This window comes from Idiotropiscis lumnitzeri, chromosome 10 (genome assembly GCF_059441095.1).
Source record: "Idiotropiscis lumnitzeri isolate Australia: NSW breed Sydney's pygmy pipehorse chromosome 10, RoL_Ilum_1.0, whole genome shotgun sequence".
Classification (NCBI taxonomy): Eukaryota; Metazoa; Chordata; class Actinopteri; order Syngnathiformes; family Syngnathidae; genus Idiotropiscis; species Idiotropiscis lumnitzeri.
Genome location: NC_142400.1, coordinates 2,482,574 through 2,761,750, shown reverse-complemented (window position 1 = coordinate 2,761,750; position 279,177 = coordinate 2,482,574). Strand labels below are relative to the sequence as shown.

Here is a 279,177-nt window from a genome sequence, read left to right as displayed (position 1 = left end):
TCACCACTTTATAAACTGGAATTTTTTCAGTGAAAACATTTTCATCAGAACACACTCGACTTGTTGATTGAATTGACATTTGGATATAATGCTACATTTCATTTTCCCAAAATTGTTTCCAACTTCTTCTCTATTATAGTATTGCTCTTGTGTAAATGTAACCCCAAAGTCATTTCAAGTTGCTAGACGGTCAATAATTCCCCCCAAAGTTAAGTCCATGTTCAGCTCAGATGTTGGCCGTCATGTCGCCGCCCTCTCTTCTACCGTGCGCACCTCCGTGCATTTCGCTGAAATAATGGCTCATTACTGCCAGAGAACAGTGGAGCGCCGAATTGCTTGGCAGGTGGGAGGGTGCGACTGAAACGGAGCCTTTGTTGACAGAGCGAGGGGGTGGGAAATGAGTCGACTGATGTCAAACACCAATTACTGTAGGCACTGAAGCCCCACCACGGGAGAGATTCTGTCTCCAATAAGATATCGTGCACAATGCAGATAAAACTTCAGATGAAGTCGTACCTGCTTTGAATATCAATTGTTGTTTATCATTCAACGTCAGTGTGACACCGGTAACTAGCATGATACCTTCTCGGGGAGAAAAAAAAAAAACGGGGAAATTGAGAGTAGTTCGTGGCGGCCCAGCTGAAATACAGATTCATAAGTGATGATTGAAGAACAAACTGAATAAGAACGCAAAATTGCGAGAGACTTTCCGTACAAGACATTTCATTTGGCTGCAGAGATTTTTTTTTTTTTTACGAAGCAAAATCTGGGACAAATTCATTAATTATTCATTGAGTGTTTCCAGGCTTTTCTCATTTCATTATCTGCTTTTTCGCAAACTGGAGAAATCATGTATCAATAATTCAGATGAGTGATTAGCATGAATAACGTATTTGTTCTTGGGAAGCCACGTATAGTTAGATAAAAGAACAAAACAAGGATTTTATGAGTTGTACCTTGGGAATATCGTGTATATGGTTAATTGAGTTAGGTCACTTCGAATGACGGAGCTTTGCCACTGGACGTCACGGAACAAAAAGAAGACAAGTATAACCAGATGAGCTCAAGAAGCTCATGTCGCAATCATCAACTTCATCAAAGTTTTTAAGTTTTTGTTTATTTTTTTAATAGTGTTACCATCATAAAACCTTAAAGAGTTTAACTGTACAGTTAATAATTTAACAGGTTTAACATTGTCAATGACGATCCCGTGACCAATTAGTGTCCATGGTCAAAACGGAAGACGCAAAATTTAACTAGTCGACACCCAGGCAGCTAGCTAGCTAGCTAGCATGAAAACTAACTTAGCGGTCTCCACTCACAAACAGCTGAGGTTCTATATTTGCGACCCGTGTACATCCTTTGCGGCGCGTAGCCGAACTACAAGACGGTTGGTCTAGATCCTAAAAATGACTGCGCCGCTGTGGGGGTGGTCACAGTCGACTTGAATCATGGCCAGTCAAAGCGGCGATGAAGTGAGCACTTGGAGACCTCCACCCCGAAAGTTCTCGTTATCAACCCGCTCCAAAGCTGTGCTCCCCAGTGGGCTGATTTTAAAACTCTAATAATGTTGATGCTGTCGACCAAAGCGGAGCCCATTGACTTAAATACACGGTAACGCTCACGTGATATTCGAATCAGTCCTTTATTTAAAAAAAAAAAAAAAATACTCAGGTTGAGTCGTAGCAAGCCGACTGCGATGGAACAGGAAGTATCAGTCGATTGTATTTTGGGGGGGCGTGAGGGAGCTCGTGTGAAGAAGTCTCCGATTTGGCTAAAAAAAAAAAAAGCTACATGTATCAACAGCTCTGTTGAGTGCCCTCACAGGGCTGAGCAAGTAGAAATTCCATTAGGCTCAACATTTAACACACTTAATCTTTAATGAGACACGGTTCATCACGGCGCCCGTTTCCCACCGGTTGAAATCGTCCGCCTGCCTGTGAACAATTTCCAAAGGCGAGTCTTATCGGCGAAGACAGATGGCGAGCGTCGATAGTCAACAGACGCGCTGATAGCAGATTTTGGATTTATCTCCAATCGCCTGGCAGTCTGCATCTTCAAAGCAGCAAAAGGCCGCGGACGCAGAGGGATGCTGCAGATTGCGAGACAGAGGTGGCGGGGATGGAGATTTTTGGCAAGGAGGGAACTCCCCCGTTGAGAACAAGCATCCCATCAATAATAAACGCCACCACGGGATGGAGGTCATGCCTTTCTTGCCTCACAATTGACCTTCGCTCAGACCCCCCCAGAATCGACGTAACGCTTCCGTTGTCCTGAAGGACCAATATTATCCAATTTCAGACTGTCTGCAATTTAACGGTTACATCCGCCAAAGAAATGGGACACGAGGTCATCAAAGATGAAAGTTAATGTGTTGGTCATTTCCGATTTGGGGGACATTTTCTGTCCGGCTCCACCTTGTTAAATTTCAGATGTGGTAAAACGGATTCCCAAGCGTTTCTTCTTTATTGAACCTTCCTGATGAGCAATTTCCCGAACAAATATAAGGGATAAAATAAGTTTGGGCTCAGCTTTTTCTGGGTGGATTTTTGGGCTAAGTTGAAAGGTGCTGCCCCATTTCGGCCCAACGGCTGCGACGTGTTTGCTCACTTGGCTCCAGAGATCATGACGTTGCGAGTGGCTGCAGGGGCTTATTTATTTATTTATTTATTTTGCCTGGAAAGCGCTTTATAAATAAAGCGTTGATTGACTGATCAAACCCTGCAATACGAACGTCAATTTGTATTCGTCGTAAAGGTTTAATTCAACAATATTTTGTAAGTAAACGTTTTCTCGGGTGGTTGAGTATCTTGTTGCGTAACGGCCCATCTCATAAAAAGGTGTACCGTAGACGGTTGAGCTGGATGAAATAAAAAACTAAGAGGCACTAAAAAGTGATTTGTAGCGTACGCATGATAATATCCCCCCCCCCTCCCGGTTGGCTATTCGACAGCCACACAGTGGTAGTAAATGATCAAATAGCGTAACCGTGAGTGACAATATGATGTTGGTATTTGCTTCTTTTTTTTCTACGCTCACCTCCTGAACTCGCTAAGACTCAACGGCATTTTAGTTCAGTCGTTGGAGCCGCGGCTGACGTGGTCACGTCGGAGCCATTCAGCGGCGTCCACTTGACGTCCCCGCGGACTGACATCTCCCTTGCTTCAGCAAAACTGCTTAAACGTGATCGTTAATGCGAACCGATGTCGTCACTCAACGGCACACCGACTGCTCGTGTCAACGGTCAGCCTTGTTTTCTTTTTTTTTTTTTAAACGCATCGTTCGGGTGTATCGTACTGTTGCTTGAATGACCCCCCCACCTGAATCCAGGCAGCACCGTTGTAAGATTTCAGTTTTGTGCGTGGAGTTTACAAACCGATCCGTCAATGCACTCAAATCCAATTTTGACTCTCATTAAGCTAATGGAAAGAGACGGAACGGATTCCGCTGTGCAGCGTGTATCGAACTTTTACAACCGAGAAGTAAAATTGAGCCGCGTTCGGTGATTACCCGTAACTATCTTCAGACAGATTTTCATTTAACGTCCCTCAAAACACGTGAAAATTGAATTAAATTGTGTTTGTGCGTGTGCGCACGCTCTTCCCTGTATTCAATCCTACTAAAAAAAATTGTACAATTTCCTAAGCTTGTGTTTTTTTTTTATTATGTGCGCATTATCAAAATGCAAAGTACAAAAAAAAAATGCAAATAAAAGCAAGTTGCGTGTGGCTAACTCATAGATTTGACGCCGTTGTCGTAGCTCACGTGCGTTTGAGGTATTGGGGATGTTTAAAGCTAGGAGGTAACACAAGCATTTGACAAAAGTAAGTCATAGAACAACAAACGATAAAGCAAACGATGAAAAAAAATATCACGAAAAAAGTCAAACTGAAAACCAAATTTCACGCGGAGTCAAAAGCCAAAAATCAAAAAAGGAGTTTTAAGACAAGTCTGAAAAATGAGACGCATTCAGTTGGAAGGTCATTTCAAAGGGACGGCCCGTCAACGGAAAAGGCTCGATTCCCTCTGAGCCTTCGCTTAGCCCTCGGTACAGACCTGAGGCACCGGACAGACAAATAATACAATCTTAAAAAAGTCCAAAATATACAGAGAACCCGTGACGGGACGCCAGAGTAAGCGTTCTGCTCCCTCTTACGAGTACCAGTCAAGAGGCGAGCAGCAGCATTTTGGACCAACTGGAAACACTTGATGGAGGATTAGCTGACTCTAAATTCAAGTGCATGATGTGATGAACGCATGAATTACTGTTTCAAAGTGCAAAGGAGTAAATATGATAGCAGATTGCCGTTACACGCTGCAGTTTGGGAAACACGATGGTGCGAGTAGATTCAATTCCAAAATAGTACGTTGCTACTATTACGCAACGCACATCCAGTTTTGGTCCAAGCTCAGAGATGATGACAAATGATCAGACTGAAGCTGACAATAAAAAGTCCTCTATAGTTGTGGAAATACAGACATGCGCGCTCGACTGTCGAGGAGGCGGCGGGGGCAGCGTGCTGACCACCCCTCGCTGTCACCAACAATCAGTGTCTGCAAAGTTAATGGCGAACACAAAACCTATTTAAAAGCTACATTTACCACTTGGCTGATTCCATTACATTGTGTAATTTCCAGGTGTCACATTTCCCCTCCACACGTCTGTCTTAATGCTCTCCCGAGCGCCGTCTGATTAGTCAGCCTCGGCTGGTCGCCCCCGCCCTCCCCCCCCTCCCCTTTCTACCTCCAGACCCCCCCCCAACTATCCTTTTACACCCTCCTGGAAGTGAAAACCTCCTTATTGCAGAGTTGTTGTTTTTTTGTTTTTTTTATTATCTGAGCGTTCAGCAAAACCTGAGCTGGAAACTCGTGTCTGGTAGCAAGCCTTCCCTCTTTTGGTATCAAAGGATCTCGTGAAAGAAAATAGCTCTGGAGATATCAGGCCATTTCAAATTGGAGGCTGCGTTTGGTATCTTTGAAAGCCTGTTTTGACCTCACCGATATTTTTTTTGGGGGGGGGGCGGGGGGTCAAAAGGTGCTGACACAAAACGTTCTGCTGCTGGAGAATCTCGTCGATTGGCTGGTTGGCGTTACAGCGTGTGTACATTTTGTTTCCATGACAACCAGAAACTGCAGCAGAAAACTATGTTGGTTCAAACTCAATGATTTGTCAAAATAATCAAAAAATAGGCGTGGATATGAATAGAAAGATGTGATGAAATGTCGATTTTTCTTTTTTTTTGTTGATCATTTTGAAGTCTGGCCGTGAAAAAACGGGCTGTTTATCTCTTCTTTCTGCTCTTTCCGTTGTCAAGGTTTTGTTTCCTTAAAAACAGATTTCATCCATTTCTTTGAAATCAGAAAGTTTCAGAAAGCAGTCAGCAGTGGGTTCCCGGTATTCGCGCTGGCTGAAGATGCAATTCGAGCGCCGCTTCATTTGCGACTTCAAGTCTTTGTTTTTTTTTTCCGCGGAGTTGTTTGCCACCTCCGGATGGAAATCTATTGACGACTCCGAACCGCTTGCCTTATTTTCCCCCATTTACAACGAGGAGCTGACTTTTATGATCGTGATCTCAAGGTGAAGTCGTCTTTTGCCACTTCCACAATGTGGACTCTGAAAATGAAGCCATTTGGAATGGCGTGCCGCTGCGGCCCTGCTCCCTTTCACTCCGTTTAATTACACGCACTACCCTGAAGTTATGCAATCTATCAAGGTGTCAATACTTACAAGTGGGGGGGCCGCATGGGGGGAGGCTAATTGATTCGGAGAAGGGTGATCATTGCTATTGAGCTAACGTGGCCCTGGGAGCGACTCGGCAGTCATAACTGCTTCAAGCACCTCTCGGAAGACGGGAAAGCAGATAATGAGATTCAGGCTAAAGTCTAGCAGTATCACTTTTGTTAGTTTTTTCCTCCCCAATTGTGTCTTATTTGTTAAACTGAACATCCACTGTACAATTTTAAACGTGTTGGGTTTAGATTACAATTCGCATGGAAGGAGTAAATGGCCTGAAAGCCGCATGACGCCGTCTGTGAGCGATACGAAAGCGCTGCGATGCTGAAATTGTAATCGATCGTGCATGAAGACACTTGCATTGGCTGCAGTGTTTGAATGTAAATAAACAACTGTACATGTCTAACTGCTTTGCGGGAGACTTTATTCTCCACATTTAAACTTTTTTCCCCTTATAATATTTTGACTTTTTTTTTAAATGGAATGTGGACACTATTATTACTATTAAGATGATGATGGAATTCTTTGGAAAAGATATCCCCCCCTACACGGGTCCCTGCACACAAACATTTTGAGAATCCCCAACTTAAAACTAGTGATGGGCAAGTACCGATACTAGGTGCTGATACCAACCTTATTTTAAGGTAACGTATCATCAGCTGCTTCAGAAAGAAAGTTCTTTGTTACCAATTTTTTGTCAATGAACTTTTTTCAAAATATATCAAAAGTACTACAAGTACCGTTAATCGATATCAGTGATATCAATATCATGTACTGGTATCAGTCCGGAAAAAAAGTGCTTTTTAACATCGCAAATAAAATGCATCGCTTGAAGTCACCGGTGACCGTTTCTTTATAACAAATTCCAGGTCACCTGTGTTGATTTGCGGTCAGAGTTCTCCCACTCGAGTCGCTGCTGAAATACGCGCTGTCGACAGAGTATATTAAAAGGACCCAAAGGCCTTCTAATGATCTGCTCTCCATCAACGCGCAGCTTGCCAGGAAATGTCCCGTCTTTTAATTAATGATTCCGAAAGTAACAATCAATCCGGCCGTATGTTAAAGGAATTAAATCTGTCCCCTGAAAATGTACTCATCAGGTGGGCGGACGTGGTAATTGTGAGCATTAGCGACAGACAGCCGGTTGTGTTGTTAAAAAGAGATAGAGGGGCAAAAAAACAACACTGTTGTTTTTCCCCGGGTCAAAGCGGGCCCGTGGGTGGTGGGTGGGGGAGACGACGGCCATTTGTCATGTGAGCTGCGAGCTATTTTCTATCTGCTGACTGACTGACTGACTCCGGGCCATCCTTCAGGAATTCATCATTTATCAAAATGGGCAATATCACCCCCGGCAGGAGAGCGGGGGATGAAGTCCGACACCTCCGGGTTTTTTCCGTGAGAGGGAGAGGATGGGCGATCTGCGGGAACATGGCTGTATCATTTGGCTCCAGTGTCATCATCATGTTCCTGCACGCTTCTGCTGGATTCACACGGCAGGTCCAAGTGGCAAATTCCAATGTTACTGTGCCAGAGCCTATAGAGGACTGTATATTCACCTGAGGGGGGTGAACTATTTCGCAAATTAAAAATCAAATAATTTTACTCTTCATTTATCACTGTAATATAGCTGGGGAGAATCAACAGACAATAATAAAAATCACTTTCACACAATGATACAATGAATATTCAATTAGCGATAATTTAACGCATTTAATATTTTTAGAAATAATAATTCAGCCCAATTACAATGTTCGAATCACCCTTGTTTCAATACAACCAAACTCAATGTCCTTGTCTAACTTTAAATGGTCCCAATTTGATGCCCGGGTTGGTGGAGCTCAAGAATGGAGGCTTAAGTCAGGGAAATCCTCCTTCTGGGCGTATCCCGAGCGAAGCGCGGGAGCAGGTGGATCCAGAGTGCGCTTTCCTCTCCGTCGGAAGCGCAGGTGGGAGCGGAGAATTGATCTATATCCGAGGAGAGGTGAAGGTCGATCCTCACTGGCGAGGAAAAGGCTTGGTAAACTGTCCGAGGACAACGAGGCTCTGCCGCGAGGAAGAATTGCTACACTTAGCCCACTGAAGCTAGCTAGCCTGGATGCTCGCTAGCCTGATCTCCGACAGAGACGAAACCTCCTTTCCGAGACGACACTCCGTTCGACGGACGACGTAAGTTAACGTCACCAATATGCCCCACTCCGCTGGCAATCGAGTTAGCGATTCTCATCTTGGTTAGGGAAAACAGCGTACTTCTAACTGACTCCGTTCGGCGACTCGCGCAAACTCTGACGTCATCAATAGGCATCGCGTGAGGCGTTCCGGGACCAATGAAATGAGCGTATTGTCCAATACACACGGGAGGGGTGTGCGTGAAGCAAAGAAGCGGATAACAACGACAAGGAGATTGTTGTCAAAATAAAAAAGGAGATAACAAAATGAACGTCTGACGCAGGGACCACAATTATTTCCTCATATATTCCAAATAACGAATGGACTAGGTCCTCGTCGCCCATGGTTCGTCTGGCGTTGTCATTACGTCTTTAATGTAACACGTGATCACGTTTAACCTCGTGCCCACATGTATCCCATGTGGGATCGAACATGGAACATTTTTAATTGCCCATGTAAAGACTCATGTATGTCTCTGTATATCATTCCCAGTTACACACACATACGCACTCACAATCCAACAGGTTTAGTAATGAAGGCCTACGGGGAGGACATGAATATGCATGCTTCCTTAATGTGCGTGTTCATATGTATGTGTGGGTGTGTGTGTGTGTGTGTGTGTGTGTGTTCACTTGGCCCGCACTTGTTGCGGCTTAAAATAGAAAGCGCGCCATGTTAATATTTGTATTACTTGTAACCCTGCAGGGATGATGAAACATATTCGGAGCACCGACCGCCCCGCGGCATGCAAATTGGATGGCGAGGGTATTGTGCCATCCCAAATCAATAATTAAATGCAAGTACAAATTGGATGATGGAATTGCCAATAGTTTAATGGCTAAGGCCTATAATTAGATCGCCGGGTTGTATGAGTGGGCAGCAGGATGGAGAAAACAGCAAATGGAGTGCACGTGGTTTTGTTCCTTGTGGGGAGGTTATGGTGGTAAATTGCGTAAAATGCTTTGTAACCACAATAAAGTAATTATTGAACATATCGGGAATTTATGTCATACTAAAATTCACTCTTTGGTGGTATTTGTTAGGGAGCATAGTATGGAGTGTCTAATATTGCTGCCTCACAAAAGTAGGCATTAATATTTCAAGATGAGTACAATTCTTCGTCGCTCGTAACTGCATGACTGTGTGATACTGCCCCCTGGTGGCCAAGGCTGGCTTAATCAAAGGAGCGTCACAATGAATTGGATTGCAGGATTTATTCATGATGAGTCCATACATTCTATCTCAAGATGTTAGATAACTATAATAATAAACATTATTTTTTATTTTTTTATTTTATTTTTTTTTAGGCGCAGGCAGTGAATGTTGTCTCTCATTTTGTGGAGTCTCAGAGATTTAATCTAAGAGATGTCCTTCGAACTCTGTCCGGCTCATCTAAAGATATCGAAAAGGAATTTACGTAACGCGCTTCATTTTGTTCATTTTAGCCTGAAAATGCACAAACATTCAGAAAAACATCCAAGACGTTTTCTCTTAAGAAAAAAATGTTAAAAATGTGGTGTTACTTCGCTAGCGGTCAACGGAGGACAAGCCATTTTGTTTTCAAGTGATATTCATGCTCAAATTGTATATCGTCGCTGTCCAGTGAAATACACGTGGGTAATTTTGTTTTTTAAACAAAGCTGGATTTCTTTTAGTGGGCAAAGATGGTTTGAAATAAGAATGTTTAAAGTTACAAACTCGGTCATGGAACAAATTGAACTTTTATCTGCGGGCTTCACTCTTATAACATTTACTAAATAATCTGATGGGGTAAAACAAAAGAATTGCTTTGTTCTTTTGAATGACGCACCTGACAAATTGGGCCGCTGCGTCTATTTGAGCAAAATATCTGACTCACCTTGCGAAGATTTAAGACTGCGGCCTCGTGAACAAGCTTTCCACGCAAATGTCGCCGTGACTCACTCGATCCACTCATGTGACATTAAGTGCAAATGGCCCGCCTCCCAAGAACACTCGTTTGCGCCCCCAAGTGCCAAACACAGCTGGCCGTGTGCTCTTTAGTTCTTTTCTTTTCCTCGGTAGAAAACGCTGCCTTTGACTTCGAGTGGCTTTTGTGTGCGTCTTCTCACCCGAGCAACGCGTGACACGTCGCACCACCGCGCCACTTTCGGCACACCCGCCAAAGTGTATTTTCCAATTTTTGGCTGATTTATAAGCTACCCGAGTACTGACAATAAACATGAGCTTTGAGGTTAGCTTCCTAAAATGGGACGAGCCCCACCTAGAACTCACTTCAGCAGTTTATTGTCAAACTCAACATAAAAAAAAACTTATTTTCTGTTTATAATAATTGCATCACATTGGTGAAGGAAATTTTGCTTGCTTAATGCTAACACGCAATGCAAATTGCCATAGACAGGATAACAAATAGCATCAGTGAAAATAAATAAAATAAAATAAAATATAGCATCAGTGTCACAGCATTCTTACTTATAAAGCAACGGAAATTTGAACACAAACGGTGTAGCGACACATTTAGACTGGCATATATTCTTCATCCTCTGCAAAGAACTGATATTGCTGCATCTTATTGAGACTTCCCAGGAGTGTCTTCATGTACATCTGTATTTTTGTAATGTAACGCCCTCTGGTGGCCGATCTATTTATAGAGTACAATATTATAAATTTGTTAAAAAACCAGCACTCTATTTGTAGTTACTAAATAGTATTTTTCAGGAAAATGAAGTGAAATTGGATGATTTCCCACTGAACCTGCTTGTGCATCACCGGGCTAGCTAACAGACTTAACGGCATCACGGTTGTGGCCTATGTTACCGTGCCGCGCACGTATCACAGCCTGACATTGCTGCTGAGGCTCACATCAATTGATGGTTCTGGTTTGAAAGAAAAAAAAGGTGTCATTATTTGTGAATTGATGTTTTGAATGTATTGATTTTTTTGGGGGAGGTGGCGGAGGGGCCTCTTATTTTGGTCACATGGCAACCCAGAGTGGTCCTTTCCTCTTCGCCTAGCACACAGAGGAGATAATCATCGGTGCCCCAACCTGCGTTCCCCTGACAGTTGCTATGACAACAGCCTGCGCTTGATCCGTCGTCTCTGCACCGAATAGCACTTGAGTGACCAATTTCCAACGCACGTTAAAACGCACCCGTCGCAATGAGTTTTGAAAATAATGGGGGAGCCGGCTGAAAAAAATACAATGCGTGTAGTGAATTGTTGTTGGCCGCGATGTCTGCGTTTCGATTTTCATGCATTGTGGTCACTGCGGTGCCGTGGACAGCTGTCCAAAAAGCAATTTATTCTCGGCCTGGGTCCCGAGTCTTGACGCCGAGTTGAAGTTGCGCGTCAGGCTCTAAAATGGTTAGTCATGTGCAAGTGACTGAATGTTTGAAATATTTCATTTTTTGAAAAAAAAAAAAAGTCAATAATCATGCTAAAAGGTGAGCAAAATTAAAGTAACTGTCACTATCTGCGGGCGTAAAAATCAGGATTACAGCATAAAAGAGTCAATAATAATAATATATAATCATGAAAAATATAATATATTGTTTTATCATATGTGATAATTGAAAATAATAATTGTGTGCTGAAATATATTACTTCTTGTTTGGTTCTTCTTCTTTCAAATTGACACTGTCTCAAACTTCACATGTGCTGCTCTCTAGTGGTCCACAGTGGAATTTCTCCCTATTATGAACGAGAGATATAGACAATAGTTATTAATCACACAGAAAAAAAAACGTGTGGAAGCCGCGTTTACTTTATTTACATAATCTTATTTGTAATTTGTTGCTTCATTACAAATATACCAATCAAACCTTAAAACCTATTGAAATTTGTGTGAGCTTCAACAGTTGTGGGAAAAAAAAAAATCCTGAAGCAGGTTGTCGTAATTCATGCGGGGAAGGGTTGCCGTGATATAATTTGTAGTCCCACCGACTTCAATCTTCTACCCAATCCGTGTGTGATTCATGTTATCTTAATGCGTGGTTAGCGTCGTGCAGCCTCAGCAGCATGTAACGTTTATTCATTTATTTATTTATTTTTCCACTCTGACAAGCTGCCGTACTGATGATGAAGAGCGTTTGCTGCTGATGCTGAGCTTTCGCGTCACACTTTCCTCAGGTGCTTCCACTACAATCAGCTCAACCGTTGAGGCGTATACATTCATGTCACTATCGTACTTTCTTTATATACATTAAGATTCCTCCAATTTGGATGCGTACAAACTGAAAAACAATTGCAACATTAAGCTCAGAAGAAAAGTTTTCAAAATGTCTTTTATTGGTTGACGGATGAACAACTTGGAGGGTGAAAAGGAAAAGGGACCAAGCATGGAACCCAGGGGAACACCTCGGCATACATTTCTGTCTTTTAGTGAGAGATGAATCAAAAGAGGGCTTGCCAGTGATGTGAGGTGTAATTTAACAAAATAATTTCTGAGAAAACCGGGCAGGAACTAGACGCCTTTTGACCCCCAAAATCTCACAAGAGGGTGTGTCAATTCAATTCCTGTCGCGGAGTGTTCACTGCGTTTGTTTTTCAGGCCTGGTTGTGATGCTTATTTGCGCTTGTGGCGTCAAATGTGCCAGTTGTGTGCCGGATGCCGTTTTGAATATTGGCAGCAAACAGACCCATGAGTCAAACTTGCTCAAAATGTCTCGACACACGTCCCTCGTGGGATACAAGACAATTCGTGTTCATCCCTGTTGCTCTAACAGGCGGAACATCTCATATTTTAGTCCGGCGACCGCAGATTCTTCACTTGCCGCGTCTCGGCACAGATGTGTTCGCCCCCGAGCTGCAATACGGGATGCGGTAATCGGCTGTGACAGGGCCTTTTCCCTACCTGCCTTCGGGCCGCTTAGTCATGTGCGCTTCAAGTCGAGCTAGCCACTCTCAGACCTGTCCAATCGAGTGCCGATCCTGACAGTGGCGCTCGGCCCACACGAACACGCATCCCTGCGACGGCTTTCTTTCATGTCGGCTGTCAATCTCGAAGCCGGCCATGCCGAGGAATGGCAGCGACTGCCGGTGCTCCTGGGCCTTGGCCACTCCATACCTCCATCTCTCTCTCTCTTTCTCTCCCTCTCCCTCGAACCAGTCTTGCGCTGTGTGTCGGCAGAACGGGCCATCGCCCGTCGACGGCCAATCGCATGTGACAGTATGAGGGCCGCGGACCTTCGCAGGAGGCGGCGTAAACAAGCTCCGACAGCAACGGTACACTCGGCCGTGGAAAAGTGGTGCTATTTATATCGTCCTTATACACACCCTCCCACCAAGCCTCGCTACTCAGCAAGCCAACCCGTGGCGGGAAGTAGCAACGTACACATTCTCTGAATTTTCTTTTTTTTCTTTCTTTATCTTAACCCATTTTTTTTTTACCTTAACCCATTTTTTTTTTTTTTGGGACCTTATCCTGAATTTTTTTTTTTAAACCTTAACCCGAATTTATTTATTTTTTTTTTTTTTACCTTAACCCAATTTTTTTTTCTTTTTTTTTACCTTAACCCAATTTTTTTTTCCACCTTAACCCAAATTTTGACTGCGTTTAAACGTAATCTACATTTTTTCCGACGGGTTGTGCACTGACATTTAAACAATTCTGAAGTATCTTGACTTTTTCTTCTGTACAGTGTGTGAGTCATTTTTGCCACCTCTGCACCAATCACAGAAGAAAAGCAGGTGACAGGGTGCAGAGATGAAGCGTTGGGCTCCACAAAGCGCAATCGAACAAACGTGGCAACACAAAAAAAAAAAAAACGAATGAGCAGTCAGCTTTCATTGGAAGAACAAAAAAATAAAATGAAAGAAATTGCCTTTATTCTGCCTATGTTGTCACTTGCCATCGTAAAAAAAAAAAATAAAGGTTGACGATAAGGGTCGAAGTGGCCTTTCATGACAGGACAACACGGTGGTGAGTACTTATTAATATACATTTCCTTCAAATCAAAGCGCTCCCGCTGGTGTTTTAGCACCTTAAACTAAATGCTGATGACATTCTTTCCACACGGATAAACCAAGTGGGCCGAGGAAAAGACGCAGGGCGCTTGCAAGCCATGTCTGAAACGTGATTTTACGACAGCCCAAAAGCGATATTTCAAATGCAAACTACAATTGAAAAGTTAACGATGTCCTTTATCGGGCGGGAACTGCGGGATGCTCAGGTTGCGAGCAGCCATGGGTTGTCCTGCCACATTCGCTCGCTTCTTCTCGTGCACTGAACGAAGCAAACGACACAAGATCTTTTTGTAACTAAGCAGCTGAACTTAGTAATAAAGTAATACAAATAAAAAGTAACTAAAACACGTAAGCAAAAATAAAATACAGAAAAAGCCTACCAGCACTGAAATAATTTCTCTTGAGCATTTTTTTTTTTTTTTTTAAATGTATCAGAAAATCCTGGCATCCCACCAGGGGTGTGTAGACTTTTTATATTGACTGTTTGGACCACGCTGCACATAAGTCACTCAATAATACGGTTCATTTGAAAGAAGTAGCAGGGGGAAAAAAACAGTTTTATTGTTTTGGAGAGTTGAACTCCAAAAAGAAGTTAGGAATAGGCCAATGCGAAACAGGGAGTGGATTAAGAATTGACTTGTTTTCCTCTCATTGACGTTCTCCGTTTCAAAGAGAATACGACATTAAGATATTCCCGACGATAAACAAAAGCCTGATTAACTTCCACGGCGCACCTCGTTTAATGGCTCCTTTTGTTTGAGATTTTAGAATCTCCATTTTTTTTTTTTTTGCACGCTCCTCGAATCCAATAATCATGAGAATAATATCCCCAAACGCCGCTTCCCTTGTCGAACACAATCAAAGTGCCCAAAAAGTGTTTGTTGGTTTTCACGCGTCGACTTCAAACACCCAGCGGAGAGAAGTATTCGCTTTAAACGAGTCAAGCCGACATCGGTTTGGTGTTGTTTTATTTATTTATCGTGGAAGGCTCATTTTTAATGACTCTGACTCGTCAGAGACATCAGAAGGTTCTGCTAGCAAATTTTCTTGTACTTAAATTCCTTTTATGTCCATCTTAAAGTTAAAGATTAAATTCCTGCTGTATTTCTTTTTTCCAAGTTGTGTGTTTCTATTTTGTTGCAAACAACAAAAGTTCCGACTTTTAGCACTTAACGCCCCTTTTATTTAATTTGCAGTATCTTCACAAAAGAGGCCTCAAATTAATTAGTTTCCACTGCCGGTTGAAGTTTATTCTCAAATTTAACGCGAAGCAAATAAAATGACACCTTTTGTATTTAAAACAACCGTAAAACTGCACGAGAGGAAAAAGTCCGCTTCGCTTAGCGCTAACAAACTTTGTCAAACGCCATAGACGTGCTAACGAATAGCATCGGTGTCTCTGTGTTATAATCCTTCCCGTAACTTGTTTGAACACCAACAGTGGAGCAACACATGTAGGCCGACAAAATAACAGACCGTCTCCACTTGTTGGTGGACATCTGCAGTGACGGGTGTCATCAAGTTGAGGAAGGAGACCTTTGACCCCGGCCACGCTCAGAGAGCCTCTCTGGTCTTCTTGCCGCCTTCCCAACTCACACAATCAAACGGTAAAATCAGCTCCGATACCACAAATAATAATTCTCCGTTTGGGTCGACACGGTCAGAGAGGTATTCATTTAGCAACATGTCCAATCTCTGAACGACGCGCGCAGACTACATCATAAATTCAGCATGTTGTTGAATCAATACCTCGCAGACAGTGTCGGTGGTTATGTTTGCAAAGGCGGAATTTTTGACACGGCTAGAAATTCTGTTCGGGGGCGACTAACGAGGATAACTTCTTGGCAAGCAAAATTTGAACTTTGGACCGTCTCGGCAGACACAAAATGGACACGGGAGCCATTAATGGCGGGACGCATCCAGAGGAGGAACAGCCCCGGCGGTGATTAGATCTGGCCACATGGCGGCTGAGTCATTAATCTGCTCTTAATGTGCTGCAGCTGCAGTCTAATGAGCGAGGACCCCGGCGAGAGGGACCTGACCGCTCTCTTCTCATGATGCTGCGGTTCAATTGTGACGAGGATATTTTTCTCCTTCTCTGATTGGTGGGTCGGAGTTGCGCAAAAACAATGTGATGAACAGAGTTGATTGTACAGAATTGGATTTTTTTCCTCAAAGACGCAAAATGCCACGCCTGGTTCTAACTGTGTACGCTCCTAAAACATGACGGACCGACCCTTGTAAATGTCCCACGCAGGTTGTGATTGGTTCACGTATTTGTCATGTGAAATCTACAACATGTGACAAAGAGTGTGACAAAAGAGACAAAAGAAAAAAAATAGAAGTGGAAGTGACGTACGAACATACACACACTACTAAATATTACTACTACTACTCCTAAGTAGTATGGAAATAGTTTGTAGTTGGAGTCGAATGTAAAATTGTTACGCTTGTGATTTTTATAACTACATTATTTTGCCACTAAAAGCTAATTTTCTTTGTTGTTTTTGGTATTTTATAGACGTAAAACACAATCTACCTTGATTCCTCAAAGATTAGTTGCAATGCTCTAAATTCAAGAGGTTCTCTTAAAAATTCTGGCAAAGTAGAGGTTAAAAACCCCAAAAAATGAATGTCACTGAAACCTGATGTGCTAGGGAAAAAATGTAAAGGTTTGTTTGTTTGTTTTTTTCAAATCAGCACCAAAAATAATTTTAGAGGGACATTAATGCATCTGTGATGAAAATTGGCTGCTGACCACTGCCATCGATTTGTTGCCAATAAATTGTTGCGTCTCTCCACTTTGGCAAGAAAGCAGAACAGCACCATCTGCTGGCCACTGTCAACATCAACTGTGCTGGCGTCCACTCGTGCTCTTCTTGTCATCCCAGAAACAATCAGGCAGTTAAAAAAAAATTGGGCAGGCATGAGTCAACCGAGCTTGCGTTATATTCAGCGAGAAAGAGTTGTTGGCCATCGAGAAGTCACGAATGGGACGAAAGTGTCGAGGAAAAACGGTTGGGGGTGGTGCTGGTGTGGGGGGGGGGGGGGGACGGAGCATCAAGATAAAGTTGACACTTGTTTTCGCGGCTTTGCCTCTCATCCGACTCGGAGACGGGCACAAGAACAGGCGTCGCGGTCCGGAGAAAACCTAATCAGCTCAGTCCTTATGAATTATTGATTACCGCAGGCCCAACAGCTGCTTTCATGAAACACGTTAGTGAGAAATCCAGCCGAGTTCGCGCGAGTCTCTTCCAAAAAAAAAAAAATGCCAGACTAAGAAAGCAATTAAGAGGCTGTCGGGCGTCCTCGCCTCCTTTCTGCTGGTCTGTGTGCATTTAAAAAAAAAAAGAATCACGAGCACAAAACAGTTTCGGGTCATCTTCCATCTTGCGGTGGGCTACGAGGTCTCAGAAGTCCAACGACCGTGTTTGTTTTCCTCTCTCCAAGCGACGTTACGCATTATTGTCCAAACTCCGCTGCTCCGCCCCCCCCAAAAAAGAAGAAGGAAAAAAAACATCTAAATATTCTCCTTTTGATTTGACTGCTGGATGGAATTTGACGTCTGTGCACGAAACGCCGGCTGATGCGCTCTTGGTGCGCTCACCTCGAGGCGAACTTCTTCACTTATAGATATGACTGTGTGTATAGTATCCATTCCACAACTCGCCATGCGAATCTTGGCCTCACTCTCACTCATGCAGGCAGGTCACAGGGGCCGGCAGATAAGCAGAGCTATATTGAAATATTCAGCAGCGGGCAGAAACCAGAGCTGAGTGTTAATGCCGGATGGACGATGGCGGCGGCGAGCGGGAAGCAGATGATGACAGGCTTCACAAAGCTTCCCGACGCTTCCCACGGTGCGTCCTTGGTAGTTAGCTGACATCCGGAGCCTCCTCCTGGCTGCTCTGACTTCCTCTAATCCGTCACATCGTTATCGCTTATTTCCACTCTGTGAGGCGGCGATGTGGACGGTACCGGTGATACCATATCGGTTGAGCGTGGATCAACCGACAGTGCGAAATGTCGCATCTTGATTTGTGCATGATCGTGGACCTCTGGGGACCTTGAAACAAACAAAAAATTGCTTTGTGTGCAAATATATATATATATATATATATATATATTAGTGATGGACCGATTATCCGAGCCGATCTTTCACATTATGCCGATTATCGGCATCGGCCTTTTTTTGAACATTCAAGGCCGATAAATTAAAAGCTGGTTTATTTTGGCTTGCTGCAGCACACTTTTCTCTCTCTCTCTCTCTGGTGTGCTGGTGGCCCTGCGTGCAGAAGCATGTTGACACCATTTAACCCCCTTTTTTTTTCAACAAATGAATATCGGCTTCAAATATTGGTTATCGGCCTCCATGACTACTACCAATCGGTATCGGCCCTGGAAAAAAATAAAAAATATATATATATATATATTTCTTTTTATTTGCCAAGATTTTTTTGTTAGCATACCACAGTCAATTCCCGGTGACATTAAATAGCACTTCGACTTGTAATCAGTCGGCCTGCTGGCGACGCTCCTCCAATGTGAGCGAGTGCGTTTTCATTCAAATGACATCATCTGGTCCATGCAGGCAAAGCATCTTTCTTAAAGTACGCTAGCGTGCGTTGTCGCTCGTTTGAAGGCCGTGTTTTTTTTTTTTTTTACCGCTCGTCTGCCAGGCCCGCGGTTGTGCATTAGACATTAAAAGCTCGCCTTATCTAAAATAGGCCTCAGAGCATTAGAAGGAGCCCGCCTGTTTTTACTCGAACTCGCGCCGGGGAATTTCTTTTTTTTTTTTTTGGTGCACCCGTAGTCCTTTGTTGCCTGATGGTTTCCAGCTCGACGCTGCATCAGCTCTGAGGAGCTCAGGACTTCAGAGGAGCCTCTTGAAGCCACAACATCAACCAGGCAGAAAGTAACAGAGGCAGTGTTGCACAAGTATCTGGGGAATTTGCCCTGTTTTTTGGGGGGGGGTTGAAAAAACGTCGAATAACTTGGGAAGAAGTCGAGCGAGAAGGCCTGATGGACCACCGAACTGGAAACGGAAATTGAGCAGGCAAAATATGGAGTTGGTGGGCGGACGTCGACTTGGAATGGTGTCATGGAAATTGATGAAAGGGAGACTTGCATGTCGCTTCATGGGAAATTATTCCTTTATTTTGCGCGGGTACAATTTAGGCATTCCGAGGTCAATTTCTTGAAAGGTTTCTTGACAAACCAGGCGACTTTCCTCCCATCTGCCCTCCTTCTCTTTGCTCCTTCTTTTCTTTCTCCCATGTGTCTTCTTTCCCCTTCATCCTTCCTTCCTTCCATCATCCTCCATTTTACCTACACTGTATTTTGTCAAAGATTAAAATAAAAAAAATTATTTTGCAAATCTGAAAAGTTGTTCATTCCGCATATCGTATGTTTCAAGACATGTCAACCAATTTAGAAATTAGAGTTTGTATTATAAATTGTATATTTTTCAGTATTGACACCAATAAATTCCCGTTAACCAAAAATTTATATCGGCTCTAAATATTGTTTTTTTTTCAGCCTTTGTGTAAATAACAGGAAAAAAAAACAGTTTATCGTAACACTAATTACCGCTAAAGGCTGGACTGCCGACCTCGAGGAACAGGATCGAAGACCTCTGGAGTTACGTAACAAATATGATTAAAAAAAAAACCCAATGCATGTCAAGCTGGAATTTGCGTGCAAGTCCAAAAGTGTTGCCTCATGAGGACTGCAAGGATGTTCCCTTATTTGTTGTTAACTCAGCAGCGCAATCACAAATTTATGAGCCGCCGCGCTGCTCGTCCCAATTGGATGGCATGAGTTGAGGGAGTTTGCTTCAAATTAATTAAAAGCTCATCAAGCATTCTCTGAGCCGGATTAGATGAGCACGGCATCGAATACGGAAGGGGCAATCTGAAGAGACTTTTTGCAAGAATTTTTTTTTTTTATTATTATTATTGTTGACGGGAGACTGACTGGCAAAGAAGGGTCAAGTGTATTTTTTATTTTATTTTTTCTTGTATTTAAATGAGTCGAATTTGCAACAAAAACTCTGATGAAATCTTTAAATTTAGTAGAAAACTGACATTTTGGGGGATTACAAAATTATTTATTTTTTCAATATTTGGATATTATGAAATCTTAATGCTCATACAAAAAAAACTCCCGCCAAATATGTCAACTTTCAGTGAGGCCGATAAAGATTTCTCATGAGAACCCACTGCCTAATAAAATAATTCAGATTGCGTCGCGCAATATATCATCAATGGGCATGCCCTTTTTGACAGCGACACACTGTTCCCCGTAATGGAAAGTGACCCTCCCTATCTGTGACAAGCCGAGCGATGAAGATTGCTTCTCCTCCCCGCTGTCGGCGCCAGTTTAATATTAGTTTATTAAAAGCCGCGGGGATTAGCTCAACGGCTCCTGTCGGCCATGGCGAGAGCTCTGGTCGAGTTCGGCGCGCGGAGAATGAATTCTTTGCTATGCTGGCCGGGCTGCTGTCCTCAGGAAAGATTCATCTGCAGCTCAGCTGCTAAGGATAATGTACAACCAAACGTGAGGAGCTCCAAAGCGGCCGGCGCCGTCTTGCGGACGACACAAGAGTGAGCACTTGCGCTCTTGCGATTTTCGTTGGAAGAGTTGTCATTGGAATTTGACGAGCGACAGGAATTTCTGGCAAGTAATGGCTGTTTAGTGACAATCTCCCCGTATGTCAGGGATGGGCAACCTAAATGCTGGAGGCCGACACGGTTTTTCAGGGGCCATATAAGACAAAAAAAAATGATATTGTCAATATTCACAAAATACGTGCTCGTAATACATTTGAGTTTCATAACCCGTTTATCGACTTTTTGGCCATAATTCCAAACGCTCAGTTGAGTCCAAAAACAACTCTGCTCATCCCAGAAACAAGACCAAAGCTTGGAGGCGGCAGGAGCGGCAGCATGCTTTGGGGCTGTTTTTCTCCAGCTGGAACATGGCCTTGAAAAAGGTGGAATACATTTGGAGCAGTTCAAAACAGCAGCCAGTCTTTGCACAAAAGCTTCAGGCTTCTGTCTCAATGCAAAAAAAAAAAAAAAGCTGACTAGAACATCAGAACTTTACAGCTGTGCTCACACTTTCCAAATTTTGGAAACATGCATGCGTGTGAAACGAGCTACCAATCGAATGGTGCTTTGGGCGGGCCAATCTGCTTCTGCAGGCAGGGTCACCAGCACAGCAGAAAGAGAGAGAGAGACAGAAAAGTGTGCTGCTGCCAGCCGAAATAAACCATCTTATAATTTATCGGCCTGGAAAGTTATAAAAAAAAAAAGACAGAAAATGCCAAATATTGGCGCCGATAATCGGTCTATCACTAGTTTTATATTATAAATTGACCATATAACTCCCAAATCCCAATTCCAATGAAATGGTTGAGATATAAAAGAAGAAAAACCTCCATATTATTTTTTTTCCCCGCCATTGGCTGGTGGCCAGCCCAAGTTGTCCTCGGCGTGTCGCCCAAAGTCAGCTCGGATAGACTCGGGCTCACCCTTGAAGGTAGAAAACGAGGACACTAGAAAATAACATCCAAAAGCCCCTATGCCCAATTAAACGGCACGTTGCACAGCGCTTAATTGCCACTTGACACGCGTGCCGGCGTTGTTTACGCTGCATAAACGCAAAGGTGTCCGCCCACGCAGTGTGCGCCGTTTGAAAAGCAAACGAGGAGAGCCGGCGATTGATGCAAAAAAAAAAAATGATGGCACATTCTAGCTCTTTTGCTTCAAAGTCGTACATGGACGCGATCGGGGTCTCTTTTGGAGCTAATTTGAGCGCGGTTGAGGCGGGAAACGGTTTGGTGTGGAATATTGCGGCGCGAGATGCTATCAAGAGCTTTGCTAATGAAACTGCCGACGTAATCGCCGGTGAAAACTGTCAACAGTTACTTAGAAGTGACAGCAGAGGCAAATTTTTGAGGATCAAACTCGTTCGCTTTTAGCTGTTCGTGCTCGTCAGATCCGGAACGGACGGAGGGCGACCGGTTAGCACGATGGCCTCACGGCGCAGAAGTCGCCGGTTCGATTTTGCGTGTTCTCCCCGCCAGGACGTTTGCGTGGCTGATCTTCAGTTCCGTTTTTTTTCCACGTAAAACGACAACCTCGGCGCGTCGGGTTCTTCTCGAAATGTTCATCGATGTACGAAGCAATAAATATCATCAAGCGGATGATCGGACTAATATGCAATTTTGGTGGACTGCCAGCGACGGCAAAGCTGCAGTAATTGCCCTAAATGAAGCGAGCACTGTTAAACGATAGCGCCACTCGCCGTGGAAAAGTGCCAACGTGACTCCTCACCATCGATTCCGCCCGTGCGTTTATTGTCCCTGACGACATTAGTTTAGTATTCCATCGTTCATATTCATGGCGGAGTGAGTGACCGTAATCGTGGAGGAATCGTTTAAGGCAGGGGCGGGGAAACTCTTTGATTGGCAGGCCACCATGGGTTCTAAAATTTGACAGAACTGAATTAAATGAAAATGAATAAAAAACGTGACAGCAAAATGTTTGTCTTTGACACGCCACAATATTTCGAAAATAAAACATTGACAAGGTTTATTCATTTAATTTTTTTCAAGTTGGGCGGGCCGGATTATAACATTTGACGGGCCGCACGTGGCCCCCGGGCCGTAGTTTACCCACGCCTGGTTTAAGGGTGTTTCCGAGCTTTCTGATGAGCTAAAAAAAAAAAAAAGTCAAATGCTAAGGAGTTCGAGTTAAGTCCGAGACAACCACAAAAAAAGAAATAAATAAAACGTCGCGTTTATACTCAGCCCGCATCGCAGTGGGGCTAAAATTTGTAAAGTTAACTTTAAATTTTGGAAAATACTTTCAAATATTCATGTACAAAAAAAAATATTTCACACTTGATACTACAATTAAAAAGTCAATTTTCCAAAATATTTCAGCAAAATACGAAGAGGGATTTATTTAATTTTTTTTTTTTTTTTTTTGTCATTGGTAAATTGGTAAATAACTTCATTTGGAAACTTTCCCAACCCAAAGTGGAATGGTTAAAAAAAAAAAAAATCAAAGCAAGCAATGCGATCTCATTAATGTGTTGAGCACGATTCGAAATCATAACACACGTTCGTGTGGAGTTCACGCCGGGCCAAAAGTTTCACATTTCTCGCACATCCGCACAACGCTGGCATCTCGACCCACGCTGCCGCATGAAGATTTCACCCTTCACGTTCCTTTTCGCGCCTCCATCTCATCAGCATGCGTTTAACATTTCCAACCAGCTACTTACAGTCAAAAGATTTTTTTTTTTTTCTTTCGTTATTTCTACGTTTGAAAGTCGGTAGCTCATCTGGCAAATCGCACACGTTCGCACGGGAGGTTGTTTTTCGGAGCATCGAGCGGATGCGTCCGACTTCTTGGGGGGTGGACGACCTTTGTCAAGGTCGCCTAATTAGTGGTTTGGGAGTTGAACGGACGGGGAGGTGGGGTTGGGGGGGGGGGGGGTGTTACTGGTGGGCTTCCGCTAACCTCCGGGCTACAGTCACCCTCTGTTCTCATGTGGAAAACGAGAGGACGGCCGCCTTCTACGATCTGCACGGTTCTTTTGCCATCATTATTCTCTATCGATTTTCATCATTAAGCCCCCCCCCCAATCAGAAGTCAGACACTCGGGCTGAAATGGTGCTTGACTTTTCTGAATCGCGAGTCAGTTGGACAATGTTGACAGCACGCTAGTTGCTAACCGGCTGCGCTTTTTTTTTTTTGCTTCTTTTACTGCTCATTTGGCTCCCATTTGATCAGCTTTCGGAGACGCGGGCCAACTTTTTTTTTTTTTTCCCCCAACACAAACTTTTTTTGTCTGACCACCAGATGCCCTCAAACATTCTGCAGACCTTTTTGGAGTCACTCGGTCCATCTGTCCAAACTGTCTGCCTCCTTATTCTTTGGACTGGTCTTACTTCCAATTAAATTCCCAGAATTTATTTTTTTTTTTTTTTTACACGCTCATTAAGGGATGTGATGAGCATTTGGATGCTTCAACTTTACGATAAGATGCCACACTTTGCCGCGTTTAGCGTCAATTTCACAATGAACATTTTGTGGATGTTTTGGTTTGAGCTGCAATTGTGCCGCGCGGCAGACGGAAACGCTCGGTCCAAATGGATTTTGTTTTAGCGCCGAGCATCTGTTGCCGGTGGTAATTGTGCATGGATCACAATTTGATTGCGGGATTTTTCATCGAGCGGTTTGCTACACACGCTCAGATCGCCAAAGTTGAGGCCACGGTGAGGAGGAAAAGACGACATTATCGTGAGAAAATGGGTGGTTCGTTACGTAACAAGAAGCCGTTTGGCACGTTTGGAATAATTATACCAAAAAAAAAAAAGAAAGGCTTCTAGATTTTATTCCCACTAAAGTCTGCTTGGATTATTGCCAACAGTGCAAAATCGTTCTAAATCTGCTAAAGAATAGCAACCGTGTCGTCAAATTGTGGAGTAAAGCAGCACATGTAGACAGACGATATAAAAATAAACTCAGACTTACCGTATTTTCCAGACTATGAGGCGCACCCGCATAAAAGTCGCAGCAACTCTTCAAAATTAATACAATCTGTATATAAGCCACAGTTTTCCATGTTGAAAAAAAAATGAGTTGTTTACTGCATGTACAGAACAATTTTGTACTGTGAATGCACATAAAGGTCCATAAACCTTTTTTAACACGGCAACAACTTTGCTAATTAAAACAGAAGAGACCCAAGAGGAAAAAAAAAAATCAAGATTTATTTAAGGTATTCTCTGAACTCTAGAGCGCCCCTCTACTGGTGAAAAAAAAAATCCACAGAAAAGCCGCACCGTTGTATTCGCCGCATGGTTCAAAATCGAGGAAAAAAGTAGCGGCTTGTCGTCGGGAAAATTCGGTACATTCTTTATCTTCCACGAAGAGCAACAATGTACTGCAGCTTACTGAGTAGTTTTGACTGTCACTTTCATCTTGCGCTGGATATTCACAGCTGTTGAATACCGCCCCCTGGTGGCCAAGCCACACAGCCCAGTAGGAGTAGCTCTAATTGCACAAATGCTCGACATTCGAATGATGTCACAACTGTATGTTGTTGAAAGTACAAAATTGAGGGGTTTTTTTAAGAATTAATTGCACTTCTGTCTAGTTCAACAAGGGAAGATGATTCAAGTTGGAAGTGTTGTCACGGGACCAATCAAACTTGCCTCTCAAGGCACTCCTGTTACTAAATAACGAGTCTTTTTTTTTTGGCCTCGACTTTTTCCTTCACCAAAAATATGACTCACTTAAAACTAACTTTCACACTCATGAGATGAAAACTAAAAAAAATGTTTGTTTGTTTTTTTTACTGCTTTTAAATTGTTGCTCTTATTAAGAAAATATATTCTTTTAAAAAATTACAACTTTTTTGCAAATTATTAAAAAAAAAAAATCTTGTTCTTTCCATTAATTTTTTAATTTTCTCATGAGATGTCATTTTTTTCTTTTCGTGTATTCCTTTTCTTTCGGCGCTCCGCTTAAACCCAAAATAATAATACCCCAATCTTCATAACACCCTAAAAACGTTATCGTCAACGGGTGCGAAGGCTTTTCAAATTTCCTTTGGCCAGACTTGGTTGCGATTTCTATCTCCCGTGAAAGCAATACTTCCATTAATAACTTGGAGGATGTCGAAAGTGATAAACGATGACTTAATGGTCCCTTGCCTGAGACGATCTCGTTTTTGAAAAATAAATAAAATAAAATCCTTTGACAAACTTCCTAACCAAAGAATCCTCGATATTGCATCGGCCTTCCACTACAAGGAGGTCGCCCGGGGGTCGATACGGTGGCACAAACAAGCATTCATGCTGGCGTTCTCACCTCATTGCTCGCCGCAGTCATCAATTAACCTGCAGAGGATGTTCGCGGGTGTGGGCGGAAGCTGAAGAATCCAGCGCCGACCCACGCCAGCAAGCGGTCGGGCCCGGGTTGTCGAGGTGGCGCCTAGTCAAGAGTGTTAATGCGATAACATCCAGTCGTTATCTGCGGCGCATTCACGAGTTGAAATGCAGCTCGGCGCTCCACGCGCTCGGATATTAAAGGTGGATGATTGTATCTTTAAGGTTACTATTTTTCCAACAGCCATCGGTAGTGTAGAGGTGATTCCGAACAGGGTAGGTCTTGACACGATCCGAAGTTTGGAGATTAGAAAAAAAAAAAGATAACCGATCCCCGACTATTCAAAACAATTTAGCGGATAGCCAAAATGTGTCCAGAATTGTTGACCATTAAAATGCACTCGAAAAGGGAATAACTATTAAACTGTAAAAAAATTTATATTTTAAAATATTGTGAGGATTGAAAAAAAAACGGACTGTTTATGCAGAGGAACCTTGGATTATTTGTGAAAGAGATCGTGTTTGTCTTATTTTGCCGATTCAATCGTTTGCAAATGACGACATCGCAACCCATCGCCGATTTTGCATGAGTCAGTTTATTCCTAAAAATGTGAGAAGTGGGGAAAAAAAACTCACCAATTTTTGCTCACGCGGCACAAATTCCACTTAGCAAAAAACAAAACTGAACAATTTTGCTTTTTTTGTAATATAAAAAAATATTATCTTGATTACAATTTTAACAATTATAAATAAAAATAATTTGAACAGTATTGACTTTTAGTGTGTTTTTTTCTCATGAAATTACAACTATTCTAAAAAAAACAACTTTTTTTCCCTAATACTATAAATATGAATACATAAATTAAAATGCCAACTCTTAAATTTTTGACATTGTTGCTCTCTTGTGGGTGGTTGCAATATCCTTTTTATTTTTGAATGGGATAATACTGCACAAATTCTGCCTAGCAACAAAAGGCGGAAACCTGCCGAATCATTTCTCCAAGTAGGGCCAATATGTTGCTATGAAAAAAAAAAAAAAGTTGTCTTTGTGTCTTGAACAATGAGGCACCGCTAAAAACTAAACTGAAGACGCAAATCTATTCCGAAGCCGTTGTCGAAGAAAGCAAGCAGAAGACCTTTTGTGTGACTTGTTGTTGTTGTTTTTGTCGTGTTCTTGCGTCCACGTGCGCATCTCCATTTCAATGGGTCACAACTTATCTCTCCGTCCTGCCGGGCGTCACCGAGTGGAAAGGAAATCGAGCTGTACGCCGCGCGTCTATCTCCTCCTATTTGTGAATGTTCCACTTGGCAGAACTTTAATTCCCCAGCTCCATCTGTTCTTTATCGCTTACATAATTCAATTTGCTGCACCCGCTTCCATCGTTACTGTCGCCGTGCCCGTCAAGCTCGTGATTTTATTTTTATTTTTTTTGCTTGCTGGAATATTTGGCGTTCTGTTGTCTTGTACAAACATAAATTCTCAGCAGGGAGCAGCCTGTAGACTTGGCAGGAAAAATGTGAACTTTTTTTCTTGCTTTTATGAAGTTCTCTTGTCCTTACCGACAAAAATTGTCAAATAAATTACACAATTAACCTAAAATAGATGTTTATAAAATTAGAAACACAAAGACGAAAGTCTTCTAAGCCTCAGGTGTTTTGGAGTACGTCTGCTACGTCATGAGCTACTCTTATGCAAATACGACGAGATCTTCTCTCTTTTTCTTCGGAGGTGAAATACGTCAAAGATCCACTATTGAAACAGATGCGCTAACAACAACAAATTCGAAAACGATCCACAAAAAGAAAGAGTTCTTACTCTCACAATTTTATCCGTAGTTTTAACAGCTTGCGCTCAGCAATCGAGAATAAAATACTTAAAATCTTTGACAAACACAAACTTATGAAATATTAAAAAAAAAAAATGTTGAAGAAGTTATGCAAATGATAACAAGGCTCAAAAATAGCATTTTGCGCCCCATCAAAACACGGAATAACAAAACTCAAACTCAACCGGCAAAAAGCTCCGCTGGGCTGAACGCTCGTGTCGCTCACTCATTTGTTTGTTTTGACAAAAGAGTGCCAAGTTTTCATTTTGACTTTGGTGGTCTGCGCGATAAATGCTCTAAAAATGATCTTGCGTTTTAGCTTTGCTTCTAATCGCGAAAATAGATTTTGCTGCGATAAACAATGTGTAGATATTATCACGAAAACTGGCTTTAATTCACGCAGAGAATCCGACAGAGGGAAAATAAAGACTCACCCCTGCTGTCCCCTTAAGCGACCAATCCAAACATGAACAAAATGTCATCTTCCCGCACTGAACAAAATGGCCGTTTGGTTTGTTGTTTCCGCAACGTCCGAGCGACACGCTCGCCCTCCTCTAAATTGGCTGCAGCACTTCACTGATGAGATGACAATAGGCAGAAAAAGGAACGCATTAGCGCAGATGAGGCCGCAATTATCTTGTTAAAAGTACTTACACGTCGCAATTTCAGCAAGAAATTGAGGGCATGATGGCGTTTGGACACGCGCACGGGCGTTCAATTAGGAGCGTCGGCCGTGTTACCTGCAATTACCTTCACATTATCAGGCGGTTGCATTTTTTCTTTTTCTTTTTTTTCGGGGCGGGTGGTGGAAGACGGGAGACGTGAGTGGCATACAGCTCAAGCTCAGACGCAACGCCGCAAACCTCAATGATGAAATGTATTGTTAAAGGAATACGAATGGAGCTTTTTGTGAAGGCTTTTGATATGACTCTTGAATTGCTGATAATTTGTGATTTTCCGATGAGTACCGAGGTCAGACAATGAAATTGAATGAACACCAGGAATCCACTAAATGTGATCACAGCAACGGAGCAATAATAATAATTATAATAGTTTTTGTGCGAAACTCAAAACAAAGCTAACGTACGAGTGGAAATGATTTCACTGTGTAATATTATATTTATTTGAAGAAAATATGTTTGCATGTTTTTATGATTTTGTTATCATGTTATCATCCATATTTTTTTATTTAATTTATTTCATGGGACGTTTTTTTTTTTTTGCTTTAGCATTTCATTTATATATTTTTTATTATTTTTGTTCTATGACCTTTATTTTTTATTTACTTTTTTTATTTTGGTATTTTTTCTCTTTCCTTTTTTTAATATTTTTTTTTTCAGATTTGAATTTTGTTCATTTTGTTGTATTTATTTTGGGGGGGTTGGGTTGTAATTTTTTTATTGTAATTTTTTTTTGTTTCATGACTGTTACTGGTGTGTATTTATTGCATTTTTTTTAACATACTAACTAGAGCATGCTTTAAAAAAAATTAGGACAACAAATAGGTTGACTCATGAACGAAATGAGCAAATAATCAACCGAATGTCAGCCAAAATAATGAATTCATGTTCAAAAGGGGTCGGAAGAAGCCAGAAATTTTTCAGGTCTTGTCTTTTGCACTGACTCCAAAACAACAACAAAAAAATAAAAAGCAAAGTTTTCACTTCAAGTTCAGTCATCCTGTAAAGTCGATTAACGTAGAAGAAGAAATATGAACTCAAGGCCGCCGTATCCCGCATGTTTTCGATGTTTCCCTCCACTGACTCGCCCGTTTCAAACGATCCGCTCGTCCGCAAGCGCCGCAGAACCTTGAAAACCGATTCTGACCGATTTAAATCAGCTGTGTCGGAGGAGGGAGACATCTAAAACATGCAGGATAGCGGCCCTCGAGGACAACGGGAGTTGGCGACGACCGAACAAAGTCCACGAACCCGTGTCGCCATGGCAACACCGTTTCCAATCCGCACGATGTCCGAGCTGTTACCGGCAAAGTAACGGCGTCGTTACTTGAAGTTACATTCTTGCCAATATAACGTCACATCGCCCACGTACGGCGTCGGAGATGAAATAGGCATAATCATTAAAATTCATCAGGCGCAGACGTCGCTTTCATTGATGTTGGCACTCTGGGAAAAAAAAAAAAAAAAAAAGAAAAGTTGAGTGATAAAACGCATGCCGTGGTTTCCCAAATATCTAGGGACATGAATATTCTCTATACTCGCTGAGCATTAAAAAAAAAAGGAAAATGTGGGAGGGCGATCGGCAGGGGAATTGCGATGTTGGCGACAAAGGATCCAAGTCATGAATATTGAAAGGGGAAAAGTTTAAAGGTGTGTCAGGTGACATGAAAGTTAGATGGCTCCAAAGATGTTCCGATTCCCCCGACGCTCCTTTCACACTTATTCAAACGCCAACTTCCATTCTTTGGCGGAGATGTTTGGCTTCATTCCATTAGAAGTGACTTCATATTAGAACGCTTTGACCAATAGAATTGGTCCTCGTCAAAAGAACATGAAATTTTCATCATTTGAGCCTCAAATGTCGGCTTTAAACCAAAATGGCAGCCTTCCCGTCTCATTTCAGGCATTTCATGTGACATATTGTGATCGACAAGCTGTCCCGCGGCTAATTTATTATTCAAACTTCGCTTCCAGGGATCATGTTTAGGTCCCCAAAAGTTGTACGTCGATGCAGCTTGAAGGCTCGCTTCCTGCGTCTCTTCAAGCTTGGATTCTTTTTGGTGCGTCTGCTCCCGATAGACGTGCCAACCAAATTTCATGTGAACTCGCTCTGACTTTTGTGGAGCGGACTTAGGAGATTTTCATGTTATTTGGGACTCATTCAACATGACTGCCATATTGCGGCCACACACGATGGTGAGAACTCACATTTTTGAGTTTGACGTTGAATTTATTTTTCGGGGTGAGTCTGCTCGTTCATGTCGCCTAGTAAAACACATTTTTTTTTTCAAATATTCCAAGCGGAGCCACTGAGTTAATTTTGAAGTGTCAAGCCCTGCGATGAATAAGAAACATGATTTTTTTTATTTTTTTATCAGAGTGAACGTGTCTGCAAATGTTTTCTCACAATCAGGTCAATTTGGCGGAGCTCAGAATTCAAAGCAAACATGGTGCATCAGCATTTAGTTGTGATGCTGCACGCCATTGGGATAAGATGGGGAGTGAAGCCCCAAGCTTTTAAATGCAAAAAAAACAATATAACAAAATATTCAATATAAATATTTTTATTTAGTTTTATAATATCTTCCTCTTTTTTTTTTTCTCTCAAAGTTTACCTCCGAAAAGCCAAAGCGCGTTGTCCACAAAACAATGCGCAACAAAAGTCCAAGCTGAGTTGTTTGAGCTGATTCGGTGTTAACTTAACACATCATTAGTTGTTAAATCCTGCGTGAAATTGACTGCAAATATTTGCGGAGGATACTCACGTTTGATCGATGGAACAATTGTGAAATGAAACTACAATAAAGTAAAACTGCTCACCTTTTTACGACACCTGACGGGCACGTTAATGGAGAGGGAGCTGGAAGATGTTTGTAGAGCACTAAAATGTCGGGCGACAGTGAACTCAAGTCGCTTCGCAACAGAATGGCAAACGATGCACAGTTTAAAAAAAATAAATTAAAAAAAAAAATGAGGCTTGAAGTTTACTTTCAAATTTATCTCATTGAGCTAACAAAAAATATAAAATGCCACAGTTGGTGTTGTAACTCTACGCGATGGATATTTGAACACAAACGGTGAAGCAACACATGCTGACAGTAATATAACACACAAATCTGGATGAACAATTTTGAAAAATGTAATTGCCATTTTTTTTTATCCTTTCTAAATGTTGCGATTGCGATTTAATGTGGGATTATTTTTTGGAAAATCTGCATTACTTAAACATGTTTTTGTCTTGTAGTTTAGGCCTACACTAAAATAAATAGAAATGAACCATAATTTAACAAAAATAAATTCATCAATTAATAAATGGAAGAGAATATTTTTCATTATTTCCCTTACATTTTTTATCTTACTTATTTATTAATATATTTATATATTAGTTTAAGGGTTCACTACGACAATTTCACGACAAATTCTAAATCAATTAAATCATAAATCACATTACATCAACAATGAAAACAAATTTGTGGCTTCAAGTGGACTGCACGTTTTAAGCACTGATACTTTAGACGTAAAATAAAAAACTTAAAAAAAAATAATGACTGCAGACAGAAGTGAAGCAAATTGTCCCACGGTATTAAAACGGGGAACAACGTGACCAAGAAAAAGAATACAGAACTTGTCAACAAATGGGAGACGCAAAAACTGAAAACTCCAGACTCGAGGAAGCAGATTTCAACTTGATTTCATATCACACACTTTTTTTTTTTTTTTTGGGGTGGGGGTTGAGTTGTGTTGGGTAATGCAAGTGGGAATGGACCTGTCACCAAAGGGGCTGCTGTGTTGAAGTGATGCACGTGGGTGTATATTTGGTGCCGTGCTGCTGTCTTGGCCCGAAGCAAGTGATGAAAATATATCAAAGTAAAAGCACATTTTTTTTCCTTACACTGCAGAGAGTGAGAAAAAAAAAAACGAACATGTTGAGATATCCACATAAAAGCTCGACGTACTCGCGTTATACATCCCATAATGACCATCGACTCCAGCGATGTGATTGTCGGTTTGCTTCGTTCGCCCCCATTAAGGCGAAAAAGCTGATGTGAATCCACTGAAGCCGTCGGTAAGCTGCAATGCGCTCGGCGAGCTGAAAGGCTCAATGCGGCTTTATGAGACGTCCCATTACGACGCCCTGCCCCCCCGCCCCCCGAATGCTCAAAACATTTTCAACAATCAGTGCGAAGAATGGAGGAAGATGAAGATTGGTGCGACATCCCTCCCGCAAAATATTATTTTGTAAATCTTTGACTGTATCGCCGATGACAATTACAGATGATTTTATTTTGGAGTAAGCCAGTCCTCCTTCGAGCGTCTCCAGTTGCTCCAAAATACTGCTCGGAAAAAGGAGCACAAAACGGCAATTCTGGCTTCTTTTTACCTGCTCCTGGTGCATTTTAGAGTTTAAAGATATTTTTTTGTCTTCAAATCTTTGAATGGCCAGCATAGCTCTCTAAGTTCTTCCAGCCCGACGCATCTGACGATGCTGAGTCATCGCAGCCAATCAGCTCGCGGGATGAATCCACTCGTGCTCTCATTGGTTGATCACGCCCCGGGAAACCAATATCCGTTTTTTCCGGACTATAAGCCGCTACTTTTTTCCTCGATTTTGAACTAAGCGGCTAATACAACAATGCGGCTTTTCTGTGGATTTTTCTTTCACCACTTGGGGCGCTCTTTAGTTCCAAAAATACGCTAAATAAATCTTGATTTTTTTTTTTTTTTTTTTCTCTCTCTCTTGGGTCTGTTCTGTTTTAATGAGCAAAGTTGTTGCTGTGTTAAAAGGTACTGCTTTTTTTTTGTTATATACATGCAGTAAACAACAATTTTTTTTCAACATTGAAAACTGCAGCCGGGTGCGGCTCATATGCAGGTGTAGCTTATATTTCTGAAAATACGATAAGCGCCTTGTATGAGTGCGTCTTTCTGCAATATGGCAATAGTTTATTTTTATTTTTTTTATGAATATTTTTGAAGAACCTGCAAAGCACTGAAGCCCCAAAATGGGAAGCGCGAAATGGCGATCGAACCGTATTGTGATTTTTTTTTTTTTTTTTTTTTTTTTTTTGAGCTGGGATGTCTTCAGATTTGTACTTTTAGCCAGACTACAAAATAAATAAATAAATAAACCTCATAGCGCTGTGTTGCATCAAAGGGTTTATTTTTGTTTTAAATTAAAAGACGGTGGCATGTTGGGATGTTTGATATGCTCGCTGTAGTTTGTTGCGTAACTCTTGACGCTTGAATCCGACGCCATGAAGTCAACTGAACTTCTTCGTCATTAAGTCATCGGATGATTGTGTCAATCGAAAACCCGCACAGGATGACGCTACAAGTTGAAAATCGCATTTCCATGTCCTGGATTTTTATTTTCTAAAATGTTTTTTTTGGGGGGGGGGGGGGGCTTTACGTAACGCATCCCTGGATACGAGGACTCCCACAGGGATAATGCGAAAGCGGAGAAGCCCTTACGCAGTATTTTCTTGTGTTCTCATCTTTTTTCTAAATGTGCAGTATTTATCATTTGGAAAATCCCGGCACCAAAGAGCTTCGGTGTACATCACTTGGGAAGAAGAGAGAAATGGCAAAGGGAGTAGCGGAATAAATTATTCGCAGGCTCCCTCTTTTATTCCGACGCAGAGCTCAAAACAAGTGTGCCAGCTCCCCGAGTAATTCAAGAGGTGCTTTCCTTTTTGTTCTTGTCTTTGTTTTCAGCGCAAATTCGGAAATAGCGACGGCTAAATTTGGCTCCTCCCATTTCCCCAACCCGGGCTTCGTTTGTCTTTCTCCTGACGATCTTCAATTATTGAGCTGTATGTTTTCAGTAAGTTGACAGACTCGTTAATATTGGAAGATCTCCAGGCCAGATGGTTCGTTCCGCTAATCCATTTTGGGAAAGGGTCAGTAGGAAGTGTTTGGAAACTGCTCCATAATTTCCGACCCTGCTTCTCGGATTTGCGTCTTTTTAGGGGACGGAAATTGAAACCGAAATCCCGGCATGTGGTTTTAAAATAATTTGTCCTGCTTATGTTAACGACTTTGATACTCCAACGATTGAAGGTTGCCATGACGATTTGATCACCCAATTCGAGTCTTGTTGTTCATACGAAACAAGAACCAAGTGAAATCGAATCGAAAAGCAATCAAAGTGAATCGAAAATGGAATCAGGCCCGTGCGTATCGAATCAAATGGATTTTGGAAATTTGGTTACCAAAAAAGTCAGCTTTGCTCCGCCCACTTTCGGACGACAACTTCCCGTTACCCACTTCTCTGCTTTTGATCGGGATTCCTTCCAATCAAAAAGACCGACTTCCTTTTTCAGTTTCAGACCAGTTTTGTGTCGATCGGTTAAACTGTTGTCGATGCTGCCATTTTTTTCCCCCCAACTTTCTTAAGTGCGCAACTCACTCGTTTGGAGGCGTTCATGATCCCGAAATACGCACACGTCTTCACCACACAGTGGGCGAGTTTTCCATCTTGTTGATGCCCGCAAAATTGATTTGATTCAAATGTGTTGCACTGGTCAAATACAATTGTCACCTGAAAAGAATTTCCAGACTAAAGCGGAACACAAATCTGCAGATTCCTGCGCTTTGGCGACAAGTGTGCCATCGGACTGACTTTGCGTCTTCCAGCGGCTGCGACCGGCGCCGTCCTCGTCCGTCTTATGACCTCCGAATGGCCCCAGGAAGGACTTTGTTCCCTCCGCCTCATTAAAATGTCACCTGCGTCTTATCCATCTGCCTTTTAGCTTGGCTGTACTGTCGGCGGCGCAAAGGAACGCGGCGAGATCAATTGAAACGCGGCGCGGGCGAGAAATGTTGCGCGTGGCTTGAGTAGGCAGCGCAGGCGGCGCAGATTAAATGGTTTATGTGATTGGAAAAAAAAATGAAAACAAGACATTCCCCCCTTTAGGCCATTCCGGGGGGGGGTCAAGTAATCGGAAAGCCCGTTGGGGGTAACAGCACCTGATTAGCCGATTCGTCTTTGAGCATTTCATGCGCACGGGCGGTCAAATTAAGACTTTGAGGGAAACTGAGCTGATCTCGTCCAACATTTTACTTCGTTTAGCAACGCCCCCCCCCTTGCGCGTGGTCGGAGCTCAACAAGCTTGAGAAGAACAAGATCCCTCGGTTGTTTTTCCAGCAACGGCGTGTTCACGCCGCCTGCGTGCACAATGTCTCTTGATCATGTCAAGTGCGTTGTCAATCCAAGGAAAGCGTGCCGCGCCGCGCCGTGCCGCGCTTCTTCCAGGAATGTTTCAAGTCCCGCCTTGTTCCTCCACCTGGGGTTTAAGTGCTTGCTTGAATTATTGATGATCCGCGCAGCCCGCAACCCGTGCGGCACTCCTTTGCGCTGAGTTGGGGATTTCCGGGGGTAAAATCCACATCAGATTGATTCAGTTTCACTAAACCAGTCACCTGTAAAACCAATTGTGCGTTGCGTACTTGTATTGGCGCGTTCGTGGAGAAGAAGAAAGAGGGAGACAAATAAGTTCAGCCGATTTCAATAAAGTAAATTTGCCAGCTAATGACTTGCTGTACAAGTACGGTTTGGTGGGAGCCGGATGGATCTCACTTTGTTTTGTTTTTTTTGCGAAAGATCATGTGATGCAATATGGCGTTTTTTGATTGGACGTTACAATTCTTTTTTTCTCAATTTTTTTTTTGTTTATTGTTTTTTAGTCGTTATAGAGTTCAAGTCCTCGTGTGAAGCTTAGCCAAAATTTGTCTTTATTTATTTATTAAAAACATGCTTTTTTTATATAAGCGCCTAATGTTAATGTCAGTCCGAGAAGACTGAATCTTAAATTGATCGGGCAAAAAAAGTACCTGAGATATCCGAGGCATTAAACGCTACATCGGCTAATACTCTATTGTTCCTATTTGAACTGTTTTTTTGGGGGGCATTTATTGACGGACAAGGACTCTTAAATACACAAGAACGGCCCTTGAGAGGTGAACTCGTGAACAAAGGGTGAAGAACTTGCCAGCCTGCCAAAGTACTGCAGCGTTGCAGATGTTTTGGAAGGCGTCGGGAATGTGTTTGTTTGCTTATTTCTGTGTGTGTGTGTAGCAGCGGATGATGAGGAGATACCTGGCATGGCAGCACCCTGCGTTTGTTTGGCTCGGGGCTCGCAGCCTGTCAGCGGCAGGCTTGTGTGGCGAAACAAAACACGCTGTCATCTCTGTAACAAGTGTTGCCGGCGGGACTCGGCTGTGCCAGACAAGCGCGCGCTGCCTCGTTCTCCTCCTCCGTGCTGCTGCTGTTGCCCCGACACTTGCAACCCGGGGGCCCGCAAGCCACTGCGGGGTGGGGGCCACACTGTAATGCTGGCAACGTTTTCTTAGAGGTAGAGCGGTTCTGCTTGTTTTTTTTTTTTTTTAGGGGTGGAAGAGTCCGACATGTTTTTTGCGGTGTCTCGTTAATATGATGTCCATTTTCTGTAAACTGCGGTTCCAAGTATGACGGTGTCGCGGTCAAAGCCTAATTAGGTACATCGCCGTGGATTATTTTGCAAGACTCGATTTAATTTTTAGTTTTTGCCACAAGATTTGTATCTTGCTCGCAATAGGGGCCCGCATCTAAAATCAAATTCGCAGAGAGCAGCGATTTGGACGATAGCCACCTCCTAAAATTCATATTCATATTCCAAAAATGCTATATTAATCATAATTTTGTGTTGACAGTAGTGAAGCAGCATCGATCATAAATGAATAAATTCGATTAAAAATAAATAATGTTGACTTGACTTCCCCTTTAATGCTAACACACAATTCCAAACGACATGGACGTGCTAGCAAAACTAGCATATTTGAACACCAATAGTGAAGCAACACATGTAAACAGGCAATATAAAATATACTCACTGACATACTGTATATTTTTAGCCTCTGCAAAAAAATGTAATAAAATAAATTAATAAAAAATTATAATTTTTTAAAAATCCATTTTGAAACGCTTCTTCGTGTTTGTCCACCCGAGCGCGTCAAGTGCGAAATGAAACAACCGAGTCAATCTCCAGTTCTCTCTTTCTTTTCACGGGGTCTTTTGTTGAGTTCAATAGATAAGACATCAGATGAACAGAAGAGGAGGCAGTCATAAAAAAAAAAAAAAAGATCTCCATCTGAATAGGCAGCCAACTTTCATGTTTGTCTTTGTCCATCTGTTGTCTTAAGAGCGCGCCGCTCCGAGCACATCATGGTCCGATATGTACGCTCTTACAGACGGGAAGTCAAGCGCCGCTTTCAATTACTCTCTTATTGGCTTAGAGCTCCCCGCGGATACGCCCGGGCCCTTTGTCAGTCCTGCCGCCAATGCGAGACTCTCTCGCTCCCCAGCGGTGCAAATGTCTCTTTGGTTTGACGTCACGCCGGTCCTCCTGCGCCCCGCTTGACAAACAACCAGCGTTTGTACGCCGCTTGAATATTTTCAAAACGGCTTCACTCACTCGTCTGCTGGAAACTGGACGGTCTGGGTGGCGTATCGGAAGAAAAACAACTGCATAGCTTAATGCTAACATAAAATGGAGAACTCCAGAGGCACGTGGGCTAACAATTAGCATCTTTGTGGCACTTTTTGTTCGCCTTTAAGCAACTGCAAACACATTCTCACAAGAATATATTCTTTATCCTCAACAACGAATGACTCCTAATCCTGCTGTTCTTAATAGGCGAGAGAAGTGCCGAGCCTCCAGTAGTGTTTACCTGGATGATTGGTTTGCACTGCCCCCTGGTGGACAAGATGTGCAAAATTGCTGCGTGCATTGCAGGACAAACGTGACAATTTTCAATCATTTTTATTTCCATTCATTAATTACGTTATGATCGTTCGATTGTGTGAAGTAGAATATTACAAAGTGATGTTTTTTCCGTTGCCAAACTCACTATTTTAATTTTTTTTGTTTGACAGGTTCCACTGGAAAAACATGCATCGGTAAATTTGTAAATAGCGACTCAAATATGCAAATTAGGGCAAGAGCAATGAAAACATGTTTTATGACGTCATTTCTTTTTTGTTTGTTTTTGCTTGTGCGTTGTCTCGCATTTTAAAAATCTGTTAGGATGTTAAAAATGAATGTGTGTGTGGGGGTGTGTGTGTGTGTGTGTACTCCGATTTAGCAAGCAATTTCTGGTTCCAGGATAATGACGCAACACCGTCGCTTCCATTTGCTTTTTTGAGGCGGGGGGAAATCGAATAACGAGGGAAAATATTGAAACAAAATTCTGTTGAAATCAAAATTGTTTATATTCTTTGATAAGACGGCGTTGATTTTTGTCTTTGTCGAGCGGCACATTTTCCAACCGCGTTTGACATTTGACTGCACTTTTTGCCTGTCAGTTAGTCGTCTGCTGTCAAGCGCAAAGCTGCGAAGCCTTTTACCCAACTAAACTTTCCGCCTTCTTCCTCCTGTGGGATTTGCCAACGTGATTGTGCGAGTGTGTGTGTGTGTGTGTGCGTGCACAGCTGCACACCAGCCCAGTGTGAAGGTCAGGCTACAGCTCGTCTAGCAGCAGGAGATGTCACACCAGGACTGCCCGTGGCAGCCATGCACAAAATTGCCTCAACAGATCACAGACCTCCGCCCATCTGCCATGACGCCAGATTGCGGGTCGCAGGCGGCTGACTTCGGTGGTCCAACTCATAACCCGCCGCCGCCACCGCGTGCGCCACTCGAAGGCGCCGAATGAAGCCTTTACGTTTGATAAACTTGCCGAACGATTTGCTTGCTATTACGTAATAGTGGTAGTAATTAGTCGTGTGTGTTTGTGCGTGCCGTGCATTTGCGTACGTTTCGTCATCGTTCCTACTTCTAAATTTAATTATCTGCTGTAATCGTTTCACTCTTTTGGGACCTTTGTCGTAGTTCAATCACAAGCTGTTAGCAACAGTCAACATTTTAAGCAGTCCACCAGACCCAATACTGCCCACTACTGGACAGAGTTGTTGTTTTTTTTGTTTTTTGTTTTTTTTGTGGCTTGGATAATGGATGAATAGATTTTTGTATGTTTTTTGTTGTCAGCGCTCAAAGAGTTAAAAAAAAAAAAAAAAACAATCTTATGATTTGGAATTGTAATTTTCGTCACCTGTCCACACTTTCATAGTGTTTCAATTAATAATTTAAAATCTTGGAAAAATTCGAAAACGTGCTCACGTCGCGAGCGCAAGCGAAGACGCACCACATGCTCGCAAAATGTCCACCCTTGTCAGCGAGCTTCCATCTTCAGCAAAAATGCGGGCGCTTGACCAAAATCTCCTTCTGCAATCAACATGAAGCTCAGACAAAAATCGCAACTTTTTGAAGGCTGAAATGAAATCTCAAAGGCACCTCGTGGCGATATTGTCTCTTCCGCTTCCAAGCTTAATAAAGTCGTAATGGGGTGTAAAAGTGCGGACCTCTGGGACGAATCTGATAACTTGCAGTCGAATATATTATTATTTCCTTGCACACAACTTGGCGAGGTGGGTGGGTGGGGGGGGGGGTTCTGCACAGGAAGTCAGCGTGCCACTCTCAACGTGCCGCCTTTTCTATTTCTGTTTCCGATGCCTCCCATCTCAGAGAAGTCAATCTCCCCCACGAAGGAGGAGCCCGCCTTTCCCCCGAGGGACATCGTTTATTCATGTTTCCGATTTTTATTTTTTGCCGCCGCGGCCTCACAGGATTCGCCGCGCATTTATTAACCCCCACCCCCCCTCCCTCCATAATGAAAATTGAATTCATACGGTAAAGTAACACACGCATTGCATTGCGGAACCGCTACCGTGATGGTCTCCGCATTTTGACCGCTGTGTGTTTTAATAACCTTGAAAAGTTTTCGGAGGGAGAAATATATTTCTAAAAAAATAAATAAATAAAAATTATATATATAAATTAAAAAATATATATAAAGGATGCGAGCGGAAGGACAGGTGTGCCGCCTTCAGACAGGAGGAGATGAAGGAAGTCAAGCACCCGTCTTGGTGAGGATGGAAGAACGATTGAAGGTGGGCGGGAAAAAAATCCATTTTGCTTCCAAAGTGAGGCATTTTTTTTTTCGGCTGATACCAAACCAAATTATGGCCGATGATGCCGAATGGGAGTGTGGGACGGCGATAAGTAGTGCCGGTGCAGGAGAGGAATCCTCCGTGAGAGCTCGACCAGAGCTGGCTGATCTTATCCGGCGCCAAGTGCTTTGCTCTCCTTTCTGCTCTTGTTTTTTTTTTCTCCAAGTGAAACTTCATGAATCATTATTTTGATCTTTTAATTTCCAATTCTTTCCTCAAAACAAGCCGCTGCCCGGTTGAACGAACCTCGTCCAGATTTGCACTTTGTCAAAAGCAAACTTCAAATATGATAAAGTCGATCTCGTGCTCACCATTTCTTTTCAAGTACGGTCATGTGATCGGAAAGAAAGCAGATCCACATGCACGTATTTTCGTCCGTGCGGCCGCCATCCTCGCAGCCCTTTAAACGTTTCAATTAGATTGGATCTGCCTTCTCATTATTGTAATTGATGAATTCTAACTTGACTCATTTACTGCCATTGACGGCTTACGGCGTCAAAGATCCATTTTATTTTATTTATTTTTATTTTTTATTTTTTTTTACTCATCTGGTCGTGAATGAGTTGATGATGCCACATTTTAGCTCGTTGAATCAAAAACGATCATTCTGCCTGACGAGACGTTTGACGGAAACGCGCCACGGCTTCCCTCTCAGTTTACCGAGACGGTCTTACGAGTTGTTGACTTAAATCACCGGAAAAGCTTTTCATTTGATTTTCGTCATTAATTTGACGATGTATTCTTCATCGCTAGAATTTCCACTTTTTTTTTTTTTTTTCCACCTGCAGGAAATAGAGCTTGATGATTTGTTCGATAATGTTCCGAGAAAAGTTGGAAGCAATCCCAAGGGCCAATCATCGGGGAGGCAATGAGCTGCGTTCGTGTTACATTCCCTGCAAACAATTTGGACTCAGGAGTGAATAAGCAGCAAGCTTTTTTTTTTTTCTCCCACTCGACGCCCGCCCGTCTCGGAGTAACCTCTGGCCTGCAAACATAACCCCGCCGCGTGACCTCTGCTGCCGGCTGCCGTGGGCCGCACGTGGGCAAAGAGCGCGTGGGCGGCGAGCATGTTTGTGTGTGAGGCGAAGCATCGGCGAAAGGAAGCGAAGGCGGTCGGCGGGTTAGGAACCCGCAGAGACCTCATTAACAAGGGAGCTTTTACCACTTTGTGGCATTGGCTGACGGCCCCTCGGAGGCCACCCGGTGGTGACGCGCGTCCGCTCCGGCTTGATATGAAACGTTTTCGCCTTCTCGGTTTTCTGCGGCAGGCCGGTCGCGTGTCGTGTTTACGTAAACGGGACGTTTTAATACAAATAGCCGTGTCAGGAGAAGGCCTGCCCTCAAGTGTGAAATGAAATCATCAAGTAAATATTTTTGTCAGCCTTGTGAGCCAATGCTCCATTTTTTTTTTTTTTTTTTTTTGTAATAATAATAATAATAATAATAATATTCCCTTTATTAGTCCCACAATGGGGAAATTCGAGATTCGAACCCAGGCCTCCTGGGGAGACTGGGTCCTGAACGCGGCGCCTTAGACCACTCGGCCATCCTGGCCCGAGTAGAATTCACGTTTAGCGTTTTGGCCTTCCCTTGATTTTTCTGCGGTGACTTCAGTTCAATTCATGCTGAGACCACACTTGTAAAGATTAATATTTTCCAGCTTCCATTTTTAAAAAAAAAAAAAAAACACTCTATAACGGGTTATTTTTAAATGAAAGTGAACAAAAGCATTCCAGCAAAATATGTCTGCGTTCCAGTTGAGTTGCAGAGAAAACGTGTTAAACGTCTGCATCTTTCCGCAATGAACAATCCACTTTTCCACCTGAACGCCCCCCCCCTTTTTTTTTCTTTTTTTTTTTTGTGCTTTGATGGCAGGAATATTTACCAGGTGAATATTCGCTCCCTGCACAAAAGGCGCAACGACGATAAGATGAGGCGGCGAGGCGCACACAAAAGGGCCTCTTGGAACCCACTTTAGCAGATAGCCGGCAAGCAACATCAAGACAAAACAGATGAATGGTGGAGAGGAAAAAAAAAAAATGAAATAAAATAAACGCGAGGGTTGAGGAGACAAAAGAAAACAACAATAAACAGACGGCTGCCTTTGTGAAGATAGCGCGTATACGGACACACACACGCACGCACACACACGCAAGCAAACACACGCTGAGTGCGAGTGATGCTGATGGGCGTCGGAGCATCGCTGGCGATGAGTCCTCATGATTTATGGAGGTAGAAAATGTCTCCTCTGACCTTCAGAGCTGCCTCGCTTTGTGCTGATGTTTGGGTTAACTGGGGGATTGTGAGAATTCAAGTCCACCCCGGAGGGATCCCCCCCCCCCTCCTCCCTCCCTCTCACCCCCTTTTCGGAACTCAGAAACAGTTTCGGTGCATTGCAGATATCATAATCGATATCTGCCGTGTGTGTGGTTTTGTTTGTTTTTAACTCCATACGGATGATTGATTGTGGCTTAGATGTTGCTTTCACGGCGAGGATGGAGAACTTGGCGCAGGTTTAGTTGGAGAGCGTGGAGTCAATTGCTGGAAGAAAACAGTGCAAAATAATTAAAAAAAAAAAAACACTCATGGATGGCAAAATAATTTTTAAAGAAATGGCGATTTAATGGCAAGTACAGTGGTGTCATGAGATAAAGGTAACCGGACTTCTGGAGTTTTTTTTAGATAAGAGCCGTCATTCAGCCGATTTATTTATTTATTTGTAATTTTTTTGTTTCAACTTCCGGGAACGTTGTATGGTGGCAGCTAACACTACTCACAACAGGCTGCAATTTGGCAGATAGGAATCAATATTCTTTTTTTTTGCTGTAGGAAAGAAAAAAATAATCTGCCAATATACAAACCCGCCGGTATCAAACTGCAAATATTAGAAATCCCTTTATTGTCATTGTACTCAAGTGTGCAACGAGATTAGAGGGTCGACCGTATTTTCATGCGAGGCCATCGCGCTAACCAGTCGTTCACCGTGCCGCGCAAAGAAATTTATTTTGTTAATTACATATTTTCACAAATAACTAATGAATTTATTTCTTCCCAAATATCATCAATTCACATTTTCCTCAAAGCAACCCATCTCGGTCGGGCCCCACTGAAAGAAAATATTTCAAGCACTTAGCAAAAAATGGGCGACGTTATCGACACGCTGGCTAACAGTTAGCATCTCTGTAGCAGTGTTGGAACGCGACAAGCGACGGATATCTGAACACAAATCTTGCTAGAAGAGATGTAGACCGCTTTACGACACTGGCGGGCATATATTCTTAATCCTCCGCGAACAACGTCTAATACTAGTGCCGTACTGATGAGCTAAGAGATTTACAGAATCTCTATCTGTCTTCCCTGGCAAGAATGTACTGTCGATTGCGTCGCTTCAAATTCTGCAAAACCTTCCACGAAGTCTTGCAACATTTTTCCCGAAGCCGTAAGCTTTCCAGCATCGCTCGGGAAATACGAGCCTGTAATGTGAATTTGTATCGAATGTGGAGCATAAGCGGGCGAGGCAATTTAGTATATGTTTCGGTTCGTATTTCAATTCCATCTTTCCGTGTCATTGCAAATCCAAAAGATGAGGATTGCTCAAGTGAAGCTGCCTCTCAAACGCGGCCGCCCCGAGGCACTCGTTCAAAGCCACATGGCGTTGTTCATGAGAAGATTTCTGAAATATTGCGATGAGTTCCGGAGGCTTTGATGCAATAAAAGCTTGTTTACCGCAGGCGAGGAAAAGGCATGCAACTTGCATCTTAATACAATGCCGGAGCGAGGAGATGAATCGCGACGGTTGCGCGCTTATCGTGTTCGCAGTGCATCAACGTGTCACTCCGCCGCGGTCGGCTATTCCAGAACGCCCTTGCCCCCTGACACCCGTCAAACGCTGCGGAACTCTTTTTTGGAGTTCATGATAAAAGTCGAGCTCCCCCACAGGTTTAGACAACAGACTGCAAAAAAAAAAATAAAACACTGCCCAAAGCACACCACTCACGTCTCTCTTACGAGCTGATTGGCTGAGGCTGATGGGCTCCCAGAATGCATTGTAACTTTTTGCGTTATTTTAATTTTTTGGGGGGGATACGAATGGCATGAGAGATGCATGTTTTGTGTTAATTGTATCTATTTGTTTCATTGTTTGCTTGTCTGCTGTTCAGTGATCGTTTTGGGTTTGATGTAAAACCGTGACTCGAAGGAGTCTCGTGACGAGTGACATCCCTCCCCTGAAGTTGTTGATTTGCTAAATTGACACGTGAGCTCCTATAGCAAGAGTGGTGTTGCCTTTCTCTAGCTAGCATGCGCGGGCTAGCATGCGAGGGCTAGCATGCGAGGGCTAGCTGCAGGGGGAAAATAAAAAAGTGCTGCTCCTTCTCCTGTGTCCTTCACCAATCATCCCGTCATCTGCAAGTTTGCTCCAAAAGTACATTTCTCGTTCTTTTGCGCCTTTTGAGAGAGCGACGGCTAATTAAAGAGTTGATGCCTCTCACCATTGCTGGAAATTTACTTATTATCGATCGTGGCTGCAGAACCCCCCACCAACCCCCCCCGCTGCGAACCAGATGCATTTCTTCATCGACCCCACATCACAGCGTGCAACGTAGCGGCACAGTATTTTTAAATCTCCAGGCCTATTACGTATCGATCTGGAAAAGTTTTCTATTTTATTTATTTTTTGTAACAAAATAATCCTTTTTTTTTTTTTCGATGAAAGCGAGTCATATCGGAGTGGCAAACGGTGTTAATTGCTCGCGTGTGGAGAAAACGTTCCTTTCCATGAATCTCCCCCTGAACACAATCACCACCGCAGTCCTTTTGTCATGCCACGCGAAATCTTTGAAATGTTCTGCGTCTTCGTGTTAATTCTTGGCTGATTTACGGGATTTCTATAACTGGCTCCCACTTCAAGGTGACACTTGGGTGCTTTGTTGTTAGGAAGAACAGAAACGGGGATGGGGAGGGGGAATGAAAAATAAAAAAAAACAATCTATTTCCGTCGCACGACAACCCTCTCCACAAGTCAGAAGTTGAATTTGCACGAGGAACGCGGCGGCGAACGCCGCAATGCTTCTTTCTTTCTTTGCAGGCCTTCAAACGGAGGCTAACAATGAAGCCTTTTGACAATATAAGCGCCGTCATTTGGTGGCTTGTCATGTTGTTTGTTGGATGCGCGTTTACAGCCTCTCCGCGACTATACTTTTGACCTACATGTAAAGATTTGTTTTCGAACAGTCGCCGCGTCGTCGTTCTAATTATAGCCGCTCACTAACCAAGTGTACGCGTGCCCGTTCGCATGTTGAAAAGATGTGAGGAACTTACGCTGACAGTTTTGTTCAACCGCAAATGTGTTTACTCGCAGTACTGTAAGTCATGACAGCGTTTATTATATTTCAGTGTCGCGTCGATTCGCCAGGCAGGTGTCGTCTGTTAAGCAATATTAGCCGTGTGTTAAAATTATAATGAACTCTTTCGTCAGGTCAAATAAATCTAAATTTTGACGTCGATATCCGTCAATGGCAGTGAATGAGTTAAACCAAGGAAGACTGGGTGGAAGCAAGGTTATTATAGTTAATGATAAAGTTTGCTTTAAAAAACTAAAATAATAATGAAAATGCTTTTTAAAAAGAAAAAAAAAAACTGAAACGACGCCTTACATGTATAAAATTAATTAGAATTACAGCGTAAATATCTTTGGTTTTACAACCGTAGCTCCAGAAGAACATAATTTAGATTTTTTATTTTTTTTTGGGGGGGTGGAAATATAATTGACTTTATTCCACGATACTGAGTGACCTTTTTCTATGTTGTACTCGACATTTAATCCGCCTATTTAAAAAAGAAAAACCAATACTAAAACTAATAAAAGCAACTCTAAAAATAATAATGCCTTTATTAGTCCCACAATGGGGAAATTCGAGATTCAAACCCAGGCCTCCTGGGGAGACTGGGTCCTGAACGCGGCGCCTTAGACCACTCAGCCATCCTGGCAGCCACGAGATTCGAACCCAGGCCTCCTGGGGAGACTGGGTCCGGAACGCGGCGCCTTAGACCACTCGGCCATCGTGGCAGCCGAGAAGCATTTTACCCCCCAAAAAAACTGTAAAAACACAAACTTTCTCCTAAATGGAATTTCATCTAAGTGAATTTAAAAAATTTAATAAATGAAATAAAAATTATTCTGAGAAAAAAAAATCACAAAATATTTCAATTCTTTTCACTGTTGTTTAATTTAGGTCGGTGTTCATTTTTTATTCATTTATTTGTATAAGTTAACTTTTCTGTCTGCAATACCTTAAATACCTACTTTTCTCTCTCTCTCTCTCTCTCTCTCTTTTTTTTTTTTATTTTTTTTTTTAGCATCTTCATTAATTCGTAATGCACGCCATAAAGTTGAGCTTGTCTATATAAGAAAGCTCCCAGTGTATGCATATGTAATCCCGTTTGCACAGAGCTCCACTTATGAATATGCATAAGCGCTTTGAAATCAAAGAGATGCGCGGTTCTGGGAGTTTTTCGATAAAACAGCAGCGGGGCGACGCCGATGCAATCGCTGCCTTAACAACATCAGTGTCGTGCCTTTCGCCAGAAACTCAACGTAGCGGTTTCCCCACGGGAGTCAAATATGCAATGATTGATTTAGATGTCAACAAAAGAAACGAACCTTGCATGATATGTTTTATTTTATTTTTTTTAACAAGGCGACATAAACACGGATGTGCATGGCGCCGTCTGCCACGTTCCCAAACAAGAGAAACTCGACTTGCCCCGGGACGAAAATGAAGCGGCGCCACTCCGAGCGCACATGCGCCGTTTACGAAAGTAAGACCCTTGATGTTATTTCCTGACCACGTGTTGCTTGGCACAGTCGGAACGGTTCCGTTGTCACTTCCCATTTGGCCAATGTCAAAAAATGGGCACGTCTCGATTTTTATAGCGCACTCGTAGAAATCAAGTCCGAAGCAAATGTGGTGCGTCAGCAATTAGATGTTTTGCTGCACGTAAATGGAATAATCAAGCCCCAAGTGTAAATGTTTTTAATTCCAGGTTTATTTTTTTTCCCCATCCAGTCCAGGGGATACCATTTTGTCTTTTATTTTACCCCTCTGAGTGATCTTAATGAAAATAAGTTGTATCAAAAATTGGATCCATGGTCCAATATGGAAAATTGATCTAAATGCAGACTTGCATGGCATTAAAGTGACAAGCCAAGTTATTGTTCACAACACCTCCTCCGTTGTTTTTCTCTTTATTTGCGACCGTCCTTTTGTTATTTTCCCGGACCAAAGTTGAAATTGTACGAATGAGCGAAAAGTAGCAGCGGGTTGTCGAAGTCGTTTGTTCGTTCGTGCGCGTGCGTGCGTGCGTGCGCCCAAATAGGTGAGCAGAGGCTGATACAGTGCTCAGGTGATGAATGACCAACAGCGAGATAAAGTACACATCAATAACCTCCGCGGCGCACTCGGGGGCACTCGCCAGCAAATCCATCATTGAATCGTCAGAGGATTTAATCAAATGTGGTTTCGGCGCTCCCGCTTTTGGATTTATTCTACCGTTCATAAAAGTCGTTTTGAGTCAGCATTTGGCGAGTGTCGACGTATTTGGCCGAGTCGGCGCCGTGGAGTGGAGGGAAATACTGCGGAGGCAAAAAGTTGTTGTTCCGGTTAGTGGGGTAAATACACGCATTTTTAAATGTCGCGACCGTAAAATAAGTGTTCACAAATTCATGGCATACATTTTTTTTTTTTTTTCAAAAAAAGGCAGCGGGAGCAAAACTGAGTTCAGTTGTAATTTATTGATCGTCATTGTCGATCTCAAAATGATCGAAAGCTCGAACAGACACGTTAGCCCAAACATCCACGGAGTAGGCTACGTATTGCAAGTTTCGGAAATAGGTTCTATTCTTGACAAACCGCACAGGCATCTTAAAACATATGCTAGCTTAAAACGGAAGGTAGCATACATGCGTGCTAAAACATACGCTAGCATGCTAGCAAAACGGAGTTCAGTTGGAAATTATTGAAGCATTTGACACGACAGGTTCGGAGTCAATTTCGTTGCCGTGCGGCTCCTCAGAAAAACTTTTAAGTCTGAAAATTCTGGAGGGCTCCGTCGCAACTCAACAACCACCAAAAGCTCCATTGACTTCAGTTTCATTGTTCGATAATGTCACGTGATTTTGTTGTCGTCGCGTACGAAAAGTCAAATCCTGTCCGCATTTCCTCCGAGAACGCGTCAGTGTTGCTACGGGCAGAGATCGCTGTGGTGTGTGTGTGGGTTTTTTTTTTTTTTAGTCAGGGGGTGGCTCGGTGTAGGAGGCACAAACCCTGCTGAGCTGAGCCCCCGTGGGCTCTGAACACTCATCGGCACATGGAGTGCTCTTCACTATCTGGAACTGAATACTTGCCCACCCCTATTTTTAAACGGCTGGAAAAGCTTTTGGTTCACGTTCAGAAGCTTATTTGGTGATGATTTGACTTGTTTGATTGATTGATTTATTAAAATACATGCAACCATCCGTAGCGGCGGACCTCCATCTTGCACCATCTTCTATATATCGTTCATTGTCAGCAAAAAGTTTCTGTACCCAAATAATGATGGTCTCGGCTCAATTTACGCGTGTTGAATGGCGACGGGTGGATACTCATGTTCGTCATTTTGGAGCTGAGCACAGGCCAGCGGATCGGCGAGAGGGAGGGAGGGCTGCGTCACTGCGGGAGTGGTCACAGCCGACGTCAATCATGGCCGATCAATCGGCTGCTTTCATTCCCTTTATCGCAATCGTGAACGATTGCGATAATCACATGATTGGCTAGCTGCATGTTGATGTTGCAATGTGATATTGCGTTTCTTGATTGCAATGAAATCAAGCCTTTCCTTTTCATTCTGATCCTGTCTTATCACCTTTCGTCGAGCGTCGACGTGAATAACAAGACTCCCGAGTTATTTTCCCACACGCGGCGGTTGCAGGAAGTAAGTTATTTGTCGGTCTGGTGGAGTGGGAGGAAGTTCCATTTAATTGGATTTTGATGTTCCCCCCCGTTGTCATGGCACCCAGATCCCTTTCTTTTACCCGTGTAAAATGAGGGAATGGCATTTGGATGTGACACAGGAAAGCAACGCCGAGCGGTGTTGAGGAGGGATGGACGTGATTGCCGTGGAAATCGATTGTCCAACACACACGCGACTATTTGCATCTCCAGCTCGTCAAGTGGATCGCTTCAGCGGCGGCATACGTGGAAAAGCGGCGCCAAGGGATTTTGTGCATGTTGAATGGGGGGGGGGGACAAAGTCCATCTGCATCTCAGTCTTGAATCATCTTCAAAGATGACTCGATAAAAACCGGCGGGGGAGCAACATCAAAGCGGGCGTTTGTTTCAATCTTGTCCGAGTGCTGCAGAAACACAAAGTTCATCGCGGTGGTGCGTTCAAGTTCCAAGCAGGTTGCGGTGAATTCCGAGCGCAGAGACTCGATGACTTCACGTGACCTCGTTCCAAACTGCAAAGGCTTAACTTTGCAACAAATTCTTTAGTTTTTGATTTTGTCGTTTTTTCAATGAAATGATTTCTAAAAGTGTCATCATAATGACCATATTTGGCGTGCTTTCGGGCCTTGCGTAGGTCAGTTGTCTTAACGGATGTCCTGTCAACGGAGGTTCAAGTAATTATACTGGAAGGGTTCATTATTTTTTATTCAAAGGAAAAAAAAAATCAAACAAGGCACATTAACGGGTTTAAGATCGGATAATCGTTTTATTTTGGTAGGTTGCTACTTGCTGTTTTTTTCTTCCATCGCCATTGGCTTGAAAATTCTCGTAGTGTTTACGGGAACGAAGGACTTTGATTGGAATTTTCCGGACTATAAGTCGCTACTTTTTTCGTCGATTTTGAACAATGCGGCTATTACAACGGTGCGGCTTTTATGTGGATTTTTCGTTCACCAGTAGGGGCGCTCTAGAGTTCAGAAAATACGCTAAATAAATCTCGATGTTGGTTCTGTTCCTTTTTACTTTGTTAAATTGTTGCCATGTTAAATTAAGGCACTGTTTTCTCAATCTGTTTATGTACCTTTATGCGCATTTTTTAGAGTTGCTGCAGCTTATATCCACTTGCGCCTTATAGTCCGGAAAACCTTTCTTATCTTACTCGGATATGACCAGAACGACATATACTGCTTTCGTATTGCTACCATGACATTATTTTTAGCCGTTTTCTGCTTTTATTTGAGCAGGTTTCTACTTCCTGTTTGTGTTCCATTGACATTGTCTTGCAGGACCCACTTGTTTTTTTTTTTGTTTTTTGTTTTTTTAACTTGCGTGTGTTAGGACCACATTTGAGAGCCCGAATATTTTTTTTTTTTACTATTTTGTCCAAAATTGCCATGTCGGCACATTTCTCACCTCCAAGCTGTCGTCGAATACGAGTGGCTCAGCGCATTCCTCATATTGTATTCATCTCACCAATATGTGCGCTTGCCATCAATTATGGATAGGGAACACCTCAGTGTCAGCGAGCGCGTATAAGAGTGCGAACGCACTCTGATCCCACGACAGCGTCGACTGGAATGCGGAGCATCCAAATTTAGCAAAGATAAAAACTCAATGAGAATACGGCGTTAATCAGCCAGGATGTGACACAGACACCGGAACATCTGTTGGCAAACAGCGAGCGAGGCAGCTTGCATGAAAAGTTAATTTACTCCTCAAAGCGGGAGAACACTTAAATGACTTTCTGACCTTTGAGCGGAAAAGAGAAAAGTCGCTTCTTTTCGCCCCCGGGGAGCTAAAAATAAAGTGACATCTCGCGGCGGAGTCCGGAGGCTTTAAGGGTACAATTTATGAGGGAATAATTTCAGCTGGAATAAATTTGCTTCTACATCTTGTCTCTGAAAGTCTCTTTAATCCTTACCAGTGATTTATTGTAGCATAAAATGCTAAAAATAAAATACATTTTCTTTTAGGAGATTTCAAAGGAGATTTGGCATTGATGCTAAGGAAGTTAGCATGTTGCTACCAGCTTGCACGAGTCAGCTTCACCTTTTAATGTGTTTAAATATTTTCATTGTACACAGTAATGATTTACTTTCACACAATTTAGACACTTAATACCATTTTTTTTCACTAAATGTGGCTAATGTTTTAGGTTAGCGGCTTGCGCTAATTTGCTACATCAAGAGTTTTTATTTAGTTATTTAGCGACATAGGAGAGAAAATATATTTTTTTAAAATAGCTTTTGGTATAGATCGCAATATCGTAATATAATTGTCTTTTTCGATCAACAATCATTATTGTATTGTAGAGATTTTTTTTTAATACACACGTATTCTGCATTCATTTTAGCCGAAAAAAACACTTGTGTGATACTGTGTCATGTTTCTTGAATTTCGCTTCAATCCTTACCTTAATGTAACCTAAAATACTAAAAAATGTTTTTTTTTCTGTCTTAAGAGATCTCAGAAGAGACACAGTTGACGCTGATGATGCTAAGATGCCATTTTGCTCAGGTCAGTTTTATCTTTTAACGTCTCTGAACTGTTTTCTAGTGCAGTAATGTTTTACTTTCGGCACCCAATACAACTTTTTTCTAAAGTGTAGCTTTTTTGACATCATGTTATTTGTTAGCTGCTAAGCTAATACAGTATGCCAGCTCACTAGCTTCAAAATTACGACTAGCGGTTAGCTGGGATGAACCATTGAAAATGCCAACAAAACTCAAGTCGACACAGCAACGTCCCCCCTTCAACTTTCACTTCACGTTAACAAGAACCGACACAGAAAAGTGAGCTGTAATGAAACTGTCTTGAAAATTTCCTTTAAAAAAAAAAAACTTAACAACGATTCCTTTGGGATGATCCATTTATCTTTAATGTATCGCTACCTCTTCTCGGAGGCACCGGGGACTGACATTGAAGAACAGAAAGAATGAAATAAAGAAATGAGAGAATTTGTAAAGATTGGGAGTGTGTTTGTGTGTGGGGGGGCATCTTTCTGGAGAATATACGCTAAAAGATTGATGAGCAGACAGGACTGTTAGCTGTGTTTTCCAAGCAATAATAGATGGACTAATCCGTCCCGTCATCAGCCCCCGGAGGATTATATCAAGCGCGTCGTCATTGGGACAGTCGATTTTCAACTTTTTCAACATTTTTACCCCCCCCCCCCCCCCCCAAAGGAAAAAAAAACTGGAGCGAATGCCGCCATGGCCTCCGATGTCATTTGTTTTCATTTTCGTCATCCATTCCCTTTGCTTCTGCTGCCTGTCCGTCCATCTGTCTTTTGTTTGGTTAATTTGCTCGGATCAATCTGCCCTCCCCAAAATGTCCACACTCATCTCCCTGTGTCATTTCCCCTCTCAACAACCACCCTCCCGCTCTCATTTTCCCTCCAAAAACCTTGCTTGCTGCATCCTGATCTTTTTTTTTTTCTCCTGCCATCCGTTTTGGCTGAGCGCAGAGCGACCCCAGATGGCGGCGGGCAGCACTGCGCGCAAGCTACGCCACTGCCTTTTTCTGTGTGGTCCCTCAAGCGTGAAATCAGCCTGGCGTTTGGCGACATTGTGACAGAAGCTCTGTCTCGGGGCCACATTTGGCCCGTGCTCTCCCTTTTCTCTCGCTTTCCAAGCAGCAGCAGTCTCTATCTACTTTATTGTAATTCTCTATTCAACGACTGTGACAACCGTGCATGTCAGCGTTTCAGGTTTTCAAATGTGTCCGAATGAGGGCGGATATTTATGAGTCGTTTATGGTTGCTTGTAACGAGGGGTACAAATGGGTTCTAAAATTTGACAGAGGGGCCGGACCAGGAGCAGAAAAAAAAATACATTTAATTTTAAATGAAATTGAACAAACGCATTACAACAAAATATATGTATTTGACACGCCACAGTATTTAGAAAATAAAACATAAACCAGGTTTATTCATTATTTTTTTTCCAAATTCGACGGGCCACTGCACTTGGACAAACAATTAATCTCACGTTAAACAAACAGTGGCGGTCCGAGGCATAGTGACTGAGAACGCCACAAGGGGGCGCAAATTCCCCATACAAACGCAAACGATTAATATGATTGATAATGTCACGGCTGTCTGGCCGCACATTTTGCACATGCCAGAAAGCACCGTTGAATATTGGACGTACTCTATCATGACTCACTTATTAATGAGGATAAAATAGTGACATAAATAGTATAGAGAGCTAGATGATCACGTGGTTATGAAAACAAACAAGATTCCCTAAGATGCCCCCCTCGGTGAATGATGCAGTAGTATATCATCTTCTAAAAATAAATAAATAGATTGAAACTTTTTTTTTTTTTTTGCCGGAAACAAATGACTTTGTTTTTTGTCTTTGAAACAGTCAAGTGGGTAAACAACGTCAGCGGCAAATTTATGGCCCCCCAAAACAGTCGTGAATCATGTCGGAATTGGCTAAATGCATAACTGGCCTCACAAATATGAGCAAAATGTGGCCCGAAATTGCCTGCAGGAGTGTCAGCAATGGGCTATACTAGGACAAACATGTTATCGTATGCTAGTCATGTTGCAATTAAAATATTTTTACCCAACAACATGGCAAAAACGAGATTTTTTTTTTTTAAATGTTTTATTTTTGCATTTTTGAGGATTGAACACGCACAGATCATTGAAATGATTCCAATTCAACGACTGAACAAGTTGTAACATACCTGCCTGGCCAGTAGGTGGCAATGTTGTCATTATCCTGGACAAAGTTCAACATTAGCTGCATAAACAACATTAAATTTTGCTGGCGAAACTCACCAGCACAAACTCTTGTTCACTCTTAACATTTTTCTTTAGTTTGCAGAAAATGTCAACTTGTTTCCATTTCTCATTTTCAAAACATCGTATTCATGTAAAAAGGATATTGTTTTGATCCAACTGATTTCGTAGCTGATTTCACGATTGACTGAGTGAGAACGCCGACTTGATTCTTGATGTCAGTGATGAGATTTAGATGCCGTAATGAAAATCATCTCGTTTGAAATGTGTAACAATGTTCCCAAATGACGTATTTCTGAGAAATTTGTGCCAAACATTAGGCAGTTTACTCGTAATTTGAGTTTTTTTTTCATAAATTATGATTGAGCGCTACAAAAAAAATAAAGTTCTGTTGCATTTACATAATTATTCATAGATTGGACGCTAAATAATATTTAAAAAAAGAAAAATTATCCCAACATAGAATGGGAATCAAATTAGCACATCACCGCCAGGCGAGAGGACATGCCGATAAAAAATGATTGCAATAAAAACAATCTAATCAACCAAAAAGTACAAAAATGCATAGGGAAAGGACATTGAAAAATAAATGCATATTAAATCGCAATTGTCATTTTTTTTAGGAGGGAGGGAAATCACAATTAGATAAATTTTCAAAAAGCTTTCTAATTCAAACTGCTGTTGCATTGGCTAAAAGTGCGAGGAAGATGATGCGGTCGCGTCTATTCCGATGCGACTCGTCTCCAGGCGGTCGCTTATATGAGATAATGAGGTCCATTGTGGCAGCTGGAGGAGGCGGCCGATGGAGTGGGAGTGCACCGATTCAATCTCTTCGTCTTCAGCATTGTGAAGCACTTGAGCTGAATTCCCCAGCGCGCCACACCGGGGAACTCACAGAACGCCGCAGCCATCTCTTTCACATTTGTCCAGCATATATTCATCGCCATCGATTTATGCGCCGGGTCGTAAACCTCCACTGGCATTTATGCATTCCATCAGTGCGTTCAAGAGGCGGCAAGTTTGGACGGGGTCAAGCAATACAAGAGACCCCCGCGGGCTGGATTGTCTTCGAGCTCCATATAAAGCCGAGCCGGCCGCATTTTTAATTCTGGTTTTCGGTTGTTGATTAGTTTGCGCATTGTTGCCTTACAGTAAGAAAGTTCCAGATTTTTTTTTTTTGTTTTTTTTTTTTTTGAGGAAAAAAACTCATGTCATGTCGTTCTCATGAGCAGAATTTTATAACCGTATTCAGGAGGCAGTTTCTGGTGCAGCGCGACACCAGTGGCACAAATTTGTTTGTTTCTGCTGAAGCAAAGTGAGAATACTTGGCGTCTCTGACTTAACGAATATATCCACTTAAAAAGAATATATATATATATATATATATATGATTCCATGATCCGCGGCAAAGTGACAGAGGTAACCTCCGTTTGCCCCGCCGTCGCTCATTATCAAGCGACGGCGGGTTATCCAGGTGGGAAGCTGAAATGAGGACATTATAACTCACTGGATTTTCTAACTTTTTATTCCTTTTCTTTGCTATTATGATTATTTCTTTTTTTTTACACCATGAAATGAACAATTTATGTCACCGCAGAGTCTCGCGGGGTCTACTGATGAAGGGGAAAAAAAGTTGAAAAGGATACATGGCAGATATTGTGGCGAAGCAATAAGCTTAATAGAGTTCATCGCCATGGCAACCGCCAAGTGCGCATCTATTTCTTTTGTAATTTTTTTTTTAAGGAGCAAAAGTTTGCTTACCACTGTTAAAGGTCAAAGGTTAAACAATAAATGTATGTGTCAAAAAACAAAAGTCATACCTGACATGCACTGGTCACACTCTTGTTGGAATCGCTCTGTTTTGAGGAGCAGCTACGTCTCATGTAAATGCAGAGGACGGCTGTCGTTGCCATGTCAACCAGGTACGTGAGTGGAGAAAGGACAAAAAGGAAAGATTTCACAACGCTGCTCAGTTGAGCACTCAAGAGAGTTAAAATATTTGTTCTCAAGCTATTTTCAGAACTTTATATCGGTTAATAATGCCCCCCCCCCCCCCAAAAAAAAAAAAAAACAGACATGGGGACAGACTGGAAAAAAATATATTTGGACGTATGCATATAGTCTCCTTAGAAAAATGTATCCAGATGATTTTCTACCGTGCAACCACTTGACAAAATATTTGAATAAATTCAACAAAAATTATTTTTTTCAGTATACAAGACAAGGTTATTTTAGGAAATAACGAAAACTAAAGTTGAAAAAAGTAAAATCTAAACAAAGTAAAAATTTGTTTGTTTTTAAAAAAAAAAATACATTTTATGTTGACTTACTGTAACTGTAATTATAGTGAAAAGGTCCTTCGTTTTAATTTTTGTGTCTTTGTATTTATTTTGCAAACAAGAAATACACAAAAAACTAAAACTAATACTAAAACAATATTTTAAAAAAAAAACTAAAATAAAGCATTTAAAAAAAATAATAATAACAAACCCGCCTAACAAATTAAAACTCACTAAATAAAAAAAAGAAATCACAATATTTTTTGGGGGTTATTAAAACTATCATGAAAATTCCCAAACTTCTATAACCATACAAAATGTTGCTTTTTGGATCCGAAACGTATTTGTATTAAACATAAGTTGAAGTCATAATATGAAGTACTGAACCCATCGTCCAGAAATATTTTTATACATCCGAACAGAACATCAACGTACTCGCCCAGGCATGTGTACACTCAAATAATAATAAACAATAAATAACGGCGGCCGTGGGGGACTGTAAATGATTTTTATGCGCGTTGTAGTCATTTCACGGCTGAGATGCTCTCACCTTTAACCGGCTGCTGCATATGTTTCTCTGCACTTTTCCAGCACGGCTGCTCGAATCAAAGAATAATGAAAGTCTTCACAGCGTTTTAATTGGACATTGTTGCTATGACATATCAAGCCCGTCGCCGGGATGCCCTTTCCGTGTACCGCCGTAATTGAAATGTTGCTTGGAAAGCGCCGCTTTACAATGCTGACGGACTTCCTGAGTGGTCGCGTTGTCGTCGAGTGGAATCCTCCTGATTATGTCGGCGACATGCATGCTGGCTTGGAGGAGTAAAAGTGGGGCTGCTTTTGCGATAACTTTGTTTTTTGTTTTTTTTGCTTCGTTATGTTTTGAATGACTCTGGGCTATATCGCACCACAACAAATTTGACATTCCAAAAGTGTAGTTTGTCATTTGCATTTTTGCAATTATCCAGTAGTTCTAAAAAATAGAAAACAACCTGACTTAGGTACTGGGGCAATTTAAAAAAAAAAAAATTTTTTTTGGGGGGGGGGGGGGGGGGGGGGGATTTTCTATCAGTGTTTAACGCCACTGCCACCTAATGGCGTGGATGTGCAATTGCACTTTATTGTAGTACGTCGGGGAAAAATAGCACGTTCCCCTGGTTCATACAGCGCCCCCCTCAGGATTGCACCACGCCCCCCCCCAGGTAGCCCCGCCCCACTATTTGAGAACCAATGGCCTCGAGGATGTTTGAGGAGGGAACAAACAAACGAACACATGCGCCGAAAACTGGCAACAATCCCAAACACGCCGCCCCAAAATCTTTAGTTTCTTTTCGAAGCTAGCCATCCATAAAAGCTTCTAGCGACGCCTTTGGAGCAAGCGGTCTCGAAAGATCTGCACCAAATAAGATTGAGCTGTATCTCGATCATTCAGCACCGCCACGAAGCCCAATTAAGTTGACTTTATCTGCAAAGAGACTAAAATAACAGGAAGGCAGCACAGTTTGCCGATTCCAGAAACCCTTGAGGGAGGTAATCTTGCCCCACATCAAATGAGAATAATCGCTTTTATTGAGAGCCATTAAGCTTCCTTCAAATATTCCAGAAAACAACAATAAGCCGAAAGAAACCGAGTCAAGTGGAATTCTACGCTTGGTTCCTGCGGGCTGGACCCGATCGACTGATTGGAAACATAGCCGCACTTTTCAAAAAAGATAGAAAGCCAAGAAGCGAGCCGAGTCTGTGTGTAACGACACACACACACACACACACACACACACACATACGTTCGCTATCACATAAGGCGATACTATTATGATTTTCAATTTTGATGCTGTTATTTTTCCCGCGCCGCCCAGGCTGCCGAATATAGCGAGAGCGAATCACGGCGAGATGAGCAAAGCGCTTCTGAAGAAACTCCAGGTTTCTTTTCCCCGGGATCCCGCCAGAGAGTGCATTAATCATTACGGCCTCACTCTCTCAATAAGACACGGCAACAGCTGGCGGAGAGAAGCTCGCTTTGAAGCGCTTCAGACGGCAGGAGGTTCGGCCATCGCTTTTTGTTGTGCGTTGCGCCATTAATAGTAATGAATACCTCGGAGCGACGCCCGGGCCGCCTGAGCGTGAACGGCCGGCGTGCACGAGGCTAAGCGCTGGACTGACTTTTGATGACATGTCTTTGTGTGCGGCCATGTTTGTTGGAGCTCGACGGCAGCTGGCAGAGGAGTGCCTTTGTTGGGCGTGAGTAATAAGCAGCGGACCAGGTAGTCCTGAATGCCCTGCGCTGACGGCAGTCATTAATCACAACATGTTTGGAGCGCTGCGGCAGGTGCCGCGGATCCTTGCGGACGTGCGAGGGCCTCCAAGCGCCGTTCGGATAGGGTAGATGTGTTTGGATGATTTTTAAGGATGTACCTTTTATTTTAATTTAATTTTTATTTTATTTTATTTTATTGAATTATTTATTTTAAACCTTGAAATGTGTGGTATTATGATAATTTACTTTTGATTTTCTACCGCTCTGTTGGAGACATATTTTGCGTCACCAATTTGAACTTGTCGAACACTTGCTCTTATTTTCTCCCGATCGAATGTACCCATCACAAAACTGAAAAATGTCAATAAAAATATCTAAAATTGCGATATCTGCCAAAAAAAAAAAAAAAAACGTGATGGCCAGGCTCCAATGCGCTAACATCAAGTCGAAAATAGGGCTGTCCAATTTTAGGAACAAATTGTAACTGCGATTTATTTTTTTTTTGGCAGATATCGCAATTTGGATCTTAATTTCGATTTTCTTAACAATGTACAGTGACATATACAAATGTGACAGAAAATGTCATTATAGCCTTAAAAACAATAACAGATATTATATAATAATCCAACGACGCTAAAGACTGACCATTGACGATACATTTCGACCCCGACCAAAAAAAAAAAGACTGTGCACGTTGACGTCAGCGACCAACACTGTCTCGCTGATTTGTCATTCTTCTTTTTCCGTCTTCTTCTTCTTCTCCCTCCTGTCAGGTGTAGAGAGACGAAACCTAAAACGGACAATCAAGAAGTGTTCAAATCAAAGAGCAAATGAGACAACATGGCACCCGGGGACTAAATCCATGGCCAATACCAACTGCCAAAAGATCGTTAGGCGGTCACGGGAAAACAAATGCAGCCCAGCAAGGCGTAAAAAAAAAAAAAAAAAAATGCCGGCTAATCAAAGCAAATTCAAACAACCCTTTTGACTTAAGCCTTCCATCAACGCCGCCACGGCAACCACCTCGGCTCTTTAATCCCTTCCGTCCTTTCCACTCGCTCGGCGTGCCGGCGGGCCTTTGCTTGCTCATCTATGTAGGACAAGTGGCGTGGTGTCTGAAGCAATAACGGAACAAGATGAATGTGCGGGATAGACGCCGGCGCGTGAAAGCGCTTGTCGCTGACAGTTTGTCGCGGCGGCCGGCTGCACAAAGGGTGGACTTGCGCCGCTTGATTTCCTTTTTGGCTCCAAAAAGCCCGGCTAAATTGGAATCACTCTGACACCGTCGGCGTTAAGATGGATTGCTCCCGTTTAAAAGGCCGCCATCTCTTTACTTTGCGGAATCATACGTGAATTAATATTTGTGACAGACAGCTGACCCGGGCAGTCCATGAAAGGAGGAAAAGGGCGGGGGGGGTTACAAAGCCGTCAAGCACATCCAAAAGCTCTCGGATGAATGTTTGATCAACTGTCAGCGATTTAACCAGCCTTGCCAAAGTGCACCTTCCTCCTGAAGGACAAAAAGGTAAAACAGGCGACGCCATGCGCTCACAATGCCCATTCGACTCTCTTCTCAGCCACCATGCCAGGTTGCCCGTTTGAAATGCGGGACAATCGCTTGTCTGCATGCCAAGGAACGACCGCCAGGCACAATCTGGCCGTAAATTAGCCGACATGACTCCTGAGGCGAAAGGTTGAATGGAGCTTTTGCAGATTGAGCTCAAGCACCTTGCCAGGTGGGCGTGCACGTGTGTGCGCACAACAAGGCTCTTTCAAATGAAAACTAATGAAATATGTAAGACTGAAATTGGGAAAAGAACATTTTTGTGAATGAAGTAAAATAAAAAAAATGAAAATGCTTTTAAATAACAAACACCATTTGATGTTTATATAAAAATCTAGAGCTAACTACAAATATATTAGTTTTGTTTTTTTTATTGATTTTTTTATGATCATTTTTTAAACATTTATTTTTTTAAATCTATCAAAACCTGCTGCGAAAACAAATTTTAAAAAAAACAATTTAATAAAAACTCCAAACTCCAAACGGGATCTAATCTGTCTTCAACGAACATTTCCAGACTCTCCTCACCCTCGCGTGCGCGTGCGTGTGGGCGCGCGCACGCTGGTGTGACTCGCGCGTCATCCGAGCTGGCCGCACCTCATTGCGCTGCAGTAATAGCGAGGCATGCGCACACCTGAGACCAGAAGGTGGCAGGCCAAGTGCTCTTGATTACTTTCGCCAACGTGCGCCGATGCAATTCAACAGCCTCGCAAAAGTTCGACGTCCTCAACACAGAGACTGCTTTACATACATGCAATTTGCAGGGGGTTTTTTGTTTTTTGTTTTTTTTTGCATGTCCTCCAAATGTCCCCAGGCCATGCATTACGCACGCTTTGGTGCTAGCCTGACATCTAGCGGTTGTAATGTGTATAGCACAACAAAATGTTTTTTTTTTTTTATTATTTTGCATCAGGAGTCACGCAACTTGTTGACGTTGAGACCAGCATCTCAAATTGCTCGATTACCTTTAATTATGTTATTGGTAGTCATCTATGAAGCGCATTTAATGTTTTTTTTAAGATAATTCTCAACACTGATTTAACAAGGCCCATGCATGTCACATGTTCTTTGTTTCTTCGATCGAATTTGCTGCCGCGGTATATCGTCAACGACTGCCGTGGTGGATTTAATCTATGTCCGATTTACTTATTTTTTTAAAGGGATCGGCACAAAAATCACCAAATTTGCTGAAACTCTCCAGCTCAGTGGTGTAAGAAAACAACCCAGCATTTTTTTTTAGCTTTGGTATCTTTTTCCTGTGACTCTCCATCCACCAACATTGGTGTTTTTTGTTTTCGCATTGACCTTTCATGTCACTCTCTTGTTGTTTGTATTTTTTTTTTTTTACGCACTCGTGTGTGCCCTTTGTTTCATCAAATCGGTAAAGTTTCACTGCTTGTTTGTGTTTGCCTTGGAGTCCAGCCACACGTGTTTTAAGCAAGCCCGGAGATAAAAGAAAAAAAAAAAAGAAGATCCAAATCAACATGCGACACTTTATCGCCAGACATCTCTGCAAGTGTTCACTTTGCAAACATTTCTTGGAAATCGTAATGTCCTCTCACAGGTGAGCTATTTTCGAGCGCACTTTGTGCCCATTTGTAAGCTCAAAATTGCAAATTTCATGTTATCGTGAATAGCAACTTTTTTTTTTTTTTTTTTTTAATATTAAAAAAATTATAATTATTTAATTTAAATGTACTTGTTTGAATTCAAGTGGCACCCTTGCACAAGCCAATACAAATATGAAAAAAATTTTGGGAGATTTTGTTTGAATTATTTAAAAAAAATAATTTCAATCCTTTATTTTCCATTTTGTATGTGATTACCATTTCTTTTGATGGCCTAATCATTTTTGTTTTATTTTTACGACTCTCTTTTTGTGGTTGTATTTTCAGTTTCAAATTGTTTTGTTTGCCTAATTGAGCTTGTTTCTTCCACACACACGCACGCTCGCGTTATGCAAATTCTCCTCGGCCCAACGTGTGCACGGCGACGAGTGGGAGGAGGAAGGTGCTGTTCCCTCCAACTTTTACTGTACTTTGACACAGTCAGGATTCCTCAGTCACATAAAGGCACAAGAAGGGGGGGGGAAGCCAACTGCGAAGGTAAGTTGAAGCTTTTTTTTTTTTTTCCTCCAACACAATGTCCCGGCGTCAACGTGTCATTTGCCTCTTTGGGTGCTTTTGCCAACAGTCATTTCAAGCTGATCAATTCCAATCCCGTCTTTCGGAGGGACCGGCGTGCTGAGGACAAAGCGGTTCTTCCTGTCGTGTCGTGCGGTTATTATTTAACCAACAGTGAGTATGAAGTCGAGCCGAGCCCGGAGCCGCGCTGCAAGCGGCGCTTACGTGTCAATACGTGTGTTGTCATTTTTATTATTGTTTGTACAAAAAAACGCCTTCAAATTGGAGCTGCCCGCAATTCAAAGCTGCAAAGATTTGTCGTTTATTGCGGGCGGGCGTGTCTTTTTGTGCATTTTTCACATTCTTAGAAGCGTGTTGGGCGTCTGCCACGGGATTGTTGAACACGGCAAAAACATGTAGTAGCTCCGTTTATATGAGATCCAAATATTTGTTGGAGGCGGCCAAATGGAGTTTTTCTCCTTCACTGCTGGAATTTAACAACAACCCATTTTTGCTTTTTATGCATCGCTACGGTTAAGCCTGGGTGAGTAAAAGTATTGGGCCGATACGGCCTCGTTTCATCGATACCAGACGGCGATACTGAAGGTAAAGAAAATGCGGCATTCGGTAAATCCTCCTTGCCAGTAGTTGGCGCTAGACTGTGGCAGTCTGACGCGTGAACGAATCATCATTTCTTTTTGACGCCTGTCAAAATGAAACTCTGGGTATTCATTTGAAATTTTCAGTTAAATATTTTAGCTCAGTATTATTGAATTAAGAAAAATATATATAAAATTTAAATCCAAAATAATTTGAATATGTTCAGTGCAAGATATTATTCAAGTAAATACCTGTTTCAAGGTTCAGTAAAAAAGCAGCTGAAAAATAATTTATTTATTTAATTTGCGAGAAACTCATTCACTTCCGGCCTTGGTAAACTGAACGTAGTTTTTGACTTCTATATCCGTCAATGGCAGTGGATGCGTTTATTCGTTAAAATATGTCATCGCCCGACAGCACTGGTTCACAACAAATTTTTGGGGGTTTTGGTACTCAGTATCGGTGAGTACTTAAAAAGTGAATTCTCGGTCTGAAAAAAAAAAAAGTGAAACTTCCAGCGACATCAAATAAATGTGACTTTTCCTTATCTCTCTGTGGTCGGTGTTACCAGTCTTCTATGCCCCTGGAAAGAATTCCAGATCCTCTCCGAGATGGATCCGACCTTCTCCAGCCTGAGCTCAGCCCCCCCAGAGAGCTTGGAGCTCCAGCTCCGAGTGGACTTCTTCCGCAAGTTGGGTTATTCCTCCTCCGAGGTCAACGCGGCGCTCTCCAAGCTGGGCCCGTGCACGGACACCAACGCCATGCTGGAGGAGCTGGTTCAGATCCGCAGCGTTGCGCTCGGGCCGCATGGCGACGATCATCGAGACAGAAGCCAATATCTCCAAGAAGATTTCAGCGCAGTGTCCAGACCTCTTCGGATGTCCGATCAAGTTGAGGGCAAGAAGGAGGCGGAGTCTGAGTTGAGGCCCATCGTTATTGACGGCAGCAACGTTGCCATGAGGTAAGAAGCGATGACGTGGCATCGAATCGGATTGTTCTGTCGACTTTTTCGTTGAATCCCGCACTTTTTCAAACCGATATCTGTATTTCGTTCTTCTTATCTCGTCAAAAGGTTATTGAGCACGGTAGCCGTGATTGAGATCGTTGGAATTAATAAGGCAAAAAAGAGAAGGGGGGGGGGCGACACGGAAGAATGTGACCCAAAAAGGAGTAACGACCATGACATGGATACGCAAAAGCACAATCTTTCACATCCATGCCGTTATTTTTGAGAATCGTTGCGTTTTCAGCTCCATTAACGATTTTTGACGAAGGCGTTCTTATGCGCTACCCTTAAAAAAATATATCACGAACAAACGTGCTCCAACAAAAAAAACTTTGAGCCTACGTCAAGTTTTTAGGCTCAACAAGCAGTATAATGGCCTGATTTCATTTTATTCTATGTTATTTTATTTTATTTTCATTTTCTTTTATTTTTTTATTATTTATTTATTTTTTATGAACCACAAAAACATGGTGCTATTGTCTTAACAGTCACGGCAACCGGGAAGTGTTCTCATGTCGAGGCATCCAACTGGCAGTCGACTTCTTCCTGCAGAGAGGACACACAACGATTACGGTGTTTGTTCCGTCTTGGCGTAAAGAGAAGAGCCGGCCCGACGCGGCCATCAAGGGTGAGGTTACCGTAGAAACGCTGCGATTTGAATGAGGCGCGCATTTTCAGGTGTCCTTCACACCTCACACGCAGGCATACATTCTTTATCCTAAGCGAGGAACATCTAGGACTTCTCGCTTACTGGGAGGTTTTGACGGGCTCCATATACTTTGTGAGTGATTTCGAACTGGGAGAAATATTAACTTGAAATCTTTAAATCTTCCCTCTCCTAACTTACACTAAGTGGTGGGCGGTCAAGGCCTTCGAGGCCTTCTCTGCTGGCCTAACATAATCAAGAAATCATGATCATATTCATCACATTGATGTCATATGATATCTTAGGTTAAAGTTTTTATCCAATCAGAATTCAGCTGGCTCGTGTCGCCAGGCAGATTTCACAATACCAGTAGCACACACCCTAAAGTCATAACTAACGACCGTTGAAAAATCTTAAATATATTCTTACTTTTTTTTAAACCAAAGGAGGGAAAAGTTTGGATTTTTATTACAGATACACTTGCAAGGCCATTTTCAAGACGGACCTTTCGAGAGACGCTCGGTCGTCCAAAACTCTCGAAGTGTTTTTCTGTGCGACTTCACTGAAGGCCTACGTGTGAAATGCACGGCCCGCCACAGCTTTAAATTATAGCTCCACAAATAATGTTAGATCATCAACTGAGATTTTATTTTCATATTTTCACTCATCATACCGCTCGCTTCTCGATTGATTGATTTTTATTCACCCACACACACAACAAAATAGCAGAACGCTGATGCTTTTTTTATTTTATTTTATTCCCACCCCCCCACCTCTATTTACTGCACCTGAAGAATAACCGACTTCTAAATCTCTGCCCTTTGAGTCACTCCTATTTGCACGTGCAGCGAAACAATTCACTCTTTGTGCACGCTCTTCATGCCTACTTGAGTGCCGCGAGCAGCCATACAATGAGGGGCCTTGCCGTGTTTTGCTTGCACCAAAGCCAGGGTGGAGCAAACCTTTCTCCATCTGGCCGTGTATGAACAAGGAAGTAAAAACCTCAACATATTTCTCTAATCTTGGCAGAGCCGCAGCAGGAAGTACGCCCGTTCCTTGTTGCTGACCTGGCAGCGTCTCCGTGTCCCGAGGAAAGTGATATGCAAATTAGAAAAACCCAACCTACATCATGTCGTCGTTTGGCTTTTCCGTCTGTGGTTAAGACAAAATTGTTCCGAAAGACGACATGCAAATGAGCGTTGAGCTGAAAAGTTATGCAACTGATTCTTTTGCTCGAGACATTTTCTTTGATTTTTTTTATTTTTTATTTATTTTTTGCTTTGTGGTAAAGTGAACCATGATGGTTTTGGAGTACAAAAGAAAGTTGTTGAGAGAGTGTACAGAGTTTTTTTTTTTTTATTTCAAAATATTACATGCAGCCACAATTTCCCTGTACGAGATTACGGAACAAGATTGCGACAATTTATACCATATCGTCGACGCCCTCGCCAATTAGTTGTCGCATGTTAGGACAAATAAAGCAGTCACAGCATTTTTCTCCGCTCATTGACGTCATTGTCACTCACACTCAGACTTGTTTAGTCATTGTTGTGCCTGAACGAGTTCAATGGACAAAAGTTCATGAACTCGTTCAGATTTTGGGCCAACGTCAACTCAGCGTCGTGTGTTTTTGCTTCTTTCTTCGAATGAGTTCATTCTGGGGCCAATCAACTTTTTTTTTTCCTTGACGTTCTTTTTTTTTTTTTTTTTTTTGTTCAAGAATGCTGAAGTATTCTGTTTTTAGACGACAAGGAGAAAACGCAGCTAAACGCACTGTAACCCAACCTTGATTACCGTAATTTCCCATCTATATGCCGCACCCATATATAAGCCGCAGCAATTAAAAAAAAAAAGATATACAAGCTGCACCAGGCTAGATGCCGCAGTTTTCTATGTTTAAAAGAATGTGTTGTTTGCTGCATGTGCAGAATGATTTTGTACTGTGAATGCACAAAAACAGATTGTTAAAATAGTGTAACAACTTTGCTAATTAAAACAGAACAGACCCAAATTGAGCTTTATTTAGTGTATTTTCTGAACTCTAGAGCGCCCCTAGTGGCGAAAGAAAAATCTACAGAAAAGTATTAGCCGCATGGTTCAAAATCGAGGGGAAAAAAGTAGCGACTTATAGTCCGGAAAATACGGTAGGTGGAAATCCGGGCCGCCAAGAGTCACATGTGCCGTGGGGAGAGAGAAAAGAATAAATTAAAAAATAAATAAAACCAAGCAAGACGCACAGCAGCGCTATGAGCATATAACGGCGACGTTGTCATTTCCGAGCCTCAGCTGGAAAATAAATTTATGTTGCAAACCAGTTCTAAGCAGAAACTGACGTAGGCACGCCATGTTTTTATGTTCCCCTGCACTTGTTTTTTTTTTTTTTTTATTCATTTAGTCACCTTGATTTTTTTTTTTTTTTTTTTTTTTTTGGGACTCGTCGCTTCCAGATAAACACATCCTGATGGAGCTGGAAAGGCAGAAACAAGTGGTCTTCACCCCATCGCGCCGCGTCGGTGGCAAGCTGGTGGTCTGCTACGACGACCGCTACATCGTCAAGTTGGCGTACGAGTCGGACGGCGTCATCGTGTCCAACGACACCTACCGCGACCTGCAGGGGGAAAAACCCGAGTGGAAGAAATTCATCGAGGAGAGGCTCCTCATGTACTCCTTTGTCAACGATAAGTAAGCAACTCGCCGACGGGATGGGATGAACGTGATTATGCAACATCAACGGTCATGATGATTTTTTTTTTTTTTTTTTAAATCGGGAACCAGGTTCATGCCTCCAGATGACCCTTTGGGACGACACGGTCCCAATCTTGACAACTTACTCCGGACCAAGCCACTCCCGCCAGAGCAAACGAAACAGCTTTGTCCATATGGTAAGAAGAAATTCCAAACTTTCGCCGCCCAAATGAGATTTTGTCCAGAAAAAAAACTTGTAGTCGAAATTCCGCAAACCGCAAGCACTGGAATTTCCCCCAATGGCTGCTTGTTCATTTTCAGGCATACAAGATTTTTTTTCATGATGTAAACGTTAAAATTGGTGTTGGGAGCATTTTTTTTTTTTTTAAAACATTCCAAGTGCTCAGTCAGCTCCAGGGGTTATGTTTAGGACCCCTAAAATTTTCACCGGGATACATTTGCAAATTATAGTGACTTTTCAGGCATGGAGACAACCGGAAGGCGATTCAACAAAATATCTGTCTTTGACCCACCACAGTATTTAGAAAATAAAACATCAACAAGGTTTACTCATTTAATTTTTTTCAAGCTCGGCGGGCCGGATTAAAACATTTAATGGGCCGCATGTGGCCCCCGGGCCGTAGTTTGACCACGCCTATTATAGATCATGATTTGACCGGTCCAGCCTACTCCGTAATAGATTTCCCTCCATGTGGCCCCTGAGCTAAAATGGCTTTGACACCCGTGGTAGCTTCTTTATCAACTTGGAACGTTGTCGTATAAGTTCGAAAAGGTTCAACAGAAAGCACATTCCACAGCTTTTATTATCAAGCCAAGGCAATAACGAGCCTCCCGTTCTGCTCGGCAACACTTGGAAGTCATTGAGCAACATCTGTCTAACGTCCTGTTAAAAAAAATCAGGCCTTCAAAATAAAAGCACGCCATTCACTACCAGTCAAGTAAAAAAAAAAAAGGATCTTTGACGTCTTTAACCGTCTATGAGTTAATCGCGATAGAACACGCCTTGTCGAGCATCTTTCAATTCTACATTTTATTTTGCTCCCTCCAGACAAAAAGTGCACTTATGGCATAAAATGTAAGTACTACCACCCGGAGCGGACCAACCAGTCCTATTTGTCCTTGGCTGATGAGCTGAGAGAAAAAGCCCAGATTTCACCCGTGAAGGAGGAGCCACGCTCGCCAAACGGACAGTCCCCGTCAATGCCAAACCTGCGTCCTCACAACCTCGACATGTTGGACCATCGGTGGTCGTCCCACCCGGCTCAGGTTCGTGAAAACAAAGTGATATACTGGGAAGGTCCAAATCTCGCTCAGCAAAAGTGTTCCGGACCGAACCACTACAGCGCCATTCTCGAGTATTTGGACTCTGGCCTGGGCTCTTGTGAAAGCCTGAGGAGCTCGCACAGGCTGGCCGCCCAGCTCGAAAGCGCCAGACTCGCACAGTCCTGCGGCTGCCACGGGAACACGGACGCCGAGGGTCCATTTACATTCCCGGCCGGTGCGGTGCTGAGCCACGGCGCACCAGGTCGATTCAACGGCGCTCCTCGATGTCTGCGCAATTACTGGTCGGATCCATTTGACGGATTGCCGCAAGCCAGAGGATACCATCCCCCCCCCCCGGGTCCGGGTCACTCCTCGTACCACGATAGCTGTTGTTACTCCTGCTCGGGGCAGCCGCACCCCGCCTGCGTCCCGCCGCAGTTGGACTCCCAAAGACTGGAACTCCGCAAGAAACTGCAAGCCATTTTCAACCCTCAACAGGTGGCGACGGTCATGCACATGTTCCCGCACGTGACGAACGCCGAGAAACTGGCCGCCGAGATTCTCAACCAGAAGGCTCAGAGTGGCATGTTCCTCTAAATTCTGCCAATCTATTACGGTATGAGTTTCGTAACCCGGGATGGGGGAAATTTAGGACCCGCTGCTCAATTGGAAGAACAAATAAAACCTCAAATGAACTGTTTTTTTTTTAAGCTAATAAAAATTGTCATCATGTCATAATCACCATGTTGGAATGTGAAAGCATATTTTTTTTCATGCATTTAATATGTCCTTCAGCAGCCCGACTGGAATAAATCCCCCTCATATCGCCATCATTTCTGACACCACGGCTGGACAAATAATCTACAGAAAGACACTTACACGGGACGACCTCGCTTCTCTTGAAAAATGTAAACGTATGTGTGTGTGTGTGTGTCACTTTAACTGCTTCATAAGATATTTTCAAGGCAATATTGTGATCAGCAAGTGACTTTTACTTCATGTCAACAGTGAAGACAATGAAAAAAAATCCAGAACACGTGGGCGCGTTACCTCGGGTCAGTTGTCGGTCAAAGCCTGCAGCTTTGTGAAGTACATAAAACAGCTGTTGACTTGTTTATTCTATGCTCAACTGGTTTTGAAAGGTACTGAAAAAAAAGATCTTGTCGCGTGTCTTTCAATGCGGCAACTTCCTGCACGCCGTCCACAAGTCGACCGCAGCGTCTGCTACTTGAATCTTGCGGCCTATCGGTGCTGAATTTCAAAGTGCAATGTCGATTCGAGCCAGGACGGATTTCTTGCAAATGAGTTTGCCGAGCAGTTTAGTGCTCGTCATTCCCAGGCCATCAGGAGCTTGTGGAAGGGGACAAAGGCACCATAGCCAGGTTTGCTGCACAGAACGGAGAAAGAAATATAAAATGAATATCACGGAGAATGACATTGTTTCAAAATGATCTCCAGACACTCGTGTTTGCTTGATTTTTGACAGCTCACCAGTCAAAGTAGCGATGTCCCTTGTGGTGGCCGTCCCGCAGGCCGTGATCGGGCGTCTGCAGCTCCACGCCGAGGTGGAGCTCTGACTCCCCCTGCAGGTGGCCCAGGAAACGGATGGTACCCGTGTTGATCCGGCCGGAAGGTAGCATGATTCGGACCCGGTGGCCCAAGTGCAGGTCCATGGCGGAGTGGGGTACAAAAACTCGGTGTGGGCCCAAAGAGCGTCCCGATCGAACGCTGGGGACGGACAGGTCAGGTGTTAACACAAACAAGGTCCAACTAATCGTCGTCATCATAAAATGTCTTTTTTTTTTTAACTGGAGCACGAAAGGGAGAGCAGTTTTTAGGAATAAGGCCGAAGGGTCAAAGCCGGAAGGCTACCCAGATCGCGGCCAGAGGACGGGGGACTGACTGGCAAAAAAGGGTCAAGTGCCCAGCTCTGATTATTATAATTTTTTATGGAAACCTAACGAGGGCCGATTGGGGAATCAGCGCAAAAGATCAGACAGATTTCTCTCTGATTCGGAACATTTCTCGATACGTCTCAAAGTGGAACGATTTGGTTCGATTCGATGCACTCAATCAAAAAAACGTTTTTCCGGTTTGTTTTTTTTACACCCCTGTTTACTTGCATCTCCGACTAGTTTCCATTTTAAAGATTTTTTATTGAAGAGACATTGGCTTTATAGCCACAATATGTTTCAAATCACTCCTTTTCTATATATATGTTTTCGGATGCATTCTATATTTTTGCTCGCCACGGGCATCAAGTGAACTTCGCATGCTACTACGGACCACTGCTCGAACAATCGCTAAATGTGAGTCCTCATGTTTTTCTTATAAGCCGTACCTTGAAGCTGAAGAGCAAGACGAGGCTGACGTGGAGCTCGGTACTGGTGACAAGGACAACGGGCTCCCACGAGATGGGACGTCAGACTCTCTGTCGTGAAGACGAGACTCGCTGAACGCTAATTGGAAAAGATAAAGACCGTGGGAAGTAGTGGACCATAAATACGTGAATATCTGCCTGATAAAAGGGATGCCAGTATTGAATCTTTTTCGAATCCATTATCCTGTTGATTATTCTACCAAATAATCGCTTAATCGGATGTATGGAAAGCGCTTTGTTACAGATCCAGCTGTTGTGAAATGCACTATTTAAATAAAGTTGTAATTTATTGTAATGTATTTGCATGACTGCAGTGTCAGATTTCCACCAGTAGAGGGTGGGAACAAAAAGGGGATCATGACTAAATTGAAAACACCGGCGGGAAAAGTCTGCGTGGGTGCCGAACTACACGGTGCTGCCGAGGCTTCGGGCGAAGTATCAATTTATATTTGTGGTTGAATTTTTGTTTTTTGGGACTGCCGTAAAAAAATATTAATCAAGCTCAACTTGTGGGCGAGGAGGAAAAATCAAATGGCTGTCCTAAATGGTTGTCCAGACAAGAATATCTCAGGTACGTATAACATGTTTGTTTGAGTTCTCTTTGAGCAATTTAGCAAAACATAATTTAGTTCGCCTGCTAGCTAAAGTTAGCTCCAAAGCACGCTATCCATTTCGCCACTCTGCCTTGGTCAAATGTCTCATTAGGGTTTGTTTCCGAGTGTTGAAATTGGACTTTTTGCCACCCGGAAGCACCTTTGACGTTATGGTGAATATGGACGGTAAAATTTTGTGAACTCTTGCTCCTTGCCTTTGCTTGAATACTCGCTAAATACGTCTCCGTTGTCCACTTTTGGCTCCGCTCTGGCCAATGCTCCAGCTTCTAAGATGACCTGTTCACAAAAAAAGTTTACAGTAATTCCTTGCGTAATGATTCACAAATGCATGATTTTCTTTCTTAAGCAATGTGATTTTCGATTAAAAAATAGTACCCTATGTTATTGTACTTTATAAAAACATTTTGAAATGACCTAATGCAATAGAATGTGAATAATTCAGCTGTTATTTTTTGTAAAAAAAATTTTTTGCTCCAATTCAATTGGAATCGTGCTGCTCCTTTTTGAGTGCAGATTCATTCTTCATCAGCAACACTGATTATAACAGATCATATAACATCAAATGTGGAATCACATAAATGTGGAGATAAGAGTATCTTTTTTTATACCATGGCAAAAACTACTATTAATGTAAACTATCTATGAATTATATCAATTTAAAAAAAAATACAATATTATAATAGTTGTTATACGGTACCAGGATTCTTCAGACGGGTGCAAATGTTTGAGTTTCTTAAAAATGGTCATACTTTATATCAGATGTAGTACATGAATGTATACGGCTAGTATGAAATGTACAACAACGATTTGCAGTTTCTGTCAATTGATGGTACCATCGACAAAAAAAAAACCTGCCCTTTTCCTCCATCATTTGGTCCAGCTTCGTTGCACTACCTGATTGCAAAGCGCCTCCTGTTTTCTTTGCAGCTCGGCAAACTTCCTTTCCCATGATGCTCTCTCGCACGCGATTCTCGTCCTAAGCGACAGGATGTCCTCCTCGGTTTTGCTCAGTCTTTTCTGGAGTGCTGCTGTGCGATCCGGGCAACCCGGTATGGCGGCGGCGGCGACCATCTTGCTTTCGCAGCCTGTCAATCGCAGTTTTATTCCGCACAGTGGATTATTTTATACATGCATGATATCGAGGCATGTTAAAAAGGTTATAGCGAAATTGGACATATTATAGAAAATCGAATTCAATTGTATATGAATCAAATGTTGGGGGTGTAAACAAGGATTCCTTGACCTTACCCGTTGGTTGTTTTTGAGGAAAGCTTTTTTCCGCTATGTTGTGTTTTTCCCTTGGCAGGAACTGGATTGCATTGTATGGACAAATCTGAGACATCGAAACCCACATTACAAAAAAAAAAGAACGTTTAAAAAACATGATTAATAGAGACCAATCAAGCTAACGTGAACTGATGGTGGCCTGGTGTTGTTATGTTCGCTGTCGCCATCTAGTGGCAGAAAACCAAAAGCTGGGAGGCGTGCACTCATACCTTTGTATTTATTTTGGTGACATTTTTATTCAGGGTCATCGAATCTGGGCCTTGGCTCAACAAAGATTGGCAAACACTGTACGATGCAATAGAAAGTCTCACCCAAAGGAACCTGCAGGTGCACAATATCCCTTTGAAAGTCCATGAAAAGATGGTCCACAGCATGCTGCCATCATGAGGGAGCATGTTTCCCTCACATGGTGGTGATGTGACTGGGGAGTGAAACAAATACTCTTCAGTTAGCGTGCTAGCCGATTGGGTACATAAATAAAACCAAGGTGGCAGCTTTATGTCATTAAACGCACCTTTTTTAAAAGTTACATTACATTACATCGATGAATTAGCAGAAACGTACTTTCACTTTCACTTCGCACGAGTTGCATTCAAGCGCTGGCGAAAAACACTAACAGAAACATTCCAGGAGATGGCGCCAAAGTAACATGTTGTATTTCAAGTCATATTCTTATTTAAAAGTGTATTGATTTAGCCTTAGCGCAAAAAAAAGTATGAGAGTATTTCTGCAAACGTCGCATTTGAGGCTTCCCACAAAAATCCAAGAAATTTCAAATGACGAAACACAGAACAGAAATGCTCATCCGTTTCATTGTGAATGACAGCAAATTGAAAAGTGCAGAGATGAAGCTGGCCACTAACCTTTGCCCGAGTCTCAGTCGACACAAAAAAGACCAAAATTAGATCATGACAAGGTGCTGACTCCCCTTTTATTTAGTTTTTTTTTTAATTCTTCAATGGCGGAAACTTTCCTCCACTAATGTAAACGCACGCTGACCTGTTGCTATGCGTCCCGCTGGCGACGTAAATCGCGTCTAATCCTCTTAGTCGCCGAGTTACGCAGTCCAGTTGCATGCCGGTGGCTTAATTTGGTCCGCTGAGCCTTGCCTATAAACTCTGTGAATAAGCCTGCCCTTGATGTGCACTCCGTGTCCCAGGCCTCTGGGACGGCTGTTAGACTGTTGTTCTCGCGACCCAAAGTCCGTCTCGGGTAAGGGGTCAATAAAAAAAAAAAAATCAGTCAGGTTCTCGCTTGGACATGGAATGATGGTCCCTAAACGTTTCGGTTTGAGATGATTTCATCATCTGCGGTCCATATCATCGTCAAATGATTTGGAAAATCTGGAGAAATCTCTGCAAGTAAGCAGAAAGGCTGAAATCCGAACAGTAAAAAAAAAAAAAAAAAAAAAAAAAAATGGTAGTTAACACAACACATCTACCAATGGAAGTTAAAACTCTACCATGAAAATTGAAAGCCATGTATGAACGATACCCAGAAACTCCACTGGCGTCTTTGTGCCTGAGCTCATCTGAAATGGAAAAGTGTGCTGTGGTCTGACGAGTCCAAAGAGGAAAAGGCCCAGCGGGATTGTTATCCTTAAAAAAAATAAATAAATAAAAAATTCAACATCAAAATAGAACAATGGCTCGTGTCTTAGCGTCTACGTGATCGGGTAACAGGTATTTATCGATTTAGAGTGCACCATTGTCCTGTGGATGGGAAGAAATTAAATATGTTGTCGGGCTAAAAAAAAAAAAAAAAGTTCACAACACAGTTATTCTCTTTCATTGTGCGTCTTTTTGAAAACAATAAATACAACTTTGGGCGAGTGACGCAAAGCTCACACGCCGTCACATGATTTGTGCGAGTGTCTTTTGTGTCGCCGGCAAAGAATTCAATGCTGTGTTGGTCACAAAGGCGTACTTGTTGTGGGCGGGTGGAGGGTGTCCGTGGAGGCTTCTGGAGAGTCGAGACGAGTTGAGGGGAGGGGGTGGGCTCTGATTTCACATTGTGTTGGACCGAAACCAAAGGTCCGCGTAAACCGCATTCAAATATCACCTATCAGAAACACGGCTTAGTCCGCCGAGTTATTTCTTTAACTGTAAGATGAGAAAAGAACTCACTCTTTGCTGATGACGTTTGCGACAAAAACAATGTGTTGATTTAACGCAAAAAAAAAACAGGAATTGGCTCCAATTTGATGCTATCATCACAAATTAGCAACTGAAAAATCGTACAAACTGTAAATTGTAAAAATCTTGTGTTTTTTTTCCGACAATCTCTCATTTACACCTTTTTTATTTTATGTTGTCATATGCGGATGTTGGAGGAGAAAAAAAAAAAGGGGCCGAGTTTGTCAAAGTAAGGTGTGCGACGTATAGGTGAGAATCGGCGGAGAAATAAATGCTCAAGTAAAGTATTGATAGATAAATGATTTACTTAAATAGAGCATCAGATTATTAAAAAATGTGTGATGAAAAAAAAATGAAAAGTATGTTTTCCAGAAAAAATTACTGCTTCTGTAATTGTCCACTTTCTAAAAACATGCTGTGATTGGATAATTAAATGCAATAAAAAAAAAAAAAAAAGTTCCGCTGTGCTGTTCATTCTGGTTGTGCACGCTTTGGCCACCTGGGGGCAGTATCAGACGGACATGAGGTTATCCTGTAATGGAGGCTCAGCTCCTCTCTTCTCAGTACAGCAGTAATATTGTCTGTCTACATGTGTTGCGATACCGTTTCTATTCATATAAAAAAAAAAAAATGCCACATCGATTGTAATTATTAGCCAGGCGTCAAGGGAGTTGTATGACAGCATGTCACAATGTTCCGTTAATATATATATTTTTTTTCCTCAACATTGCAATTTCATACAGCAATTTTTTTTTCCAGGTGACGGCGTTCAACTCCTGCGTCGCTGCCCAACGTGGCGTCACCAGGAGAAGCCAGCCGCAGGGGAGGGGAGGTTCCAGAGAACAGAAGTCTTGCAGGACGTCTCATTCACTTCAGCCGCAGCTGACACAAGACGCGACGCCCCAGGTGAGTGCACCCGCGTTGAAACTTTTTATTTAGTTGATGTTTTAATCAGCATTGTCGTTATTGTGGTGATGGATTTTGTGCTGGAGGAATGCATACCGCCGCAAATGGTCAATAGTGACTTGATTTTCAATATTTACACATACACGGACTCGTTTTTGGTTTTTAATTCATCTTGAATTCACTATCCTAAAATTACTTGTAAAAAGTGGCAGGCAACGGGGTAAAAAGAGTAAACTGATTTTTTTTTTATTATTATTATTTCTTTTTGTATACCGGTAAATGTAGCCCATGTGTTTAGGTTTATATATTATGTGTATATACTTTATGTATTTTTTTTTTAATTATTATTTCATGTTTTTGATTTTGTGTGCTGCTTTGTGTTATTTCTAATGTTAAAAATTATTTTTTGTGTTCTTCATTTTTATTTTATTTGCTGTGTCATTTTCTGTGCCGTGTTTTTCTATAGAAGCATTTCGAGTTTGATTTTATTGTCTCCACATCCTTTAAGCTTTTCCTGCTATTTTTTTTTATTTTTTAACGCCGGTTATTAGTACTTGGCCATGTGTTACTATGGCAACACATTCACCTTAAGAAACTCTTCCGATTGCACCATATGAAGACATCATTATGTTCGTGTAGTTGCCATATGAACTTGGGCCACTGTTGTCGTTGTGTTTCCAGGGTGTGGAACCCACAGGAGAACGTGATGGGTGCGGTGGGGGGGGGGGCAAAAAACAAGCCGCGCTCCTTAGCTGGTCCCCCACCGGGACTGATGCAGGAACAAACATATTTTAATTGCGTGCACGGATAAAACGAGCGCAAATACGGACGCATGTGTGGTTATAATAGCACTGTATCTCTAAACAAATATATGCCAAGGACCGACTCCTAAATCATGTTGTGTTTCTGAGCTTTCAGGTGACGGTAATGCGAGAAGACAAATTGGGCAAAAAAATAAATAAAAAATGGTCTGGATTTCCAGCGCTGTCCTTTGCTTTTGTCTCCATCGCCACAAACCAAACAATGATGAGATCACATTCATCGGAACAATTGGCGCCATTGTAAAGGAGAGAAGGACAAAACTCTTAACGGAGGATATTTGCTCAGATGACGTTCATATAAGAAGCGCCATTAAAATGGCCAATTTTGCTCGCCTCATCTATTTGTTTTGTTTTGTCATCGCAGGCTCCTTCTCTGCCACTGTGACAATGGCCGCATCTACTTTTCAAATGTACACAGGTATAAGCTATGCTTATTTAACAAGCTCATGTTTACAAAATGTATCGTGTGGTTTGCCTTTTCCTTCTTTGAATTTGCTGTATCAGATGACATAACGATAGCATCATTTTTTTTCTGTAGCCTATTCTCAAACGTTGCACATCAAGTACCGCGTCGTCGCGCTAATTAATCTTTAGAAGCCCCACTGTATTCCTAATTGGAGTTGACCATCAAAGTAAACACAGAGAGACATTGTGTATTTATAACAAGCACGTAATTTTGCCTTATTTTCCATTAGCTTAATGCTAACACTCAATGGGAAACGTCATCGGTGGGCTAACGAATAGCATGTGTTACGTTAGTTAATTTGAACACAAACAGTGGAGCAACTCATATAGACCGGTAATGCTCTCAGGCATATATTCTTTATCCAAAGACAAGCTACTACTAGAGTGTTGTTTTTTTTATATTTGTTTTTTTTCCCCAAGACAAAATTGTAAAGTTACTAGAATAAAGTATTAATATTACTTGAGTTATCACAACAGACGGAAATTGCTTGTTGTTATTATTCTTTCAGAAGAAAAATAAATGATTATAAAAATTTTCGTGACAAAAAGTTCTACTTTGGAATTTTTCATGAAACTCATTTCTGAGCGTTTTTTTTTTCGTGTTTTGTTTCTTTGCAGGCTGGACCTGTGTCACACCAAAACATCTTCTCATATTCCCTCTACTTATTCTCGCGATGTCAGGAGGCACATCGGGCGCCACCTCATCTTCCCCAGCCACCGGGATGGCCTCCTCCACATCCATAGGTACAACCTCGCCTTCCACAGGGGAACCCGCCACCCCCACCTCCCAGTCCCCCACAAACACACCTTTATCCCCCGCAGCCACTACCATGTCGTGGTCGTCCTCCTCACCTGCGGCCGCGGCTACCACAAAATCAACTTTGTCCCCCGCAGCCACTACCATGCTGTGGTCGTCCTCCTCACCTGCGGCCACCACAAACACACCTTTATCCACAGCGCCGACTACCATGTCGTGGTCGTCCTCCTCACCTGCGGCCGCGGCTACCACAAAATCAACTTTGTCCCCCGCAGCCACTACCATGCTGTGGTCGTCCTCCTCACCTGCGGCCACCACAAACACACCTTTATCCACAGCGCCGACTACCATGTCGTGGTCGTCCTCCTCACCGGCGACCGCGGCTACCACAAAATCAACTTTATCCACAACAGCCACCACCATGTCATGGTCGTCGTCCTCACCTGCAGCCGCGGACACCACAAACACCCCTTTATCCACAGCCGCGGTAACCGGCGGCATGCAGACGTCGACCGCCGGAACAAGCGCTGGTGGCTCTACACGTGCACCTTCCACCAGCTCAGTCAGCGCTCCTAATACAGGAACCATCTCTGCCTCCTCCTCCACAGCCACGCCCATGCCCGGCGCCACCTCAAGTCCAAATGGCGGCTCAGGAACAACCACCCCCACCACGATGACGATGATGTCAACATCCGCCGGTATGTTTTGCGTCATCACACACCTCGTGTAAACGAACGCACGGCCATATTTATTTTCCTAATACAGGATCCAACTCTGGCAGCACCACAACCATGGCCGCAGCGAGTCCAAATACTGGCTCAACTATGATGATGTCCACCACCAAGACTGCCAGTATGTTTTGTTTCACCAATTGACACCCATCATGTTGTGCTTCGCTTTTACAATTCCACGTGTCCACAGCCATGCCCATGCTCAGCGCCACTACGACCATGAGTCCAAACACTGGCTCAGGCCAGCCCACAATGATGACGATGTCCACCTCCACCGGTAGGTTTTGTCGACCACTGTTTTCGTTTTCCGGCGTTAACTATCCCCATTCATGTTTACAGGGAGCATGGCCAATACGACGATGACAACAATGGACATGGCAAGTCCAACTCCAAATTATCCATCCAACCAGCTAGCTAGCTAGCTCGTTATCCATTTAAGCTGCAATTATCCGCCTCTTTATTTGTCTCCCGAATGCAGATATACTGTCCGGTGTTCTCATGCAACTGTTCGGAATGCAACGCAATGTACGCCAGCCAAAATGCCACGCAGTGTGCCAGCGGCGAATGGTGTCAGGTAGGCAGGCACGCCGCATCGTAACGCGTCATCTGCATGCGAAATGAGCTAGGAAGCGGGTTGGTAACCCACCGCAACTCATTTAACACCTGCATTGGAATGGGAGTTCAGAACATTCAGAAAGGTTGTTGCATCATATTTGAAAAAATGATAATTGATTATTCGTCATGGTCAATTAGTCAAATGCCAATATTTTTTTACGTTTTTTTTTAACTTGTTTAACTTTTCAATTCACCTTCTGCCCTCTAGTGGTCTTTTCTTTTCATCTAAAATGTTTTTATTTTTAAAGGGTTTGGAAAAACTTCCGATACTGTAAACTACTGTTCCCAAATGTCAGTTTCTTCAAGAATCTGCACCGTCGTGTATTTTACATATTAAGCTTATGCGCCTTCTAAAATGCCCAGATGTGAAAAACTGTACGTGTGTTTTTCTGCAACCAATCAGCTTTTGAAGATGGATGTGATGTACTACATGGCTAACTGCAGCGCCCCCTGTAGTATTGGATGCGCCAACGCCACCGACACCAATTGCGCCGTCGCCTGCTGCAACGCCACAGGCTGCCTCGCCGACACGTTTGCGTCCTTGGCAATGATGACGTCCACAGGTAAAGTTTGTTCTTTATATTTCGTAAATCGAAAATCATTCGTCCACTTAGCTTTAAGTGTTATTATTTTACGATGGTGTGTCTTTGGTCTTTGCCAAGCTGTTGCACCAACCACCACATCCGTCACCATGGCGATGACCGTGGCCCCGACCCAACAAGCTACAACTCCTAACGTAAGGACAAAAAGACATTCAAAGTTGCTTAATCCCATCTGTGGTAGTACCAAGAATGACCTGTGGGGGGGCAGTCTGTGGCCGAAATACAGAAAAGCAGTAGAAGAAGAAACAAAGAAGCCCGGTTAACAATTTCAATTCTGAAAATTCATTTTTCTTGTGGTCGATGATTGGCTCTCGTTCAACTTCCCGTCACGATCTGTGTCCATCAAACTCTGTGTCGGAGTCTGTTTGTGGCGTATCGGTGCCGTGGGTCAAACTTTTGCTCTCGCAGGGCAACAAATGCCACCAAGGGACATGCACCGGTGCCACCTGCTACACCAGCTTTAGCAACACATTGCAGACGTGCTCCTCCACTCAGCTGCACTGTCAGGTGAGAACCGCAACATTTGTGTACACGGGATTGGATTTAATATTCAATATTTAATATGAATCAATAGTTGAGCAAATATGCCAAGATGCCGGGGTTAACTGTAGTTTAAGTTGTAATATCAACAATCACCACTAGATGGCAGACATGTCTTGGCTGCGCATGCACTGGGTCTTATACTATATTACAATGTGAGTAGACCTAATAATTATTTTTACGTATTTGGAATGATTGGCCGGACAAACATAGTACACCTCATAATAATTACAATTTTAAGTGAGTTGATTTTTTTTATGGAAAATAAAATGCACAAAATGATTTATTGTACTTAATGTTGGTTTCTTGTTCAGCTGTTTTGTGCCAACCTTGAATTTTTAAGAGAGCCCTTTCCAGATCATACAAAACAATGAATGAGCAATAATTATGTTTGTGAAAGCCAGATCACGAATATGTGAGGTTTAACTCTGTGTTCCGTATTATCGCCGATCCTTTCTTCAGCTGCGAAAGCAAACGGTCAGTTCTGTCACGCAGTGGACAGCGGGCTGCGCCACCAACTGCTCGGCCCAGACGCCGTGCAAGACCGCCACGCCGCCTCCCTGCCACCTGGAATGCTGCACCGCCGCCGCCGCGTCCTGCTTGTGGCTCAACGGGACACTCAACCACGTGTCCTCCGAGGCCGCGGGCACTCGTCTTCACACGGCACCGACGGCGACCGCGCTGTGCCTCCTGCTGGCCTGGGGCCTCCTGCTGTGAGGATGCAAAATGATCGCCCTCATCTATGTTGCTGATGTATGATGGTATTTTTTTTCAAGATATTTTGAAATATTTAAACACACACTTGGGGGTTATGTTTTTCTCACGTTTCGAGGTCACTGACAATTTTGATGCATTTAACGAGACGCGTTAATTAAATAGGTGAGAGCCAACAGAGGAGAAAATTCAGGCTTTGCAATAATCACAATGCTCAGTTTTGATTCATAATACACAATTCGCCAAATATTAGAATCCACATTCAGTGCACCATGAAATTTCACTTGAAAATTCAGCAACATTCGTAAATCATAAAAGTGAATTGCGTTTTTCTTTAGGATGTAAATGCGACTCTAATAATAATCATAATGTGAAATTTATTCAATTAAGGTTTTCAAAACTGAGCATTTATATTTCCATTGTGCATTCGTGCCTAATGAATTGTCTGGCGCCAAAGTCCTTTGTCTTCATTTCCGTCTTTTATAAAGCCATGGCAAGAATGATGTATAGCTGTGACAATTAATTTAATATTAATATGCACTTTATGCAACACCAGCAGGGAGCTGTTAAATTTGGAAATTTGCTGGGATGTTTTCACAGAGTCATTTGTTTAGTTACTTTTGTGTTGTTGTTCTTGTTGTTGTGTTTTATATTTACTTGTGGATATGTTAGTTGAGATGACATGTCTATAATGGCTTTAAAGTATATTTTAAGGTCAAAGTGGCATCAAGTCAAGAGTTTTGTCTTGTACAAAATATGGTTATTTCTATACGTAAATAAATCTCATCAACTATATGCCTTGTGAATGTTGATTGGGAATTTTATTATTTGGCAACATTTGTAATTTAATTTTGAAACGTATTGCGCGAACAAAAAAAGCTTTGGCGGCATCTCTCGGAAATGCGGGAAATTCTCCACCAGGTGGTGCTGTTTTTCTTTTGATTATGTTTTGTGTGTTTAATATAAAGCAGTGATTGAATTGTGAAACTAATGTGCAATCCTGACCCATAATCCTTACAGCGATGTTCTTCTTTTAATTTTTAGAATATTTTATTCAGGTTTTATTGAGTGCCTTCAAGGGCATTTTATTTTATAGGTTCAAAAACCAATTCCACTTAGCAAAAAGTGGCCAATCACATTCGAGAATCTGTGCCAACAAAAACGAAAAAACTCTACATCAAGCAACCGACATCATTTTTTTTTATTTTAAGTTTGGACGTATTGAAAATGACTCAAAATGTTTCTGCTTTCTGGAATATTTATAACATTTGTGTAAAAGCACATAAGACACGAGACAGTTCCAACTGACAAAAGACCAAATTCTGTCTCGCTAGCAATTGTGATTGAGAATATTCTTGACGAATGTGTGAATGAAAAAGGAACATCTTTAAGAGTTAATGGTTTTATGTCTTCGCTCAACATGTTGAAGCTTGACAAGCTTTCACACGACAAGCAGAGGGAAATAATCCTTTTTGGATTCATTTGGGCTGTGAAAGCGAATGCGTGTGCATGATTTGTCTCAGTGTATTGCATTTATGCGTCTATGTGCACGCGTGTATCCACTCTAGAAACATTGGGCTCAAAAAGTGACCTCTCAAATTTTTGAGTTATTCATTTAACCCAAAAAGTTGGGTCAAATGAAGAATAGTCCTACAAAAAAAGGCGTTGTTTTCAATCAATATTTTTGATTTCGATAAATAGTCCAAAAAGTTGGGTCTGTCCATTTTCGTTTGCCCCAACTGTGTTTTTAGAGAACTATACATGTTTGAGTGTGTGTGTGCGCGCGCGTGTTTGTGTGTTGACAGCCCGGTTGTGACGTCATTCGGGTGCGGGCTTCAGAATCAGTGCGTGGCAGTCGCGTGAAAACCTAGCAGCAGCAGCAGCAGTCCTGAGAGTTTGTCCTCAAACAACTGGACTTTTGGACACAAGAAGAAAAGTTCCATTGCAACAAACAAGTCTGCTGTCTGCTATTCGCGGCTGCGCTGCTCCTGTCGCCCACTCATGAAATCCACGACGACCACCCACGCGTGGACTTCCTGCAAGTTGGCTCAAGAGATACCACAGCCGTCATGGATCAGTCAATTGCCGTTCAAGACACGCTGCAAGGAGACGAAAACTGCATCATAGTATCCTTTCTTTTGCTTGGCAACACGCGAGGGATATATTTATCTTCTTAATCTCGATTTGGGATTTCTAATCCTGTCGAGGTTTGTTAAAAAGATTGATGTGATGCAATAAAAGGTGTTATTGGCGGGCAAAATGTAAAATTTCAAACGATGAAACTATGGTTCGAGGACACGTTTGCATGTTTGGCGGGTGGGACAACACTAAATTGGGAGCCAAGTTTGGTAGTGAGCGCGTTCAGACACCAGATGGCGCTGTTGCTTCAACGAATCTGACAATGAGCCAGGTCCTCGCTTTACGATGGCGTCGTAATACAACACACATTGAATAGGTTTTCAAATTTCGGGAATAAAAGTTGAAAGTCATTTAAATACTCAAACTAGCCTAAAGAATTTATTTAAAGTACAATAAATACATGTTTATTTTTTGTTACTTTCCGTCATTGCTCACCTACTCAATATAGTTCGGACGGTGTAAACAATTGTTACTCGAGGAAAGGTATGAGAAAAGGCTTGTTTGTTGTTAAGTCATTTTTTTAAAGGAAGTTTTGCTCATTTTGAGGCTTCAAGTAGCATTTTCCTGAATTGAGGCGTAAAACATGCTGTACAATGTGACGTCATCTTGGATGACGTGCCTGAAAGCAGACTGCTGGGATTGGTGGAATCTGCCAAAGAGCATGCGTGAGTTTTTATACTACTGTAAAAAAATAAAATAAAATAAAGAAAAGTACCAGCACTGCATACTGTATGTATTGTACTTTTTGTAATGCCTTTTTTATATTGGATGTGATTGTGCAGGTGTACTTAATGAAATGTCCGGTGAGTGGATGGAGCTAAAGAATCGCTAATCATATTCATGTGAGTGTTTTTTGCTTGTTTTAAACAGAATCTTTATTTATACCCATCGGCGGATGGCCATTACTGCAGAGGACGTGTCTCTGGAGGACGTTGTACCGATCGATCTCGACTTTGCTGTTGTAGAGGGTGAGCATACCGTATTTTAAGTCCATGCATTTTTTTTTTGCGTACAGTACAGGTGCATCTCAATAAATTGGTATCACTGAAAACGTTATTTTATTTATTTTTATTTATTTAATTTTTTTTTATTTATTTATAACTCATATTCATTTGATAAACTATTAGTTGTTGATTACTCGATTAATCGTCGCACCTCTTATTAGGGAAGTGCGAGTAATTGTATGTTTTTGTTAGTTATAAGGTAAGAACATCTGATTGTAAGAAATATTTTCTTGACTAATTTTTATTTCACTGTGTGTTGATTTTTCTTTTTTATCGGAGCACTACTGAAATAAATGTATTTTTTGAGTGATTTTTAAAACATTTTTTTTATATATGTTCATTTTCAGTTGAACATCTTTTTCTGTTTTTCAGTTTCCTCCCCCGAGGAGCTCGTTCTTGTCGGTGAGTTTTTGTTTGTGTGCCTGTGTAATAGTTTTTTGTGTGTTGGAAATCTTGTAATATCAAAAATAATCATAATTTTCCTTTCTCTTGTGTTCTTGAAGGTGCTGATACGCGCGTGCGAGTGAGTTACAAGGACGCAAGTCTGGAGCTCAAGCTTCCCTTCGGGTCTCACTCGAGACTCTTCCTCGGTGAGGTCATCAGGGCTTGGAGCGGTAAGTTTGTTTTAATGGGAACATTTTTTTTTTGTCCCCTCAATTTAAAACAGTTCACAGTTATCAAACACCAAACATACATTTTTAAAATCATGGACAAAATGTTCAAATGTTTTCATTTAGCCTTTACAAAATCTCCTGAATGAGGTGTTGACCGCATACAGTTTGAACGTATTTGGTTAATTTGGAATGTAGCCACATTCCAGTTATAGGAGACTGCGCACTCTTTTGGCGGCATCACACACAAAAGAGAGGAAGAAAAAGTAGAAATATTCTATATTTAAAAAAATAAATAAAATAAAATTGATTGGATAACTCTCAATCCCGTAAGTCAAGCTACCAACGTAGCAGTCGAGGCTGCTTTGCAGTGCTAATGCTAGCTTAGCATTGCTAGCGCTGCTATTTTGTTGAAAGCTAGTGACTTTCTATCAGAATGTGCGCTTTCAAAATTGCATTCCATCATGAATGGCGACGTTTGAGAGTGGCACTTCTGCCCGATTTGTGAGGGGGCGTGGCTTTGGTCAGAGACTCGGAGAGTAAAGTGAGGCTATGTTCAAATCTTGCTCACAATTTAAACTCTGCAAGTTCAACTTTAAGCACCAACATTTTCTAGCAGACTTTTTCCAAATCCCACACTGTCTTTTTATAACGGCAGCACCTTCTTTAACTCCAACTGTTTAACACCATACACCGACTGAATTCTTTTTTTTTTTTTTTTCTCGAAATAAAGAAACCAGTTGACCCAGGCCACCTTCTTGGTGTTTATGTTGCTAACACAAGAAATGTCCTCATTCCTTGAAGTGTACCCGCATTTACCTGACTCGCGCACTCATTCCAAAATGAAACTTGGGCGTGACGTAGGGACAATTATGACGCAAGAAGAGGTGGAGTCCAGATAAAGCTTCTCACTCTAGTTCTTTCCTGGTAGTGTGGCCTCTTTTTCTTGACTCTCTTGTTTTTTTTTCTTGACTTTCAATGTTTGCCTTTTAACTTCATTCAGCTCACCGTGATGGGATTAGTCAAGCAGGTGTCAGGAACATGTCACTTTTGTCACCGGGGCGCTATTTTCCAGTAGATGCCTCTCAGGGACACGGATGATGACGTTTTGGGTCTTGGTGTTTTATTTTGGGTGACCGGCGAAGAGGATCCAATTGGATATCAAAGATGGAGGGTTTACACAAAGTGGTAGTTGCGAAAAGTAAGCTTGTGAGAAATGGCGAAGGTGAGCCATTGCACCTCCCACCCCATTTTAATATCTACCGAATTGATTTGAATTTTTTTTTTTTCTCTTTTTCTCTCGGCGTCAGATGTTTGCAAGTTTCCGACGCAAGAAGCCAAATTTGAGTGGATCAACAAACACAGAACAGCCACCAAAGGCCAGGGACTTGTCAAACAAGCCTTCGCACCCCTCGGCACAACGCTGAATAAACTCAACCAGCACAGGAAAACAGGTTTGTCGCAACTCTTGTCTCCGATTCAACGAGGGACTCTCTGCATCACAAAAACAAAAACAAAAAAGTGTGGTTGATTTTCTTTGGCTGGAAGAGGGAAATTCACGCCTGAGGGCCATGTGCGGCTCGCCAGGGCAGGAAAATATAACCTTGGCAAAAGTAGTGAATTTTTGAAGTCCATCACCCTTCCAGACTGTTTGGGTTCAATCTGCCCCCTTTTGATAATTGCCAGCAACAAAAAGGCGTCTTTTCAGCGAGTGACCCAAAATAAATAAACAATATTTGCGCATTTCATTCTTTCGTTCAGGTGTGACAACAAGTGTCGTACACTTGGGCTGTTCTGGGTCAAATTTGACCTGTGTTTACTAAAATGGATTTTCGATTCACCCAGTGTCCGTTCATATATTTAAAAAACGGCAGTGATGTTGATAACGTGTTACTACTGACCGGCAAAGAGGATAAGTTCGGGCAGTGGTCCCCAACGTTTTTCCGCCGCGGAGGGTTGCTTGTCGCACCGGGCTTCATGCGTCATACTCAGTTTGCTCGCCTTTGGGTTTAATTTTAGCGAGAATTAGCATCTTGAAAGTTGGACACTTTTCAAAATAGAATATTTTTCAGACCCAAATAATAAATTAACCGGAATTACGGCAATTTTTTTTTTCCTTTCATCTGTGCGGCCTAGTCCAAAGTGGACCACGGACCGGTACCGGACCTCGACCCAGTGGTTGGGGACCACTGAGTTAGGTTACCAAAAATTGAGAGTTTGGTACCAAACGATTTGCACATACTGTCCGCATTTCAATTTCAAGTAAATTCATCAGACTTCAGTTATGTACTTTTCCTCCCCACTCGAAAATATTTTGTTTCTTTCCGAGCTTTACAGGTTTTTTTATGATTTATTTTGGCCTCATTTTTAAATCACACAAAATCAACAAAAATTTGATGTGACCATTACTTAAGCGGCCCCCAAAAATATATGTAAATGATATTTGCATGACGGCTTTGGTTGCGCGTGTCCGTCGAGGCCATGTTAGCTCCTCCCCCCTCCCCCCTCCACTCCCCCGGGAACGTTAGCATGGGCTGGTCTCGGTTGCTAGCTCCCCGTGCTCGGCTTCTCCTCCACAGCATGCGTGGGACCAGAGCAAGGACATGTCGATGGTCATGAGAGACTCCGGTAGGGCAAAGAAATATTGCGATTTTCCCCCCGCTACCCTCGTCTTCGTTTGTTTAGCTGACGGTGCTAGCTTAGTTTAGTTAGCTTTGGCTAATTAGCAGCTAGCTTAAGGAAGTGAGTGGTTGGGGGCTGTCGAGCAATATGATCAATCTCAGGAGGGAGATGATGCTGTTTTCCTTAAATATTAAATAACTCTTTTGTGTGTGCATTTTAAAGAGTTGGGCCGGTTTCATGCTGACAAGTTGTTACCACGTCGGTTAAGTGTTGGCGTTGTTGTTGTTGTGGTTACAATATTGTAATAACGTCATTCATTGGGACACAATTTGTGTCTTCGTCGCTTTTAAGTCTTTTTTTTCCCCCTTGCGATGCTTTTGCTGTTTGAGTTGGGTCATTTCAATGGCAAATTAATAAACTATAATAGCATAGTATTAGGCGAAATGATGCAAATTCCTCTGCGGATTTATGGCTTTTATTGTGTAGCATCGTAGGGGCGGTTGTGTAACATTTGAACTTTGTGCATTTGTATTTGAAAGGCGATGAATGGCCCATGTGTATGAGATGATAAAGAAGCATATCAGTAATAGTGCAGCTCCAGCCCATCAAAAGACAAGCTGGCCTAATTTGTGCAAATGGATCCTTAGTGTGCTGTAAATATGTGACAGAAGTGGTATTTTGTTATTTCTGAAGAGGTGAAGTGTCTTAAGTGCAAGTTGGAATCTAAATATGAGGGGAAGCTACAAAGCAATTTGGTGCTTTGAGGCAAGCAGGTGAACAAACGGAAGCCGGCTAACACCAATGTGTTGAATAGTAACACAAAGATGCCGAGTTGATGCAAAAGAATACAAGTCGAAAGTCTTGGCGTATAAATGCAATGTAATTACGAAGCTTTAGCGGAAGACGAAATCCACGATGCACCTATATTCATAAAATAAAGACAGTCCAATGAATCGAATATCAATTGAAAAGATAATTATTTTTTAAATTTGATTGATTTAATTGTTTTGTTTGATTTAAAAGTGTGCACATATTCGTAATTTAATCCTCATCAGTTAAGGTTCAGAAAATTCATGTATCAATCGTTTTAGTATCACATTAGTACACATTTGTAAACATCTGCTTTTACTTCTGGAAAACAACCATCAACTATTTTGCCAACTGAAAGCAAACCATTAACTGGATTTTAATTCATTTTTGCTTGTGTATTTTATACATTGTCAATTTGAAATAATCTCATAGTGTTTAAAAAAAATCTCATAAATTGATCAAATAATTGCCAGATTAATCAATAATTAAAATAATCGTGAGTTGTGGCGTTATTTTATTGATTTATTTATTTCTTAATTCCATGCATAATGCCAGTACTATGTGCACGTGAGGTGCAGGTGTTATTCTTTGTGTTGACTTGCTGTTAACTCGCTCGCCGCTCGCCATTGTGCGTCTTGAGTGACTTGGCGTCAGCTGTGGCAAAAGGCTGACCGTGTGTTTATTTTGTTATCTTTGTTCAATTCAATTGAAAGAGCACCGACGTCTGTGAAGCTATTAAATTAGCGAAGGATGTTTACTTAAGTGTGAAAGTGCAGTTGTGTAATTTGTTAGTTGTGCTTTGCAATAGCCACGATGCACTCGAGCTTATTTTATTAAGTGTGACTTGATCTCAAACTTTGGACATTCATGTCCCTTCATATTGAGCGTTGAACGTTACATGAATCTGCGACGCGAGCGGGAGGCCATTTTGAACGGTTTTGTGGGCTCGTCGCAGTTACAATATCCCAATTGAAGAGTGGCCTTTGCGCAATCTATTTTTTTTCCCTTTCTATTGTTCTTTGACAAAGATATAATCTCAAATCACCCAAGCGGGTTTTCCTTTCCACGCGCAGCGCTCCGAAAGCAATTCACGTTGCGACGACGGTTATCTCGGGCGAACCGGGGCACTGTTCTTTTTTTTTTTTTGCACTTCCTCTTCCACTCCCACCGGTACACATGCTGTAGTTTAGCGACCACACCAAAAGATGCTTCACATCATTCCTCATCTCACCATTCTATTAAAAAAAAAAACGACTGTTATGTTACGTGTGCTGTGAAGCTTAAGCTCTCACAAGTTCATTTCCTGGCCGAAGGAACGCCGCTCACCCTTTCAGGAGCCAGCTGTGGTTAGACAGGGCCCACGCTGTTTTCTGCGCATCGATTAGGATGCGACAGCACTCACAGGACACTTCATTAGGTACACCTGCATTATGATAATAGCACTGTATCGAAAAAAAAAAAATCTACCTTTACCAAGACAATTATGAATTTTGACTTTTGTTATTCTGTACAGGTGTACCTAATATTGTGGCCGCTGAGTAGACTTTGTATTCCACAACCCACATGCTCCATATTGATTACTAGTTTTTATTTGTATTTTTATTATTAATTTTTTTTTTTTATCAGCTGAGAAATCGACAGACAAGAAAAAGCAAAGCTTGGAACGACTAAAAGCTTCCAACAGTGCGACGCACAGCTCCAGCGCAGAAAGGTAAAGCATTTACGCCTGAAATTAATCTCCTTGCATCACCAGATTTTGTACCCAGCGATGGAAAGGAGTTTGAGGACAGAACATTTGGGTTTTGGTTTATGGGAAGAAAAAGAAACAATTTGGCGTTCAATCCGTCAACTCATTCACTACCAGTCCAGCTAAAATAAATATTCATTTTGGCGTCTATATCCGTCAATGGGAGTGAATGAGTTTTAACTCATGTCGGCGATTTTCCATTTGATTCGCAGCTAATCGGTTAGCACGCCGCGCTTACGTCTCCTGCCCTTGCTGTGTTAAACTTGTCGCTGTCTGACTGATATTTTTTTTATACGACACGCCAGACGCCGGCACTGCTGTCGTCTTAATCATCTGATTGCGTTGACTACCGCGTCCTCGACGAGGTGGATAAATGTCATCCGTTCCGGCTCTCACGCGACAATTTTGCGGGCAAGCTTTCTGAAAGACGCTTATCTCTTGATTCCCGGCGAGCCACACCACCTTTCGTCAAACGTGATCACACGCGGAAAGGCGAATAATTGTCGTCTTGTGTCCACGAGTGCCAGATCCTTTTACTATCCTTTTTTATCTACACACCAGACTCGACGAGCTTGTCACCTCCAGCATTTACGCCTGACTGTGACATCTTCCGCAGAAATGCGTTTGCTTGAAGCTGTCAGTGTACTATTTATCCAACTGAGTGTTAATTAAGAGCTTCAAGATAGTCAAACATGAATGTAAAATCTCTGACTCACTGATGACTAATTAAAAATTTTTAGTCTCTCTCTTTTTTTTTTTTTTTTTCCCCCCCCACTCATGCAAAAAATGCCCTGCATCATTCCGGAAGGAAAGAAAACTAAAGGCACTTTAAAAGAAAATGTGGAATGTTGACAGTTTAAAAGGCTTAATCGTCATGAGACTCGAATATAACCGATTGTACAAGCTGTTAAAACGTTGCAACAACAACAAAAAAATGGTTGTAGATGGAAAATATCTACTAGGATATTTTTAAAGTCGCGTACACCGTATGTCTGTTCAGTAAAAAAAAAAGAGTCACCGATACTATGACATCAATACCATGCTGCGTGTGAATATACCTTTCGGTAAACATACCTGACAACACTTTTTATCGTATGAATTGTCCTGCTATAAGTTTCATTTTCTGACTTATGAGTAAGCAGTCATGTATTTTTTAGTGTGCTGCATTATTTTATGTTAAGTGCATTTTCATTTCATTTTCAAAAATGTCTTCCGTGTGCTGTGAGCCTAAATATTTTTTTTTTGATTGCCACTAAATCTAGATTAGATTGCCTCCGAAATCTGCTCCTGATGAAATAAAAACAGGAAAATGCATTTTTTTTGTCGCAGTCAAAACTACATGCCGGGATGAAATAAAGAGATGATAACATATTTGTAAATATCGGAATACGGGTGTAGAAGTGAAGCTCTCCAGGCTTACGAAAGCTCGTCCAATCCGCAGCTTTGGAGAGTTCTTTTCCTTTTGGAGGTCAATTAAACTTGGCTGAGCCGCTGCAGTCCACTTCTTGGCCTGATCTTCAAAAGTTGAGTTGAGTTGCAGCTTATTGCGAGAAGAATGCCGGCCCATATTACATTTCCTTCCCTCCTCTCTCGTTTCATATTGACGCCACCGAAATAGAGCTCCGAATGCGTAGCGTTCCCGTTTGTCCAACGTGTTTGCGTCTGTGCGTTGACGTCCGCCGTTAAAAAGACGATCTTAAATTTTCGTAAAGTGCCGATTTGTTGCCATTAATTGTCATGGAACGTTTCCGACAACACGAACAAGTTTTGCTGCAGCAGAAGAACGGACGGTTGTGTTCTATCCGGACACAAGCCAACGTGACAAAATGATGTAATCGTCTCTTCCATCACCTAACCGCTACCTCGTTTTATCTCTCGCCGCCCTGCCACAGTCAGGGCGTCTCCAGCCGTGACGAGCGGGATGACCTGGTGCGCTCCTCCAGCCACACGCCGTCCAACAAATCTCATATTTTAGCCATGCCGCAGTTCGGCCTGCGAGACAACCTCATCCGGTGCGAGCTGCTGAAGAACGAGGACCTGTACATTTACCGAGAGCATTTCAGGTGCGTAACCGCGTCCTTCAATCGATATCTCGGTGCGAACTATTCATTATTTAGAACCAAGAAATCCACTAATGTTGCCAGACGAGACTTTTCCGTGGGACAATTTGTAGCCTGAACAGTTAGCACAATTCGGATCCCGCACGTGTTTTGTTTTAAAAAAAAAAAAAAAAAGTGAGTCAACATGAGCAGGTTTGTACTTGAAGTTCTGTTCGAAATGAAAAGCCGCCTGGAGGGGTTAGCACTGCCTAAACGTTGCTTGTATCTCTGGCTGAACGATTTTAGGAAAAAAATTCAATTGTAATTTTTCTGACTGAGATTGCGATTTCTATTTTATTATTTTATGTCAATATAATCGTTGTCCCTTAACAATTGGTTAAAATATATCATTTTCAGACCTATTATTGTGTAAATCCCAAAATACTCTGAGGTGCAAAATAGTGCAAATGTTATTGACGAGATGATAAATATTTAATAGACGTTTGACAACGTATCGCTTTGTCATGATGACGTCAGCCGTTGACGTGTTCCGGTCTGAGAGCGTCTGCGAAATGGCTAACGTAGCCGTCATCTTATTTTATGTCCCGATGCGTATTGATTGAAACGCAACATTGCTGTTCATTGCTGCTACTTCGCCACCCTGACGCGGTTCTAGCCGGACTTCGGTTAAAAGTCGACTGTACACCAAAGCACTTATTTTGGATCTTTCCCGACTCTATATTTCACTTTAGCGATGAGCACGTCTAGCGACTCCTCGTTGGCCTCCTCGGTTAAAACGCAACTTGTTGGTGGGGTCATTTATTAGTCACCACGGAGGAGATGATCCGCATCACACAACTTGTTGCTGATTTGTTGCTTATTCATTATTAAGTCATTTACTGCCATTGACGACTAAAGACGTCAAAGACTTTTTTTTTTTTTTTAACTCGGCTGGCAGTGAATGAGTTAAGTGGTACAAATGGGTCGCTCTTTGTACCCATGATGCATGTTTGCTGACAACGCCACATACTGCCCCCTGTTGGTAAATCTGTGAATATACCAAAACTCATGCGACGCTCATTTTGCCATTTTATCGAATGGGAAAGGCGGTCAAACACACATGCAAAATGAAAACACTTGCAAAGAGCATGGAGCAAGTGTGGACGGCACACCAACACGCCAAAAAATGATTTCCAGCTTAAATAAAACCACATTCTATATCGTTTTGACGGCTCTTTTTGCATGTTGTAAAAGCGAACTCCGTGGCTGCTCACAGCTCGCTCTTTTCTTGCAGCTTTTTTCTGGGCACGTACAATGTGAATGGGCAGCCGCCCAAAGAAAGCCTCCGTCCGTGGCTGAGCTGCACGCCCGACCCTCCTGACTTGTACTGTGTGGGGTAGGTAGCAACTGCGGATGAGCACCCACTGATCCTGCCTACGTTTTAGCTTTTTGCGCTGAACCTTTAGCAAAGTTTGAATGCAATGCGTCTTCTTTTGGGGCTGCTAGGTTCCAGGAGCTGGACCTTAGCAAAGAGGCTTTCTTCTTCAACGACACTCCCAAAGAGATGGAGTGGACTAAAGCTGTGTCCGACGCCTTGCATCCTGATGCCAAGTATGCCTTAGTAAGAAAGTCGCCTTTTGTTTTTTTTTTTTAATCACGTTTTCCCGGTTGTGTGACGATTTCCACATCGTACGTTTTGTCCGAATCCTTTTGTTTGCAATTTTCACTTTCTTCTTCTATCACCTGCTTCCCCTTTTTCTGAATCTGCTGACTTTAGATGACCAATTTCCTCTTCCTCTGTGTGCATCACTGTTGCCGTCGTGAAAACGTCCACTTTCATCCACTTTCAGCACTCTGCGGGAAAAAAAAAGCACCTCGCTCATTGACGTGTGCACAGCGCAAGCTGCAAATGAAATGCATGCAAGCGTGTTGGACTCCACATCGCTGTCTGAGCTTTCACCAGTTAATTGTGCGCAATCACAAGTCAAGAAAAAAATGGTCTCTCTCCAATTGTGGTTTTCAGACTCTTTACACCAAATAGAATTACTTGGCATTTAACTGCGGTATCACGTTAGGCCCAAGTATTCATCAAAAACGAGGCATGGAGGCTTTGTTTGAAGAAAGTATCTCATTGTAAGGAGGGCTGCCGCTATAAAATATTTTTACAACCAGGATTTTATTAACTCAAGACAAAAACAAAGTCCATGTGAGGTGGCAGTATTATTTGTGTCCACTTGGGGTCGCCATCGTCACGTTGCACACTCAAGTGCACTCCAGGTGGCGAACCAAAGCATGTCGTTTACTTGCGAAGTGTGGTTCGCGGTTTCAGATCGCAATGCATCACATTTCGGGCTTATGAACGTGGACCGCCGAAAGATCACCGTATGCTTTTTTTCCCCTCACAATTCAAAGTCGTTGCCGCACGTTATGTTCTTCTGTCAAAATAAATATGATAAACAACGACAGCAATTGATATACACTCGTAACGCTTTAACGTCAATACATTTTGCCGCAGGTGAAGTTGGTGCGGCTCGTGGGCATCATGCTGCTCTTCTATGTGAAGAAGGAGCATGCCGAGTTCATTTCGGATGTGGAGATGGAGTCGGTGGGAACTGGCATCATGGGGAGGATGGTAAGCACGAATTGCACTTGAGTCGTGTGAGTTTGTATTTTTGGTTCTGATGCGAATTCTCGCCGCGGCGCTCCGGCAGGGCAACAAAGGCGCGGTGGGCATTCGCTTTCGCTTCCACAACTCTGACATCTGCGTGGTTAACTGTCACCTGGCGGCGCACGTGGAAGAGTACGAGAGGCGCAATCAGGACTATAAAGACATTTGCAGCCGCCTCCGGTTTCGCCAGGTCGACCCGACGCAGCCGCCGCTGACCATCATGAAGCACGAGTAAGCCGTCTTCTAATGTTTTATCTCATAGTTTTTATGTCTTGTCGCCTTCTATTCAACTTGCTTTCTTTTCTTTCCGCCTGACCAGTGTGGTTTTATGGATCGGCGACCTCAACTACAGAATCAGCGACCTGGATGTGAGCAACGTGAAGGAGCTCATCAGCAAGAAGGACTTTGAGATGCTGCACACGTACGATCAGGTAATCGTAATGACCTCATCGCAATCTTCGCTCGATCGATCGACGTTCACCGGTCGCGCTCGTCGGCAGCTCAAGAGGCAGATCGACGAGGAGGCGGTGTTCGTTGGCTTCGTGGAGGGGGAGATCGATTTCCAGCCCACCTACAAATACGACACCGGCTCCGACATGTGGGATACGAGGTAATGTCAAATGGGCCGCTGTACTTTGCAACATTCTAGCTAGGCTGTGCGTTTCCTGTTCTATTTTAAGAGTCATCGTGCCAAGACTTAATGTCACTGTAAAAGTCCAAATAAATGTCAAACACTCAGATGTGTGTTGTTAACAATCCTGCCAAATTTTAATGATTAGAAAAAAAAATGTCAATAAGGGGTGGGCGATGAAGCCCAAAAAAAAAAGATCGTGATATTTCAAAAAAGAAAAAAATGAAACGATAATTTGACGAAATACAGTCTAGAAAAATACTGTAACTCTGCGCTTGTTTCGCTGAACAATTTTGGACAGCCGACATTTTTGAATAACGGTTCTTATTCATATTTTAAATTGTTTCATACATCTTTTGCAAAACATTGTGCAATGATTTTCTACCTCAATATTTAACAAATAAGGAAGTCAAATGATGTCCAGGCTATTTTGGGTGTTTTCATTTATTTATTTGTGAATATTTATGTCACTTGAATGTCTCTAATCACATTTTGAGCTGCTCCACCACTGCTAACTACTACAAGCAATCCGAACGGAAAAACAAGTAGCGCCATTATTGCGTCAACATTTGAAGTGACAACAAATGCAGCCACATTTGATTCTTGATCTCAAGAATCGAGCGTAAAAATGTGTTTTCTTTTACATTTTAGTGAAAAATGCCGAGTGCCTGCGTGGTGTGACCGTATCTTGTGGCGAGGGAAGGACATCAGTCAGCAGCATTACCAGAGTCACATGGCGCTGAAGACCAGCGACCACAAACCTGTCAGTTCCCTGCTCGAGGTTGGGGTAAGTAGCTAGGTTGTTTTTTTTTCAACACAGAATAAATAAAAATAGCTATGAAATAGCAGGCATTTTCAAACTTAATTCTCGAACAGTGATTACTTCAGCGAAAGACTCCAGCAAGTCCGCGAACCTCGTGATGATGAGCGATTCAGATAGTTGGGTGGCTAATTCTCAAAGTGTGTTTGGCTCCCTCTAGTGGTATTAATCAAGTACAGTACCAGTACGTTATTTTTTTTTTCAATTGACTTCAGTTGTATTTAGATTTTATCCGAACTACGTTTGCGTTGAAGCTGTGCATCATGTTTCAGTGGCTTACAATAATATACTGTATTTTTTTTTTTATTATTATTTATTTATTTATTTATTTTCTAGGATGATAGCCTGTGCTTATTTGGGCATACAGCATAACTATTTAAATGTTTTTTTATAGTGTTTCTTGGAAGTATTTTTGAGATAGCACTTGGTCTAAAAATAAATAAATAAAAATTTAAACTACTATTGTAGACGCAGGAGATGACAAATTTGGTTGAATTTGTATTTTTAATATTATGTATTATCATCAAAAGGAGTAGTACCGAATTGGTAATGTTCTCATGGCATCCTAATTGTGTGCAGATCAAGAGAGTTAACGCGGACTCCTACAAGAAGACCTTTGAAGAGATTGTTCGCAATTTAGACAAAATGGAGAACGAGTGCATTCCGTCTGTAACCTTGTCCAAACGAGAGGTAAAGTTAGATTTTTGCTTTTGAATTATTTATTTATTTTTTTTAACCAATGATGACCGCAGCAATGCTTTCTCTCTCTCTTCATCTGTCTCTCTTTTTCTCCTAGTTCCACTTTGAGCGCGTCAAGTACATGGAGCACCAGGCCAGGACGCTGAGCATCATCAACGACGGCCAGGTGCCTTGTCAGTTTGAGTTCATCCAGAAGCCCAACGAGGCCACGTACTGCAAGCCCTGGCTCACGGCCAACCCCCCCAAAGGCTTCATCGCTCAGGGTGAGCCGTGCCTGAGGTGACAAACCTCCACTCTCTCCAAATTGCTGAATGGAGTGCACACAAACAGACCCGCACAAAAATGGGATTAGCCAAGGAGTTGGCCATTTTTTTTTTAGTCTAAGGTGGCCACGGCTGCCCCTTGCCACCTCTCAAATCCTCGCCTGACTGGCTTCTCTTCCACTCCAGGCGCTTCCATGGACATCGACCTTGAGGTTTTCGTCAACCGCACCACGGCACCCGACTTAAATTCCGGCAAGCAAGAGATCGAAGACATCCTTGTCCTCCACCTGGAGCGCGGCAAGGACTACTTTATCTCAGTGACGGGAAGTTACCTGCCCAGTTGCTACGGCACCCCCATCCATGTGCTGTGTCGGCTGAGGGAGCCCATCCAGGACATGTCTCAGGAGATACTCCGTCAAATGGTGGGTGACTTATTTTTTTTTATTATTATTCTATGTGTGATGTTTCCAAAAATATACTCCTTAGATTATTTCACGTCTCTAAATTAGGGATGGGCGATTTAAAAAATAGAGGGGGCTACAATTTTTCATCAGCTCTCCTTGGGGGACGTATAGAAAATGGATGGATGGATCGTTGCAGATAAGAACTGTTGAGTGTGTTTTGATGAAATTGCTTGTGTTTGTGCTGAACCAACAGATGTCGACGTCCGTGAATGAGAAAGCTGAAAGCACGGAAAAGCCTCTCGACATTCCGAAGGAACTGTGGATGATGGTGGATCACTTGTTTCGCAATGCAATCAAACAGGTCAGGACATTTTGATTGTGAAGCCTTCATTTTGATATGCTTTGTTTGACTCGACTCGAAGAAGGTAAACGAGTCATGGTTGTCTTCACAGGAAGACATATTTCAACAACCTGGACTCCGAAGCGAATTTGCCGAAATACGAGACTGCCTTGATACTGGCATGGCGGATTCGCTCTGTATCCTTTCAGTCAGTGATTCTCACCGTTTTTGCGCGTGGGCGCCCTCTACTGGTTCGCTAAGAATCACCGAATTCAGTGTTCAAACGGTGCACAATGTTAAAGGCTTGAACTTGTTTCTTTTATCGAGTATAGTAAATTTGTTACTTGGGGTTGGTTTGTATTTACCATTTCTCTCACGTTGTGTTTTCAGCTCTTATTTGCTGTTTACAGTATTTCTAAAGGATCCATCCTTGACATTGTAATGATGCATAGCTGGCAGTAACCACTCCGTAGCAGAAGCCTTGCTTCTTTTCCTGGATGCCCTCCCAGAGCCGGTTGTTCCCTACGCTTTCTACCAGCAGTGCCTCGAATGTTGCTCCGATGCCATCCAATGTGAGAAGGTACTGGCTGCCTTCTGGCCTTTTTGTTGTTTTACCCTTAGGTTGTTGTTAATCTGAGAATGTTTTGTTTTTTCTTACTTCTTTTTTTTGAAGGTCATTTCCATGCTACCTCAGTGCCACCGAAATGTTTTTAATTATTTATCCGCATTCCTGCGGGAGCTGTTGAAGAATTCGGCAAGCAATCGATTAGATGTTACCATCGTAGGTAAGACAATAATCAAAGGATTTTTCTTCAATCTGCCATTTCTAATTATAGTGGAAGCTCTGTGTGCAATGCAGGATGCTTTTGTCTTTTTGTCACAAGAAACTATTTAAATTGAAAGCTTATCTAAGATCAAAATGGCGCAATTTATTTTTCACCTTTTTATTTTTATGTATAAGCAACACAATTTCCTAAAAAAATGTACTCAAAATTCAATCATATTTCACAAATATATATTTAAAATGTAATTAAAAATGCATTTAAAATGTTATTACATGTTTCATAAAACCTCCAAAAATGTATTTACCTCCTTCCACACTAATTGATTTGAACCATTCCAATGTTATGACTGACTTTTGACTTTTCAAAAATTAAATTACTTCTACAGGATTTTCACATCTGCGTGAGCAGAATTTACATGTAATTTCTCTAAAAATTTCATTCTCTGGCTCATCATAACTGTCATAAAAACGTGTGTTTCCATCCGTTAGCCACCATCTTTGCGTCATTGCTCCTGCGGTCGCCAACCAAGCAGGACCTCGCAGAGAAGAGGAAAGCGCGGGAGTTCTTTCAGCATTTCTTGGGCCAGAGCTCACCCTAGACGGAGGACCACACTTAAATAAAACACTAAAAAAATATTGCCCTATATTTGTAATGAACTGTTAATAATTTTGCAGATTTTTTTTGACCAGTCTTCAAACGCATTAAAAATGATGTCGTATGTAGTTAATAAGATATATTATTTCAGTGTAAGTTTTTGTGATCTGTGGATTTATTTGTCGAACTTATTTTGAATGTTTATTTAAAGATATATTTTAATGTTTCTGATCTACAGCGTTAATTGTTTTATATATAAAAAGTTGTTGGAAAGGACTGTTTCATGTTTTTATTCTTGACACAAACTCCCATGGAAATTAGCTGGAACATTTCCATTCAATTGCAACCCAAACGGTACTATTTCTTCTTCGTATTTTCCCATCTATATTGCAGATGCCCTCTGGTACATACTGCCCTCACAGGTCAGTCTTGGTACTACATCAGACATCTGGTTAGGGAGGAGGTGTTCGTGATGTGGTCCACGAATTATGTGGCTGTTTCATTTTTACATATTTTTTTCAAAAAAAAAAGAAACTCAAAATTCCTTGTCACATTCAACTCCCCACATTTATTTTTCTTATAACATTATAATGCAAGCCGGATCTATCCGTATTGAGTGTTTAATTCTTAAATATATGCGAATAATTTCACCACAAATTAAAGTGAACGGTCCGTGCATTGATTTGTTTTCTTTCTTTCTGATATCTACAGAAATAAAAAAAATAAGTTTCGAAATGAGTTCACCACCATGAGGGCGGTTGTGTTCAGTTGTGTTGAAATTTCCCACAATGCACCTGGACTGCCTTGAAGCGTGTGACGTTGTTTGGTACCCTGGGGAGGCTTTACGGTGCTAAACATCCCCAAAACACGGCAATAACCCCCTCCCCAAAAAAATCAGACTCAGGTAAATAAAAAACATTTAAACGTTGCGACCGGGTTTGTGAGTCGGGCAAAGTGAACGTGTCGCGTTGCCACACGGAAATAATTGCGCGTCGGAAAGACTGGAGAGTTTTGAGGTCAGCTGTCGACATCAAAACGGTAAGTGGTTAGCTTTTAAGCTAAGCTATGTGCTAGCCTCTCCCATAACGTTAGGTGACCGTACACATGTACGTGACGGTGTTTCATGTCAAATGGATGGACGGTGTGTTTGAAGATTAAAGCGTTTTAATTTGTCCTTTGCGTACCACCGCTTTTGAGACAAAACGACACATATAAGCGTTTATATTAAAAGATAAACAGGGATCGTTATTTGTGGCAGCTTGTTAGCATTGCATCCGAGGTGGTGATGCTAACTGCCTCTCATCTCTAGAAAAAATAAATGACAAACTTGACAAAATCAAGCCCCGATGTGAATATTTTGTCGTTTATTGCGCCATTATAAGCACGCGGTGTGTTTTGTGTTTTTGTAACGTTAGCAACCTTGTTTTGTGCGCCCCCTCCCTCAAAATAAGAAAAGAATCTGACAGGGTGGTTGTGAGGTCGTTTCAAAGGTGAGTGATGTTTTTTAGGAGAATGTCCTCTGCTGGGTCACTTTTATGTGACGATTCGAGCAATGTCGTTCCTCGTGTCATTGAAAGGAAACTTATTGATCCTTGTTTGTGTGTTTGGACAGATGGCATAACTGGTAGTGGTGAAAAGTAACTGTAGGTGCCTCGAGAAATAATCTTATTGCCATTGGAATGAATGGAAATGGCATTACAATAATTTATGTCACTTTAGTATTTCGGTCATCCAACTTTTTGAAACTTCTCGTGTTCATTTTTATGTGAAGGGCGACCAGCTTGCTAGACACTTCCGCTAAAACAAATTTGCTCAAATGATTTGGAGATGAATCATGCTATATTTTGGTCATGTGTTGCACTGTTGACCTTTGAACTGTACTAGTTTAATAAAACACATTATTGCCAACTGACACCAATGCAAGTATAGAATATATATGCCAGTGTCAGTAAACTGGCAGATTGTATTTGATGAATAGAAAGGTTCAAGGCAGTCAATTAATTAAATGTTTGTCGTTTTAAAAAGTGTGGCCTGTCCTAGATGGTGGCGTGGAAGTCAGCAAAGGAGAGTGAGCAATTGGCTGTTTTATGTTCGGGTTAGCGGCTGGCTTTGAACTGGCTGATTAGCCACTCTGCAATTATGTGCTATCATGTGTGCGACTAAAGCTGATTGAAATATTTTGTTTCCTCAGATTGAACCATTGACAGAGTGAAGCGTGCAAGTCCTCCTTGGCCAAAAGGAAGGAGCGACACTACGGGACCATGTCTGAAAATGGCCCTCACACGGAGGCGCCGCTGTACTTTGAGGTAGAGGTGGACCCCTTGGAAGGGGGCGACGAGGACGACGGAGACAATATCCGATTCGACAAGGGCGAGCACCTGATGGCGGAGCCGTCGTCGTCCGGCGGTCGCGTGTACGACCGCACCACCGTGCTCATCGAGCGGGACCCCATCCGGCTGGATGAGGAAGGCGAGGAGGAGGGCCACTGCGGGGGCGACGAAGATGGCGTCACCTTCCTGACCGAAGGGGAAGGCGACGAGGAGGAGGGCTCGCTCGCTTTCATGGCCGACCCCGACGCCATGTCGCAGGGCTACGTGCACCACACCATCTCGCCAGACCAGATCCAGTTCACCATTAATCCGGGCTCCACCCCCATGCCACGCAACATCGAGGGTGCCACCCTCACCTTGCACTCGGAGTGTCCGGAGACCAAGCAGACAGAGGTAAGCACGCTCATACACGCTTTCTTCCTTCATGAATATTCTCAGCGGTGCAACAATTAATCGACGACTAATCGATTGCCAAATTTATCAGTAATCGTTTAAAGACTTTAATATTAGGGCTGGACAATTAATCCTATTCAAATCATTATCATTATATTATATACTAATATATATATATATGTAATAAATTTGATATTGTTTATTGTTAAGCAGATTAATTTATTGCTTGTATTAAAAAAACGTGAAAAAATAATCACATATAAAATGGATTAAAACGTAACATTTTCAGTCCCTCAACGGTAACTATTGTCACGTGTGTAGTCCTTGAAAGCAGACTGATTTGTCTCATCTTTCTCACACGTTCTTCAAACCCTTAGTTGGGAAAAAGAAATAGGGCAAAATAAATGTGCGTAAAACTGAAAAAAAAAATGCAAGCACAATATGCATTTGTGCATATTAATGATACCTCAAGTAGAACTGCGGTACTCTGTCACTGAAGAAACAAGTTGATGGCGTTTGTTTTGTATATTTTATGAATACATGATAAGTATTTAATCTCCCGTGTCTGCATATTGCACTTATAAAGAAATCAAATGTCGAAACAGTGTCATGAGTCACATAGAAAGGGAAGATAATTCTCTTCCCCTTTTTGGTACTGATTAACGTACGCTTGCGCAATATCATCATGCAAAAATCGCGGCTTGGCAAAGATATTATTGCTCAGTTTTTATATTCATTGTTCATTCAACTCAATTTTTCATCTCATGAGATCGCGCAAGTAGAACTCGTGTGGTTGCAGTGCATCAAAACAAACCGTGTCAGTATCGTGTGTGTGCATTGTTAGATTTTTCTGACCTTGTGTTCGCATGAGACATTGTTTTGATGAATGGAAACCGCCCCCAAGTCATAATGGGGCTTCACTCATTCACTGGCACCCACGTCACTCCCCGTTAGTCCCTCGAAGCACATTGAGAGTGGACTTGGTTTCAATTGTGAAGAGACTTTGTTTATTTGTATTTTGCATTTTTCTTCTAAACATCCCTTGCTGTGGCTACACCTTCTTTGGATAAAACAGCAAAAAAAAAAAAAAAAAAAATATGTGGCTTGACAATCTCACCGCGACAGAAAAGTCCTCATAATGTTTGCTCACTCGATTCTTGTGTCATTGAGCCTACAGCCTCATTCCAGAGAACTTCGATGCCCGTTGCCCTGAAGCGGTGAGTGCATGAGTGAAAAGAGTTTGCGATTGATGGCGTCTTGCTTGAAAACACACGTAAATGTGCTCTATTGTACGCGGGAACAGTGGCGCTCGCTGTCCTCGCCTGCTTCATGTGCTGACGGCGTCTGAGTCACTCTGTGCCTTGCTCAAGGTCACACTTAAGAGCCAGTCACCTCAATAAACGGGAATCAATTTTCTTCTTTCAAACTAACTAACTTGTGACCAATTCAAAATCCACCATTTGTAGGCCACTGACTCCCTTTATCACTTTCGCCCGTGTGTCTCTCAGGTGAAACGCTACCAGTGCATGTTTGAAGGCTGCACAAGGACGTACAGCACGGCGGGGAACCTGCGCACGCACCAGAAGACCCACCGCGGCGAGTACACGTTCGTGTGCAACCAGCAAGGCTGCGGCAAGGCCTTCCTCACCTCGTACAGCCTCAAAATCCACGTCCGCGTGCACACCAAGGAGAAGCCGTTTGAGTGCGACGTGCAGGGCTGCGAGAAGGCCTTCAACACCCTGTACAGGTAATCTCGAAAAAAAAATAATTCCGGAGCAGTTTGGCCACTTCACTCATTTACTGCCATTGACGGCTAAAGACGTCAAAGATCCTCATTTTTGTTTTTTTTTTTATACTCGGCTGGTAATGAATGAGTTTATTACTTTATAACTGTGGTGCAATTTTAATTCATTTATTCTATTTTTTTATTTAATCCTGGGGAACTGAAGAAAGGGTTTTATTTAAACATTAAAATATGACAGTCTTCCTGAAAGGATGACGTCAAAACGGCCCTGTTTAAGGGAGATCATATTGTTAGATATCATTTTTTTATTCATTTTTTTTATTGGTCACTGATGGTGAGCTCTACTGGATTGTCTCCACAGGCTAAAAGCACACCAGAGACTCCACACGGGCAAAACGTTCAACTGTGAATCTGAGGGATGCACAAAGTACTTTACCACTCTCAGCGACTTGAGGAAGCACATTCGCACGCACACTGGAGAGAAGCCTTTCCGGTGAGCAGTTGCAATGATCAAGCACTTGAGAATAATGAGCAACATGAAACCTCGGCTTCTCTAAGATTTGAGTCAGGACGTATCTTCGTGAGGAGAAGGATTTATACTCATGTATTCTTTTGTAATAGATTTTCAAAGGAGTTTATATCACAGGAACAATCGAGCAAACAGGAAGCTATTCTTTTTTTTTTTTTTGCCCCAGTTTGACATGATTTGATTATTTTTATTTTTATTTTTTTTCACAAGGTGCGACCACAACGGCTGCGGAAAAGCTTTTGCAGCAAGTCATCACCTAAAAACCCACGTGCGGACCCACACAGGTATGCTGGCTGACACATTTGCCTACTCGGTGATTTACGGCGCCAAATTACGTATTCTACATTGGAAAAAAAGGCAAGGCGCCATTGTACTAGCCATGAAGGTTATCGTTTTAGTCATGAGTAGGCTAAAACGTACATTTATGTTCCCTGTTAAGTGCCAACCTTCAATTCTGTAAAAAAAACTGTTTTATGACATGAATTCCAGTTTACTCCATGCGAAGTTTCCAACGATGAAAATTGTAGTAATTTCGCAGCCTTACACACACGCATATTTACTTAGTCAGTGTGAAATGTCCAGTTTCGGGATCTAAACAAATCGCACCGTCTAACAGTGGTGTGATTCTCACAGTGGTATGTTACGTTGGCTCCCTCTAGTGGTACATGAAAAAAATCGCTGAATTAAATGTTAAAATTAGTTTTAATCCATTCGTAAGCGGTAGTATTTAACTTTGACAATACCTTTTATTTGCATCTTTTTTATATATGTACACAACTGTTTTCAAACTTATTTGTGTAAATTATTGTAAAATACAGTTTAATAAAATTACTTAATATTTTTTTGGTGTTTTGTGTTGTTTTTCTATATTTAAGTGAGTGGGTGAGAATCTCTGCGCTAGCCAAATACATCTGTGTGATGTTCATTTCTTGCCTGTGACTTGCGTCCATGTAGAAAGTAAAACTTGAGTCAATTTGATGGTTCCTGTGAATCCGGCGCCTCAGATTATTTAAAAAATAAGATTGCTTCCTGTCCTTCACCTCCGCTCCCATTTCTCTCTTTTTTGTAGGCGAGAAGCCTTTCAACTGTCCGAGCGACGGCTGCGAGAAGACGTTCAGCAGCCAGTACAGTCTGAAGAGTCACATCCGAGGTCACGACAAGGGACAGCCCTTCAGCGTCACCCTCACTCACCCGCTGTCCGAAGTGAGTCACGACAGCGCGGCCGCTCGCTCTGCGGGACGCCGTGTGTTGTGTCGCCGGCAGAGCCTCTTCTATTTTTCACTTCCTCACATACGCGTCGTCAGTCGCTGTATCTAACAGTTACATCTTGTTTCTGTGAATCGTTGCCAGATTAACTTTTTTTTTTTTTTTTTTTTAAATAGGATGCAAATCATTCACTGTGCCTCAGTGACTTGAGTCTGATCTCGACGGACTCGGAGCTGCGCGAGCAACTACACAATGTGAGTGCGGCTTAACTGGATTCTCGTCACCTCAAATGCTCATATATCGCGACGGTCATAAAATGAGGACCCCGAGGCCCAATCCCATGACTCAATTCAGGAGCAGCCTAGCCTCGATGCTATTAGCCCCGATCACATGCCAGTGTGCGTTCAGCAACAACTTTTAAAACACGGCTAGTTACAAAAATTGAAAAATATCGGATGAAATCTCGAGTTTCATTGGTTAAAATTGCCAATCTGGTCCCATTGCAAATTAGTTAATTAATAAATTTTTCTTTTCCAGGCACAGAATTTGGACCTGAACAATGTGACCCCTGTGAAAATCTTTGAGCTCATGTTCCAGAGTCCTGAAAATAGCATTAGCCAAGACGAGGCCCACCCAAGTGGTAAGAACGTCTGCGATGCACGTGTTGCATTTGGAGAACATCCGCTGATCCACGCTTGCGTTCTCCTGCTTAGAGAGTCTTGCCGAGCGCTTCGGCCTCGAGACCCCCACCCCGCCGACGGTGACGGAAGCGTCATCGCTGATCTCGTTCTCCCTCGCTCCCGCCTGCTCCCACCCGGCCGCCGTCATAGAGGCTCCTCCTCCTCAGGCCCTCGCGCCCGCCACCTCCGCCGCGTCCGCCACTCAACCGCCCGCTTTCGTTCACATCTCCGAGGGTCCCGTTCCGGCTTCCATCCAAGCGCAGACCCACGCGGCGCCGCAGCACTACGTCGCGCTGCCGTCGACATTCCTTCAGCAGGACGCGGTGGCCCAGCCCGCTCCTCCTGCTCCTCTTCCTCCTCCCGTCGCCGCAGCCGCTGCGGTGGCTCCGTTGCCGGGCGCTTCGACAGCCGCGTCGGTCGTCACGGGCGCCGCCTCGGATGCTCTGGCAGCTGTCGCGCAACCTGTGCCTTTGGCCAGTAACGCCGTCACCGGTTCCGGCCCCGCCACCGTCACCATCGCGCCGACTCCCAACCTGCTGCAGCCCGGCCTGGTTATGTCCGACCAGAACCTTCAGTGGATCCTGAGCAGCGCCGCCAACAGCCAACGGAATCCCGAGCAAACAGTGAGTGTGAAACATGGCCATGACTCATCGTATTGATTGTTTCCATTCCTACATGTCAAATATTCTTTTCTAGTCACAAGGTGGTCCAAAAGTGGAGAAAGTCTTTTTCACGACAGCCATACCAGTGGGCGGCAACGCTGGTAAGACTTTTTTTCTTTTAACGGGAATACAAAATGGAAATCTTTTTTTTGTGTGTGCTTGTGATTAGTGCAGTCTAAAATTCCAATTTCCTGGCAGCATATTATAAAAATGTTGATGTGAATGCACACATTAACACGCGCGCGGTCACCTCGTGAAGCTTATTGGGACCGTCTACGCGATCAGAAAATCTTTCAAATCTTTGATTCTCAGTACTACGATTCAATTTCCACCCAAAAACTGCAACGCAAAACCGCCTATTCCGAGCTTTGCGTTTTGTCAGTCTTGAAATGTCCTCACTCTGAAATTTGTCTTTCCAGGCAGCTCAGTCCAGCAGATCGGCCTGAGCCTGCCCGTCATCATCATCAAGCAGGAAGAGTCGTGCCAGTGTCACTGCGCCTGCAGGGACGCGGCGAAAGACAAGAACGCCTGCTCGGCAGCCTCCACCTCAGCACAGCAGCAACCGCCAGACGCCCCTCCCCCTCCTCCCCCGGTAGCGCAGCCCCAAGCGCCTCCGCGCCATCCCACCGCCGCCGCCGCCTCCTCCTCCTCTTCTCCGTGCTGCCTCCCCGAGTCTTCCTCCAAGGTGGGTGAAGTCGATCCCTCCTCCGCTCAGACGTTACCCCCGCCGTCGACGTCGGCTCACGGGCTCGCCAACATGGACGTGTCGGACTTCCTCTCACTGCAGAGCCCCGAGACCGCCGCCAACATCGAGGCCCTGCTGCTGGTCGCCGACGACTTCAGCATGGCCACCGAAGGCAATCCTTAGACGGCTGTGTGCGCGTCAGACGCCTCTCCTCGCCTTTCTCCTTCAAATAGCGCGTGCTTCGAACCTCCCGTACCTTCAGTGCATTCTCCTCTCCGTGGCATTGTGCGACATGTCTGCACAAACGTTTGAATCTCTTTGCGGTAGTTGAGTTCACTGTTAAACCACAACTGCAGTTAATGCAGGGAAAAATACCGTGCAAGTTATGTTTGTTTCTTTTTAGGAGGGTTGTGAATAATACAAATATTCAAATTGTATCGAAGTCGCTGATGACATCCAGTCTTATTGTGCTGTCCAGACACTGAAATTGTGAGAGTTCCCGTTTTGCTGGCTCGGAGCATGCGCGTTGTAATGCACTTGAAAGAAAAGGAAAAAAAAAAAAAATCCCGACACTTGCTTAGAGTTGGTTTTAATGCACTGATCGAGAGTAGCTCCCAGCACAATCTTCACGGGTCCAAAAGATGTGATTCTTCGCAAATTCAGGTTTGAGCCGCCGACTTAAAATGGCTACTTAGCGTCGCTTCCCTCTAACCTAAAGCTAATTTAAAAATTGTACATTGTAATTTATTTAAACATTTAATTTCCTACTGGTAATGCTTTTATGATAGATGAAGAGTCTTTTATTAATTTATTCCGATCACACATGCATTTGAGTTGTGTTGTTGGTTTTGTTTCCTTTTTTTTTTTTTTGTCTACATTACTGAATGACTTCCTCTTGTGGAAGAAAAATGCTCCCTCGTGTGATAATGTCGTCCTCTCTGAAATTACAACGAGCAACTACTGTCATTATCGGGTTGCGGCCCTCTCAGGGACGCATCGGCTCATAAATGATCCCGGCTCCCTCCATTTTGTGTACGCTCGCCTCATCCCTGCGTTTCAGAATTTGGACATTTCAAAACCAGGGGTGGGAAACCAACAAATGCCATTATCTAAACAACCCGGCCTGATTTGTGTCGGGAATGTGCGGCAAACTCTACCAGCTGACTTGGGCGCGGAAGGATGCGGGACGCCCTCGACAAGTTTTAGGATGCGACTGTCGGGTGAAATTTCTGGATGAACCGAAAATACACTATGACCTTAAAAGCAATTTTTTTTCACAAATTTACATTAGTATTGTGCACAAAGAACTGAAATGTCCCCTGCTAGGATAAAAAAAAAAGGTTCCCCACCCCTGATTTAGATAGCAACTGGGTGCGTAAAGTACATTCTGACGCAAAGAAAAAAAGATTCTGAGTAGACGAAACACTTATGGAATTCGGAGCCCGCATAATTGATCACATGCTGTAAACTTACCCCCCAGCTTCCTGCTCACTTTTATTTTAGCTAGGATGCAATAACCCCCCCCCCCTTCCATTTCCCAAGAGCCCCTCAAACGGCCAGTGTCGATGTGCGATACGGTAAAGACGGCAGTCCCGCACTCTGTAAACTCTCCGAACCATTCCAGATATGCAGTATTATGAGGGTCCAAATGTTAAAAAAAAAAAAAAAAAAAGGCATCAGAATTCACACATACGATGAATCAACTATGCAATTTTTACGAAAGGCATTCAGAGGCATGCACACAGACGCCCCGACACAAAATCTCCTTCCTTCCTTTGTTAAAATAGTCGTCTTAAGAGTATTTTTATATGCATCACTTCATTTGCAAATGTTAGGTATAATATATATGTATAGAGAGAGAGAGTTATGCTATTGCCACTTCTGCCAACTCCACAATTCTATCAAAAGTCCTATTTTACATCTGGGAAGATGTACTGTGAATGCTGAAGAACGCATCCCTCTCAAGGAAGTCGGTTTATTTCCAGTCTGCGTTGAAGGAACACTTGAGTTATTGAACGATTCTGTTTTAAGAATTATTTTGTTTAAAATAAGAAAAGTTTAGAAATGTTTGCAGCTTTTGTTTTCCGAGCTTTATGGGTAAACGATGTGCCGGTTAACCAGAACTGCCTTTTGCCTCCTGATTACAATTTGACTTTTTTTTTTTTTTTGGCACATTTGGAAGCAGATTTATTGAAAATAAGAAAATATTCATTTGACAACGCCATGTAATAAAGAAAATTAAACGGTGCGTGCTTCCACACGGATGCCTCGTCACCCAGAGAGCTAGGATTTGTATTTTATAAAGAGAATGTATAATGTTCAATGTTTGCATATGCTCGTTTCGTACAAAGTCATATGATAACTTTCTCAAAATAAGAGCAATATACTAATAAAAAAAAAAAACTTATTGTCTCAGAACAGCGTCACGCTTTTATTATTTTAGCACCAAGGCGCTCATTTCTGTGGCGGCAAGGTCACATCCTGGAGCGATTTTGTCTGTGGGGAAACAACCAAATTAAAAAGTGAACTTGCATTCCACAAAATACTGTCAACTGCTCACCATAAGAACATGATCGAGATCTTTCAAGTCCTGCAGGATTTTGTTGCACAAGGTGATTTTCTCAGACGCCATCCATAGCCTCTCATCAACATCCTGCACCTTCTATGAAACAATATTTTAGGCTAATACAACTCAACTTGCTTAATTTGTAACACTGACCGTTTCCATTGCGGGAGCACTTGCATCACTCGGCTCAGACATTTTGGATTCGGTTGAGCTCAAATCGTTTTACTTTCCAATGAATGAATACAACTCAGTAGCTTGCAGGTGATTCGAATATTCATAATGAAAGGTTCATCATGACGGTGCGTGTTTTCATTGGTCGAGGCCCGTGAAAAGTATTCTTAATTGTTAATTAATTCTTAAATTTTTTATTAATGAATGAGGCGGTTTATCATTAAAATAATCAGTTTTGAAACAACACAAGCGTGCTTTCGTGGACGACCGTTTTAAGAATACAAGTGTTACTACGCCTTTAAGAATTATGTCGTCATGAATTGGGGGCGTAACGCGGAAGTATTCACTTCCGTATTGGCTCATGTCGTTGGGCGGCAGCATGTCCTGTCAACGCTCCTCGACTGACGCAAGTTCATGAAGTGGTTTCGGGAGTTAGCCGTACAAGTAATTAAATACAGAGCTGCTCACAGTTCTCCCGCAGCTTGCCGAGTCGGAAGTGAAATGTGTAAACGGCTAAAGACCAAAGTGCTGCATTTGGCTCCGGCCAGCGGCGACGGGCCGTTTGTTCCACAGGAGGCTCCTACAGGTAAGAAAGAAGAGCACACCGAGACAGAGGAAACATCGACTTGCTTAACATGTTTCTACTTTTATTCATTAAGTTTTAGAGAATTGGAAGAGGGGGCAACTTAAGCATGTCGCTTTGTTGCATCAGATTCTCGTGTGCACCTGTTGGACTGGTTTACTAGTACATCAACTAGCTACTAGTTCTGCATTATCCGTAGGACCACCACTTGCTTGTTTAAATTGAAAAAAAAAAAATCTCAGACGTGCTTCAGGTTTTAAAATCCCTGTAAAGTGAAAATAATGGTTTGTGAACTGTAAACACAGTAGAGATGTTTTGACAGTATTTTATTCATTTTTTTTAATCTAATGTTTTTTGTTGTTGTTGTTTTTTTTTTTTTTAACCACTCTTGAGCTTTTTGCAGCCCGAAAGTGTGTGTGACTCCTTTGTTAAAAGTTTTTGTTCGGTTCCTTTCAGACATTGCTGACATCCTGAGTTGCACGGTGAAGGCCCTGCAGGAAGGCCATGTGGTGGCCGTGCCCACCGACACAATCTACGGCCTGGCGTGTCTGGCCCAGAACTCGGCCGCTGTCCGCGAGATCTACGACATCAAGGGGCGCAACGAGCAGAAGCCTTTGGCCATTTGTGTGGGCGAAATCCATGACATATACAAGTAAGAACATGCGCTTCCAAAAGTGGTACAAAAAAACACCACCAGGGGCCAGTATGCTACAGACACATGTACACAAAGAAGAGCTTCACAACTAAATGACTTGTTGTGTTGTATAATTTTTTTTGAAGAGGTTTTGGAATATTTATATCCTTTAATTAAAAGGTGAGGATACACCAAAATCAATGCTAGTTTTCATGAGTGCATCTATGGCACTCTGTATTGTGTGCTAGCATTAAGCTAGCTGACTTTTGTAAGTCAGGTGGTTTGATTAAGGAGACCAAGTGAAATTGTCTTTTTTTTTTGTTTGTTTGTTTAAAATTCTACTGGGATTGACAATAAACGTCATTGTCATGACTCAAACCCAAACATCTTCCCTCCATGTGCAGGTACTGTAAGGTGAAAGTGAAAGAGGAGCTCCTCCGTGACCTCCTGCCAGGCCCGGTCACGCTGGTGCTGGAAAGGTCACAGATACTCAACAAAGATCTCAACCCGTTCACGTCGGTCAGTCATGCCGTGCAATTGGCACGCTTAAAGAAAGTGGAACATGTCGTTGATTATGTGTCGTCACACTCAGCTTGTAGGCGTCCGTATTCCAGACTGCACCTTCATGCGTCGTCTTTGTCAGATGTGCGGCGAGCCTCTGGCGCTGACCAGCGCCAACGTCAGCGCACGAAATAGCACCGTGGCCGTCCATGTAAGTATTAACGTGGGAGGAACGCTAAAATAGATGATGCCACAAGACGGCGGCAAGAATTGCCTTTGTTGGATTGATTTAGCGTATATAGTCGCATCTGAAATGACACGGATAAAGTATGACAAATAAAGTTAATTAAAAAATGTATCTTCTTTTTCAATCTGAGAGGAGTTTCAAGATCTTTGGCCCAAGCTAGCTGTGGTGGTGGACGGCGGACCAATCGGAGACCAGAGTCGGCTCGGGTCCACCGTGGTGGACCTTTCAGCGCACGGCAAGTACCGCATCATCAGAGCCGGCTGGTAAGTTCCTCCTCTTTATTATAATTCTGGGAAAAGGAATTCTAGGCGAGTGTGATGGACTTCATTTGATTTATTCCTGTAAGAGTGTAAGATTATTCCTTTTTAATATTTTTAAAGTCAAATTACTTTTGACTACAAATGCATTTATGGTTGCAAGTTTGTTTAAAAAAAATCTATATCTGTAAATCTTTTTTTGAAAATCTCCCAAAATAAAAATGCATAATAATGAAAAGTAGTAGTATAAAAAAATTCTAGATTTTTTTTTTCGATAAATGTATAAATAATTTATTAAAATATTCCCTAATTAATTGAGATGTAGCGTTATTCGGTGTCTGTGAATTAAAAATAATGAATTTTTGATGATCTGCAGTGGCCGTTTCAATTTATTAAGCAAATAATTAACAGATTTACCACAAATGAAGAAACATCATGAAATTATTTCAAATTGTATTCATGAAAGTATGTATTTTAATGGTTTACTTCAAAGCAAATCAACACGACTACCGCTGCCTTCTGCACTTCTGATATTTATTTGCGAGTCATTAAAAAAAGAGAGAGAAAGAAACCAAATCAAAACGGCTTAACTGTGTTTTAGTGCCTTTTCCTCAACCGTTGACGTGCTGGAAGGTAAATACGGACTCGCCTCGGAGGAGTTGGGATGATTCTCAAATCCAAATGCAACGGACAATCGAGCTTCTTACTCCTTATTTCCAAATCAGAAGAAGTCATGCTGAATATTTTTATATATTAATTGTTGTTATTCCAACCTATCATATTGTTTTTGGACATACTGTATCTTATTACCGCCAATCATGTGTAATATGCAATGGGTTGTTGTTTTTTCTTTATTTATAAAAAATATATGTATATAATATATTTAAAAAAAAAAAAAAAAAATATATATATATATATATATATATATATATATATATATATATTTTTTTTTTTTTTCTTTCTTCATTTCAAAATTGGGAATCTGTCTGTAACTCGTGTCCAATAAAAGTCGGTATTCAAAGGTGCCTGGATGCTTATTCAGGCTGGACACACGCGCAAAAGAGAGGCAACATTTTAATTGTGAAAGATTCCGCTTTTATTAAGCAACAAACAAAATCATTTGCAAATATACTTATTTGGACTTGTGAAAGCAATCGAGGACAAAACACAAAACTTGTCTGTCCTGCAACGCAACCCGCTTTTGCTTCCCAGAAAAATCGTTTGCAGCCAACAGCAAATTGTCACGCTATTAGGATGGTCATTTACGGTAAATGCAGAATTAAAACTGTGAGCCGTTTGTATCGTATGCGCTGATAATAGTTACAAAGCCGTCAAGAAGTTTCAACGAAATTTTCTCATCTTGTGACAAATTAGTAGGATTTAGTATGAAAAATTAACAATGAGACGAAAATGTTACTTTTGGTTTTGTGCCCGAAAATTGACAATGTTTTTTGGTTGTAGATTTTTTTTCCCAACCATTACATTGCTATGATATGAAAGGAAAAAATAATTGTTAAACAAGACAAAGTAAAAGACTATCCGTGTACTATGTATACTAGAAATCACTTTACACAAAAAAAAAAATTACCTGGTTTTGAAGAAGTTGAATTTTGGGCTCTGACGTCACATTCCTAGACCTTTCCGTACTTTCCGAAAACCACCCTAGATGGGCACTTTGCCCTATTTTGCCGGTCCTTCGTACCCTTTCATCATCGCCCCTCCGTCCTTATTCAGAAAAATTATCGCCCTCTGTCCACGTCCGTCCGTTTGCGTCCATGCATTCCGTCTGTTTGCATGAGCTAAAAAAAAAAAATAAAAAAAAATTCTGGACTCCAAAACACTCCCCCAAACTACGGCGAACATAGAAATCGTTACAAGCGTAGCGAACCTCTCAGATTCGTGTCACTCGAGGCAAATTCACAGATGAGCTCGGAGCGCGGTGGCACTGTCGCGATGGCTCATATTTATTGCGCTTCATCCTTTTGCTCAAATTCAACACAATTTAAGAAGCTTATTTTGGCTCTCAATTGCTTCTTCACAATCGTTTCCGTATTTTTACACGCACGCTCTCGCTCACGCAGTTGAACTCTCGGGCAACAGCTTTTCAAGATTTCATCTTGCACCAAGTCCAAAAATTTTAATTCTAGACACGCGGTACTCGACCCGGTTCGGGACGATTAAAGGGATGGACGAAAACCCACTTCCGGTCTTGCTTAGTTTGTCATTTTTTAGAAACTTCTCGTCCTCAGTCCTAAAAATGGACGTCTGACCTCGGACGAAATGCCTGTCTCTGAAAAACACACACAGACAAACAAGACAAAAAAAAAAAACTCGCGCAAAAACAAGAAAGGGGATGCTGAAGCTTTTCCAAGCAGTGTGAAAGGGACTCAACTAACAATTGCTTAACTTTTTGTACAATTTCCTACTAAAAAGCTCCGCATGTCTTCGCTCACGTCCATTAAAGCTCTTAGCATCGGGACTCCCGCCGCCTCAACGTCACATAAGCCACTGCTCCTTCTCCTTGTTGAACTTCTCAGCCCAGCGTCTGGTCAGCTCCAAGTAGTGCTGCGGCCCATGCGGCCGGTAGTCCAAGTACACCCTGGTGGCCGTCTTCTTGGGCACGGCCCTCTCGATCTGCGTGCCCTCGTGCCACTCGTTGAACGAGGTGATGGCCAGCACCTCGGGCCGCACGTCCAGCGCCGCCTGCAGGGCCGTCTCGTAGTAGCGGCCGTTGACGCGGTTGCGGGTGCTGTGGCTGTTCCACGGCCGCACGCTGGTGTCCGCATAGCCCGGCCCCACGCTGGGCACGAACAGGAGGTCGTTGTCGTCGCAGAAGGCCTTGATCGCCTTCCAGTTCTGGTGCGACGAGCCGAACGAGAAGCCGTTGGAGGCGAAGTACGTGTACATGCCGTCGAAGCCGCCCGCCGCGATGTCCTGCTTGTGGCGCTCCTCTACGATCAGGGCCACGAAGACGCCGTCGTAGGCCGAGCCGCGCAGGCTGCGGGAGCCGCCGGGCGTCAGCAGTTGCGACCAGGACTCTGTCGGCGTCAGGTACGAGTCGTAGATATAGAACAGGGGGAGACTCTTGCCCGTGCTCGACGTGAACTTGTAGAAGGCCGCGTGGTCGCCGTACCTTCGGTGAAAGGGACAAGTACACTGAAAACATCAAAAAGTCTAAACTTTTTGCGATTTTGTTAGCTGAAAAGAGTTGCTATGACACTATTAATTAAAAAATAGCAATTTGCTTTCTTAACTCATTCACTACCAGCTGTGTAAAAAAAAAAAAAAAATGGATCTTTGACGTCTTCAGCCGTCAATGGTAGTAAATGAGTTCAAACGCGTCTTCTTTGAGTATTTGAGCCAGTCCGATCCAATAAGGTGAGAGGATAAAGAATATATGATTGAGTGTCTAAATTTAATGCTGCGCCGTCCGTGGTGTTTTCAACTCCAAAATTATTCTTTAAAATAATTTATTCTATGCAACCCCACGAGTGTAAACGGTATTCTGATTAATATTGATTTTGCTGAATCTGAATTAAGCAGCAAAATGAACCTGTTTTGAATCCAGCTCAAGGGCGGCCATGTTGACATTTGCTGTCGACGAAAATGACATAATCGTCGCGCAGCTCTCGACAACCAATCACGGCTCACCTGTGTTCTGAGATTGGTCATGTGACATGAAACTTTGCATTTCTCATCTTGCATGAAATTTTGATCTATTTGATGGATATTTGAACCCAAGTTGCGGTTACAAAGATCTCCAGGGAGAGAGAAAAAAACAAGAACTCCAGTCTAAAAGCATTCTGGCAGATGGAGGACTTGCACTTAAATGCAAATTCAGCACTTTTTTTTTTTTTTTTTTTTGACGACAAAATGGCTTTTATGTAACCAGAAAGTCACGCATGAAGTCTCCTGCTGGAGTTCAGTCAGTAATGGAAGTGTCACCGTGCCTTACCTGTCAACGATGTACTTGACGTTGTCAAGTACACTCTGTTCATTCCGTCCTCTGTATGGTTGAATGTGAAATGCCACCTGCAAAAAAAAAAAAGGAGTCACGCACTCGTGTCATATTTAGAATTTTTGATGCACAATATTGCGAGAATAGCAGCGGGCCATTTTCTTCCTTTTTTTTTTTTTTTTTTTTTAACAGCAGTGTAACAAGGGATCCAAAATGACACGTGCTCAAAAGGTTGATCAGTTGAATATTTAAAGGCCATGGACGCACCTTTTCAATTATTAATGCTCAATATGAAACACTTTTTTTGTAGGGGAAAAAAAACATGAAGGAGAATGTCTCAGGAGGAGTTAAGAACATCAGCGGTCCGATTTGATGAGTTACCATGTACACGATTTGTGTAGATTTACAGTGGTTATAAAAAAAAAAAAAAGGCAGAAACAATTTTTCACCAGTTGTTCTTTAATCCAGCCCAACAAGAGTCCTGAAACTTTTGTTAATTTTACCCTAAAAGTTATATTTTAATTTTATTTTTTGGTATTTTATTATTAGTTTTAATTCATTGCATTTCATTTATTTATTAATTAATTTCATTAATTAACATAAAAAAAATATATAAAATTCAAATAATTTCTGCCTAAATATATTGTACATCAAAATACAACTGAAGTGTACTTGGCAGTGATTCCTGTGGCACTCCTACCAAACTTCATATTGCACACGGCACTAACGTTACATGTTTCCAGTATTGCGCTTCAGTGTATTGCGGGCAGCGCTCACATCCTACCGTATTTATTTAGCGTGCATAATGTTTCCATCCCCTGCAGGATTGAGGAACGTCCCCGGAGTGCAAAGTGACTCCAGAGACAGACAATGCAAAATTCCCCACTGGTCCAACCTTAATCCCACTCTGCCCTCATTTGGGGCCTGATTTACTACGATGACAAATAGCGGCCACTTAATTGCGTTCACTCACTCCCGACGTTTAGTAAATCAGGTCCTTGTTCCGGACCGTTTCGGATCACCTTCCAGCTTGAGTCGAAGCGGCAAGCAATGCAGACATCTGCCGCGGGATGTGTGTGGGTGCTACTCAAATAGTGTTCGGCTTATATAATCATTTAAAAAAAAAAAAAAAAAAAGGTGCATTGCTTGCTTTTATTGCATCACCACAAGTGTGCTTGCTGTGTGACTGTAATAGGATTTGAATATTTTGGAAATATGTTTTTTTTGGGGTTTTTTGCCTGTAAGATGAATCGGATTTTCTGATGGTTTATTATCTGTTTGGGTGAAACCTAAATTTTCCTCCAGTTCTTTAATTGGTCAAAGAATGAATTACACTTGCAAGTCAAGGATGCAGCGTATATAAAGCAGGGCTGAAAAAATTAATTGGTTTAAAATCAACGTCACGATGTTGTAGAAGCTGCTTCATTTCGGTCACGTGGTCGGCTTATTTTTTAGTAAATATATTCTTTATTTATTTTGTATCATGTCGAGATAAGTTCCCTTCTTTTTATAATCATTGTTTTATGTCACATGAAAAGCCACAATTTTTTGCATTATGGTTGTAGTGTGATTTATGACGTACTGATATACACTACTAATTTTAAGTTGTTTATTTTTACTTTCCCGTCTCAAACATTTTTTTTCTTTTCCCAATTGAGTTGTCCAGGTTATAGTTTATGTAACGAAATGATTTATCATGGTCTTATATCACAAAAAGCTGGAATTTGAACAGGGGTGTGTACACTTTTTATAACCACCGCATAGCCATTAAAGCATAGGTAGAATAGCAAATGAAATGATGGAGTAAGACTTTTGTACAGTATGCATGTCTCGAGAGGATTTTTTTTTTTTTTTTTGCGTCCGCTATGCTTGTCAGCCGCTTGATTGTCTTTACATGTCGCGAAAATGATGTTGCTGCATTATTCACGTCGATTCTTAGGACATAAGAAAACCCTTCCAAGCCCATCTTGTCTTTTGTCCGTCTTGTGCGTCTCACAAAGACGACGCGGGCGGCTCGAAGCTTTTAAACATCAAATCAACTCAAACAGGCGAGTTTCAGCTCAAAGATGTGACGCAAGTTTAAATTTACATAAATCGTCGGGCGCTCGCTTTTGCCGGTGTTAAATTTTTATGAGCTTTCAATAAGGCCACGGCTCGCCCGCATTATTTGTCCCCGTTTTCCGACCTAATTGGCAATTGGTCCACCGTCGCTCAGCTTGTACGTCGAGTCCCGACGGTGACTGAGTGCAGCAGCAGCAGTTCTTTGACCCGTGTCCTTCCCCAAGTCTTGGAAATGTCACCACCACCGCAAACCGCAGAGGTGCCCACGCAGATTTGCATTGGCAGCGATTCTGTGGGAAGCGCCAGTTCACCCCCCCCCCCCACCCCACACACAAAAGTTGTCTCAAGGCAGTTTGGGGCAGGGCCAGAAGAACAAATTTTTCGTCATTGTTGTTGAAAAAAAAAAAAATTCCCTTGACCACATTAGAAATTTGATGAGGGGTGACCATGTCTCGTCCTGTCCCGTCCTGTCCTGTTTTGTCTGATCTTTATCTTGTCTTATACCTTAAGTCTTGTCCTGTCCTTTCTCACCCTACCTTATAATGTTCTGTCCTCTTCAATCCTGTCTTGTCTTATGCCATCCTGTCCTGTGCTCTTTCTTCCTGCCTTGTCCTGTCCCGTCTTGCCCCCTTTGTCTTGTCCTGTCCTGTCTCATCGTGCCTTGGATCATTCTTTCCCATCCTGTCATGTCTCGTCTTGTCTCATCCCATCCAATGCTGTCCTGTCCCTTTCTGTCTTGCCTTCTTCTGGCCTGTCCTCTTCCACAATTTAGCTTGTATTTCCCCTTCCTGCCATGTCCTGACCTATCCTCTCCCATTCTATCTTCTCCTGTTCTGTCTTGTCTTGTCCTGCCTTATGTTGTGATGTCCCATCCTGTATTTTCTTCTTTTGGCTAATTCTCTCTCATACTTGCTTGCCTCGTGCTGTCCTGTCTTTGTTGTCTTGTCCTGCCAACTCCTCTCCTCTGGCGAAACCAACTAAAGTTTTATCGTCGGCAGACGCAAGCACTCAAACGTCATCGGGTCAAAACGTGTGCGGGTTAATTTTGTCCTTACCTTGAGATTGTGTCTGTATGCAGCATCTAGTATGGAAGGTACGAAATCTTCAGTGGGTTCCCCGTTGTCATCAGCCATGCCGGGAGGATACCAGGACAGCACCAGAACTCCTGCAGATGCATTGACGAAAAAAACGAAAATTTAAGCGCGACACCACTTCCCAAAGTGTGGTATGTGCACTGCTATTGGTACACTGGCTCCCTCTAGTGGTAGGTGAAAAGAAATACTGCCTAAGTGCGGTTCAGTCTTGCAATTCAGTATTTTTTTAATTAGGTTTTATTTTTGTAACTTTAAGGGCATAGTGTAGCTTAACATTTTAGATATGAACTCCAACTAAAGTTATCTTAGCTTAATTTTGCTTATCTTGGAATATCTTCATCGGTGTACCACGATGAACTCACTGCTTGGTGAAAATGTGGTTTAAATTCCGTAAATTAATAATGTCCTTTGCTGGGAGTTGTTGACATCTGTGTCAATTAATCATTTTAAATGCCTTTTAACTAAAGAGCACCGAGCATGACGCAATTCCCTCAAGTCCACTTGATCTATTCAACATTCTCATTCATGTAAAAAAGCGCAACTATTTTGACGCCTTTCTGGCTATGGTGTCTTATTAAGCGTCCAATCTGTCTGCTCAGATGGCCAGAGGTCGTCGTCTTAACGCGGCAGGCCGTGTCCCGTAACCTCCCCCAGGTACAAACATTTGGGGTTCATCAAGTGCTCAAGAACGCGACCTGCATGGGCTGTTACTGGACACCGAGGATTCAGGTGTCTCTCGGGGCAGATGAACTGCACACAAGCATTAATATTTGAGCAAACGGACACATTGCGCAGGACATTAGGCACAGCGCAACTAAAATGCCTTGACAAAAAAATTCTAACTTTTAAGTGAACGCATTTACAGATAATGGCGAAAGATTCCTGCCACTAGATGGCGCCTAAGCAATATTTTTATAATACAGCACAAGAACAGTAAATAGGTGATTTTTTTTTCAGAAAAGAATGGAGGATATGTTCCCAAAAGTAAAGTGTGAAATGTAATGTGAAATAAAATAGATTTATTTATTTACATTTTGTTATTCTGTGTATTTTTGTACATGAAAGTAAAGTGCTATTTTTTCTTACTATGATTAAAAACACAATAAAAAAAATGGGGGGGGCTGTAATGGATACGTTCATTCATTGCAGTAGAAAGCGAAAAATTTGCAAACTACAAAAAATTGTCAGTGACTCCAATACACCATAAAAGCATAAGGAGCTGTCCATGGTTCTGGATTATTGCTTGCGGGAAGATTTCCTCAAATTTGTAATTTTCTTTTTTTTGTTTTCTGCACAGCGATTCGCCATGAATCATTGTTTGAGCCCACAACATCTTAACCCTTTCATATTCAAAACTTACTGGTTCATGTTCCACTTCAACATGCCAGTCAAAATTCTTTACGACTTTGTCTCGTCATCGGCCGAAGTTGAAAAAGGTAACAAGCCGATTTTGACAAACTAAGGACCAGAACGTACGTATCTATTTTCAAATGTAGGAAATAAAAGTAAAAAGTCGTCAAAAATATGAATACTCAGAGTAGCCAAAATCTTCTCTTGTGACATAAATTATTTGTGCCTACCTTCAGCTATGTAAAAAAAACTGTCCTAAATATAAGTAGCCTAAATATTTTAAGTATTGATACCTGAAAAATTAAAGAGCTAAAATACTCCAATACAGTAAGTAGAGCTACTTAAAAATTCTACTTAAGTACAGGAGGGAAAATGTTGTACTTGGCTACTAGTCCCACCTGCCGCCGAAGCCGCGATCTGCTCCATGTGAGACTCCAGCACGTCCGGGTCCCTGGAGCTGTACGGACCGAGCTCCGGGTAGAAGCTGGAGCCGATGTCCTCGGGCGGCATGTGCCTCCCCCGCGGGTAGCTGGACGCGATCTTGGGGTCCCAGTGCGGCACCAGGACGTGGTCCCAGTGCACGAACTTGCCGTCCGAGCGCGGGGTTCCGTACCACACGTAGTAGAAGATGTGCACGTCATCGAAGATGCTCCCCTCTGGACCCGAATTGGACTCCGCAGCCGCTTTGGTCCGCTGCAGGTGACCGGGCGAGGAGGAGGACGACGACGAGGTCCGCTGTACGGCGCGCCGGTCCAGCGTGTTAGGAACCAGATCCGACAAGCCGTCCCCGGTCTTGAGGGTCCGGAGTGCCATCATGGCTCCGAAGATGAAGAGCGTGAAGAGAAAGAGAGCCACGCAAGCTCTCCTCCGCAGTCGACCCATGCTCGACGGTACCGGTTCTGATGTGGATGTGTTGACGAGCTATCAGCCTTTACCCGGAGCACCGGCTTCTCCGCGGCCCATCTCCGGCTAAACACAGCCGCGTCTACATGCTCGCCAGCCTGATAAGCTTCCTCCCGTGGTCGGGGGTGGTCCTATTGCAGCATACACCAGCGCGTGCGCGTGTGCGCGTGTGTGGTTGGACACGATTGGGAGTTTCCGGTTCGGGTGTCATCTGGTGATTTGCAGCGACGCCAAGCGGCTGAAGTGGATATTACAAAAAATGGCGTCATCGTGTTGCGTTCATATCCTGTCGGACAAGAGTGTGTTCTCGGCACGCCCGCTGAAATATGATTGGCTGCTGCATCGTGGCATGTCTGCCTGTTCAGTCCTCCTGAACGCAGCAGGGAACAGGCTCAGTTTCATTTGGCTCATGTCCAACATGGAGCTACGAAAGCACCCCAGGGAGCGATGCCATTACATCGTTAACCTCAATTAAACACTTTGTTAAAGGCCACTGAACACGACTTAATACACAATAAGGGGATTAGGGACCGCGTGGACATTTGCTGCCACTCGTTCTGTAAATAGGACGATGATACAACTAAACTTGATACACCGCTCAAGTACGACTACGGAGATATATTACAAATATGTGTGTAGGCCTATAAAAATGTGTATGTATATACATTTGCGCATGAGTGCATTTGTGTACTGTATACATGTGTGTATGTCTAATTATATTTGAAAGTTTAAAAGCTATTAGAAAAAGATCGAAATTTACATTCAACAAAAAATTCATCCATTTTCTGATTTTGTCATTTTCAAATCCACTTCATTTTTTTTAAATTATGAAATATTTCAATGGTATGGAATTTAAGATAAATTGTTTCTATAGTGAACGCGTTTATAAAAAATATCAATACACGTTTAAAAAAATACAATAATATTTCAATTAAATTATAAATACAAATAGTTTGAAAATCACACTTAATCCTTTTTTCAAAATAATCTCAACAATCCGCAGGCTTTTAGAATCATAAAATAATATTTATTTGTGAGACTCTTTGAAAGGATTCAGTGCTGTTTGTTTGAAACTTTTCAAATTCTTTTGACATCCAATTCATGGAATGGAAGTGAACTGTTACGCAGCTTGTCCACTTGGGGACGCTGTCCTCCAAAATTGGAGAAAACGTGCCTGCAAACAAACCAATATTATTTAATCCCTTTCTCTTCCTCTTTATCTTTATCTTTCCCTCTCTTCAATCCAGGACGGTTCTGAAAGGCTTTTCTAAATTCGAATAATTTTATTCCGGACGATATTTTTTGTCAAAGGTGCAATATTCAAATACTTTACTTATTTGAGTTGACTTGAAACATCCGTTACGAATCGAAATGAAATCCAACGAGAAGCTTCTGCATGTTTATATCGTTGGCAAAACCCTTCCTAAAAAAAGGGAGAGGGGGCACAATATACATGTGCAATCCAATTCTGTCTTTCAATGTTTTGATTGACATCGAACAGCTTCCATTCTAGTGCTTTTGCGATACAAATGTTCCTAATATTTGGGTTATTTGGCTTGAAAGAGGGGCAAATAATTACAAAGAAACAAAAAATACTTTAAAAAATGTAATTTCCTGATTTTTTTGATGACGAAAAAAATTATAAACGAAATAACAAATTAAAAAAAGACTAAATACCAAATTAAATAGACATTAGGCGATCATGGAAATACACAAAAGTAACTGAATTGCAAATAATGATAAAATAGCTGATACTTAAAGAAAGTATTGGCATGATAATTTTGCTGAGGAAAAAAAACAACTGAAAAAATAATCCGAAATATTTTTTTGCAATCAATAAAGTCGATTTTCAATGCATGAATGAACTCCAATTAAAAAATACTTGTCAGACAATAAAAACTCACATCATTCGAATTTTTATTAATAAAACTAACAAAAATCTAAGAAATTAATCAATACATGATTACTCAAAAAAAGATAAATAAAAAAATGACAGCAAAAAAAGGCCATAATTTAACGGAAAGGAACGACCAAACGCAATAATTAAAAATAATTTGTCTAACACCGGAAAAAAAAGACAAATTTATCACTACAATTTAAATGAATAGAAATAAAACAATTAGAGCAAATAAAATAGCTATTGTCTAATTGCAACATGAATAATAATGGAACAATTTCGATATGTAAAATAATTGACATATAAATGTAATAGTTTGACAAAAAATATTGTCTTAAACTGAGAAAACAAGCAAAAATATTTTTTTAAAAAAAAGGATGGGAAACATTATTTCTTTTAAGTAAATGTGGATCACAGCAATACGCGTAATCACGTGATCTAAGGAACTGCGTGCCGGTGTGTGCGTGCGTCGCACGTGCCTACGTGAGACGCAAATGAACACCGCAGAAGGTGCGTTGGAGGACTTGAGTCGGGCCAACCTGAAGGGGCGGCCCTTCGTTTTCTTTGCATTGTCTTATTTTTGGGGCTGGGAGTGGGCTGTGGGATGAGCACCCCCCTCCCCCCCTTGCCACCCACCCCTCATTGTTTCACGAGTGTGGACCACCCTTTTGCCCCCCCCGCCTCCCACCCTCTCTTTTTTTTGTTTACCCCCTCCCCCCTCCCCTTCAGCTTTCTCCCGCTGTTCTCGCTTCACTTTTTGGACGATCCTGGCGACGACCGGCGTGGAACGCTGCGTGTGCGTGGGTGCTCTCATCTTTTCGCGCAGAGGACGAGACATGGGCTCCGTTTCCAACCAGAAATTCCCAGGTCGAGTAAAATCCTCCACCCAGCCCACCGTGCATTCGTTAATTGATTGCACTTATTTTGCACCAAGTGCGCAAATACGCAATTGCGTATTCACATTTTTTTGTGCGCGTGTGTAATTTTTATTTAATTTTTTTTGTCGTTTTTTTTTAGGGGGTTGCAAGGCGGACGAGGACGAGGGTCCCAGTCCGGCTGAGGAGGACTCGCAGACCCTCCAAGGCCTCGGTTTGTGCAAGTGGTTCAACGTGCGCATGGGCTTCGGCTTCCTGTCCATGACGACTCGGGACGGCGTGCAGCTGGACGAGCCCGTGGACGTCTTCGTGCATCAGGTAAATTCCACGCCCAAAAAAAAAAAGAAAAAGAAAAAAGAAATCACACTCACGTAAAAGAAAACCACGAAACGAAATCCAGGCATCGATTCTTAGCTTTGTCACGAAATTGTGACTTTCGTGTTTTTTCGGGTTTTTTTTCGATTTTTTTGGGGGGGGGTGAGGGGGTGGTAGTGGAGTAGAGTGGGGGGTTGGTTTCAGTTCCGTGGGTCTTGTGTCCACCCCCCAGTGGGAACACGTGGAAGCATGGAGGGAGGTTCAAGCACTGATGCTGTGTGTCCACACTCATTTTGTTGCCGTTTTCAGATGATGGGAGGAAGTGTGTGGTTTAAAAATAAAAATTTAAATCATTTTTTTATTTTTATTTTTCGAACGAAAATGTCAATTTGATCAGATTTCTTTTTGGAACTGGCAAAGGTTTATTGGAGGCAAGTGGACTTGTTTGTTGAGGACACTTCTTGCCTCCATTCAGCTTTTGTCCCTCCCCATTACAAGTTATGATATTTTGCTGTAGCTTTTAATTCAAAATCAAAATCTGAAGCTAAATGTCTTATTCTAGAACATAAAATTCTTTCCATTTTTTCCACTCCAAATATTGCATGTACTACAAGGGACAATCATTTTTAAACAAGCATTTTATAGACAACCTGTAGTATCTAAATTTGATCTTTATTTCTTTATTTTACACATTATTTTTTATCATTCACAAACAAAAATGCAAAATTGCATTAAGTGCTTTTTTTTTCATCCTTACTAATTATTACAAGCAAAACTGAATTTTTTTTTTGATAGTTGGTAATTTTTAAATTGCATCATTTGCCTTAAAGTATTTTTGAAAAGGCACTCAATATACAACCTATGCTTTGATTTATTTTATTAATTCATATGGATTATGCGCTTGTTTTTTTTTTCATTGTCAAATAACAAACATTACATCATCAAATCTTAGCACATTGGATCTAGAAAATGAAACCAGATTGCTGGTTAGTAGCTAAAAAAAACAATCTGAGCAATAATTTTTACGACAAACGCATCACGTTACCATAAAAAATAAATTTAGGAATGGCTTTCATCACGGCTTATTATGATATTTTGCACCCAGAAACATTAAAATTGCTGTTGTTTCTAATCATTATTCTGCCATTGCCACATTTCTTAAAATTCAATCTTGCAAAAGTATTTCATACTCGTTAGGAATGACTTTCCACCAGTTTTGTCAGAATTACACATTTACAACCCCCGAAAAAAACAAAACATTCACGTGAATGAGATTCTGGTGCTTGTTAAATATATAAATGAGGTTGCCTTTCTTTTTGTATCAGGCAGACGAGCACAGGTATTAAAAAGCGAGAGAGTGAGAGAGGTGAGGATGGCGAGGTGCAACCCCACCCCTCCCGCCTCCCCACGCCCTCTCATCTCATTGCCGCTTGATAAGATAAAGATTTAGCATGTGAATGAGAGGAGAGCCCGCTCGCCGCCTCATTCACCTCAAGGTTCCTGTCGTAAATTCATTCAACGGCCCCCTGCGCCCCGCCCGTACGTGCTTGTGGCGCCCTAACGATGTCTTTTTTTTTTTTTTGAGATGCGACAACAACGGTACGGCAAGCCTGAATGTGAATATTAGAAAGTTGGACTGGTCATATTGAAAATTCAGTTTTAAAGCTGAGCTGTGGAGAATGGGGGGGGAGTGAAGTGGGGAAGTATTTTCTTCACAAGTCTTAATATGGCCTTGCGTTTGAGGAATATGAGTTTAAGCGGGAAAATCCACCCGTTTTTAGCCATCTAAGGGGGCGGCCATTTTGTCACTTTCTGTCCACTGGAAATGACATCACAGTTGCTCCAGGCTCAGATGACGACCAATCTTGGCTCTGTTTCAGAAAACGGGTGAGCCATGATTGGTCGTTACCTGAGCAACTGTGATGTCATTTTCAGTCCGCAGAAGTGACAAAATGGCGGCCTCGTTAGATGACTAAAAAATATTTATGAAAACGCGACAACGAATAATAAATGGGATACTATTTCTACTTACAAGTTGAAGCTTGCAACCATCTTCCCAAAGTGTCTCGTTGAATCCAACGCAAGCAATGCGGAACCAATGGCCACCAACCCCCGTCCACTTCCTTTCGCTGCGTGTGTGCGCGTGTACATGCGGCAGCTCGCCGCGTGTCTCAATGATGGATTCTGAAAGGTTATGGCAACATAAAAAAAAGAAGAGAGAGAAGAGGAGGCCTGGGCTGTAAAATTAGTAGCCGCGTGTCACAGAAAATCAACTCCCAGGATCCACTTGGTCCTTTGTGCAGGTGGACAATAGCGCCATACATGTGAATGGGGCTTCCCTCGGCCCGTGACCGAGTCCCTCTTTGTCTCGGGGACGGTCCTTCACTTGGCCATTAAAGCCTCTGATGTCTTCCTCCGCGGTTCCAGACACAAGCGCTAGCGCGGTTTTACAGTAGCCCGCCCACTTCAAAAAAAGGAAATGCCTCTACGTTGAAATCCACGAAATGGAAAAAAAAAATCTTCGACCTTCCTTACCTGCTTAGCGCGGCTCTAGGTTCTTGATGACCTTTCATTGGGGGGGGGGGACAAGCGGGAGAGGAAGTGGGTCACCATCAGGGCCTGGTGGGAACGGGCCAACGAGCGGCCGAGATGAGCATTTAAATACTGTACAGTAAGCTCACGCTCATTAGCAAAATCCTGAGACTTTTCTACGTTTTAAAACTAAATACACGACGGTGCCTTGAGATGGAAGTGATTCCCAGTTGAAGTTAACTGTCAAAGTAAACTTAATACCCCAAAATCTACATTGTGTATTTTAAACAACCACATTGCTTCGCGTATTACCGCCTAGCTTAATGCTAACACGGCTAGTACGCAACTGCTAGCTCACCGCCCGACCAAGTGACGCTAATGCTATGCTTGTAGATTTATCGAGAATATGTTCGCTCCACCGTTGTATAACCTTTTCTGGATATCAAGTTTGTATATGGAAGGTTACAGAGGCGAAACTCCAACCCAGAACCAACCGCAACGGATTTGACCAACGCTAACTAGAGTCATATAGCCGTTTGTCAAAAACACTCAAATCATCTTCCCAATTGAAATGAATTTGAAATTTGTTTTGTCCGGCCTCCCAACACACTTTGCAACTTTTGAATGGCCATTGCGTTTCTGCCCATCTTAGCCACTAGGGGGCAGTGTAAAACACGGCCGGATCCTCGCAGAGGATAAAAAATATATTTATATATTAATATATATATATATATAGATAGATAGATAGATAGATACATCTATTAAAATTCAGATGGAAAGAGTTTTTTGGGGCTCTTAAGAGATCATCGATTTTACCAAATGTGATGATGATGATTCCTACCTGCCTGATCTTATGAATTAAAAAACGGGTGGATTTCGCTGCCCACTGAGAGATTTTTAAATGTCCTAATCCTTGGCCCTTTTTCTCATGGAATCTCTCAAGGGTCATTTGAGTTGAATGTAGCTCAGAGTTATCTTATTGTTTGCTGACAGCACATTTAAGCCCCGCCCCTCACTTTTTTTTTTTCATTGTCATTTGATTAATTCAGCAAGTCAACCTACAACACCCCCCCCCCCGCGCCTCCTTTACCCGGCACGCGTCGTCACACAAACCCCAAAATAAAATCACAAATCAAGATGTCGCAGGCTTTCCACAGGGTGGGCTGTTTTTCAAAGAGGGGGGGGGGCGTTATCAAAGGAAGACATCAGTCAGTCCAACACTACCCCCCCTCACCAACCCCCTACCCTAAAACTTTTAATCTTGTTCGTCTTTGTGCCCAACAACCATCCAAGGAATGTCATCACGATCAGTCCCCCCCCCCCTCCCCAAACTGCCTTCCCACCCCACCCCCATCCCTTGCATCCTGCTGTTTAGATTTTAGCAGTGGTCAGTGTGTTAGCCGAGTGGGGGGCTGCCGTGTGGAATGCTGTTCCTCCATCCACAGAGCAAGGTGGGGGGGATGGGTTGAAGGTTACACACATCAGGTTGACCATTGGAAAGGGGAATGGGGGGTGGGAGGGGCTGGGGGGGGCATTAAGCAATACCACTCAGAGGATATTGGGGGGAGGTAATCACACTCTTTAGTTGAAGTGCAGAACAAAAAAAAAAAAGAAGAGATTGGTCGAAGTACTGATTCGGCAAATGAAAAATACTTGCGCTTAATAAATCTTCCATTTTATTATTATTTATTTATTTCTATTGTACAATTTTTTTTTCAGGACTTTTGTTAGAATTGCAGTAAAAATGAAAGAACCTATTCAACAATGTTTGAAAATAAAATAAAAAGTAGCGACTGTACCAAAGTAAAACCTATTTATTTAGTTATCTATTTATTATTATTATTATTTTTTTTACAGGTATTCATTTGGATAATTTTCTGCAATAACCAAAACCACACACGAGCAAACAATTCTTTTAAATAAGGCCTTGGAGGTGAATTATCTTCCTCTTGTCAGTTTTTTCCCGCCTTATAAACAGTTATTTTTTTTGGGGGGGGGGGGTCATCAGCCCATTTTGAAAAAGACAAGAGTAAATGGTAAAGATTTGTTTTCAAAAGTTGAGGGTAAAATTAAAAATTAGTCCGAAGACTAACATAGTTAAAGTATTGATACCAGGAAAAAAATACTACTTCAGTACAGTAATCAAGTATTTGTACTTTGCTACTTGCCGCCAATGAGTCGTCATTCTTGTCCTTCTTCTCCAGAGCAAGCTGCACATGGACGGCTTCCGCAGCCTGAAGGAAGGAGAAGCCGTGGAGTTCACCTTCAAGAAGTCCTCCAAGGGGCTGGAGTCGCAGCGCGTCACCGGACCAGGCGGGATCCACTGCGTGGGCAGCGAGCGCCGACCCAAAGGCAAGAAAGTCCAGAAGAGGCGCTCCAAAGGAGACCGGTAAGCAAACGGAGAGGAAAAAGTTTTTTTTTTTTTTAATGAACTGAATTTACAAAACAAAAGGCAAAACAAAATAAAAACTAAAATCACAAACTCACCGGACAGAAATTGACAATTGGGAATCAGTTCCAGTCAGCGACTCCCTGCCCCCAAATAATAACAAAAATGGTTATTATTATTATTTTTATTTTTTTTTTACATAGTCTCATTTATAAAAAAAATATTCGTCATGATTTTTTAAAAATAGAATGTAAAGAGTTCAAAAGTTTTGTCATCGTGATTGTTAATTGATCATGCTTCCTTCTAGTGTACATGCTTTGGCCACCGGGTGGCAATAGAGTGCATTTGTGCAACTGCAAGGGACTCAGTAACCTGCAGCAATCTTGGTTGTTTTTTTTGCAGAGGATAAAGAATATCTGCAAGTGAGTCAAGTTATTTTTGTTTGTGTACTCCACTGTTTAAAAAAAGTTACAACACATCAACACCAATGCTATTCGTTAGCCCGTCTATGGCGTTTCCCATTAGGGGTCAGCATTTTTTTTTAACACTTTAAAGTCACGTTTTGTGGTTTTAAATGTGCAATTAGTTTCGCAGTAATCTGGAAATCGGAGCCGCATTAAATTTGACGCATAATTAAGTCTTAAAGTAAAACACAATATACCGTTTGAGGTGTGTCAGAAAAGTTCTAGGACTCGCGTCACAAATCATGTCCAAACATAAATTGTCCAGCATGTCGAAAGTCTTCTGGGCGAGGAACTGTCAGATGCTCGGGGCCATCGTGAGACAGCCACAAGATGTCCTGATGCAACTTTTGTCTCTTTACATGCATTGAACTTATCATCTCCACCGTACCAGTTCCGGAACTTTCCTCACACTTCTCAGTGTACACAGTTTGAAAGATCTTGAACTGATAGGAAGTGTCCAGCTATTTAGTTTGTTACCCTTTCAAAATAACTACTCCGAATCAATGCTGTGAGCAATTAAACCGTTTGGATTAAAGAAACCCACCGCGCTACCCCCCCCCCCCTCCTGGTTCTTTCCCCTCTGTCGCAACCCCCGCCTTTCCCCGCTCCCCCACCTAAGCAAGGGTCACATCGGCAGCGGTTTGACACGTGACCTGGATCAATAATTGTTTAAATCTTGCGATTCCCCACCCCGGTGGACTAATACCCACGGGCCCTCAAGCCCAACACCAATAAGTTGGATCAAAAAAATTAATCTCCGGCGTCAGGATGTTTTGGGACGGACCAGACGAACCTGGGATCTCGGGTTTGTTGTCTATATCATGTCATGTGGAAATGTGTGCTGGCACTTGTTGCTAATGCTAAGCGCTAGCTGCTAGCCAGTAGCAGCCACTAAAGCTTTGGACGAGCGTTGTCAAACAATTTCGAGCATTTTAAAGATGGAGAGAAGACAAAACTGAAATTCTGATTGGTGATTTCACGAAGACCCGCGTAGGTTAGTGAGCCAATCGTGATGAGTGGGTCATGTTTTGTATTTTCCATTTGTGGGAGGGCTTCCCTTCTTTGAATATCATGAAGGCGCCGGAGGTTAGAGGTGTATGACTTTCACCCCGCTGTCATTTGCGATTAGAGCCATCGAGTAGTTGGTGTGAGAGTGGAGATCTTTACGGCTTCAAGGAGCCCTGCGAGGCCTTCTGCGGTTCAATAACCAACACAACCGCCCCCCCCCCAAACCCCCCTCCCACCTTCTGGGCCACATTAATCCATTGATAAGATATCGTTCACCCCTCTGGCACAATTTTATTATGCAGTGGTTCAGGGTTTGTTTTTTTTTTGTTTTTTTTTTGGTCTTGGCTCTGATAATTTCATTTTTTAAAATATATTTGATACATATTTAATTTTATTTTAAAATTAAGTCCACATTTGGCTCTAATTAATTATGCAGTCGTTCAGTTTTTTTTTTTCCTGACCCCCGAAAAATAGAACTTAGTGCTATGTTTGAGGTCTGAGGTCTTGGCTCTAATTCTATATTTTTTTTTAAATAAAGTCCACATTTCCACGGGCGAGTAAAGAAAGCGGTGTCCGTTTAATTGATAACAGATGCAAGAGGCAAAGCAAGCGGGTGAAAGGTCAGTGTTGCCATGGGAACAATGTATGAGTAAATGCAAGCGCGATGTGGTGGTGGTGGGTAGGGGTCAGGGTTCAGAGGTCATTACTGGCGCCCTCCCGGACAAAGGACCACTTCCCCTCAGCGTTCCTGACGACGGATGCTGATTCAAGGGCGGGGCCGTGACGCGCTGGCTTAGACGCCTGCGTGCCGTCCCCAACGGGCGCCACCACAAAGCAAAAGCAGCTCATTTGTTAGCACTTCAATGATAACCCCCCTCCCCCCTCCCGGTACCAAGTGACCACATCACGCCCACCACCCATCTGTCCTACAGACGAACGCGCGTGGTCTTTCTATAGATTTTATGTCCGTTTCCCCTCCCGTGCCTTGTGCGAAAACGCTGCTGGTGTTTGGACCTTGAGTTCAATGCCAGTGAGGCGTCCTCCCACTGGTTCGCAACTGACAGAGTGATGTCATACATGACGAGATGCATTGCACGAACATAAACATTTGAGCCCAGAAAATATTTAAAAACAAATGTTGAACGTCAAACTTGGTGACCAACTGACCTGAACTTTGGCAGTGACTCTTTCATGGGCTTGTGTGTGCACGCTACGTACTTGGTATGTACATCCACAGTACACAATACGAATACTATTGCAATTTCTTCATAACCTTCACTTTGCAGAACATAAATGAACCGAACAGTTAGAAATAATCTCAGAAAAATCTGAGAACTAGTAGAGGCATGTTGATGTTGCTGCCATCTGTGACCTGGAATGCCCCTTTTGAGGTGTGCAGCAGTGATGAAATGTCGCCCTCTTGTGGCAAATAACTTTTTTTTTTTTGTCTGACACTGAAGTCCAACTACGTGACAAAGCCATACCCCCCCCCCAAAAAAATGAAGAGTCCATGTTTATTTCGTAAAGAAAAATAATGTGAGGATTGCACTTAAAAGTTGAATACAATCTTTTTGTCCTCAGTGTGGTTCTGAACACAAATTGACAGATAGCGAACAATCTTCAAGATAAATGCTAAGGCTGGAGTAAAGTTGAATTGTTTTACTGTTGTCTTCAATATGTTGAGTATATTTAATTTGTAAAAAAAAAAAGGCGATTCTTTTTTTCGGTGCAAACAGCGATAAGAAATTGCGAGAACACGGGCCGTCGAATTGCTGTGAACACGTAAAGCTAAAACGTCGTTTAGCAGACTACGCGTGTACTATGAACTGGATGTGTCATGTGATTAAATCTACCAATGAGAAGACATGTTATAAATATAGGGGGAAATAGTTAGTTACGCTAAAGCGCCTGTAGAGGGAGACAAAGCAACAAATACAGGTCAGCTATAACGAGTCATGGCAACAAGTGAACTGTACGTAAGTATCGTAACTGAATTTTAAAAAGTCGCCACCATTGTAACCCTCTGTGAACGTTTGAACATTTAATTCATTGAGAGAGCGCACATATCACTCGTGTATATTTCGAGGCAATATCAAACCTTTCGATTACTTGAAAATTTTCGCTGTACGATTTACTGTGACAAAGGTGGAGCGCCGGAAAAAAAAAGTGCATTTGAACTGAGCCAGGATCTTTGCAGGTGCTACAACTGCGGCGGTCTGGACCACCACGCCAAAGAGTGCAATTTGCCACCTCAGCCCAAAAAGTGCCACTTCTGCCAGAGCATCGATCACATGGTGGCCAACTGTCCAATCAAAGCACAGCAAACCTCGCCGGGTTCTCAGGGCAAGCCGTCCCCCTTGAAGGGCATCGAGGAGGAGAAGTGCGGACGCGCCTCCACCCCGCCGCCGCCTCAGCAGCCCTCCGATTAGAGAGGCCTGCTGGAGGTGGGTTGTTTTTTTTTTTGTTTTTTTTTTCTTGTTTTGTTTTTTCGGGAGGTGGGCAGGGTGGTTAGTGCAGAGGCCAATCAAACTGCTTTGACGGAGAACTCGCCTCCCGCCAGAAGCTTCTTTTGGAACTACCTCAGGTCAAAACAAGTATTCTCAAGAAGAATGTTGCTGATTTTGTTTTTTCTTGTCTTTATTCTTTTTTTAATTTGTTATTGCTTACACTCAGGAATAATGCTGTATTATTGCACTCTTTCCAATAGTGAGAATCACCGCTGTTCTTTCGAGACCTTGACGTCACACTCGCTTCCGGGTGGCAAATACTCTGATTGCATCCCTCGTAAACGAACCCTCACGTCGATTGATCAATGCACAGCGATTAAATAGAAAAAAAAAGTAAAGAAAAAAACAGGGTAAATGGCTTGAATGATGATTTTAGTTTGAATGTGTGACGTGTCAGTCAAAATGTTACGTTGGTGCTTGGACCTGAGGCCTAATGTTGATAATTTACATTCCACTAAATGATTTGGCTCCAGAATAGACGTGATGGAAATTAGAGTGAGTTATCGTGATGAATTGCGGAATTAATTTAATTTTGCGTTGGTCGGATTAATGGCGCACACATGCTTTGTTTGATGCAGGGTAGCCATTATGTTTTGCTTGACAGTCGATAACATCGCCAAACATTTTTTACGTGTGTAGAGTTTCTCGGTTCCCCATCCGTCACTGGCGCTACTCCACCTTTCGGCAGTCTTGTAATCGTCTCTACTGTACAAATATTTATGACATCTATTCAATTGGTTCTGCTAGATTGGCTTTTTTTTTTTTTTTTTTAAATCCCAGCGGTCAGTCAGCAGTCATCAATCACTTTCTGCCACCCGGAAGTTCCCTGGCGCCTTTGGTTTTTGTAAAAAAAAAAAGTAGGGCCCGACCGATTAATCGGCCTGCTGATTTAATCGGCCGATAATAGTTTTTTTAAAAGAAAAAAAATTCGGCTTTATTTTGACAATTTTTATTTTATTTTTATTATTCATTAAAACGGAAGACAACAATGACAGCCCAAAAACAATCAGCCAATTTTTTTCTTTCTGTTGTAAAGTTGAGCAAATACAAAGACGTTTTGTAAAACTATCAAATATCTAGATGGATTTAAAATTTTTGTTGTAAGCATTAAGGGACCCTGATTTTTTTTTTTTTAAATGCTCATTATCCATATTTAATCAGATGGAATTTTATCCTTCCAAATTGGCATTTGCCTAAAAAAAAATAAAAAAATCGGTTGGGCCCTAATGAAAAGGTCTGTCGCAGTTGTTCGTACTGATTATTCTCAAACATTTTTTTTTTTACCTCGCCTCCTCTTATGCCGTTCTACCTCATTCTAGTTGTGTTTCAACTCGGTTGGTCGGTCGCTGTGGTCATGTGACGCACTCGAGCTGCCTTACTTTCCTGACTATGCCTACGTGATCAGAATACAACGCGTTAAGTCCGCATACGTTGCAGTCAGCCGTACGAATGTCGGAATGGAAGCTTTTTGGCTTTCCCTTATTTACGTCATGGTCATGTTCACACACCGAAAAAAAAAAAAATCCAACATGTCGTTCCTACCTCGCATCCATCACTGCCAGTTGCCGTTACCAGGGGCGACAGCATATGCTACATTATCGGCACTACCAACTAGACGGTACTTTGTCAGTACGACTAACACCAAACATACTTGAGAGCCTTAATCCACAATGTTAATAACTGACTTGGGTTAAAATTTCAACAAACGCTCCATTCACCACCTCTGATTGCGGTTAATTGGTGCATATGCTATATCATCGGCACAACTTAGCGTATGCTACTTGGTAGTATTAACCACTCGGGTGCATTCAATCAACGACGCACATACCACAACTTTGGATAGAATTCCAACTAATTCTGCATTTACTACATTATCAGTACGACTCAGCATATGCTACTTTTCAGTACTACTAACCGCACATAAAATCATGAAGCCACATCGTCTATTTTGGATGGTATTCCAGCAAATTAGGCATCCATCAGACTTGTCAGTACAATTAAGCATCAATCTTACCGACAATTCTGCCATTGCAGTCAGTCAGAGCAGAAGCTAGCTAACTAGCTACGCTAACTACAGAAGCTAGCTTTGTCATTTCAAAACTTCACAGCGGTGTGAAGCAACATATGCTACATTATCTGTTCCAGAAACCGCACCCCAGAGCACAACACTCATCACTTACGATTGTCTTTGCCGAGGGCTTCTGCTGGCTCTCCTCTTGATACTTGAATACTAGGCGCATATTGTGATGCTACCAGTGGGATGGCTGGTGTTGTTTTTTTTTTTTTGTTTTTTTTTTTTGTTAAGATCGAAAGCGATCATTATTTAAGACACCACCCTCCCAAGTGTAGGGTCATCAGTGCTGGAAACAGCCAAGCCTGCGCGGAGGAGCCCGTACATAGAACTAGCTAGCTAAATCGACGCTATACTCCCATTTTACAGGAGACGCCGATGCCCCCACCCTCAATTAATATATAATATGTAAAATTATTCTTAGGGTTGTTTTTTTTTTTTTGGTCTTTTTAGAAAGAGAGAAAAATAGTCATGATACGTATTTATTTTCCATCCAGAATTCTCAGGTAGGCGTTCCAACACCCAAGTAACGTAATCAGTGCCCTTTGATTAGAGTTGAGCACAATCGAGAAAAAAAAGGGGATGGGCATAATCGATTGTGTCAAATTGGAGTGAAAGGTGACGCGGCCCACATCCATGCCAAAAAGTGGCATGGCAATAGGAGTTCAGAACATTCAGAGACATCCTCGCTTTGTTGGGCGCTTAAACTGATCACATTGATGAATTTATCGTTGACTTTCTATCAATTCAAATGCCCATCCCTTGCTTACATTTTCCTATTGAGCATCAGCAACATACAGTAAGCAATGTACGGGTAGACAGTATTTTTCCATTTACTCTATTTTTTTTTCTTCCAATCCTTTTGTTGTGCTTCTATCTATGCCAAAACCAATGCAATGTGCACTAATGTGTAAGATGCATTTTTTTTATATATATATTCAGGTTAGCCTCCTTATAATTACCTCTCCTTTTATATATTTTGTATTTTTTTTATTTCTTTTTAAATGTACGCGCTCGTTGGGTCGCCTCAGGAAAAAAAAAACACGTCCGTCTCGAAAACTCAGGGAATAATTCGGACGGGACGGGACGGAAAGGAGTCGACGAGCGCACGCCGAATGTTGTTCACGCACCTCCAGCCCTTTTAGAACCACTTGACATGCCGCTTTTTTTGTCGTGCTTTCCTCAATAATGCTCGTAGACGGGGGATGTAGTCGAAGATTGTAAACAAAGAGATGGCGAATGGGGGGGGCGGGGCTTTAGTAGTGAATGAAAATGAGTGTTCCAGACTATCAGTGCTTATGACAAAACACTCACACACATGCTGCATTGTTCATTTTGGCTCGGTGTGATGTCAAGCGAGATGCAGATGCGGAAGGAAGATGCTTCCATGAATCTTACGCTCACTTGACTTTATTTCCAAGTTGTATTGTGAGTTGGCAGCAAAAAGTCCCTTAGTGATGTGTGATTGTGATTCTAATGTAATGATCATGTGAAGGGGAACCTAAAAGCAAAAAAAACTCACAGTAAGCAATAAAAGCAGATTTATGGTGACTGACACATGCTCATTTGTAATAATAAACATTGGCAAGTTTGGATAAGCTGTCAAAAGCTCAGGGTAACTTTTGTTTGTGACCATCAGCCATTCAGTTTTTTTTTTGTGATGTATCTTATGAATTCAATGGCTAGAGCTACTCTCCCCCCACCCCAAAAAATGTTTAAAAAAAAAAAAAGAATGTGCATTTATTACTGATGAATGTAATCAATGTTTACTGTCATGGAAACAATGATCTTGATCTCAGGTTAGTTTTTGTCCAAGATGAGCAACGCATAGTGTTGTCTGCCATGATGTTTCAAAATGTAAAGATTCTGCTCCATTTCATAATAAATATGTCAATACTCATGCATGGTGGTTTTCTGCAGTCAGCCGACACTTCATTACACCTGCACAAAATGAGAATTCAAGAGCTGAATCAAAAATTATGACTTAACAAGAAGCGTTCAGGGAACAAAATGCTGGTTTCTCTTGTCCGAGATGATCAGTTAGCAATTCTTTTTAAATGCATGTTGTGGAACTACTACTTTTGTATTGATTTGTATTATTTAAATAGTAATCATTAAAATATAATGAATTATATTATTTCCTCTCTCAAATATCTATGAAGAGAATATTGAACTGAGAATATATTGAGACCGGAAAATGACCGAAGAACGCCGCAAAAGCCGACGGAGACGCCAACCACTCCGGACCTTCTGCGCATGCGTGAGAAGTAGTACCCCCTCCGTGCCATCGGCGGCGCTAGTCACTGCGTCGCCTTTCGACAGTGACGATGAGAGTGATGACTTCGTCTTCGCGCTCTTCTGTCCAGGCAGCCATTGTCAATTGGCATGATGTGAAAATGGGCGAACTTAAGTTAGTCCTTGAGAAATGGCTTCAATTTTCACCGTTTTTCCGCTTTTAGTTAGTTACGGTTCGGCCGACGTTTGATTGGCGTGTGGTGGTCTTAATGCCATCACATACGTCACTTACACGAAGTTATATCACCTGCGTACACTCGGGGGCGCTCTTTTTTGTTTACATACTTACTGACGTCATCTCAACATGGCCGCCTACCGTCAGTGAAGTTATCCTGTCTGTCCGTCACATTCTTTCGAATATTGTGACCGTTTTCCCGTCACGATGTGGCGAAAACTGGGCACGGTTTGTTATGCAAATATTTTAGTTTGTAGAAGAAGCTTGTTGGCCGCCGTTCTTTACGAACGTCGCCGAGGAGCAGCTCAGGCTTATAACATTCGCCACCTGAGCCAATGCAAAGCTCTTGTGTACACAAATCACGGCGATCCTGCCCATGTCATACAGTAAGACTTTGAAAACTAATTTTCTATTCTATTCAACACTTACTCAAAAGGCGTTTGTAATTATTTACCCGTTGGCCGTGTAGAATGGATGCATCGTATCAGGTTAAAAAAACTGGGCTCTCTGTTAACATATTTAGGCATTTTACGTATTTACTCAGCAGTACGTATTAGAGCCATGCTTTTATTTCATGTTTTACTTGTGGGAGCCAGCGAGCCACTAGTGGTACCTGTTAAGAATCATTGGCTATTTGAGGAAATACAGCACATTCTTCTAACAATCCTCTGCCAACTCGAACTCTGGTTTTGACTAGAATGTGAGGACTTTGTGCCCATCAGGTTGGAGAATGTGGATCTTCCCCCAGTGGGACCAAAAGATGTTCTGGTGAAAATCCTGGCCGCTCCGATCAACCCGTCTGACATCAACATGATCCAAGGTAATGATATGAACAGGAATTGTAAAGTGGATCCCCTCTTTTCACAAATAATCACGATCCGCGTGTCTAAGTGAAGCTCCTCCCCTCAGTCCAACATATAGTTGATGTTTGACACTAATTACCACCAGGTGGATCCAAAACAATATTTGGCCTGTGTAAAAAAAACGGTAACGAGACCTTTTTTGTTTGTAGTGAGGAATAGAGTATAGCTTCCTGGCTAGAGGCTACTTCCACATTTCACATCCGCAGTAGTCCACCGTGTTATGTCTTATTTGCTTTAAAAATGGCAATGCCTAAGTAGGACAATATTGGAACCAATAAAAAGACATTTTTGAATGACGCTTTGGCGTGAACTTAAAATCAGCAAAGCGCCTTTTTTGCTTTAGGTCTTTTGTGAGATTCCGTTAACTATAATAACCTTAGTCTGGATTTTTTTTTTTTTTCAGGGACGTACGCCATCCTACCCGACCTCCCGGCCGTTGGTGGCAATGAAGGCGTGGCCGAAGTGGTGGAGGTGGGCGGCGAAGTCACGTCTCTCCAAATCGGAGACTGGGTCATCCCGAGAGATGCCGGTTTGGGTAAATCAACTTTTGTGCACACTTGCTTGTGTACGTGAGCGACGTGTTTGCAGCCTCTATGTTTGTGTCTCCAGGCACATGGAGGACGGCAGGCGTTTTTGATGAAGACGACGTGATCCCGGTGGCCAGTGACATCCCCCTGTTGGCAGCCGCCACACTCGGGGTGAACCCCTGCACTGCCCTCAGGATGCTGGCCGACTTTGAGCACCTGGAGCCAGGTAGAGCGAGAGAACCACTTGTGCGGCAAATGATGTGAAACGGTGACCGTGGTTTACCTGGCAGGCGATTCGGTGATCCAGAACGCGGCCAACAGTGGCGTGGGGCAGGCCGTCATTCAAATTGCCGCGGCGAGGGGAATAAACACCATCAACGTGCTCCGAGACAGGTATGCCCGTACTTTATCGTAGGGCTGGGCGATCATGGTGAAATTAACGAATCACAATTATTTTGGATTCACATTGAAATCATGATTAATAAACAGGATTGTTTCTTGATTTCAAATGAGTATTTATTCATAATTATGTATTGTATGGCGCTAGTCATGCTAGCAATGCTCAAGTTAATAGACCTAAATGACTCCGCCCACTTTGGTCCTGCCAGCCTGACGCAGTTGCCGTTCCTACTGATCACTTTTTAATCAACCGGCCTTAATCACGTGTGTTATTTTAGGCGGGAAAATGGCTCCTGTGCTTCTGTCGTCACTTTGTCTATCAGACCCAAATTTATGGGGAGAGAAGTATTTAAATGCTCATGAATGTTTCGAGAAAGAAAAGTATAAAAGGATGGCCAGTTATTATCAAGTGGAAATGTGTTGTTTTTTTTGTTTGTTTTTTTGTCTTCAGTATCTTTATCCAAGCAAAAAAAAAAAAAAAAATTGGCGGTATTTTTATCAGAATACCCGATTTTTTGATTCTGATTTTCAGTACGATATGCGAAAACCAAACTATTTTCTAGCTGCGGCCCTACTAACCTTCTATGAGCCAGCCAATAGGATTTTTCATTCGCTGTTTAACTTATTCACGACCAGCCGAGTAAAAAAAAATCTTTGACGTCTTTGGCCGTCAATGGTAGTAAATGAGCTAAAAGGCAAAATCAAAATCATGGTTACATTTCGATTTTTTACCCAGCCCTACAATATTCACTAATTACTTGGCTAATGAAGGTTGTATTCCAATAATATGCAAAGTTTAATTTTCACGCTGCATGACTCAAGCTCTTGTAAAAGCAGACACAGTCAAAGTGTTGCTACATTATCAGCAAATGTCGATTGTTTCCTTCCAAAGGCCGGAGTTCACTCAGCTCAGTGATAGGCTCAAGGCCCTGGGAGCAAATCACGTGATCAAAGAAGACGCACTGAGGCGGCCTGAGATGAAGGAACTCTTCAAGGTGCAACTATGAACAATTTAGAGTCTTCAGTGAAGCAAACATGTCTTTTTAGATGTGAAAAAAAAAAAAAAAATCCACTGATACATTTTTGGTCTTTGTTTTCAGACGTGTCCGAAGCCCAAACTGGCCTTGAATGCGGTTGGAGGAAAGAGTGCCACGGAGCTGCTCCGTCATCTGCGGTGAGCATGCTGCACAATCGCAAAACACTGAAGAAAGAGTGTTGCGCAATAACACAAGAATGTTCACGGCAGGGTCGGAGGCTCCATGGTGACCTACGGGGGGATGTCCAAACAGCCGGTGACTGTCCCTGTGGTATGTCGCATCCTCGCCTGGCAAATTTAACACCAAGACAACTTTTAATTTTTTTTTTTTTTTAAATAATATTTCCTCAATATCGCCTTCCCCAGAGTGCGCTTATTTTCAAGGATGTGAAAGTGTGTGGCTTCTGGGTGACGCAGTGGAAAAGACAGCACTCAAATGGTGAGGTTTGACAAAATTGTGCTGCTGATTCTGATTTAAAGGAGACAAATTTTGGAAAATTGACTTTTTAATTCTAATGATCTATTCATTCCATGCAGAGATTTGTGTCGCATCCCTGAATGTTGATAAACCTTCCATATATAGATGTATAATTACAATGATTTTGAAATCAATTTTTGTATTTTACTTCCTTTGTGTATGCAGGAGCATTCGGAGCCATGCTGGACGAGCTGTGCTCCCTCCTCCGCCAGGGAAAGCTGAGCGCTCCCGCCTGCGCCGAGGTGCCTCTGGGCGACTTCCGCCACGCTCTGAACGCCGCCATGCAGCCTTTCACATCGGCCAAGCAGATCCTGATCACGTGAAGACGCGTCATTAAATGTCAAGGCATCAGGTTTAAAGTTCGCCATTTGGAAGTCGCGACCCTCTCGAGGTCAGAGTCGCTTTAATGAGCCGTTAAGCCTTCATAAAGTCATTAAAGGCGCGCGTCAACCACAACTGGATCGTTCCCGTTTGATCTCGCAACAACGCAAACAAATAGATTTATTCGTTGACTTTAGTAAGCATCCAACAAAAAAATGGTCGAAATATTTATTAGAAATGTGAACTTATATGATATGAAGCCAAAGGTTTTTTTTTTGTTTTTTTTTAACAATGCGATTGAATCATCATCAGCGTCATATCTACTTGCCAGGTTATTTAGATAACATTAAAATGCAAACATGCTGTCATTAAAAGGCTGCTGTGTGTATTTGAAGGTGAACATGGAGACACACAGTGGTTATAAAAAGTCTACACACCCCATTTTAAAGAGCATTTTTGTGATATTCACAAAAATTTTTGAATAGAAGCGCACACGTGTTGTATTTTAAATGTCGTGCATAAGAATGATCATAGAAACTAAACAAGACCGAAATTGCAGAGTTCAGAGAGATCTGCATCTGCAAAAATACACTTTCCCTTTTCTGTCAAGTATTCATGAAGGATTAATTGTCCGATTATTAATTCTATTAAAACATCGACAATTATTATGAGAATTTTTCCTTAAAAAAAAAAAGCCCCAAACATAAAATTAATACTGTGTTAAATCTGAATTGGGTTCCGTGAACGTGCCAGCCATTCGATTGCTAACTACTGCTGAACAAAAACCAACAGGATTCTGGCAGCCACGCCGAGGATGCTCAGCAGGACCCACCCGGGACCTCCCGCCGCCGCCGCCGCCTCGATGGCCAGGCAGCGCTCGTACCTGTGGTAGTCGACCTCGCGCGTGGCGCACACGTGATCCACGCGGCAGCCTTCGTCGCACTCGCTCAGGTCAAAGTTGACCGAGTTGAAACGGTAGTACTGCTGCAGGCGGCAGCCGTCCGCCGAGATGTCCTCCAGGACGCGGTGCATGGAGGCCGGGGACGCGTCCGCCACCTGGAAGCTCTCGGTCAGACGATACTCCTTCTCCCAGCGGTCCCGGCCGAAGTTGGCACGTGTCAGGTTCAGGTAGAACGTCACCACGTCCTAAAGACAAAAAAACAGTCAACATCCATTGCTGTGTCGATTTGAGAATGCAGTTAAAACAGGGGTGTCAAACATACGGCACACAAGCCAAAACCGGCCCACCAGGGGTTGCAATCTGCCCGTGCACTTTTGTGATGTGTTAGAAGTCGTATAGTTTTGGGCTGTCTTGTAAATCCGTGAATGTGTGTCGGCAGATCCCTGACTTGTGATTGGATGAGAGCGTTTGAATGGAGTTTGGTTCATCCCGTGGCTCCAATTCTGCGTAGGTTGCATTTACGCTCCGTTTCCGGTAGCCACGGCAGCATCGAATCAGGTCACAGACCATCTTTGCTGATCAGGATTTTGGAGACGATCGCTGAGCAGCGAAATAAGAAGGGCCAGTGTTCTTAAACAATTATTGAATTCACACTTGACCACTGCTATTTGCGAGCGATTGGGACCGACCGGAACGGAACTCAGCCAAAATTTGCGTATAATATATGTCCATTGAAATGCATCGGGGAAAAAAATAAAAATATTTAAACCCTAAAAAAATTCTCCCTAAAAACCTGGTAAACATTCAACTGAAAATGGAAGTGAAACAACCGACACAAAAAATAAATAAATAAATCAAAAATTTAAAAAGAAAACCCGACACTACATGCTGAGAAACCTTCAATTTTTAATGATCCCATGAAAGCCGATCCTCAGGCAAGGGAGATTATTTGGCCGTGGTGCGGCAAAATGCGTGCAACGGCAGTGTGTTTGACACCCCGGCGTAAAACCTTCTGCCGTACTTGGACCACAAGTGTTGTGGTGCTGTATTCAAATATGCGAATGCCGGGATTGTTGGCGCCATTCTTGACTCCGGGGAGCGTGGTCTTCCACGGTGTCACCCCCGGGCTGAGGAACATGGTGCTGATGGGAAAGTCTGCGGGAAAAGAGACGCGACATTACACTTCCAGTACGACCCTCATTATTTTAGTTTTTTTCACCAAAATGCCTTCTTTCTGCTGGATCTCGCCTTTACACAGATCAGTACTTGAATTTTATGGCTGCTTTCTTGGCTTCAAATGTTATGCAAATGACTACATAGTTTTCACATTTTGATTGATACTGTCAGACAGAGCTTCTTTGAATATTAATAATATCAACCTTATTTTTAGGTGTTTTTTTTTCATTGTGTTAAATGAAAATTCATATATCAAAAGTACTAGAGGTATCGGAACTCAGTATCTGTGTGTCTACTCGACTACTGGTGTCGCTCAAAAAAAAAAAAAAAAAGGCATCCTTGTTTTTGGTATGCGTGAAGAAGAAACCACGGTGGGGCCCGTACTTGACCCATAAACTCAAAACTGTGAGGCAGTCACGCTAACCGCTAGCCCACTTGAAGTTACCGTTGTTGTCGTAGAACATGCGGAAGGCGTCCGTGTGGTGGTGGCCAAAGAACTGTCCCTTGATGACTGCGTGGTGCTTCTGAATCAGCTCCAGGTAGCGCTTGTTGAACTGCGGCCTGAACCAAGCCTTGCTCCTCTTCTTCTCAAACATCCCCGGGGGGACGTGGCCGATGATGTACACCTGCAGCACAAACGAAAAGACAAGCTTACGGTATGAGTGGGTGCGGCTTGAACTGCACTAGATAAAAAGTCTACACACCCCTGATGAAATGCCAAGTTTCTATCTATTGACTATCCATGTGACCTACAACATGTAGAACGCCAAAAAAAAAAAAAAAAATCATGGGAAATGGTTGCTCACCAGAAATGTGTTTGGGGTGTGAGGTAAATTTCCGCTGTTGATGTGCGGGTCTGGCTCAGCTCCCCTCCGGACAGGTCGCCAGGCAAGGTTGGCTTGGTGATGGAAAAAACTTCTGACACACACCGGTGGTTGGAAGAAGATTTTATTGATCTCAGCTGATGTCAGAAGTTCCCAAAAGAAAAAAGGTGTCCCCTTCTCGCGCCTTCCCTTCTTATAGGGAAGGCAAACAAAGGACATGAATATCTAATTTTCCCTTATTGCATATGCATTTTATCCAGCTGTCTCTTAGCTGACTCCTCAAACTGCCCCCATGGCTGCGGGGCACAGACTCCGCGAAGGTGCGACTTCCCGGCGCCAGACCCCTCTTTTGTAAACCCCCTCCTTGGGACGCAGATAACCCCTGTTCTGCTTCCTGACCCCCCGTAAATAAAGTTAAAGTCTCGTGCCTCTCAGGGCGGCAATCTACGTGTCAAAGGGGGAGTCAGGAAGCCCTGAGGGAGTTCAAAGCAACAGTTGTCATGGCCATAAAATAAGTTGTCTATGTCAGACCTTGTGAAAATACACTACAGGTGCTTTAAATTGTGGCAGGTGTTTGCTGAATTTGTGATTTGTTCATTCTGAGCAGATTCTATAAGAGGGTGCGCACCCTCGTGAAATGTGGCATTTCAACAGGGGTGTGTAGACTTTTGATAGCCACTGTACAAAATATGGACCCAAGAGGGTGCTGAAGCGTTTTGTTTTTGCCTTCTCTTGGTTGCTGGCCGCCTTTGTGAGGACATCGTCCGCCCAACTAAACTGGCTGGCCGGATCCTCGTCGTTCTGGGTCAGCAGGTTGCGGTCGTAGTAGAGATTTGTGTTGAGCACCAACATCCGGTAACCTTTTTGATTCAAAAGTTGCTCGGTGTAGTATCCGCCTGCACGTGAAAGATCGACAACGTTTGGAAGTGGTCATGACATCAGAGGTGGCCAAGTCATAATTGACTTTGGATTTTATCTCAATAAAATACTTCATGTACCGTACTTTATGATCACACGTTTGTGACTTGGAAAAAAATACTGATAAAATTATGACTACAAAAAAAAATCTACTTTGTTCTCATATATTTGTGTTTAAAAAAAATAAAGGTATTTTTAAAAATAAAATACAACTTAATTCTAATAACACTTTTCCTACAAATACGACTTTTTTGTGTAAAATGACGACACTTAAAAAATTCCACCTTTATTTAATACAATAAAAAAAGATGAATCTCATAATGCTCCGACTTTTACAAAAATCACATAATTCTAATAATTTCCTAAAGATAATATACGTGACTTTATGATGACAGAATTACGACTTTTATAAATGTTTACCATTACTGTTACTATATTTTGCAACTAATTTATTCTCCTAAAATTATTTTATAAAATAACATTCACGTAAATTACGCCTTTTTTGTGTTAACTAAAAACAAATTCTCATAGAATTAGCACTTTTAAAAGAAATAATAATTCTAATAAAAAGGAATTTATTGCGGCACACGATTTTATAAATAAAATAACCCTGACATTTTCAAAAGAATATTGTGAAATTAAAACAATGTTTTAAAATGTAAGCAAGGCAAGGCTTGTTAAAAAAAAAGTCACATTTTAGCCATGCAAAAACTGGCCACGGAACTCAACTTAATTTATAAAGCACTTTCAAAACAACCACAGCTGCCTACAAAATACGGTCGATAAAGTTAAATAAAAAACGTTTTACGTCCGACTTGAGTCAAGTCATCACTCTTGTGCGTTTTAAAAGAGGAAGAGGACCTTTTGTGAAGGTTTCTTGTGACTCTCGCGCCAACCAGTGCTTCCACATTTTGGCCGTTTGGTTGTACATGTTGCTGGGACCGCCGGGAAGCTGGCTCTTGGGGTGGTAGTCATGGTTACCCAGGGCAGCGTACACCTTGGTTGCTTCACACACGCCAAATATACATGACATTTAAACCACATTTTTGACTTTCCCGTTTTTCCCTTTTAGGCAGACGTACCTGGGAAAATCTCCGTGATGATGTCGGTGAGGTTGCCGATTATGCGGAGAACGATTTCCTCACCCAGCTTCTCGTTGGGAACGTGCGGCGTGTCATCTCTGTATTGCAATCAAACAATATTAAGACGTAAAGGCGAAGCGTTATTTCTAGATTTACGTACAAAACATTTAAAGACATTTAAAAGGAAAGGAAGGAAATTTAAAAAAAAAAAAAGTATCTTTCTGAAATCGCAAAGACTCTATGGTGTAATTGATTTAAAAAAATACTCATACGCCCTTAATCAAAGGAATGTGATAAAAAGTGTAGTTTTTAACCGGGATTTAAAAGTATTGTTGACTTCACTTCTATTTGGCAACTCATTCCATTTGCATGCAGCAGAACAGCTAAAGGCCGCTTCACCGTGTTTGCGTTGAGACCCGAGCTCCACTAATTGATCCGAGTTTGCAGTAAAGCATTTTTTTTATTAAAGAAAAACTAGCAAACCCACTCGAACCCAAGTTGATCGCGACAATTAATTTCATTAATAAAGGGGAAGCCAACTCCAGAAAAATGCTAACGCAAAATGAATCAGAATGCCACGTTCTGACTAGTGAGCCTACATTGAACATTTTCTTGTCAAGAAAATTTAGGGGTTGACTTTCCCTTTAAAGTTTTTTTTCCCACAGGCTTTAAGTAAAAAAAAAAAAAAAAAAGAAAACACACAATTGAGAATGCAACATTCTGAAAGACGACCTACCCTGTCCACACAATGAAATCTGGGTCAGGGAGAATATCCTTCATGGCATGAACGGAGGAGTTGATGAGGTTCCAGGGCGAGTCGCAGGCATGGTCGCCAAACAGGCCCGCCTGGGCTGCCGGTTTGCCTCCGCTTGAGTCACACACCTTTCGGGGGTCCTTGCCCAGGACATAGGTCGGGTCCCAGTGCAGATCGGTGATATGCCAAAAGTTTCCTAATCCATATGATAATGAATTGACGATCAAAATTTATCCTCCTCTAAAAATACAATAATGATGTAATAATAATGGGTGTCAACTATACATAGATTTTCACTGCTCGCCGGCTGTCCTGATGCCTTCCCCCGTGAATAGTGGCGATCCTCTACATATCATTTTAAATATTTTTGTTATAATATTTCAATTTCATTATTTTACTTTTGTCTTATTCAAGGTAACCCAGTTAGCGGGGTTGAGCTGCGCCACAGCGCCCTCTATTGACCGTCTAAGTAAAAATTCCTGGGATCGATGTTTAACGTATGGCATTTTTTGATTGGCCTTTTTTCCCCCCAGAAACACTGATTAAGGATTCATTGTAATCCAGTCATTACAAAATGTAATGACACATTTAGAAAACATCTTCGCAGTTGGTCACATTTGATATCGACAATTATTATGAGGATATTTTTGGCCCTGATCAGAATTGTCCTAAAACACGTGTGGAAGGGGAAATGAACAAAGGCAAATGGTAAATAACTTTTTTCCGTTTCCTCACCCGACAATGCAAAGGATCCTTGAAGAAGCAGACAGCACAGCAGCAACCTTTCTGCAGCCATGTTGAAGGGAAGCCAACACACAAATGTCAGTTTCCGTTTTATTTCGCATGGGAGAGGCCAGATAGCGACGTGATGTCACAAGTTTATTGCCTATGGTGATATTGGTCAATATTTCACCAAGGTGGAAAATCACGAGGTGTCCATTTTCATGCAACTTCTGCAAGTTGTGTTACTAATTGTACTTAATTTGGCAAATGGGTGTCAATCAAGCATCCTAAAAACCTACAAGTGTCACTATTTCCTATAAAACAAACCCTATAAATAGACTCACAAGTTGTCAAATTCATTCAAAGGAGTTAATGCAGCCTCATGGTGCTTTAAAAAAAACATTTTGTATCGATTTGGTGATCAATCACACCTCAATTAGTTTTTTTATTACAATGACTCTCAATCACTTGTTCATCTATATATGCCAGTGACGTATTAGGGTTGAAAAAAAACATCAGTTTGAAATGTAATTCAAATTTAGACGACTTACTGAATGTCGTGTTGCATTCGCTGACCCAATCTTCTTACTCCGACCGCTGCTTCCATATTCGGATTAAATTAAAGTGGTATTACAGGTATTTTACAAAGTGACACGCGCATGTTTTTATGTTAATATATTGGAAAAAATCAAATGCTTGAATGTATCCGGTGATCAGCATTCTTATTTGGCCGATGTTGCAAATTACTTCATGTTGCGCTTCCCCCTGAATGCAACACCCGTGGAATTATCGTTCACGGCAACATCTCCCGAGTTTGTCTGTCAGGCGCATTTTAATGGCTTTTAATTACATACACAATGTTATAAAACAAAAAAAGTTAGAACATAAACAAAATATAACGCATGAATAACTCTTTGTTGGGTTCGTCAATCGTGTGTTAACATATTAATAATGACTTTAGAGGGTCTGACAGACAAAGATGAGAACGGTACTACGACATTGTAATTTTGGACCTTCGCGGGAATCGCTGGTGACGCATGCGCGCTGCGTTGAATCGGGCGCGCGCGACTACACTCCAGGAACAAAGTCGACTTGTCGTTTGCTTGCCTGCTGTCACTTACGTTGCCCTTTCACAACGTTCATTCACGACGCCCCATTCGCATAAAATGTGGAATCAGGGTGAGTGTGACGCCCGGACGTCTACTCGAAACGCGCCGTTGCTCACGGGAGCTGTGATGTCTTATTGAATTAGCTTAGCCGAACATTCTGTCTGCGCTCGCTTACTTCCAAAAACGTGAACGTCCGAAAATGGCCTGACTTTTCTCCCCCTGCCGTGTTTTTTTTTTACGTGTTTCTTAGGAGGATACAATGAGTCGAGTGTGGCTGTTGGCTACACACAGTCCCCCGGCGGCTTTGCGTCACCTTCCTTGTCCCAGGGAGAGAAGAAAGGGGTACGTATGGTTGCAAAGAGGGGAGTGGGGTTGGGAGGCAATGGCAGCAAATATCCGTAGAAAGTTAAGGTGGGAAATTTTGGAAGTGTTGTCCAGGTATCCCAAACTTGCAATTGATACGAGATGCATAGAAAGATGACATAAACAACGTAAATATGGATTATGAAAAATGTTTTGTCACTATCAGACCAGGCAAAATGGAAGTCCCGTGTAAAATACCTGAATGCAATACTTGAGTTAAAGTACAAGGATATTAACAGAAAATAACTAGAGAGAAAGAGAGAGTGAACAAATCGACACTATTTGGAGAGAATAAATCATTTCCGACTTTCAGAATTTCCCGCTGCACACCCGATGTTGTCTCGTGTTCCGGTGGTTGCTTGTCATGCTCGGTGTGTATGTATGTACGTGCATTTGTCGCAGAGAACCAGATCCTCACAGATCATCCCTTGCACCGTGTCCCAGCTGATGTCCGCCTCTCACTCGGACGAGGCCTTCAAAGTTGGCGAAGTGGAGGTGGCCCAGGTGAGGTGGCGCATTTCTACGCCCTGTGAAGCACAACGACACTTCCATTGTCTTGGAATTTGTTTGCGTATGCAGGTGACCCTCGTGGGAATCATTCGGAGTACCGACAAATCCATGACCAACATCCAGTACAAGGTGGACGACATGACGTGCGCCCCCATGGACGTGAAGCAGTGGATCGACATGGAGGTATTAACTCTATTTGACTGTTTTCTCAAATTTTGTTTGCTCGTAGCGCCACGGTAGAACACTCCGTCTTCTTTCATCTGGAAGTATGTTTGATGTCACAGTGAAAAGTGGTGAAGCACTTTAGTCATTTTTGTCGTTTTGCTTCAAGGACCCCAGCGTGGAGGGCTCCATGTTACCTCCTGGCACGTACGTCAAAGTATCAGGAAACTTGCGTTCCTTTCAGGTGAGTCTCCATTTCCGGTGGAAGCGCCGCAGTCAACCAGAACCAAAAGTGGTCCATCTTGCGTAGTTTCTGGAACAATAAGCTTTGCAAAGAATAAAAATAAGATTGAGGTTATTTCTTGTGAGGTAAATTCAGCTTTAAGAGTGGCTCATCTTTGTTTGCTTTTGTTGCTTTGCGTTCTGAGCAAAATTAAAATGACGAGTCAGCTTCAGTGACTCTTGCCAGCAGATGGTGGCAGCAAACTTCACAACGTTTCACTTCGCGTTGGTGCCATTAAGTTCTTTGTTGGGTTTTGGGCTCACTTTTTTTTTTTTTTTGCAATGCCCAAGTTCTTCTTCTGTACTCGGGAATAAAAAAAAAATCCAATTCTACGCTTTAAATTATTAAAAAAAAAAAAGATGCCTGCTCATGCTGTCCATTCACGTGTGCGTGTGCAGAATCACAGGTCGGTGGTGGCGTTCAGCGTCAGGCACCTGGAGGACATGAACGAGATCACGTCGCACATGCTGGAGGTGGTCCAGGCGCACATGATGCTCAGCAAGATGCAGACCTCGGTGAGGAAACGCCACAAAAAGTTCTCAAGGCTCTTTCCGCAATTAGAGGACAAGTAAAAAAAATGTATTGACAAATTTTATTTAGGTCCAGAAGAAAGAAAATCCTGAAAACATTTAAAATACAAAAAGCAAAATTTAGTTTGAATAACGCAAATAGGGTTTACTTTTCATTGACTTGGGAAAAAAAATCACTAACAATAATAAATTGGATTATTATTTAAAAAAAAAAAAAAAAAAAAAAGTCAGATTTGAATTTGAATGCCATATCAGCCAGCCCAACGAAAATGCTAACGTCGATAAACATTGTCTTGGGTTCCAGGCCGGTTTGGGAACGAGCAGCCACGCGTCGTCTGTGCCGCCGCGCGGCCCTGCCAGCAACATGGACTCGGGCTACACGGGCGCACACGATCTGGTCAACAACGGCTTAAGCAGCAGTCAGAACCAGGTAAGGACCGCCGAGGCGCCACCACCTCGCCCAGACGTGACGTCTTCTGCTTCCTTCGTGGACGTCAAGGTGCTGAGCATGATCAAAGGCTGTCCGGACCCGCAAGGCATCGGCCTTCACGACCTGAAGTCCAGACTGTCCAATCTCAGTATGATGGCCATCAAGTAAGTAAATAATTCGAGACCGATTGCTATTTTTGGACGAGGCTTTGAGATTTTAGGTTCCGTTTGATTGCAGCATCTTTAAAAAAAAAAAAAAATCCCATTTCAAATAAGACAATTATTTCAAAAATACCAAAAAATATAAAAGTTTTATTATCATTTTCACTTTGGCATGAGTAGCAGATGTCAGCTCCATCCTTTTCACGCTTGACTTAATTTCCTTCAAGCATGACCATCTCGAGCAGTTATTTTTGGAGTTTTTTTTCGACACTCAATTCTAAGAAATGTTTCTGACCCGACAATTGCACATTATAAGATGAACAACAATCGGCGTCATCGACGTTTTACTTCCCTAAAGTTTCCCCAAAAGGCCCTGCGGGGACTTGCGAGTGTAAAACGATTCGATCAATTTTTACAAAGGTGGCAACAACATTTTTCAAACTGCAACATTTTCATGGGAATCAAACGTGAATAAACAAAAATTGAACTCGCCGTCGCTTACGAGAACTCCCCGTTCTCTTCCCACAGGCAAGTTGTGGAATTCCTGAGCAACGAGGGTCACATCTTCTCCACGATCGACGAAGACCACTACAAGTCAACAGATTGTGACCTTTAGTTCTTACTTCCCCTTCTTTGTTCAACTCGATTTTGCCAAAGGCACTAGTTTGAAATTGTAAAACTTTTTTTTTTTTCTAAAGAAACAATTTATTTGTCACTTTAAATAAACAAAATACTATTGTTGTCAGCTCCTGACTCTGATCTTAGTTTTGATGTGCAAATCACTTTGAATTTTCTGCAAATAAATGCTCGGCATTTGGAATTGTAATGATACTGAAAGACGTTCTTTATGTTCTGCAAAAAACGACTAATCTTACTAAATCTTAGTTGCGACGGTCATTTTGTATTAATTACACTGCCCCTAGTGGCCAAGGTGTGCGCACCAGAAGGAGCGGCACACTAATCACTGAATTAAAGCAAGAAAAAACATGATCCAAAGTTAATTCTTTCCATTCTATTTTGTCGTTACTGTCGCCCGCTCAAGTCGAGGTACGACTATATTGTTTTGCATAAAAAGCTATGCGCAGTCTAGTAGAACATGACGGTCTCTTGGGCTTTTTTCAGCGTCGTCGTCAACATGTCCTCCACTTGCTCGTAGTCGTTGTCACTGTTCTGTGTGTCCTCGTGTACTGGCCCGGAGGGGACACAAAAGCGGAAAGAGAGATTAGTTGCCAGTGAGTAACATTCAAGCTCACAAAGCGAATTATCGGTTTCTTTCAGTGGGGGCCGGTCAAGGCCTTCTCTGCTGGCCTAACATAATCAAAAAAAAAAAAGATTATATTCTTCACATTGATGTCATATTATACCCGAGCATTGTATTTTTAGGTGAGAGTTTTTATCCAATCAGAATTCAGCTCGCTCGTGTTGCCAGGCAGATTTCATCATACCAGTAGCATGCACTATTCGCCCGAGGCCTTCAGATACAATCGTGCTGGCATCTCTTCTGTCAAAGTCAATCGGCTTTCAGAGTTGATAGACAGCTGTGAGAGCCAATCAGATCATGAGTTGATGACAGTAACGCTGAAGGTGATAAATGCGTTTTGTGATTGGATACTCACTCGTGAGGGGGCGGCGCTATGCGGAATCAACACACCCGAAAGTCGTCACTGGCGACCGTTTGAAAATCGAAAATATATTCTTGTTTTTTTTTTTTTCAACCACAATGGCCGAAGGAGGGAAAAGTGTGGATTTAATTGAATATACGCTTGCGCGGCCATTTTCAAGACGGACCTTTTAAGAGAAGCTCGCTCATCCATCTCAGCAAGCGTTTCTTTCAAACATGTAGCTCGAATGCACATTGCGATATGTTTGAGGTCTCGCAATTAACTGATTTGCAAATGAATCTTTCTTAAACTATCGATTTATCATTTCGAGACCTCATGTTTGGGGCTTACCGTAAATCTTGCTTTTCTCCACGTAGGTGTTGGGTGTGGCCCTCCGAAACAAGGTCTGAGGCTTTGACGACTCGCGCGGTGCCAGCGGCGGCGGCTGACAGCTGACACTTGCATGCTGGGGGGACAAAGAGGAAGTCAGACGCTTGTGGGCGTTTGATGCAAGGCGGCCGTGGAAGTCGAGCTGGTCTGATAACGGATGTTCTCATGCCGAGATGTTAGACGTCGCATCGAAAAAGTACTCGGCGCTTCAACTTTTTTTAAAATATGTTTTTAGAAGTGGTGGAAATTTGCTGACAGCACAGTTACGTGTGGTCGGTAAACCTCAATTCATCGCAGGCGCCTCCACGACAGGTGAAAATCATGATTTAGAGAGACCATATTAAAAAAAATAATAATAATAATAAATAATACAAACATTGTCGGTTATTCTAAAAAAAAAAATTCTAGAGAAATAAATTATTCAAATAATTGGTAGTGAGCTGGTCTGAAACCAAAAAATGTGCACCTAATAATCCACGTGATCAATATCAGAATCGGTATCGGCTGTTCTCGCTCACGGATCACCGAAATCGGCCGTTCAAAATTGAATTTAAATGTCACTTACAATATCCGGCAGCATTGAGGAGCTCCTCCTACTTTTGATCGTCATGTTACCCAACTCTTGAGTCAGGTGGCTTTTGTTCGCGTTTGGCACCGAAAGGTTCCTTTTGGGCGGTCTGGGGGGAGGGTCCGTCACGGGAAGGGCTTCTTTTTGAATCTGGTGCAAGAAACCGTCCGTCACCTCTGTCACGCGTTCCACGCTGCATTTTGGGGCCTGGTTTGGGGGCCACGGGAGAGCCTGCTGGGTGCAGCACACCGTCATGCTGAGCCTCTGGGTCGGGATCTCGAAGCAGAGGTCGGGCGTGTGCAGGAAACTGGCCTGGATGGTGGGCTCCAGGGTGGGCCCTTCGATTCGGAGACAGGGAAAGCCGACGAGAGGGTCGTTCTCCAGCTCGGGGTCCCGGCTCACAGCTTTCACATCCAGAAGCGGCTTCTCGCCCAGGTCGTTCAGTGTGTACTTCTTGTTGTCTCTCAGCTGCTCCACAAAGTGGCCTTGCATGTGCAACGGCAGATAAATATGGTCCTCCTGCTTCCCTTCTGCATCTTCGTCATCGTCCTCATCGCCGTCGTCCACATCCGGGAGGCGGAGGCAAACGAGGGCGTCCGCCTGGCCCCACGGGAGGTGGACTTTTTGGCATCCGACGATTTCCAGTTGCTCGCCAACGGAGAGCGCGGGAAGGCCTTCCTCCTCGACTTCCTCGCAGTTTCTCGTGGTGGACACCCTCAATCCCGGAGTTTGGGTGGAAGCGACGTAGAGCTCGTACGCAGAGTCGAACCCCCGCGGACGCTTGCGGAAGCGGCCGGCGTACTGCTTGGAAACCAGGAAGTACCGCTGCGCGTTGCGGCTCTTCACGCTGGACATGACAATCATGGGCGAGGTTGTCTTTCGGTGGAAGATCAACTGGGTACCCTTCTGGAGCTGCGGTAGCCAACTGCTCTTCAACATTAAGCGGATATCGGGAGGCTCCAGGACCTCCACCACCACGGGGAAGGTTTCATCCGGCTGGGAATGGACCTCCGGCAAGCTGAGAGGGATGACAAAGCTGACGTACTTGCACGTGTCTGTGATATCCACCACATCCACCGCCAAGCTGGACGGGAACCGCAACACGGTCTTCCTCACTGTCATGCAAATGGAAAAGAAGACAACTTTTGGTTCATCTTATAAAGGATTCACAGATTTTTAAAAAAAAAATTTTTGCCCACTAAAGACTAGCGATAGACGGAAATGTTTTGTTTTTTTCAGGACCCGGGCCGATAACCGATATTTCAAGCCGATATTCATTGGTTGAAAAAAAAGGGGGAAATGGTGTCAAAATCAGCTTCTGCAGGCAGGGCCACCAGCAAAAGAGAGAGAGAAAATATTGTGTGCTGCAGCAAATCAAAATAAACCAGCTTTTAATTTATCGGCCTTGAAAGGTAAAAAAAAAAAAAAAAAAGGGACGATGCCGATTATCGGCAAAATGCCAAATATCGACGCCGATAATCTGCCCGGCCGATAATCGGTCTATCACGACTAAAAACCCAAATTAGAAATCCCAAAAGAGTGAGGAAGTGCTCACAGCTCATGATGGCGGAGATCTGGTAGACCGGACTGAGGATGAGCGCGCGTTGGCCCATGGTAGCATTCTCAAAGCGGAAGCGTTGACTGCGCAGGTGCGCCGATGTCACGATTTCCCCGGGGGTGAAGCGCTCCTCGCCCTCGTGCACGACGAACTCGCCACGCGTCCCCAGCGGCACGTCCACCTCGGCCGAGGCCTGGCCCGGGCCCGGGTGGATTCGGCAGCGGCACCGCTCCTCCTTTTCCGCCACGGATAGCAAGGTCAGGACGGCACCTGCCCTCAGCGTGACGTCAGCCAACGTCAGCTTGGAGCAGCTTGTGAAGGTGACGGGGAGACAGGATTCCAAGCCCACGGGCCTCAGTTTGACAAGTTCCTCCACCGTGCTGTACGAAGTCTCCTCTGGGATCACCTTCAACAAGCCTGAGAAAACGAACAACCTTTGACAATTTTTCGGGCAATGGTGTCGTTGATGTCATACATGTTCAAATTTGATCAATTCTTATTTTAAATCGTATTCAACTACGACAGCAAATCCCACTATTTCACTCTCATTTAATTATTTTTTTAGGTTTTTGTACAATTGATTATGTGTATCATCTATTCTGGGTGTAATTTGATTCTTGACCACTAGATGGTGGCGCACAACATCCTCTGAGACGGTGTGAATGTGAAAGATGAACGAAGAAAGAGGAAATAAAACCCGGAAGGTATCTGCACGGCCTGGTGTTACAATTGTTTAATTCTTGTCTGCCTTTCAAATAATGTCATTCCTTATGCGGGGGTGGGGAAACGGCATAATTTGTCTTTTATTAAAAGGTTATTCCTCAGCCCTCAATAATTAGAGGTCAATATCAAAGCTCTGCATTCTCGTAAAAGTCCTTAAAAACATTCATCTTGAAAAGTTTATTTTGTCAAGTTACCAATGCCCGCAATAGCTACTGCTACAAAGGTTGTTAATGACATTATTGAACTGTAAAAAAATATTCTACTGCCATTTTTCAACCCGCTGAAGGCCTTCGTGACGCCACTTGGTGACGTTGGTCTTTCTGATGCTGTTGTTGTCTGGTTCCCAAATCATTTGTCAAGGAGAACGCATTGAGTACATTTTGCTGGGCTGACTTCTTCCTTTCTTCATGTTTCTAAAGGCGCTCCTCTGGGATCTGTTCTAGGTCCACTGTTGTATCTATGATCTCTGTCAAAACGTCTCAAATTCTGCAGGCGTTTTTATGGAGATGACAGTCCATTATGATACACTGTACTGTACAATATTTTTGTGATCATTTTCGCTTGCTCTCGCCCTCGATAAATTAGATGTTTTTATTATTTGTGTCTTTAAATACTTAAATTTGCATTTCTAATTGCAAATTTCACTTATTGCAGGGGCACAAATGCTTTTATAAATCATCATAATCCTTAGCTAAGCAAACTTCATCACACGATATATCGGGCTGGTACCTTTGTGGTTGATGGGTAGCTCAAATGTCTCGTTGCTGCTGACGTCTTCGCAACAAACAGACGAGAGTTCAATGCCGGTGACCTTGATGATGTCCCCGGTGGAGAAGCACACTTCATTCCCAGAAATCTCATAGACAGATCCTTAGAATAAAAATAAATACAAAAGAGGAGAGGAGAAGCCATAAGGAGACTTCAAAGCATGTTTCGCCCCAAAAATAATCCTACCTTGGAAGTAGACCCCCGAGCACACCTGAAGGATTTTTGGCAGACAAGCGCTGTCCAGCGATGCAATGTACTGCTGCAGAGGGAACGCCATCGTGGTGGGTCCAAGAACAGCAAATGGTTGATGCACGCTGAAGTATGTGTGGCAGTTCCTTTTGTTGTTTAAAAAAAAAAGCCACAAAGTGAAGGAGGAAGTGACAGGCCTCTGCACAATGCTTGCGCGCAAAGATTTGCTTCAGGACATGACAAGCAAATCATTAAGTCAGTGTGAAGAAACTCTATTCACACGGAGGATACATAATTTAGTTATGCTGGATTCATAAAATCAAAGAAATGATTCCAACCATTACTTAGTTATTTGATGATACATTATCATAAACTTACATTTTGCATTATTTATTTTTGTCTTGTTTTATTTTACATGAATCAAATCATTTTCTTTCTGTCATTTTAAAATGATCTTTTAACAAAACTGGAAACTGTCAGTATTGTTTCTATTTTGTTCTATTTTACATTCATTTAATCTGCATGAAATTGGCCACTTCTGTTGTCATTTTAATATTTGACTTGTTTTCTTTTTTGTGAGGGGGGGCATTTTGCCACTTGCTGTCGAGTGAAAATGACGTCACAGTTACGCATGGTTCAGATAACAACCAATCATGGCTCAGCTACAGAAAACCAGCGACCCGCACTTTTCTGTGTAGTGCTTCGTGAGATTTCTATAAAGTATAAAATAATGAATGAACATTGTCTGCAATCGAAGGTTGATTAGCACCGATGTCAACAGTGTAGGCGTACTTAATGAAGTGGCCTCATTTACGTAAGTGAAGCACTATCGCAACTGTCGTGAACCACACAATTGCCTCCATGCATATTTCAAAGACACGTATCTGTTACCCATTGCGCCGAACTCCACATAACCAAAGATCGGATTAGTCTAATAAGTGTGGAGTAGAGAAGGAAGACACGTTGCGATGAAGAAGTGTTTGAAATAAAGATGCTGACCTCCTCTCGCAAAGAACATCGCCAGGTGAGAGCTTTTCCTGCATCGATAGATTGATCCAGAGAGTAGTTTTACTTATCATGGCCACATAAGTTTACCAAATTAGAAAATAGTTACAATTGGCGATCAAATTGTTTTTAAAAAATACACTAATACAAGATTAGATTAATACAATTCAATTCCAATGCTAGAATACACTCTTGTCGGCCAGGCTAAGATAAACTAGGTTAAAATAAGATATGGTAAACTGATAAACTAATCAGAGCAAAGCTAGAAAAAAAGATCAACTATGTTAGGCTAAGATAAAATAATTTGCGCAAGGTTGAATAAAATAAGATGGGATGAAAATAAATTCGGACGGAATATGAAGTAAAAGTAAGCTAAGCTAGGCTAACACCCAGAAGTTGGCTGTGCTAAATTCAACCGAGCTAAATTACGGCGCGGGGAAATTAGGGCTAAAATAATCTAAATAAACATAAATAAAAGATGAAAGAAACGGAACAAGACGTAAGATAAACTAAGATAATCTATTTTGAATATTAAAAAGGAAGAAAAATAATATGAAAACTTAATAATGAGAAAATCAAACTTAACTATAATTATCGTGAAAATTGTTTTGTTTTCATCTTACATGAGTTTTCAGAGTTCGTTTTGAAATTATTTATTTCGGTATTGCTGCACATCTGTCGCTTCAGAAGAATTTTTCGTCATGTTGCACTTAACAAATACTCCATGTATTTAAAACTAAAAGTAATGCTATAACTAATAAAAAAAATAAAATAAACCTCAGAAAATATAAAAATAAAATAAAAAGAACTAATAAGAACTCGCTGAAATAAAAAAGTCACAATATCAATATTAACTAATGAAAAATCATTTTAAAATTGTATATATATATATATAATTATATAATTATTATATATATATTATTATATATTATTATTATATATTATTATAAACGAAGTGAAGCAAAGTTAGGTTTAGCCAGACTAAGCTAAGCAAGGCTATTATATATAACACATGTAAAAATAATGTAAAATAAATAAATATAATATCTATCGATCAACAGGACCCGCCAATCCAAATATGGATGTACAAGTCCAGACAGGAAGTGGCGTACATCCTTCACTGCACTGGTCGTCAACCTGTTCCCCTCCAAAGCTTTCTTCTGACTTGAAGTCCGTGTCCTCCGTGGTGTCGCCCACCGTCATCACGCTCCTGCCTCAGTGTTCACCCGCGTCTTCGTTGCCGCCATCTTTATGTCCCTTCGAAGAAGGCTCCATTGGCCTCGAGCTCGCCGAAGACCCCCCAAGTGAAGCAACAGGTGGGTGAGCGAGGAGGGTTACCACCGTGTCCCCCCAAAAATGTATGTTGTTGCTGTTTTTATTTTTTTAGGAGCGGTATTACTTTGAAAAAAAAAAAAATATTTTTTTGTCGTTCATTATTACCTCTTTTTTTTCTCTAAAAGCTGTAGCTTTATTTTCATAATACTTTAAACAATTTTACTATAACATAAATGTGACTTTTTCATAATTATATTTTTACTCCTCAACTGTTTTTTTTTGCAATAATGTACTTTTTTTCTACAAAAATATAATCTCATGATTTTACTTTTTTCTGGAATGGAATACAGCTTGATTGTTGTAATACATTTTTTTCTGGGTAAAAAAAGGCAACTTTATTCTTGTGATATGTTTTCATGTTTTAAAAAAAAAGGGCAGCACTAACAGCGCTAGTCTACATTTCCGCCCACAATAAATGATTCATTTCAACCAACAATTTCTGCAAAGCAGCTCAGCATGCGTTATTGTACGTTCCCTACTTCACCAGACGAGACAATAACAAGATAGTTTCAACCTGGTATTGACCTTTAATGTATCTTGCCCCGAGTTTGTCTGACAGGAAACATCCACTGTGCATCAGACCACATCACACCACTGGGGTCAGAGGTCGGGATGTAATAAAGCAGCACATATGACCAACCGAAGCAAACACGGCTGTGCACACGTTTCATTGTTCCATCTGTGTTGTGAAAGATGCTCTGGTTTGATCTCATCGATGATAAACATAGCACAGAGGTGGAAATAAAAATAATATTACAGGAAGAATGTTGCATTTAAATTTGGGGGGGGGGAGTTATAGTTTTTATTTTAACAAGCGAATTCCAAAATTGGCACATGTCCATGTTTTTTTTTTTTTTTTAAACTTTTTCACACTTTTTTTCTAATCACATCACTTTTTACTTATTCTTGATGAAATGTGACTTTAATCTTATGATATGACTTTTTCCCTTTGGGAATAATATGACTTTAATCTGGTAATAGTGATTTTTTTTTCTTGGGGGGAAAAAAAAGTCAAATTTAAGTCATTTAATATAAAAAATATATTGTATCTTATTTTTATCCCGTCAGACGCCTCAAACTTTCTTTTCCTAATACAAGTGTGGTTAAATGCTTATGCTTCTGATGGTACACTTTTATGTCCTTGTAATATATGTTATCTATCTATCTTAATATGAATAATATAGCAAATAAAATTCAAAATTATTTTATTCTTTTAAAATTGCAATTTCTTAAAATCTGACTTGCAGTATTGTGACTTTTTTAACACAGTTGTTTTTTTTTTTTTTCCCCATTGACCTTGTATGGCTTTAATAATACCAATTTCCTTTCACTGTCATACTTTCTGAGCAGATACGCAAGCGTGTTGTCCTCGCATGTTGCTGCTCATCGTGAGCGTGACCGTCGCCGTCAAAGTTGTCATCGCCACCTCTCTCTTAGGTAAGTGACATCTTGAAAAAGTTTTGATGTCCTGACGGCTGTTTGGTGTTGCTGCGCCTCAGCTTATTGTCGGGTGCTGTCGCCAATATAGTGAAGTTCCTACTTTATCCGTCGGAGGTAAAGGCCTCGTCGTCTCCGTGCGGCGTGAAGGGCAACTGCAGCATTGCGACGCAACAACCGTCCTCGTCCAAGAACCCCGTCAACTATATCGTCAACATCACAGCCGGTGCCAATCACTTTCAACTACCGTTTGCGTTGTTTTAGTTGATATATTTTAGAGGTGCAGCTTCATCGATAAAGTGCCCGAACAATGAACTGTGGTTATATTATAGATCACTCTACTAACTTTTTTGCCCCCCCCCAGAATGCCCGCACCTGGCCAGCGATGGCAGGCGCATCGTCGGTGGGACGTTGGCGGCGGTGGGCAGGTGGAGATGGCAGGCCAGCTTGCATTGGAGAGGAGAGCACGTCTGCGGGGGCGCCGTCGTCTCGCCGCGCTGGGTCATCACAGCGGCTCACTGCTTTGTCGAGTAAGTCGGGTTAAACGTTGCAGTGGAAAATGAGAGGCAGAGACGCGGATGTACAGAATTTTAAGGAATTAAGTCGACTGCTGTTCTCACCGGAAGCTCATTCTGTATTTAATGAGCGTTGCCTCGCCGGCAAAGTGCAGTGACAATGCGCATCCTTTGACGCGTCGAGATGCCTCCATACACGATGGAAATGCGCCACATTTAAAGGGGAGGAGAGAAAAAAACTGCTGTGTACACACCCACAACGGCGCAGATGAAAAATATGGCACATTGTGTTTCATGTATTAAATTGTTAAAAAAATAAATAAATAAACTGCTAGTTTGGGAATCCCTGGCCTCCAAAACAGGCAGTCAAATTTGATTCATTTTGTTGTATCAGTTTACAGCAGAAAGTGGAGAGTTGAGAGAGTTGGTAAGCAAAGGAATTCTGACGAATCCTAAAGACGGTACACGTAAAAGGTTCTGTTAGGATTAGAAGACAAAGTCATGCCTGTCCATAAATTTCACGAATTAATCACTGCTTTCTATTTAATATAAAATATGTGCTAAAAGGAAAGAACCTGATGCCAAGTATCCACTCTACGGTAGGAATGACATGCTCCATGTCGCCGACTGGCTCGCGGTCTTATCCACCGTCAGCATCGCTGACGCCTCCCGAGGGAAGCGTTACAGGGCCCTGCAGGTCCTCTACCACCCTCTCTTCAACACGCGCAGCAACGACTACGACATCGGCCTTCTGCGCACCATCATCGACATCGATATGAGCAGTGAGATTTTATTTCACATCATTTGTCATCACGTGGATTCAAAAAGTAATTGTCAGAAATTGTGAATTCCTTCTAAAATTATTATGGACATTTTACGTCCAAATTATGACAACGACAGTTTGATTTCATTCTGCGTTCCAATTGCTTTCTAAAAAACTCTTATAGTAACACTGCGGCTACCTTTACCAAATGAAATGCTTTATTAATCAATTCTAGAGTCTTCTTGGCTTCTCAAGGTGGCATATTGATAAGAGATTGTTGTGGTTTCACTCACTCTTGTACGTCTTTCTGGATATTTGTAGGTGGGGTGTTACCGGTCTGTTTGCCCAGTCCTGCCGAGTCCTTTCTTCCTGGTGCACCGTGTTGGATCACGGGATGGGGGTCCGTAAAAGAAGGAGGTGTGTGTTCCGATTGGCAGATGATGTCAGGATGATGGCGTACCGGTACTTACGCTGTACTTTGGTGTTGTCAGGTTTTGTGTCAGATGAGCTGAGGCAAGCTCAGGTAAAGGTGCTCGCTGAGGCTGTCTGCCGCCACTCCAGCGTCTACGGCGTTCACTTGACACCTCGGATGATCTGCGCCGGCTCCTTGGAGGGAGGAGTGGACTCCTGCCAGGTACTGTACAAGTTCAACATATGCAATGATGTCCTTTGAGGGGCGTTACTCAGAAGTAAGCGTTTCTATGTACTGCCGATGTGATTTTAGGGTGACAGCGGGGGTCCTCTGGTGTGTGAGACAGCCCGGGGGGACTGGAGGCTGGCGGGGGTGGTGAGTTGGGGTGAGGGTTGTGGACGGCGCAATAAGCCAGGCGTGTACAGCCGAGTCACCCAACTGATGGACTGGGTTGGGCAACATGTGGAGGTACAGTGAACCCCCTAAAATTCGCGGTTCTGCATTTGCGGACTGGACGTCTGATTTAGGGACCGTCCACAAATTACATGTTGACCATATATGTAAGATATGTACGTTTGTTTTTCGATTTGAATGCAGCTGGAAATGGTAGACCACTACTTAGTAGTAGCATTGCCATGTACTACAGCAATCAGAATGAAAAACAATTATTTAATTGATTTTTGTTGAATATTTCTTTATCCATTTATGACTATAGTCATCCTTGAATTGGCTCTTACTTCTCCAAAATGAGATATTTGATTCTAGCTACTACAGCAAACTAAATGAAAAAAGGTGTTTTACTTTATTTTTGGTGAATATTTTTGTCCATTTAGGATTATCATTGTGACTTAAACGCCTCTTATTTCGCCATATTGAGAGATTTAAACACATTTTCCGCCTCCCAAATCTATCACCCCGGATGATGAAACTTGTGGACGGTCCCTAACTCAGACGCACGAATGTCACATCGAACTTGAAGCCAACTTTTATTTTTTCTTGTTAAGCGTAATTAGTGTGTAAAGTAAAAGTTTAAATGTAAGTTTCATAAAAACCACATATTACACTGATTCATTTCATTTTTCCCTCCAGCAACACCAACTGAACAACTTAGAAGAGTCCACTACCACAGCAATAACTCACACTTCATCACAATTGGAGCTGAGACACCACTGAATAAAAATATTTATCAAGTAGAGTCTTCTTTGTTTTACTTTATGACAAGCGACAATATTTTTAAGGGCACGCCACACTGTTTCGTTAAACATTAACACACAAACTGGCACCAGATGCTGTTTATAAACTGGACTCTGGAGTCTAAACTATTTTGCCACTGTTGATTTGATTACACAAGCAGCTCGCCTGCGGTGCCTCGCCTGAGTTTGTTTTGAAGCAACTTCTCTTCCGTGAGCGACCGTCATAAGAAAGGTGGAGGTCGGCCGCCGGGGAGGACAATGTGCTCGGTGATTACCAAGATGGCAGCAAGCCGACGCTGCCTGACCGTGGTGCTTGGTGGCCTCCGGTGGCACACCGTGGGCTCGAGCGCCTCGGCAGCCGCGGACGGACACCTATGTGCGGGTGCAGGAGCCCGCGGCGTCCCGCGCGGAGGATGGCGGTCATACTCGACCGGAACGCGGTTGAACAACGGGCTCCTCTTCAGACAAGTAATGTTCGCTTCAACTCGTTCGTCTAATGACGTTTTTTTGGTTTTGGTCGTTTCGGTGCTACTCACTAGCACTGTACCATTAGCTTGTTAGCATTAGCAAGTTAGCTCTCGGTATATCTCGCTTTATGTTAACTACTCTGATGAATATTAATCATATCACTCGTCCAGTTAAGTTGCAACGGCACAAAAAGTTGACACTTAAGGTCTAATCGCATTAAAGCTGGCGTTGTATTGCATTGCACTGGACTTTTTATTAGGTACACCTCAACAATTAGATTTGATATGAACAAAAACGACGATTATCATCTTTGAGAGGTATTAATCGAATCATAAACCGGTTAAATATTGTGCTTGTGGTAGGGATTTGCGGTATGACCTGAAACTAAAATCGCTGATAATATTTAGTTGTTTTTTTTTAACTACAAAAACCCACGTAGTATTCTATTTGGCCTGCTTTCGTTTTTAGTAAAAAATAGCACATGACCTGAATAGTTGCTTTTGCTACGTCCAAATGGTTTCCCTTTCCTGTGCAATGTTCAGCACAATTTTTTATCTGGAACAAATTTTCTTCGTGGGAACTAAAGTAGTTCATCACTTGTTTGCTAATAGTTGAGAGTGATGTTGCAATAAAAAAAAATCAATTTGCAGACACTGACTCTGCTATCTGTTCTCAGTGTTAGCAGTGCAAGTCAGCATGAACTAAAGTCAGCATTTTGAAACTGAGCAATTGCAATATATTTGTTAATAACAACAAACCCGATATTTGTGTGTATGTGTGTTAAGCTGTTTGAATCAGAGAGCAGCACCTACACATACCTGCTCGCTGACGTGATCACTAAGGACGCCGTGCTCATCGACCCTGTACTTGAGACCATTGACCGGGACCTGAAGCTCATCAGTGAACTTGGGCTCCATCTGAAAATAGCAGGTAGGCATCTCAAAATATTTTCATTCAAGCCTTTTGGTGCCACAGTGCGACTGAACCTCGTGTTTGTTACGTTTCCAAGTGAACACTCACTGCCACGCGGACCACATCACTAGCACGGGGTTGATGAAAACGAGGCTAGCCGGGTTGAAAAGTGCAATTTCCAAATTAAGCGGCGCCACTGCGGACATACTACTATCCGAGGGAGACAGGATCACCTTTGGAAAACATGTAAGAGAACATGCCATTTTGTTTCCAAGCTGCCAGGGCTTGTATGATGGTACATTTGCTTAAACTATATCTTTTTTTTTGCCTCCGACATCGGCGTGTGGAGCATGGCGTCAACGTTTGATGATCATGTCAGGATTCTCATCGCTGCTTAGCATTGTCGTCATGTGGCACACAGCATTAATTGGCTATCCCTCTCCGCAGTATCTGACTGTGAGAGAAACGCCAGGACACACCGACGGCTGTGTGACGCTGGTGACGCATGATGAGCGCATGGCGTTCACCGGGGACGCGTTGCTTATACGAGGCTGTGGCAGGACTGACTTCCAGCAAGGTAAGTTTTGTCCGTCTTGCAGTGGAAACCGATGGGAAGCCAGCGTCCCCCGATAATTGCGTCATTACATCTGCAAACACGCCGCTTTCCAAATTTTAATCTTTCCAGATCCTGGATTTACTGTGGATAGACTGCTTTGACATGTTGTCATATAATACTGTAAACTGTGCACCCAAATGTTTGACTGCATCATATTGATAGGTAAATGATTATCTAGCAATCTTCTGTCATCTGTAAGACGGTAAACAAGAAAGATAAAATGTTATTGTTAAAAGAATAGTTTAAGACTGGAATAAATGAATTCATTTTACATCATTTGCTATTGGAAAGTTTGTTTGACTTGTTTTTGAGGGTGACTGCTTGCTGAAGAGTCTTTGTTTTTGTAATACCCGCAAATGGACAGAAGGGGGAGTATTGCGTTAGGTTCTTCAATTGCTGAACTGTGAACATTTTTGCTCTTCATCAGGTTGCTCCAAACGTCTGTACAGTTCCGTTCACCAGAAGATCTTTACCCTGCCAGACCAGTGCCTCATCTACCCGGCACATGACTACTTAGGTGGGCTGACCGATGTCTTCCATGCAACGTTTGCTTGTCACTTAATTATTAAGTAAGCTAAGCTCGCAGTGACCACTGTTACTTGACTTTCCAGGTCAGACGGTGTCTACAGTCGGTGAGGAACGCACGTTAAATCCTCGCTTGACAAAGAGTCTGGACGAGTTTGTGACCATCATGAAAATGTTGAATCTTCCAAAGCCTTCAAAAATAGGTACGAAGTATCTTAATATTAAAATTTGAAATGAAAAATGTATCATAAAATCTTAAGCGCAGTAAAAGCAAATTATTTTTCAAATGTGAGAGACCCCACACAATGAGGGGAAAAAAATCTTTGTTTGTGTGTGTTCTCGAGATTTGTGTATATTTAACATTAGAAAAATGCCACGGCACTCCAACAAAGACGTTAAAAAAAAAAAAAATCATAAATACTAAAATAATGATGATCCCATCTCAATTTACTCCCAAATTTACTAACTCTGTGTGAAATCATTTATTTGAAGACAAAGCTATTACTATACTTGCTGGAAGCCATGACGTAATCTTTGGTTTCAATGGCCTCAAGTGGATCCGCAGGTTTATTGGACCTCGAGCGTTTAATTGTTCCGAATAGATGAACAGAGACATATTTGTTATGATTGTGTAATAATCGTGGGACAAATTAAGTGGAATTAAATCATTTCCTGCGGCACCCTGAGAGGCAGCGTTGGTGCCACAGGGCATTTTGACTGGCATAGAATATAAAGAAGAAAAAAACGCTTAGCTTCTCTGGTACCTGGTTTGCGAGCATTTCATTTTTACTGACTTGCGAGAAACACTCTACGCGAGCAGTTCTTCCTATTTGTGCCCAACGACGGCTTCCAAGCTTTCTGATTGGCTCTTGTTCAATTTGACACAATCACTGTGTCAGTTACTTGGCCCAACTCGGTGTTAACCACGCACATGGGGATTGGCTATCGACATTTGTGAGCAGGTTAAAGATTTTTTTTGCCGATCAGATGGAGGAGGGGAAAAAATTCTTTAAATTGGTGTCATCTTTTACAATCCAATTCTCAGGACATTGCTGACTTTGATCAGAGAAGAATTTGCTTAAATTTGCCTCATTGTACTTTGTAAAGTGCTCTTCTTTCTCCTTGCAGATATTTCCGTGCCTGCGAATCTGGTTTGCGGAGTTCATCATGTTTAAACGCCCTGTACAAGAGTGGACTTTAATCAAACGTAATGCAGATTGTTTATTTTTTTAATTTTTTGTAGAGTCATGCGCTCGCACCTTATTTTATTGTAAATTTGCCTTAATTGAACAGACGTGTTATTCATCCCTGTAATTAGAGTGCTTGAGCTAAATGATCATTCCTTACTACGCAATAGCTCCAAACGTCTTTTCGACTATTGACTGCTTTTTATGAAATGGACGTCCAACTCCGCAATTTGCATTGAGAATCACTGAAGGCCGTGTTTGTATTCTATAAGTTGAAAACATTTCCATTACTATGAGTCAACTCTCATAACAACTCACTTGCGCTGCCTGTAAGACAGGTTTGTGTGCGTGCGTGCGTGTGCGAGGCTGTAGAAGAGGAGCGTAAGCCCCTGACACACACCTACTCCTCGGCAACTTGTTGACTGAACCTCAAGTGAAGTGCTTCCATACTAACTGCATACCTATTTACTGGTTTGATGCAATTCAGCATCAGCAATTGTCAAAATGAAGCAAAACTATTCACCTTAAACCGTCACGATTATTATTTCCTTTTTGTAATGAATAGGAATGCCATTCATCACAAAAAAAAAAGTTTGTAATGTGTTTTTTAATAAGGAATGTAGCACTTCAGAATATCACTTATCACAGTATCTCAAGGCACTGCTTTACAGAGAAACATAAGCCGTTATAAAATAAAGTAAAATTGCTCGACTAAGCTGCAAAACAATTCTAAAAAAACGTTTCAAAATAAAACCAAACGGAACAAAAGTAGAACTTGTAGGTGTTCGCTGTGATACGTTCCATTTCTGTCTCTGTGGCTATCATCACATTCACTCTCACATTTCTCTGGTGACATCCAACAAACACATTCATTGTGGAACAGCTGTCCCCTTTCAACGCCCCAGACAACTTTACAGTATGGGACAGCCCTTCTCTTTTCTTCTTAGCCATAACCTTGACGATATCAAGATATACAAGCACGCCCGTCTGTCTTATTAACCTGGACAGTAGGCGCCAGCTGTCCCTTCACCCATCTGCCGAGCCTTCTTTCATTTTTTTACACCCACTTATGCTGCCAGCTACTTTCTCCCACGCCAACCGCCTGTCACTGGAAACGATCTATTACGCTATCAGCTCTTTCAGATGCGGCAGTAAAAGAGGCCTGCCTTGGTATTCAAGTCGTTGCAGTCAAGAGGGCTGATTTTTTTTGGGGATGTTAAAGAAAAGTCTCTTATAGGCTACTTTTGGCGTGTAATTATGATGAAATAACACTAGCTTGTGGCTTTACCGTGAATATCTAATATGCTTTGGTATTTTAATCCTTACTGGGGTCTATGATCACTCCAATGGGGACTTACAATGTTTGCCACAACATTCATAGGACAGTATGTATGCAGACTATCTAGTATCTACACTTGAATACATTTCTAAATATGTTTTTGATTGTTTGTTTCAATGACTACGGTCGCTTACGTGGCCTTGTTTAGTTGCTTAATTGAAGTATATTCTGCTAAAATTGCCCCAAATAGTCTGCAGTGGTTAGGTTAGCTTGCTGCGAGTTGCTAGCTAAAACAGCTGATGGAAAAACACAGTTTTGACTTTGAGATCATAATTAACTTTTTTTTTTTTTAGTTTCATGATCATGGAAATAAAGTAAGTACTGTACTATCTAACAGTATTATGAAATTTAGTTGCTATTGCCCTACTATTGAATAGTTATTGGCAGCTAGCTAATGTGACCCAGCTAGCTAGCTAGTTGCTCGGTCAAGTTTAGCCCACAAAATGTGTAAAATAATTTAAGAAAAAAAGACCAGTTTGTTGTACGTTGTTAAAAAAAGTTAATGGGAGATCTGTAACGCATAAACCCATTCATGTAAACAAAAAATGGACTTAAGTGTTTTTCACAGGACAGTAACAATTTGATGATTAAAAAATTCTCAGGCTAAGAACAAATGAAGTGGTCATGTGCTGTATCACTCACTAACTTTTTAAACGTGATGAATGATGTTTTATTTCTTAAGTATTCCAGTCATTTGAAATGTGTTAATATCGACCAAAAGTAGTGTGGACTTATGGAAGAAAGAGTTAATAAAATTCATATTCAAGGTGAGCAGACAACAAACACTGATTAGTGTTGATTTGCTTAACCATTAAGCAAGAAATAGGAATATTCTCTACTGTTGAGTTTAACTTTACTCAGTATTGTTAACTTGACATTTTCAATTAAAAGTGTCTCATGTTGCATATTTAAAAGTCTAGTAAGTACTGTTAAGGTCAGTCGGTGTTTTTTCGCCAGAGCTTTCCATAATCAAATACAAACAATCATAAATCTGTCAAATATGCTTTCACGTCACAGTGGGAACGCAGATGACATCAGTGTCACCTCCCAGAATAGAAAATCACATTTTACTACGGGATAGTTAAGCGTGGCCAGTGCACTCAATGGGCGCCATGTTTTGCTCGGAACTGCTCCGCCTCTTTCGGTTGGTGGGACTCTCCGCGCCCGCCTCCGCCACCTCCTCCGCCGGCCTCCTCCTCCTCGGTCGCGTGCCTCCCCCAGGCCAGAAGCTCACCTGTTGACGGCGGAGCGAGCGAGCGACCGTAACCGACGTGCCTCCTCTTCACTTCCCGGGAGAGTTTGAATCAAACTACGGCAGAGAAAGAGAGAGAAAAAAAAACGTGTCAGTTGTCGTTTTTTTACCCCCCCCCCTAAAAAAAAAAAAACCTACGCGACGTTTTTGAAAGTGAAAGCTGTTTCAATCACCGCCAAAGTTTTGGTTCATAGGTGGGAGAAACTTTTCCAGCCAGATGAAAAATTCTTCACATCTGCGTGAAACATACCTTTAAGGTAGGATTCTTTAAAAAGTTATTCAAATGTAAAAAGTTGGTTGAAGTCATGCGTGGTGGTTTGAGAAATGCAACGTGGAGCAATGGTGGCTTGTTGACATGTTGAAGTTGTCTTGGAATAAATCCTGGACAGTGAACTAATTGAAATTGTTTTGTGTTATAAGCGAGGCAGCTTGATTCATACACAATGTGATTCACATATTTACGCAACATTTGAAAGCATTTTTTTAAATGAATATTTCAATACAGCTAAAAGCAGAGAAATAAAAAAAGTTCACTAAAATAACTAAGGTTGGTTGATATCACTTTTTTTCCCTCAAATCGATACCAGCATCGGATTTCACTCCTTGAATACTCACCGATACTGAATACAGACCCCGCTAATACTTAAAATTTTCATTTAACACGAGGACAAAAAAATATGAACAGTCTTTTATTTCTGACGCAGATGTTGATCAATTACATATTGTATTTTAGTGAATGTAAACTAACTGTAATGGACAAAAAAAAAACTCCCTGTGTCTTGCTTTTAGAGGGCTGTGATATCCGCAATTCCATCTTCGTCGCGAGTAAACACACGGTGTGCATATTAAAGTCGAGGTTAAATTAGTCTAGTTTTCTGTCTGGATAGCTCTGCCTGAAGTTATTGTCTTGACTGGCCAAATCTATGTCTGATCCTTTCATCCTTTGAGAGCAAAAGGCTTGGTCATTAATGGATTTTTTTGTTATTGTTTTCACAATGTTGCCGAAAAGCCGCAAGGGTGCAACCAAGGAAGTCGAGGGCAACCTCCAAAGTTGAACGTCACGGTGATGTTGGTCGACTTTGACCAGTTGTTCAAATTGAAAGAAATGCTGTCATTGGTGTAGTAGAAGTTCAAAGTACAAGCCCTGGAATTTGGCCAAAATGTCAGCTTGAGTCCACAATGGCCTACTTTTTGTTTGATTTCAAAAGATTGGGGCGTAGAGACCTTTTTTTTTTGGGGGGGGGGGGGCATCCTGTTATGATGGTCACCCAATTTCATGTTGATCATTAAACTAGTGCAGGGCGCAATTTATTTATTTATTCATTGTAACTTTCCAAGAATAGTAGAAATGATCAAAATCGCCGCCAAGGTCTGTCCCCATTCGACAGTGTCAGCAAAAACGGATCCTGTGTTTTTTTTAAATTTTTTTGGGCCATCCTGATATGAGTGACATGTCTACCCAATTTTGTCTCAATCTGCCAAACGTGATTCGAGGAATTACGAGACCAAAACTTTTCTCTGATCCTTTAAAACCTTGACGCCGAGCTCTGCCTACAGCAAATGACGTAGGCCAAGTAACTACTGCACAGATGGTTTAAGTCCATCCAAACTCCTCCTGCAATTCTAAAATGAATTTAACCACCGTATAATGAAACTTAAATGGAAAACCGCTCTCCCATTCTATTAAATACCACTTGATGGTGAGCGCATCAATCGCTACATGGTGCGTCGCGTCGGTCCGTTAAAACTTTGACTCTTTTAGCTTAGGTTAGCATTTCACTCTCGCACTCTGGTCTGTTTGAAGCCGCGAGCTGTAATTGTGGCCCGCGCAAAAAGTATATTTAACTTGTCATGCAGGTCCGCTCGTTGTCGATAGCGGGGGAGCTATTTACGGACGTTCTGTGATTTGGATTGCGAGGTCCGCGGTGTGGTCTGTTTGATGGCAGCGGGAATGAAACATTCAAGAAAAAAAATGGATGAGAAGTCGAAACGTAAACACAGCTATTGGGTTGTATGTACGCTCGTTAAAATGGTCACTCTCTGAGTTCGCTGGAAACGATGCAATGCTGGCACAATTCGGAATTTAAGGGGGGGGGGGACTCAAACCTGGTGCCATGGATGACTTGTGCGCGTCACGAGATCTCAGTTCAGTGAGCAAAAGGGATTAACTCTACGTTTCTTCGGATGTTCCGATTTGTTGTAAATAAAGCAAATCAATTAAAGTCGTAATATTATGAGAAGAGATTCTTGAAAATGTACAAGTTTTTTTTTATCCCAAAAATGTTTTATTCTTGAAAATGTTCGACATAATTTTATGACTTTAATTAGTATTTTCTTAATATATTTCTTATTAAAGTTGTAATATAAGACCAGTTAAAAAAGTTAAAAGGTCCCTCCATAATGACCAAGATTAAAATGCAGGAGCCTAGTAGGCCTAAGTGTTCACCAACACCAGATTCCGAACAAGTACACTTCATATTATTCTATACCACTTTAACATGATGACAAAATATGAATATTAATAACATGGTGCTTGAATATGGTTTAATACAAAAACTTCCTAATTAACGATTCAGTTGAAATGTATTGCACCCAAAAAAAATTAAAGCGCAAAAAGTTCTTTACTATTAAAAGCAAATGTATTGAACCTAAAAGTTAAATACAACCGAACATTACTTGCGCTGTGTTTTTTTTTTCTTCCGCTTACCACTTGAGGGAGTCCACGCACCACTTTGGCCAGCGCTAACTGCAGATACTCAGACCACACTTTGAGAATAATTGATGTTGATTTAAAAAAAATAAAAATAAAAAAATGACTGTCAATAAAAATTGTTACACACCTCTTGATTAGGAACCCGGGTTGAAGAAAGGGGCGTGCCTTATGTGGCCCCGGCTCCCTACTTTGCCCACCTCCTTTTCATGTCATGGCCACCAGTTTACTTTTCCTGCCCATAGAAGACAAACAAAATAATTCTTTTTCGATCCCGAGAAATTTATAAGTTGGGTCACTCATAAGTCACTTTTTTTTATTTTACATTTAAATCTAAAATAACTTTAGTGTGGTTTTGTTTGTTTGTCCTGAGGCAGCAAACAAAGCCAAGCAGGCTGTGAATGCGGTAACACTCTCGGCTTTGTACAAGAGGTTTAAAAAAAAAAAAACAACAACACGGTTGAGCCTTTTAAGTAACCTTACACTGGCAGCGGCCGAGGAGTGGTTGAATAGAGTGTGTGTGTGTGTGTGTGAATAAAAGACCGGGTTCAATCCCCCTCCCTCCCGTTAGAGAGAGTTGAACAACCTGAACACACCCGTCATGCATTTACTACCGCTTGTCCTGTCTTTTTTTTTTTCTGTGTCAAATTTTGCTCGTGTGTACTCGGAAGTTGTTGTTGCGGTATGGATGCGAGTGACCAGAGAGCGAGGTCACCTCCAAAGCCTCTGTGGATTGTTCCACATTGTGCCTCACTCACTCTCGTTTTTTTTTTTTCTGCTGCTTTGAATGCGTAGTGACAAGCTTTAATCAGCATTCACGCCCACACGCACGCCACCGTCGCTGCTCTTTTGTCCCGTCTGTTGCCGGCCGAATACTGGCTTTGTTTACTTTTTGCTTTTCGCTTCACCGTGCCTGGAAAAGGAAAAAAAGAAAATGATCGCGGTCATGTCATCGTCACAGCTTTAACGTATAAGCAACAGCGTCGTTGAAAGAATTCCATGCGGAAAACATTTGACATCTGCTCTTGCTAAGTAGAACAGCAGCACCTATGTGACACGCGAGCAATTCCTCAGGCGTGGGGAGTCTTAGCAAAGTCACCGGTCCATTATGGTCCCGCTTGCTGTTTTGTTTGGCGGACCTAAAATGTTCACGGGTCACTGTGACACGGATATTTTTCCGCATGGTGTCATGTTACAGCAGTCGCGCATACTGTAAAGTACCGTGTCGAGAGATTTCGGTGCGAAGGTGGCAAGCCGGGAGGAGATTGTGTACATTTGGAGAATGTCCAAATTTGGAAAAACAATCATGCTTAACAAAAAAGATAAAGTGCCACATCAGCAACATGCAAAAAATCACCCGAAAATGTAACATATCGATGTTAGCTTGTTTAATAAACTCGTTAGCAGCTAGTTCGACCGTATTGCAAATGATCAAGGAAAGACACCGCAGCCGGTTGAGCAAACCCCCCCCAAAAAAACGTGTAATAGTAGTCAGATCCACACATTCGGTGCTGATCGCCACAACTCATGTCGAGTCACTCAACACGCATACTCGCCAACACCTTAGCCAAATCTACACTCATTCGTCGGCGCCCACGTCACTCACCAGGTCAGCCAACCTTTTAAAGCCATGCACACCAAAAAGTCGCAGATACTACAGAAGAATGTGAGGATAGCGACCCACAAGTGGATGCAAATAACACCTGCACCTCGCGTGCACTTGTTACTGAGTTGAACAATTCGAAAAAGTTTTCAACTCTAGATTTGGATTTTTATCGTCCGAGGCTACAAGGCCAAACGAAGACAACTAAACAGACGTGAGTGTCTGTTGGCCGATGGGCGCCGGTGTTGCGATAATGTGTGACGCTCGCATTCTTGTGCTCCTATCTGCCGCTTGCACTCTTCAACACGAACACGCCTCGTTGACCGCCGCGTAACGTGTTGCTGTTGCTGCTTATTGCTGATCTGCCGTCGACGATTAGCATCGCAGACGGTGACACAGAGCCTTCTGCTATGCGTGCCAGCGTCAAGTCCTGCTTGTGTAACACACACACGCACACACGCACACACTGTGAGTCCATTCATTCCTTCCTTATCATGTTCTTCAGGGCCCCCCCCAGCAATCAAGTGTAATTATTTTCACAACAAAACGTTTTGGCCGCTCTTTTGGACTGACTCCTTTTTTCTTTCTCGGTTATTTGTATCCAAAGTCTTGATGCGTTTTCGCAGCGTTAGCGCCTGCCGATGGACTTTACTCCCAAAATTCCTCTGCTGACGAGTCGCTATCTGACTGAGTGAACTTTTTGTTGGAGGTCAGCTGATGTTTGTTTCAGGGACAGTGCAAGTGCAGATGATTCAGTGGTTTATCTTGAGGAGGGAACGGGGCAGCTCCTTAAAAAGTCCGAAATCATGTTAAACTACCTGACTAAGAGTTTACACATCGAGCCAAAAAAAACATTTGGCATTCTTCCAAAATTGAAAAGAAAACGTCCACACTGGGCACTGAGTTTAGTTGAGGTTGAAACTGTTGACGGTAAAAAAAAAAAATTATGAGGCTGCAGAAAATTACCCAATGAATTTGGTTTGCAAACTTTGACATTCTTCTCATTTGATTGTCTCCTGCACAAATTCGTGACAGCGACCGCTGGATGTAGCAAAGCAGCCCCAGAATGTTAACTAGCCTCCTCCATGTTTCACAGAAGCTAGCGACGGTGTTAAAAACTCCTTTTGGCGTGAGTCAGTTTGCAACTCCTGTGCTTTGACATCAACAGAATCATAAATCAGTCGATGAATTGAAAGAAAAAACTCAAATTGGCCAAATAATCCGGATCGGTGGTTCTTGTCTTGCTCACTTTTAAGCTAGCTAGGCCAAAACAGACAAACTGAATTCCATTTGTTTTTGTGAGTCTTTGCCGCCACAGCAACACTTCAAGCTTCGAGTGGTCATGTTTAGTGAAGCACGAGTCCGAAATTTGCTCGCATTTGGTCCTGAATACAGCTGAACAACAATTCAAGAAAACAACAACGCTAATGGCAGCAAAGTGACGTTGGACCATCACTGAAAATCTCTCTGGCAAGCGTCCCCGTGAAAGTATTTCAACACGACGCTGCTTTCCTGTGATTCCGCGGCTGGTTAAATTTGGAATTGCGCAGCTGGGATTTCGGGCCAAACCGGCTGGTGTGGTTTTTGCGGGTGAAGACGGCGAAGGGGCGGAATCAAAATACAGGCCCAGTGAGAAATGTTTATCGACTAGGATGTCGTTGGAAGCTGGTCGCCAACCGCTTTCTGGCTTTTCATGTCTGTTGTATATTTATCCTCATGCAGCCTAATAAGGCCTCCTGCGTGCTGGCCACGCCGCGAGGGATGGAGAGCGCGCAGAAGGCACGCTGGGAACATTTGGACAAAAAGACTCCAAAAAGTCCTTTCCCACCAGCTGTGCACATATGATGTTTTTGGTTTTTTTATGCCAGGTTATTATAGGCCTTTAAGAAATGTTGTATTCTTTGTGCTTTGATTTTTTTTTTTAGATGTGCTACTTATGCTTGGTTTTTTTTTTTTTTGCTACGAAACTGCAATCTGTGGCCATAATATTGACATATACTAGGTTAATAATTAAAAACATAACAAATATGAATTTGATTTAAAAAACAGGTGTGAATACAAAGTTATTTGTAAAGAAATGATGTGTTTTATTTGTCGTTTGTATTTAGTAAGTATTTTCCGGCTAAAACCTAAATTATAAAAATTGCCAAAGTTGTATTACCATGGAGACGATTTTATTTTATTTTATTTTTGTCCGTTGTTTTATTCTTATCTTTATTTTAAATTTGTTTGTATTAATTTAATAAGGAATTAGATTAATTTGGACAAAAACCAAGCAAAAAAAGATACTCAGAAATAAATAAATCACAATGAACGTTGTTCATTTAATTTCTTCTCATTTTGTTTTATTCTATTTTACATTTTATTAATTTTATTTATATATGTATGTATGTACATGTGTTTTGTGTTTGTTGTTTGTGTTTATCATGTTTATTTATTTATTTTTTAAAATATGGTTCTAGCAATGCCCCAAAGCATCATGGAGAGTCCCGGGAGTCAGTGGAGCGAGGGGTCGCAGCCGCTGTGGATCACTCGCGTGGCCGGTAGCCCCGCCTCCTCGGGGGCGGAGTCGGACACTGAGAGCAGCAGCACAGAGAGCGAGAAGGTGAGTCAGATGAAGACCACCACCGTGACTCGTGGTGAACTTTGCCTCATGATGTCACGCTCAATCAATCTCCTCTGACTGTGTCTTGCTCAAGTTGTTGTTTCAGCTTTAACACAAATTGTTGTGTTTTTATTTTTTATATGCTTACATTACCCTTCGTTGTTAACGTGAGTCTTTCTCTATTAGTCGTGTGTCAAAAAGACAGAAGTGGGCTCGCCCAGGGTGGTCTCGTCGCCCCCCGAGCTCCATCAGCGAATCGCAGAGCTTGACCAGCAAAAGGAAGAACTTAAGATCGAGGTAAGCGAACGTCTAATTGCTAATACAACTGATTTGTATATTTTACACGAAAAAAAAATCTGTGGAGCTTTTTTTAAAATCTTGTTTTTTTGTTTTGTTGCACCGTATGACGTACAGTCCTGTCGCATTTTGTTGCATTCAGCCCATTTTTAAGCAAGCAACTAGTTTTTTGACCAAGTTCAAATTTGGCCATCCACGGCAATCGCAGACGATCACTTTTGCCTACGTCGTTGTCGCACGTTCATCCTCTGTTTTTCTCTTCTCTACACAACAGCATTAAGCATTCATACGCCGTCCCAAAAGTAACATTTTTCGGCCGCCGCCATTCTCTCAGCTGCAGCTGGAGATCGCCCTGCTGCAAGGCGAGCTGCAGACGGAGCGGGCGCAGCTTCTCCGGCACACGTGCAAGCTGCAAGAGTTGCGGGAACGAGCTCAGCCAAGACCTGGAGAAAGTCGGCGAAAAGTAAGACGCCGTCGGCCGCAGACGAACATGCCCTTCTTATCCGTGGGGTGATGACTCAATCACAGACGACACTGGGGCGACTCAAGGAGTGGCACGCACACACACACACACACACACCTTAATCAATTATGTAAATCTGTGGCGAGACTTGGTGCACACGTCATAAAAGAAATCTTTGCTTTGTAACGCAAATCTTAAAAGTGAAACTGAAATCGGTCTGAGCGGATTTTGGATACCTCTTTTTTAGCGGACGTCCTTTTTTATTTTTATTTTTTCAAATTGAATTCAAATATTTCTACGGCTGAAGAAGCATTTTGTGCACAATCTTTTTTTTAATTACGTCATTTTGCCGAATATCTTTACACTTTTGACATGCATTATTCCACCTGTAAAATATAATACCACGGCTTTTTTACATGACAAAATGTATTTTGTTCTTATTTCAACCTTTGACAGTGACTCCTTTGACTGTAGAAGAATGTGCCTTTCTGGATCCCAAGTTTTTTTTCATTCTAACTTTTTTCCATGATATAATTTTTGAGGGGAATTTTCGATAACTCTAGTTTAAAAAGCTGAAATGTTCTCCTAATATTGCAACTGCAACTTTTTCCGTGTAATTTCATTTTGGATTTTTTAATTAATTATTTTAATTGTCGAAGAAGCCGTATTTTGGATGAGACTCTTTTTAAAATGACTGCATTTTTCAATAATATTTTGACAAAATGTAAACTTTTTCTGTGTAATATTTAGACTGCATGAGAAAGCTTATTTTCAATACGAATGAAGCATAAAATATGATTTTTTAAAATTCTTTTTTTAAAGTAAATATGATTCCGACTTTTTTTCTGCTATATTTGGACTGTCCATGAAGATGCATTTTGGTTTCCTTCATTCTGAAAATGAGCACATCCTCCGTGAAAGTCAGCCTTTTTTTTTGTTTGCGCCAAATCACAACTCGCAAAAAAAAAAACCTCCATTGCAATCGTATACCGATAAAGAATTTGAAAAAATATTTGTAATCTTTTACATCCTCTGTAGGCCGCTCACATGCCCCCTGCGCACATTTCCATTTCCTGTTGGGCTAATGACTTTGTTTGGGGATGCTACTATGATGAGGCAGCCGCTAATGATCCTGTGGCGTAAACACAAGATGCTATCTAGAAAGGCTTGATTCCCACACAAGCGACTGTTCAGGACGAGATATCTCGGGTGCACGCCCTCAAACTTTTCCACTCTTGGCATGCGCCGGCCGTCGTGCAACAGCAGGAGCGCGAGCGTCTGGAGGAGGAGAGGCTCCGAGTGCAGGAGCTGAGGAGGAGGTGCGAGGAGCAGCGGGAGCTGATCCCGAGTCAGCCGGAGAGCCAGCGGGAGCGACTGACGCTTCAGCTGCAGCACGTGAGTGGACCCCAGTTGAGGTTTTGGTGTTGAAGTCGCTGATGATGTTGTGGCGGTCAACGTGCGCGCAATTTGTAACCCTGGCTTGAAACTTTGCTTTAAAACCCTGTGTCTTGAAACCCGAACAATGGCTTGATACCCTACTTGCAAAACAGAATCCTGTTTTGAAACCCTAACTCCAAGCCCTGACCTGGCATTTTAGAACCCTCAATTGAAAGCAAACTCTTCATTGAAAGCAACTCTTTCAAATCTTGAAACCTTAAGACAAACTTAATACGGTAACCAAGTCTCGCAACCCGATTTTGAAAACCTAACCCTGGCATGAAAGCCTACTTTAAATCTCTCACCCTATCTTGAAAACCGAACCCTGTCTTGAAATCTGAATTTAAGAAAAAATCCCAACGCTACTTTGCAGCTCTACATTTGTCTTGAAACCGCATTTTCTAAACTCAACCCCTTTAAAACCTTAGAAACCCTGACCTGAAATCTTCTTGACGCCTTAATTTGAAGCCTTCATTCTTCTCAGTGCAGGTCACCGATGTGAAAGGTAATAATACAAAAAAAATCCAAAATAAATAAATTACGTCATAAAAATTTGAAAGAAACAAATTGTGATCTTGTTCATACATTTTATGTTGCCATTATTTATTTATTTTTTTCACACGAAGAAAATGAAGTCAAAACAAGCTGACAAGCGACACATTTCTTGGCAAGCGTCCTCACTTTCCGAGTCAACCTGATTGCTCTCATGTTGTTTTTGTGGCGCACACTTGACTGATTGTTGCGTACCTGTTGGGCCTGAAGTGTCGCCCCCGTCAACGCCAACGCCCCTCCTCAATCCTACACACACGCACACACACACGTGTAAAGGATATGGATTGTCGTTTGTAAAAGTGACACGGCTGAAAGGTGAAAAACGCCTCCGTGCTTTTATTTGAAAAGGTGGCCTCAGAACCGGGTTTGTCGCATTGCTTCACACACGCACACACACACGCACACACGCACGTCAAAGCAGGTTTGACCACAACAAGATTGTACACGTGTTTTTCAACTTGTACTTGCTCACGATTCTCTTGTGCTGACATGTGACGCTAAAAGCCGTAATCACGCTTCAACAAGGTTGCGACATCCGACGCGGCTCACCACTCGAAAACATTCCCAGTTTGAAAGCGACGACTAAAAAAAAGCTGCTTTTAAACGTTGAAAAACAAACAAACAACGTCTTGGAAATCCTCATTTCAAATCCTCGAACCCTTCCTTTGGAATCCGATCTCAAACTTGAAAGTCTAATTTGAGCGTTGTCACTGCAGGACAAAGAAGCGATGGAGGCGGCCATGCGAGCCTTCGAGGACTGGGAGTTTCGTGTTTTGGAGCAGGAGAGCGGCGTGGACGATGGCGAGGGCGAGGGCGACGTGTGCGAGGAAGACGAGGTCAAGGATGAAGAGAGAAAAGCGACCTTGGAGAAGGACATTTCCTGCCAGCTGCTCGCCGTCAGCACCGCGCAGGTAAACGCTGCATTTCCGGATGCTCGTCATTACGATATTTTTTTTTTTTATGAGGACGATATCAGTAGTCACTGTGGAGTGCTTACCAATACCGATATCGCAAGTATTTATCAAACTTTCAATGTGCACAATCATTTTCCACAAAGACCTTTTCAATCTTACCAAATCCTGAGTCGCGTTCCAACCCCGAAACGAATTTGAGGCGCTAAATCTTGTTTGAAAGCGTAACCCTGCCTCCAAACGTTTATTTGAAACCCAAATATGCGCTCGCACTGACCTCACCGTCATCAAAAATAATTAATAACATTCTTCATGTTTGTCACTTCCCAAAGTCTGAAACGCTCCCGTGCAACATTTGCTGCAAAACGTGGCACGATTTGCAGCAAATGTTTTTTGAAAATGTTTTAGAAAACGGTGAAGCGTTGAATGTTTCTCCTCTTCGCAAGTCACATGAAGAGCGAGACGGAGAGTCACGTGTGGCCGATCGTCCGCCCTCGCTAAGCGTTTGCGCCGTGAAGACGAGTCAAGGGTGAGCCATGAACTGAAGGATTGTTCAACGGAGAAAAAAAAAAGAAAAGATGCAGAGTGACTCACAGGCGGTGTGAGCACCCGAAACATCCGCACCTCCTCAAGACTCTTGCTTAAGTTTCCTATTGTGAGCTAAAGCTAACTTGAAAACGTTTTCAAAAGCCTCATTTGGAACTGGAATCTGGTTGCAAACCTTTTGCGTGTCTGAACACCTGACTTTGAATTGCACTCGCGAGCTTAAAACACGAGTTTGCAATGCCATCCCCACTTTTAAATGCTCACTAACTTGATTGATGCCCTAAGACTAATTTAAAACCCCTCTTGAATCTTGCACTTTTTCTTCGCACCCCAATTTGAAGCCCTATTCCTGTCTTGAAATCCGGGTGAAAATCTCAATTTTGGAACCCTTATTTGCTATTCTAAACCACAATTTAAACCTCTAAACCTTGAAGCCCTAATTTGAAGCCTATTTTGACACCTTAACTCGGTCTTAAAACCCTAATTTGGACTTCCAATCCTATCTTGAAATCCTAATTTGAAACCAGAACCAAGTCTTAAAATAACCTAACTTTCTTCAAACCCAAATTTGAAACGCCAACCCTGGTTTCAAACCCTACTTTCATACCCTAATTTAAGAAAGTAATGACTAACCCTGTCTTCAAACCCCAACCATGGTGCAATTTTTACCTGGTAGGGTTTCAAGCCTAAACCCTTTGTTGGAATCCTAACTAACTACAACTATTTTAGCTAGCTAACAACAATTTAAAACCTTAATTTCAAACCCATCTTAAAAGTTTAACTCTATCAAACTAACTAAACCCTAAGAAAGAAGTGAAAACTTGTGAATATTTCTTCAAATATGTTTTACCTTTATTGACACGCACGCATGGTTGCCATGCAACTTCTCGTTAACTACTGTGACGAGAACAACGTCATCCTATTTGTTGAATTCCTTTTTTTTCCCTCCCCAGGAGCGAGTGCATCTGCTGGAGAGGCAGCTGAGGGACATGGAGGGCGAGAAGGAGCGAGAGCTGGAAGCCTTAACCAAGCAGAAGAGAGACCTCATGCATCCCGCTCACATGGTCAGCACGTTCGAGAAACAAACAACTGCAAATTTTAATCACAGACGGCTTTGAGTGTCCCGAAAAGTATTTTGGACGCTGATTTAAAAAAAAAAAATGCCTTCACTTTTTTTTTTTTTTTTGCTAAATCAGATTTTTACGATTTTTTTTCTTGTAGTGAAGGTTGACTTTTCAAGAATAAAATATTAACTGAACGCTTAATTCATAAATATTGCTATAAGTGCTATTTTTCAAAACGGTTTCGTCACTCTTTTAAAGCAAATGTCAAACTGTCGTTTTGGTTAAAGCCTTCAACAGTAATGCAGAAGAGACATAACGCAATTTTGTATTATGACTAACTACTTTCAAATGACCCGAACTAGCAATATTAAATTGCTTTTCGGAATAGCCACACACACACACGCACACACACCACGCTATGATTGTGCTGTCATATACTGGTCCTCACAATAGCGCAAAGACATACACACACACACACACTCCTATCACCAATATTACGCGGTCAAATCGCTCAGAAGGAAGCAACCACTCCGTAGCGAGGGCGAGCGAGGGAGTGTGAGCGAGCACAACCTGTCTAGTAGGAAGGGAGGGACGAGATTGAGGAGGGAGGAACGCGCGTATGCGAGTGTGCGGCGAAGAGACAGACCTGGCGGGACGCAGAAATGAAACGGCGTTGACTCACTAAATGAATCGCTGGACGAGAGAACGGACAGCTGGGGAGGAGATATCTGCGCTCAGCCGACCTTCAGCGACTCGCCGTGAAATCAACTCGTCGCTCGGCTCGCGTTCTCCCCGCAGGCGTGCCGGTGGCGGCAGTTGAGGAGTCGCTCATGTGTTTGTGAGTCAAGCAGCAGCCAAGTTGGCAAAGACAAAAACTGCAATCGTGTCATTTGAGACAAATGCCAAACACGGGTCGGACGCGAAATGAGGCGACTTTTGGGTTTCTTAGCCTGACTTTATTACTATTTGGACATGTTATGAGTTCACGTCTGTGCTTTTTTTCCCTCCCCGTTGGTATCTGGGGCGGGATAAGGGGAACGAAAGAAGCATGAATTAAATTAATTAATTAATTTGGGTATGAATGAAATGTGGATGTTAAAGTGAGACAGATATGCTCCTGGGATGCTCCGCATTCACTGGAACGGAAATGGGAAATATGCAAATAATTACGCTCAGAAAAAAAAGGTTATTTTAGTTCAACGCCACAAGATGGCAGCAAAGCATTTAAAACAGAGGACCATAAAGCAAGATCATGCATTGAGCAGGTACACAATCGCGACAATCGTGACGCCATGTTGCATCAACGACCATCTAAAACTTTCAAATGTTTTTGAGATGTCAAGCAAGATCCTCACATGAGAACATACAACTGCAACTAACATCACAGGTGGTCCAGGAGAAGAAGCTCCTTACAGAAAGGTCGGACATCACCGGCTCCGCCCCCTGCATGATGTCACTGTCACCTTTAAGCGTTCACAAGCCTTCTCAGGTATTCAGAAAAAAAAAAAAAACACTTCAGGTGGACTGTTTGTAACCTCCCAGAATTTTTGTTTCTTTTCTTTGTAGGAGCCGTGCAAAGATGCCGGCACTCTTCCCCGTCGACGGAGTTCGCACCGCAGCGGCAGACTGAAGGATAGGCCACTGTCAGCCCAGGGTGAGCGCTCGCCTCATTCGTCACGACTTTTTATTCACATTTGTGCAGTCAAATGGGAGGCTTGTGGGGGGGGGGGGCCGCAGATTGATGGCGAGGAGCAATGAAAAACATGCATGTCCAAATTTTGGTTGGATTTGATGTTTTCAGTCAGAAATAAAAAAGATTTGATGTTTTCTGCATATTAGGAAAAAAATGTTTTCTATTTGATAACAGAAAGCATGCAACTCCAAATGCTGCTTTTGTTTCGAAAAGTAGCTCCCCCAAAATCTCATGTTCTCACATCGTCGTCGTCGTCGTCTTGTTCCTCTCGCAGGCCTGGTGCGGACGCTCCCGGGCAGCAGCCATCCTCCGGGCACGTACGCCTCCCCTCTCGCCTCTCCGCCTCACAGACTCCAAAACGGGCACGCCGTCGGGCACCGAGCCGACGGCGGCGAGCGCCTCATTCCTTGCGACAGCACGGCAAGCTCTCGCGCCGCCAGGTCAGCGTTCTCTGCTCATTTATTATTCAAAGGCAGACTATGAAAATGTTTTTATTTTTTGTGTATGTTTAATTCTCGCAGTCCGAGTTTGATGGATCTGGTGGAGATTGAGCGGAAATTGCGGGAAGCCAAAGCGGAACGGGAGAGGCTGCTTCGAGAGCGAGTGAGTGCAGCTGAAAAACTCCCACTTTAGATGGCGCACGTGATTATTCTTTTCAAAGATGGTGTTTTTTTTGTTTTTTTGTGGGGAAGCAGGAAGAGCGACAGCGAGTCATGTTGGAAGAGAAAAGACAGCGGGAGATGAACTCACCCAGGCCAGAAGCTGACGATCCGCACAGGACAGAACCACAGGAGATCCAAATCAGATCCCTGCTGAACTCTCCAGAGGTGAGCCAATAGAAATTCTTTCCAAATTGAAAAGGAAAAGCATTTTGGGCATTTTCTCTTTCTTTTTATGAATTCTTATATTTACTTGTGACTAAAACAATTTGAGATTATATGCTTAGTTTTTTATTTTTTTTGTATATTAAGAGGAAAAAATGGAGGTACATTTTTCGAATCGGAATTTACAAAAGGCTTTTGACAAGCATGTGATGTATGTCAATGGCCACTTTTCATCTTTCCTTTTGGTGTTTAATTTGAATATCTGAAAAAAAGATGACATTTGAAGATGCTTTAATTTACAATTTAACAATGTAAAAATTTAGCTTTGCTGTTCAATTTGTGTTGGAATTTTCATTTTATTTAGTTTCTGTTTTGTTTTGACTTTTAGTAGTTTTAATTAATTTTCAAAGCAGGTTTGTTAGTTTTCCATTAGCTTTATTTTTTTTTCAAACAATCTTCTTTTTGGTTGACTTTTTATTAGTTTTAGTATTAGTTTTAGTTAAATTGTTTTGTTTATTTTTATTTTTTTTAATTTCCTATGTGCAAGTTTGCAAAATAAAACGTCACCGTAAGTATTGCAAAAACATTTTAACAACAACCAACCACAAATGCACTGTGTAAGCTGTTGTGAAAAATTTTTTTTATTGTTGCTATATTTCGTGTGTACTCCATGTGTGCTTCAGCGGCTGCCTCTGTCGCTCTCCCCGGACTTCGACCTGCGTGCCCACGTGGAGTCTCTGGGTCACGGGGTGTCAGGTTGCACCGACCTGCGCCTGACGTCTCGCCGCTGCGCCGGCTTCCTGACGAAGCGAGGCGGCCGGGTCAAGACCTGGAAGAAGAGGTGGTTCCTCTTCGACGTCGACCACCGAAGGCTGGCCTACTACACAGGTTGCAGTGGTCGCTGCTCGCGCCCGAAAAATAACTTCCTGGATGGCTAAACGTCATCTTCGATGTTTCTTCTTTTTGTTCAGATTGTGACGAGAGGAAGCTGAAGGGCGTCATTTACTTCCAGGCTGTGGAAGAGGTTTACTACGACCACCTGCGCACGGCCGCCTCCGTGAGTTGCCACACAGCACACATGAATGAAGACATTTCAGAAATGTTTGAATGGCAGCAACTTTATGATGGTGGTGCCTGAAGCGGCCACTAGGTGGCACTTTTAGCTAGACTTAAGCAAACTGCAGACTTTAACAACAGGAAGATTTTCTGACTATTTTCTCATGTTTTTTTTTTTGTTGTTGGAAAATCCAGTTTGGATCAGTCAAAAACCAATTTTATAGCTAGTGAAACGTCAAATAAATTTATAGAAAACTGTAATGTTTGATCAATTTATTAAAATAAGTCACAAATTCCCATTAATGTATTTTAAAATAACTTAAAATACAAAATAATGTCCAATGTATTTTAGTATTGTTATTGCTTTTTTTTTTTTTTGCCGGAATTAACTGACTGTAAATAAAATGTGATTATTAAATGATTATTAAAGCCTTGTATTAGTATTAAATGACTAGTTTCTCAATAACATTTTTATTTGAGATGTTTTGTGTTAAATTCAATCTTTATTAAATGATAAAATAAGTGTATGTATATAAATGTATATAAAATATGTATTTATTAGTTAAAAAGGTTTCATTAATGACATTTTTATTGACCTGTTTTTATTTAATGCCATTTTAATTATATATTTGTTTAATTTTGATAAGGATTTAAAATATGTATTTCTGAATGAGATTTTGAAATGATGAATTAAGTCTTTATAATTTAGTAACATTGTTGTTTAACATGCATATTCATTTTTGACTTGTGTTTATTTGGGGTTTGTCTGACATTTGCTCACCGTCTCACCTGTTGCCAGTCGCCTCGGCCCAGCCTGACGTTCTGCGTCAAGACCTACGACCGCCTCTTTTTCCTGGTGGCGTCCAATCCGGTTGCCATGAGGATCTGGATGGACGTCATCGTCACGGCGACCGACGAGCACAGCCGCTATTGACCCTCACGAAAGAAGAAGAGGAAGCTGTTACTTTTGAAATGAGGAGGGATGACTCTGATCAGTCTGTTACTGGGGTGCTTTGCCTCCCCCTACAGGCCTCCGTCGGGTATTACAGCTCCACCACACTACGGGACCAAGATTACGTCAACGAGCCAATCCAAAATGGGTTGATTGATGTTCAATTTGTACTGCGTGTGTACAGGACCTTTTCGCACCATTAATTTATTCTGTGGACGTTTGCGTGGGTTTTCAAAAACATGAAGTCATACACTGTTCTCAATGCACTATTAAATATGGAAAGAAAAAAAAGGTCTTTTGATTTTGTCTTTTTTGGATATATTCTCCGATTTTTGGGCCACAGTAGTTTGAAAGATATGAAGGGACTGAAAGTACCAACATGTCAAAGAGCGTTCATTGTTTGCACAAAGAGGAAAGCAAACAAAATGTCAGGAAAAGCCTACTAGAACTTTATATAATGTTCAATCTGAGGCACTTTCAATGGTTTGTAAGTAGGGTTTCAATCTAAAAGTAGGGTTTCAAACTAGGATTCGGATTTTGAAGTAGGGATTCAAACTAGGTTTAGGGTTTAGAAGTAGGGATTTAAACAGGGGTTAGGGTTTCAAACTAGGCTTCATGTTTCAAAGTAGGGTTAGGGTGTTGAAGTAAAATTTCAAATTAGGGTTAGCGTTTCAAACTAGGGTTAGGGTTTCGAAGTAGGGTTTTGAACTAGGGTGAGGGTTTCAAACTAGGGTTAGGGTTTTGAACTAGGATTTGGGTTTCAAACAAGGGTTAGGGTTTCAAACTAGGGTTAGGGTTTCAAAGTAGGGTTAGGATTTCGAAGTAGGGTTTTGAACTAGGGTTAGGGTTTTGAACTAGGGTTAGGGTTTCGAAGTAGGGTTAGGGTTTTAAACTAGGGTTAGGGTTTCAAACAAGGGTTAGGGTTTCAAACTAGGGTTAGGGTTTCAAAGTAGGGTTAGGATTTCGAAGTAGGGTTTTGAACTAGGGTTAGGGTTTTGAACTAGGGTTAGGGTTTCGAAGTAGGGTTAGGGTTTTAAACTAGGGTTAGGGTTTCAAACTAGGGTTAGGGTTTCAAACTAGGGTTAGGATTTCGAAGTAGGGTTTTGAACTAGGGTTAGGGTTTCGAAGTAGGGTTAGGGTTTGAGAGTTGGGTTTTGAAGTGGGGTTTCAAACTAGACACACACTTGCGCAATCACATGATCTTGGTGGTTAAGTTTTATTTGTCCCCTTGGGATGGGTCACATCTTTGGCAGAAAAAAAATGTTTTTTTTTTTTTTTTTTTAACTGTCTTACTTCTTTACATGCCCCAAATCTGCTGCGTGAAACAGGGGTGTGTAGACTTTTGCTGGTTTAATTTCTGCCCATTGCAAGGATGTTCTTTCTGTACTTGCAACAGCACATTCGGTTGGTTCATGTCGGAACAGCTTTCAAAATTGCTGTCGAAATGTTTCTGACCTCAAAAGCAATTTCCTGCCTTAGTCATGCAAAAATCAAACGATCAAAAGTCCCTTTTTAGCGCAAGACTTCCTTTTGAGAGGAACAGCGCAAATTGTTGGAGATATTTCCTTGTGGAACAATTTCAGTGCGACCAGATTTGCCTCCTTTACTCTTTGTTTTAATTTTTTAATTTTTTTATTAGCAAATAAAGATACTTTGAGCTTCCTTCATAGAGGTTGACAGCTACACACACACACACCCCCACACACACACACACGCACGTGTGTTTAGTGAGAGTGCAGAGGAACTGTGAGCAGTTGAATTTGAAGACGTCCTCAATTCGAGCGTGGCCATCGGATCCAAGTTAAGCCGAAAAAAAGTAACTGGAAACAGAGACTTTCCACATTTTTTTTTTTGTGCATCAGCAAGGAGAGGGAAAAAAATCAAATGACACACATCGCTGTGAAGGTTTTTCTACTTTGCGGTCTGCTTGAAGGCAAGTCATATGTTATTCTTTTTTTTTTTTTTTTTCTTAATTAGCTTCCCGTTGGGCTAGTAAACGTTCAAATGCCGTGAAAATACAACGATTTTCATTGTTTTAGTTGAATTATTTCATTTTCTAAATTCCCAAAAGTGCATCGGAGATGACAATGATTTTCTTTTTTATATCTTTAAATGAAAAGTACATCAAAAATAAAATTCATTATTTTTTTCTATATGACTCAAGGTTAGCGTTGTCATATTGAAATAAAAAGTACCATAAATCTTCTTTTTCCTTCACCTTTTCCAAGGACATTTGGAAAAAAATATTCACGAATAAGAATACAAAATTTAGATTACAAGCCTCTTATTAGAATACGTTTATTGAAATCTTTTTTTTTTATTTTGTTCTAAGACATTTTTATATAAAAAGTGAAAAATTCCCAATTTTTTTTTAAAAATTACAAAATTTAAAAAAATGTTTTATCTTGTAGATCCATAGTTGCACCTATTGAAATAATTTTTTTAACCCAAAAAAATATGAAATGATTTAATTTCTTGAAATAAATATGTTATCATTGTTCTTTGTATTGTTATTATAAATTTTTTTTTGTTGTTTTTGTCTGACTATCATCATGGTTTCAGGCATCCTGTGTCAGGAATGGGCGACTGTGTTGCCGTCGTCCGTGCAGGGCGTGAGCGGCTCGTGCGTTCGCATTCCCTGCAGGTTCACCATGCCTCCGGAATGGGATCCATTTTTGGACCGCACCTGCACCGCCATTTGGATGCGAGGCTATTACAGAACGCAAGTGTTCGACTCGAGCCGCACGAGGGAGGAGAGTGCCTATCTGGGTCTCCTGCAAGGAACCCTCACCGGGAATTTGCAAGTAAGAATAAATGCGATGTATAAATATATGAAGATAAAAATATACAGCCATGGAGCGAGGCCAATGTTGAGTTCAGATTTTGTTACTGTGACAACCAGGGCTACGACTATTGTACTCGCTCAGAGTGCGAAAAAAAAAAATAGTGAGCACGCGTAACGAGAGAAAAATTGGTGGAGGCGGTACTTCATCACTAAGCTGCCCAATTACACTTGTCAAATTGCAAAAAAAAAAAAAAAACGTAAAAAATATTTAAATTGCATTTTTAAAAGAAGTCGATTTTCATTTTTTTCGTGAAATGAAGTGTCCAACGTTGCCGTTGATGCTAGCTTCCAATGATAGCATGGACACTCACTTTAATTCTAGCGTCACAAAGTTACTTTTAACGTTGACTTCCGAATTTAGCTTAAAGTTATCGTAAAAATTAACTTTCAAAATTAGCTTTACAAAGCTGGCTTCCAACGTCACCGCTAACGTTAGCTTGCAATGTTAGCTTCAACATTTGCTTGCTGCGTTAACTTTCATGTTCACTTGGGAAGTTAGCACCAAAAAAAAGCAACGTTCGTTTCTGACGTTAGCGCCAGCATTACATTTAACCAACCTTAGAATCTAAAGTTAGCTTCAGCGTTACCTTTCGCATTAGCTTTTCCAAAGATACGTAGATATTTTTTTGGGAATTTTTTAAATAATTTGCAAGTAGAGTGTTTACAGCACTCATTTGATATTTACAAGTGAAGTTTATTGTATGTCTAAGCGTGATTTTGTCCCGTGTCAGGAAAAAGACTGCAGCACCATCCTTGACGATATGACGGCATACAACGACTATTATTACTTCAGGCTGCACTGCGACAACAGTCTCAAGTTCAACTTTCCCCAGAGCGTCTTTGTGGACATTAAAGGTTGGTTCCGAAGGCTGCTTTCAAGTCAGAGTTTGGGTTTCAAGTTAGATGAACTCCTAACTCGTAGACTGTGTCCAAACCCAGGCTGCAAATTGTTAATCTAGATTTTGAAAACCACGTGTGATCGGGTCATGCCTGAAGTGACGTCATGCAGCCGGGAAAAAAATGCGGGCCTCGTAGGACGCAGCCTGTGAATTTGGACACAGCCAATGTTCTGCACACATTTACCGGCAAGAAGACGAGTTGTTCTTCATCTCGTGTGATGTCGCAGACTCGGCACCCAAGCCCACTATCGCTCCAAGCTCTCTGGAGGTTAACGAGGGCGACGCGGTGGCTCTGGAGTGCTTGGCCAACGCTCTTTGCCCAACGCTGCCGCCACTCCTGACGTGGACGCCACAGCTGGGTGCCGTCACGGAGGAGGAGGAGGCGGAGGAGCCGGCGAGGGTCATCGCAGTCATGAATTTCAACGCGACTTACCAACACAACAGACTGAAGGCGACCTGCAGCGCCATCTACAGGAGGCAAGCGGGACGCACTGAGCTGTTGACAGAACGCGAGTTGACGCTTCAAGTTTTGCGTGAGTTGTTTTCGTTTAGAAAAAGAAATGTATTTATTTTTGTTGCAAAATACATTCCAAAATAATTTAACACAATTTCAACACCAAACACTTCTTGTTTTGGGATAAGGCGAGGTGTGAAAAATGAAATTCATTAGAGTTAAAAAATTTAATTAGAAAAAAATATTTTATTTTCTAAATAAAATTGAGTTTATTTTAAGTTTCAAAACATCCTTAATAATTTCAATCACAATTTACAAATGCAAAAAATAAAAAAGAAATAATTGGGACGTATTTTCAAAATTCCACAAAATGTCTAAAAGATTTTTTTAAATGAATAAAATTAAGAATTAAAAATAAATTCTAAATTATTTTTAAAAAAAGTTAAAAATCTAAAGCATTTTTCATATTATTTTCAAATAAATAGATTAAAATTTTGAAAATAGCTAAAATGAGACTCAATTTTTAACAAATTACATGAATTATTATTTTAAAAAATATTTGATTCCTTGTGAAAACATAGTTAATATACATTCTTTTTACAAATACAAGAAAAAACAATGCAACATAATTAACAAAATGAATTTAATTTATTTTACTTGATAAAAAACTAATTCAATTAAAAAAAACAATTAAGATAGAATAATTTAAATGTAACGTATTAATCCAGATCAAATTAAATCTATTTGATCTTATTTTAAAATGCATTGATGAAAATGGAAAATGTCAAATTAATTACATTTGAAAAAAAATCGGATTGCTATAGTTGAGGATCATTATACTTCAGCAAACCTTACAAAATATTTAGTTTCTATGTCACTTTGTACTTTGCGCGCACACAAATGAGGAAATGGAACTGAAGGAAATTGCATACTGTATATTACCTCATTAAAAAGTCTCCATCTATCCAAACTGTACTAAGTGCGCAACAATGTCATTTACTCAATCTTGTATAAAGTACCTGACAGTGATACTTGGCTAAAAGTGTAAGTGCATCTGAACACAAAATCATCGGGTACAATAATACTTCAAAGATAAAAGTAATGTCAGTGTAACAAATGCAGTGCAGTCAAAGTGAAAGTTGCCAAAAAAAGTATTTCTATGCAAAAAAATGAGTCTTTTTACTCAGTTACATTAAAAGCTCAAATCTAACGAAGTAAAGTACAGATGCGTGATGTACGTGAGTTGAAGTATCCATTGTATCCGAGTAAAAGTATTCCGGTCTTATTTGTTTTGTTCAGATGGTCCTAAGAACACGTCGGTGAGCTACCCGGGCCCCGTGACGGCGGGCACGTGGGTCACACTGACCTGCAACACCATCGCCAACCCTGCGGTGAGCGCGTACACGTGGTACCAAGTGGACGCCGGTCAGGTGACGCCGGTGGGAATCAGGAAGCGATACATCGTCGCCGTCACGGAAGACGCGCCCAGCTTTCACTGCGGGGTGCGCAACTCCTACGGGAAGCAAAATTCGTCCGTCATCACCATTGATGTTCAATGTGAGTCCAGCTTTCGTTAGCTTGGATGCTAACAGTTGCTATGCTAACCACAGATAAGAAAAGAGATACGCCAGCACGCTGTCGCAGCCCAGCTAAGCTACGCCATGTTGGGAGGGGCAACTTCCCATCAACGGCGTTCATTGACATTGAAATTCAGTTGTAACTTGCTCACTTCGCAACCGATTTTCACGAGTTTTCCTTTTTTTTTTTTGTCAATGCCAAAACCTGTGCTATCAATACAGACCATTGGGGGAGGGGGATGAGTTGTCATCGTGTTCCCGAGCGTGGCGACATTCTGTCCTCTTGCCGTCCATGCGCATTCCGAATGCGCGGCTATTTTTCGCGCTACTAGCTTAGCCTCGTGTTTATAAAGACTCATTTACGCATTTATTAGGTTTCTTCGTTTGACGATGAAAGTTAAGAGTGGCTCATTTAGAGTCTTAAGAACACTTTGTCAGATTCATTAAGAATTAATTAAGTACATTAGCTGTTCATTTTCCATACCTACCCAGAAAAGGTTCGGGTGGGTGTGACATTTTCTTTTTCTTTTTTTTTTTTTTTAGATCTACCCTCTCACAAACGTAACAAAATAAAAGCAAATCTGAAGTTTCTTAATTATTCTTTATTGTAACCCTGACAACATCTGGAATTGTCAGGATGATTCGAGTCGATTTCCTGCTAATTTATATTAAATCATAAGGAAAGTGCCAAACTTTGGTGGTTGTAATAGTAATGTTATTTTTAATTTTTTTTTTTTTGCTGTTAACAGTTCCTCCCAAGGACACCACAGTGATCGTGGAGCCGCTCGGCACAATCGTGGAGGGCACTCCGGTAATCTTTCTGTGCCAGAGCCGAGCCAAGCCGCCCGTGCACAACTACAGCTGGTCCATAAATGGCGGAGAGGACCTGCAGATTGGCGACCTCCTGACCCTGGATCCCGCCCTGCCCAGACACAGCGGCGAATACCGCTGCAAGGCCACGAACCTGCTGGGAGAGGAAACGTCTGCAACTGTTCAGATGGACGTTCAGTGTAAGGATGTTGGACGTCGTGAATGCGTGAGCTCTGTGAATTCATTCATTTGCTGAATGGAGCATGACAAGTGTGTCTGCAGGATGATGACGCTCCTCCAATTAATCCAATTTGAAAAAAAATAGTTTAGACACAAACTCAAGACATCACTCACTTGGCCACACGCCTTCAAAGGTCATTAGCACGCACCTTTGTGTTACAGATCCTCCTAAGAACACGTCGGTGTCCGTGTCGCCATCTGGCTCTTTACCCGACGGCACCGCCGTGACTTTAAGGTGCGTCAGCTTGGCCAACCCGCCGGCCACCAACGTCACCTGGTACCGAGAGAACGCCGGGGAGAGGACGCTGATGGGCTCGGGACAGGAAATGACCTTCAACGTCACAAAGCTGTCGCGGGACACGTTTTATTGTGAAAATCTCAACGTTCACGGGGCCCAGGCGGCGCAGCCGATCGCCATTGACGTCACATGTGAGCAATAAATGACCTTCGAAATGTGCCGTTTGGTCGGCAGGTCTATCATAAAGAGATTGGCAAAAAAAAAAAAAAACATAGCAAGAAGGCTGGACTGACTTGCCATCAAACACACAAAAAGACAACTTTGGGGAAACTTTCAGTACCAAAAAGAGCCTCACTTAGCAACATGAAATTGGGTAGTCATGTCTGTTGTGAGTAGAGCGACAAAAAAAGCTAATAGAAACTGAAAAGACAAAGTAAGAAGAGACCCACAAAAACAATGTCACCATGAACTATGCCTGAAAAGACACCGTAAGTCTTCATTTGATTTGAAGCAACCAATTTGGCATGTTAGCACGCTTGGCATTTTTTTTAATTCAGTCACTGAAGATACTTTCACTTAGACATGGCTACCAAATTTCATGTTGAATAGGCCCACAAAAAAAAGTGTGAAGGAGCCATTTCAGAAAATGCCGTTTACTGTCTTCAGTTACCCCAGAAATCCTGACATCCTCCCACTGCCAGCACGTGTCGGCCCAGACGAGATGTACCTGCGATAGCCAAGCCAACCCGCCGCCCTCCCTCCACTGGGAATTGTTCAGGGTGCTTGTCAATCACTCGGACCAGCGACCCATCACGGAGGAGGTCCTGGACAGCGCCACCCGGAGGAGTGTCATCATCCTGCAGCGCCTGGACAGTGAAGAATTATTAGACTCCTCACTGGTTTGCTTTAGCGTCAACCCGTTAGGATTTGACAGTTTTGTCTTCAACATGTCCTCCCCTGCCGCTCAGACAGGTCTCTTTGATTTCGTTTTGATTATGATTGCTATGATCTGCGAGCATCACTCATGATTGTCTTTGTCTTTTCAGAGGTGACGGTTCTGATTGGTTCAGCTGTGGGGGTGATGACCTTGCTGATCTTGAGTCTCCTGCTGCTCTTGTACATTTGCAGGTGAGCACACAGGTGACTCAATAAGGTATAAAACAATTAGTTGAACATGTATAAAACACAAATTACGATATATAAGACCAAAAGAAAAATATGTACAGATGTTATATCAAAATGTTAATGTTAGATTTAGCTTACTATAAAAACAGATTATAAATTAAACATATATTTTATATATTAAAGATATATTTTATATATTAAAGATATATATATATATTTTAATAAAAAAAACATGTTTAGAGCAAATACATTAGCACAAGTATACAATATTTTTAAAATAAATTAAAAATCTTATTAATTAACAAAATGTAAACATTTAAATTTTAGTAAGTGGTTTGACTTTACCTTGTTATTTTACATTTTAGAACTAACCGTTTAAAATACACAATAAAAACAATATAAAATGTAAAAAAAAAAGTTTATATTTTTATTTCAAATGTATTATTTAATTTAGCTGAATTTAAAAACACTTGAAAAATATGTATATGTAAAAATACATTTAGGTCTACTTACATTCTTAAATATTTTAAAAATATATACAATAAAAAAATAATGTACAAGAGTAAAATAAAATGTTTGATAAAATATACCGATATAATAACATGTTAAATTTTTTGTGGTTGTCTTTAGGACACATTAAAAACAGGTTTTCCAAACACTGTTTAACAGTGTTTGGCAATAAGCTTGATTACACTTTACAACGGAGCAAACAAGTTGGCTAGAGACAAACATTTTCCAAAATGAGTTTTTTGATGTTTTTGTTGCGTTTGTCCTGCAGGAAAACCAAACGCACCTTCCCACCCAGCGACAGACGAACAGACAATGCCACTGACTTTTTGGTCACCAATGAGGTGAGTTAAAGAAGTCAACATGAATAACTGTCTGCTAATTGAATGTATTTAAGTTAAACCCTTCGTTTAGGTTACACAAGATAGCTGTACAATTTTCTTTGTGTAAAATTAATCAATTCTTGGGACAAATTACATACAGGTATATAAAAAAAATCTCATCAATGAAAACTAAGTCTGGTTTTACAAATTACTAACGTTGGTCGGAAACCTCCTTTATCCAAATGTGGTCAATTTCACATTATTCCACAAATTTTTCATATTGGACAGTCCCCATGCGGCGATGTTAATTTGACAAATTATTGACCAATCCAACGTGTCGAATACATTGATATAATGTTAATTGCTGAACAAACATGGTGACTTGTTTTCAAAAAGTGATTGTTTTGGAGATGTGAGGGTACTTTTGATGCCAGCAAAAGAACTGATTAAAAAGGTTCAAAGACAAGAGGAAACAATAATGCCAAAAAATAAACAAAAACCTGGAAAGAAAATAACATGGAATCACAAAACATAATAAAACAATAAAATAGAAGGTATAGAATAAAAAAAATGCCAAGTCACAAAATCCAAAAATTAAAAACACAAAATCAAATAAAAATGTTTAAAATGTAAAAGTAAATAAATGAAATAAAACACAAATGAAATTGAAAATGAATAAAACAAATAAAATCCTAACATAAACAGAACGAATGCAACAATCTAATAAAATAGAAAAAAAATAAAACTAAAATAAAAAGTAAACAATTTTTTTAAAATGATTTTTTTTTTTTTACTTTATTTTAATTTTAATAAAACTTTTAAAAAATTCTAAAAAAAAATGTTACTACAGACTTTGCAACCATAACCAGATCGCTGATTTTATGTCAAAGGTCTATTTTTTTCTATTGTTTGTTTCTGGAGGAAAAATAAAACACCCTCCAATGTGTTATTCTTATACCAGAACGCCAAACAAATTTCGTGTGTTTTCAGAGCAACACTTCCCACGCCAATCCCATTTATGCAAACAACGCCGACTTGGCTAAGGTGGCGCCGCCAGACGATGACGAGTTGCACTACGCCCACGTCAACGTGGTCAAACTGCAGGTGCGCGACCACGCCGAGATACGAGGACTCTCCTCCGTCACGGGTGAGTACGCAGAGATACGACTGCGCACCGCCGAAAGCGACAAGGGCGAGGAGCAGCAACCAGATCCGGAACCGAAGGAGGAGGAAAAGGTGGAGGCTGCTCCTACTGGACAAGAAGTGGCTAGCGAAGAGGTTGCAGCCTCGACAGAGTGAAAGATTTCAGTGGTTCTCAACACACACACACACATTTATTGAAATATAGTCCCTTGTAATGAGAAAAATCTGCAATATAGTTCTATCAATACCCTATTTAAATACTACATAAGCATGCTTTTTAAAAATGTTCTTTTATAGCATTTATTTTTTTTAAATGTCTTTAAACACACTCTAAAATAATACACACAGAATATATTTAGAGCAAGCGCAACGGATAATACAAAAACGTAATTATGATTACTCGTAAATAATGTGAAACTACAGCCGTCGCTTTCTCTAGTTGCGAAAAGCAAATCTCCTTTTTTCCAGAATAAACATTTCCCATTACACATAACTAATCAAGTCTAAAGATGTACAGTAAGGGCGCCTCCATTGTGCTATTTCATTCATACTTTGGTCCAACTCACATTCGAAAGCGCTATATAAATAAAATTGTATTGTATTCAATTGTATATTTATATGCAATTATATTGGGATTGATTCCACTGTCACCCACTAGATGGCGGCACACTTCACTGAGACAGTAAATTTGACAGATACAAACGACAGCCTTTTTTTTTTTTAATTATTCAATAATCCTGTTATTAACGCCTAAAGAACGTGACAGATTTATGTTCATTTTGTAATTTACTGTACATCTTTGGGCATGATAATAGATGTATGTTTTGAGATGATGAGTTTGTCAGTTTAGAAGAACAAGATTTGTATGTTGTAAACAGAGGTATCGACACACTACAATATTTTCTGTTAGCCATTACGCTTGCAAACTCACAATGGTGGCGCTTCCTTTTTGCACCGCCGCTACAATCATGCCATAAATAACATGGCCGACACTCTATAAAATACAACTGTGGAAATATGTTACTCTGTAAATGTTGGTAAAACCCCTTGGAAAAAAACAAAACTTTTTTTGGGGGGGGGAGTTCTTGTTCTTTCCGCAAATAATTTGATTTAAAAAAATATTTAAATACTTTAAATTAAAAAATGCCACCAACAGCATTGACATTTTTGAACGGATGTACATACCTTAAAAGACATGTTAATTTTAATAAAACTATGTAGAAAAACAAATTAATTTTTTTCCTTTTTCCTTCTGAGAAACTCAGGTCACTAAGTCGTGACCCACCAAGCCTCTGTCTCCCTCTGGTGGTCATTGTTACTTTTCACGTTTCTTGGCTGGGTTGTGACCGTGATGACAAATTCGTTTTGTGTTCATACTTGGCCAGTAACAACTATTGTGAATCTGAACTATATGAAAAACAAACACTGCTCACGCCTCACAGATGACAGCTTAAATTCACCTGAGAAAATGAAGGAGACAACAACAGACCTGAAATGCTGCTGCTGTACGCTGAGGTTCAGGAGCAAAAATAACCTGGTACAATAAATATTTTAATTGGCTATTATTTTGCAGATATATAGAGGAACCTAACCTGAATCCTCAAGCAAGAGCGTAAAGGGCTTTGTTCCTCTCTAAGCGAAAGCCAAAGCCAAAATCTTCTCAGCGTCTGCGGCCATGTCATCAATGGCTATGTTCAAGGCGTGAAGCATAGCGGTGAAGGAGCGTCCAGCCAAGCGGGCGTGTCGAGGCACGGCCATCTGCACCAGTCTGGAGGACAGCGTGGACCAGTCCTTCTCCGCCACCGCCAGTCGCCTCTTTACCTCCGCCCTGGCGACCTCGGCCGAGAGTGGGCACACCCGCAGGGCTTTGAGACGTGCTGGTTCCAGGCCTCGCCCTACCTTAGGTGTCTGTCCAACTCGTCATCTGTTCAAGCACATATTATGTACATGTGTGACCATGTCGGGAAGATTCCATGCTTGCATGTTATTGTTGTGTGAATTGTAATTTTAATACAATGTTTACCTGTAAATGAGCAGAACGAGCCAGTTGGATGCTGAATGCCCAGCGGACACTCCATTAGGTACACCTAAACAATCTCATCAGATCCATTAGAAATTTGACACATCAAAAATAAAAAGATTTGAGTTATGTCGTGTGCAACAATTACTATTATTACAAATCAAGCTACATAAATTAAAATACATTGAAGACAGTAATGGCAAATCTTGTTTTTTTTTTCAACCACTATGTTGATTTAATATTATTTAAATATAGCTCAAAAACATTGAATCCACAAATATTCCTGAAATATAGCCCAAATTTCAAAATGGTAAAATTAGGAACCATACATTTTAATAGATAACAATCCATCATTGTATTTTTTTTATATATTTACTAATGAATGAATTTAGTATGACCATCCAAGGAAAGAAAAGTTCCTTACAGGAAGAAAAGTGTTTATATGTGAAAATACTTAGACTGTACAAGCTTTTAAGGGTTATAAAATGAAAAATAAAAAGTATTCAAATGTTTACAAATGTGTTTTTACTGTGCATTGTCACTATTATCGCACTATCACTTTCAAAACACATCATTACTGTCAATCAAAACATCTTGAATTTCCTTTGCTGGTTTGCTTTGCTTCTGTACTGCAGTTAAAAACAGCTGAATTAAAGCAAACGGTGACCGTTCATGACATCATTGCATCCTTTACGTTAGAATACAACGCTTCCTCATCCCCCTCCTTCTCTTCCTTCTCATCGTTGCATTGTGTCCTATCCTCCACCGTAACTCCCTCCTCATCTTTATCGTCGTTAAGCTCTAGTGATTGGTCAACATCCACCTTTGTTTTGATCTGAGCGTACTCGGTGGCCTGGTGATTGGTCGTCACCTCCCTGGTGTTGTTTCGCTTCAACGCAGAGAAGTTGATGCTGGCGTACTCCACGTCCGCTTTGGTTGCCTCCTCGCCGACATCTTTGAGGATGTATTCCTGCCAAGAGAAAACGTCACCCTCAAAATTAGCAGTTGGCTATAGGTTTTCACGCACTTCAAAAGAAAAGCAGTATTTCTAAGTATTTAAGAATAAGCAACGAGTGTGAGCTTCCAGCATTAGCTTGGAATTAACGGCAAGAAAAAAAAATTGGTTTTCTCCTTTGCATTTCTATTAGTCCAAAAAAATAAAATAATAATAATTTGGGTGCGAACTGCTAAAAGAACACCTGTGGGTTCTCTTGTGGCGCCAACAGCTCCAAATCCAGACGGGCGGGGCTTTTCTTTCCTTTCCTGGAAGTCAACATGGACGCACATGTTATGATGTGTACACAAAAATGATAAAAGAAGAAGAAAAGATGATGGTGTACCTGCAGCAGGTCCTGGACAGCCAGCACAAGATGGCTGACAGAAGTGCGCCGCTCAAAAATGCGATGAAGATATCCGGACGAAGCATACTTACGATCTTTTTCATACCTTCCTCTGAACCAAAGATGGAGGGTGGAGGTGTTGAGAATGTTGGTCGGGACAAAGACACAGTCAGAAGGTAAAAATGTTAAATTAGCTCCATGCTAAATGCTAACAGGGTCATGAAATTAAAATGGTCTCATTATTTTAATAGGGTAAGCTTTTTGTAAATATTGCAAAAAAAAAAAAAAATAATAATAATAAATTGGAATTTTGTGAGAATAAAGAAAAACTTAAAATGACTACAAAAACATGTACAGTAATATGAGAAGAATAAGTCTTATTTTACAAGAATACTTCTGGATTTTCGAGAACAAATTGTAATACCTTGACAAGAAATAGTAATGAGACAAGATCAAGTTAAAATCCATTCTTCCATTTTCTGAGCCGCTTCCCCTCACGAGGGTTGCGTGAGTGCTAGAGCCAATCCCAACTATTTTCGGGCAGCAGGCGGGAAACACCCTGGACTGGTTGCCAGCCAATCGCAGGGCACCAAGTTGAAATTTTCCAAGAAAAACTTAGATAGTTAAAATATCATAATGAGTCATGATGATAGAAGGCAAAGTTGTAATTTTAGAGTTAGTCTAACCTATCACTTAAATATGTTTTCTGAGTTATAATAATATATTATAATAAGTTATAATTTTCTGAATTCTTTTTTTTTTTACTAAGGACTAAACGTCCGTATTTTATGAGAATAAGTCGTGACCGCATGAGAATAAATCAGAGTAACTTTAAGAGACTATGTCATGAGTTGAAAAAAGAACAAGATCTAATTTTATGAGAATGAGTCAGTCTATCCATCCATTATCTGACCCACTTCACCCTTTTCTGAGTAAAAGTTGTGGTTTTATAAGTACAAGTCTGAAATTCAGGAGTCCAAATTTTCACAGAATAAATCGGAATTTTTCCCAGAATAAATTGCAATTTTCTGGTAACAACTCGTATGTATAAAAGAAGTATATTTTGTCTGAAGACAAGTCACATACAACAAATATTCATATCTGTTATAATATTGAAATTATTCCTACCTTCTTCCCACTCTGTCATTTGAACGATAAGTGTTTTCTTGTCCTCGCCATCTCCATGCATGCTGACACACTCCACAGTAGAGATGTTGAGCTTGTCGACAATTAGTGTGACGCTGCCGTTGACGCTGTCGTCAGACACGGTGGTGACGGCACTGCAGACCGATCTGTTGGCCAGCAACGGCCACGTGATGGCGGGTCGCGGGACCCCGACGCTGATACACATGCAGGTCAACAGCTGCCCCCGCAGCCGACATCCGGACCCGTTGAGGATTCCCGCAAACCCTGCACAAGCGCACAATTTGCATGAGTAATTGGTGGCAAATAGCGACCGCAGGCTGCCGCAAAGGGCCGCGCATTAGCTTGGCTTCACTGGACTCACATGTCACCATCACGTCCACGTGCACCGTATGGTGAGTCGCTACACACTCGTAGCGTCCGGAGTGGGCCGCCGTCGCGTTGGGGATGACGAGTGAGACGCTAGCTACGGTTTTGTTCAGCTGTGATCTGCGTTGCACGTTTGTGGCGTTGAAATAGGGAAGGTTCCATGTGAGGTGAGAAGGAGGGAAACTGTCACAGTTGCATAAAAGAGTCAAGGTGTCGCCTTCCTTCACCGTCGTCCGTCCCGAGATGGATGGAGGCTTCGCATCTGGTAGGGAAGCAAACGTTTATCATTTCAGCCTTCATGAGCCTTTTGGGCCACCGTAATAACGGAATTTTACGAGGATTAGTCAGTGATTTTATGAGATGAAGTCAAAAGTTAAAATTCAGTCGACACCCGCCATACTAGCGATTCGGCACATGCAGATTTGCTTCCCTTTTTTCACTATTTTATAATATTTATTGATTTATTTTTTTTATCCCAGGCGTGTTTCCGCCCCCATTTTACATGGGAAGCGTATATTCAATACTTGTGATTTTTTTTTTTTGTATCAAAAAGAATTTCAATAGGTGTCAATTAAACACACATTTTTGCTATTCGCAAGACTGCATAACCACTACAGAAGTCGTAATAATAGAAAAATGGGTCAAAAGTTGAAATATTACGACAATAAGTCAGAATTTTACAAAAACATAACGCCATGTTACAAAAATACCCAACAAACAAATAACATTAAGTCATAAGGTATAAGTCATAATATAAAATTTGACCAGAGTAAGTCGTATTCTACAACAATAAATCGCAATTCAGCAAGAGTAAGTCATAACTTTGCGCAACAATAAGTTTGAATTTTGAATTTATTTTAATTTCCAAAGGTGAAATATTGTGAAAATCAGTTGTAACATTAAAAGAATAAATCACAATTTGTCAACATTTGTTCAGAGATTTTTTTTCCTTTTCTATTTTTATTTATTAATTTTTGTTCCAAAATTGGTCTCATGCCAAAATCCAATTTACTTCCTGTTTTTGTTCGCACAGCAGCCCGTTACGTCTCAATGAATCCCTCTGCCGGTCGATGGCAACTAGTGAAATTGCCGCATTCTTTGCTTCAAGATCACATAAATGTCAGATCAATCAAATTTCATATGATCAATTCGACTTGTGAGACAACACGCAGTCGTCCCACAATGCATTGCACGCATACACCACAAAGACGTCAGTGGATGCTACTCACAGTTAACATTCAGCGTCACCGTCTTTTCCGTGATCTCAAGGACTCCCTGGTAAGAGACTGTGCAAGTGACCTCGCGGCCGTGGTGTTCGGCAGTAGCGTTGAAGGTCAAAGTTGACTTGTATCTCCGAGTGAACGGCGTCAAAGTATCCGTCGGGTTAGTGATGATGGCGCGAGTGTCATCATCCGTTTGTCTCCACGCCCAGTAGATAGTGGGGACGGAGCCAGAACAGAAGCCCGGGGCCGCGCAGGTGAGTGTCGTCGCTTGACCGGCACTCGCCGTGGGGCACCACACGGTGGGCTTCTGCCAGAGAGCTGATAAAACAACACCACATTTAACTCTTTGAGCGCCGTTGAAGTGAATAGTATTCAATGAGAATCGTCACAAGGAGCGACAGTGTTGTTTTTTTGTTTTATGGGAATGCACGGAGAAATGTCTGATGTGAGCATTAAGCTTGGAAAGTAAAAAACATCAATTCAAATTAACTATGGCCATCAGATGGAAGCATCGGGTCGCTTTTGGATGATCTTTGGAAATTTGATCGTGTCAAGCAGCTTGTGATTTGTGTTTGTCACTTTAAATCTAATGTGTGTGTGTCAAAAAATAGAAAAAAGATGACGTGATTATTTCAATTTGGGATTGATGACATTAATGTATGTACACACAGGCGCACACCCCCCCCCCCACACACACACTATTAAATACTACTACTACTAAATAGAGTGCAGAAAAGTTTGCTTGGTTTATCAAATGTAAAATTGTTATGCGGGTGATTACTTGTAAATACATGCTTTTGCCAAAATCTTCACTGTTGTTTTTGATATTTTACAGAAGAAAGTGCATGTTCAGCAACAATTATTAGCAAAATGTTGTACATAAGACATCATTTCACAAAATACTTGTTTTCTGCATTTTTTGGTTCATAATATGTTATTTGGGCGAAACCAACCACTGTTGATTACTAAAACGTAGAAAAATGTAGCAACAAACTTTTTTTCCAAAGGCAAAGGGCGGTGGTTTAACTTGCTTTAAATCAGGGGTCACCAACCAACCCTATCCGGGATGTTTCCCATCTCTCCAGGCTGGAACAAACCTGATTCAAATGATCAGCTCACCAGCTTCAAAAGCCTGACAACAATGCTGATTATTTGAGTTTGAGGTGTTTTGCAGCAGGGAGAAATGCAAAAAAAAAAAAAAAGCAGGAGAGGTGCCCTCAAGGACCAGGGTTGGTGACCTATTTTAAATAGACAACTGATACTCGTTGTTTAATTTTTAGTTTGACCATAAACTTTTATGGCAAGTGTCAATAAAAATATTTGAGCCCTTTTTTTTAATAATTGCTCACTCTGAAAACCACTGCTTGTTGTTGTATAAAGTTGGTTGAATTCAACTGCCACCATCAAATTTTTGCTGTCAAGTTAAAAAAACAAAACAAAAACAATTGCGTAGCCATGGAACTTACATACTATGGTGACCAACACCCGTTTCTTGAAAGTAAATCCCTCCGACTTGTTCATCAGCAGGCCATTAACTCTCAGTTGATAAGCTCCAGAGTCCGAGCGTGTGAGGTCGTTGATCATGATGCTGCAGTCCATGCGACTCACGTCGGCCTCCAGCATCCGAACTCGGCCATGGAAACCGGGTAGGACTTTGGCGGTGTTCTTAGAGTGGAAGATGATCTCCGATTCGCTGCATCTGCTTTTGCTTTGCGAGCACTTGAACCACACGATGCTCTGAGCAATGAAGCCCGTGGCTGAGAAGGAGCATGGGATGACGGTGCAGAGTCCGGCCTCAGACACGATCTCGCTTTGGCTCAGGCTGATGCAAAAGCCCGACATGCAGAAGTCGTTGCCATGTAATGTGCCTCCTTCAAAATAACACCACAAATTACTTAAAGAAAATAATCATTAAAAACACGACACGGACAGTATGAAGAGTAACATGTACATGGTGAATAGCTAGTGTATGAAATGATTTGCAATTATTTGTATTCCATCCTTATTTACATTTTACACGTCTCCAAAGAGCTTTAGAACCTCTGTCCACTGCATTGATTTCGGCCATCAAGACCCATGTATAAAGACGAGAAGGGTTTTGAAAAGTGGTCTACTAAAGTTACAGATGGACAACTTTGACATCAAGACTTGCCACAGACTGCTTCTGAGCAGCTGCCTATTCTTGAGAGTGACAGCTACATGCTACCACCTTCTGGTCAGCCATTGCAAGTGCACATAAGACGTTGCTTTCGTGAGGTTCCACTTTTTTTTTTTTTTTGCCATTTATAAATATTAAGGACATAGCAAATAAACAGGCTAACATCTACTCTAGTGACGGATTGTTTTCATACCTGTGTAGACGCACACGTGGAAGAGCAAAGCAGCCAAGGCGAGAAAGAACATCCTAAAGGCAGCCAACATGAAGTTCTGCTCTTAATGGGAAAAGGTGTCACGTAAAAACATACATGCACACGCACAAACACACACGTTCAAATGGGATATTAACTTATAGGTCACACTTCTTATATTTGTAAGATTTCCTTTCGGAATTTTAATTTCATGAGACATATAAGGACATGCAATTTCCAATACAAATTAAAATAAAGTCTGGATTTTATTTTTATTTAAAAAAATTACAATTCTACAAGAAAATGTGTTATTTTTGCAACAATAAATTCATAGTGATTGTTCATGAATATGACCACCTGGTTATTAAACAATTGGTCGTGTAGAACTTTTTGAGAACTTCATTCTTGTTACATTTTTACAATTGTTTTCCTCAGAATGGATAATTGATGAGGATGTTGCAATGCGTGGAGAATAATGTTGGAAATTCTCATAAATTGACAACTATTTTCTTATTTTCATTTTGGTAACAACATTTCAAATTAAATTGCAAACAATACATATGCATTTAGTCTTTTTTAACATATATTCTGCCTAGTAAGAGCTCAAAGCACAAAAAAAAAAAAAAAAAAAATGAAAGCAAAGGTTCCAAATGAACACGTCCGTCATGTTGGCGGCCAAATATAGCATACTGGAGAAGCATGTTGCTGCTCTTAAGAAAGAACTCAAACTTAATAAAGATATCTTTAAACTAGTGTTGAACATACCTCTCAGTGTGTGTGTGTGTGTCCAACAGTCGTCTTCTTGTACTGATTCTTCTCCTCCCAACTTTCGATTTTTCTTCCTTCTTTGTGCAATAGCAAATTTTTTTCAGGAAGTGTCAGCACAATACTAATCACAAGTTTTCTCCTGCTGACACAGTGGCCTTTTTTTAAACACTTGAATTACACTTGAAACAGCTCTCTTACTGACATTCAAAATTAAATAAATCAGTAAACCGTTATTATCACTCTGTATTTTTTCCACCAATGATAAAAATAAAGCTAAAAACATCTTTTTTTTATTACTTATATCTTGTTTTTAATAATTCCACTGTTCCATTGTTTTTAAACAGGCCTTTTACACGTTGCGCTATATAAATGAAGTATTGTATCATCTTCTGCCATTTTAACAGCTTGCATTTTCATTGGCGATCACTTCTGCATTCTCGTAAACCATTTCGTCACAACTGTTTCTTTTTTTTAAATGGCATATATGTATAAACATCTTGGCAGTCAATAGAAGTTGATACAATTAAAATGTGTTTCACACGGCCCTGGGAAAAGAAGATTAAAAGAGTGAAAAAAAAAATACACATCTCTTTTTCTCTCTCTCTCTGTAGTTGAATCTGTCTCAAAACAGCTGTGAATATGGGCTTTACATGTGTCGATAAAATAATTTGTAAGCAATAATATATTATTGCTCACAGTCTTTAAAAAAAAGCCACTTCAAAGGAGCCCACTGGAGGTATTGATTTCTTTTAGAGTTTCCAAAAATCAGTTCGATTTTGTTTTTTTACTTCAGTTTAAGAAACTGTTTTGAGGATGTGGAACTTTTACATGGCCTTTTTGTTGTATATTTGTGATATATTTTCCCTTTTGTTTTTTGTTTGGCCAATTAAAAAAGCTTGTACAGTACAGATTTTACCATACAATTAATCTTGGAAAGATTCCATTTAAAAAAACCAAAAAACGGGTGGTGTAGCCAGTGTCCAGTTGTGAACAATAAATTTGCAGTCTTATTAACCAAACTCGTACATTTAAGTGCCTTGTATGAGTGATACACACAATTCCTGGTGTATATAAAAATAAAAACACATTTTTAGACCTTAAGACCTATCCATATCAACCACATATATGTATCAACCGGGTAGTAGTCGCAGCCGAACGCTTTGGGGATATGACTATTACCTGGATTGTTTCGCGTTACAATGCTGGTTCGTCCTAAGAAGTTCGAAAAATGTTTTTTTTGTTTTGTATTGTTTGTTTATTTGTTTGTTTGTTTTTCCGTTTTTGTAATTGACGCTTCGTTTTGAGTAACGACGAAATTTGGGACAAATTTGGGCGCTAAAGGTAAGACAGAACGATCCATCTATGTATGTATGTTTGTAACGACGACGTACATTCGGAAACACTAATGTGTTACCTTACAAAAAGTTAAATGACATCAAAGGCGTCATATTTGACAAAGGTTTGTCAAAACTCACCTTCTTCAGTCAGTCGTCATCTCGACGACTTGACAATCACTCCGAGAAGTGCAGCAAAGGTTGGTAGCGTTAGCATGTAGCTTAAATGGAATTAGTTTACTTCAAGTCAGAACCAAACTCATTTCAAACTTGAATGACACCACGGTACTTATATATAAAAAAAATACAAAGAAAACAATTATAATCTTGTGGGCAGAATAATTTAATTTTAGGAGCGTCGTGATAATATCAAAAGTATTTGGTTTTAATGTTGACTTTCCCCTCTACAGGATTATTTTATGACTATAATAGTTTAACTAAAAATAAATTACAATAAAATAGTTAAATAATATTTTATTTAATTTATTAATTAAATGGAAAAATAACATTTAAAAACATTTATATAATTTTCTTGAGTTTTGTTTCCGTATAACCTTAAAATATAGTTAGAAAACCTTTAAGATTAGTATTTCAGTAGGAGATGAAGTTGTTGCATTTTTCTCAAAATTATGACTATATTGTCTATTTTCACATTTTTTATTTGACAAAAAGGTAATAATTTCCCCAGAAATCTTCACTTTTGACCTTTGTCTTTATAGGGGACATGAATCATAAACATTGACTTTACATCATCTCAACTCTTCGTGACTTTTGTATTAGCGCCCTCTTTTGGTAGAAAATCGATACTGCAACCAAGCAAAGTCAGTTGGCTCCAGGCTCAATCTACACTCTACAGAGAGTGGATGGATGGATGGGTTGCCACACACAGATGATATATTTGTATATTTGATGAAAAGTCATGTGGATAATTGATTTGAAAAATATTTAGTAGTGTCAGCCCTGTTTCTTATCATTATTTTATTCCCTTACTTCACCACGCCACAAAAATCAAAATATATTGAGTGTAGTTTGTGTTGCAATGGAAGAAGACCACTAATTGAAGACTTGGGTATCCCTTTAATGGTTGACAGGCCATAAATACACAACAAGTAGTATGTTTGAAATTATCCAAAGCAACGTCAATAGCTGTAATTTTGAGTGTTTGGTGCAATTTTTGAAACATTGTTTGAACTGGCATCCCGCTTCGTATCAACATACATAATGAATTAATATGTTAGTTATTGACTCCGTTGTTATCAAATTAGACTATTAGCTTAGCATTGACCATGTAGTTTTTTTCCAAATATTTCTGACTACACAAACGTAAACATCTGATGCAAAATTGTGAGAACATCCACACAAATTACCTACAAATGTGCCCCCCCCCCAAAAAAAGGCCATCGTCTTTCAGCAGTTTGAACGCACACATACACAAACAGGCCAACATACACACACATTGTCAAAACGAGAAAACACTGTAAAAGTGTGTTTTGTTGCGTTAGAGACAGTGCGGTGGAATACAAAAAGAACAACTTACCCTCGAAACTCATCAAATACTGACTTTGTTACATTTCTAAACGTTTTTAATGACTTTTAAAGGAGACGGCGACCATTTTGTTTACTGTACACGCTAAATGCAAGAAAAAAAAATCCGTACGCGGGATTCAGTCTTTATTCTATCGAGGAAAAGAAATGAGAGGATTACAGAAGTCCGAAAAGGTCACGTCAGATTAGCTTCTCTTCCTTGAGAAATTGTAATATAAAGTATGACCCTTTTGATCTTCCGTGCGGGAGGAATCCCTCTTGTGACAAAGAACGACAAAAAAAAAAAAAAATGAAAACACAATTTCCCCTTTCCCTCATGCTTTGACTGGCAGCAGACACAGTGACAACGACGCAAACAAATGTTGACTCGTAGCGCGACAACCGTAGAGACAAGGGGTGTAACGGTAATTAGGGATTTGTTTGCGGTACGGACCACGTTCGGTATGGGACAGGAAGTGAAACATCTTCGTGAGATAGCTACAATAACTCAATAAACATTGTTTATAACTATTGCTAAATTTCTCGCGAGGTTGCATTATGTAAAATTATGATTTTATTGTTTTGTGTACGACTTCTTTTCAATTTTCAAATTTATACAATTACATTTTACAGGAAAATAATTGCAGTATGAGTAACAAATGATATTTACACAAATATTTTCGTTATTTACAATATTGACAATTCTCTCTCGTTCACTTCTTCTAAGATTCAATTTTCTTAGCGTACTATCTCGTGCTTTTAGCCATATACCAACTCTGTAAACAAACGCAGTGCAGCTCAGCCTCTGGCTATTGGGCGTCACGGCTAACGATATGCTTTGAAGGGATACGGCAAACTTAAGTCACCCAGCCTTCCTGTTTTCTCAATAGCTCGCGAATATAACTAAGCTACAAATACCCGCCTGAGTAATAGCCAATGACTTTCTTATTCCACGAATCATGGCTAAAAGAGGTTAATCACACGGCATAACGAGCAAGGTTGGATGGGAGAAAACAGAGAAGCTATGCTAAATGCTAAAGCTAACGGAAAAAGCCAACAGAAAATGAGGGATTCGGTGATATACTTTAACAGTCGTTAATAACTAGTTACATCACCAAGTAAGACAAACTATTCATGCTTGTCTTTGGTTTCCCTTGCGCTTTATTCAAGGAAGAAGAAGAATCTCTTTACTGTCCCCAACGATCCACGGCCTTATAACCAAGGTATTTAGCAACTGTGATTTTTTTTTTAATTAATTAATTTATTTATTTTTACCTGTTAAAGCAGTGGTCCCCAACCACCGGACCGAGGCCCGGTACTGGTCCACGGGCCACATTGGACTGCGCCACGCAGATGGAAAAAAAAAAAGAAAATCTTGCAGTACTTCTGGTATATTTATTATTCGAGGCCGAAAAATATTTTATTTTGAAAAGTGACCGACTACTCCCCGTCACATCGGACTCTTGACGCATGTCGAGATGCTAATTGTCTCGGTTGCAATGCGCTAATACTAAACTGACAACTACAAGCTAGCAAAATGAGTACGACCAAGTACGAAGCCCGCTCTGCACAATAAGCGTCGAGAACCACCCTGTTGGCGGTCCGCAAAATCGAAGGACTTGCAGGAACCAGTCTGACGTGGAAAAGAGGTTGGGGACCATTATGTTAAGACACTCCTCGTACATTCTGTTAATGTTGCTCTATCCTAAAAAAAATAATTCAGCTATGCAGTGCCATTTTATACATTATTACGTTTTTCTTGAATTCATTGGAGAACTTACAGCTAACATTTTAGAAAAATGTTACATTACCAGTTTAGAGAAAAGAAGAAATCAATTATATTATATTCCTTTCCGGTACTTTGAACCGAACTGTCACAGGGGTCCTTGGTTTTAGAAGCAAGTTACATCCTTACGGTAGCAACGTAAGCCAATTGTGTATGGAAATGGGCATCCGATGTAGTCAATCACTAACCCAATAGGAAAGTAGTAATTCAAGTAAATATTTGTATGAAAGAAACAAATGAAAAAACGTAAACGGGCCACCAATGATCTGTACCGCGATTTTTGGCATACCGTTACACCCCGAGTAGAAACAACAACATGGGTAGAAAAAAAAAAAAAAAAGACTAACTCGAAATGCCAATAAATTCTTCCGGTGAGTTGTGTTCCGTGGAGAGAAAGTTAGCACTTACGCATGAAAATGTGACCAATAGAAAACCCAACTTGTTGCGGGGACGAGGGGATGGGAAGGAAGCGGAAGGGGAGGTTTTGCAACTGCGTCTCGCGTGGCCGAGGCATCAGGGAAGGATCGCGATTCATTTGGCTTTGATTTCCGCGTAACTGCTGCTGCCGTCGTCCCCCCTCCCCAAGGCCCCCTCCCCGGGCCCACCCGATTCCAGAGCGGCGTAGTTCAGCTCTCGCCTTTCCATGCCCGCCAAAGAGCCTGCAGGTTGGAAATCCCCGTCTTCTCCCTGCAGCACATAAAACAATGGCGTTAAAAAGAAATTCAAAAGATCCAAAAGATTGGATATTCCAAAAAAAAAAAAAAAAAAATCTACATTTTCTGACAAAAGAGCTTAAATGATATTTGCATTCGTATTGACAAGCCTTGTTAGATTGTGACTTCAAATATTTGTTTTGTATAATAAAATTATGACTTGGTACTTATGACTTGAATCTTAATTTTGATTGAATGAGAAAATATTGAAATGAATGAAAACAAAATTGGAATATTAGGGGGAAAAAGTCATCATCAGGAGAATGATTAAATTCTCCAAGAACAAAATTTGTAAAAAAATCAATTTTCTTATAATACCGTTGACAACTCTTGGAAAGATTGTGACTCCAGAAATGAAATATGAGTATTCAAACAACCATAAGTGCCTCGGATACTTGATGTTTTTTTTTTCAATTGATCGTTAATTTTTACAATAACAAATCTATAATATTCGTCAATAAAAAATATTTTTAATGAATATTTTTGTACACTTTCCAGCTTTAATCTGTATTAGCTCATTGTTTGACTGCAACCCCCAAAATGTTTTTTTTTTTTTAAATTGCAATTTTTTATTTATTTATTTTTTTGGGGTGCATAATTTAAAAAAATACGAATGACAACTCGGTCCTCCCCAGACTAGCGTGCAACATACACAAAGAAGTTAATGATTACTGGTGGGACAAGGAGACTTGTGACATTTTAGGTGGGCAAGTGTGGAAGTTAGCGATGAGGCAGCCATGCAGACGACACTTTGGCGGAGAAAAAAAACAAACAAAAAAACGGCGTACAGAATACAGAAGCGGATATGCCAGGGTGTGCGGTTCGCCGAGACTAAGGAACCTTACCGTGCTCTCCTCTAGAATGGAGTTAAACTTTGAGCCCAACAGCTCTGTCTTAAGCTGCGCAGGAGTTAAGGGAGAGAAGAAACAGACAGAAGAAGAGGAGAAAAAAAACGCAGAGAAGCGATGAAAGCAAGAGAAAAACAGTGCGTTTCCAAAAAGGTGCTCATGGTTGGGTGGGTAAGGTCTCGTCACGTGAACAGGGTTGGGGACGACGACGACTAGTTTGACTTCACATCTTACTTCGCGTCATCGTGAGAGTCATCGGCATGTCTCACCACTTTCTTCCTCAGATTTTGTTTGTCCTTCTTGACTGCGCTGTAGTACAAAGCGGGGTTCTCCAGGACCACGTCCTGCCTAGGGAAGCCATTCTCTCTGGGAGGGAGGGGGGGGGGGGCGGGGGTGTGGGTAGTCACATGATCAGACTCGGACCTCGACGCTAAAATGCAGGGCGACACGCAAAGCCTGGGCATCCATTTTGAAAGGACGAAAGTGCCGTCGGGTAGTGCCGAGTGACGAGGTTAGGAAATGAGTTTAGTCGCACAGGGCGATCTCTCAGTGGTCATTTGGAAGCTTTGAATTTGAGGCAGGGGTCCGAATAAAGCAACTTAGTGTGTTTAGCAAGGGATGAGTGAAGGATATAAAAGCTGTGTGAGAACAGGGAATCATGCTTGCAGAATTTTAGATGGATAAGGGGTGGAACGGTATGCCCAGAAAAATGACAGTCCAACTACGTACCTTGGTTTTAAGCTCACGGTTCGGTTCACATTGAGTACGCCAAGGCAACCAAACGCAAAACGGAATTTCTTTTCATATGAATCGGAGGAGATTTAATGATGTTTAAAATGAAACAAAGAGAAAGATCAAAAATCAATAGTTTGTCTTTTTTATTAATCAGAGGGATTTTTTTTTCTTTGCTAGTTCAGGTGTGGGCAAACTACGGCCCAGGGGCCACATGCGGCCCGTTAAACGTTTTAATCCGGCCCGCCGAACTTGAAAAAAATTAAATGAATAAACCTTGTTCATGTTTTATTTTCTAAATACTGTGGTTTTTCAAAGACATATATTTTGTTGTCATGCTTTAGTTCACTTTCATTTAAAAATAAATGTATTGTTTTTCTCCGATGAGGTGAGGTGACCAAAACACTCCATCCATCTGCTCCTGGTCCGGCCCCTCTGTCAAATTTTAGAACCCATTGTGGCCCGCCAATCAAAAGGTTTGCCCACCCCTGAATTTTTCAAAGCAGACAAGTTGTAAAATTGCTTTCCAGGTGTTTCTACTCCACCGGCAGTTAATCGAGCTGATTTTCCTCTGGAGCACTTTTACTTTCTGGACCTGGATTTGCCACCTCTCTGCAGAGTTCACATGAAGTTGTAAACTACTAGTCTCTTGCCTAATATGCTCATTGTTGGAACTTGTTACGAGTGTACAAAGAAATCGGACTTTGTGTACCATTACACCCCTTAATATAGGATTAGTAGTTCATCTTGTTCGGCTCCTCAAGCAAAAAGCAATCTTGGCATAGTTGTGATACTCCCATCCACAGCAATCCCAATTCCCCACAAGATGCGTGAGCGCTTTTTAGAATGGATGACGAGGCTTAAGTGTTTCCTTGGATTTCATTGGGAGGTAATCTCCGCCTCATATCACTTGCTTGTTTAAACCTCTGGTACTCACTTCTTGTTGTTGTGGCCCACGTATCTCACTGCCGCAATGATGAAGGCAATGACCGCCACTCCGCCGATTGTGCCCACGATGACGGCCATAAGGTACTTCTCTGGAAAGCAAAGCAGCGTTACGGTGAGGGCGGGATTCAACAAGAAAATAGTCGGCGCGGTGGGAATTCATGTTGCAAGTTTGAGTCGATTTTTCGGGTATCTGGACTGTACTCGAGGACCATATATAGTATTTACCGATACTTACGACTTTGTCGACATAGAGCACTATATTTTGTGAATGACGACGAGGTAGGTTGAGATCTTGATTGATTGACTGATTGCGATCTTCTGTGACTTGTGTTGGGATAGCAGTGACATGGAGGAATGGAAACCAGAAAGTGTCAAAGACGATGACGCAATCGATTCAGAGAAGCGACAGTTTGCACCCGTGGCCTTACTCATGAGAATTGTTTGATCTTTTCGTTGTATTGTGCCAACCCAAAAACTGCCAGCTTCTGGCATTTATTCTCAGTCTAAAGCAGTGCTTCTCAATTATTTACTGTTACCCCCCCCGCCCCCCGAGCCAGAAGAAAACAATTCACGCCCCCCGCCCACCAACAACCACTCTCTGCCGCAACTATAAATAATAGCATTTCCGTAGCAAAACAAACCTACACCGCAGAGTTAATACTCGCTGCGCTGAATGAGCAAGGAGAGCGCCACTGCCAACTACTGGAGTGGAAGTGCAATTACACTTTATTGTAGTACAACGGGAAAAAAAGCATGTTCCCCAGGTTCGCACGCGTCAGTAAACCAAGTGATTTCGACATAGCATGTGATCACTTTTGGTTGAAGTTGTGCGACTCACTCTCCTGCTGCAGCTCCAGGAGGACGCTTTCTCTCCCGTACATGTTGGAGATGCTGCAGTGGACGTTGACGGCAGGGCCGCCGTTGCCGGCCCGCTCGCCCTTCTCCCGTAGTTTGATCATTCCTGTGGACGTCTGACCGTTCGTGTGCGTGTAGAAATTGTAGCGGCCCTCCGTCTCATTGATGGTGACGTTCAAGTCGGGCAGGTAGAACTCGATGGTGGGCTCGGGGTTCCCCGAAGCCATGCAGACGCACTGGACGCCCTCGCGCACCACCGTGCATTTGGACTCGCCCAGTAGGATCGGAGCGTCTAGAAGAAACGACACGGAAGCAGACTGTTAGGAAAACATTAAGGGTGTCATGGTCCATGTGATTTTGTGATTACGATTTTTCTGCACGATGCAGAGTTGTACTAGCAACCAAAACTTTATTTGTATCGCACTTTTGTGTTTCCCAGAACAGATAACAGGGGAAGGAAAAAAAAAAAAACAACAACACCATCTGACTCGGATTTCTTGTCCCACTCACACTCGACGGTGATGTTCAGGGAGCTGCTGGCACGGCCGTGCTCGTTCTCAGCCAAGCAGCGGTATTGGCCGTCGCCCTGCGGCGTGATGCCCTCGATCTCCAGAACGGACAACTCATCAGCGGTGATGGTGCCCACCAGCTCGCCGTCCTTCAGCCAGGTGAGCGTGGGAGGCGGGCTGCCCTGAGTGCTGCAGTGCAGCGTCAGCGAGGCGCCCTCGAGCACGGTCAGCGAGTCGTTGACGACAGGTTCGCGGGGAGGATCTGAAACACAAGTTCAAAAAAAAAAAAAAATTCTCTGGTCAATTTGACACAAAATAGGAGTCGTGACTTGTGTTAATAATAATGTAAAAAAAATTATATTACAAAAAATAAATAAATAAAATTGATCATTTAAACAGGTAACAATTCATGTTCTGGATCAAATCAACCCATTGACGGAATTTTATTATGAGGATTGATTTTTTAAAAAAAAGAATTTACGGCCAACGCTTGTTTAATGACCTTAAAGTGTAAACGAAAAAACAAAACATGTCACAGGTCTTCCTGAGAAACGTAACAAGAATGTTCAAAACTCACACTTGACGGCCAAGTAGAGTGACGTATTCATGGCGCCGTAGCCGTTGTCGCCGACGCAGGTGTAGACGCCCTCCTCTGCCGGTGTCACGTCGTCCACGGTGAGCGACAGGTTGGACGCCGTGTCCCACAGCAGTTCCTGCTCGCCAAACTTCCAGGAAATCCTGGAAGGGGGGTTACTGTCCACCTCGCAGTGCAGCGTCACAGAGTTGCCTTCCATCACCTCCGAGGAGACGTTGACCCACACCGAACGGGGAGCGTCTGGTTGCATGCAAAGATGTTTTGGCTTTCATCGTACAGATATTACAGAACATTTTTCAATATTTTATCAAATATTGTTCAACATTTTTTTTTTTTTAGATGTTTTCGGGGGGCGGGGAGATTACACATTTTTTTCAGTGGATAACACTTACTGGATCCATGTTTTTGAAAGAATTTTTGAGGGTTAAAAAAAAAAGTATCAATCCAATATAATGGTATAATAAGCAAATTTCTACTATTCCAGGGGGCCAGCCTTGTCTCCATGCCCCGCAAATAGCGGGGAACCACAATACATTAACAGGGACAGAACCATACCATGAGAAATTGACTCTATGCAAACAAAAAAAAAATGTCTATACAGTGGTCACTTGATTTTTGAGTGGCCCAAAACATGAGTTTTTTTTTTTTTGCTCCGCTCATCTCAAGTGAAAAAAAATCAGCTACTTCCTTGACTCCAATTCCTACTTTGACAGGACTTTGGCACCATCTTGTGGCATTTCAGCGCATCAAAGAAAGAGCACAAACCCCGCCAAGAAAATAATGAGGATACATTGCACAAACTAAAATCTAACCATGATTAAAAATCTAAAATGATGGCAAAATATGTTTTTTGTGGAAGTGCAAGTATTATAACTTATTGATTACTGGTGCGGCACGTCCGCCTCACAGTTCGGAGGTGAAACATTCGAGACCATTTTCATCTCCCCCCCCGTGCCTGCGCGCGATTTCTACAACTCCTCCGATTTCCTCCCCGGTTAATGGTTACCACTCGAAATTGTCTCTTGGTGTGTTTGTGAGCACAGGCGCTTGTCTGCGATTGGCTGGCAACCAGTTTCGGGTGAACCTCGCCTACCGCCCGAAGACAGCTGGGATGGGCTCCAGTACCCCCCGCGACCCTCGTGAGGAGAAACGATGGATGGATGATTACATAATTCTACAGGTTCTTGGACTACGGGGTCACCCAGAATGTGAATTGCTGAAATGGCAAAAAGTGACTCGTGACGCAGGGGATGAGTGGCCTTGACCATTTTCGACTTACATTTGATGTCCAGAGAGACGAGTCTCTCATAGACCAGCGTGGTGTTGGGGTAGTACACCCTGCAACCGAGCAGCTGGCCGTTGTGCACCGGCCTGGGGGTGAACACCAGCGTGCCGGAGCGCACGGCCGTATTGCTCTCCTCCATGTAGTCGGAGCTGAACTCGGGGTCGGGCAGGTAATCCGTGTACATCCACTGGATCTCAGGGTTCATGTCGGGGCAGTTGTCGGGGGCGTAGCAAGTCAGCGTCAGGCTCTCGTCACTCACGATCTCATCCGGGACGTCGATGTTGGGTTGTTCTAACGGGAGAAGCAAATTGCTCCGTGACTTTGATGCGATCAAGATACCCCATGCGCTTAAACGTTACGTTCATGGCCTGCACGAGACCTCCACATTCATCTCCAGTCTTACCCAGAACTTTAAGATCAGCAAAATCCGGAAAGGTGTACACGTTAGCCCCACCGAGATCAGCGCGAAAGTAGTATCTCCCCGAGTGCTCCGGTCCAACATTGCTGATGAGCAGCGTGCAATTCCTCTGCTGCAGGTCGCCCAGCATCTTTGTGCGACCCTTGTAGCTCTCGTGCACGACGTCCGTGCGGGTCTTGAACACCACCGGCGGGAAAAGCTGCGGGTAGGGCTGGCCGTAGTACCAGATGCCGTGGACGCCGCGGTACGGCCTGACGCCCGACGGGTACATGAACGTGCACGGGATGACCACGCAGGTGTTGCTCATGGCCGAGATGTCCCGCGGCACCCAAACGTTCCACTGGGAGCTGACGTCTAAAACGAGACGGAGGAAAGAAAAAGTCACATGGCTGCATTGCCACAGTTACCTTGAAGCTTGTTATTACTTGACCTAAATAACTTAAGTTAAGTCACACATAATTGATTTTAAAAGTGACTCATTTAGATGAAAAGTTTCTTTGTTTATCACATTCAACAGATGCTCGCTTTACATAACATTGACAATCAGTCTTGGCAGTGACTTTAAGGAGAAAGTTTATTTTTTTTTAATTAAACATAGATTAAGAGAAAAAGTTTTAACTTCACAAAAGTAATTATTTTTATTAGGGGAAATTTTGTTTTGTATAATTTCATTTTCCAGAATTTTTTACAAAAATGACCTCCTTTAGGAACGCGACGCCTGACAGTTTTGACCTCGCAAGCATTTCCTTACCATTGATGATAAGCAGCAGCGATAAAAGCAGCGTCAAACACCACATGGTGTCCACTCCACGCCTCTGGAACACACAAACACTCAGTTAGTTCTGACACATGCATCATCACCATCTGAAAAATACATCGCAAATGTCAGCGGCGTGAGTCACTTCCGCCATCTCCGAAGCTTTGGGACTCCATTTCATGAGATGTCGCGGCCACATCGAATACCTTGGAATTTGTGAGGATTCAAAGCAAACAGATGTCTCGCAGGAAATGTGCTCTCTCCACTGGCGGGTGTTTGCTCACACCCAGATGGCTTGACAACCTTCTTCTCTGCAAAAAAAAAAGAAAATTCTTACATTTTCTTGCAACTATTTTTTGCTTTATGTTCTTGTTTTTATTTTATTTTTTTTGTAATTATTATTTATTTATTTTTACACAAAATGTCGAATTTACTGGAATTATGACTTTAGGAACGCGTCCGTGTAAGTTATTGACGGGTTACCCGACAAACAGACTCGAAAAAAAGGAGCGGAACTATCGTAAATTGAGGACGCACCTGTGCTGTGCATGGTCTGAATTGCTTTTCCATTTAAAAAAAAAAAAAAAAAAAGGAGAAAATGATCATTCAGAGTCATGCATGGTGTGTAACGGTGCAAAATTTCCACAAAAGCAGAGATCAATGCCAAGATGCAAGTGAAATTTTAAAGCCATTGTGGTGTCAATTTTTTTTTTTTTACTCTTTTCATCTGTACATGCAGTTGTCATATCATTCTTTGGTTTCTTAAAGGGGTGCTCACCCCTCCTCACTAATATTTGCAAACGGCGCTAAACCTTTAACAAGGTGCTTGAAAATTATTATTTTTTTTTTTAATTCAAATATGAATAACATGCTTTGAAATTTTGGAACAATTCTCGTTCTGAACTTATACAAATATGAGTCGCAACCAAACAACCACATTTCACGAATAATGCAAAAATAAATCAATAAACTCCCAAATTTAACAGGGCTACAAAACTTGAATCCAATGGAGCGCATTTGTGCGAATTTCCAACTAAGAGCCTCTGAATTGACGGAAAACGATCGAGTTCCCGTTCAATTTTGGGCATGCCCACGCGATTTCGCGACAAACTGTCAGGGCGCATTTATGATTATTTTTTTCTCTTTCTGCAAATCCTTGAAATGATCTTCAATCTTTGAAGCATAGCTCTGCCAACAAAACGCTTCACAGATCCGCATCACTTGAGCCACCAAATTCAGCGGCAATCACCAAAACTGGTGTCAGGTGCCATTGCCAGCTCATTTTTATTGATTTTTACTTTTTCAAACTTTCCCGGGGCGCCGCTGACCAAGCTTCGCACACAACATGACATCATATTCTCAGGCGATTGTGAGTGAGTTTCTAACGACCGACAGAGCGAAATCCCAGCGTCAGTGGAGTCGCTCATGATGGTGGCGTCAGCTCGTCCAATGAAAGCCTCTCACTGTTGACGCATCACATCAGCTTTGTTTGGATTACTGATGCCGTCTGTGCTCCACGGACGGCCAACCGGTGACGTGCTACATAACAAATGTTACTCCATTTCTGTGGAAAATATAGTCCCGTATTGTAAAAAGAAAAAAAGTGACGTGCGCCGGCAAGGAAGGAGGATTTATGCGTCACTCGGTGACAGTTGGCGTGTGCAGATGGCGAGCCTGACAGTGGATTTTGCAATGTTGAGCGCTGTGTTGATCGCAGCTCAACATGGCCCGAGCCATATTTGCGGTTGCTAAAAACAAAATGACTGGAGTGATTTTTGCGACATGATTTGCTTTCACATGCGTACTGCCGGTCAGGAGTAAAGAATTTGGAACTGATTTTTGACGCTTTCGCTCATTCATGAGAATGGGCACAAAGTGTGTTTTATTTCAATTTGTATTAAGGGGAAGTCACCCCCCCCTCACCAAAAAAAAATGCAATAAAATGTTCATTGCACCTTCTCGAGTCGAAACATGGCATTCTGATTAATATTGCATTTGTGGAAAATGAATTAAGCAGCCAAATCCACCTGCTGTTAGCCATCTCAGGCGGCGGCCATTTTGTCACTTCTGTCGACTGAAAATGACATCACAGTTGCTCGGGGCTCAGGTCACAATCAATCACGGCTTACCTTTTTTCGGAACATGAGCCGTGATTGGTCGTAAGCTGAACCAGGAGTAACTGTGATGTGATTTTAAGTCAACAGAATTGACAAAATGGCCGCTCCCTCGGATGGCTAACAGCAGGTGGATTTGGCTGCTTAACTCATTTTCCACAAACGCAAGATTTATCACAATGCCATGTTTTGACTCGTGGGCCTGCATAGAACGTATTCTCGTAAAAACATTTTAAGGCGTAAATGTTGTTTTTAATGTTTTTTTTTTTTTTCTCCTAACATAGCAGATTTTTTTTTTTTTCTATCGCGACTGGATCTGAATTGTGAGTGTACTGAAAACTGCGCTCCGAGATGTCCGGACCCACACAATCCCGATATTGCGTCAAGCGCCGCCATCTGCACCGTGACAAAAGGCAGCGAGCCGGCCGAGTGAGTTCAGGCCGAGAGGCGGTGACCCGACCCCCCCCACCCCCCCACCCCACCCCATCGTCAGCACTCACAATGGCCTCATTGAGGGCCGGACAAACGAGAGCATACGCTTTTCTTGTACAAACCACTTGCCTCATACCAGCCTCAGCACCAGCCGCCCGCTCCCTTCTCTCACCGGCCTCTTGTTTAGCTTCCTCGTCCACGCTCGACCACTCTTGAGATGTTCCAATTCTGGAGGGGCAGAAGAACAAAAGTCAGTGAGAGAGCCGGTGGGCAGTTTTGTGTTCGGAAGCCACTTTAGAATGCCTCCAAAAAATATATATATATATATATAAGGAATGATGAATGATTCTGACCGCGGCTAATCACAATCCAGGAATTTTTCGTGGACATTTTAGTGTTTAATTATATAAACCATTATATTTTTTAAAAATTGCTTTCGGTTGTCCCTCAAGCAGCTGATGACGCAGTTTTATTTATTCCCATCAAGACCACATATGAAGTGTGGGTGGAATGCAAAGCTTGTATGGATGTTGTTGTTTTTTTAGAGGGGCTGAATATGGTTCTGTAGTTTTCAACATTTTAGGCTTAGCTTGGTAAATATTTGCCTTGTTGCTGAAACGTCGCCCTCAGTCATGAAAATTTGGTGTTTATTGAAAAAGTAAAACAATACAAAAATGAGCAAGTATTGACGTTTGACGCAGATCTCTGATGAGGAATGTTTGGAGGAGGGACACGGTCAGAGGTTCTGCCCATTATGAATATGGATGAAAACAAAGGACACGTCTCGTGTAAATACAAATAATGAATGATTAAAACAAAATACGGGCGGAATTTTCCCATAATTTTAAATAAGTGGATACAATTGTATTTCCCCATTAATACTCGTTTTACTCTAGAAAAAACAACAAATATTGACTTTTTTTTGATGAAATTTTAGGTCAGAAACTGAAACTAAATGATTCATTTTACATGGTATCGACTGATATCAATCCCGAACTTGGTATCAATATGATCAATATTTGGAACAAATCTGTTCACCGTTGCTAACTGGATCTAAAAAACCTTGAATAAGTGCTTCATAAATCAATCATCTAACGTCCAGAAAACGACTGAAGAGGGAATGACGACTTTTTCGGGTCTATTAGCATTCGGCATGCCGCGTCCCGCCTACGCGGCACGCATGTTAGCATAAGACGCGCTGACACGCTCGGCGACGTGGGCTGCACAGCTATGTGACCTTCCTCTTCATCTTCCTCTGGGGATTTTCGGACTCGCCATTGTGCAGACTGCTTAACACAATAAAGCCAGTGCCAAACTGGACATGACCACAAGTGTGTGCGCTTTTAGCGCAGTGACACGCCATCCTGCCATGGCAAAGGCGACATGAAACACTTGTTGGATAATGCCAGCATTTCGGCATCCGGTCTCGGTTATGACTGTGATACGACGGCCAGGAAATTGCTGGATGGTCCTCCAATTTCATGCAGTTTAGAATAAATAAAAACACTTCTTGCCGTATTTGTTAAGTGAGTTATTTTGATGTGAGAGTACGGAAGCGTATTGCATTCAAAAATCCTGTTTTTCTGAGTAATTTTTGGGGAGGTCCTTGTTTATTTGAATTATTTTTCCCCCGTTTTTTGTTTTGGAATAAATGTTTTTGAGAATATTTTTTTCTGTCATCATTAATAAAAAAAAAAAATGAAAACAAACAAGAAATATTCTAAAAAAAATAAAAAAGGAAATATTCAAAAAACTGAAAAAATAATTATAGGCTACTATGATGACTTAAAAAAAATGTTTGTCTTTTTTATTTTTTGCATTCACATATTGCAGTATTTACACCTGCAGAAAAAAGGAGTAATCATGCGACAGTATTGCCTCCCATCACAGAGATACGGTAAAACTGGCACATCAGAGACGCAAGAGTCAAGCTGTTTTTGACTTGGCCGTTTTTTTCTTTCGCAGAGAACAGCGTGCAGTCAAGCTAAAGTGTAGAAATGCCGGACCTTTTACTACCACTGATGTGCTAATTTTTCATTTTGTGTGTGCGAAAATGACTCATGAAGTTTCTTGAGCATATTGAATAGTTTTTATTGTGACCCGCTCCTGCCAGTGTTCTTGAAAGGCGCTTTGCGGAGGGTGCGAGAAAATGAAGACCTTGTGGGCACAAACACTGGCATATCATTGTGTGCCACGGGATAACCGAAGGAATTTTTTTTTTTTCCCCTCCCTCAACAGGCCCGCTCACAGCGTGGACTTTTCTGCCGGGCTGTGACGCAAGCTAAGAGCCCCTCGCGCCCCCCACCCCTACATAAAAACAAAAAAAAAAACTCAGAGCAGCAGATGGTCTTCAAGCATGACGACTCTCCCACACGCACACAAACACTGAGTGGTGCCAGTGTCCACTCAGCGGAGGTGCCACAGTCAAAGCTGCTGCGCTCTTCCTGCTTGTAGAAAAGACAAGGCGAGTAATTCCACTTTATGGTGATTATATTCGACCTTGAAAAAAAAAAAAGAAGGGGTGTCGGAGTCAAAAAGGAAGTTTTACACTTCAGGGCTATGCGGAAATATTAATACTGTTTTCTATTGTCTGAGAGAGGAGGTTTATTTTGATTAGAATACTGAAAAACTTATTAAGTCGGGTCACTTGGCAGACAGAGAGTATTTTAACGTTATTTAGTTTTAATTCGCCTGGAAAAAAAAAAAGTGAGAAATGATGAATGTGGAATGCATGCGTTTGGAACGCTTCAGCCATAAATATTGAGCAGACAACTAAATTCTAAAAGACTAAAGTTGGGCGTTTTTTCCAAATGTAAAACAATCAAAGCATTTTATGTCAATCCCATTTGAAATTTCCTGTAAAACGAATCCTTAAATACAAGAAATGACATGCCGTGTGTTACATTCTGAAATTGGAAATGCAACAGATGGGCTAACAAAACGAGCATTGCACTCCAGGTCGTTATAAAGCCTTTTAACAAGTTGGATTTGAACACAAAGTGTTACAAAACGCGCAGACGGCAATACATGCAGACATATATTCTTTATCATCTGTAAAAAAAAAAAAAAATTTAACTAAATAAAAAGTCTACGTGGTGTCCATGGCGCCAGAATTAGCAGCATGACATAAATATTTCATTATCTTATAAAGTACATGGTTAGAGTGCTATTTTTCTTTTGAAAAATGATCTTCCGTTTTTGCCTTTTTTTTTTTTTTTGGTGGGCTGGAATATTTCATGTTATGTTCATTCCTATTTTGAGTTCACAGAACGAATTCAACTCGCATGAAGGCCTCCCATTAGAATATTTCACTAGTGGTGCTTGGAGTAAAAAGTTTGAGAACGACTGACAGAATGAATGAGGAGTGATTTCGAACATAGCGCCGGTGTTTTATTTTATTTGATTTTTTTTAGTTAAGAGTGAATACAGAGAGCCTGCGAGCTGGCAGAAGAGCGCATATCAAGGATGGCGTTGCCAGTGGGCAGATGGCGATCCACGGGCTTCCGCGGCCGTTTGGGAACGTTGCCTTCCGCTCGGAACCAAAGGGGGGCACCGAACGGTACCCGCGTCGGCACGCACGGGTAAATACAAACAAAAACGGCGCCAGGCAAGCAGACGTCCCCGGAACAGAAAGTGAAGAATTTCTAACATGGAGCTACTTTGAAGACAATTCCGACCCGGACTTCAAAAGGCCCAACTGTGTTTGCGCATCTATATATACACACAAGCTATTGTGCTAATGGCGCCAGAGCTCGGGCTAATAGGAAAGTAGTAATAACGAGCTTCATGCTGCTACACCGAATGACAAACGCGAGATCGATACCTGTGTAGGCGACCTGCCAGCTGCTTTCGCCGTCACCCTGGCATGCGAAGAAGCCAGTCGCCACTCTCTGTACCAAGCCCCAGAGCGGCCCGCCACGGCCCCCTCCCGCCATCCGCACCCCCCCCCCACCACCACCACCGAGACCCCCGCCACGGCCTCCCTCTAACTCGATGACAATCGCTCCTTCAGTGTGGCAGCATTGTTCGCCATCGAGCCTCTTGCCTTTCGCCACAAAGGGATACACTGTTCCTTTCCCTTTGCCTCCAAATACAGCGCTAACGCTAACGCTACGCTACGCTACGCCGTCTCGGTCATACCTCCAGCAATGCACTTAATAGTTTCTTTTGCTGCAGGATTGATTTCCTAGAGAGATCGAGTGGATGAAAATGAGGCAAATGACAAAAACAGTCAGAGTGGGGGGAAAGAAATGTGTAAAAAAAATATATATATATATTATTTTTTTATTTATGATTCTGCGATTTGCTCACTTGCAAATTGTTAAATAGTTCCAATAGTAAACAGTCAACTCTTATTAGCTAAGCTAACAATTCGCTTCGCTTCTAGCAGAAGCGACAAACTGCATCAATTCCTCTTTCCTTAGATTTCCAATGTTTCGAGGCGACATCCCACTTTCCATCAAATTCGGCTTCACTTATTGAGCTAATCTTCCTTTTAACCGTTTTGTACACAACACAATGTCTCGCAGTCAGTTCAATTTGAAAAGAATCAACTTTCACCTAAGAAACGTCCAAAACAGCATTAAACGCACTAAAGCGGTCTTTGTTCTTTGTGGGACTCAAGCCTGCCTGTCACGACACAACACGGAAAAAGTGGACACAGAGAACGCCAGCCAAACAATTCCCTTTTTCTCTTTCTGCTTCTCACCTCTTGAGCACCATTAGCGCTTCAGCGCGTCACCTCTGGGCCCAAACGAGATAAACCAGACTTATGAGATGTACTTTTTGTAAATAAAATATGGAAATATGTTATGGATGACAGATTTCAATTTAAAAATTTACATTTGGCCTCCAAACTGTTTTTTGAGCACGATGGGGCTTACGGGACAGAACTAAACGCCAAGAAAGGAACCTTTGTGCCCGTGGACACTTGAGCAGACTTGAGCTATGTAAGGCAGGATGCCAGTTGTCAGGAGAAAAATGTTGGAAGAAAATAAGAAGAATGTCACATTGAGAGGGAAAAAAAAAATCGTAGTTTGCCCTTTCAAGTGTGGAAAAATCTGTGTTTTCCATTTGTGCCAGGGTGCTCAACCTAGGGAGCGCTCGCCATAATGCAAGAGCTTTTCATAAGGTCTGCCCCACACATTTCAACTAATTGCTATAGTTATTTTTTCAATACTTGCGTCATTTTGTTTATTATATAAAACAATTTTAAAATGTGATGAATATGTCAATTTAGGGTGCACGGAGTGTTTATAACTTTTAAGAGTCACTGTTAAAATTCTATGTTGAAAAAATAAAATGAAAATAAAAAGAAACCGTATTTTAATAAAAAAAAATACAAGGACAGAAATAAGATGAAAAATAAAAACGGAATTACTTGAATAATTAATGTACAGAATAAAAATAGTTTTAATAAAAAAAACTGAAATACCCTCTGTAAAATGACATCAGGAATATTAATGACGCCTCAATAGCTCAAAAACTATTTTTTTCCCCCTCTGTCCAAATATTTGCCTTGCAATCTCACAATGCTACAGATCAAATCCCACACATATAACATGTCTTTAAAGTGCCGTTATTAAAATGACATCACTAATAATTAGCGTGAATACAAAACAGTAAATTATCGCAGCCTTGTCAAAAAAAAAAAACCCTGGGAAAAAAAACAAGGCTTTTACGGATGATTGTTCGTTAGAATAAATGAGAGCTCCTACCTCATTAGCCAGACGGGGTGGATTGATGGATATGGGGCAGAGTCGTCCTCCTCCTCCTCTACTTCGGCTTCTCACTCTCTCTCGTTGTGATGTCATCATGTCCGCCCCTTTAAAAGGCCCTGCTAGCTTTTTTTAAACTCAAAATGCTGCATTTTTATTACCAGCTTCAGAAGAATGATCATGCACATCTCATCTAGATGATGAAGACATTGTCTAATATTGCAAACAAACTGTTGCACAGTAAAATTCAAATGAGCAACCTGGGAGGCAAGTCTCTCCCTTTGGTTCCCTGATCAACGGTTTTCAGTTTTATCCTTCTTTGCCATCTATGGTATCATTCATAAACACACCAAAAAAAGCGTGAATCCTTTGGCGTGGGAATACTTTGGAGCGCAAGGGCCAAGTTTTATTTTTTAAAATAGACGAGTAGACCAGGTCATTCAAGGATGAGTGGGGAAAAAGTTGACATGTGTATGTAAAAAATATTTTTTTAAGTTCATAAAAGATACAACTGCACATTATATGTACACAATTTATATTTATTTGATTTGTTGGGAATATTCTAAAAGCAAATAATAAAGGCAACCGCTGTAGGGTGATGGCGCCCTCTAGTGTTTAAAAAGCCATTATGCAAAATGGCCAAGCACGACAAAGGCTTTATTTGATAAAAGACGTTTTTCTGCCCGTGATGAACATTTACATGGTCAGCTGTACAACATCATTTTTAAAATTGATAAAATTCATGAAGAAAGTAGCAAAGTACAAATATAAAAAAAGGTGTTCTAAAAAAAAATCTAAAATCCCACCAAGTCTATATAGCTACTAAATAAAAGGATATGAGTAAAACTAAACGTCGACACTTCTGTACAGTTTGAAGGCACTTGTGGCAGCCACAATGTTTCATAAAATACATAAAATTACACGACAGCTCTTTGTGCATCTCTCACACATAGACATTTATATTCAATTTGCGACACAGTTTGTAAGTGAAGTAGATAAAAACTAAAGACTCAGCACAGCAAATTTGAGTGATAAAAACTGTACAGTCTCAACATTTACTTGTTTTTTTTTCTTCTTTTTTTTTTAATGCGCTTCCTGTTGTGGTCGCCTCACACCACCAAGCTTTCCCGGCTCACAGCTCCATTCTGGAAGAAAAAAAACAGATGTCCCTTCAATATTGTGCCAATTGGTTATTGGCGACTGAGTGAGTGTTTGGTAAATTGTGTTGGGCACCCTTAAAATCCTAAAAAAAAATGTCACCAGGATAACCACACTTGCACTTGTTTGCTTCACCGTCTTATGATAGACATGTTGACCCAATTCCGTGTCAATTGGTGAAAATTATTAAAATTATGTCCGGGCTGATTTAAAAAAAAAAAAAAATTTCCAGAGGGCACTATGAGTACATTTTGTTGGGGGTGTCAGAGCCGGTCCTCACCTTGCGCAAGTTGCTTTTCTTAGATGATGTCATGCTCTCGTCGTCGCTGTAGGGCGGCGGTAAAGCGCTGGGACCCGAAGGCGGGATCAGAGGCAGGGGTGGGGGACCCCGGGAGGGCGGAGCCCTGCCTCGGTCCGAACGCGCCCCGTCGCTCTCCAATCGGTCTCGGCTGCGAGCTCTCTGCTGCTCGCCCAGCCTCTTCCTCTCCATGGCCTCTCTCAGGAAGCTGTCGTCGTAGTCGTCTCTCCTGTCGCGGCCGCCTGCCGGTCGGCGATCCCTCTCCAGGTCCATCAGGTCGTCGCGACTGCGGCTGCGCCTCCCCGGAAGGGCGCCGTACCCTCCTCCGCCCGCTCCTCTTCGATAGTCATCCGGGGAATAGTCGCGGCGTCGGCGGTCGTCTCTGTCGTAGCCAGCGCGGCCGCTGCTGCTCCAATCGTCGTCAGAGCTAAAGAGCGGTTACTTTCAAAATGTCGCTCACGTTTAACTGACTTTCTATAACGCTATCTAGAAATGACGTGGGTGGGCGGGGAAAAAAAACAACAACATAAAAACAGATTGACCACACACTGACCACCTTTGAAGAGCAGCAACTCACCCTCTCCTGCCTCGGGGCTCATCCGGGCGTCGGTGCGGCGGGTAATCATCGCGGCCGTCGCGCCCGTAGCGGCGTCCGATGTCGTCCAGGTTCTCCATGGAGCGGGCGCGGGCCCGGTCGCCCACGTAGCCTCGACGCGGCGGCTCGTCCGGGCGGCGGTGCACGTGTTGCGACACGCTGCTGATGGTGCTCATGCCCTCGTCGTCGTCGTAAACGGTGGACAGCGCCGGCGGTTGCGGACGACCGCCGCGCGATCGCGGGTCGGTGCTGTCGTGCAGCGAAGTCACCTCGCTCGCGTTGTCCACTGAGAACGGAACACAAGAAATTAACTTTAAACTCACACTCACCAACTTCACATCTTCTCGTGAGCCGACATTTGACGACGGTAATGGAAGCATTTGAGTTATTCCACCAATCGTTTCAGCCCTAAATATATGATTATGTATTCAGCATTTACTTATCACACTCCAGAGACAAAAAAAAACAAAACAATCACATAATTATCTGTCTGGTGTGTGCCAAGTGACTCACAGCGGTTGTAGTTGGCGGGTCTGGACGGGTCCAAGTTGGCGAGCTCTCTCTCCATGTAGTAAATGGCGCGCGTGGCGTTGCCGTCAGGGTCCACCTGGATGCGATAGCCACTCCGAGCTGGAACATTTGTTGAGCAAATTAAACATAGCCGCCGCTATTTCCAGAAATGTAGTCATTACAACAACACACGGGTAGATTTTGGAATATTTACAGTTGACTTTTCGCACAGACTTCCTGTGGACTTACTATTGTCGCCACCGCCGCCATCTTGGTTATGCATCAGAGGCACCTGGGAACCTTGACCCACTACACGCAAACATTAACATTCCAATTCAATGAAACACACGTACAGGAAATTACTCCTATCATATTTTATTTTTCCTCACCGGAGCTGGTGCCGTCGTACTCGCGTCCGTACCCGTTCTGCGAGGGCGGCACCCCGACGCCGTTGGGCAAAGGAAGCAGCGGCATGGCGGGCTGGTGGGCGAGCGGCCCGCTATAGGCCGGCTGGGCGTACATGCTGGGGGCGTAGACGGTGGTGGCGTAATGGTTGGCCATGCCCTTCTTCACCGCCTTACCTGCCTCGTACACTGCCGCACCACAGAGACGTCATGTTAATGTCATCAGTAAAGTTCGACGGTAAACGCTTGGAACCGGCACTTTTTTTCCCAATTCTACAAATACCCCGCAACTATTTGTATCCAAGCAAACGGAAGGTCAATTTCGGCCAAGTACTCACGTGCCCGCGGGCAGCAGCATCGGTCGGGGCAGCAGGGGCAGCTGACGTAGCAGCAGCACGTGTGCGGACAGCACTGACACCAGCAGATGCCAATCAGCAGCAGGAGCAACAGAAAGCCCAAAACCACCACCACCACCAGCAGCCAATCTGGACATAGAAAAAATAAATAAACACACACACAAAATACTTTGGAAATACAGTAAATCGGACATCTTTATTGAAGTCAAATTGCAGTTTAAACAAAACCAAAAAGGACTCTTATGGAGGAACTGCAAGAATCAAAGCAGACTTGGTGGAACCAATGAGTGGCGTAGTTCCCCCGAAACACCAACGTGAACGCACACAACATTGCGGCGTGACCATGTGTCAGTCGGCGCCGAACGAAACAAAGTCTCCACGTAACACAAGTCATGTTTTGAAAAGCAGCGGTAAAACTCCTCACTCGAATTCATTCGAAAGATAATAGATTGCGTTCTGTGGTTTTGGTTAGAAAATTGGCGCCACAATTAAATGTCGCACGGATACCGGCACTTATATTTGAATACCGATACTTGATAATGCCAGAACGTACTGCGATTGCGATGAATTACGTTTTATTTCAATACGACACGTTTTTGAGTTTTTAAAATGAGGGGCAGGTTCATTCTTTTTTATGAAAAAAAAAAAAAAAAAAAACATCGCTGCATTATCTCGTGTATGCGGTCCTTGGCAGAGGTAATAATCCAGTCATTATGAAATAACTAATTGTGAAAACGTCTGCTTTCATATCGGAGATAAACAACAGCGCTTCTGACAAACTGGTAGAGCCCGTTTCTGCGAGGCATGACAACACCGGCGGCGCTGCAAAGGCAAACTCACTAAAAGCGGGAAAAGAAGAAGAAAAAGAAGAGATGACTGATGAGAAGAAACATTTTCTTAACATATTTTGCTTTTTACATTTTAGCCTTGTTTTCATTGGAAAATGTACATTCGGTCACTCTAAATATTTTAACATATTGATGAAATTTCCTTTTTGAAAGATGTATTTTTTATTTTTTTTTGTAAAAGGTTGACTTGAGACATTTTAATGCCAACGAAGGCCTTGCTTTTGTATTCATGGAGTCAAAGGAGGGTTCAAGCATATTCAAATGGACTAAAATTTTTGTACCACTTTTGTACTACCTTCCATAACCAGTAAGTCAATGCCAGGCAGCAGGTCAGTAGTATTTGACTTTCTCTCTGCGAAAGAAAGATAAAGCCACAATTACTAGGTCGTGTGCGCCGTTTTAGCTGGAAAACACGACTTGACCGCTTGGACAGATCCATCGCTATTTGCTCAATTTTATACGAAAGCTTTCTGACCGGGAATCTCAGCTGATGAGATTGATTAATTGTTACGTCTCAATACTTTTGTCCATTTAGTGTATTTGTGGTCGGACTAAATCCAAGAGAAGGAGAAGGCCAGAAGTAAGACGTAAGGTCACTCATTGGCGTTTACCCAAGACAATGAGCTCGGTGTAGTCCTCTCCGTTGCCCGAGAGGTCTTGCGAGGAGATAACGGAGCACACATAGACACCGCTGTCGCCCCACGCCGTCTGTGCGATGTTCAGGTCAGCATCTGGCGGGGAGGACACAAGAAAAGATGACCGCTGAGTTATTACATAAACGGTTATTAATCACAAAGGGATTAATAATAATTATCAAAAAAAATACATTTGTAGAAATTTGTCTTTTTTGTCACGTTACAAAATTGTTAATTTGTTATTTGGAAGCTAAAACAATTAAGGAAATAAAATCCATTAATAAATAAAACAAAAAAAAAACATTTGTCACTGAGAAAAAAATATTTTCAAAGCTCATCCAAGGTCAGTGAGTCATTGCAAAGGAATGACAAAATATTAACATAATATCAAAACAGTCGGAGAAAATGCAAACCATTTTTGCTTCACACTTCATCAGTAAAAAGGAGAATTTTGTTCTGATTGTCATTGAAGAAAGAATGCGTTGTCTTTTTTTTGCACTCACTGTTGATGATGCTGATCCTGCGCCCTTGGTACGCGCTGCCCAGCGTGACGGCGCTGCCCTGCTTGGAGGCCACGATGCGCACCGTGCGCTGGCTGTCGGCGCACTCGATGTTGGGGTCGTAGTTGGGGTTGTTCTGCGACAGGATGTTGTCGGCGCTGCTGGGATTGAGCGCCGCCTGCACCGGGTCGCGGCAGTACGACTTGTAGCGCCACGTGACCACCGGCGGCTGCGTGGCGGTGGTCTGGAAGTGGCAGGTGAGCGTGACGGGCTGGAACAGGATGACCACGTAACGTTTCACCGGGCTGCTCACCGACACGGCCATGGCCGACTCTGAATGAAAAGAATATAAACGGAATGCCGGGTTTTCATTGGATCAAATTCTGACAGATGTAGCATCGTTCCGATAAATTAGACACGTGGATGGCTCGCCCTCCACGGGCTCGTACAAAGTTTTCTACGTCAAGAGGATTTTTTTTTTTTTAATTTAATTATTTTAGGAATTTTTCTTTCTTTGTCTCTTTAACAGTTTTATCAGCACCTCCTGACCATTTTTGACACGGCGCCACTGCTTTGCTGGAGCGCAATACCAGAATTCTAAATGACGGCGCAGTGCCGGTCAAGCAATAATTTTTGCAATGTCAGCGGTTTTAGAGCCCGAGGCGATCTGAATAAAGTCGGAGGGGTCCACTTCCAAATTTCATACGCAGGAAAAAGAACATGTTATGTAAGGAGTGTTTATTTCGTCACGACTACTAGTATCACCATGAGCCAGTGATGAGTCACCTGCTCTGTCATCTCTTGATACTCAAGAGTAATGACGCATACAGGAGACATATTACCCATGAACAATCTGGCTTCTTGATTCTACTAACGGATGACGAGCCCAGTGTGTGGAAAACTAGTGAAAACTGAGGCAATGAAAGGATCTTTGTGGTGCACTGGCATGCAGGCGGAAGGGGGTGGTGGATGATCTTAAAACTAAAAGCGGCTAAAAATAAAGTTTTGTGTCATTACTACAAAGTAGAGCTGTGGACAGCTGGAGACGTGAAACCGAGAACGTATACTTGTGACTACAAGCCTGTTGAGTAATCGATGGAATAATTCATCAAATTATTGATTGTAAAAATATTCGTAAGTGAAAGCCCTTTTTTTTTGGTCCCATTAAATTTAAGCACTTGGCTATTATGCGTGGGAGTTTATTTTATCTTTATACTGAACAGTTTGACTTTTTTATAGTTGCTTTGATATCTTATTAAAGGTTAAGGATTATGTTAAAATAAAATAACCTAAATTCAGTATATATCTGTATCACCCAATATATCCCAACACAACAACTTGGATACTGTTTTATTGCCAATATAGCTTAAATTTCGCCCCCCTCCCAAAAAAAAAGTTAATTGAAACAGTCCCCAGTTTGATTAAAATAAAAAACACGTTGAAAATATGGCAACCACAAAGAGAAATGTGACAGGATTCATTTGACAATCAGTCACGTTAAGATCCATTAAGAGATTAAGGCCATTTGATACACCCAAATTAATTTTAAATTAAATCTATTTTATAAATTTCACTGTACACCAGCAACTCCTCTTTAACAGCCAATATTGAGAATAATGGTAACTGGGTCATGGTGTCTCAATAACATTTCTTCAAGTGAGTGCCAAACGTAACCTTCATTATTACAATGTGATGAAAAACTTTGACAACAGCAGCGAACACAGCAAATGTGATTGACATCTCAACGTCAAATTTTATTGAATTATCCCGAACGCCATTTTGTACACTCAAAGAACGCAATACTTTAGCCGACAATTCAGTTTCCAAAAAGCTCTTTGAAACCTCTCATGGTGTGTAATAGCCTGAAAGCACCCAAAATAGTAATTTCACAGAAATAAATGGATGGAATCCGGACAAAGCAAAACAAAACACAAAATGTAAGTGGAAAAAAAACGTCCACCGTCTAAGGCGGAAGCGGGCCCACCCAGTTGAGGCGAAAACTCTTTCTTACCTGTCGCCAGAGCTGCGGCGATAAATAACGCCCAAAAGATCTTCATTCCGCCGTCCTCCGCGAATTACGCAATGAATATCGTGTTTCTTATTCGAAACGTTGTCCGGAAAACAACTTCACATAATGTTCTGCTCAGCCTCTAAACGTGTATTTGCCCGTCAACCAGGTAGCGTCAACTCCATTTTGTGACGTGCCCAGTTTCGCCAAGGAGGAAAGTACCTGAACGCACCACGCAGGTGTAAGTTCAGACATGTTGCGAAACATGGAGGGGAGTATAATCGAATTAAACGTTCATTCTGATAAGCAGTGACTCATTTAACGCAAAATCCAGATAAAAAGAGAATAACAAACATGTATAATTGCAAAGTCGTTTGTTTAGCAAAACCATGTTGCGAATACGAACGTAAATGGCCACTAAACTAAGTTGCTCTCCCCTACTTCTAAAAGTGGCACGTCCCGTTTGGCAATAAGGTTATCACAATGTTGTTTTGTTAATGTTCAACATCCTCTCGGAGTTAGTTTGAAAATTCGAGCACGCATATCTTCCCGCTCGAATATGTACACGACACTACAAAATTGGAGACTACTTACATTAGTTGACAATAATAATATTACAATACAATACAACTATTTATATAGCGCATTTCACAACAACTGGAGCTGTAGCAAAGCGCTTTCCATTTGGTGTAATAGATGTTACTGACAGTTCAGTTTTATTTCCTGTGTGGAACTAAAACCATCTCAGTATATCTTTCTATTTAGTTTCCATTTACTAGTAAATGGAAAAGGGAACTTTTTGGTTTGTCAACATATATGCCAAGTAAAGCTTGAATTTAGGTGCTGCTTTTGGTGCTGCTGTTTTTGGTTAGCAACACAGTCCAAATAAGATAAGCGCTTCAATAAAACTCGCTACCTGTTTTTGTTCTGCTTTATTTGTCTCAAATTGACTATCATACAATGAAAGTCAGTCAGGCCGGGACAGGCCCTCCCAAGGCCGCCAGCTTCGAAGGGGGCGTGGTTCCAAACCGAGCAGGTATGATAAAAGTGATAACTATGTCGATTCATGTTCAGACCTGACGCTTCTGCTCTGCCTCAACGGTAAGAAGACCGAATCTATATTTGCTTTATATCAGCAGAAGGCTGACTTGATGATATATTCTGATTTTATTCATTCATTCTTGCTTAACCCTTAGATCAGGGGTGTCAAACTCAAATACACAATGGGCCGAAAAGAAAAACTTGAACAAAGCCTTGGGCCAGAAATTTACGTTTTTCAAAAACAATATAAATGCTGATTTTTTATGGATTTTTTTTATTACAAGTGGTTTTATTAATGCAATACAATGTTTATTTTTTTAAAATTACTATTATTTTGAATGTTATTATTATCATATGGAATGCAAAATGGTATAGTAGTCATTGGGTATAGCCTTGCGGGCCAAATATAATTACACTGCGGGCCAAATTTGGCCCGCGGGCCAGAGTTTGACATCTATGCCTCAAATGCATAAGTGGGGTCAAAAATGGCCCCATGGGGTGTTATACTTCAAAAGTCATAATATTTTCCTATTCCAGATATTCCTCATGAAACATGTTTATGACATGAGGCCATTCGTATTTTTATTGAATTTTTCATTAATTTTAAGAAATTGCCGTTTTCGTATCACTACCCCACTCTTCCATGAGCGGGCTCAAAAATGACCGCAAGCATTTCCTATGAACATTCGTTTCCTGGCAACTCTGGACGTCAATTGACATTTACTGTCCCAAGAAGTCTCGCCACCCAGGATTTCATGACACGCCAACATGCATGTAAGTATTATTTAACTTGTTCCTCATTGACAGAATACAATATTTCTAACTTCCTTGTAAATAAAAGCTAACCTGCTCACGTATTTCTCTGCGTGAGCTAGTGTGTGCATGTACCTGAATGTTTGTGCATATTTGTAGTGATTTATAGTTTGGTGTTCCATTCAAACATTTTCCTTTTGAATTTTTTTTCTAGAAACATGGCCCGCTGTGGACATTAAAGTCAGTGAGGGCCTGCATCCGGGTTTAGAACAATCTCCCAAATTGATGGATTGAAGCAAGTAGCTTTGTGACAGCTGCACATGCAAAGTGAAAAGAGAGAAGATGTTTGTGTGCGTATGTGTGGACAGTGTCATGTGTCCGGACTTTTTGAATTAATTCTATTTGTCTTCGTCCTCCATAAAGTCGTACAGACAGAGCGGCACACAAAAATGTTTTGATGCCTGATGGATTGATTCTTTGGTAGAATGTGAATAAAAAGTGACAAATGAACATGGCGAACATGAAATGACTCTTATTTATTTTTCGTTTTTTTAATATTTCATCTCTAACCAAAATGAAAGACGTTTCTTTTTTTTTTCTTTCTTCCTCCACTCCTGGAAGAGTTCATGTCTTGGGTAGGTTATACATCTGAGGGTTAAAATGCAGGTCATATTTTGCATCCTTTTGTTATCGCTGGTGGTTTTTCCAGTTTGTCATTCTTTTCTTTGTAATCAGACCAGAGATCAGTTTGGTGTAAACGCACGTTCAGGTTTAAGTCCAATGACTCACCGAGGCAGAGGGGGAAAAAAAAAAATATATATATATATATATATATATATTTTTATTTTTTTTTAATATTCCTGTAGAAAAGGTATCAACCAATATTAAAACTATGTGCATATTAGCAAGAGCTGTTAAATGTTTGTTGCTGTCATTCAACCCTTTTCCCTGTGAAAAGTGTATTTTTTAAGTGTATTTTTTTCCCTTATCTCATCAATCATTTCAATTATACCGTATTTTGCATTTCATTTTTAACACACATACAGAATTGCACAACCAGATTTAGAGACTAAAGCAAAAAAAATATAACTCCGTTAATGTGTATAGAAATACTCAAGTTTGCTTTTCATAAAAATAGTCAAAAGGTGTGCCTCAAGGCTCAATATTAGACCCGCTCCGATTCTCCATTTTATGTACACCGATAATTATCAGTCGTTCTCCACACTGACATGTTTGTCCATGAAGTGAACTTTGCAAATCACTCAATTCAGTTTTGCTTGATATCTCCTTGTTTTGGATCCCAAAAGGTCATGCAGGTGTGACCTAATGACGTGAACTGTGTGTGTGTGTGTGTGTGTTGTAAATACTGGCGGCGCTTAGCACTGACAACGGTAGCTCGGATGGCGTACTCCACGGGGACTCTGGCACAAGGCTGCTTCGGCAAGGTGTACCGGGAGAAGTATAATGAGACCTGGGCCGCCATCAAGAAGGTTCCTCAGCACCTCATCAGCAGGAAGGACCTGGAGAGGGAGTGCGAAGTGTACAAGTGAGTAGCAGTAACTAAAAAAACAGTACGGTGACGTAAAACCAGTCACGTTTCGACATTGTACACCAGAATGAAGTGTTTTGTTTCTTTTGTCATTTGGCTGTTTTCCTCACGTCTATTCGCAGCAAAGCCGATCACCCGAATATCGTCAAGCTGCTGGGCAATATCAACCTGAAAGACGGGAAATGGATCATTCCGCTGGAGTTTATCTTTGGAGAGGACCTGGAGACGACCATCTTTAAGACGACAAAGTCCAAAATACAGGTGAGCACCGTGACGAAACGTTTGTGCTCAACAAGTGCAACTAATATGACAAGAATTTTGACCATATAAATTTGGAGGATTGGATTGAAGAACGTTGCGGGATGTACTTCACCCCGTTTCATCAAATAATTACTCCTCAAAAGTATTTGACCACACCATGTTAATTCGACACATGTAAATGCATTCAAGCCCGAGGGACGAAAAGCAGGTTTTGTCGTTGAAACGCTCCCACTTTTTCATGATTCATTTTTTACAGTTGACTCCAACAAATCGAGGCAAAATCATCGTGGGCATGTGTGAGGGTCTTCTGCACCTCCACTCTCGAGATATTGTCCATCAAGACCTCAAGCCTGAAAACATCATGGTGGGGACGGCTGGTAAGATTTTTTTAAATGGCGTTCGCGATGACCCGATGTTTCTCCGCCTCCAGGTGGAACACAACACCAACAGAGCCGTGATCATCGACCTCGGCCTGGCCAAGTTCTTCCGGCGCGGCCTCAACTCGGCCGTGGACATGGGCAACGAGGCCTACTCGGCCCCCGAGGTGCTGCAGCGCCACAGCCAGCGGGACCAACGCTCGGACGTGTGGGCCATGGGCAAGATCATCGCCGAGCTTTGCGCTCGCGTCCGACTGCACACCCCCAGCGTGTGCCCGGCCAAGATCCGGGAGGTGATGCTCGACCAGCCCTACTGCCAGGCCGTGTGCAGGATGGTGGAGAGCAACCCCGCCCTAAGGTCCTCCATGGTGGGCATCATCGGCGACATGAGGAGAGCCGGCGGGGTTCAGGGACACCTCACTCCGCCGAGGACCAGGAACCGGTCTGCGTCACCGGGCCGGAGGGGAGCGTCTCCGTTCAACAAAGAGCGGCGAGGTGCATAACAAGGAAATGGAAATTAATTGATGTTAAAATGAAATACAACTCTGCCATCTAGTGGTGAATGGTGACGTTACAACTTAAAAATACAGTCAACCCCTCGATACTCCAAATTTCGCACCCACAGATCCACAAACGTGCCGATTTATTTTTTTATTTAATTTTAAAACACGTTTGGGAGTCCCCCCCCCCAAACTCCTCCCCATTGCGGAAAACACATTGAATGTTCATCAGTGCTTTTGAAAAAAAAATAGAAAAAAAAAAAAAAAAAATCATACATAAAATCTAAAAATAAATTTAAAAAGTTTAATCCGGTGATTCTTTCACATACCACAAGAGGGACCCTGCGTAGAATCACTACTCATTGAATGACACTTTTTTCAGCGCATTCTCCGAACAAGCGTGGCTCTCCGCTGGGGTGGGAGCGCACCCCTCGACCGGACATTAAACATCTGCACCGCGACCCAAGACAACCCCGCTCGCTCTCACCGCAGAGGATCCAAGCGCTGGTCCCTGCAGCCGCCGGACTGGATCTGACCAAGGACATGATGAAGTTGGGCTTGTACCGGGAGGCCGCTCGCGATCTGCCGTGCCAGCTGCCCGCCACCGGTCGGGTGATGGTGCGTCGCTTCGAGCAGAAGAACGGTGAGGTGGAAACATGGGCGCAGAAGGAGGTGGTCATGCGCAACGGCAAAATCATCAAGTACAATGACATCACCTTCAACAGCTCATAAAATATCGGGCAGGAAAAAGGAAACCTGGAGGCGGGTTCGACTCACTGTGGGTTAAGGATGCAGTGCACCCCTCTTATGTCGCTGTTCATTCTTAGAGAAGTTGTACGTTATAAAAATCACCCTTCGACCATCGCTTTCGGTAGGCGTGAAAAGCAGGATTGCAGAGGATGACAATCATTCATTTTCAACAACAAAATAAAAACTGGGCGAGATTCTGCACGTTTTTTTTTTGTTCTTTCAAATTTACAGTCTCAAACTACATACTGTGATCCCATCTAGTGGTGGTCGGTGGAATTACACACAAAGTAGACAAACTGACCTAAATAATTACAGCACAAAAAATAAATAAATAAATCATACACCAACTAGTGAGACCGCAAACCCGAAACTCTCGTTGCATCGGTTTTATTAAACAGGGAAGTCCAAATTTAAAATTGTGCACCTTGAGTGTAACACCACATTGTGCCACGACATGCCAGGCAGTAGCAAAATCAACTGGAAGCCATGCACAAAGCCGAGATAAGTTTTAGATACTTTTGTGGGTTTTGTGTAGCTACTGTCAAATAATTCTGTAACGTATGATTATATTTTAAATATAATGAGCACCTTGTGAGTCTTCAGCGAAAAGTGCGAAATAAAATATATTCATTCACTAAACTTGTTTGACAATCGTGCCCCCCCCTCATTCAATGATTAGAGCCCAGAGAAGGCAATCACTTGAATAATCAATTTATTACAGATTTTAAGGCCACTCGAGTGCGCTGAACATGCACACTCCTTCTCACACACACCCACCAGAAGAAAACGCTAACAGAACCCCAGTTCGGTACTAACCTGCGACATCACCAAAACAAACAAAAAGCAAAACGGCAACATAAAAAGTTGACACAAACCAAAAATCGGGACACCTTTTTTTTTTTTTTTTTTTACAGCGCATTGACCTGCTAACATGCACAGTGGCTCCAATATTCTGCCAAGGCCAAATCAATTGATCACGATTGCACAGAGTGGTCTTCTTGACAAAGAGCGGACTTGTGAATTGAACTAAAGATGGATATTAAAAAAAAATATTTGTGTACAAGCAGGCCAAAAGTGGCATGCGTTGTTACTCGTTAGACACAGTGCACTGAATTGTCTTAAAAGTGAGGACAAGGAACGTACTCGTGCACGGACCTTCAGCTGGATATCGAGGAAATGGACTAAATGCTCAAAGAACTTTCCATCATAGCTGGTATACGTGCTCCAGTTCTGCCAAATTTTCTTTGGTTGGCGGCTTCCTGAGACGCTGATTACAACGTTGTGGATTAAGATGACAATGATCTTGCGTAAGAACACAAGTGAATGTTTGATGTGTATGCTTGCTGGAGGTAAAGGCAAAGAGCGGACATTTACTGCATGAAAGGAAGGAGACGTGCAGCATTTGTCGTAGTCAGGTGCAAAGTTTTTTTTTCCCCCTAATCAGAAAATATACACATTATTTCAATATTTAGTTTGCATTCGTGAAATTTAAATATTGTATGTGATTGGAGAAGCATTTTTTTTTCCTTCCATGTTCATAAAAAAAAAAGTAAAGAAAAAAAAAAACATCCTTCAGAGGCAAAAAAGTGAAATGAAATTATTCATACTCATTCTGATTTCTGTGTTAAAAAGGTATCACAAGAGAAATGAGGAACGCAACTTTTCATTATTCATGAAATATAGACATTTTCTCACATTCCCTTCAGGGATCAACACTGGCACAATGACAAAATAATTTGTATTAGGCATATGGATGAAAAATATACATTTTTAATTATTAAGGTAACTCATCCACAGATATACATTTTATAGGTTTAATTTTAGCATGCCATTTGAAGCTACTTCAAGGCATTAAAAAAAATTATATTGGGTGATGAAATTATTTCTGAATGAATATCGCTTTAATTTTATATTATTTGCGTTCGCAAATTTCATTCAAATTCTTTAAATGTATTTTATTTTTGGAATTAAATCAGATTTGGGTTTGTTGTTTTTTTTTTTGTGGTACCAACTAAATATGGACATTATAAAATGTCAAATAAAATAAATTAGAGAAGATGTGCGCAAAATATTGCAGAAAACTTCTGATATGTATCATTTCAAAATGATTCCTCAACTGAAGAAAGCAATATTTTGTAACCTTTGGCCGTCATCTTGTCATACCCATCGACCACAAAAAGTCAAATATGAAGGCTTGTGGGTTTAACTATTACTTTTGAAAATGAAAAGTGAAACTACTGCAGAGCGTGCGACAATATGCTCATGACTGATCATCTCGAAAAGGACTAAACTGGCTCGTATTTGTTGACTGGAGTAGCATCATACGCCCGATAAACATAACTAACAATAAAAAGTCAAGTGAAGGCGCATCGATATCGGAAGAAAGGATCGAGCAGATATTGGAAGGCATCGGGAGGTGTGAGCAGCGAGCATGTGGCAGTGGCGTCAATAAACTCACAGAGTCCAACACGACACAGGAAGCTGATAGTTTTTTTTTCTTCTTCAAAATATGTGCCAAGTCACGAGGATGAATAAGGCCCAAAAGAAAAAAAAAAAAAAAAAGTGATGACTGACTATTTCTCAGTTTTCAGACTGGCCTTGGCGGCGGCCTTGGCGGAGATCGGGACGGTGGGCTGTGGCGGCGGCGGCACGTGCAGCCCATCCTCGGTGCCGATGTAGACGGTGATGTTGGTGTAGAGCGGGAGGTACTCGCGCGACAAAACTTCGTATTCTGCCGTGTTCATACCGTCCAGCTTCCACGTCTGGCGCGTCTTGGCCAGCATGTTGAACCTGGACACACACGGCACAAATAAGAATCCAATTTTAAAAAAAATTATTAATTAAAACATTTTTGGGGTGAAATACATTATGATTTTGATTTATTAAAAAAAATTATAATAATAAATTAATACATTGTTAAAATGAAATGTGCCGAAAAAAATTGCAATTCAATTAAATGAAAAAAATCATAAATAGCAGTATTTAGCTACATTAAATTTTTACACCTGAATATGAATGAATTAAAACTTGAAAAATATACTAAGTCAAAATGAATTAAACCTTTTTGTGTTAGTTCTGTTAAAAAGACAAAATTTAATACAAAATGTATTAAATACAAAATGATTAATTAGAAATTATTATTTTTTTTTTTTAAAAAGGCAAAATACCATGAACAAAATAAAAATATTAAACCAATGCACAAAATAAGATGAAAAATTTATGCCAAGAGTACAAGCATTATTAATTAATTCCAAATGTAAAACATTCTCAATCACAAAATGTTCAAACAATCTCCTTGCATGTAACTTCATTTTTTTGAAAAATTAAATCTTCCAATTTGTCGTACCTCTTTGGGTTGACATCGTTGCCTTTGTCCAGCTTGTGTTTGATCATCTTGTAACGGCCCACCTTCAGGGACGGACGCGCGATGGACATTCCCGCCAGAGACACTCTAGAAAGACAAGCGCACTCGTCACGTCACGTCACCCTCCGACTGTGAACATGTTCGTCACCGTCCTCTTTTGAAAGGTTTCTCACCTGACTCCGATGTCGTCGTCCTCGCCGCCCCAGCCCCAGTAGTTGTTGGGAAAGCCGTTTATTTTGAGGTAGTGGAGAGGCGTGAGAGCCGACACTCCTCCGAAGTACATTTGATACGGAAGCCTGCAAGAAGGGTGCCACACAAAAAGAGGACTTCATTATTCAACAGAGAGTAAATTGCTGAACCGTGGTCGAAAAACTTCCAAAGTTTCAGAAAAATCCACCCCCATTTCACGGACAACCTCGCTACTGCCCATTCCAAAATTGGTCTATGGATTGACAAGTGAAGCAGTACAAAACATTTTTCAGCCATTTCCAACTGCTCGTTTCTAAACCACATCTAGGTTGGACTGAATTAAAAATCCATTGCGTCGGAAAAAAAAAAAATCTCAAAATTGCTAAAATAGCCATTAATAAGGCACACAAAATGAAAAAATTGCTGTATTGAATTAAAATGTTTCCATGTAGGCAAGGAAAAGCATGGTGCCCAACATTGACCCTTGAGGCACACCAAATGTGACCTCAAGTTGTGAATTAGATTTTCCGAATCACAAATTGTTTCCACCCATAAAGGTACTCCTGAAACCAATCAAGCAATTAAGCAGCATTTCAATAAGACTTAGCATATGCAGAAACTTAATCAGACGCACAAAACGCTTGACAAATATCCAAGTCAAAGACGGCAACACATGCCGCAATCAGCAGAAACGACATTTGTGTGAAGGGCGGAGACTCACTTGTAGCCAAACTTGTCCATGGCAATGGCGGCGTGCTTGGGGTTGCTTTCGCACACGTATGTGTTGCGGTCATCCTCGGGGATGAGGTCCACATCGTGGAAGAACAGGCAGTCCCAGTCCTCTTCACGCATGGCCTCTCGGAAGCCGGCGTTCATCAGCTTGGCCCGGTTGAACGTGTAGTTGCCCGCCTGCACAGGAGACACAAACCGAAACAGCCGACATCACGGGAGGATAAGCATCTGTCGATGACACGTTGCTACACGTTCACAAGATGGCGAACGACCAGAAAGGCACGACTATTATTGTTTGACAGACATTATAAAGCTGCTATATTTATGCCCAAGAGCAGGAAGACAAAGTGCCAGCCACATTTGCTCCTCGCCACCAGCCTGCGTTCCTGCTGTCACATTTACGACTATTAAGAAGAGCGGCCATCGGGCTTGTTGAGCTCGCGCGCAACCCGACTGACCTGGTGAATGACATAGATGGCGTAGTTGAGCTGCTGGCGCTGCAGGAAGGGGTGCAAATGGTAAAGAAGGAACTTGAGGTGGTTCTCGCGGTTGCGGTGCGGGATGACCACGGCCGTGCGGTGGCGCGCCTCGCAATTGGGCGGCCGGTAGCGCCCGCCGCGTTCCACCAGCGGGTTTTTGCGTCGCACCTCAGCCAGCTTGAGGCCTGACGGGAAGCTGACGTGGATCGGCCCGCCTGAAATGAGGGGGAGAAAATGATCAAGTGGTTGGATCCAAAGCTCAACATATTCCGCCCATGTTTAAAGTCCACAAATTGAGGAAGAAATTTTGAAACATCCCAGGATAGATCTCACGTAGTCAGCTAACCTGGTCCGACGACACACTTCAAAGCACTTACAAGAATTTGTTCTGATAAGGAATTTGAATTGCGCCAAATCCTAACCGCATTTCAAGCCAACTTTGGCATCTGCAAAGTTTCCTCTGGGCGAGACGTACTTCCAGGTAGTTGACCTTTTGTGTGACATCCCAAAAGGAAAAAGTCATTTTGCAAAGAGCAAACATGAGCAAGGATCAGGATGTTGAAAGTTGTGTGTGACAAGTGCGGGGCAGCATAGAGTTAACGTTAAACATGCAGGAAGTCAAACAAAAGGAAATATGAATCATGACCTCGTTAAAAAGAGCCAAAAGTGTTTTGCACCTTGACACATTTTTTACTGAAAAGAAACCTGAAAGTGTTGAAAACATGTTTCTTCTGAAAGCAGGAATTTCAGGTCCAATTTTGATGAATGAAGTCAATTATTTGGGCAAAAATCATTTTTCACGTGAGGCTTGAGCTAAAACTGGACAAAATAAACACCTGTCCTTTTTTTTTTTTTTTAAACTTTAACGCGACGATTTGCATGAGCAGCACGAGTCGGATGAAAGCAGAGGTTTACTGTAATTTCCGGACTATAAAGCGCACCTGCATTAAAAAAAAACGCAGCAGTTCTAAAAAATTTGAAAAGATTAAAAAAAAAAAAACATTTAATTAATTAAAAAATATAAATAAAAATCTAGATTTATTTAGCATATTTTCTGAACTATTGAGCGCATCAACGAGTGAAAGAAAAATCCACAAAAAAGGCGCACGGTTCAAAATCGAGGAAAAAACTAGCGGCTTATAGTCCGGAAAATACGGTATTTTCACACAACAGAACACACCAAAATCGTCGGCACTTACGTAAGAGAGGAGACGTCCTGGGACAATAGTAGACCTCTCCTCCGTTGTTCTGCGCCTTGGATTGGTGCGACAGATTCGTGTACACGTCGCTTGGGGGCACGTCGGCGGCCGTGTGGTTCCGAGCCGGCGCCCCGGCGGGGTCCAACTGGCGGAAGATGCGAATGAAGTAGTTGACCCTCTTCTGGTAGCCTTCCCGGGACAGCAGCGCCATGACAACCAGCTGGATGCCCAGGAACATGAATAGGTAACGCCATTTGGACTGCAGCGTGACCATGGTGCGACGGCTGCGAGGCTCGGGTGCCAAAGTCAGCGCCCTATCTCAGCGGTCGAGGAGTGGTGAGGTGGAGGATTTTCAGCTATTTGATGGTCATGTCAAAAATGGATCCTGTTGTAAAGTCAAAGAGTTGAAAAATAATCATAAAAAGTAAAAAAAGGCACTTTTGGTGGGCTTTCACGCTATGAGACCACCAAACAGACGAAGGGCAAAAATATTCCAAAGAAGGACAGAAGAATTCAATCATTCCTCCATTGTTCAGTGCATTCCTCGGTGCGGCTTAAGTTTGTTCCAAAAACGGGCTCGGGGTCCAATCTCTGACAAGCAAAAAGGGACGACGCTGGTGACACATGATGTGCTTTTCACCCCCTGCTGAATTTCATGTCCATCCGCAGGTCCGACGGACGTCTTCCTGCCTTTTGCCAACTTCACGCCGTCTCCCGACGTCCCTCGCGTCGTTGGCTGAGCGACTCGACGCTAACGACAACAGTCGCCATGACAAAAGAGGGAGCGTTTGCAGTCAGTACACTTGAGCGGGATTACAAGGCCGCTGCCCACCTCAGCGCCTGACTGGCAAAGGAGACGGCAAGGGTGGGGTGTGGGATTTGTCTGCGTGTTTCCTGGGAGGAGGGGGGGGGGTTGTTTAGTCCACGGGGGTTTCTGTGAACAAGAAGAGATTCGCTCCGCTATTGTTCCATAGTGACAAAGTGCAGCGGGGTAATGGCAACCAGTTCTACTGGGTGGACAGGAAACGGGTCGCTCATAAACTGGAAAAAACAAACAAACAAACAAACAAAAAAACAAGAATGTTTCAGTTTAATTTAGTGCCAGGGATGAGCAGAGTCAAATTTCCAAAATCAATTCGATTCGATACACAAAGGCCCGATTCAATCAAGAATTTCTCAGAAGAACCAACGCTGCAATTAGTACAAACTTTTTGCTGCAACTCGGTGCAATTAGTAAAAATATGAATATTGACTTGACAATGCCGTTTAATTAATCATGTGCGTTTTATTTAACACGACCTGATCAAAACAACAAATACATCAGTCTTCACGCTCGCCTTCCGCCATTTTGTTTGGATACGCTACTTCCACGGTATGACAGGATCTCACGTGACGTGTGAAGTCATGTATATTAATGACCAAAAAGACATTATGAAAAGTATCGATGGTTTTATCAAGCGATGTCGGGATATGAGAAGGAAAATTGTTTAAAATCAAGATATCTTTTTTTTTTTGTCTTTATCGTTGAGGAGGCATGAGTGCAATGAATGAGCCTGATGACAATCCCTTAAAAAAGAAAAAAAAAATTCAATACTAAAGCCTTTCTACATTCTGATCTTACTTTAAAGTTTTTATTGCCAAAAAAATTTAATTGTTTAATCTCTTTTTATGCATCATTATGTTCCTATTTACGTTATTTATCTAAACATTTTAGACGTTGTGATTTCGCAATTTTTTTTGCCGACTGTTATCATCCCATCAGAATCTAACAACATCACACGTCTCCTCTGACATCTTGAAAATTGTAACCAGCGGCATTTTTTAACGCAATTCCAGTCATTCCCTTTTTTTTTTTTTTGTGGTCAACGCCTATGGCTGTGAAATGATTATGCCGCATGCTCACCTCCTCCCTTTAGTGCCTCAACTAACATTGCGCAGGCCGTGTCAAATGTCATTTTAGTAGATGTGCTGCAGGCTGCTCAAAAACGGACGATGGGCCACAAAATGGCACCTGCACCGCAATTTGGACATCTTGGGCTCAACTGTTAAAGTCAGCCTCTCTCTCTCTCTCTCCTTTTTTTTTTTTTTTTAAATGATTTCCCCTGATCACGATAAAAACAATGAGCAATTGTGCAAAGACTCAACAAAGTGATTGTGTTTGTTTACACGGGGAGCCGCACAGCACAGTCGGACGGACAGGCCTGACTAATCGCAACGGGTACAGATGCTCACCCCTCGACGGTCCGGCTCGCCACTTAGCGGATGCGGCCCAACTCGGCGGATGACGACTTGGCTGCTGTTGCCGGAGAGTCAATTAGCGCTCGTTAAAAGGAGGCAGCCTCACGCAACTAATCCTAATCCCGTTTGAGCTTGTCAGACGTTTCAGAGGAAGGGGGCGGGCGGGGGTGTTGCGGAACCAACGACAGAATTTTTCACATAAGATGCATCAAGCAAAAAAAAACGCAGTATGAGTTGCAATGGAAGATCCGGCAGGCGTTTTTTTTTTTTTGTCGTTTTAAACACACAACCAAGGAAAGCGCCGAACACAGTAATCCATCGCGATAATGTTGAACGAGGGTAAGAAATAGGGCTGTCAAAATTAAGGCGTTAACTCTGGGGCCTTGCAAAATAACACTGCTGAAGTGTTGTGCTCGTGGGCACAACTAAATGTATTTTAAGTTTAGAAAAATGTTTCGAAGAAAAACGTCTTGAAATCGTATTCAAGGATCAAAGAATCATAAAATAGACTTCATTTTTGGTGATTTTACATTAATTCCAAGATATTCAAGTAAATATCTGTTAGAAGGTTCACAAAAAAATTGTGGTAGGAAATTTTGATTTATCGCAATTTTTTTTTTTTTTTTTTTGCGATTTAGTTACCGAAATGCTGGACAGCACTGGTTAATTAAAAAAAATAAATAAATCACATATATGATTGATATCAAAATCATGATTAATAAACACGATGATTCTATTCTAAAACATTTTAATTGCCAGATTAGTTATACAATTGAAAAAATGACAAAAAAAAAACAAGAAAACTGAAAATCAAAAATGTAATCGAAGCTTGAGTGAATCGTTACATTATTATGTCACGTTTTATTACCTAGCTTTATCGATGCCAACTTTATACGTTCCCACGCATGAAAAAAAAAAAACGACCGTTGCAAAACGTGCGACAAAGCAGGAAAACACAAAACAACTCATTTAATTAAGGAAGACGCTTACGCAATAAACGTCATGCCCTCTTCCAATCGAATTCAGATGCTTTTCTTTTCCAAAAAGTCAACGCGACCCAACAGGTCCACTGAAAAATGGGAATTTCCAAAGATATCATTCCACAAGAAGAAAGAATTGTATTCAAGTGTTCGACAAAACACTTTGCAAGTCAGACGAGGTGGAAGAGAACGCTGCGTGCTTTTGGCTTCATTGTCCTTCCTGCTCACATCGCCTTCCTTTCCACCGAACCAAAACAAAGCACCAGCATGACTTCCAACAAAAACGCTCCGCCCTCACCTCTCGTGTGAGACTTCCTTGATAACGACACGCTCTTAAACACATGGCAGCTAGCACGCATTTTTCTCCGTGCCCGCGGGTCATTAATATTATATGTAGTAAATGTATGTCCGCATGCAGACTTACACACATGAGTGGACGTGAGAGGGGCGCTTGGGTTAAATATAGATCATCATGGAGGGACAAGAGCAGCGTCGCTATTCACATCTCAAAAGGGATGACATAATGCGCGGGACTCACTCTGGGGGGAAAACAGACCATGAAAAGGCAACGAGGGAGTTTAATTAGGTGGACGTGAGGGTCCACAGATCAGAAAGGCGGCATCTGGAGTGCAATTTATTGGGTGGAAACTTCAAAATTTACCAGATTTGCCGGATTATAAGCCGCTACTTTTTTCCTTGATTTTTAACAAAGCAGCTAATACAACAGTGAAGCCTTTCTGTGGATTTTTTTTTCCACCACTGGGGGCGCCCTATAGTTCGTTCAGAAAATACGCTAAATAAATCGATTTTTTTTTTTCCAACATGGAAAACTGCGGTTTATAGTCTGGTGCGGCTTGTATTTCGTCTCCCCCCCCTTATTTATTTATTTATTTATTTTATTTATTTCCCCCCTCCCTAAAAAAAATACAAATAATAAAAAATAAAAAGTTGTGGCAGTTTATATACAGGTGCGCTAAAGACTGGAAAATACGGTACAACTTTGCTCTCCTAAAAATATGAGACTACATTCTTGCAAAATAGCGCAATCAATCCTGAAATTAAAGGGATTTTAATCTTGAAAAAAAAAAAAAATTCCCTCGAAAATACAGGACTTTATTTTAGAAGTGCAACTTTTAATCAAAATTAATTTCAAAAATACTAAATATGACTATTTTTCCTCAAAAACAAACAATTTTCCCCTCATCTGATTACAATTTAAATCAAGCATTGCAAATTCTTTCGGATTTTAAAGCAAATGTTCATCTCAAAGTCGCGTTGAGCAAACAGGTCTTGCGCAATAGCCCAATTTGAATTTCAGGAGAACATCGCACAAATACGGAAAGCCTTCTGGACACAACAGAGTGAAAGGCAAATTCACATTCAGAGTGCGTGCGAGTGAAATGCAACATGCAAACACGAGCCGGGGGTGGTGAAGCGGGACGGCAGAACAAACGCGTGCCAGCATCCCCGCCATGGCAACCCATCCTGAGCCCGGCCCATTTATTATGGGCGCAGCTGGTACACCGCGATCTCTCGAGGGGTCCCATCCACCGGGACGACCACACTAGAACACAAAAAACTGCAGCGGCTTGCGCAGTTCGCGACAACAACCATGACTTTTCACAACAACAAAGCACAAACCGAAGATATAAACCAATGTTTTATGAAACATTTGGACATTGTTCTCCATGACAGGGAAAAGAAAGAGAACATTTGAAATTATAATTTAATTTGAATTAAATTATGCACTTTATCTAATTCCACGTTCCAATAGAGTGGCATGTCAGAGTTTTCCCAACCTCAGACCAGGAAAAGCACAGTTGAACACCACTTTCAACAATTGACAAGATTACAAACATATTGATCCTTATTTATGATCAGATTAATTTTGTTGTTGGACAATTTTGCAGAAGACAATGTGATTTGTACTGACTGTATTGTATGAAGATACACCGCTATCGCCTAGCGTGAAGTTATGTATGAAAGGCTTCGACGATAAAATATTCCCTTATTTATATAAATAAAGGAAAATAAAATATGAAGGAAGGTTTTCTCTAGGTCAAAATGTGTTGTGATGAACCTGAACAACAACAACAAAAAACAGTATCAGAGTCAGCCCACTTTAGTTTACATTTGTATCTGAAAGGCTTTGAACTGGGATAATCTGAGTGAGATGGATCAGATTTCCCACAAATCCCGGAATGCAGAATAAAAGCGTGCCATTTAAAAAAAAAGAAGAGAGAAAGAGAAAAAAAATATAGTCATAATATTATGACTATATACAAAAGATCACAGAATTTTTTTTTTAATTTCCCCAGAAAAGAGACCTTAAATCTGTTTCCAAAAATCAAAAACGTTTTTTTTTAAACTCTATTTCAACCTAAATCCGCAAACTATGTCACTGTCCTTTTTTTAACCGCATTGTGTACACAATACAAGTCTATTATATTGCAAATTTCACAACAGCTGGAGCTGCATCAAAGCGCTTCCCGTAAAATGAAATATAAATTAAGGGGAAATTAGAACGCAAATTAAAACACGAACAGCAGAACAATACACGAATCCAATTACGGAATTCTGAAGCAATGTTGATCCAATCTCAACTAAATTTGAACCCGTATGACATCAGTTAGAGAAATGCACGGACATCCGTGACGTGCCAAAAGTTGTTTTTTTGCATATTTATTGTTCTGACTTCCAGGTGTATGTGCAACTTTTGAGATGTGGATCTTCTGTCGTCCTTAAGAAGCCATTTAATGTAAATGAGCATTTAACGAAAGAAGACACCATTTTTAAACCACCAATGTTGACCATCTCATGCTGGAAAAAAAAAACTCTTCCTCGCAAACTTATCCTCAACTAACCCCTCGGCACTTTAATTTGGCCGTTCATCTTACAAACACTCAAATTTGACCATGCCAAAAAAAGTTTTGTTATCGTCCACTAGCTTCTAAGCTAAGAACAATGCACGTGCCACTTTTTAAAAAAAAAAAACACAACTTGTGCTGTTTTTACGCGGTATTTGTCGCACATCCAAAACTGTTTTGGCCTCACTTATTCGTATTACGGCTTAAAATTATTTTTTTATTCGGGAAAAATGGACTAAGTCCGTTAAACCCAAGCGGTAACCGAACAAAAACACAACCGCCCTTCGGGGTTCCAGCTGCGGGGAGCCGAGTCGAGCCGAGTCGTAGCGGAGTTAGCTTGTAGCTCAGCTAAGCTAAATTAGCAGCTGTTCCTCCCCGCCCGCCAAGCGTCAATTCTCACTTGAAATGCTTACCTCGGAGGGAGGTCGACGGGGCCCGGACACGAGTCCATGGATGACGGATGGTGGCTATTCCCCTCCGGAAAAATGAGCTCGCTCCGTGCCGGTGATATGTTTTAGAAGTTGACGCGGTCCGAGCGAGCGGAGGGCGCGCAGCCGCCAGAGATTCACACTGACAAGGCTAAATAATGCTGATGAGGAGAGGCGGCTGGAGGGTCGCCTGGTTGCTTCCTCCTCCCCTTTTAATCACACATCCTCTTACGTGGATTTGTTTTTTCTGTTGGATAAACTCGTGATTTAGTCGAATATTTGGGTGAAGTGGATGTTTAAGTGGAAAGAACTGTAAATAAGGTGTTGGAGTCTCGAAAATAAGTCAGCAGTAAAGTGGAAAATCAAGTTTATTGTGGTTCTCCATGTGCAGTTCAAGAGCAAAGTTAAAGTGGGAAAAGTCACAATCTTTTTGACATTTGATTTTGGAAAGGCAAGAAAAGTTTAAAAAGTCTACTATAACTTGTAGAATACAATCCAACTTTATTTACATAGCGCATTTCACAACATCTGGAGCCGAAACAAAGGGTTTTTCATATGTTGTAATATAAAATAGCAGGAAATTAGAACACAAATTAAAACACATGAACAATAGATACCAGAGAACAACAAACTGCGACAGTCTCGTATTGAGTCGAAAGCTAAAGAATAAAAACGCGTCTTCAAACGAGTTTTAAAGGTGGACAGAGAGGGGGCTTGCCTAACATTCAATGGAAGACCATTTCATAAGGAAGGACCGGTTTTGTGCCAAAGGGCAACTGAAAAGGTGCAAAAAATATGAGAAATAATGAGAAAGTGTCTTTTTTTGTTCTGACTGTTTGGAACAAGCAGAAGACGAAGCGTGTTTCGGCTCTCCTTTTAAGCTTCGTGAGTTGTCCAACATGCGGTGCCGCTCGCCGTGGTGGGGGCGCATGGACACGGAAGAGGTCCGCCACTGTTCCCGCGGTTCAACATTTTCAATTTGATCTTATTCATTCACTCAAGCCCAATCGCCACGCAAACATTTTATGTTAATTCTGAACAAATGAGAAGCTCAGTTTATTTTTCTTGTCAATGATTCACTTAATTATTACATATTCACGAAAACTCACGATGCAACTTTAATCGCTTTCAATGGCTCGTCAGTATTAGGGTAAATTTTATTTATTTTGTTAAATAATTCTTCACTTATTAGACATATAGTGTACAAACCATAACTTCTTGAACTTTGATCGCATTCAGTCACATATGTGCTCTCACCATATGTCAACATTACAAGAGAATTTCTTATCATTGACAAAGTTATTACGTTTGTATCCCCCCCCACCTCCTCTTTTAAATTACAGTTCACCTTTTAGACATACAAACACTGTAGTTCCTTGCACTTTGATCCCGTTGCTTGACCCAAGTCTTTTCATCCTGTGTCAACATTTGGGGAGGACTTCCATGACATGTTTGAATTTGTTTGTTTTGTGTCATTTGTCTACTCTCATTCAAGTGACATTGAATCCCTTCAAAAACACTGCATAATTATAAAGATATTATCATTGCAAATTTACCAACACTGTAGTTTCTAAACCTAATTCATGTTTGCATAGAGCTAGATTAAAAAAAATCCATTAATTGATGTGACTTTTTTTTTCTTTTCATAGCTCTTTATTGATTCATAAAACCGTAAATTGATTCAAGAAATATTTTACGTTACTAAATATTGATTGCACTTTAAGGCAAATACTACACGGAACTCTTCACTGAATCGAAACGCAATCAAAGTGAATCACGAATCGAATCGATCCCTTGTGAATCGAATCCAATCAAATTAGGAAATCTTAAAAGATACCAACCAGGTGAGTTAACACTACATATCAAAATTTGGGGTGGAATTCTTGACTAGGACATCTTGAAATTATTTAATTTAGTTCTTAAAAAAAAAAATGAAATTTTTTTTCATCAATTTTGAAAAGCAAAAAAATGAGTTAGTTGCAAAATTATACAAAGACAAGATCACATTTTATGGAAAAAAATCTTTAATGGATATTTTAGTCATATACTTGTATACAGATGCTACACGACTGATGGTAAACCTATTTTTTTTTTTTTCATGAACCATAATAGTGTCTGTACAGAAAAAAAAAAAAAAAACAACACACTTACTCTGGCACACGAGGCTCATTATTAGGCCTTGTGCCGCAGTGACTTAATTCAGTCCGAGAGAAAACAAAAATGCAAATGACACATGGGAGCTACAGACAAACGCTTTCCCACCCTCTCTACTTGTAGAACTCGTGCTCCTGCTCGTCCTTTTTGATGACCGTCTTGTAGGCCTTCTCGAAGTCTTTGGCCAGGACGATGTAGCGATTCTCACGGACGGCCAACATGCCGGCCTTGAGATGGGGAACAAAGAAATCAATATTGATACCGATAGCGCAAGACAAAAGTTTGTGGTTGCCAACGGCGATCAGGTTGCTCGGCCACTCACCTCCTGGCAGATGGAGTTGATGTCAGCTCCGGAGATCTTGTCTGGTCGGGCCACGTCTGGAGAACCGGTTAAGCAGGCAAGCAATCTTCTTTACATAACAACATGGCGTCACGGCCACTTTGATCCGATTTACTAACTCATCTTTAATTTTTTTTTCTTTTATAGTATGCTTACCATTGACAACCTTCAATTTCCTATTTTTTTTTTTTTAAACGGATGTCCTAGACCTACAACAAGCTCCACTTCCTGTTCAATGGTCATCACATTTCTTCTCTTGTGGGATTTATATGACCATTTTCGAGCCAATCGAAATTGTTTCTCCCGAAAAATGTTGAAGCCCTCAACCAATCATTTAAAACTGACAATGAACACGTCATAAAAATGTTGCCAGGACTAAAGATACAATCCTCGAGGTCCACCTCCTCGGAGAGGTTCATTTTGCTGGTGATGGTGGAGAAGATGAGACGCTTCTGCCGACGGTCGGGCAGCGGGAACTCGATCTTTCGGTCCAAGCGGCCGGGACGCAGCAGGGCCGGGTCCAACGTATCGGCTCTGTTGGTGGCCATGATCACCTGGCATCGTGAGAGTGCAACATTCGACATAAGCAGTACATGAGAACAGAGTTGTGCATTTGAATCCCATTTGTTTAACAAGTGGGAGCAGAGCTGGAGGTTAACAAGTCACTTTGTGGATAAAGAAACGCTTCTATGCTCGATTGGCAAAACAGAATTGGATTTTAGCATTTCTGACAGAGATAGTACAGCCATGGGGGAATTAGTTCAGAGTTTCTTCAGAATGCGTGCCTGCCGGGGGGCGTATTTGGCTCACCTTAACATTGACGTTCTGATCAAAACCGTCCATCTGATTAAGCAGCTCCAGTAAAATTCTCTGCACTTCTCGGTCAGCTACGGAGAGAAGACGACACCATGAGGGTATGTCTTTCCACCGGCGGTCGCCAACTACCGGGCCCACGGACGACAACCCCAATTGACAATTGTGTCGTCGTACCGCCGGTCTGAGCGTCGAATCGCTTGGTGGCGATGGCGTCTATCTCGTCAATGAAGATGATGGCGGGCGCGTTCTCCTTGGCCAGGCGGAAGACGTCGCGCACCATGCGGGGGCCCTCGCCCAGGTACTTCTGCACAAACTCTGAGCCCACGACGCGGATGAACGCCGCTGCAGGTGCAGGCGAGAAGACGGGATTAACACAGAGACTGAAATAAAAGACGAGTTATGGGACAAACTGTGCACGTCTGCCACAAGACTCAACAATAAGACCGATTATCGGGCAGATATTTAGCATTTCGCCGATTATCTTGTTTGTTTTTTTTTTTAGCTTTCAAGGCCGACAAAATGAAAAGCCGGTTTATTTTGGGTCACTCTCTCTCTGCTGTGCTGGTGGCCCTGCCTGCAGAAGCAGATTGGCCCGTCCACAGCACCATCTGATTGGTTACTTGGGCAGCCAATCAGCAGTAAGCTGCCTGTTTGCTTTTTCACCTCGAGCCACACGCACTACAGGAGGCAACAGACTGCCCAATTTTTTTTATAATGTCAGTCTACTACAACTCACAACTAACAGAAAACTATGTCGATGTCGACATCATGCGTGGGCACACCTGTTGTGTGGTGGGCCACAGCCTTGGCCAACATGGTCTTGCCGCATCCTGGAGGTCCATACATGAGGACTCCTCGGGGTGGGTCGATGCCAATCTGTGTGACGGAGAGAAAAGACGTGGTAGGTTTCGTGATGTTGCCGTTAAAACATCCGACTGGTGAGGTGCATGTTTGTGTGTGACCTGCTTATAGAGCTCAAAGTGTGTGAGTGGAAGCTCCACCGCCTCCCTGACTTCCTGCTTTTGGATGTCCATGCCTCCGATGTCGGCGTACATCACGTCAGGTTTCTGGTCTGTAGTCGGCACAAACGCAGCAAAAAGGACAAAATAGTGACCGCTTGTAGCCAATTAAACGCTTTTATTGGGGTAGGTTTCTGCCTCCTTTTGGAGATAATCACTTACAGCCACAAGGCCAATTTTTGGGTTCAACTTCCTGTTGGTTCCAATACCTGAGGTGAGCATCATGATGCTGCTGTCGGCTTCGGGGGGGAGCACGTCCACGAGGGCGTTGCTGTGTTTGTGCAGCGCCACCGAGGCGTTGGGTTTCAGCAACTCCCGGTCGATGGTGCTCAGGATGCGCACGTAGTAGTTGGACCCTGGAAGGAGGCGAGGTGATTGGATGGCGGCAGGGACAAGAGTCAAGCGAAAAAGACCACAATGGTGGAGGGGGGGGTCATTACGCATTTAAAACCATGGCTGGCGTTATTTATAATTTAAATGCATGCATGCTTAGGTGTCTCTGAACAGACTCCTGTTGTGATAAAGAATTCATGTATAGAATGTTTGTAACAGCGGTGGTGACTTCATTTATTTTTAACACAAAATCAAAACATATAGAAACACTTGACTACAAAATTGTTTGTTTTGTTTTTTAGCCAGTGGACGAAACCCACCCCCATGCGCCCCGCCTTTGCGTTCTACCTGTAGTGGAGCCAACGATGGCCGTGTTCTGGTCGACGGCTTCCAGGAACTGCCCGATAACGAGCGGGATGCTCTGTATTCTCTTCACCTCCTCCTGCGCGTGCAGGAACTCCTTCTTCAAGTTCTTCTGCTCATCCTTGATGTATTCCTCCTGCACCTCCAGGAACTCCAGCTCCTGCTGCAGCTTCTGCAAACGCACCAATGAGTGAAGAAAACATTTTAAAAAACGGACATTTTGTTTAACGTCTACCTACTCTTAATTCTCCATACACACTTAGAATGTTCTGCGTCAATCTCGAGCTAGGCCGAGAATATCCTCTAAATATTTTTTACCAATTGAAAATGATTAATATCATTTGATTCATCCGTAGTTTGTAAATCACTGAAAAAGCATACTTGGACAGAGTGTCAGGGGAATAATTTGGAGGTTACCCTCATTTAAATCGGTAAGAAAAGAGTGGTTCGGCCCAGGTCAACAAAACTTGTGTGTTTTGAAAGCCTGGTGTTTATTTACATTCAATTTGGGCATCTGTTCCGTCACTGTAATGACAGCCATATTAAATAGGTGTCACTTGTACTTGGAACTAAGAAAAAAAACAGATATAGGTGTTAAGCAAGAATTGGGCACCAGCCTAAGATGGATGACTTCTCTGACCTTGTATCTGCTGTAAAGATCCTCCAGGTCCTCTGGTTCTGGTGCCAGGAAGGACAGACCGGTCTGAGGTCGGGAGTTCAAGATCGCTGGCATTTCCTCCTGTCAATGAAAAAACACAAAGGAACAAATACTTTTTCCATCTTTTTTTTTTTAAATGCTTGTCCTCATTGGGGTTCAAGGTGAGCTGGAGCCAATCCCAGTTGACATAGGATGAGAGGCAAGGTATGATAATGGACTGCGAGCCAATTCTGCCATTGCCGAATATCTAAAATGTACCTTTAATAACGTCCCTGTTTACAATAACTTTGAGAATAGGGGCAAGATGAATAACTTATTTTCACATCATTTGTAAAGAAAAAAATGTGTATTCAATCACGTGGAGGTTGATATAAGTAAATATCGGAGGGAAAATTGTGCTTGTTTAGTATCAGAGAAGAATTAAAACTAAAGGTACATAACTTGTTTTGAATAAATGCATTGTCATTGGCTTTTTCTGAAAGGGGTAAAACACGAGCAATGGGAAAACCAAAGGCTATGTCATCCAGCTTCGGATCTAACGAGTACTTCTTAAAACAAACTAAACCAGAAATCGGTGCTAAAATTGAACATTTATGCCCATGCTAAACGATCTGAGAAATGCGAAGAGTGGCTTTGCCAGCTGATATCAAGACCAGTTTAACAGCGTGGAAAATTAACAAGTTGTCTTTTTTCGACTTATCAACTAACAAATACAATTTGAAATCGATTAATCGCAAATGTTTCACGATTTGTTCGTGTAACTATATTAACGTAGAACGGTCTATTAGCACCATGCTAAAGCTAGCGGCTAACTTGCGTGACAGCGATGGGCCAGAATGAATAGGCAGCTTTACGTTTTGGACGTTGTTCACGAACTGTGAGGCAATGAAAGCAGTCTAGAAAACACAAACGGAATTCAAATAATAAACCCGTTAACTTAAGTCATAAAGCCACCGCAGCAGGGTTCATGTAAGCACAATACAAGATACAAAGTGGCAAATTCATACCGGGCTCTTCTCAACAACCATGGTATCGTCCATGTTGGATTCTGCAGTGGATTGGCGGCGTGACGTAATACGTCAACGTAATGGGGACTTGTGGGTAATGTCGTTTTGTAAAGTCACGAAAAACACGCAACAAAACAAACCATGGTGCAAACATAAGACTATCTGATGGACTTTTAAAATACATTATTATTTATAATTGTTTATACAGAGAGACGTCTGAATTAAATATAACTAACCAAACGTCATTAACATTTGCTGATTTCTTTTATATACCCTAATTTTTCTAGTGTTTAGTTGTGTCATCGTGTTATCGTCATTTTATCATTTTATAAAATCTAGGTCTACCCGTTTTAAGAGGAATTTTCATTACTACAATAATTATTGATACATTACTACCCTCTAGCCGTTATTGTGTAGAATTACACGGGGAAAGCATGTGTTTTAGTTGGACGATTTGGTCCGAAATAACGTTTTATTTAAGAGGGCAAACGAAGGAAAAATTCAACGTAATCTGCTTTTAAAAATTAGATTTTACAGACAGACAGAAATCCCAGCATCTTGTATTGCAGACGGAATAACCAATGAAGACGTACAGGTCAGATGGTTAAAATGCTAAGCGTTTAAAAAAAGTCATATTAAAAAGCAGATTCAAAGATGCGGAAAATAAAGTAAAAACTCAGACACTTTATAAGGCCTTAAAAGTTGTTGTAACACGAGACAGTCAGAATATTTACAGGGAATACTTCCAAAACAAAAACACGAGGAAGTCGTAGAACTCGTGAGATGGCCATCACTCTGCTGTTGCCTTGACAACGCCTTGAAACCTTTCCATCATCATCCTCCTCCTCCTCCACGTTGCATCACATCACCCACATCAAGCGCCCCCCCCACATTCCCAAAGACAGATCAGCACAGCATCAGCATCCCTCCACACGGTCACGTCATGTCCGCTATCGAGCCTCCTGATCTTGAGCGTCCTCGACTATGCCGTCCCGAAGCTGTCTTCTTTTTCTTTTCACTGACTTCCATTTGAAAACGCCCGATGATGCTTCGCACGGAAACTCCGGCATTAACTAATGCGGACGACATGGGACCACCTCTGGATCATCGCAAGTGAGAATTTTGCTTCGCAGATATTTTGACAGCGAGGTGAATTATTTAAAATGAATTGAAATCTCATTTGAGCCACTTGGAGAAATGTGTCTGACTTTCAGGAACCTCTTGAAACTGAAGTGTGTACCCCTGCTTATTCAAATTTGCAGACTTTTTGGGCGGAGGGAGGAACCTATTTTCCGTTTTTTGTTGAAGAACTCACTTATTCATTCTTTTGTGCTTTGATGATTTTTTTTTTGCTGACTGTAAGATGGGCTGAGGATAGTTAATCAGTTTGTGTATTTATAATCATGTTTTTATACACTCATTCATGTTTAAACACACACACATAGACACTTACTTGTTATTTTAGCACACACGCACACAGACACTGTATCCTGATGATGTGTATAGTTAAATTGACCTTTACACTGTGAGTTGTGATTCTCTGCCTGCTAGAGTTACTGATGATTAGTTATTGATGTTTTCTGTCTTCTGTTGATTAGTTTAGTCTAAAACAGACCACCATTGTTAATTAATCTCCTGTATTCTGGTGATTTAGTTTAGGCTAAACAGACCTTCATTGTATTCTAATTTCATGTGATTCTTGAGTCAAACTAATAAAAGCCGAGCCGGTGAGAAGAGGGGGGGAGGAGTTGCATGGGGCGGCCGCGAGCAGGCTGCTCGCGGCCTCTCTGTCCCACTCTTTTCCCCCGCCGGCGAGGAAAATGAACAACGGTGTCTGGTTCCTCCTGGCCATTCAGCTAGCGTTTTATTTCGGCCGTTACATTTAGTAAGTTATTTCAGTAAGCCCTCCCAAAATGGGCATTTAAACCTGACATTTATTTGGTGGAGAATGCGGGCAACCGCACTCGGACGGGCGTCGTCTCGGATCCTTGGACGCCATAGAATCTGACGTCAGCGCTTCAACATTGAGAAAGCGAGGCATCCAAGTTCCTGCGACGGCGCACCGCCCGGATGCCGGTTGCCGATCGGACAAGGCTGACCCAGGAGCAACCAGGTATTGTTTTCAAATTATTTTGTGCCACCATTTTAAAATTTAAAATAATAAGGAATTCGTAAGGGGTGATTTTTGTGAGTAAGGAAGCGCGCGCCGGCCGTTTTGCAGTAGTTCGGTCGAAAAGAAAATAAACTGGATCGTGCTCGTCTAAGGAGTTATAGAAAAATAATTAGGCCATAACTCATCGCGCTGAAGGGAAGCTGGACTTCTCGGGAGGCTGGATCTCCCCTACGGAGGGCACGGTAGTATAAAAGAACGTTCTGAGGTACGTCTAAACCACGATCGTGTTGTTTAGGGAGTTACAAAAAGAAGAAATTAGGTCGTAACTCGTTCAAACCGACATCACGGTAGCATCGATTAAAAGTTCCTCGGTGTCGATAAATAGAGAAATTATCGACGACTTAGAGGTCTACTCACAATTTCACATTGAAATTTAGGGAATAATAAGGCATTATTTTCGGTGGTTTTTATTTGAATTTTTATTTTGGTAAGCAGACTGCTTGTTTGACTGAGACGTGTGTGCGTGAATTGTGGCGCTGTGCAGCTGTGTGTGTGTGAGAACGAAAAGCGTGTGTGTGTGAGGTGAGTGAAAGTAACAAACGTCATACAATCACAGATGGATCAAAAGGTAGAAAAAGAGTTGTAAGCAAAGTAGTGAGAAAAGAATTTGCAGAGAAAGAAAGTCAGACGTGGAATGATAATTTTGCTTGTGAATGTTTGCGAAAAACTATGCAAAGTGAGTGAATGGTGTGATTGGGGATTAGAAATACCATTTGGTATTTTATCCCATGTAATACAGTAAGTGTTATAAACAGAAAATTTGAGTTGCTGTCCTACTGATGAGAAACCAGTTTTTAGAACGCCCTAGGTGTTGACAAACTGGACCAAATTTTCTAAAATGGGGATACTAGGTAGTAAAATAAAACCCAGGAATATGCTGCAGTGTAAGGATTGGACGCATGTGAAAAAAATAGGATCTTAATAAAATAAAATAAAAATTTGGGTTAAATGGAAAATTAAATAAATTTTATATAAATTCGGAGGTTAGTTAAAAACTCATAAAAGTACTATACAGTACCGCCAAAATTACTAACCATAGACAAGACAAAGAATAACTCTAAAGAGATAGAGAAATTTGCGCATAAATAAATTTAGGAAATATTCAATTGAATAAATAGTGGATATGGGATCCATTGGCATAAATAAGAGGTCAATAGAGACATAGTAGTTCAATTGAAGGACTTATTATGGGCCATAGATAAAGATGGATTGTGTTGCTGTTATTACTGACATGTTATTGTTGTTTGTAGTTGTTCAGTGTTGAGAACTATGTGTGTCGTTTTGTGGGCCCGTGTATATGTCTGTGTGTCTGTCTGTGTGTCTAAATGTCAGGGAGAGTGATAAAAGTGGTTGGAATTGTGTTAGAAGGATTGATGAAGTAAAGATAAAATGGAATTAATAATTAGTAACCAACAAAAGGCTACTTATGAGTGACGAGATCTTATTGAGAAAAATAATTCCCAAATTTACAAAAGAAATTAATAAAGAAGATGATTTGAGGAGATGAATTCATTTAAATTTGAAATTAAACAATTTATACAACGGGATAGGCTTAAAAGAAAGGCCTGATGTGCGTTTTCTGAAAAATAAAAAATTGAACCCAGACGCCTAGGCTGGTTTAAAAAGTTTATCAGATGAAGAAAAGGTAAGATGACGAGACCGGAGTCAGAGGCAAGAGAGGAAGTGCACTGTTCAATGAGCGAACCCACACTGCCGCGCAAGCAGGAAGACAGGCGGCCACAGCCCCAGAGACGGAGCCAAGTGACGATGAGATGCCGCCCCTGGAGAGCGAGGAGAAAAATGACACTTCCCGCTCCTCACACACGGCCCCTCCTGCCTCATTCGATTCCACACAGCGACCCCCCGCGGCTGGAACAAGGGAGCAAAAGAAAAAGAGAGCACAAGCACAGCCGATGGAAAAATCACTCAATAACCCTGAAAGAGCATAAGTCTTTCAAGCCACGAACCTCTACCCACCGCTACCCAGTGTAGAGGCCTACCCGATGGTGGCCGTAGCCAACCCAGCTTTTGGGACTAATGATGCAAATGGCCACCCACATGAACCTACCATCATGGTCTACAGGCCCTGGACCCAAGATGAATGCAAGGCGGCCTGCCAATCAATCCCACCAATCGAAGCGGATGTGGAGAAATGGATTGAGAATATGCACGACCTAATGAATAGCTACCACCTGAATGGAAAAGAATTTGAAACATGCATGAGAATGATCTTAGGGTATAGATATGGCAGAATCAGAGGTGCCTTCAACCCTTACGATGTCACAGGCCAGCCTCTCCCGCCTGGAGCTCCCGAGCTCGCAAACGCAATCCGCGCCATGTTTGATGAAGCAAGAAAAATCTTCAAGAAGCAACCAGACAACACAAAGATCAGACAATGTCACCAAGAAGACATGGAATCTGCCCGCCGGTATTTGGAAAGGTTATCTGGAGTTTACAGGCTCTATTGCGGCCTACAGGAAGACAATGCAGACAACAGCCCATACCAAATCCTCTTGGAGTCGGCCTTCCTAGATGGTATCCACGAATCCACCAGAGACTTCATCTGCAAACACCACGTTGGGTGGCGAACTGCAAACCTTGACACGCTCATCGAATATGCCTCCCATGCCGAGGAAATCCAGAAGAAAAAGGAGGAGCGAAACACATCAACCACTTTGGCTGCCGTGATGGAAGGCCTTTCCACAGCGGCCTCCGCCCCCATCTACTATCAAGGTCAAGGGGACAGAGGACGAGGACAAAAGCGCGGCAGATATTCTGGCGCCAGGGGACAAGGTCGAGGACGGTTTTCTAATAGAGATGATAGCTGCTACAAATGTGGCAAATTAGGACACTTTGCCAGAAATTGCCGTCAAACATTCAGGAAGACCACACCAGAGGAAGACTATACCGGTAACATGTGACTAGTAAGTTACCAGCCACAGGGCGAAGAACAACCTGAGCAGAGGCCGTTCAGCAATAGCGAAGATGAAGAAGAAGTAACCTTAGAATCGCCACTGGTCGTTCTAGATTTATCTGTTTTGTTTGGAATGGCCTCTACAGTGGACCCACCAATGAGAACACTACAATTAGGCCCAAAGAAAACAACAAAACAATTTATAGTTGACTCTGGAGCAGAAAGTTCAGTAATCAAGGCCCTACCTGCAGGGACCAAACTGTCAAATAAAGCTGTCATGGTGATAGGAGTAGGAGGAAAGGCAGCGCAACGGTTTTATACCAAACCCCTCACAATAGAAGATGAAGATGGAAGTTTATATCGAGGCAAGAGGTTAGTCGTAGTTCCAGAATGTCCATCCAACCTTTTGGGAAGAGACTTAATCAAAACCCTCCAGCTCGTTCTCACTGTAGAAGGAGAAAAAATGACAGTGATGAAACGAGGACAGGAAGTCAAACAAATGATGATCTTGGAAGGAAAAGGAGGCCCTTTCACCTTCTACAGCTTGGACCTAATAACCACAGGACCACAATCGAGTACTGAAGACCTCCAAGAAATGCCCAATAAACTACTCCAAAGGAAAGACAAAGAAACAGGAATGAGAAAAAATACAGGCTTTTCAAATAAAACAACCTAATTTAAATTGGCCAACTTGTAAAATGGAAAAGAAAATCCTAAATTATGCACAAAAAGCATGAACGTGTTGAGCAAAAGGAAGAAAAAAGGAGAAAGCAGAAAGTCCTGTTTTAAACATTACTTTTTCAGGACGAGTTGTGGTAGCAACGGAGGATCACGTGACATAAAAAACAAACATAAAAAGAGTGTGTAGAAGGAGTTCTACATCAATATGCGTTTTACTTATTAGGCTGTGATACACTAATACAATTGGACTTTAATATCAGAATTAATAAGCAAGGGCGAATTCAAACAGACGTCAAAACTTTAAAAGGGCGCATTATCGGTGATAAACAAAAAGGAAAAACATTGCCAGAGCATTAAAACCAATAACAGAGAAGTTAATGATGTTTTTATAGGTGTTTAATTCATGATTTGCAAATTACTCAGAAATCACACGACCATTGCTGGACATCATTTATGATAAGCCAATGATATTTGCAAGAAGAGAATAATTGTTTGAACACTTGAGGCTGACAAAGCTTTTGAACTTGTCAAGCATGAACTCATTGATTACGATGTGTTAGCACTACCAACTTGACATTTAACTGCTAAATTGAGTCATGGAAATTCCCATGTCTCAACAGGGGGGATTGATATCCATAGTACAGCTAGGACAACAAACCTTTTTAAAAAATTTTGTAGGTCATGTGTAGTGTGTAGTAAACATAATGTTCAAGGGAACATGAGACCAAAAAGGAGATTCTATCGACAAAGCATCTTAACGCACTACCAAATTACTATGAGCATTGAGCAAACAGTGACTGCAAAAATGGCTTCATGGACTTGTGTTGCTGCAGAAACACAGGAAAGTGAATCCATTTGCATATTAGTCACAATAATTTGATCCCGTGGTAAGAGCCACGTCAGAGTGTGTTCAAGCAGTCTTGACTGCTGCTTCAGGAATTAAAAAATTACATTCTTGTCCACCACATTCACATTGCACGGCGACCTAATTGTCACAGGGACACATTACACTGATAAGGTGCGGTGCGTTTCAGCCAAGCGTCACTTTTCCCGCACCAGTAGAAGGCGCCACACGACTGTGGAAGCCACTCCAAATTATCACCAAACCGCGACTTGACCTTATGGACACTTTTTTTTTTTTTTTTAAGGACATTTTTCTCCCGACTGGAGGAACATTTTTTGTTTTGGGGATTGCAAATGGAAATTTTGTTTCAAGGGATGCTAAATTCTGTATGTTCAAGACAAGCAGCATGATGTTTTGCACTGATTCAGGCGTGTAAGACACAAAAACCAGGTGCACATTCCAGACTGTTAAGAAAGAAATGAGGTGCACATTCCGGACTGGTGAGGAGTAGAAGCGTTTGAGAACTAAGGTCACAAAACAGATCATTTGTAAGAGAGAAATTGTTAGGATAAGCAGGAAGAGCGTAGCAGGTGTGAGCTAATTAAAATTTAGGGTTTCCCATCTTGTATGGGTTGTATGGTTACAATGTGAACTGACAGTCAAGATGAATGTTCATGTGTTCTGTCGACATTGGGCAGACAAGGGCTTTAAAACCACAACAAGAAACGAAATGTTGTGCATAAAACATGCCTAAATGGTTATTTGAAAAGCAAAACTTACTTAATGAAATGACCCAATTACAATTGGAAACTGCCTCGCTGACAATGCAGCGAAGGCTGCAGCCCAAAGCATGACCTCAAAGTCGGCACTGCATTACTATAAAGGAAAATGAACACATACACACACACACACACACACACACACCCCCACCCCCACTCACAGCAAGTCAACTTGACAATTTGATATCGCGCCAGGAAAAATACACCACTAATTGAATGCACACATTGGGGGAACAAAGGTGCAAACATTGCTGAGGACAGGATCAGCAAATTGGCAGATGGCAAATCCTGGCTGCCTAATTAATTGATTAGAGGAATAAGATGATTGACACACGAGCAGATAGTCGTGTGTCAACAGTGGGGAAGTATGATATGAAATTGTTCCCACATACAGACTTTTCAACAAAAAACCTTTTTTTTAGACAATGTGTTATTTGTTTGAGATGCAATGTTGTTTGGTTGTAATTAATGTTATCAAAATGGGTTAAGTTGTTTCCAACAAGATATGATGATGCTAAAACAGTTGGAAAAAGTGTTGTGTAATCAAATTATCCTGACATTTGGACTTTCAAGAAGTGATTTGAAGTGAAAATGATGCATTTTGTGAATGATGTAACGAAATGGGACACTAATGGAACTATTAAGGCCAGACTTATCAAGAGAAAAAAAAAAAAAAGACAATGGCCAGACTATTTTTCAATCACAGCAATGAGGATAGTGCCAGCCGAAGGAAGGACACTATCCCCTTTTGAAATCCTATATGGCTTCACACATGGACTCTCAGGTTCATCAGAACCACCAGCGACTGGCACATCGGTCTCAGTCCACATGAAAGACATGTTTGACTGACAAAGATGCAAAGACACAATTACTGGTCAGTGTGTTCTGATCCACAGAGAAATCACGTCCGTGTGGGAGACCAAATCTTCTTCAAGGTGTTGAAACGACTTCGTTGGGACAAGTGAATGCTGAGATGGCCCTCGCCAGATGATGGCAGTGACCCCGGCGGCAGCAAAGGTCGCGGGGCGTGGTGACTGGATCCACCAGTCGCAGTGCAAGCTGAAAGGCCTAGCAACGCGAATCCCTCGAAAAGGAGCCCACCTGAGTCACAATCTCGGACCACACGCACATCAGAACCACACAACCAGCCACAGATACGAATGTTGGAGCCACAGAACAAAAGGATTAGATAATGTTTGGAAATTAATGACGTACATAACAAAATTTCAGCCTTGATTGGAGAACATTATTGCATTTAAATTTTTTGATAAAAATGAAACAATTATTGATGTTATGATCACTATGAAGAATTTGAAAGACACGATTTATCGCGATAATTATAGTTTTCATTTTGTTATGTGTAGTATGTTCATGTTGCATTATTTTTATGACAAAGAGGATGGTTAATCGCATGTTTGTTGCCCAAATGTACCATTACAACCTGATTGATGTTGAGAATGACGAATTCGAACTGGACAATGACGAACTCGAACTGGACACTGAAACGTAAAAACACATGGACCTTTTACACCTGCCCCCTACACGTGCGCACACACACACCATACATGAAGATCCGAGAGGCAAAGACAGCTGTCTCCTCTTACAACAAGGCAAGGGGCCTTCATCAAGTCACCCCAGGGACAAGCTCTGCGTGGAGACAATTTTATTATTTTTCACTAGGTATATTGAAATGTTTATTTATGTTTTATTCCCGAGTGGTCATCAGACCATGAGGTTCTCGTTTTGTGCAGAGGGGAATTTTTCCCTAATGAGAGGTTTTCGCCCATCCACTGATCACTGTTGTATGATTTCACTATGATGATCTGTCTTAAAGCCATAAGGCCATGATTTTTAAATCCACAACAGGGGGGAAATGTAAGATGGGCTGAGGATAGTTAATCAGTTTGTGTATTTATAATCATGTTTTTATACACTCATTCATGTTTAAACACACACACATAGACACTTACTTGTTATTTTAGCACACACGCACACAGACACTGTATCCTGATGATGTGTATAGTTAAATTGACCTTTACACTGTGAGTTGTGATTCTCTGCCTGCTAGAGTTACTGATGATTAGTTATTGATGTTTTCTGTCTTCTGTTGATTAGTTTAGTCTAAAACAGACCACCATTGTTAATTAATCTCCTGTATTCTGGTGATTTAGTTTAGGCTAAACAGACCTTCATTGTATTCTAATTTCATGTGATTCTTGAGTCAAACTAATAAAAGCCGAGCCGGTGAGAAGAGGGGGGGAGGAGTTGCATGGGGCGGCCGCGAGCAGGCTGCTCGCGGCCTCTCTGTCCCACTCTTTTCCCCCGCCGGCGAGGAAAATGAACAACGGTGTCTGGTTCCTCCTGGCCATTCAGCTAGCGTTTTATTTCGGCCGTTACATTTAGTAAGTTATTTCAGTAAGCCCTCCCAAAATGGGCATTTAAACCTGACACTGACTCAGGCCAATTCACAAATTTTATGCGGGGAAACGTATTTTCTGTTGTTCGGTGAGTTTGCGCTCAGGGTATAATAACAGTATTTGTTTGGCAAGAAAAGTAGTGCTTTGGCGCCATCGTAGTGGATTCACCTTTTCAGGGATTTATTTTCTGCAACTATTCACTACTTTTATGTTCAGATCCCTCAAATGAAACTATTATTTTGGCAACATCTTGTTGTACTCCTGTTTTTTTTTTTTTTTTAACTGAAAAAATCGCAATTATCGCTGCCGTCTTGGTGGATTCAATAAATTGCTGATTTTTTTGTTTGATTTCATGAAAAACTCAAATATTTGCTGTTTTTGAGCTCAAGCCAAAGGAATAAACTTACTTTGGCGCCATCTTGGAGAACTCACCTATTTGTGGATTTTTGGGGGAACCTAATCTCTGTCACTCACTGAAAAAAGTTTTTTTTTGTACTCAGGCCAAACTAATGATAGCATATTTTTTGGCATAGTTTTATTGTTGAGTGTTGAAGTGAGTTGAGTAGTTTAACTTGGACAAAAGTAGTGCTTTGGTCTGCTATTTCACCTTGAGAGAATTACAAACCTTTTCAAGGGGGCGTGTCAATTACAAACCTTTAAATCTGCACGTTTGTATATGTACAAAAATGAAGCCAAAGAACGGGAAAACGGGTTTTATTCAACTTCATTAGATATTTCCTGTCAAGAACGTCCATGTGGGATAAAGCCAAAGAAGAAAATAGAAGAAAAAGAAAATCGCAAGAGGTCCACGATAAATAATTAAGGAGAGGTTGAAAGGTGACACTGCGAGTGATTCTTCTTTTTGTAACTGGACACTACGGCTGTGAAGCATTTGGGGAGCTGATCACTGAAATCCTCCTCGTCCAGTTTCTTCTTTTGTTTTTTTGGGCGCCGGGCATCAAATCCAAGACTCTCAACTCTCAGTTTTTCTTTTTTTTCACTTCTTGGGAACATATCCTGCAGTTTTGCTTGAACATCCGTGACAACATGTCTGCCTTTGCGGGGGCTCCCCAGACGCTAATAATTTTGGCCCTTCTCATGGCGCTTCAAGGTGAGTAGATCCGGAATTATGTTACCATAGTAACGTTGCCGTGTGTTCTGACTGTTTGGCATTTACAAATCTTTTTTTTTTCTGGTATCCATCGGTAAAATTCACCTTTTCTGTGTTTTGGCGCTCAGGCCAAAGCCATGTTTAATATAAAAAATATGGCTTTGGCGCCATCTGGTGGCATTTTCAGTCACGGGTCCTGAAACTTTTTTGTGCATCCTCTTAAGTTAGACATGTCCACCAAATCTTATACAAAAATTAATTGATTGGAAAAACAGTGCGCAGGCGTTTAATATTGTCGGTTGTTAATGTTGCTTAAATGCGGTAACCAAAACATGACAAAACTTTTAAGGCTGCACGTCACAGATGATCTCGTTTTAAACCCGAGGATTTAAAAGAGGCCACAAAAAGGATGTGATGCATTCGGAGAGATTATCGACTCATCCAGCTGCTGCTATTTGACTTTTGATTGCAGCCCAAGTATCAAGCTGCAATGTAAAAAAAATGTTTTGTCTTTTTCGGGGGGGGGGGGGAGGTTATATGCCCGAAAATTTTTGTGTGTGTGTATCCTGGTGAAAATGTTGACGCAGACAGAACATGTCCTCACAAAACTCACCCAGCAGAAACCCTGGAAAGTTAGAAAGAAACACTAACACCAGTTTCACCAATTCGCCATAATTTGGTGGACACGTCTCATCAGGATGCACGATAAAGCCTCTGTAACTAATCATTTTCATATTTTCGGAACAGCAGTTGTGATTTTATTTATTTTATATTTTATTTTATTTGAAATTTGCATTGAAAGGTGAAACTTCCGGTTTAAGGTAATTGTTTTTATTTTGAATGCAAACTTCCTGTTTATTAGAGTTCACACGTAAGGTAACTTAACGAAAAGTACGGCCGAGAGTTTCATATTGATCCTCAGAAAAACGGACATTTCTTTTACGAGCATCCGCTCCGAAGAGGCAAAAAGTGTGTAAATGATATATATAAGTATTTTGTGTTTGTAAATATTGAGTGTTGAATGTGAAATATGTTAGCTAATTGTTTGTGTGTGTTTTGAAATGTGTTTAAGCTCATACGGAGATTAGGTTCCAAGGTTACACTTTTATGGATAAATGTTGCTCAAAAAATAAACCACAAAATCATCAGTCACGTCTCATCCTTGTTCCGAGGGCATGTTACAACCTCATCAACTCACTCCTGGAGTTGAACAGGATGTCAGCCATTTTGGTTTGACACAGCTTCTTTGGGGTGAATTCCCACAGTAGTCCGATGTAGAGAGTTAAAAAAAAAAATTATAATCAGCCCCCGACACGTTTTGCAAATCAAGATGACATCTAGTAGACATGCGTATTATAACAGGATACACGAAAAAGTCTCAAGGACAGATGCTCAAAATCGAACAAGAAGTCGGCCATTTTGATTTGAAGGAACCATTTTGAGCAAATCCAAAGGCCAATTCATCACTGTGTGCCGCTTTAACACTTGTAATAATAACACTTATAATAATGACACAAAGTATACAGATGTTGTGCGTCCAAGCGGGTTTGGATGGAGTTCAGCGTTGACTGAGCACATCTGGACACGCAAAGTGAGGATCAGGCAAGAAATTGGATGAGAGCTCAAAAGACGGCGGCTTGATTAAAAATAGCAGCCTTTTAAATCTGCGAGAGAGCTCTTGATGCGAACAAGTCGATAGCAGCAATGAAACGTGCGTGGGATATTAATGGTCAACGCGAACCGTTATATTAAGTGCAGTGAGTGACGTAAAGGGCACAAGAAATCAGTCAGTCGGTCAGTATCGTTTTAGTTGCTTGACAGCAAAAGAAATAAACTGGGATTAGAAAAAAAAAATACGTCCAAACATCTGTGAATTAAGCACATTAAGGATTTTTTTAATACGTAGTTGTATTGACTTCTTATTACAGTATAATATTATATGTTAAAATAAAATGATCTGAATTCAGGATTTATTCTCCAAGTTCTTATTTTGAACAGCAAAATAGCCCTCTGAGTGGTCCAATTGGCCAAAGGTGTGAAGAAGAGTTATTACAGTACAGTGAAATAAAAGTACAGTCGTCCTTTAAGTTGCATCAGCACGGATGACGCACGACTTCCTGAGCATGCGTGTGTGTGTGTGTGTGTGTGTGTGTGTGTGTGTGTGGCCGTCCAAGGACAAACGCACGTTCTGAATGTATCTCGGCCAGATGGATGAAGCCATCAACTTGATAGCGGACAATATGTCGGCCGCCTTGTGACCTCGCTAATTAATCCATCCGCCGTTACGGCCCATGAATCAAAGCTTCACCCTCCCTACCGATGGCGGCGCCGTCACGACAGTCTCATCCATTGTCCGAAGGGAGGGAAAGGCGACACAAACGTTCGCTCAAACGGCTCGTTGTCCTCGTGGAAAGTTTCAGGCTAGCTCAGAGAAAAATGTCACAGATGTTTTCTTATTTGCTGCATTCATGGCATTTTTTTTCTTATTCTTATTTCAATTGCTGTCGTAATTTTACTAATTTCAATAACAACTTCCAAAAAAAAAAAAAATCATCGCATCGTCTCTGATTGGCCGCTTGTTGCTAAGCAGATTTCCAAGTTAATGATCCTTTTTTTTTTTTTTTAAACTGGCAAAAACAATGATTAGAACATTTACATAAAAAAAAGACCGCAGCATGACTGTTTTAAAATGTCAAAACACTCCATCCATCTGCTCCTGGTCCGACCCGGCTGTCAAATTTTAGAACCCATTTTGGCCCGCCAATCAAAAAGTTTGCCCACCCCTGTAATAAAGGTTACATCATCTGTGTTTACAAAGCACAATACTGTAGAGAGCGTCTCTATATTTTTTCGTGGGGTTGAGCAGAGCCACGGAACAAATTAAATTCATGACTGTCCTGATATTTAAAAAAAAAAAAAAAAATCAACTACTTGGAGCCAATTTACTCTTCTTGATAACATCGTTCTATTAGTTATTAAAACACATTTGCGTTTGTGTCTTTTATCCGTTCGAGGTCACGCATGATTTGATTTCATTCAAAGGATTAGTTAGCGAACACACGGCAAATTCTGGAATATCTGTTGCATAATCCTGACTGGTCAGGTCACAGATTATGTAACGCTGGCGTTTTTGATGCGGTGTGCGCAAACAGTCTGTGTATGTGTGTGTGTATGCGTGTGGGCGTGTGTGCGTGTGTGCGTTGGTCACTATCTGGTGGCGTCCTTTTACCGTGTCATCATAAAAAGGTTTTGGACGCTGATCACTATTGTTTGTTTTTGTTGACCTACTGTTGTGCTCCATCCATTATGAAATGATAAAAGATATTTTTTTGCATGCAAAAATGACTTTCATTGAGATTAGCAGATGCATGCACATCTGGCGTGGATCACGGTGGCTTCCTCATAATTAACAAAAGTCAGTCGTCATCGTGAGGCCGCATTTACAAAAAAACTAGAGTTTCTTATTTATTTATTTATTATTATTGATTGAACAATATTTTAGTAATTAAAAAAATGTACAGTAAGGCATATATTTTAACTCAACTAAAATTAAAAAATAAATAATTACACATGCTCAAAATGCTAGTGTAAATTTTCAAGTTCCTAGAGAGATTGTAATTAAGTAACTGTAACCAAGTTAAATGTAACTATGCGACTAAAAAAAGTATGAGCAGATGTAATGCAGTAAACTGTAATTATGTAATGCAACTAAGTAACTGTTGCTAGGTAACTGTAACTAAGCAACAAAAAAAGCCTACTAGAACATCTGAACTCTGTCAATCTGACTCCCAACAATGCTGAAATGTGATGGGCCCATTCTGAACACATCTTCTTCCCTAGTTAAAAGAGGGTGTGCACACTTATGCAAACTCATTATCACAGTCTTAAAAAGATGGGGGGAAAAAATTCAAGTGAGCTTCATAGGTCACAATACTGTAAAAGGTTTTGAAATGATTTATCTTATTCATGTTACATGAACCTAGCTTATGAACCGGGGTGTGTAGACTTTTTCTATCCGCTATGTTTCGCCTTGTGCTCGAGCTTACAGGCTGACATACGCCGCCTGAGAGGCTGTTCCAACTAATATGACTCGAGTCAAAGCCGCGGAAAGCACGGCAACAGCAAATGTGTCACGTGACGACAAAACACGTGACGTGAGCTTGTCTTTTCAGTGGACGTGTGCGCCGGCGCGTGCGTGGAGGTGGACTCAGACACGGAGGCGGTGGCCAACCGAGGCTTCAAGCTGGGCTGCATCTCGTGCAAGAGGAGGGGCGAGGTCATGGCCACGGCCAGCGTCACTTGGCTCTTCAAGGCCGTCGGCGACGCCCACTTCTCACACGTCAGTCACACGCGAACATACAAGGGGATGGAATGAAAGGGATTTCATTTTTTAAATTTTTATTTTAAATTCATGACAGATATTTTTTTTAATTAAAATCAATGTGAATTTAATTAAAAACACAAAATGATAACCTTCAATTTTCAAATTTTTGGATTCTTACAATGGCTCATTTTAACATCTTATTTTTTTCAAACGACAAAAATATTTCATTACATTATGAAGTTAAACATAACACATTTTCATTAGTATTACGTTAAAAAACAACGTAATTTTACATATTAAGATTTTTTTTCAAAAGAAAATATTCCATAAATTTTAAAAATTAAAACAAATATCTTAAAACCAATAGCTTTTAGCTGTTTGAATATTAATTAAAAATATACATCGACATAATTGTTATTATTCACAAATTTGACATTAATAAAAATGGAGGATACACTAGAAATTTCATTATTTTTTTGAAATACAAATTAAAACAAATACTCATTACACAAAGGACAATTTTTATAAAATTAAATAAATGATTTTAGATTTTTAAAAAAGCACCATTGTTATTTTTTAAAATAAATTTTCAACACTGATTATGAATTTCCTAAAAGAATAAACGCAACACATTTGATATTTTTTAAATGAGCAAAATAAATTTACACAAATCTTTTTTTTTAAATGAAATGAAACACTTTCGACTGAATTGAAAAATTACCCACTGCTTGAAATTGTTTAAATATTTGTCAATTAAGTTACAAATGTGAAAAAAAATATACAGTACAGTAATTATTTGGGGTTCAAATTTTATATTATACATTGTTTTTTTTTCTAAATGTACTACTCATTTCTTGTTCTTTTTAAAATAGAGAAAAATGTAAGACGACATCCCTTTAAGGCGTTTAAAGTGTGAAAGTGCACATTTTATAATTCATCCTAAAGTGTTAATGTTTTAAATAAGCCATTTAAAAAAAAAAAAAAAACAGTCTTGAAACAATTCTTGTATTATCCTGAAGGCATTGTCCACTTTGCCACTTATTTACCGTAGCTGTACAGCTACAAGGACGAGCGCGGCTGGATTGTGGACGAACGCTTCGAGTCGCGCGTGCAGTGGCGCGGCAGCAGGCGGACGCTGGACCTCCAGGACGGCTCCATCTACATCGCCAACATCACCTTCAACGACACGGGCAGCTACAAGTGCGTCTTCAGCCGCGTTCTCGTCTACAACGACTACACCTTCCACGCCAACACCAGCAAGATCATCAATGTACGCGTGGTGCCCACAAGTACGCACTCTTTGACTTTTTGACTTGGATTTTTTTTTTTTGGAGGTGATGATAACCATAGAAGCAGGAACTCACCCATTGCCGGTCTTTTGTGTGTCAGTGACGAGGGGAATAGCGTCCATCCTGTCTGAGGTGATGATGTACGTGGCCATCATCGGCCTGCAGCTGTGGCTTCTGGTGGAGATGATCTACTGCTACAGGAAGATCTCGGCGGCCGGCGAGGAGGCTTTGAGGGAGAGCGCGTGAGTCAGCATACAACATTTTCATGTTTGGAAACAATCGGCGCCAGGGTTCTTACGGGTGGCAGAAAAGGGAGATATCGGCCAACCATTTCCTTCAAAGTCTTCCTCCTGCTGCCTGTCCCTTCTATTTATTTTTTTTTTCAATTCCTTGACAAACTTTCCCTTTGGAACTTAAAAACTGCACTCACTTGCTGTTCCGTTACTTTGATATCCTCTCGGATAAACTTAGAATATAAAGGTTGACTGGACAGACTAGTGTTGGGTAAATGAAGCCTCAAATCAGCTTCTTGAAGCAGTTGTAGTATTTTTGCACTCCAGTAGATGGCGCCCTCTGTTCAACATTAGGCTGAAAGCACACCGACTTGCCATTTTTCAAACCCTTTATTGAAACCAACAGTGCCATCTAGAGGACTCAAAAATAACACAACTGGTTCATGAAGCAAATTTGAAGCTTGGTAGATACGTGAATGAAGCGAGAGTACAACGTCGACGCAAGGATGAGATTAGAAACATCGATGACATTAAAATGGATGGATGAATACGGTTCGAACGGATGCGATGATGATCATATCGCCAGATGGATGCGGTTTAACCGACCGGATGACTAAATGGTGACTATCTGAATTATTGACGATTGAAGTGAGCGTGGACGACTGGCTTTTGGTGGATGCACGTCCGGTGATGAACATTCTCGCTTCTCCGTCTCATTTGCGACTCGTACGTCGATGGATGACTTTTTAGGACTAAACGAGGTCGGAACATTTACGCTTTCCTCCTTCTCTCGACGCTCTCCCTCTTGAATCAAAACACAAATTCGGTTTTGTTTCGATTCTCTCAACCTGTCTGACTCTTTTTTTCTCCTTCCTCCTCCTTCTCCTCGTCGCCATCTCAGGGACGAGTACTTAGCCGTAGAATCTGAAAACAAAGACAACTTTGCTGCTATGCAGGTGGCAGAGTAACACACAAGGTAGGCTCCAATCCACAAGATCACCTAAAATCTTTCCTGTTGTCTTACTTGACCTCCATAATCCGTGCAAAACACACAAGCAAAAACCATATGAGGCAGAAAACATGAATGTGCATTTAATTGAGTTTTCAATGTCTTTTTGTGTTACCTCAGTTTGGGAAGGTGCTGGCGCAGAGATGGATTCTCACATCCACCTTCGGCGTCACCGTCTCCTCCTCCTCGGACGGGAGTGAGACGCTCCACTCCAGACACTTTATGCAAATCTGTGACAAATAACGCACTGTGTGAGTGTGTTACAGCTACTAATGTCATTGCATCCAAATATTGTTCATTGTTTTTGGAATGTGGGGGGAAAAAAAGGAATACAACAAAAAAAAAATTAAACAATCAAATAACAGAAATGTGACAGAGTCACAGAAGTAAAAAGTAAAACTACTCATTTGATTTTAACAGTAACAGCAAAAATATATATAAATACATAAAAAATAAAACAAAATATGCCGAATAAATGACATTTTAGAGTTTAATAGTTTTTTTTTCCAACTACTATACCATTTTTGGCTTCTTTGGAAATTTTCACCAATAAGAAAATAGAGAATAATAAGTTATCAATTTACAAAAATGACCTTAAACAAACTACAGATAAATGAAGAGAAAATGTTTTCAGACAATACGTTTCGTCACACAAACACGCTTTTAAGGGCTGTCAATCACACATAATTTCTTTTGATGATTGTTCCAAGAAAGCATCTCCAGTGTCAGTGAACCTCCACAAGGAAAAACAAGTCTTGCAAGGGTCTTATTTCATCTAAGGATTATAATCGAAGCCAGCAGAGGGCCGCAAAGCACTGCCTCGAGCAACCAAAAAGAAAAATAATGCAAAAAAATATATAATTATAAAGGATATGAAGTGGGAAATACAGAAAAAAAGCCATTTTGTTGTTTATTGCAGGTAAATCCACATTGTGCCAAAATTTGGAGGGATTCAATTAAATTCAACTTTTTTTCCTTCACTTGCAAATCAACGTATCCCATTGAAAAACATTTGAAAGGCTTCATCTGTTCCAGTTCACAAGGAAACTACACTTTTTGTTAACGTTTGTTTTTGTGATAAAAGTTGCACTGTATTGACTAAAACATAATAAAGGAGAATGATTAAAAATACACTGGTTTGATAGTTTATTATTATTGGATGCCTACTGTGAAGTGATACATTTTTATCCTTAGAACCTTAAAAAGCACAATATAAATCAAAGCTATTTATACTATATCGGCCAGTGAACCTTAAAATATATCTCACACGTATTTGGGAATATTTTATTATGATCCAATGATCTTTTTGGATGTAATACCAAGCGGTATTTTTAAATACTTGTTTTCTACTTAATATTGTTATTGCAAAAACTGATGAAAATAATCACTCAAAGGAATTTAAATAGATTACGTAAAAATGCCTTATGTACTACAATGGAAATATTTCATATTTTATTTAATATTTATATTTAATTTCATACTTTATCATTCATATCATCAAAAGTTTGTCATTTTTTTTTCTCAAGACACTTGGTTGAAGCTCACGAGAGCTCCATTTTTCATAGTATAGAAAATACACACTTACCCACACACACAAAGAAGAGGCAGGACTTGTTGCAATTTTTTTTTCTCTTTTCAATTTCTCTCCGTGTGCACAATCACATCTTCACAGTACATTCTCGTCTCCGCACCCCGCCCTAAATAAATAATACACCCCTTTTGTCGTCGTGTGCAGCCGGCCATGCACAGCATGGCCGTAACAAACCAAACGGGAGGGGGGGAGGATTTTCTGGACAGTTTGAGTGGTGGAGTCATTGGGGGGGGGATTGGTCATTAAAAGGAGTTGGGGACATGAGGGAGAAGAAATGTAACACACACACAAAAAGAAAAAAAAAGACAGAGGTGGGAGAGATGTATCACAAATAAGAGATTCCCTTTAGTCCTGTCACTTCATTCTGGTTGGTCCTTTATGATTGGCAAGCGAATGAGGTCTCGGAGAAACATCGGCAGAAAAACAGCCGACAATACGAAAACTTCGGAAATGTAACGTGGACTCCTTGTGGATGCACACGCGCGCGCACACCCACACACACACACACACGCAGCATCATAATTATTATTATTGACATATCCAACTATGAAACATTCAAGAAAATTCACCACAGTCTTTATTGGCCGTCTCCCGACAGCCAATCAGAGTGCGAGGGGGGCGGGACTTGGGCAATAAATACTGTAAGGTCCCGAGTAACGCGCTCGTGTTCATGTCCCATTTCTTTTTTCTTTTTTAAAACATCAAATCCAAAGATTTACGCCAACCTGGAAGAACAAAAAGAGGCGTGGGGAAAAAATTCTGTGTGATTCCATGATGCAACTTTTTGGAGGGCCCACCTGTGGGCCTCCATCCGAGTTTTATTGCTGAGTCACCACAGG

At 41.8% G+C, this 279,177-nt stretch overlaps 24 protein-coding genes and 1 long non-coding RNA gene across 55 annotated transcripts in view; 14 read left to right on the top strand and 11 right to left on the bottom strand.

The window, feature by feature from the left end:
- The first annotated feature begins 61,850 nt into the window (after positions 1-61,850).
- On the top strand, positions 61,851-69,225 carry zc3h12aa (zinc finger CCCH-type containing 12Aa). Of its 2 annotated transcripts, XM_088306815.1 has the most exons (7): positions 61,851-62,242; positions 62,331-62,434; positions 63,432-63,821; positions 64,355-64,494; positions 66,960-67,194; positions 67,288-67,394; positions 68,267-69,225. In XM_088306815.1, the coding sequence occupies exons 3-7, from the start codon at positions 63,472-63,474 to the stop codon at positions 69,076-69,078; spliced, it is 1,644 nt and encodes a 547-aa protein (XP_088162941.1). In that variant the 5' UTR covers positions 61,851-62,242; positions 62,331-62,434; positions 63,432-63,471; the 3' UTR covers positions 69,079-69,225. The 2 variants fall into 2 exon arrangements, with proteins under 2 accessions (XP_088162941.1, XP_088162942.1); XM_088306816.1 differs by lacking the exons at positions 61,851-62,242; positions 62,331-62,434 and adding an exon at positions 62,599-62,804.
- A 227-nt stretch (positions 69,226-69,452) lies between these two features.
- On the bottom strand, positions 69,453-73,821 carry LOC148328609 (uncharacterized). Its single transcript, XM_088306817.1, has 8 exons — positions 73,626-73,821; positions 73,074-73,183; positions 72,724-72,808; positions 72,370-72,560; positions 71,670-71,751; positions 70,823-70,940; positions 69,973-70,209; positions 69,453-69,868 (listed from the first exon to the last, which is right to left on the bottom strand). The coding sequence occupies exons 2-8, from the start codon at positions 73,155-73,157 to the stop codon at positions 69,811-69,813; spliced, it is 855 nt and encodes a 284-aa protein (XP_088162943.1). The 5' UTR covers positions 73,158-73,183; positions 73,626-73,821; the 3' UTR covers positions 69,453-69,810.
- On the top strand, positions 71,204-81,843 carry LOC148328608 (uncharacterized). 5 transcript variants are annotated; one of them, XM_088306812.1, is made up of 14 exons: positions 71,204-71,432; positions 75,657-75,803; positions 76,989-77,042; positions 77,708-77,833; positions 77,912-78,376; positions 78,455-78,544; positions 78,612-78,698; positions 78,768-78,854; positions 78,917-78,954; positions 79,056-79,151; positions 79,596-79,755; positions 79,855-79,928; positions 80,203-80,301; positions 80,797-81,843. In XM_088306812.1, exons 1-14 carry the CDS (start codon positions 71,393-71,395, stop codon positions 81,049-81,051), a joined length of 1,818 nt encoding a protein of 605 aa, XP_088162938.1. In that variant the 5' UTR covers positions 71,204-71,392; the 3' UTR covers positions 81,052-81,843. The 5 variants fall into 5 exon arrangements, with proteins under 5 accessions (XP_088162938.1, XP_088162937.1, XP_088162936.1 ...); XM_088306811.1 differs by having other exon boundaries at positions 77,984-78,544; XM_088306810.1 differs by having other exon boundaries at positions 77,912-78,544.
- Positions 81,844-82,906: 1,063 nt separating this feature from the next.
- Positions 82,907-99,497, top strand: inpp5b (inositol polyphosphate-5-phosphatase B). Of its 4 annotated transcripts, XM_088307443.1 has the most exons (23): positions 82,907-83,175; positions 83,774-83,852; positions 84,058-84,155; positions 84,564-84,593; positions 84,695-84,805; positions 86,113-86,256; positions 89,861-89,945; positions 91,874-92,044; positions 93,315-93,416; positions 93,527-93,641; positions 94,536-94,652; positions 94,732-94,919; positions 95,008-95,119; positions 95,189-95,298; positions 95,971-96,106; positions 96,719-96,829; positions 96,936-97,101; positions 97,288-97,523; positions 97,759-97,866; positions 97,958-98,042; positions 98,298-98,425; positions 98,519-98,630; positions 99,119-99,497. In XM_088307443.1, exons 1-23 carry the CDS (start codon positions 83,118-83,120, stop codon positions 99,226-99,228), a joined length of 2,712 nt encoding a protein of 903 aa, XP_088163569.1. In that variant the 5' UTR covers positions 82,907-83,117; the 3' UTR covers positions 99,229-99,497. The 4 variants fall into 4 exon arrangements, with proteins under 4 accessions (XP_088163569.1, XP_088163571.1, XP_088163570.1 ...); XM_088307445.1 differs by lacking the exons at positions 82,907-83,175; positions 83,774-83,852; positions 84,058-84,155; positions 84,564-84,593; positions 84,695-84,805 and adding an exon at positions 85,716-86,003; XM_088307444.1 differs by lacking the exons at positions 82,907-83,175; positions 83,774-83,852; positions 84,058-84,155; positions 84,564-84,593; positions 84,695-84,805 and adding an exon at positions 85,716-86,027.
- A 502-nt stretch (positions 99,498-99,999) lies between these two features.
- Positions 100,000-109,871, top strand: mtf1 (metal-regulatory transcription factor 1). Of its 2 annotated transcripts, none has more exons than XM_088306887.1 (11): positions 100,000-100,128; positions 101,416-101,947; positions 103,456-103,694; positions 104,053-104,184; positions 104,431-104,504; positions 105,290-105,423; positions 105,603-105,680; positions 105,964-106,066; positions 106,140-106,729; positions 106,803-106,869; positions 107,188-109,871. In XM_088306887.1, the coding sequence occupies exons 2-11, from the start codon at positions 101,486-101,488 to the stop codon at positions 107,634-107,636; spliced, it is 2,328 nt and encodes a 775-aa protein (XP_088163013.1). In that variant the 5' UTR covers positions 100,000-100,128; positions 101,416-101,485; the 3' UTR covers positions 107,637-109,871. The 2 variants fall into 2 exon arrangements, with proteins under 2 accessions (XP_088163013.1, XP_088163012.1); XM_088306886.1 differs by having other exon boundaries at positions 100,042-100,262.
- Positions 109,858-110,454, bottom strand: LOC148328605 (uncharacterized). The gene is made up of 3 exons (XR_015845603.1): positions 110,173-110,454; positions 110,014-110,115; positions 109,858-109,949 (listed from the first exon to the last, which is right to left on the bottom strand). It is a non-coding gene; the product is annotated as an uncharacterized LOC148328605 (long non-coding RNA).
- A 41-nt stretch (positions 110,455-110,495) lies between these two features.
- Positions 110,496-113,308, top strand: yrdc (yrdC N(6)-threonylcarbamoyltransferase domain containing). The gene is made up of 6 exons (XM_088306889.1): positions 110,496-110,776; positions 111,230-111,425; positions 111,812-111,926; positions 112,000-112,119; positions 112,288-112,418; positions 113,014-113,308. Exons 1-6 carry the CDS (start codon positions 110,605-110,607, stop codon positions 113,078-113,080), a joined length of 801 nt encoding a protein of 266 aa, XP_088163015.1. The 5' UTR covers positions 110,496-110,604; the 3' UTR covers positions 113,081-113,308.
- A 182-nt stretch (positions 113,309-113,490) lies between these two features.
- On the bottom strand, positions 113,491-121,941 carry LOC148328603 (glycoprotein endo-alpha-1,2-mannosidase-like protein). Its single transcript, XM_088307658.1, has 4 exons — positions 121,274-121,941; positions 119,487-119,596; positions 116,368-116,444; positions 113,491-115,545 (listed from the first exon to the last, which is right to left on the bottom strand). The coding sequence occupies exons 1-4, from the start codon at positions 121,755-121,757 to the stop codon at positions 114,909-114,911; spliced, it is 1,308 nt and encodes a 435-aa protein (XP_088163784.1). The 5' UTR covers positions 121,758-121,941; the 3' UTR covers positions 113,491-114,908.
- A 2,353-nt stretch (positions 121,942-124,294) lies between these two features.
- lin28aa (lin-28 homolog Aa) lies at positions 124,295-137,084 on the top strand. Of its 2 annotated transcripts, XM_088307724.1 has the most exons (5): positions 124,295-124,542; positions 124,693-124,868; positions 129,602-129,786; positions 133,456-133,702; positions 133,966-137,084. In XM_088307724.1, exons 1-4 carry the CDS (start codon positions 124,512-124,514, stop codon positions 133,685-133,687), a joined length of 624 nt encoding a protein of 207 aa, XP_088163850.1. In that variant the 5' UTR covers positions 124,295-124,511; the 3' UTR covers positions 133,688-133,702; positions 133,966-137,084. The 2 variants fall into 2 exon arrangements, with proteins under 2 accessions (XP_088163850.1, XP_088163849.1); XM_088307723.1 differs by having other exon boundaries at positions 133,456-137,084.
- Positions 137,085-138,184: 1,100 nt separating this feature from the next.
- Positions 138,185-142,304, top strand: mecr (mitochondrial trans-2-enoyl-CoA reductase). Of its 4 annotated transcripts, none has more exons than XM_088306378.1 (10): positions 138,185-138,299; positions 139,029-139,126; positions 139,573-139,704; positions 139,779-139,922; positions 139,987-140,089; positions 140,988-141,090; positions 141,196-141,269; positions 141,342-141,402; positions 141,498-141,570; positions 141,775-142,304. In XM_088306378.1, the coding sequence occupies exons 1-10, from the start codon at positions 138,262-138,264 to the stop codon at positions 141,930-141,932; spliced, it is 984 nt and encodes a 327-aa protein (XP_088162504.1). In that variant the 5' UTR covers positions 138,185-138,261; the 3' UTR covers positions 141,933-142,304. The 4 variants fall into 4 exon arrangements, with proteins under 4 accessions (XP_088162504.1, XP_088162503.1, XP_088162500.1 ...); XM_088306377.1 differs by having other exon boundaries at positions 138,190-138,246; XM_088306374.1 differs by lacking the exon at positions 138,185-138,299 and adding an exon at positions 138,310-138,534.
- Positions 142,305-142,418: 114 nt separating this feature from the next.
- On the bottom strand, positions 142,419-149,220 carry smpdl3b (sphingomyelin phosphodiesterase acid like 3B). 2 transcript variants are annotated; one of them, XM_088306372.1, is made up of 9 exons: positions 148,860-149,220; positions 148,321-148,371; positions 147,568-147,781; positions 146,832-146,929; positions 146,611-146,754; positions 145,558-145,727; positions 144,453-144,633; positions 143,853-143,986; positions 142,419-143,076 (listed from the first exon to the last, which is right to left on the bottom strand). In XM_088306372.1, exons 3-9 carry the CDS (start codon positions 147,609-147,611, stop codon positions 142,699-142,701), a joined length of 1,149 nt encoding a protein of 382 aa, XP_088162498.1. In that variant the 5' UTR covers positions 147,612-147,781; positions 148,321-148,371; positions 148,860-149,220; the 3' UTR covers positions 142,419-142,698. The 2 variants fall into 2 exon arrangements, with proteins under 2 accessions (XP_088162498.1, XP_088162497.1); XM_088306371.1 differs by lacking the exon at positions 148,860-149,220 and having other exon boundaries at positions 148,321-148,437.
- On the top strand, positions 147,532-152,676 carry rpa2 (replication protein A2). The gene is made up of 9 exons (XM_088306373.1): positions 147,532-149,487; positions 149,668-149,759; positions 150,183-150,284; positions 150,360-150,473; positions 150,622-150,696; positions 151,134-151,250; positions 151,570-151,695; positions 151,765-151,859; positions 152,385-152,676. Exons 1-9 carry the CDS (start codon positions 149,346-149,348, stop codon positions 152,470-152,472), a joined length of 951 nt encoding a protein of 316 aa, XP_088162499.1. The 5' UTR covers positions 147,532-149,345; the 3' UTR covers positions 152,473-152,676.
- Positions 152,032-157,780, bottom strand: themis2 (thymocyte selection associated family member 2). Its single transcript, XM_088306370.1, has 6 exons — positions 157,651-157,780; positions 157,426-157,566; positions 155,971-156,390; positions 154,413-155,530; positions 153,809-153,923; positions 152,032-153,043 (listed from the first exon to the last, which is right to left on the bottom strand). The coding sequence occupies exons 1-6, from the start codon at positions 157,739-157,741 to the stop codon at positions 152,943-152,945; spliced, it is 1,986 nt and encodes a 661-aa protein (XP_088162496.1). The 5' UTR covers positions 157,742-157,780; the 3' UTR covers positions 152,032-152,942.
- A 551-nt stretch (positions 157,781-158,331) lies between these two features.
- LOC148328597 (tryptase gamma) lies at positions 158,332-164,310 on the top strand. Of its 3 annotated transcripts, none has more exons than XM_088306336.1 (10): positions 158,332-158,677; positions 159,720-159,974; positions 161,344-161,430; positions 161,522-161,656; positions 161,795-161,960; positions 162,549-162,727; positions 163,030-163,125; positions 163,200-163,342; positions 163,433-163,588; positions 164,210-164,310. In XM_088306336.1, the coding sequence occupies exons 2-10, from the start codon at positions 159,737-159,739 to the stop codon at positions 164,291-164,293; spliced, it is 1,284 nt and encodes a 427-aa protein (XP_088162462.1). In that variant the 5' UTR covers positions 158,332-158,677; positions 159,720-159,736; the 3' UTR covers positions 164,294-164,310. The 3 variants fall into 3 exon arrangements, with proteins under 3 accessions (XP_088162462.1, XP_088162461.1, XP_088162464.1); XM_088306335.1 differs by having other exon boundaries at positions 158,335-158,467; XM_088306338.1 differs by lacking the exon at positions 161,522-161,656 and having other exon boundaries at positions 158,335-158,467.
- A 124-nt stretch (positions 164,311-164,434) lies between these two features.
- On the top strand, positions 164,435-168,795 carry ethe1 (ETHE1 persulfide dioxygenase). Its single transcript, XM_088306339.1, has 7 exons — positions 164,435-164,781; positions 165,567-165,711; positions 165,791-165,939; positions 166,141-166,270; positions 166,737-166,826; positions 166,921-167,037; positions 167,963-168,795. The coding sequence occupies exons 1-7, from the start codon at positions 164,572-164,574 to the stop codon at positions 168,007-168,009; spliced, it is 888 nt and encodes a 295-aa protein (XP_088162465.1). The 5' UTR covers positions 164,435-164,571; the 3' UTR covers positions 168,010-168,795.
- Positions 168,796-170,515: 1,720 nt separating this feature from the next.
- phldb3 (pleckstrin homology-like domain, family B, member 3) lies at positions 170,516-187,610 on the top strand. Of its 4 annotated transcripts, none has more exons than XM_088306333.1 (15): positions 170,516-170,869; positions 177,388-177,530; positions 177,717-177,827; positions 178,162-178,290; positions 179,557-179,685; positions 180,996-181,190; positions 182,690-182,800; positions 184,188-184,289; positions 184,367-184,454; positions 184,768-184,933; positions 185,015-185,096; positions 185,186-185,320; positions 186,001-186,205; positions 186,289-186,374; positions 187,173-187,610. In XM_088306333.1, the coding sequence occupies exons 2-15, from the start codon at positions 177,390-177,392 to the stop codon at positions 187,305-187,307; spliced, it is 1,815 nt and encodes a 604-aa protein (XP_088162459.1). In that variant the 5' UTR covers positions 170,516-170,869; positions 177,388-177,389; the 3' UTR covers positions 187,308-187,610. The 4 variants fall into 4 exon arrangements, with proteins under 4 accessions (XP_088162459.1, XP_088162457.1, XP_088162460.1 ...); XM_088306331.1 differs by having other exon boundaries at positions 179,554-179,685; XM_088306334.1 differs by having other exon boundaries at positions 170,518-170,869; positions 185,189-185,320.
- A 1,244-nt stretch (positions 187,611-188,854) lies between these two features.
- LOC148328594 (myelin-associated glycoprotein-like) lies at positions 188,855-198,716 on the top strand. Its single transcript, XM_088307379.1, has 11 exons — positions 188,855-189,258; positions 189,888-190,129; positions 190,902-191,025; positions 191,297-191,602; positions 192,823-193,080; positions 193,850-194,110; positions 194,313-194,579; positions 195,055-195,360; positions 195,435-195,516; positions 196,292-196,364; positions 197,334-198,716. The coding sequence occupies exons 1-11, from the start codon at positions 189,210-189,212 to the stop codon at positions 197,640-197,642; spliced, it is 2,277 nt and encodes a 758-aa protein (XP_088163505.1). The 5' UTR covers positions 188,855-189,209; the 3' UTR covers positions 197,643-198,716.
- A 314-nt stretch (positions 198,717-199,030) lies between these two features.
- On the bottom strand, positions 199,031-208,227 carry LOC148328593 (sialic acid-binding Ig-like lectin 5). 3 transcript variants are annotated; one of them, XM_088307381.1, is made up of 11 exons: positions 208,174-208,227; positions 206,695-206,788; positions 205,933-206,008; positions 205,048-205,452; positions 203,588-203,899; positions 202,354-202,620; positions 201,975-202,256; positions 200,847-200,958; positions 200,706-200,769; positions 199,510-200,476; positions 199,031-199,410 (listed from the first exon to the last, which is right to left on the bottom strand). In XM_088307381.1, the coding sequence occupies exons 3-10, from the start codon at positions 206,000-206,002 to the stop codon at positions 200,177-200,179; spliced, it is 1,812 nt and encodes a 603-aa protein (XP_088163507.1). In that variant the 5' UTR covers positions 206,003-206,008; positions 206,695-206,788; positions 208,174-208,227; the 3' UTR covers positions 199,031-199,410; positions 199,510-200,176. The 3 variants fall into 3 exon arrangements, with proteins under 3 accessions (XP_088163507.1, XP_088163508.1, XP_088163506.1); XM_088307382.1 differs by having other exon boundaries at positions 205,933-205,985; positions 208,174-208,207; XM_088307380.1 differs by having other exon boundaries at positions 205,933-206,013; positions 208,174-208,199.
- An 861-nt stretch (positions 208,228-209,088) lies between these two features.
- Positions 209,089-225,462, bottom strand: mag (myelin associated glycoprotein). Of its 5 annotated transcripts, none has more exons than XM_088307353.1 (13): positions 225,371-225,462; positions 221,677-221,775; positions 219,208-219,312; positions 218,996-219,059; positions 218,230-218,598; positions 217,821-218,117; positions 216,524-216,781; positions 215,948-216,208; positions 215,421-215,729; positions 214,572-214,671; positions 213,172-213,268; positions 212,900-212,953; positions 209,089-212,028 (listed from the first exon to the last, which is right to left on the bottom strand). In XM_088307353.1, the coding sequence occupies exons 4-13, from the start codon at positions 219,039-219,041 to the stop codon at positions 211,873-211,875; spliced, it is 1,947 nt and encodes a 648-aa protein (XP_088163479.1). In that variant the 5' UTR covers positions 219,042-219,059; positions 219,208-219,312; positions 221,677-221,775; positions 225,371-225,462; the 3' UTR covers positions 209,089-211,872. The 5 variants fall into 5 exon arrangements, with proteins under 5 accessions (XP_088163479.1, XP_088163481.1, XP_088163480.1 ...); XM_088307356.1 differs by having other exon boundaries at positions 211,880-212,028; positions 213,137-213,268; XM_088307355.1 differs by lacking the exon at positions 212,900-212,953 and having other exon boundaries at positions 213,137-213,268.
- A 2,320-nt stretch (positions 225,463-227,782) lies between these two features.
- On the bottom strand, positions 227,783-234,781 carry lsr (lipolysis stimulated lipoprotein receptor). 2 transcript variants are annotated; one of them, XM_088307733.1, is made up of 11 exons: positions 234,580-234,781; positions 232,572-232,901; positions 232,045-232,164; positions 231,729-231,785; positions 230,568-230,714; positions 230,215-230,418; positions 230,075-230,134; positions 229,829-229,945; positions 229,298-229,601; positions 228,703-229,147; positions 227,783-228,409 (listed from the first exon to the last, which is right to left on the bottom strand). In XM_088307733.1, the coding sequence occupies exons 1-11, from the start codon at positions 234,623-234,625 to the stop codon at positions 228,374-228,376; spliced, it is 1,866 nt and encodes a 621-aa protein (XP_088163859.1). In that variant the 5' UTR covers positions 234,626-234,781; the 3' UTR covers positions 227,783-228,373. The 2 variants fall into 2 exon arrangements, with proteins under 2 accessions (XP_088163859.1, XP_088163860.1); XM_088307734.1 differs by lacking the exon at positions 231,729-231,785.
- Positions 234,782-235,639: 858 nt separating this feature from the next.
- Positions 235,640-240,006, top strand: LOC148328590 (uncharacterized). Its single transcript, XM_088306383.1, has 6 exons — positions 235,640-235,677; positions 237,751-237,916; positions 238,042-238,180; positions 238,437-238,544; positions 238,611-239,052; positions 239,440-240,006. Exons 2-6 carry the CDS (start codon positions 237,771-237,773, stop codon positions 239,787-239,789), a joined length of 1,185 nt encoding a protein of 394 aa, XP_088162509.1. The 5' UTR covers positions 235,640-235,677; positions 237,751-237,770; the 3' UTR covers positions 239,790-240,006.
- A 495-nt stretch (positions 240,007-240,501) lies between these two features.
- On the bottom strand, positions 240,502-246,334 carry LOC148328589 (beta-1,4-galactosyltransferase 3). Its single transcript, XM_088306384.1, has 6 exons — positions 245,771-246,334; positions 244,551-244,786; positions 244,082-244,269; positions 243,345-243,467; positions 243,154-243,258; positions 240,502-242,597 (listed from the first exon to the last, which is right to left on the bottom strand). The coding sequence occupies exons 1-6, from the start codon at positions 246,042-246,044 to the stop codon at positions 242,381-242,383; spliced, it is 1,143 nt and encodes a 380-aa protein (XP_088162510.1). The 5' UTR covers positions 246,045-246,334; the 3' UTR covers positions 240,502-242,380.
- Positions 246,335-254,289: 7,955 nt separating this feature from the next.
- On the bottom strand, positions 254,290-259,100 carry psmc4 (proteasome 26S subunit, ATPase 4). The gene is made up of 11 exons (XM_088307462.1): positions 258,974-259,100; positions 257,949-258,047; positions 257,294-257,480; positions 256,822-256,968; positions 256,556-256,665; positions 256,376-256,469; positions 255,768-255,935; positions 255,588-255,664; positions 255,163-255,331; positions 254,760-254,815; positions 254,290-254,664 (listed from the first exon to the last, which is right to left on the bottom strand). The coding sequence occupies exons 1-11, from the start codon at positions 259,004-259,006 to the stop codon at positions 254,551-254,553; spliced, it is 1,254 nt and encodes a 417-aa protein (XP_088163588.1). The 5' UTR covers positions 259,007-259,100; the 3' UTR covers positions 254,290-254,550.
- A 9,720-nt stretch (positions 259,101-268,820) lies between these two features.
- On the top strand, positions 268,821-276,935 carry scn1ba (sodium channel, voltage-gated, type I, beta a). The gene is made up of 6 exons (XM_088307584.1): positions 268,821-269,892; positions 274,065-274,231; positions 275,268-275,505; positions 275,606-275,747; positions 276,640-276,714; positions 276,868-276,935. Exons 1-5 carry the CDS (start codon positions 269,829-269,831, stop codon positions 276,704-276,706), a joined length of 678 nt encoding a protein of 225 aa, XP_088163710.1. The 5' UTR covers positions 268,821-269,828; the 3' UTR covers positions 276,707-276,714; positions 276,868-276,935.
- Positions 276,936-278,184: 1,249 nt separating this feature from the next.
- gramd1a (GRAM domain containing 1A) overlaps positions 278,185-279,177 on the bottom strand; it is a 20,505-nt gene continuing 19,512 nt past the window's right edge. For all 5 annotated transcript variants that reach the window (XM_088307573.1, XM_088307577.1, XM_088307574.1 and 2 more), the window contains one exon: positions 278,185-279,177. This exon is cut by the window's right edge and continues 255 nt beyond it. The gene's annotated coding sequence lies outside the window, so the exon portion shown is untranslated.

Coding starts and splice junctions, on each gene's coding strand:
- lsr (XM_088307733.1), bottom strand. CDS start 234,625: ATGAAGATCTTTTGGGCGTTATTTATCGCCGCAGCTCTGGCGACAG. Junction 230,715..231,728: donor TGACTTACTGGTTATGGAAG/GTAGTACAAAAG, acceptor TTCTATGTCCAG/ATTGGCTGCTGGTGGTGGTG. Junction 229,148..229,297: donor GAGCCCCGAGGCAGGAGAGG/GTGAGTTGCTGC, acceptor ACCGCTCTTTAG/CTCTGACGACGATTGGAGCA.
- psmc4 (XM_088307462.1), bottom strand. CDS start 259,006: ATGGACGATACCATGGTTGTTGAGAAGAGCCCG. Junction 255,665..255,767: donor ATTCGACGCTCAGACCGGCG/GTACGACGACAC, acceptor TTCTCTCCGTAG/CTGACCGAGAAGTGCAGAGA. Junction 255,332..255,587: donor ATCAGAACGTCAATGTTAAG/GTGAGCCAAATA, acceptor TCACGATGCCAG/GTGATCATGGCCACCAACAG.
- LOC148328593 (XM_088307381.1), bottom strand. CDS start 206,002: ATGTTGGCTGCCTTTAGGATGTTCTTTCTCGCCTTGGCTGCTTTGCTC. Junction 202,621..203,587: donor GGTGACGCTGAATGTTAACT/GTGAGTAGCATC, acceptor CTTCCCTACCAG/ATGCGAAGCCTCCATCCATC. Junction 200,959..201,974: donor AATGACAGAGTGGGAAGAAG/GTAGGAATAATT, acceptor TCTTTGGTTCAG/AGGAAGGTATGAAAAAGATC.
- LOC148328603 (XM_088307658.1), bottom strand. CDS start 121,757: ATGGGTCGACTGCGGAGGAGAGCTTGCGTGGCTCTCTTTCTCTTCACG. Junction 119,597..121,273: donor GATCGCGGCTTCGGCGGCAG/GTGGGACTAGTA, acceptor ATGCATCTGCAG/GAGTTCTGGTGCTGTCCTGG. Junction 116,445..119,486: donor CATACAGACACAATCTCAAG/GTAAGGACAAAA, acceptor TTTTTTTTGCAG/GTGGCATTTCACATTCAACC.
- LOC148328609 (XM_088306817.1), bottom strand. CDS start 73,157: ATGCTCCCTCATGATGGCAGCATGCTGTGGACCATCTTTTCATGGACT. Junction 72,561..72,723: donor TCCTCAAAAACAACCAACGG/GTAAGGTCAAGG, acceptor TGCGATTGACAG/GCTGCGAAAGCAAGATGGTC. Junction 71,752..72,369: donor AGGAGGCGCTTTGCAATCAG/GTAGTGCAACGA, acceptor TTTTGTGAACAG/GTCATCTTAGAAGCTGGAGC.
- zc3h12aa (XM_088306815.1), top strand. CDS start 63,472: ATGGATCCGACCTTCTCCAGCCTGAGCTCAGCCCCCCCAGAGAGCTTG. Junction 64,495..66,959: donor GCCCGACGCGGCCATCAAGG/GTGAGGTTACCG, acceptor CGTCGCTTCCAG/ATAAACACATCCTGATGGAG. Junction 67,195..67,287: donor TACTCCTTTGTCAACGATAA/GTAAGCAACTCG, acceptor ATCGGGAACCAG/GTTCATGCCTCCAGATGACC.
- scn1ba (XM_088307584.1), top strand. CDS start 269,829: ATGTCTGCCTTTGCGGGGGCTCCCCAGACGCTAATAATTTTGGCCCTT. Junction 269,893..274,064: donor CCTTCTCATGGCGCTTCAAG/GTGAGTAGATCC, acceptor TTGTCTTTTCAG/TGGACGTGTGCGCCGGCGCG. Junction 275,748..276,639: donor GAGGCTTTGAGGGAGAGCGC/GTGAGTCAGCAT, acceptor TCGCCATCTCAG/GGACGAGTACTTAGCCGTAG.
- yrdc (XM_088306889.1), top strand. CDS start 110,605: ATGAAGTGGTTTCGGGAGTTAGCCGTACAAGTAATTAAATACAGAGCT. Junction 110,777..111,229: donor TCCACAGGAGGCTCCTACAG/GTAAGAAAGAAG, acceptor GGTTCCTTTCAG/ACATTGCTGACATCCTGAGT. Junction 111,927..111,999: donor ATCTCAACCCGTTCACGTCG/GTCAGTCATGCC, acceptor CGTCACACTCAG/CTTGTAGGCGTCCGTATTCC.
- LOC148328589 (XM_088306384.1), bottom strand. CDS start 246,044: ATGGTCACGCTGCAGTCCAAATGGCGTTACCTATTCATGTTCCTGGGC. Junction 243,259..243,344: donor GACGACGACATCGGAGTCAG/GTGAGAAACCTT, acceptor TTGTCTTTCTAG/AGTGTCTCTGGCGGGAATGT. Junction 242,598..243,153: donor AACGATGTCAACCCAAAGAG/GTACGACAAATT, acceptor GTGTGTGTCCAG/GTTCAACATGCTGGCCAAGA.
- mtf1 (XM_088306887.1), top strand. CDS start 101,486: ATGTCTGAAAATGGCCCTCACACGGAGGCGCCGCTGTACTTTGAGGTA. Junction 104,505..105,289: donor CCACGTGCGGACCCACACAG/GTATGCTGGCTG, acceptor TCTTTTTTGTAG/GCGAGAAGCCTTTCAACTGT. Junction 105,424..105,602: donor TCACTCACCCGCTGTCCGAA/GTGAGTCACGAC, acceptor TTTTTTAAATAG/GATGCAAATCATTCACTGTG.
- phldb3 (XM_088306331.1), top strand. CDS start 177,390: ATGCCCCAAAGCATCATGGAGAGTCCCGGGAGTCAGTGGAGCGAGGGG. Junction 177,828..178,161: donor AGGAAGAACTTAAGATCGAG/GTAAGCGAACGT, acceptor CCATTCTCTCAG/CTGCAGCTGGAGATCGCCCT. Junction 178,291..179,553: donor CTGGAGAAAGTCGGCGAAAA/GTAAGACGCCGT, acceptor GTCGTGCAACAG/CAGGAGCGCGAGCGTCTGGA.
- mecr (XM_088306374.1), top strand. CDS start 138,341: ATGCCATCACATACGTCACTTACACGAAGTTATATCACCTGCGTACAC. Junction 139,705..139,778: donor CCCGAGAGATGCCGGTTTGG/GTAAATCAACTT, acceptor TTGTGTCTCCAG/GCACATGGAGGACGGCAGGC. Junction 141,571..141,774: donor GAAAAGACAGCACTCAAATG/GTGAGGTTTGAC, acceptor TTGTGTATGCAG/GAGCATTCGGAGCCATGCTG.
- LOC148328590 (XM_088306383.1), top strand. CDS start 237,771: ATGGCGTACTCCACGGGGACTCTGGCACAAGGCTGCTTCGGCAAGGTG. Junction 237,917..238,041: donor AGGGAGTGCGAAGTGTACAA/GTGAGTAGCAGT, acceptor GTCTATTCGCAG/CAAAGCCGATCACCCGAATA. Junction 238,545..238,610: donor TCAAGCCTGAAAACATCATG/GTGGGGACGGCT, acceptor CTCCGCCTCCAG/GTGGAACACAACACCAACAG.
- LOC148328594 (XM_088307379.1), top strand. CDS start 189,210: ATGACACACATCGCTGTGAAGGTTTTTCTACTTTGCGGTCTGCTTGAA. Junction 191,026..191,296: donor CGTCTTTGTGGACATTAAAG/GTTGGTTCCGAA, acceptor GTGATGTCGCAG/ACTCGGCACCCAAGCCCACT. Junction 195,361..195,434: donor CTCCCCTGCCGCTCAGACAG/GTCTCTTTGATT, acceptor TTGTCTTTTCAG/AGGTGACGGTTCTGATTGGT.
- mag (XM_088307353.1), bottom strand. CDS start 219,041: ATGTGGTGTTTGACGCTGCTTTTATCGCTGCTGCTTATCATCAATG. Junction 218,118..218,229: donor TGCTGATCTTAAAGTTCTGG/GTAAGACTGGAG, acceptor TTCTCCCGTTAG/AACAACCCAACATCGACGTC. Junction 216,209..216,523: donor ACTCTACTTGGCCGTCAAGT/GTGAGTTTTGAA, acceptor CTTGTGTTTCAG/ATCCTCCCCGCGAACCTGTC.
- themis2 (XM_088306370.1), bottom strand. CDS start 157,741: ATGGCGTTCCCTCTGCAGCAGTACATTGCATCGCTGGACAGCGCTTGT. Junction 157,567..157,650: donor CTCGGGGGTCTACTTCCAAG/GTAGGATTATTT, acceptor TTTTATTCTAAG/GATCTGTCTATGAGATTTCT. Junction 153,924..154,412: donor CCTCAATGCTGCCGGATATT/GTAAGTGACATT, acceptor TTGTCCCCCCAG/CATGCAAGTGTCAGCTGTCA.
- lin28aa (XM_088307724.1), top strand. CDS start 124,512: ATGGGCTCCGTTTCCAACCAGAAATTCCCAG. Junction 124,869..129,601: donor TGGACGTCTTCGTGCATCAG/GTAAATTCCACG, acceptor CTTCTTCTCCAG/AGCAAGCTGCACATGGACGG. Junction 129,787..133,455: donor AGGCGCTCCAAAGGAGACCG/GTAAGCAAACGG, acceptor GGATCTTTGCAG/GTGCTACAACTGCGGCGGTC.
- inpp5b (XM_088307443.1), top strand. CDS start 83,118: ATGGATCAGTCAATTGCCGTTCAAGACACGCTGCAAGGAGACGAAAAC. Junction 84,806..86,112: donor GGTCATCAGGGCTTGGAGCG/GTAAGTTTGTTT, acceptor TCTCGGCGTCAG/ATGTTTGCAAGTTTCCGACG. Junction 94,653..94,731: donor CTGGCATCATGGGGAGGATG/GTAAGCACGAAT, acceptor GCGCTCCGGCAG/GGCAACAAAGGCGCGGTGGG.
- smpdl3b (XM_088306371.1), bottom strand. CDS start 148,381: ATGGCTGCAGAAAGGTTGCTGCTGTGCTGTCTGCTTCTTCAAGGATCC. Junction 146,930..147,567: donor GATTTCATTGTGTGGACAGG/GTAGGTCGTCTT, acceptor ATTGCAATACAG/AGATGACACGCCGCACGTTC. Junction 145,728..146,610: donor ACAAGAAACCTTCACAAAAG/GTCCTCTTCCTC, acceptor TTTCACGTGCAG/GCGGATACTACACCGAGCAA.
- ethe1 (XM_088306339.1), top strand. CDS start 164,572: ATGTGCTCGGTGATTACCAAGATGGCAGCAAGCCGACGCTGCCTGACC. Junction 165,940..166,140: donor GGATCACCTTTGGAAAACAT/GTAAGAGAACAT, acceptor CCCTCTCCGCAG/TATCTGACTGTGAGAGAAAC. Junction 167,038..167,962: donor TCCAAAGCCTTCAAAAATAG/GTACGAAGTATC, acceptor TTCTCCTTGCAG/ATATTTCCGTGCCTGCGAAT.
- LOC148328597 (XM_088306335.1), top strand. Junction 159,975..161,343: donor CCCCCCAAGTGAAGCAACAG/GTGGGTGAGCGA, acceptor CTTTCTGAGCAG/ATACGCAAGCGTGTTGTCCT. Junction 163,589..164,209: donor GGGTTGGGCAACATGTGGAG/GTACAGTGAACC, acceptor TTTTCCCTCCAG/CAACACCAACTGAACAACTT.
- rpa2 (XM_088306373.1), top strand. CDS start 149,346: ATGCGCGCTGCGTTGAATCGGGCGCGCGCGACTACACTCCAGGAACAA. Junction 149,488..149,667: donor GCATAAAATGTGGAATCAGG/GTGAGTGTGACG, acceptor CGTGTTTCTTAG/GAGGATACAATGAGTCGAGT. Junction 151,860..152,384: donor CTCAGTATGATGGCCATCAA/GTAAGTAAATAA, acceptor CTCTTCCCACAG/GCAAGTTGTGGAATTCCTGA.
- LOC148328608 (XM_088306810.1), top strand. CDS start 71,393: ATGGCTGTCCTAAATGGTTGTCCAGACAAGAATATCTCAG. Junction 77,834..77,911: donor GGCCTCCTCCACATCCATAG/GTACAACCTCGC, acceptor TATCCCCCGCAG/CCACTACCATGTCGTGGTCG. Junction 80,302..80,796: donor CCACTCAGCTGCACTGTCAG/GTGAGAACCGCA, acceptor TCCTTTCTTCAG/CTGCGAAAGCAAACGGTCAG.